Source organism: Podarcis melisellensis (assembly GCF_964234715.1).
Source record: "Podarcis melisellensis genome assembly, chromosome: 15".
NCBI lineage: Eukaryota > Metazoa > Chordata > Lepidosauria > Squamata > Lacertidae > Podarcis > Podarcis melisellensis.
This window is the reverse complement of record NC_138532.1, coordinates 10,393,447-10,660,300: the sequence shown is the minus strand read 5'-3', so window position 1 is coordinate 10,660,300 and position 266,854 is coordinate 10,393,447. Positions and strand designations below refer to the sequence as shown.

General features: G+C 46.0%; 8 protein-coding genes across 22 annotated transcripts; 4 read left to right on the top strand and 4 right to left on the bottom strand.

The window, feature by feature from the left end:
• The first annotated feature begins 1,921 nt into the window (after positions 1-1,921).
• On the top strand, positions 1,922-28,546 carry LOC309358128 (matrix metalloproteinase-17-like). Its single transcript, XM_081890963.1, has 11 exons — positions 1,922-2,113; positions 4,449-4,899; positions 7,349-7,481; positions 10,867-11,044; positions 12,010-12,293; positions 14,206-14,382; positions 19,730-19,820; positions 21,333-21,415; positions 23,976-24,128; positions 25,518-25,775; positions 27,720-28,546. Exons 2-11 carry the CDS (start codon positions 4,708-4,710, stop codon positions 28,016-28,018), a joined length of 1,848 nt encoding a protein of 615 aa, XP_081747089.1. The 5' UTR covers positions 1,922-2,113; positions 4,449-4,707; the 3' UTR covers positions 28,019-28,546.
• A 3,277-nt stretch (positions 28,547-31,823) lies between these two features.
• On the bottom strand, positions 31,824-47,121 carry CAPG (capping actin protein, gelsolin like). 5 transcript variants are annotated; one of them, XM_081891117.1, is made up of 10 exons: positions 46,955-47,121; positions 43,529-43,562; positions 41,599-41,771; positions 40,787-40,941; positions 38,641-38,808; positions 36,038-36,187; positions 34,959-35,051; positions 34,287-34,419; positions 33,716-33,804; positions 31,824-31,995 (listed from the first exon to the last, which is right to left on the bottom strand). In XM_081891117.1, the coding sequence occupies exons 2-10, from the start codon at positions 43,549-43,551 to the stop codon at positions 31,930-31,932; spliced, it is 1,050 nt and encodes a 349-aa protein (XP_081747243.1). In that variant the 5' UTR covers positions 43,552-43,562; positions 46,955-47,121; the 3' UTR covers positions 31,824-31,929. The 5 variants fall into 5 exon arrangements, with proteins under 5 accessions (XP_081747243.1, XP_081747241.1, XP_081747242.1 ...); XM_081891115.1 differs by lacking the exon at positions 46,955-47,121 and adding an exon at positions 46,776-46,922; XM_081891116.1 differs by lacking the exon at positions 46,955-47,121 and adding an exon at positions 46,778-46,896 and having other exon boundaries at positions 43,529-43,567.
• Positions 47,122-89,386: 42,265 nt separating this feature from the next.
• On the top strand, positions 89,387-137,797 carry AEBP1 (AE binding protein 1). 3 transcript variants are annotated; one of them, XM_081890860.1, is made up of 22 exons: positions 89,387-90,712; positions 98,655-99,056; positions 101,747-101,812; positions 102,402-102,473; positions 104,228-104,299; positions 107,283-107,389; positions 108,884-108,956; positions 109,421-109,516; positions 110,044-110,142; positions 111,618-111,689; positions 113,713-113,822; positions 117,512-117,651; positions 119,228-119,312; positions 120,336-120,480; positions 121,233-121,324; positions 123,146-123,269; positions 125,414-125,610; positions 126,949-127,128; positions 130,139-130,478; positions 132,312-132,451; positions 133,209-133,308; positions 135,663-137,797. In XM_081890860.1, the coding sequence occupies exons 1-22, from the start codon at positions 90,448-90,450 to the stop codon at positions 136,235-136,237; spliced, it is 3,552 nt and encodes a 1,183-aa protein (XP_081746986.1). In that variant the 5' UTR covers positions 89,387-90,447; the 3' UTR covers positions 136,238-137,797. The 3 variants fall into 3 exon arrangements, with proteins under 3 accessions (XP_081746986.1, XP_081746988.1, XP_081746987.1); XM_081890862.1 differs by having other exon boundaries at positions 89,388-90,712; positions 107,283-107,378; positions 108,879-108,956; XM_081890861.1 differs by having other exon boundaries at positions 89,389-90,712; positions 107,283-107,378; positions 108,876-108,956.
• Positions 137,798-137,801: 4 nt separating this feature from the next.
• POLD2 (DNA polymerase delta 2, accessory subunit) lies at positions 137,802-169,514 on the bottom strand. Of its 3 annotated transcripts, none has more exons than XM_081891026.1 (11): positions 169,430-169,514; positions 163,254-163,518; positions 159,979-160,100; positions 155,313-155,436; positions 152,871-152,985; positions 149,838-150,036; positions 148,672-148,752; positions 146,995-147,152; positions 146,016-146,143; positions 139,708-139,809; positions 137,802-138,158 (listed from the first exon to the last, which is right to left on the bottom strand). In XM_081891026.1, exons 2-11 carry the CDS (start codon positions 163,471-163,473, stop codon positions 137,989-137,991), a joined length of 1,419 nt encoding a protein of 472 aa, XP_081747152.1. In that variant the 5' UTR covers positions 163,474-163,518; positions 169,430-169,514; the 3' UTR covers positions 137,802-137,988. The 3 variants fall into 3 exon arrangements, with proteins under 3 accessions (XP_081747152.1, XP_081747153.1, XP_081747154.1); XM_081891027.1 differs by having other exon boundaries at positions 163,254-163,515; positions 169,430-169,499; XM_081891028.1 differs by lacking the exon at positions 169,430-169,514 and adding an exon at positions 169,162-169,269.
• Positions 169,515-177,107: 7,593 nt separating this feature from the next.
• LOC309358233 (uncharacterized protein) lies at positions 177,108-186,707 on the top strand. Its single transcript, XM_081891193.1, has 5 exons — positions 177,108-177,308; positions 178,697-178,905; positions 180,102-180,212; positions 182,410-182,593; positions 186,044-186,707. Exons 1-5 carry the CDS (start codon positions 177,263-177,265, stop codon positions 186,070-186,072), a joined length of 579 nt encoding a protein of 192 aa, XP_081747319.1. The 5' UTR covers positions 177,108-177,262; the 3' UTR covers positions 186,073-186,707.
• An 805-nt stretch (positions 186,708-187,512) lies between these two features.
• On the bottom strand, positions 187,513-200,026 carry MYL7 (myosin light chain 7). The gene is made up of 7 exons (XM_081891215.1): positions 199,974-200,026; positions 198,330-198,440; positions 196,217-196,292; positions 193,801-193,905; positions 191,418-191,496; positions 190,501-190,549; positions 187,513-187,689 (listed from the first exon to the last, which is right to left on the bottom strand). Exons 1-7 carry the CDS (start codon positions 199,974-199,976, stop codon positions 187,588-187,590), a joined length of 525 nt encoding a protein of 174 aa, XP_081747341.1. The 5' UTR covers positions 199,977-200,026; the 3' UTR covers positions 187,513-187,587.
• A 4,527-nt stretch (positions 200,027-204,553) lies between these two features.
• GCK (glucokinase) lies at positions 204,554-251,967 on the bottom strand. Of its 5 annotated transcripts, XM_081891030.1 has the most exons (11): positions 251,876-251,966; positions 247,815-248,710; positions 223,347-223,509; positions 217,975-218,129; positions 216,932-217,051; positions 216,432-216,527; positions 214,784-214,883; positions 212,295-212,478; positions 211,410-211,565; positions 209,025-209,258; positions 204,554-205,331 (listed from the first exon to the last, which is right to left on the bottom strand). In XM_081891030.1, the coding sequence occupies exons 2-11, from the start codon at positions 247,857-247,859 to the stop codon at positions 205,187-205,189; spliced, it is 1,398 nt and encodes a 465-aa protein (XP_081747156.1). In that variant the 5' UTR covers positions 247,860-248,710; positions 251,876-251,966; the 3' UTR covers positions 204,554-205,186. The 5 variants fall into 5 exon arrangements, with proteins under 5 accessions (XP_081747156.1, XP_081747157.1, XP_081747155.1 ...); XM_081891031.1 differs by lacking the exon at positions 247,815-248,710 and having other exon boundaries at positions 251,876-251,967; XM_081891029.1 differs by lacking the exons at positions 247,815-248,710; positions 251,876-251,966 and adding an exon at positions 228,602-229,002.
• Positions 251,917-265,801, top strand: YKT6 (YKT6 v-SNARE homolog). Of its 3 annotated transcripts, none has more exons than XM_081891188.1 (8): positions 251,917-252,042; positions 253,880-254,020; positions 255,727-255,809; positions 257,354-257,454; positions 258,812-258,916; positions 259,407-259,472; positions 261,375-261,476; positions 263,219-265,801. In XM_081891188.1, exons 2-8 carry the CDS (start codon positions 253,917-253,919, stop codon positions 263,252-263,254), a joined length of 597 nt encoding a protein of 198 aa, XP_081747314.1. In that variant the 5' UTR covers positions 251,917-252,042; positions 253,880-253,916; the 3' UTR covers positions 263,255-265,801. The 3 variants fall into 3 exon arrangements, with proteins under 3 accessions (XP_081747314.1, XP_081747315.1, XP_081747316.1); XM_081891189.1 differs by lacking the exon at positions 251,917-252,042 and adding an exon at positions 252,087-252,277; XM_081891190.1 differs by lacking the exon at positions 251,917-252,042 and adding an exon at positions 252,436-252,568.
• Positions 265,802-266,854: the final 1,053 nt, after the last annotated feature.

Sequence of the window (266,854 nt, the reverse complement as noted above, 5' to 3'; positions counted from 1 at the left end):
GCAGATTCCTAGAATGGGGATTCCCAAGTGGCCTATGGATGAGCTCCATCCAGGAGGAGTGTATGTAAGGAACACTTACAATTTGAACACTATGGAGTTCACAGTGTAATACAAAATACAATATAAGAAATAAAAGAAGCAGTTAAAAATAACACAGCGTGTTACAATTGTTACAATAGGGAGAAAATAGGCCCGCCAAAACTCTTTGCAATTTTGAAGGGGTCCATGCAGGGGGAGTTTAAGAACCACATAAGACCCTAAGGGCAGTATATTATTATTATTATTATTATTATTATTATTATTATTATTATTATTAATAATATGCACTGTCCTAGAAGACAGCAACATCTAGGTACGAGGAGGTTGATATCTAGGTAATACAGTCAAAGCATCCATCCTAATGCTCAGGGTGTGTCTAATATCTTAATCCAGGAACGACCAACTGCCCCCCTTTCCGATTTTGTACAGCTTGTGTCCCAAATTCACCCAGGAAATGATGTCACCGCAGGCTGCATCTGACTTAGCCAGTGAAACTCCTCGTATGATGTAAGAGCACATCTTAGATTGGAATCAGCGCACCCGTTCTCTTGTATGGTCAATATCTCCTACGCACATGCATTATTTCCCCTCTTTCCAATGTTCAGAGGTGATTGCGGTTTCCTGTGTAGACAAAACAGGACCATTCGTGCACAAGGAGGAAGTATAAGCAGATTTGGGGAAAATCCAAAGTATATAGAATATTTAGAAAATATTTAGAAGAGGAAGAACCTAATGAAGACATGCTCTGTGGCCATGCAACATTGACTGACTGCGTGGCTGTATATATGGAGAAGGGCACGTCTGACTGACTGAAGTGCTGAACTGAGCACTCTGCTGCAACATTTTGTTACAGGCCCAGTGCTTTTTTTTCTTGGGGTACTCAAGAGTACGCAGTACCGGCACCACCATGTTTTTTAAAATTAAAACAAAAAGGTTAAAAGTGTGGCATTTATTGCACCCTTTTCTCTCTTTTTCTTTTTTAAATAAAATCTGTCTTTTTTTTAATAGAGCACTGTAGAGGCCCCACTTATTCTAGTGTAAAGTCCAAGTTCAGTCTTCAGTATCTCCAGCTGAAGGGATGAGAAGGCCTCTCTGTTCAGCCACCTCTGCAATCATGGTCATGTTAAATGTTTATTGTGACCCTGCATAATATTTCATACAATTCAGTTAGTTTCTAATGCTTAGCCTAGGGATGGGAAACCGGTTAGCCTTCTCAAGGATGCTGGACTCCCACCTCCCACCAGCGCAAGCCAGCATGCCCAGTGGTTAGGCCCAGAGGTTGTAGTCACCCCCCCATTAGCCCTAACCATTGGATTACACTGTGATTGGGATCTGCTTTCTCATCTGAGTTTCCAAATGAGTGGGGTGTGTTTTGGGAGGGAAGCTTCCTATTTCTCAAGGTTTGAGGATCGGCAAATGTGCGAGGGAGTAGCTTTTCCGAACAAAAATCACAACAAGATCACAGAGGATTCCCCCCCTTTTTTTTCTTTTAATGATTAACTGCATCCTTTCAGGATGCAGAGCTGGTGTTTTCTGATGCTTTCAAAATGTTCACCCCTCTCTCTGTGTGCGTTCATTTCCATTCACAAAATACTTGACCATTTAAATAAGCACAAGGAACAGAACATGAAAATAGCCCCTGACAATATTAATCTGAAATACGCTTCCTCTGAAATCTTCCAGCATCCCATCTCTAGGCTATTAAGGAAGCATAAAAAAAAAACCAACCCCGAAAGAGGGAGAGGGAGGGAGTCAGCAGCCAGAGGCAATAATAGTTAAGTGCAAGGGCAGGAGATGCTTGCAGCTGTTTATTAAGTTGTGCAAAGCAGATTACAGCCGCCGCCAGAGTCTCTGCAGAGCTAGCTGGGCTTGGCTTGGATGGAGTGGGATTGGATGGGCAGGGGTCTTAGCTGCTGAGATTTAGCCCCACGCTAGGAATGGGTGGTTTGAGCAGCCCTGTTCCAGAGAGCATCAGCCGGCAGATTCCCTCCACTGAAGGCAGAGCGGAATTGGAGCAAAGTTCTTCTTGGGGGACCAGTCAGAAGGAGGGGAGCGTGTTGGCACTTCTGAACACGTGAGTAAGAGCTCCCGTTTTAGGATCCTAAGATGGTAACCCCTATAAATCCCCAAGCGCTTCCAGTTGGAAGAGGCGAATTGGAAGCCGAGAAGACAGAAAGAGAGGAAAGCAAATCGTGTGGGAATGAGGGAAGGAGGCTGGGGAGCCTAAATGGCTGGTTTACTTCTTGGGAAATGATCACACACCCAATAGCAGGAGTGATGTTTCTGGTCAAGGTGGAGGGGAAACATCCCTCTCTAACAGACAGTTCCTTAAGAGTATTGGCAGGGTGTGTACCAACCTCTAATGAATGAGCCCCTGTGTATATTAAAAACAACAACTACTATATATGTAAAAGTCTCAATAGGTTTGCCTTTGCAACAAGCCTGTGAAATCAGTCATGTTGCTCTTTTGCAGATGGGAAACAGAGGCAGACAGGTAGCGACAGGGACTCCTCTTTAGATCTCCTAGATGCATGGTCCATGAATCTGTGCTGGAATTTCTGGCTTATGAACAGGGATGATTGTTTCAGAATGGCGATGACCCGCTGAAACAACACCAGGGACCTGTAATCCCAGAGAGGGAAAAACTGACTGGAAAAGGCCCCACCAGGGGTAACTAGAGTAGTGCTGTTCAGATGTCATTGCCCTATTCTAGCTCCCATTAACCCCACTCTGCACAGCCAGTGGTCAGAGATGATGGCAGCTGTGGTCCAACAATATCTTGAGGACTCCATGCTAGCTGCCCCAGCGCTCAGTCTCTGAAATCAGGGGTGCTTTGCCCACCCATTGCTAAAAGCTACAGGGCCAAACTAGGTCTCTTTGTGTGGCCTCTAGTTCTGTTTTCTTGTAGTTGGGGAGCAGAGATGGCAAGGGTTGGTAGGCTGGCAAACAGTTCTTTTACAGTTTCTGCCAAGGATCAATTCACCTGTTTTGGGGGGACTGGCATAGACTGTGCAGAGTTGGCCCTAACAATTCATTCACTCATGTTTGTGTAGTTGTGTGTGTACGACTCTGCGGACACAGTGTGGGCACTTTCAGACTTTCGCTTATTTGCCGTGGGATTCAATTACATCCTAGCAAATTCAAATTGCTCGGTTTTTTGATTGTGCAACAAATGTGCTTCGCATAAGACGGGACTTTTTAACACTTAAGAAAGGCGTTGGGGAAATGTGCAGGACTCTGTTGGAAACCACTTCCTTTGACGCAATCTCGTCTAACCTCCCCACAAACAAATCAGAGCAATTGCTCCCTGACTAATTAATGCCATCTAATCTCCCTGCAAACAAATCAGGATGAATGCTCAGTAAACAGGCTGCCTGGGAGCATGTGGGCACGCAGATAGGAAGGGGTTTCAGCTTCCCTGCCCACCACACCCTGAATCTCATGGCTCCAGGCTCAGTCTGTTTGCCTTGTCTCCGGTTTTCTCTTTGTCCATCTTTGCTGGTGCGACGGCAGCAACAGGCAGAACAGGACAAAAGCAAATCGCTCTCTCTTCATAGGGTCCTTGTTGACTGTGGACCTTCCCCAAACTCTAAAAACAAAACAAAATAAAACCAAAAGTGGAGGTTTATTGGTAGTTCTTTTTTACAACCTTAAAAAAAATTTTTTTGAAAGGAGCACATTGTTGCTTTGTAAAATAAGCTAGTTCTAACAACATTTAGTAGACATAGGAGAGTGTGAAAAGCACAAAGGATTTTGTTGTAGCCGAGTCCTGATATTTTATCATGTGTTGTTATTGGATGCTGTGAAAAGTCCCAGTGCTGCTGGATAATATGCTAAGAGCTGTGCTGGCACCTCTGACTAAAATTTCCTTGCAATTCAGCAGCTTTCTCTCTTGTAGTTTTCTTCCCTTATAAATCTCCCCTTTCTCTACATACTACCCAGTCCAAACCAAACTAAGCACTCTGCTCTCAAAACGCACAAGATCATTTTGATTTAAGGCTCATCCACAATTGCCCTGTACCTAAAAATCATAGGTCTGAGTGGTTTTCTGTTTGCCTCTTTGCTTCCCCTGGGGAAACCCACTCTGTAGCTACTGCTGAACCAGAGCAAATGTCAGTTTGCTCAGATTCAGAGGTAAGGAGCAGGTTTTTCCAGGGGAAAATGGTGGAAAAAATGGGAGTGTGGACAGGCCTTTTTTTACTTTGTATTCCACACTTCCTCACGCCACTAGTTGTGAAGATAAAGGTGAGAATCACGTATTTACTGCCCTGGGCTTCTTGGAGAAAGGATGGGGATGCAGGGATGAGTTTGGAAATGTTGATGTTAACTGCTAGAAAGAAGTACATCGCCTAGTCTGGTTTACTTGTTGAACGATTCCATAGGAAGACTCTGACCTCTCTCTGTTTCAGCCATTTCCACCATTGAGGCTCTGGCGTGGGAGGTGACTTTGCAGCTGGAGAAATGAATTTGTGCCCACGTCCCAACCTCAGGAACAAAACGGCAGCTTTCCTAGATCCCCAGCCTGGAATCGGAGGTGACGGCAAGGCCTTTCAAACAAAATCAGCAAGATTGGCTGGATTGTGAAGGCTGCTTTTGGAGCTGTTCATTTTAGACTTGGGAGAAGTCTGGGGGGGGGGGCTACTCAAAGCAGCGTGTTTTGTTAACTGGATGGAGACTTGGAAAGGGTATTTGCCCAAGAAACTTCCCATGAAGCAACGCTGCCAGCTGGAGTGCAGGCAGGAGACAAAACTGTTACCTTTCCCTGGGTTCTTGGTTCTGCTCCTGCTGCTGCTGCTTCTGGCTTTGCCATCCTTTGCCCATCCCGGGCCCACTCCCACCGATGAGAGCGGAGAGATTGTGGTAAGTTGTTCCTGGAGCATGGTACCCCAGATCCAATGTTCTCTGCCAGCTAGCGTGAATTTTAAGGTTGTGCAGCAACCCAAGAATCCAATGCAACATTTGCTCGAACGAAAATTTGTGCAACAGACTGAAAGCCGATTGATTACTGATTCCTTTTAAAACATGCACTCCCTGCTTTTCCAAGTAAACCCTCTCAAGGTAGGTGTTAGGTTGTGGGCGAACATATCAGACGACACAGCGATTCTTCAAACAGCTCTTGTTTATTCACAGGCCCAGAAGAGAACTGAACTAAAGGGTTCAGCCAACCTGCTTATATAGCGCTCCACTACAAAACAACAGTAACAACTTTCTGTAACTATCCAATCACTGAACGTCACTTTCACTTCCTTATTTGCATATGCGGACCTGAGTGAAAACTATCTACAGTATCCCCCTACTGGCCCAGAGTGAGAACTTCAGTACATAACAGTAGGGTTCCAATATTCCAATAGGGTTCCAAAATCCGCCCAGAGTGGCTGGGGAGGCCCAGCCAGATGGGCGGGGTATAAATAATAAATTATTATTATTATTATTATTATTATTATTATTATTATTATTATTATACATAACAGTAGGGTTCCAATATTCCGGAGCCCCCAAAACCGGACAAGTTTGGGGCACCTCCCTGCCACCCTGCAGCTCCCTTGCTTGCCCCCTCCCTGCCAATGACCCCTTCCTCCCTCTCGCCCGCCTGCTCGCCACCTCCTCCCCTCCCCTCTCTTTGGTCTCCTGCCCTCTGAAAGATGAGAGGTTGAGTGGCCCTGGGAAGACTGTACCAGGAAAGCCCTCTGGAGACTCCACTGGGCTTAGCATCGTCCACAGAGGGCTGTGGAAAGCCTGGTGATCACTGAAAATCCTACCGCCCGCCCCCCCATTAGAAAAAAATACAAAATTCAAAAATCCATTGGGAGGGGCATGCTGGCCACCCAAAAGAGGACATGTCCAGGAAAACCTGGATGTATGGTAGCCCTATCGCAAGGTGACTTACATAGTAGTTTATGACTCAAAATACATCAGTGTTTATATACACTGACACTGTATTTTATGACAAGATTATGATTTATTGAATTTATATACCGCCCTATACCCGGAGGTCTCAGGGCAGTTCACAGAAAAGATCAACATAAAAACCACAATATATATAATCAAAATAAAAACAACAACCCAATAACACCTGCTCCGTCCTCCCCCCAAAATTTAAAAGGCCATAGGATGTCAATCAGATCAACCAAAGGCCTGGTTAAAAAGGAACGTTTCTGTCTGGCTCCTAAAGGTGTATAAGGAAGGTGCCAGACGAACTTCCCTGGGGAGAACATTCCACAGGCGGAGAGCCACTGCAGAGAAGGCCCCGTTCTTGTGTTGCCGCCTTCCAGATCTCTCAAAAAGGACGAATTCTACAAAAAAACACACAACAAAAAACCAACAAACCAGCAGGGGCGGAGGAAAGTGGGGGTGGTGGGGGCATACCGCCCCGGGTGTCTTAGCTGAGGGGGGTGACATTCGGTGTGCAACTCTCAAGCCTACCCCGAGTCATCGGGGGATGGGGGGAGCTGCACCACTTTGCCGGCGGCACTCTCCCCTTCCCCCTTTGTTTTGACAGCTTGGGAGTCGCAGGCGGGCAGCGCGCTGAATTTCCGCCATCCGTGGCTCGCTCCACCCCCATGGGTGGCTTGCTCCGCCCCTGGCTACAGGGCACATGAGCCACTCTGTGCACCCAAGCGGCTATCCCACGCCTGGGAGGGCACCTTCCACGCCGCGCCCCCCCCTCGGGAGCACGCCCGCCCTGGGCAGTGCAGGCATATGCTCTGCTGCTGCAACCCAGGAGTAATAAAATACACATTCAGCAGATACTATGAAATTTATTTTCCACAAATCCAACTCTTATCAAAGGGCATCATAGCAAAATAGTTATCAATGGGCAAAACCACTTGAAACAGAGAAGTCTTCAAAGCCTTCCTAAAAGACTGGAATGTGGTACTTTCTGGGCTTCCCATAGGCATCTAGCTGGCCGCTTTGAGAATAGGATGCTCAATTTGACAGGCCTGTTTTTTGCCTGGTGTATTCTAGCCTTCTACAACTCCCATCAGCCTCGGCCTCCATGGCCAATGGGCAGGGATGATGGGAGTTGTTCAGATCATCTGGTTATATATTCTGCTAGTGAGTTTTTCCACGTGGGCACGTGCCATGTGCAATTTGCGAAGAGCTGTTTCAAGTGCCTGCTTTCGGAGTCTCGTGCCTTTTCATGCTTTGCATGACATGAGTATTGATTTCAGCTCCCGGCAAATGAATATGTGAAACAGACAAATAACACAAAGGGACAGGACTTTGGCTTAGAGGATTTGAGATCTTGGAAAGAAAGGTGAGGAAGCTACATTGACCAGAGTTCTTTACCTATTGTGTTTTCCCCTAGGAGTGGCTGACCCAGTATGGATACCTTCCTCCAGCGGATCCCGTAACAGGCCAGTTGCAGACTTGGGAAGCAGTAACCAGTGCAATCCGTGTAATGCAACGTTTTGCAGGCATCGCAGAGACTGGGATTCCAGGTACAGTTATATTTTTAAAAAGCAACTCTTAAGAATTCTAGTTCCTGCTATTTCTCACCAGCTATGTTGACGCGGGTGGTGCTGTGGGTTAAACCACAGAGCCTAGGACTTGCCGATGAGAAGGTCGGCAATTTGAATCCCTGCGATGGGGTGAGCTCCCATTGCTCGGTCCCTGCTCCTGCCAACCTAGCAGTTCAAAAGCACGTCAAAGTGCAAGTAGATAAATAGGTACGACTCTGGCAGGAAGGTAAACGGCGTTTCTGTGCACTGCTCTGGTTCGCCAGAAGCAACTTAGTCATGCTGGCCACATGACCTGGAAGCTGTACGCCGGCTCCCTCGGCCAATAAAGCGAGATGAGCGCCGCAACCCCAGAGTTGGCCAGGACTGGACCTAATGGTCAGGGGTCCCTTTACCTTTACTATGTTCACGCCAGACTTGTATTGAAGCACTAACCTTGTAGCTTGTAACTGCATGCTGGCCAGTATGTGAAGTTTCACCATTGCTCATTCAGTAGAGCATGAGACTCTTGGTTGTGAGTTTGAACCCCGCGTTGTGTAAAAGATTCCTGCATTGCACAGACTTGGACTGGCTCCTCCTTTGGCACTTATTTTATGGTCTTTCGGATGGGAGGTTAAGACCTCCCTCCCAGCCCAGCCATTTTAAATTCCTAATTTTAAAATCTAAAATCAGTTTTCGTTGTTTCCTGGAGTTGCTGTGAGATTTCGTTACCCTGCTTTTATTCTCTGCTTTATAGTTTGTTGTTGATCTATCTATCATGGGACACGGGTGGCTCTGTGAATTAAACCACAGAGCCTAGGACTTGCCGATCAGAAGGTCAGTGGTCCGAATCCCCACGAAGGGGTGAGCTCCCGTTGCTCGGTCCCTGCTCCTGCCAACCTAGCAGTTCGAAAGCACGTCAAAGTGCAAGTAGATAAATAGGTACCGCTCTGGCGGGAAGGTAAACAGCGTTTCCGTGCGCTGCTCTGCTTCGTCAGAAGCGGCTTAGTCCTGCTGGCCACATGACCTGGAAGCTGTACACCGGCTCCCTCGGCCAATAAAGCGAGATGAGCACCGCAACCCCAGAGTTGGCCAGGACTGGACCTAATGGTCAGGGGTCCCTTTATCTTTATCTATCGATCAATCAATCAATCAATCTCTCAACTGGGATAAGTCAATCAGTGGAGCATGAGACTTTTAATTCCAGGGTTGTGTGTTCAAGCCCCACAATGGACAAAAGATTTGAGCATTGCAGGGCGTTGGACTTGATGACCCTTGTGGTCCCTTCCAACTCTATAATTCTATTTGATCATTCTAATCTATTATATAGATAAATAGTTGCCCAGAAAACTTTGCTGTTGTTTGTAAACAAACAGATAGATAATGAACAGCTCTAAAGCTGGATTCCAAAAATCTCCAGTTGTATCCCATATAAGTGAGCTCTGCAGATGTAATCCCTTGAATCTGGAATTGATCCAAGTACAGATAAGACCAGGATTTATGCTCAGAAAGGCTAGACTAAAGTAGAATTCCAGGGGGTGGGGTGGGGGTGTCAGAATATGCACCCCCCAAAAAACAAAACCTCTAATCTTCTAAGGCAAGCGTAAATGTGATTCCTGGCCCACCAACTTTTGGGACTACAGCTTCCATCTTCCCTGACCATTGGCCTTCTGTCTGGGGCTGGTGGGAATTGTAGTCACAAACCATGCTGCCTAACCCTGTTTGAATAAAACTACACCTAGTTTTCCACTGTTACTCCAAGTCTGCAAGATACTCTTGAGGCCAAGTTGAACTGATGAGTTTCAGAGGGCTTTCAGAGATGACCCGAATCTTAAATATCATGGCATCCAAATCCAGACTTGTGGTCTGTTTCCCTCCAAACAAACCATGGCTGGAACGCAAGTTTTGTTCTTGGCTTATTGCTTGTGGCTTGTTTGGAGGAAACAAGCCCAGATTTGTATACCAGAACACACCAGACTCTGGGAGTAAAATGAGCTGTGTTTGAGCACACTATATGAGCACACCCGTAATTTGCCTTAAACCACAGTTAACGTTTTAATTATGGTTCAATGTTTGCATGCAAGTCAACACTGTGCCTGGGTTGTGCCACTTCAGATTTTACATGGGCGTGCACACAACAAATACTCCTCCGTCCCAAAATGTAACTGTGAGCATTCGCCTGCAGACGGATGTGGTAAGTCTCAGGCACTGATTCCCTATCTTGGTAAAAACTAGGCTCAGGTAGGCAACATGGAGACCTCTTGATGAGTGCATTCCCAATGGCCCCATACATATGCATGATGGGAACTGTAGTCTATTAACATCTGGATGGCACCATATTGGTGACCCCTAAACTTGAGGGATGCAAGATTCTGGACTAGGAACATAGGAAGCTTCTACTGAGTCAGTGTGCTGGGCCCGGGGGTAACCCGTGAAACGCGGTCCAGGACTGGAACAGAATCCGAAGGTTCCGCTAGGAGTCAGTCCAACAGAGCCAAGGCAGGACACGAGGCAGGAAACCAGGCAAGGACAAGTACAGGATCTCAGGCAGGATCTGGCATACATATAGCAATGTTGCTCCCGCAACCTGGGGCGTGGTCCGACAGCCTTTTATCTTTGTTGGGGTAGCGGCCGGTCCTGATCCCCCGGCGACTCACCTCCCTCTTTCACCTGAAGGCGAGCACTCCTCCTGCAAGTACTCAGGTGTCTCCTTCTCTCAGACCTTAGTCTCTGCAGCTCGGGATACATTGGTGGGTTACTAGACCCAGGGGCCGCCTCAGCCTCCCTTGACCCAACCGGTAGTGGAGCAGCTGTAAGTGATGGCCCAGCTGAAGGCAACGAGGTAATCCCCGCATCTGGAGCCAGGGCAGGCTCAGGCCCCTGACTCGGCCCAGCTGGTGTTTGTTGCAACCTGTGCAGACTGGAACTCTTCAGGACCAGGCCCCAGACTTGGTTCAGATGATGCTTGAGGCAAAGGATCCGGTGCAGACTGAGTCCCTTCTGGTTCTGAGTCCAAGCCTGAGTCCTAGGCCATCACAGTCAGACTGTTGGTCCATCTAACTCAATATTGTCTACACTGACCGACAGCAACTATCCAGGATTCCAGACAGGAGTCTCTCCTATCCCTGCCTGGAGATTGACCTTGGACCTTCTACATGCACTGCAGATGTCCTACACTCTGAGCTACATTTCTATCAGCGCCGGATTTAGGGTGGCATGGGTGATTCCTCCACACAGGGCACCAAGCCCAGGGGGCACAAAACAACAGCAACCATCTATATTTATATTGGTACCTACTCAAAGTTTGCGTGTGTGTGTGTGTTGTCCTCGTTCATGGCACCATATTACAGAGCCCTCCCCTTTTTTTATTTCCCTTGAACTCAAACAGATGATGCCACGTTGGCTCTGATCCGAATGCCCCGCTGTTCGCTTCCTGATGTTATCAGCACCTTCCCAGAAAAGCTTCCTCTGCGGAAGAGCAGGAGCAGGAAAAGGAGGAAGAGAAGGAAGAGTCGGAGCAAGCGGAGCGCAGGCTCGGTTTGGACGAAGCGGAACATTTCCTGGAGGTAGGTATCGGCATTGTTGTTGCCAATGTATTGATTTGCTCCATTTCCCACTAGTAATTGTTGTTGTACTGTGTCTCCCATCAGCCCTGGCAGAGGCTGATAGAAACCCAGCAATATCTGGAAGGCTTCAAGGTCCCCGTCCTTGTTTCAGTATGCCTGAAAGATGAAGCAAGCTGGTGGTGCATGACAAACGTGAAAACAAAGAAAGGGTTTCTGTATGCTGGATAGTCTACCCATTGGGCTGAACTGAGGAGGAATGGTGGTTCTCCTGAACCTTCCTGAGAACAGGAGGACAGTATAGATTTAGAACAGTGGTTTGCAGAAGGGCATATTGTAGTTCAGAAGCTGGGAAATGTTGGAAGAGGAACAGCAGGAAGAAGAAGCACCAGGGGAGAGACAGCTGACAGACTCAGTGTCTTTGGAAAGTATTCCTGACCCCCTTCTCCCAAGACCTGGTGGGCATTGAGGGTAGTGGGAGGGATCTGACTCCCCAAAGCCTGACACTATCAGTTCTCTACATGGGCCTTCACTTGTAACTAGCCTTTATTGGCAGACGTTAAAACAGTAAAATCATACAAAGTCATCCAAATTCATTAATAATCCAAACACATACAATATATCAAAGACTAAATAGCAACCATTGAATAAATCAGGCAACTTTAGCTTTAGCTTTAAAGATCTCAGCTAAGTACTCCAAAACAATCTTGGTAGTTTTGGAAGTATCATCCCTCAACAAATATTGGATTACAGACTCCTTGCAAATCAGTTTTTTTGAGCTGTGAGGGGGTCACGAGGAGATCTCTGTGATGGGCCTTCACCAATGGGTCTTCACCAATGGGCCTTCCCTTAGACGAGTTTTTAATTTGATCCAAGAAGGGTCTCCTCACCTTCCATTCTGTGTCTGGTCCAGGCCAAATAGACGAGGGATCGGGTTGCTTCCCATCTGTACATTGTCTCCAACACAGAGTGAAGACCTACCCACGGGAAGCCCGCCTCAGCCGAGAGACCATGCGTGTATTGATGTATTACGCCTTGAAGGTATGGAGTGAAGCTACACCCTTGAACTTCCACGAGGTGGGCAGCCACACGGCTGACGTCTCTGTGGAGTTCCTCCGCCTGGACCACCGCGACGGCTACCCTTTTGACGGGCCGGGTGGAATGGTCGCTCATGCCTTCTTTCCTGGAGACCCTCAGCGGGCTGGCAACGTCCACTTTGATGGCGACGAGGAATGGACGTTCCGTTCACCAGGTGACTTGGCTTTCTTTGCTTGGTGGGTTGGGGATGGAAGAGTCAAGGTGCATTTTACCATAAAGAGAAGGGAAACACTGACAGTGGAGGCAGGGCTGCTGCCACAACTAGAAGTGGGATTTGTCTTCCCAATTTCCTTTTGGGATATTTAGTCACTATCCACTTGATGGTTGAGGCTTACAAAGCGCTTTGCCCTGGGCTTTGCAAGCACCGACCATCAGTGGACATCATCGTAACGTCATGAGATGGGCCTTCTCTGCAGTGGCTCCCCGTCTGTGGAATGCTCTCCCCAGGGAAGTTCGCCTGGCGCCTTCATTATACACCTTTAGGCACCAGGCAAAAACGTTCATCTTTAACCAGGGCCTTGGTTGATCTTACTGACATCCAACACCCTTTTAGAATGTGGCCCTAGAGCTGGCGAAATAGTCATCCACTTAGAATCACTTAAACTGCCTGGCTATTTAATTTGGTGCTGAAGTGATAGCAGAGTTTGGTGTCTGTTGCATTGGGAAGGTTGATGAAGGCTTCCTTGCACCATTTGCTCTGTAGACACCTTTTCAGCAGTTCATCTGCTCTTGACTGTTTTGCACCTGTCTGGGACCCTTCAGGTCTTCCACTGGTGCTTGTGAGGACTCTGAGCCCCTTCCCCACCACCCTCTTAGTGGTGACGGTTACCTTTTCCTTCCTTGAAATCACAGAGAGCTTCCTCTTTCAGCCCTATGCACTTTTCAAGGCTCAGATTCCTTCTAGCACAGGGGAAGTTAGACTCTATGTGCATGCTTTCTCTCCTTCTGTTTTTCAGGGGTAGGGAGCAGAGGTTCTGGGGTTAGGGAGCTCTGGGGTTAGGGAGCAGAGAAGTAGCCACATGGTTTGGTGCCTATTGCACTCATTCAAAAATCTAAACGTGCCAACGGATCTGAAAAAGTTGTTGACCCCAGCCATTGTTAGATTGGTACTGAATGGACATGTATGCCTTGTGCAAGCGATTGGGCTAAATGGACTCCTTCCTTCCTTCCTTCCTTCCTTCCTTCCTTCCTTCCTTCCTTCCTTCCTTCCTTTCCAGTTTCCATTTTTTTTATTTATGCTTTTCAAGTTTATACATTTCACCAATTTTATACATTTCACTAATTTTACAATCGTTGTGACATTTCAAAACTTGACTTCCTTCCCCCTCTTTCTGCAGTTCCTCAAATTTATTTTTAATATCTTCTGCATATCCAAATTAACTTAATTTACTCATTTATTTATCTTCTTTAAATATATACTCTTAGAAACCTGCAGGGTAATACAGTGGTACCTCAGGTTAAGTACTTAATTAGTTCCGGAGGTCCGTACTTAACCTGAAACTGTTCTTAACCTGAAGCACCACTTTAGCTAATGGGGCCTCCTGCTGCCGCAGCGCCGCCAAAGCACAATTTCTGTTCTCATACTGAAGCAAAGTTCTTAACCTGAAGCACTATTTCTGGTTAGCAGAGTCTGTAACCTGAAGCGTATGTAACCTGAAGCATATGTAACCTAAGGTACCTCTGTACAATAATCCTGCCAATGTCCTTATCTGTTTACAGTTTGTTTGTAAATAGTCAAGAAACCATTTCCATTCTTTTATAAAAAGTTTGTTATCTTGATTTCTTATTCTTCCAGTAAGTTTTGCCATTTCTGCATATTCCATAAGTTTTTGTATCCATTCTTCCTTTGCTGGGACTCCTGCTTCTTTCCATATTACGGCAAGTAACATTCTTGCCGCTGTAGTTACATACATGAATAAGTTTCTATACATTTTAGGTAGTTCTGTCCCTATAATTCCCCAAAGAATGGTTTTTTTTTTGGTTTTTTACAAAGGTTATTCTGTGGTTGGTTTCCCCTGGCAATGTGTTTGTGATTCTCCCAATAAGTCACACTCTTCTTTTGGCAGATGACTTTGGCACCGACCTTTTTGCTGTGGCAGTTCACGAGTTTGGCCATAGCCTCGGGCTGGCACATTCACCCTCCAAGCATTCGATCATGCGCCCCTACTACCAGGGACCAGTGGGAGACCCACTGCAATACCAGCTGCAAGCGGATGACCGGACTGAGATACAGAAGCTTTACGGTATGTGCAGTGGGTGGATTGCTGACCAGCATGGACCTACTCTAGGGAGGACTTCATCTAAGTCTCTCTAGATCATTGGGACCTACTGAGAGGTCTCTGGGTGATTTGTAGTAGATCGGCAAGGATTCCTGACTCCCGGTTGCTGAGCATTTTGTGACAAAGGCCACATTTGCACCACACATCTAAAAAGCTACGATGCTGCTTTAACAGCCGTAGCTTCTCCCAAGGAATCCTGGGAACTGTAGTTTGTTAAGGAGAGTTGTTAGGAAACCCCTGTTCCCCCCACAGAGCTGCAATTCCCAAAGTAGATTAACAATCAATCTCTGGGAATTGTGTAGGCGAGGGTCTCCTAACATCTCTGTAATGATAACTAGTATACAAAGGTATAGTTAATTTTCACGATCTTTACCTTTAACTAGATAACAAGCTTACCCAAATTGATCAAAACAGATGTCTTCATTTGCCTGTCCTAGATAGGGTTGTCATATTTTTTAAAAAGTAAAAAAAACTAGGACACCCTGAAAGTTTTTTTACTTTGTTTTTTAAAAAAACTCGAAGGTTGTTCAGCTTTTTAAAGACAAATCCCAAGGTTGTTTACAAAAACGCCCCAAAACCGTGAGGCATCATGCCTGTGCTGGGTTAAAGCTTGGATAAAATTAGAAGAGGTAGAAGTGTTAGACTTGGAAGGCCATGACAATCGATTCGGGTGGCACGCTTATCTGTGGCATGGGAAGAAGAAAGTACATAAAGATTTTGGGAATCACATTTTTAGGGGCCCTCTGATGGAAGTGTGGGAAAGGTATAAAGATGTCTTAGAACCTAAAACACCACAATGGCTGTCACCACTAGAAGTCATGTCGGTTAAAAAGAGCGATAAGAGAACCAAATGGGCAACCTATGAACAACTATTAACGAAGGAGGAAGGGAAGTGGAAATTGAGGCCGTATGACCAGGTTAAGTCCCATGTGTTTGATTGGCTGCATTACCATCAGATACACGGAATGTTCAGGAAAGATGTAAAAGAGAAAGGATATGCGGATAAGAATTCTAAATTCCAAACCGAGATTTTGGAGAACAATACAAAAATTTTGTCCAAAATGTACAAAATATTACTGGAATGGAATCTAGTGGATGAGGAAGTTAAGGCAGTAATGACACATTGGGCCAGAGATCTGGGTCGTAATATTTATTTTGAAGAGTGGGAGAAACTCTGGAACCAACATATCAAATTTACGGCCTGTGTACTATTAAAGGAGAACTTAATGAAAATGTTTTATCGCTGGTATTTAACCCCTGTAAAATTAGCTAAAATGTACGGATCCGATAACAAATGCTGGAAGTGCAGAGAAAAGGAGGGGACTTTCTACCACATGTGGTGGGAATGCCAAAAGGTTAAAGGGTTTTGGGAAAGCATTTACAATGAAATGAAGAAAATGCTAAAATATACTTTTGGTAAAAGACCGGAGGCGTTCCTGCTGGGTCTGGTAGGTAGGGAGATTAAGAAGAAAGATTACAAGCTGTTTCAATATGCAACAACGGCAGCAAGGGTCCTAATAGCGAAAAACTGGAAATCAGAGGCTATACCGACACGGGAGGAATGGCGATCAAAACTTCTAGATTATGTGGAATTGGACAGGTTGACAGGAAAAATTAGATACATCAAAGATCAGAGGTTTATCAAAGATTGGGAAAGTTTTACAAGATATCTGGAAAGTCTAACAGAGGATCAGATAACTCTGGTGGGTTTTAAAGATGCTCTGTAAAAGATAAAGGGTAATGTTCAAAGGAAATGCATAAATGAGATAGTTTAATGGCATTACAAACAAAGGAATGCAGAAATAATGTTTATTATGAACAAGGACGATTTGTGGTAAGACTGAAGGAAGTCACCATTTCAAAGATAATGTAAAGAAATGTAATAATTTGCTCTTTACTTTGATTTTGTAAACAATAAAGATTATGCATGAAAAAAAAAAAAAAACAAAACCGTGATTTTTCAGTTTACTTGCCAAAGATCCAAGACAAACCATCGCCCTTGTCCTGGAGAATGAGGCTGGATCTAGACACATTAAAGAAGCATTTCAGTTAAAAGCGTTGTAAACTTTGTAGGAGAAATTGAGTTAGCAAAAACGGACCTCCACAGCGCCATCTGGTGTCACAGTGTTAGAATGCATAAACAGAGCACATAAAGTGTTTTTTCTTTGCCATTGTAGCTGAGTCCTGACTTCTTCTTCTTCATCCCTTACTGCCAGCACTGAAGCAAATCACCCCACTCCTGCTTGCAGAGGCAGACAGAGGCAGAAGCTATAGATCCATTCCAGCCTTTTTATTCTGCCTGCATCTCTCTCATGTCTGCTTCCTTCCTCCTGCCTTCATCTCTCCCCCACTGCTGCTTCCCTGCAGGTCACGACCACTGATGGGGGTGGGTTGCCCTTTGGCAATCTCTCCTCCTTGCCATGACCCCTGGCTTTTTGAAACATTACGGTGTGTCTGGGTACCCCCAGCACTCACCAGTGCTTGTCTATGTACACCGCTTAGAGACTGTTAGAATTCCTGCTCCGTGATTGCAGTCATGGGATTGTTGTCTTTCACATGACGGTATATGTTTTGACTCCACAGAGTGGGAAGTGACGGAGACAGGATGTTTGTGTTACTGTGTTCCATGAAGTGGGACAATTGTCCTTTGTTCTATCTCTTTACTGTCTGATGCTAGAGAGAGATGGAGCCATGTTTAAGTGCTCCGTGTGTGTTTATATGTAAATAAAGTAGATTAGCCAAAATGCTGAGTTGCTGAGGTCTGTTACGCAAATTCTGCGGATCCCTAAGTGTGCAGATGTCTGTTGGCATCGGTCGCTGTGATGTTCAGGCAAAAGAAAGCTTTTGAAGCTCCAAAACGATCAACCAGGAGGGAGGGAACATGCCAGTCGGGCATGTGTCTCTGCAGGGGTCCTACTTGAGTGTAGGACAAGCTCCTGACAGAGACTTCAGTAACTGAGCAGTATATTTACCTAAAATAAATACGGTACATCTTGGGGTTCTGGGAAGAAACAAAACAGATCTCACTGGACTGAAGCCTGTCCTCCCCTTCTCTAGATAACATATTGTAGCGGGTCAAATAGGCCTCTTAAAGAGGATTAGGGCCAAAGAGTGTTAATCTTGCGCATCTCTGATCCGTCAAACTGTATGCCCGTATTTGCTCCAGCTGGGCAAATTCCTAACAGAGCCGCACTTAGATTAATAGACTTACCGTTTTTTCCTAAGATCCATGGAAAGGCCTGTTAGGATTGCCCAGTCTGTCCTTCTATAGTCAGAGAATCCTGACAGCTCCTTCAGTGAGTTGCAGAAAAACATGTGCAGGCTGGGAAAAACTAGTTCCGAATCTGGTTTGGAAAATGAAATCCTTGGGCTTTTGCAAAAACGTCTTTAGGGATGTGAAAAAGCAGAGCCGTGCTTGTATTCCAGAGTCAACTTCTCGCACTCTGGCAGATGAAATGGGATATTTTTACTTTGGCTGTATCTTCTTCTTCTTTGGCGATCACTCGTAGCCGAGTAAGATTGTCTTCCATAAACACGGCCTTAACAGTGAGTCCTTAAATGATTGTGGAGGCCAATTCTGGATTCACACGTCCTTCCACAGAGGGGACATAGGTTTCCAGGTGGGAGTTTATCACAGTGAGAGTTTGCCAAGTGTGCCTTCCTCTTAGCATGTTTCTCCCTTTCGTCTTGAGTTTGAGCATCTTCAAAACCCATGACAGCTGTTCTCCCATTGGAGCACTCCCAGGCCAGTGTTTCCCAGTTGTCAGTGTTTATACTACATTTTTAAAAATTTGCCTTGAGAGAGTCTTTAAACCTCTTTTGTTGTCCACTAGCATTACACTTTCCATTTTTTTATTTAATAAATAATTTTTTATTAATTTTTACACATGTTTTCCAGCATAACATCCTTTTAAACATGATTTTGAATTTTTTGGCTATTACAGAATGGGGCTGTGTACCAGCAGATAATATGTGCTTTGGGTGTGCCTGGTAAAAGCATCTCTGAAACCACCCTGTGATAAATTCGTAACTGTTAACGCTGCAACCAGCCTTATATTCCCAAACAAAACAAAGCGGTCCCTCACATTTTGAGATGCAGACTGAAAGCAGTCTGAGTTCGGACAATAAATAAGCAAATCACGAGCCATAGCCGATGATGGGCAGTGCTAGAATAGGTGATATTTAAAGCTCCGCAGGACTGCAGAATTCAACCTTCGCCAACCCCTCTAAAGCAGGCTTTCTCACACTCAGCCCTCCAAATGTTTTTGGCCTACAACTCCCATGATCCCTAACTAGCAGGACCAGTGTCAGGGATGATGGGAATTGTAGTCTCAACACATCTGGAGGGCCCAGTTTGAGGAAGTCTGCTCTAAAGGTTTCTGAATGTTTTCCAGTGCTGGGCTGGCTGATGGGACTTGTTGTCCAGAACATCTGGAGGGTGCTAGATCACATGATATTAGGCCAAGGGCCTGCATGCAGCTCAGGATGTGGGCTACCCACTCCAGATACCCTGCATTCCAGTTTGGTGTAGCGGTAAGCTTGGCCATGAAGTTCGCTGGGTGTCCTTGGGCCAGCCGCCAACACTCAGCCCAAACTACCTCATAGGGTTGTTGTGAAGATCATATGGAGCTGGGGGGGGGGCAATGCATGGCACTCTGACCCCCTTGGAGTAAAGGTGGGATAGAAGATGCCATAATAAATAAATAAAATAAAATAATTTATTATTTATACCCCGCCCATCTGGCTGGGCTTCCTCAGCCACTCTGGGCAGCTTCCAACAAAATATTAAAACAGAGTAATGCATCAAACATTAAAAGCTTCCCTAGACTTCAGATGTTTTCTAAATGTCTGGTAGTTGTTTTTCTCTTTGACATCTAGTGGGAGGGCGTTCCACAGGGAGGGCGCCACTACCGAGAAGGCCCTCTGCCTGGTTCCCTGTAACTTGGCTTCTCATAGTGAGGGAACCGCCAGAAGGCCCTCGGTGCTGGACCTCAGTGTCCTGGCAGAATGATGGGGGTGGAGACGCTCCTTCAGATATACTGGACTGAGGCCACTTAGGGCTTTAAAGGTCAGCACCAACACTTTGAATTGTGTTGGGAAATAAATAAGCAAGCAAGCAAGCAAGCAAGCAAATTGTGTATTTATGTTTGCACATTCATGTTATCTTTCTCTCTTTCTCTCTTTCTCTCTTTCTCTCTTTCTCTCTTTCTCTCTTTCTCTCTTTCTCTCTTTCTCTCTTTCTCTCTTTCTCTCTTTCTCTCTTTCTCTCTTTCTCTCTTTCTCTCTTTCTCTCTTTCTCTCTTTCTTTCAGGAAGTCGAGTTCTTCATTCTACAGAGAAGCCAGAGGTAACCTCGCTGCTCCCAGATCTTCTCTCCTTGCCGCACGACTTCCCTGCCCTCAGGTTAGAAAGACCGCTTTCTACCATATACCGTATTTTTCGCCCCATAAGGTGCACCTGACCATAAGGTGCACCTACTTTTTTGGGAGGGGTAATTCCCAAAAAAATAAAATACCCCCCAAATACCTGTTTTGGGGGCTTGGGGTGGGGGATGCTCGGGCTTCCCCCCCCGCCCCCAGCCCCAGCCCCCAAAACCGGTTGGGTCCCGGAGCTTGCGGGGCTGGGGGAGGGGGGAGCCCCAGCTTCCCCTGCCCCCAGCCCCCAAAACAGGTTGGGGGTAAGCGGCGTTGCTGTGCGCAGCTTTGCCACTTCTCCCGGAGCTTGCGGGGCTGGCGGGGAAAGCCTGTACTGTAAATGATTCCATTTTTGATAGTGCTTTGGAAATCGAACTTCTGAGGCGGCTTCTGTATTGAGTTTTTCGTGTTAATTTTTCCGTTTTGAGGCTTCCATATTGAGTTTTTGGTTTTCGAATGTTTCGGAACTCAAATGGTCTTCCGGAATGGATTACATTAGAAAACCGAGGTTCCATTGTACACACACACACACACACACACACCAATCCTTTGTACAAAAGTTAAACTCACATTTGTTGCTCTGCCCACTAGGTTTGCTGTGTGAAATGTCGGACTGCTGTCTGTTGAGCACATGGCATATAAAAATAAAAATAGGCATTGCAATGTTTTTCATTGGGTAAGCATCTTGCCGTTTCTTGTGTTAACAGAGAATTCTGCATCCTAAATCTTCCTCCTGTCTGAGGGTTTTATGCAGCTCAAAATCATACCCAATCCAACATTAACAAAAGCGGACCCAGGCTTTTTACTTGTTTTGTTTAGAAAATCACCTTAATAGTATATTCTGCAGCTTTCCCCAGTGGAATAATCCTTGTTTCCTATGGTGCTGTGTATGGGCAACTTCCTAGGCTCCTCTCAGTAGACCGGGAGTCTGGGAAGATGATCAACTGGGCACCTTTCAAATTCTGGCTTTGTCCATATGTGCCATTGCAGCTTTATGCCTTTTGCACATGCCCCTGTGTTGACCCCATGGTCACTGCTAACCTTGCTGTAAACAGGCATGGCAGAGTCATCAGTACATCTGGCCTGTGAGAGGCTGCAAATCTATCCTCTTCCCTTCAAAACTGCTGTATTGATTCACTGACCGACTCACTTGGGTAGATCAGCATTCCTTTCATAGCTCTGTGGTTTGGAAGATCAAGATGTTGCTGCATCCCTTTTTATTGCCCCAAATTCTTTCTTGGCCTAGATTTATTTATTTTTAAGTGTACAGGGTGAAATAGCTTCCTCCATGTGGGGGTCACTTTATCTCAGCCTAAACTCACTTGCGGGGTTATTGTGAGCATAAAACAGGGAAGAACAATGTATACCCCTTGAGGTCCTATTGCCCACTGGAGGGATGTGAACATGAATGCAGAAGGAGAGGCCAACTTTTCCTCCTTGAAGATAAATTTAGAAACACTGCACTGAGAAGTCACATCGCTGCCCCACTTCTTCATTTCAGGTCTGGGAAGGAATTCCCCGATCGCTGCGCCGCCAACATTGACGCTGTCACTCAGATCAGAGGTGAAACGTTCTTTTTCAAAGGTCTGTGGCATTTTCTGTGACCTTGTTCTGTGAAGTCATTTCTTTTAGCAGTACCTGAGTGGTATCAGAACATGCAGAAGAAGAAGAAGAAAACCCCATAACCTGGCAATGTTAGGGCCGGCTGGAAAGAATCCTGTCTGAAATCCTCGAGAGCCAACCACAGTCAGCAAACTCTGGAGCAGCCAATGTGATGTTGCTGGACTCTGGTTCCAACAGCCCCAATGAGTATGGCCTATATAAAGGTAAAGGGACCCCTGACCATTAGGTCCAGTCGTGGCCGACTCTGGGGTTGCGGCGCTCATCTCGCTTTATTGACCGAGGGAGCTGGCGTACAGGTCATGTGGCCAGCATGACTAAGCCACTTCTGGTGAACAAGAGCAGTGCACGGAAATGCCGTTTACCTTCCCGCCAGAGCGGTACCTATTTATCTACTTGCACTTTGAGGTGCTTTCGAACTGCTAGGTTGGCAAGACCAGGGACCAAGCAACGGGAGCTCACCCCGTCGCGGGGATTCGAACTGTCAACCTGCTGATCGGCAAGTCCTAGGCTCTGTGCTTTAACCCACAGCGCCACCCGTGTCTCTATGGCCTATATAGCCAGGGATAATTGGAGCTGCAGCCCACCCACAGGGGTCCAATCCATTGTCCTGTAACCAGATTCCAAAATAGTGTCTAGTCCAAAGCGATGCAAGTTGGGGCAAATTTTTTTAGAAAAATCCAGCAGGACCTGCAGCCAAACTAAGCTCATTGTAGCTCACACGCAACACCTTGCCCCCGTGATTGAGCCCCCCCCATGGCGTGCTGATGTCACTTGTGCACATCACAAGGGATGTGGGTGGTGCTGTGGTCTAAACCATTTAGCCTCTTGGGCTTGCCGATCAGAAGGTTGGCGGTTCAAATCCCCACGACAGAGTGAGCTCCCGTTGCTCTGTCCTAGCTCCTACCAAGCTAGCAATTTGAAAGCACACCAGTGCAAGTAGATAAATAGGTACCACTGTGGCGGGAAGGTAAATGGCGTTTCTGTGTGCTCTGGCTTCCGTCATGGTGCCTCGTTGTGTCAGAAGCGGTTTAGTCATGCTGGCCAATGACCCAGAATAACTGTCTGTGAACAAACACCGGCTCCCTTGGCCTGAAAGTGAGATGAGCACCGCAACTCCATAGTCACCTTTGACTGGACTTAACTGTCCAGGGGTCCTTTATATTTACCTTACCTACTTGTGCACACTGTGGGGCAGGCATGCTCCTGTGTTGCACGGATGCTCCGTAGCTTGCGCGCATGACGTGAGCATGCCCCATGCCGTGTGTGCACAGCCGCCGTGGAACTTTGAGGATGCCTGGCCCCTTCATTGAATTTTAATTTGTGGGTGGGGTCTGCCCCATCTCTTACTTGGCATGCCTGTTGCAACCTCTGTGAACTCGTGACCAATAGCTCTACAACAGGCCTTGCAAACGGGCCCTTCTATCTCTACGATTCTATGATATGGAGGGCATATTTTATGGCTACCCCAGAGATAGGCGGAACTAACCTAAATGGACCAATGTTCTGACTCTGTATGCAAGGCACATTCCAATGCTCCTGATATTTATGAAAAGCATGGATGTGTCATGCCTTTCCTTGCCCTGGGCACATCAAATCATTGAGCTGGAACAAGAGACTCTGCTCCCAATAAGGATGTGTATGTCATGTAATTCTACTCAATATGATCCAGAGCAGAACTCCAACATATAGTTAGCAGAGTAAAAACTTAAGCATGTTGCATGACCAGAGACAGTTGTATTTCATCCAGCAGAGCTTTACTGGAGGCAAATGAACATAATGGTCACAAATTCAATACATTCAGGATTAGCACTGTCCACTAGAAGTCCAGTTGCAGCAGACTTGACTTAAACTTAAATAACTTATAATAAGACTAAAACTTAACGCTAAGCATACGATATGCAGAACACCACACCAGAAAGGAAAAGAGGTAGAAAGAGAAAAGTGAAAACCAGGTTCCTTCTGGCCTTACTATTATAGTCAGCATGACTTAGACCAGCCTTTCTCAACCTGTGGGTCCCCAGATGTTGTTGGACTACAACTCCCATCACCCCTAGCTAGCAAGGCCAGAGCTCAGGGGTGATGGGAGTTGTACTCCAACAATATCTGGGGACCCACAGGTTGAGAACCGCTGACTTAGACAGAAGAGATAACAGAACCAGTTTAAGCCAGCGGTACTCAGCTTCTCAGAAGGAATAACCCAAACATCACGAACCTTCTCCTTGTTTCTTCCACACACAGAAGCTTCCAGAACCCTCTTGAATTAATTAGAACAGGAAAGATCTCTACACATCAGATCAATACTTTCTGCACTAAGAAATGCAAACTGACGGTGTGAAATCCTAGCTGCTCTCTCGCAATCTGTAGCAGTTAGAATGGTGTGTGTTTATGATAGAGTGCTTGGAATAGCGGTAGGTCAGCTCACAACATTCTGTCATGTTGCAGAGTGACCAAGAGATATCAAGCTGCTTCTCCTAGCTGGGATGTGACGTTGTATTTTTCCTACCCACCCCCCATATGGCAGGTCAGTACTTCTGGCGCCTGACTCAAGGTCGTCACCTCACTTCTCTGCGCCCAGCCTTGATTACCGGCTTCTGGCGAGGCCTCCCTTCCACGCTCCGCAAAGTAGACGCCGTTTATGAGAGACACATAGATCACCGCATCCTCTTCTTCAGCGGTAAGGGGGTGGGTGTTCCTGTGTGCGAGGCAACTGTGCTGGCTTGCATAAGAAAGTCCAAACAAGGTCCATCTAGAGCAGGGACATCCATCTCCCAATAGACTGCGATCTACTCACAATGTAAAAAAACTGGCAGTGATTTTAGGAAGCCAAAGTTGTGGAGATTTGGTTTTTTTTCCTTTTCTGCTTTTCTGTAAGGAAATTGCTGAGGGGCCGGAGATCAACCAGGATCTACCAGGAACACCCCGCGATCTACCAGTAGATCGCAATTTACCTGTTGGACATGCCTGTCCTAGAGCAAGTAATTCTTTGAAGGAGAACTACCTGAACATGATTGGCAGATGGTATTTGACTCCGAGTAGGCTTGCTAAGATTTACATGACAGAATCAGATAAGTGTAGGAAGTGTAAAGAGGTGGAGGGAACATTCCTTCATATGTGGTGGACGTGTAAAAGGGTAAAAGTATTGGGAAATGATTTATAATGAATTGAGAAAAATGTTTAAAAGTATTTTCCCCAAAAAAACCCAGAGTCCTTTCTGCTGGGGATAACTCAGACTGAAATCCCCAGGTGTCAGAAAAGATTATTTATGTATGCAAAAACTGCGGCCCGTGTTTTGTTATCCCCAAAATGGAAAATGAGCAAGGTCCCAACCAAAGAAGATTGGCAAATTAAGTTGACAGAATATGCACAACTTGCAAACTTAACATATAGAGTAAGAGACCAAGAAGAACATACATTTAGAGAAGATTGGAAAAGGTTTATTGCATATGTGGGGGGAAATTGTGTACAGCTGAAAACACTGGTAGCGTTAAGATAAATTTAACGGTGTAAATAAGTTTTGAACGATGCAATAATGGAAAACCAATTGGTATAGTTTTTGTAAAATGTGCAGGGATATGAGATATGTAAAATGATCAATGGAAAGAGAAGAAGGGAAGTCATTAATATCTTAAGATGTAAAATATTTATCTGAAATGGTAAAACAGAAAATTTAATAAAAATCATAAAAAACTAGGTCCATCTCACATCCTGTTTCCAACTGATGAGAGCTGGATTTACTGTAATAAAATTGTTAGTTTTTTGAGGCACTACAACTTGTTGTGTTTGCTGGGACATTCAAAATTTTTTTATTTATGTATTCCCTTTACATCCCATGCTTTCGTCAAGCAGCTCAAGGGGCTGCATGTGGTTCTCCCTTTCTCCATCCTCACAACAACCCTGTGAGGTAGGTTAGGTTGAAAGAGACGGACTGGCCCAAACTCACACCATGAGCTTCATGGCTGGGTAGGGATTTGAGGTCTTGTCCCCTAGGTCCCGGACCAAAACACTAGCCACTACACAACACTGCCTTGCTATTGATGCCCTCTCTTTCTCTTCCCTGCTCAAGGACCTCTGTACTGGGTATTTAAGGACAACGGTGTGGAAGAGGGCTACCCCCGCCCTGTCACAGACTTTGGGCTGCCCCAGGGGGGCATAGATGGTGCTTTCTCGTGGCCTGTTGACAGGAAAACCTATTTCTTCAAGGGAGATCTGCACTGGTGCTATGATGAAGCCACAGCGCACATGGAAGAAGGATTCCCCGTCCACAGAGAACCCTGGGAGCACTTCCCCTCCTCTGTAGATGCTGTGCTGAGTGAGAACGATGGTGAGCTTGTACTTAATTTATATATATACCGTACTTTTCCGTGTATAAGACTGGTTTTTTTCTTTTAAAATGATGCTAAAAAGTGGGGTGGCCGTCTTATACATGGACAGTGCACAGTGTGGGTGTTTGATTGCTTGCTGCCATGGCTGTCAGCGGCTATTGGGCGTGTTATTGGTTGCTACGTCAATGGCTGGTGTGGCTTGGCTGACGCTGCGGCAGTTCAGCGGGAGATTGGCAGCTTTTGCTGGCGATGGGACAGACGAGAGGCGGATTTTGCAACGCATGCGGGGGAGCAATTTTCAGCAATCCTCCCCAAAAGAAGCTCAACAACTCTGTGCCATCTCCCCCCATTTCCTTAAATTTGAGTCTCCCAAAATAGGGGGTGTCTTATACATGGGGAAATACGGTAATTTTTATTAATATTTCAGTTTTACAATTTAGAATACTCATTTAAACATCCTTAAAATATCAATGACTTCCCTTCTTCTCTTTCCATGGTTCATTCTGCACATCACAAATCCCTGCATATTTTACATAAACTAAACCAGTATTCCATTATTACATCCACCAAAGTTTATTCACACTGTTGAATTTATCTTAATGCTCCCAACATTTTCAGGCGTGCACAAATTCCTCCCATATATTCAATAAACATTTTCCAATCTTCTCTAAATGTATGCTCTTCTTGTTTTCTTATTCTATATGTTAAGTCTGCAAGCTGCGCATATTCTGTCAGCTTAAGTTGTCATTCTTCTTTAGTTGGGACCTCACCTGGTTTCCATTTTGGGGCTAACCAAACACGGGCCACAGCAGTGGCATACATAAATAACCTTTTTTTGACACCTGGAAATTTCAGTCTGAATTATCCCCAACAGAAAGGACTCTGGGTAGTTGTTTTTTTGAAAGTACTAGCTTGTACTTAATTCTTCTCTGCATTTGACTGGAGTTGCCTGCAGCCCTGTCTAAAGGTAAAGGTAAAGGTACCCCTGCCCGTACGGGCCAGTCTTGACAGACTCTGGGGTTGTGCGCCCATCTCACTTAAGAGGCCAGGGGCCAGCGCTGTCCGGAGACACTTCCGGGTCACGTGGCCAGCGTGACATCGCTGCTCTGGCGAGCCAGAGCTGCACACGGAAACGCCGTTTACCTTCCCGCCAGTAAGCGGTCCCTATTTATCTACTTGCACCCGGGGGTGCTTTCGAACTGCTAGGTTGGCAGGCGCTGGGACCGAGCAACGGGAGCGCACCCCGCCGCGGGGATTCGAACCGCCGACCTTTCAATCGGCAAGCCCTAGGCGCTGAGGCTTTTACCCACAGCGCCACCCACGTCCCTGCAGCCCTGTCTAGTGGCTCTCAAATGGCGGAAACACGTTCCGATAATAATGCAATAGCATTGCCAAAGCAGCGCAGAACAACTAAGGAAGTGGAATGATCAATCCGCTGCTAATGCATTATTATCGCCTCAATGACATGTTGCAGAATAAAAGGTAAAGGTAAAGGGACCCCTGACCATTAGGTCCAGTCGTGGCCGACTCTGGGGTTGCGGTGCTCATTTCGCTTTATTGGCTGAAGGAGCCGGCGTACAGCTTCCGGGTCATGTGGCCAGCATGACTAAGCCATTTCTGGCAAACCAGAGCAGCGCACGGAAACGCTGTTTGCCTTCCCGCCGGAGCGGTACCTATTTATGTACTTGCACTTTGATGTGCTTTTGAACTGCTAGGTTGGCAGGAGCAGGGACCGAACAGTGGGAGCTCACCCCGTCGTGGGGATTCAAACCGCCAACCTTATGATTGGCAAGTCCTAGGCTCTGTGGTTTAACCCACAGCACCACCCGTGTTGCAGAATACAACCCACAAAAAATAGAAACCCTGTCTGGCGGGACCCTTTGTCCTGTCCTCTTAAATATCCCGCTTATTTGTTGCTGATGCCCCTTTTTGTCTTGCTGCAGGAACACTGTATGCCTTTAAGGGCAGGGAGTACTGGAAGTTTGAGCCACACAACCTCAAGCCCCAGACTGGCTACCCTCGATCCATAGCTAAGGACTGGCTGGATTGCACAGGAGAACTGTACCCTGCCCGGAGCCTGCCCACCAGCCCTGCATCAGGAGCCGAACACCGGCCGGATTTGCGGGGCCCGCAGCTCGAGGTGGAACGATGTGTGTGCTTTTGCTCTGCCTTTCGTGCGATGTCGTGGGGCTTGCTCAGCTGCCTGCTAGTGGCTCTCCTGGCACTGCAAGGATTTGCCTAGGAAGGACACAGAACCTCACCTGGCAATCACTTTGCTCCACAAGGATCCTCGGCAGCACCGACCCCAATTGCCACGTTGCACGTCCGTGGGAGGGAAGGAAAAGACTAGGAAGAAAGAGGGGAAAGGGAGAGACATCCTCAGCGAAGCATGATGCGGGGAAGTAACTTGGATGCAAGGATGAGATTGCAGTCCTTCAGTGATAGGGGCAGCGGCTCTGCCTATAGTTTAAAGGAAATTCTTCCAACGGGAATCCTTTGTTGCAAATGCAACAGGAAAGGGGACACAGTGCAAAAGGTTTTTCGGGATCTGGGAGCATCCTATGTGGAATGCCTGCAGTGTTGACATCTGTCTGTCTCAAGAGACAGCGGAGTGCGCTTCCAGGGTGAAGTCAAACCACTATGTTAGCAGCACTGAAGTCAGGGCACAAGTCAGGGCAGTATGTATGGAGGTCCTGGGCTGTCCCAGGCGAGAAGGCCCCACCCCAGCCTAGCTGCTGTGGTCCAGAGGAAAGCAGAGCAATATGTTGGGCACCAGGAGTTGCCTGCTGTGGTCCAGAGGAAAGCAGAGCAATATGTTGGCTGCAGGAGTTGCCGAAAGGAGGCATGCGAGACGCCATGCAGCCGTCTTTGGGACTTCACTCTGTATTTTTGTAGGGTTTACTCTTGAGCCTTTTTTTTCCTCCCAAAGATGTCCCCCCAGTGGCGTAGTGTGGGGGGTGCAGGGGGGAGCCAGTCACACCGGGCGCAACATCTGGGGGGGCACGCTCGCACTCGCAGCTCTCTGCCCCCTGCTAAAATCCACAGGTTAGGGGGCGCAAATTACTTGCCTTGCCCCGGGTGCTGACAACCCACGCTACGCCACTGTGTCCCCCAAGGCAGTGGAGTTTTAGGACCAGAGTTCTCCTAGATGGGCTACCTTCCCAGGTTGACAAGCCCCAGGTTGACCCCTATAGACTGTCAATATTTTGCTGGGGGCAGGGATTCAAGAGCCTAACTGGGAAATTTAAGTTTGCTCAATTAAACTGGATTAAACTGTTCTGTTGCCTGTCTGCAACATATCCGCTTTAAAACAACACATCAAAACAGACTTTTTGCTGTTTGGAAAGCGGTTGGGAAAGCAGGGTGAAAATATGATTAATGGGAAGACTTTTAAATGCCCCGTGAGCAAAACAGGGTGAATACAGGATGAATGCTTATTGACGTATTAGTAAGAGGTAAAGGTACCCCTGACCATTAGGTCCAGTCGTGGCTGACTCTGGGGTTGTGGCACTCATCTCGCTTTATTGGCCAAGGGAGCCGGCGTACAGCTTCCGGGTCATGTGGCCAGCATGACTAAGCCGCTTCTGGCGAACCAGAGCAGCACACAGAAACACCGTCTACCTTCCCGCTGGAGTGGTACCTATTTATCTACTTGCACTTTGAGGTGCTTTCGAACTGCTAGGTTGGCAGGAGCAGGGACTGAGCAACGGGAGCTCACCCCGTCGCCGGGATTCAAACCGCCGACCTTCTGATCGGCAAGCCTTAGGCTCTATTGACGTATTAATGCCCCATTAAACAAATCAGAATGAATACTCAATAAAGATTGGCTATAGAAGCTTTGTGAAAGCAAACCAGGTTGTGTGGAGGAGCCCTTAGAGCTTGAAGATGACCACCCCTAGCTAGTCTTTCATAGAATTTTTTTGTATGTCAAAAGGCAAAAAGGTGGCCTCCTTCTGTGATGATGCCTTCGCCCCCAAGCGCTTCACTGTGAGCCACTGGCACCAGGGACAGAATTTGTTGTTTTGGAAAGGAAACCATGAGTCACTTTTCACTCCAAGGAGCAGCTCTTCAGCAGCCTCTTCCTGTGGTTGGGCCATTAGCGCAGCTGTGGAATGATTCAGAACCGCTTGCCGGGGCCTGCCGGGCTGACTGACAAAGCGTCATTGTAGGCTGAAAACCACAGGGACTCTGTTGAAAAGAATAGGGCTGCCTAAGGCGAGGAGGGGTGAGGGGAGTGTGTGTGCAGGATCTGCTGTTTTTGAAACAGGAATCCCAAAGGGAGGGAAGGCCATTCAGCGCCCGAGTCACCAGACATTCCAGACTCTGTTGTAAATTGAGACTTTTAAGAGCCGCTTTTAAGAGGACATAGATCTGGTGTCCAATCCCCTCCACCTGAAACACACAGAGACCTGCTCTCTGTAGACAGTGGCGTAGCGTGGGTTGTCAGCATCCGAGGCAAGGCAAGTAATTTGTGCCCCCTAACCCGTGGATTTGCGCCCCCAACCCTAACCCCCAGATGTTGCGCCCGGTGCAGCCGGCCCCCCCTGCACCCCCACGCTACGCCACTGTCTGTAGATACCCCAGCTTGTCCATTGCTCACCTTTCTTGAACAGTGGTACCCCAGGTTACATACGCTTCAGGTTACAGACTCTGCTAACCCAGAAATAGTACCTCGGGTTAAGAACTTTGCTTCAGGATGAGAACAGAAATCGTGATCCGGCAGTGCAGTGGCAGCAGGAGGCCCCATTAGCTAAAGTGGTACCTCAGGTTAAGAACAGTTTCAGGTTAAGAACAGACCTCCGGAACGAATTAAGTTCTTAACCTGAGGTACCGCTGTATTGGATGGGCAGTAGGGGCACCTAACCCAGGTTCCGCCTTGCCAGAGGCACAAAATGGCCACAAAGAGCCTTGGACGTTTATCGGCAGTTATTAAAATTAATGTCAAATCATGCCATTGTGGGGTTTGTTTGGTTTTTTTGGTTATTGTTCATTTCAGTTCTGGAACAATCTAAGCCTGTTTTCATGGTATTTTATGGAGAAAACATTTGACACTCCTGGAAAGCAGCAGGGGGTGGGGTGGGGGGGAAACAATGTCAGGACATTAGTGTGAATTTCTGCTATTTTTGTATGCCTTTTTACCTAATATGCACAGTGTAATGGGAAAAGGGGGCTGCTCATGCGTAAGCGTTTAAGCCCTCCAAGCTTTGCCATCAGTTCCTAAACTCTCCGTCCGCGGAGCCATGGGTGCATGGCTACCTCAATCGCTGGCAGAATCCGTCAGTGGGCGTTTCCGGAATTTACGCCAACATAAGAGTTCCTTGACGGAAACTCTCCTTCTGGATTCTCTGCGTGACAGTTTCCTGTGCGGAGTGGGCGTCCCCAGCGGAGGTCCTGAGCCCTCTCCGCTGTTCTCACTGGAAACATCTTGGAGCCATTCCTCCGATTGAGTTTCTGCAGGAACTCTCCCTCTCCCCCTACTGGTTCCTTCCTCCGCATCCGAAGGTCTCCTAGCCTCCTTGAGCCCTTACACCACCTGACTCTCCAATGGCAGTTCCCTGACACACAGTTTAGCAAAGCGATTTCCCCCAACGCCATTCATTTTGTATGCTGTCCACGTTCACTTCCCCCGACTATATATACATTCTTGTACACATTATCTGTCTGGACAGCTGCATTGCAAAATTCAGAGAAGGGCCACTTTTGAAGGCTTGCCATGTTTCAGTTCCTACATTGCTTCAGGAAGTGTGGGTTAGATAGGCTCACCCTCAAATGCAAAGTGAAATAATTTTTTCCCCCATCCCTAGCAGAGTCAGACCATTGCCCCAAATTATTTACTCTGACCAGCAGATGCTCTCCAGGGTCTTGGGCAAGTGTAGGTCTTTCACTTCTCCTTCAGCCTGAAAGCCTTTTAAAGAAGAGATGCCAGGCACTGAACATGGGATGTTCTGCATGCAGAGCATGTGTCCGGCCACCAAGCAACAGCCCCTCCCCCTTTTCTGTGCCTGGAATGCTGTGAATGAGCGAAAACATAGCTTCCGACCAAAGAAGAAGGTTAGGCCACAGTGGCTCCGTTTTAATAAGGCATAATGGTCGATAACAGGATATGTAAGGCACATGCACCAAATATTTCCAGCTCACGATGTCGACTCGGTTTCACTTCCAGTTTACGAAAAATTGTTTGAAGAGAGGGCTTTCGCGGCCTTGGGGCAAGATTTCCACCTGAAAACAGGATAAAGGTGCGTGAGAAAAGGACACCCATGGCAGGCACCCTTCTATTATGGGTCTCCCACTCCTTCATCCCTGAACACTGGCCATACTGGCTGGGGCCGATGGGAGCTGGAGTTCGAAACATCTGGAGGGTACCAAGATGGATAGCCCTGGTGTAATGGTACACATAGGGATGCGGGTGGCTCTGTGGCTTAAACCACAGAGCCTAGGACTTGCCGATCAGAAGGTCGGTGAGTTCGAAACCCCATGACGGGGTGAGCTCCCGTTGCTCGGTCCCTGTTTCTGCCAACCTAGCAGTTTGAAAGCACAAAGTGCAAGTAGATAAATAGGTACCACTCCAGCGGGAAGGTAAATGGCATTTCCGTGCGCTGCTCTGCTTTGCCAGAAGCGGCTTAGTCATGCTGGCCACATGACCCGGAAGCTGTACGCCGGCTCCCTCGGCCAATAAAGCAAGATGAGCGCCGCAAGCCCAGAGTCGGTCACGACTGGACCTAATGGTCAGGGATCCCTTTACCTTTAATGGTACACAAGCATTAGCTTTATTCCAACCTCTCCCCTCTTTTCCCCAGCAATGCCAAAGAAATGGGCCAAGCTGCTTCTAGGTTTGAGAGGGCCAGGGCAAGTTGCCCTCTGCTGGGCTTCCTCCTCTGGCCCTGGCAGTCTTACCTTGTTGCAGTGGACAGCTGCAATGCTCTAAGCAGTGCCAACTTGTGGCATCTTGCCACTATTTATATTTCCCACAATGCCTCTTCTGTAGCCTCTAATATTATGAGAAAAAACTCTTACTCTACCCATTCTCTCTACATTACAGATGATTTTGCTCAGCCTCAGGTGGGTGCGGGCGCTGCGGTCCACCCCAGGTGTCATCCTTGAGGGTGTGTGTGACAAAATGGCACACCATGGGGGTGGCACTTACCGTGGAGCCTGGCCTGCAGCGCGCCTGAGCCACGCGTCTCTCCTGGGAGTTACACAGTGGCTCAGAGCCCTGCGCTGCCTGAAACGGCAGCGTGGGGCCTGGGCAGATCACTGGGGGCCACGATGCCCCCGTGGGCAGCTCGCCCCCCGCCACTCCAGCTGCCAGAGCAGCTAGCTATGTCCCTGTGCCTGGGCCCTGTGCAAACCAAGCTCCCTTGCTAGGTGGGCATTTGGTCTGTTCCATCAGGGCTGCTCTTAAGCTTCACCAGTGATCAAGCACATTGCAACATTCCCAGGTCTCATTCGGTCATCCTAAGGGCTTGAAGTGCAGCTAATTTCTTTTACCCCACTGCATTTCAAGTTGTATTTGCACACTGCTGTGCACACCAGAGGGGGGGGGGGAAAGAAGGGGGGTCTTAAGCACATTGCATATTTTGTTTCCCCACACCTGCAACCCCCCCAGCTCCTCTTCACAAAGATATCGCCTGCACGTGTGCAAAAGCTGTCTCAAATGTGCACACCTCAACTTAACGATGGCTTTCATTTTCAAATCAGATAGAAGGTGGTTTGAGGGAAAATGCACCCAGCAGCAGCATTCCTCAATAAACTACAGGATAGATGTGGGTTGTGGCTAACAAAAGTGTGCATGGCCTCAAATGCCCATGGTGGGAGCGCACTGGGATCAGAGTAAATGGCAATGAAATTGCCATTCATTGCCCAAGTTTGGAGATATTTCCTTCATTTAGTAGAGCCTTCTGGAAACTTTGATAAGGCCACACAGCCTCTGCTTGCTTACCTGTGTGTTCAGGGGATACTTCATCTGAGTGATGAAGTCCTCAGCTACCTTCAGGGCTGCCTGTTGTTCCTGCTCATTTGCTCGGAGGCCTTTTCGAGGAAAGATGGAAAAGGACAGGTCAGAAGAGCTGAGAGAGAGCAAGCAGAGAAGAGCTGGTGTTTACTGGGAAGGACGGGGGGACTAATATTCTTAGGAAGAAAGAAAACCTTCTCCTAAATCAGTAAGAGTAAGAGACAGTGGAATTTGCTGCCAAGGAGTGTGGTGGAGTCTCCTTCTTGGAGGTCTTTAAGCAGAGGCTTGACAACCATATGTCAGGAGTGCTCTGATGGTGTTTCCTGCTTGGCAGGGGGTTGGACTCGAGGGCCCTTGTGGTCTCTTCCAACTCTATGATTCTATGATTCTATGAAATCTGAACCATCTGTCATTAGACCATCATGGCTTCCTCCAAAGACTTCTAGGAACTGTGGTTTGTTAAGGGTGTTGAGAATTGTTAGGAGATCCCTTTCCGACTCACAGAGTCCCAACACCAAGTGTTGAGGCCGTTCTCATAGCAGTGCGTTGCGTGTCTCACCTTTCCAAACGTAGATTTTCCCACATAGCCCGTTGTCCAGGATGAAACAATCATCTGTGATGAGCTGGTCCTGGCGGAATGGGCTGGACTCCGAGATCTTAGTCAGGCTCATTTTCCCCGTCATGTCGGATACCTGGGAGATGAGAAGAAAAGAGGAGCAAATGCCTTCGTTGACATGAGACCATTCATGTGTGGCAGGACTTTGAGATGGTTGGACCTACTTTGTTTATTATTGGAACCCTAGGATCCACCAAACAGAGCCAAGTGCCCAATGGCAGCTGGAATGGTGGTGGAGCTAGATACAAAACGGCAACTGGGAAGTAATGGGATAGCCAGAGCAACAGCGGACTGACACGTTGTCATTAGAAAGCATTATAGACCCTCCATCTCCCAGAACCCAGTGAGCCTTAAAAGTAGGAGAGCAAAGAGCTCAAAGACAGAGGGCACATAGTAGCACCCGTAGAGGAGATAACGAGAATGACGAATGAGGAAGTGGGAGAGACGGGGGGTGGAGATTCACTTGGGACAACGCCATTATCCAAGATGCTGGGTTATATAGCCTCTCTCTGTAAAGTTTGACATAAAAAAGGACAGTAAGAAACTTTCCCTTGTCTTTATACTTTCCTGGGCAACTATCCAGGATCTGCTAACAGCAGCCTGACAGGTTGTTACCTTATAAAGTACAGCGGCAATTGCATTTTTCCGATCAGCCATGACATCTTCCTCTGGACTGCCCTCTTTCAGAGCTGGTTTAGGACCCAGGACCTAGAAAAAGACAGCGGCAGGTAATACTGATACCCAGCTTCCAGACGTTTCATTTCTGGGCTCAGAACCCCACCTCTGTGCCTTGCTTGACAATTACGAAAGGATGAGTCGCAGTGGCAGAGAGGTGGTCTTCTCTTCAATCCCTAGCAGGAGAGAAGGAGGTGTGGGATCCTGGAGACAGTGCTAAACTAGATGGACCAATGGGCTGATCTAGCATAAGGCAACTTCCTAAAATTGGGGAGAACATTGTTTGCCCACAGAAGGTTCGGGTCCAATCCAGTGCATCTCTAGTGTCAGTGGCGTAGCGTGGGGGTGCAGAGGGGGCCGGCCGCACCGGGCGCAACATCTGGGGGTTAGGGGGCGCAAATCCACGGGTTAGGGGGCACAAATTACTTGCCTTGCCCCGGGTGCTGACAACCCACGCTACGCCACTGTCTAGTGTTGTTGTTTTTAAAGGATCCAACTCCCACCAGCCCCAACAAAGCATTGCCAATGAGTAGGAATGATGAGAGTTGTAAACCAAACATATCTGGAGGGCCACCAGCTCCCCACCCCTGAAATAGCAGATCATAAAAAAGGCCATGCTCTGCTTCAGATGTTGGAAAGATGCTACCAGCCAGAGTAGACAATATTGAGCTGGGAGGACAGACAAAGCAGCTTCTTATCTCCTATGTCCACACATGAAAGTCATTGCCAAATATTGCAGTAATGAGGTGTTCAATAGACTCTTAGGGTACCTCAATACCTGTTTGGTGTGCCCTGTTGGGAGACCACTTCCTTGATCCTTTCAATATGATCCTTTCAATTAAGAAGCCAAAACAAGACCCATATCTCAGACCCTCCTCCGGCAGGGGTTTTATATCCCACCAAACCAAGACAGGTCCCAGCTCCAGCTTGTTGCTGAGAACTTAGTCAATGCCCATCTGCTTCCTAGACACCAACCCACAGCTTCCCCAAAACGTTTCCCTCTCTTGCAAGGAACTTACCGCTATCATCTCAGCCGGCTCTTCGCCATCTGCAATTATCTCCACTTTGGCCTTCCCCTTCCTCTCGCTATCCCGAATTGCCGTTGCTAAATCCCGGGCTTTGTTGCGCTCTAGGATGTTGGATTTGCTGCCACACCAAGTGAAGATGTTCTGAAAGGAGAGGCCAAGAGGAGAAACTTTCTCAATCCATTTGCAGCCAGAACACCTTGCCCCACGTCCACCCAACATACATACATACATACATACATACATACATACATAAATAAATAAACAATTTTTTATTTATATCCCGCCCTCCCCAGCCGAAGCCAGGCTCAGAGCGGCTAACAACAGTAAAATAATACAGCATTCTAAAATCAATTCATTATAAAATCAGTTCAAATCAAATTGATGGCAACCATTGGGCTAGAGTTCTGTGAAGAATTACCAAAGGAGGGGGTCAGGCTGTGCCTTGGCCAAAGGCCTGGTGGAACAGCTCTGTCTTGCAGGCCCTGCAGAAAGATGTCAAGTCCCGCAGGGCCCTAGTCTCTTGTGACAGCGTTCCACCAGATCGGGGCCACAACCGAAAAAGCCCTGGCTCTGGTTGAGGCCAGCCTAACCTCTCTGTGGTCCGGGACCTCCAAGATGTTTTTGTTTGAAGACCATAAGGTCCTCTGTGCGACATACCAGGAGAGGTGGTCCCGTAGGTACGAGGGTCCTAGGCTTAAAACCAGCACCTTAAACCTGCTCCTGTACTCCACCAGGAGCCAGTGCAGCTGGTATAGCACAGGGTGAATGTGATCCTGCAACGAGGATCCTGTAAGGAGTCTCGTCGCAGCATTCTGCACCTGCTGGAGTTTCTGGGTCAGTCTCAAGGGCAGCCCCACGTAGAGGGAGTTACAATAATCCAGTCTGGAGGTGACCGTTGCATGGATCACAGTGGCTAGGTCAGGGCGAGAGAGGTAAGGAGCCAACTGCTTAGCTTGCCGGAGGTGAAAAAATGCCGCCTTTGTTACAGCTGCAATCTGCGCCTCCATGGAAAGGGAGGTGTTGAAGATTACATCCAGACTCTTAATGGTCATCCAGAACACCCACCCTGATCCTACACAAAGGAGCACATTTCTTTCTGCCCAATGTACGTAGTTGTGGACTCTCCTAACTAGGGATGTTTGAGAATTCTGTCGGAAATGGAAACAGAAGCGAGACTTGCTGCAATTTTTGTCAGGGGTCAGTAATGAAAATGACCCAAGCGAGTAGGAGCATATGCTGTTCTTTTCTTAGTTTGTAAACATCATATAAATAAATACATTGTTTTCTGCATCGTCTTTGATGCTTCCCTTCTACTCAAATTGATTATGCAATTAATTGCATAAGTTTCAGATACAGTGATACCTCGGGTTAACAACTTAATTCGTTCCGGAGGTCCATTCTTAACCTGAAACTGTTCTTAACCTGAGGTGCCACTTTAGCTAATGGGACCTCCTGCCACCGCCGTGCGATTAATGTTCTCATCCTGAAGCAAAGTTCTTAACCCGAGGTACTATTTCTGGGTTAGCGGAGTCTGTAAGCTGAAGCGTCTGTAACCTGAAGTGTCTGTAACCCGAGGTACCACTGAATAGCAAATAGCAAGACAGACTATGCTGGAATTAGGGGAAGCTGAATTGCAGTGGAAAGAGGGCTGACGTTGATGAACACAGAACTGGGATGCAAAGAGCTGCCTCCTTCCATCCCTATTCACAGGGCATTAGCAGAACATGCCAGCCCATATTCCAAACTTGTATGTTCCCCCTCTCTTCCCCACAGCACCATCAACATTGTCCATGATGGAGGCAATAATGTTTCTGATAACCAGTTGCTGGAAACTGCAGGAGGAGAGATGGTCCTTACATTCTGGTCCATCTTGTGGGTTTGCCAAGGGCATCTGGGTGGCCACTGAGAGAACAGGATGCTGGACTAAATGGGCCCTTGGCCTGATCCAGCAGGCTCCTCTTATGCTCTTAACATTATTTATGTGCCACTGAAATGCCAAAATAGCGGTTTATGTGCGAAAAGCAAATGGAGCAAACATTAAAAGATAAGCAACCCTATTTAACACCCACCCACACACTCACACCCCATTAAAATGTTAAAACATAAATGTTTGTAATTAAAATACAGTGGTACCTCGGGTTATGAACTGTCCTACTTACGAACGCTTCGATTACGAACTGGGCAAGTAATAATAACATTTTATTTATATCCCGCCCTCCCCAGCCGAAGCCAGGCTCAGAGCGGCTAACAACAATAAAAGTAACACAATTTACATAAAATCATAATCAATTAATTGAAATGCATTCTAAAATCAACTCATTCTAAAATCAATTCATAGTAGGTGCTCAGGGTTGCGAACTTTGCCCCAGGATACAAACGTAATCTGCTTCCGGGGCCGCGGGAGGCCTATGTAGGGAATGCGTGTTGCGGGTTAAGAACCCTTCAGGTTAAGAACGACTTCCGGAACGAATTAACCCGAAGTACCACTGTATGCAAAAAACCCCACCAAAACCACACACTAAAAACAACACAGCAATTATAAATAGAAGACACAGGTCGAGAGAGGCTTCCCCTCCTCCTCTTTTCAGGCTCACCTCTCCTAGATCCAGGATGAAGCAGTCGCCGGTGTTAAAACTAGCCCAGCTCAGTTCTTTTTCAGTGGCCCGGATATTCTTTTTCCCCTTCACCTGATAGAGTTTGCGAATAGGACTGGGTTGCTGGCTGGCCTGGGTTCTGTTAAAGGCAGATTCCACACCTCCTTCCTGTGGAGCACAGACAAAAGAGGTTTGAGGTCTACAAGGAAGCAGGAGGATGCTGGAGTTTGGGGTGGTGAAGGGGATAGGCTCCTTGAGATAAGCTGTTTATTTGTTTATCACAAGAGGCAGTGACTGGCCTGAGGTCACCCAGGAAGCTTCATAGACAAGCAGGGATCCAAAGCCTGGTCTTCAAGGTCCAACACTACACCACGCTATTTTATATCTTTTAAATTCCAAATTATCTAATGCCACATTCTAGCCTTTTTAAAGAGGCAATTTCTGAGTCGTTTACAGGTGGCACTGCTGTTACACTATTCCAGCCGCCCTGAATTTGGCAGATTTGGCTAGAATAAGGGCTTTCCATAGTTTTATACGTGGTGGTTTTTGTGTTATTACTAGACCACAGAAGAAGACCAGCTCCTGGTCAAAATGCATCGGTTGTTTGTCATTTCTTCTAGATAAGTGTTTCCCAACGTTGGGTCTTCAGCTGTTTTTGGACTACAACTCCCATCATCCCTAGCTAGCAAGACCGGTAGCCAGGGACGATGGGAATTGTAGTCTGAAAAACAGCTGGAGACCCAAGGTTGGGAAACACTGCGAGTCTGGAGCAACCTTTGCCCCCTTGGACCCATCCAGGTGTTTGGACTACAATTCCCATCAGCCCCAGCCAGTGTAGGAAGTTGTAGTCCGAAACATCTGGATAGTGCCAGGGTGGCAAAAGGCTGCTGTAGAGACACAAGAAGCAGCTTACTTTTAAGGTTTGTGATTGTAAGCTTTGTCATATGAATTTGTGTGGTGTTTGTGAAATTTGTTATTTGCTTATTTTCAGTGGCGTAGCGTGGGGGTGCAGGGGGGGCCGGCCGCAACATCTGGGAGGCGCGCTCGCCGCCTCCGGAGTCGCCGAAGAGCCTCGGGCGCAGGCTGTAGCAGAGCCCCATGTCTCGCGGAACCGACGAGCTGTGCGCGCGTCCAGCCTGAAGGCGTCCGGCAGGCAGCGGCTCTCAGCGCTCGCCGCGCGTCAGGGCCGCGGAGGGCGCGCCAGGCAGCCCCTCCTCACAGCCCCGCCGCCGCCGCCGCTGCAGCTGCTGGGCCATGTTGCATTTTCCTCGCCTCTCTGTCCTGCTCCTCCGGGCAAGCGGCGTTGTTTGGGCGCCAGCGCCAGCGGCAACTTGCCTCAGATCACCTGACACGGACCCGCCGCCGCCACCGTGGCTGCCTTACTGTAAATACCCCAGTTCAGGCAGCAGCAAGAAGAAGCTGGCAGCGGCGGCAGGTTAGGGGTTAGGGGGCGCAAATTACTTGCCTTGCCCCGGGTGCTGACAACCCACGCTACGCCGCTGCTTATTTTGGTTTCGCACGCCCAGTGCTCCCCCCCCCCGGGGGCACTCAAGGCTACTAGCACATTTTTTCCCCTAGAAGAAAAGCACTGTGCACACCCCAACTCAACTTTTCTGTTTCTCTTGAGCAGGGGTCAGTAGGATGGTCAGTCCACCATCCCTCAGACCATGTGGTGGGCCAGACTATATTTTGAAAATATATATGAACAAATTCCTATGCCCCACAAATAACCCAGAGATGCATTTTAAATAAAAGGACACATTCTACTCCTGTAAAAACAAGCTGATTCCTGGACCGTCTGCAGGCCAGACTGAGAAGGCAACTGCGCCGGATCTGGCCCCTGGGCCTTAGGTTGCCTACCCCTGCTCTTGAGCATCTTTATGGCCTGCCTGCCCTCCAAAGATGTCAAGGTGGCGGATGTGGGTTTCTTGCCCTCCTCATTCCATCCTCACAACATCCCTAGGAGGTAGGTTAGACTGAATTACTGCTTCACATATGCAAATTTATCCAGCCTGGGCAGATAAATGTGGAACAAATGTGCATGTGATTTGTGGCCTAAGCTTTCTTTCATAAGGGGACTGTGCTCATGATTGGCAGGTGATCGAGGCAGTAACCTGAAAAACTGGTTAGGTCGGGCCTGTCTTACCTGGTATTTGATGCCGTGGGGGAAGTACTCCATGAAAATGTCGGACTCATTGCCCTGCACTTCCCGGTACTGGATAGGTTTTTCTTTCAGGAAGAAGTTGAGGTTGGTGGAGAGCAGAGCGCAGGCTCCCTGCTCATCTCGGGAGGAGTTCTGGCCTGGGTGACAGGGAGAGAGCAGTTATTTGATAGGAATCGTTCCAGCTCCACTTCTGATGGATATTCCCAGGATAATTCTCGTGTATACCACTCCCTCAAATAGCAAACTTGGGTGTTGAGCGCTGACAGAAATGAGACCAAAATAGGGCGACTGGAAAACAAGAGCGTAGCATGAGCATGCTCAGATAAACCTTCAGGACTGCAGAAGTTCAAAGGGAGCATGTGAAAAACCCCAAGGGGGAGGCAACAGCTCATTGAGAACTAAGAAGGAGTAGGAGGAAAAAGTCCTGTTACACAAGCATAAATCCTTGTGCCGGCAGGACATGTTGGTTGGACACTGCCCAATAATAATAATAATAACATGGGAGAGAGGTTTCCCTAAACTCCAATAGGTACAACCTGTGTCACACATGTCATCGTGTCTTAAGATCTAGTGTTGCCAAAAAAAAAAAGCTCGGCAACCTTTTGGGCGATCTTGAAATATGGCAACCCTATAAGCTCACTTTTTTTCATATCCTGATGTGTGTCACTTCCTCATGTTTTAATATGTGGCTCAAGAGAAAGTGTGGATGGAGGCTGCTTTCCTACTGAATCAGCCCACAGATGGGTTCTGCATATGGATAATTCATCTCATCTCTGCCAAGCCTTGCTGCTTACCAATCCAGATGTGCACACTGGACTGCTCATCAGGTCCATTGTGAAGAACCAGGTAAGAATCCCCAGAATAGAAGATGCCTTTCATCTCTTCTGGTACCGACACAGGCTTCATCTTCTCCACTCGCCAGATGTGGAGGCCTGGCTCTTTTACCGAAACATCGAAGGGTGAGCCACTGCCATGCAAAAAAGGAAGAAAGCAATGAATTGCAAGGCAGAAGGGACAGGATAGGATGAGACCAAAGGAACAGGCAGTAAGATGCAAGTAGAGAAGGAGAAGCGAAAAGGAAGAGAGACTTCAAAGAGGACAAGATGAAAAGGGATGGATCAGCGTTGGGGAATCTGTGCTCCTCCAGATGTTGTTGGACTACAACTACCCATCATTCTTAATCATTGACCATGATAGCTGGGACAGATGATGTTGGAAGTACAACAGCAAGGATTATTCAGCTGACCGGGGGGGGGGGGTGTGTGTGGAGGAAATGTTGCCTTGCAACCAGTCAGAATGGCATGATCTTTGCTGAAGTCATTTGTGCTCTGTCTGTGTAGTTCTGAGGGAGTATGCCCTACTCTGAACAAGGCCAGTAAATAAGGCAAGAAATCTGTTTATTTCTTCCCATCTTATTTACTGCTTTTTTGTTGTTTACCCAATAAAGTATTATCAGTTTCTTTTCTCTCTGGACTCTGTCTGCATTATTCAAGTAACTCTGATACCAGATGAGAGCTGGAGTCAAACCATGGCTGGATCAAGACACATGTTGTTGTTGTTTAGTCGTTTAGTCGTGTCCGACTCTTCGTGACCCCTGGACCCCTGGACCAGAGCACCCCAGGCACTTCTGTCTTCCACTGCCTCCCACAGTTTAGTCAGACTCATGTTTGTAGCTTCGAAGACACTATCCAACCATCTCGTCCTCTGTCGTCCCCTTCTCCTTGTGCCCTCCATCTTTCCCAACATCAGGGTCTTTTCCAGGTAGTCTTCTCTTCTCATGAGGTGGCCAAAGTATTGGAGCCTCAGCTTCAGGATCTGTCCTTCCAGTGAGCACTCAGGGCTGATTTCCTTCAGAATGGATAGGTTTGATCTTCTTGCAGTCCATGGGACTCTCAAGAGTAATAAAAAACCCCAAAAACATTTCAGGAAAACCTCTTAATGGGAAATCACGTTGGAGAAAGACAGAACTCCACAGCGCCATCAGGTGTCACAGTGTTAGAAAGCATTTAAAACGCCTTTGCTTTACTAATGTAGCTGAATCACAGGTTTGAAAAAGCACCATTTCTCTGCCCTTGAGATACAAGGTGAAACCGGGTGAGGAGAGAGGAAGAGGGAGGAAAGAGGGAAAACAGACTGTTTACATGATGCATGTTGGGATCTACTTTGTTGTTTGTTTAATTAGCATCTCAAGGTCCATGAGCTGGAGTCAGATGCAAAATGGTAGCACAGTGGTAGAGCCAATTACCTTCTGAACCTCAGACTGGGGAACCTTCCACTGAGAAAAAAACTATGAGTGCTTCCTGATGACCTGTTTATTGAACATTCATCCCAATTTGTCTACAGGGAGATTTGATTAGTATTTCTTCTGATTTGTTTGCAGGGAGGTTAGATGACATTGTGTCAAACATTCCACACTTTCCAGGGCATTTCTACATCACTTTCCTTATTGCAAAAAGTCCAGTATTTCAGGGGAGTGGGTTTGTTGCGCAAGACCTCCCAACCAAATATAATTGTGCGACTTAAATCTACCAGGTTTGTGATTCCATCCCACCCGAAAACAGCAACAGTCTGGGAGTGCCCTACATAGTAAACAAGCTTTTTAATATTATTATTATTATTTTTTAAAAGGTGTTTAAACTAGCCTATTTTACAATAACTAAAACACAGTTCCAGGGAGCCTGTCTGGAACATGCTGTTGGATGGGCAGTGAAAAAAGTTCATTACCTTTTGGGGATTGCTGTGTACATGGTTCCGGGATCTGCAGAGAAAGAAACATTTCAGGGTTATCACGCTTGGAACAGAGTAGTCCACCCACAGATTGCTACCACCCTGAATGAGACAGAGGGGACATAGCTCGGTGAGAAGTGGCATACTTGGCAAGTAGAATATCGAAAGTTGACTGTTGAATCAGTGGTGTGGTTAAGCAATTTTTGATTTTGGACCACATGTCTCTTTGGGTGCACTTGAGATGACAATGTGTATCAAATATTTTTTGGGGGGAGAACCCCACATCCTTCCCTACATTCCCTCTTGCATGTTAAGATCAGCAGGGGCTACCTTCTCATAGTTCATTTGCCCTTGAAAGCTCGGGGATGGCCAACCTGGGACAGGGCCTTCCTTGTGGCAGCCCTTTAACTGTGGAATTCCCTACCTACAGAGTTGTGTCTGGTACCTTCACTATACAGCCTTTGTCAATTTCTGGAGATACAGCTCTCTCACTGGCCTTTGACACCTAACAGATACAGTATGTGTTAGTGTAAACTGGTTGCAAATTGTTTCAACTGATATTATAGGTAAAGGTAAAGGGACCCCTGACCATTAGGTCCAGTCACGGACAACTCAGGGGTTGCTGCACTCATCTCGTTTTATTGGCCGAGGGAGCCGGCGTATAGCTTCCGGGTCAAGTGGCCAGCATGACTAAGCCGCTTCTGGCGAACCAGAGCAGCACACGGAAATGCCATTTACCTTCCTGCCGTAGCGGTACCTATTTATCTATTTGCACTTTGACGTGCTTTCAAACTGCTAGGCTGGCAGGAGCAGGGACCAAGCAACGGGAGCTCACCCCATCACGGGGATTTGAATTGCTGACCTTCTGATCGGCAAGCCCTAGGGCTCTGTGGTTTAGACCACAGCGCCACCCACATCCCTAACTGATATTATATAATTTCTGTTTGTTACAATATTGTAGCTTTATATTATTGTAATTGGGACCTAATAGTGAAGACCTGGTAATAAATCCAATTGATGCTGATGATACAACTGGACCATCCCAGGTCCCCCATCTTTGGTTGAGTCTCATTCTTGATCTTCCTTCCTTCCTCCGTTATGTAAGATATTCTGTGCAGCATGGAATACCCGGCCACTAATATAGAGACATTGCTGGCGAATAAACTTACGGAAAGTAGCGAGGGCCACTGGCTCAAAGGGCTTTCCGGTGGGGATTAGACAACTTCCCGGAGTATTGGTTTACTTCAATTAATTAATTCATCATTCATTCATGAATCGCTTCCCATGAAACATCCCAAAGCGATTCAACAATAAAAAAACCCATCAACAATAAAAACATATATATATAAATACAGTTCCTAGCCCAATGAAGAAAAAAGCTGGGATAATATATCTCCACTGGTTGGAAAAGGTAGGTCCAAAAGGCACCCAAAAGACAAATATGGCCCTGTCTGAGATATAATGAGAGGGAGTTCTGAAGGGTGGGTTTCACCACACTAAAAGGTCCCATAACTATATCATACAGAACAGGCTTCCTGATATGATGGTATCTGAGGTGTCCTTCTCTCCTGCAGAGCACAGTGATCAGTTGGGTACACAGGGGACGGCATTTTAGGAATCCTGCTTCTGAGCTGTATGAGGCTTTGGGTACCAGCGTCAGCATCTTGAACTTAGCCCAGCAAGAAATTTTCTGCCAGCGTGCTTTCAGCAGTGCGGCAATATTCTGCCCCAATGAGCAGTCAGAACACGCAATTTTGCACTAGGTGCAGCTTCTGGGTCAACCTAAGGGGCAGCCCCACAGAGGGTGCACTGCAGTAGTCTAGCCTGGAGGTGGATGACAGTGGCCAGGTTTGTTTGTGATCACTGGCTACAATGGCTAAATGTCAAGGTCAAGGGGAGCATTTTTGCACTCCATTGTGGGGGATGATCTTCATACTACCCTTAGAATTTCCCTGAAGCATTTGACTGGTTGCCGTGGGAGGCAAGACGCCGGGCCAAAAAGACCTTGATCTAATTCAGCAGGGCTCATGTTCCTAAGGTTTAAGTACTGCCTTTCAGTCTGCTGAAGCAATTTATTTGCAAAGTTAGCAGCCAACTGTGGCTGATCATGTCCCAGGGGCATGGAAATGACTCAAGCAGCCAGCCTTGGGTTTTGTAATGCGCTTTAAGCTCCGAAAAGTATGCTTTGGTCACATGCCACCCATTGCCACATTGATAGCTTCTGATGGGGGGGGGTGCCAATCTGTTGCAATGGGGAAGGGCAGTTGGGCCAGTTGAGGATAACTTCCCCATTTTAAAGCAAGCAAGCTCTCAGCTGGAACAGACGCCTAGATCAGGGGCAGATCTCATGCTCTGTGCATTGTATTCAAGGCAAAGATAGTCTTTGCACTTAATAGGGGAAGGGTTTCTGGAGCCTGACACATTAGGGCAAAACTCTTTCTCTCCATCTCCTACCTGATCCTTTTAATGCAGCCGGGAAAGGCCTCAAGGAATAGGAACGAAGAAAACTGGTCCCACTTGATCCCATCTGCAATGGGCTAAGAGACTCCTCTTGCTCCAAGCTACTGCTTGGAACTGGGGATACACTGCAAATTGTTGCAGGTCCCCACTTGTTTCGGTCTTATCTGAAAACGGGGAAGCTGTGATGAATCAGCCAGCCACAAAAATGGAAATACACATGGAGGTTATGCTAGTACTTGAATTACCAGGGGCAGAGAAACGGCAGGGGTGGGCAGCCCCCTTTTTTGTGATGGTCCCATTAGCTACTGTTTTTAGAAAGCTTAAAGGAGGGAGGAATGATTGACTACAACTGGAAGGAGTTGCAGGGTGGCTTGCGAATTCAATTGCCCCACCCTAGACACACACACACACACACCTTTGCCCTCAGAATATTGACTGGGGGTTTGCTGAAGGAGGGAGGCGTTGCACGCACCAAACATTTAAAGTGCACCCCCTGCAATGAATCCTGGGAACTGTAGTTCACTCCCCCCCCCCCGAGGTACAATTCCAAGAATGCTTGACAAGCTACTGTTCCCAGGACTCTTGCGGAGGGATGTGCGAGGTGTTGAGAGACAGAACAAAGCGGCCAGGAACTGCTTGTGCAAATTCAGCCGGGCTGTTTGCAAATATCTTTGCCTGCAAACCTAATCTTTTCCACAGCCACCCCGGCACAAGCAGCCTTCCAGCCCTAGCTTAAGTTTTAAACATCTGCACGGCGCAGGGGAAGAGGTTTGCATCCACTCACCAAGACGGGTCCACTCCCCGGCAGCCTCTGCTAAAGCAAAACTTTTCAGAAGAGGGGATGTAATATTACATTTCCTGGGCGGGGACTTTCCTGTCTATTGAAGCTTTTCATTGCCTCACTTCTTTCGTGGCTGCAGGGGAAAGGGAAAAAAAATGCAGTCGAGGAGATGAGTGACTCACTTCACTTCTGATCTGCCATCATTCTGCTCCTCCTGTCCTGCGTCCTTGGGCTTTGCTTGCTTTGCTGATGCCCTTTGACCCTGCCAGCATCACTTTCCCATAGGGCAGCCGCGGACAGTGGTCAAGGGGGCCTCGAACGATGTCCAGCCGCAAAGCCTTGTCATTTGCTCGAGCAGAGACTGGGGCTCGCCTCTTTATGCAGGCCACCAAAGTGGAACAGTTACAAACATCCTGCAATTTTTATGCCGGGAAATGAGACACTTCTCCCTCGCAAAGCCAAGAGCGGAAACCCAATCGGCTCGCATTTCAGGTCTCCTCTTTAAGCGTCATCACATTCCAGGGTTGTTGGTTTTTGGCACACCTATATTCTGAGCCGAGCCCCACTGTAGATAACATGAAAATATTTACAGAGAGCCCGTGGGCATAACCAGGGGGGGGGCATATTTTATTGAAAATATTATTGAAAAAAATGAAAGTACTCAATAATCTGAGATTCTGTGTGCCCCCCCAGCAGAAACTTGCTCCCCACAATGTCCTATTTATTTTTACCTGTGATTTCCCAGGAAAAAACAACTTTGGCTGCCCCTCCCCAATCCCATTTATGTCCATGAGAGAGCCTGGCCAAAGACACCACCAGGACTCATTCATCACCTCAGGAAAGTTGACTTATGTTTCAGTAGTTCCTGCTCACACAATAAACTAGAGGTCCAGTAACAAGAACTGAGCCCACGAAAGGTATTGACTTACGTGTTTTGTTGTGTCTCTTATTTTCTGGGCTCAACACCACATCAGCATTTGCTGCCCAGGGCTGGTTCAAACTATTTTGCTGCCCAAAGCTAAAAGAATGGGTAGTATCCAACCCATTTCATACTCTGGGTACACCTATTAAAATTGACGGACACTACTAACTTAGGCCTATTAGTTTCAGTGGATTTGCTCTGAGTAGGTGTTAGTTGGATACAACTCTGTAATTTTACTCTCCTTCATCTTGTTTGTGGGTAAGTGTCAGGCCTGGTGTTTGGGGTGGGCCAGGAAGGCACGGATCAGGAGCCCTAGGAGCTGCCCAGGTCACCTCCCTGGTCTGACCACCTCCCTGGGCCCCCAGAAGCGGTGTAGGGAGCCCTGCCAGCACCTGGGGTGGGCAGGCGCACTGCGCCATGGGGACGGGGCACGCATGGGAGTGGGGTGCACGCCAGAGTGACTTAGCGTTCCTTAGCTCGACTGGTGCAGCTACGTTGATGGAAAACTGCACCTTTGTCTTCATCATCAAACCTTTTACAGTCATACCTGGGGTTGAAGTAGCTTTGGGTTGAGCGTTTTCAGGTTACGCTCCGCTGCGACCCGGAAGTAACGGAACCCGTTACTTCCGGGTTTCGTTGCTCGTGCATGCGCAGACGCTCAAAATGACATCACACGCATGTGCGGAAGCAGCGAATCGTGACCCACAGGTTGTGTTCGCTTCAGGATGCGAACGGGGCTCCGGGACGGATCCCGTTCAGATCCAGAGGTACCACTGTATTGGCATCACATACAAAGATCAAAAACAAATCAATACAGAATTACCACTTCCCCAGTGGTAAAAACATTTGCTAAAAGAAAGGAGGCAGAGCAGTCTATCGTCACATCTCTAGGTCTCCAGGGAGATCAGATGTCTGCAGTGTATTTCGACGACAAAAACCAAATAGAGCTATTTAGCCACTAACTTGATGAGCTCCTGATCATTCCCCAGTAATAGATAATGTATGTCCTCCAACTCTGGTTTCCATTTGAGGATACAGAGTTGATCTAGAAATTGCTGACGGAGATCAGCATATAATTTACAATTAAGAACCATATGTGTGAGGGTTTCCACCAGGTGGTCTTCACATGGGCAATGTCGCCTTTGTGGGCCTGGTGAGGGTTGTATTTGCAGCACAGTAGAGAGACTGGGTCAATCTCAAACGTGGGTCTCCAGCTGTTTTTGGACTACAACTCCCATCATCTACAGGTAGCAGGACCAGTGGTCAGGGATGATGGAGACTCATGTTTGAGAAAAACTTCACTGGGTCAGTGACTACCTTTGGCTGAAAGTTCTCCTGGTGGTGCTTGAGGAAGTAGCAAGGGACAGTCCAGATTCTGCTGCCCAGAGTCCTTTTGTCCCTGTGATTTATTACAACAACCCACAAATATCTATGGCTTTTGGTTGCTGCTGGTAGGGAAATGACTGCTTACGTGTTTCTCAACACCATGAAGGTCTAGACGCTAATCTGATTTGCTGCAATGATATCAGGGAATCAAATCTCTTGGGAGCTTCGTGCCAAGGAAACCACAGTTTTAACTGTAAATGTTTATCTGATACAATGTTATCTAAGTTTTTGTTTTAAAATTTTATTTTTGCATTGCAGGCACCCACGACTTGTTTCTGCTCCCAAGGTAAGGGCGAGGAATCGTACCAGAGTGGCTTTTGCCCTATGAATAATGTGGCACATCAAAGACTCTGTGACAACATTGTTCCAGGCCAGCTCTTCCAGTCCTCTCAACCGAGGGTGGGTACCAGCGGTGCAGTGGCAAATTCAGAAATGCAGGTAATTGCAGCCATGCTTCTATTATTATTATTATTATTATTATTATTATTATTATTATTATTATTATTAATATACACCCCTATACCTGGGTGTCTCTTATTCAGGTTCCCAGAATAAAATCAAGATATAAAACCACAAAATACATAATAAAAGACAGGACAAACGCTAGAACATTAGCAGTGGCGAAGTTTTGATTGGTGGTTGCAAGAACCAATGATCCCTATCTTTAAGTCTGAACAAAACGCTTGTTTAACCTGGAGGTAGGCTGTCTGAATTGTGCATTACTTTGTAACGATTTGTTGGGCCTCTGGACCCTAATAAAGAGTGATTGATTGATTGATTGATTGATTGATTGATTGATTGATAAAAGTAAAAACAACAACCCAATTAGCCCCCACCAGGTTATACAACCTTCTAAGATTTATACAATAATCTTATAATTATGCAATAATACTTATTGTTTGGGATGCATCGCAATGATCAATGCAGATTGCCATGCATTGCTCTTTGACTAGATATACTATTTTCTCTGCACATAAATGCACAAATGCTTCGGAGGGCTCCTGTATCATCTTCTTCTTTTGAGTAAATTAAGTTGCATTTCCACTGACGTTCCATTGTACATAACAGAACTTGCGCACCATCCACTAGGAACTGAAACGTCTCGTTTTCAGTGTTCCTAAATGCTGACCTTTGGAGCTTACACAACAACAGCTCCTTGGTGTTCTTCCTACGCTCCTTCTCCAGAATGACCCCAGGAGCCAATTCTCAATGGCTGACTCACATCCTTTCACTCTGATTCAATCAGCACAAAGGGTGCAAAGACTCCCTCTTCGTGGCTTCAAAGCTGACCAGGTGGCTCTTGGGTGCTGGAGCCAGGGACCCTTCTTCAGAAATGGTAGTGGGGCTTTGAAAGGGAGAGAAACTAAAATCAACAGATTTGTCCTTCCCTATGTTAAACAAAGACGGGAAAGTTTGTAAGGCAGAAAACAGGTCCCTGGACTTGCATGTGGATCGGAATGCACTTAACAATTAAACTGTGTCCTGCTCTGAATTTTGCAATGCACATTCTGTTCAAAAATACAAAAATATGTGTTGAAGTGCTTAGAAATGTACCGTATTTTTCGCTCTATAAGACACACCAGACCACAAGACACACCTAGTTTTTGGAGGAGGAAAACAAGAAAAAAAATATTCTGAATCCCAGAAGCTAGAACAGCTGGCTTTCGCTGCGCAGCAATCCCTCTTCCTGTTCTGGCTTCTGGGATAGCTGCGCAGCCTGCATTCGCTCCATAAGACGCACACACATTTCCCCTTACTTTTTAGGAGGGAAAAAGTGAGTCTTATAGCGCAAAAAATACGGTATATTTTAGGAGAAAGTGGGTACAAAAATGTGTACAACTGAAGTGTGGGTTTTTCTCCTTTCCATTTTTTTTTAAAGCTGAAATTGCTTCAGAACAGACTTTTGATTGATTGCAGGTAAAGCTTGCACGGAACAGAAATATGCTGTTCTAGCCATCCCTGGCCTTGTTTTTAGCCTGAAGCCTTTAAATCTTGAGAGGGCGATGGAAGAAACTCTGGCAGTCTTACTAGGACAAGACCTGAGCCTAAGCCTGCTTCAACCACAGAATAATAGTAATAGTAGTCGTTATCGTCTAACAACATCTGGAATGCGGCAGGTTCTTCACTTCTTGCGTAGGTGCAGACTTCGGAAAAAGCAGCCCAGGAGGGAACAGTATGCAAGAGGAGCAGCCCCAAGCACCCCCAGGTTGGGGGGGGGGGATGATACCCCTTCTGAAGCCCTGGAGAGCTGCTGCCAGTCAGTGCTGACAGTACAGCGCTAGGAAGCTTCCTAAGGCTTCTTCCATACATCCCATCCTACAGCTGCCTGCAGTTCATCACGTCACATCTCCACACATATGGTCATATGCATTTCTGAGAAGGAGGGTAGTAAAGGTAAAGGGACCCCTGACCATTAGGTCAAGTCGTGGCTGACTCTAGGGTTGCGGTGCTCATCTCGCTTTATTGGCCGAGGGAGCCGGCGTACAGCTTCCAGGTCATGTGGCCAGCATGACTAAGCCACTTCTGGCAAACCAGAGCAGCGCACGGAAACACGGCTCACCTTCCCGCCAGAGCAGTACCTATTTATCTACTTGCATTTTGACGTGCTTTTGAACTGCTAGGTTGGCAGGAGCAGGTACTGAGGAATGGGAGCTCACCCCGTCGAGGGGATTCGAACCGCCGACCTTCTGATCGGCAAGTCCTAGGCTCTGTGGTTTAACCCACAGCGCCATCCGCGTCCCTGTAAGAAGGAGGGTAAAACCACATAATTATTTCCTCCCCTTTAAGTGTAGTGAAAAGCTGAGCGACCACATCATGATGGAGTGTATCAGAACAACAAAACATACTGTTGGCCCATCTCAACTGTGGGTATGAACTTCCTTGTACAAAAATCAGACACAAAATTCAGTCCTCTCCCCAGACATCTTTAAAAGGGCTGTTCACATCGTGGCTGTGCTCCTATCCTTAAAAAAAAAATATTTATACTTTTCAAATTTATACATTTCACTGATTTTACAATCGTTTCGACATTTCAAAACTTGACTTCCTTCCCGATCTTTTCTGCGGTTCCTTAAATTTATTTTCAATATATTCTGCATATCCAAATTAACTTAATTTGTTCATTTTTTCATCTTCTTTAAAGATGAAACTGCAGGTTGTTACAATAATCCTGCCAATGTTCTTATATGTTTACAGTTTTTTTGTAAATATTCAACGAACCATTTCCATTCTTTTATAAAAGTTTGCTGTGCTACTATCCTGTGACCACAAGGTGTCGCTCTCCCCCTAAGGAGAAGCGCTAGACCCGCGAAATCGATATTGCATGATAATGTCAGGACTGTCTGTGTGATGGATGCGATAGAAGAAGACGCTGTCTCTTTTGCGTGGAGGACTGTTCCTTATATTACCTCAAATCCACGGTGTCTCTCCTCTCTTCTCCATGACCCAAATGCAGCATCTAGTGTAGCTCACTATTTGAAACCTCTGAACACAGATCTGGGTGAGCTTACTCAGATGATTCCCAGCTTTCTTGCATGCAAGGCCACCTGAACTGCCTCATGTCTACCTGTGCACTGGATCACCTCAAACCTTTGAAATTTGGGCATCGTTCTAAACAGAAAGGTAAAGGGACCCCTGACCGTTAGGTCCAGTCGTGGACGACTCTGGGGTTGCAGCGCTCATCTCGCTTTATTGGCCGAGGGAGCCGACGTACAGCTTCCGGGTCATGTGGCCAGCATGACTAAGCCGCTTCTGGCGAACCAGAGCAGTGCACGGAAATGCTGTTTACCTTCCCACTGGAGTGGTACCTATTTATCTACTTGCACTTTGTGCTTTCAAACTGCTAGGTTGGCAGGAGCAGGGACCGAGCACCGGGAGCTCACTTCGTCGCGGGGAATCAAACTGCTGACCTTCTGATCGGCAAGCCCTAGGCTCTGTGGTTTAACCCACAGAGCCACCCGCATCCCTATGTGGTTGCGGGTGCTCATCTCGTTTTATTGTCCAAGGGAGCCGGCGTACAGCTTCCAGGTCATGTGGCCAGCATGACTAAGTTGCTTCTGGCGAACCAGAGCAGTACACAGAAACGTCATTTACCTTCCTGCCAGAGCGGTACCTATTTATCTACTTGCACTTTGACATGCAACTGCTAGATTGGCAGGAGCAGGGACTAAGTAACGGGAGCTCACCCCATCGCGGGGATTTGAACCACCGACTTAATTTTTTTTATAATAGCCTTTACTAGCATTTTTACAGATCGGTGTAGATCCAGCCCAAGATATCTGGCAGGATAATAGGAACCAGATGGGAACAGAGCAGCAGCGGCAGGGAGAGGGGTCTGGGTTCTCATAGGTCCAGCTGCAGATTTGGGATTAAGAGCAGCTGGCATGGAGGGGGATGCCGTGTGGACGAGAAAGGCAGGAAATTAGATGGCAAGTGGTCTGGCTGGTCAGAGCAGGTCATCTGAATGCCCCATTATATCTGGAGCCCATCTCAGGAGGAGGACGTTCATGCAGGACAATCCACCCAGGGCTTGAACATGACTTCTGCTGGGAGATCTGGTTCTCTCTCTAGAAGGAGAGGGGGCAGGGAGGGCAAGCAGCAAGATGATTCTCTTCCCACATCACATGCAGAGCGGCATCCTGGTAAGGAGGGATGTGGGCATGGAAATGATTCATGTGGCTTGAGCTGAGATGCCAGCAGCCTTCATTGAACGCAGGAGCAAACAATGAGTGTTAAACCTCAAAGCAGCTGCTGGGCTGAGATGGAACCAGCCTCCTAGAAACAGAAACATAAGTGGACCCACTTATACCTGTAGCAAACATCCAAAGCACATTTCGTCCCCTCAAGGACTTCTGGGCGCTACCTGTCACAGAGTTACAGCTCCCAGCACTCCTTAACAAATGACAGTACAGTGGTACCTCGGGTTAAGTACTTTATTCGTTCCGGAGGTCCGTTCTTAACCTGAAACTGTTCTTAACCTGAAGCACCACTTTAGCTAATGGGGCCTCCCGCTGCTACTGCACCGCCGGAGCACAATTTCTGTTCTCATCCTGAAGCAAAGTTCTTAACCCGAGATACTATTTCTGGGTTAGCAGAGTCTGTAACCTGAAGCGTATGTAACCCGAGGTACCACTGTACCCAGAATTCTTTTGAGGCTGGGAGGTAGTGCCTCGAATGTTCTTTAATGGCATGGTGCTTTAAAGACAGCCTTGCCTACTGAGTGCATCTAGCTCCATATTGCCCGCACGGACTGGCAAGAGACGGTCCAGGGTTATAGACGGGGGTGTGAATGAATTGCTGAGGCTTGGCTAGTTGTGATACTGAAGATAAAAAAAAAGTAAAGTAAAGGACCCCTGGATGGTTATATCCAGTCAAAGGCGACTATGGGTTTGCAGAGTTCATCTCGCATTCAGATGAGGGAGCCAGCGTTTGTCTACAGATAGCTTTCCAGGCCATGTGGCCAGCACAACTAAACCACTTCTGGCACAAGGGAACCATGACGGATACCAGAGCGCATGGAAACCCTGTTTACCTTCCTGCCACAGCAGTACCTATTTATCTACTTGCGCTGGTGTGCTTTCGAACTGCTAGGTTGGCAGGACTGGGATAGAGCAACGGGAGCTCACCCTGTCATGGGGATTCGAACCGCCGACCTTCCTATCAGCAAGCCCAAGAGGCTCAGTGGTTTAGATCACAGCTGTACCTGCTGGTGATACTGAACCAGCACCTTGATCCCCTGCCCAGGTTCTGTCTGGCCTGCCTGTGGAACCAGGAATGTCTGATCTCCTTATCACCTCTCCTGGATGGTTGGCATCCCTAGGGCTCTTGTGGACTTAAGGGGACGTCTTTTCCATTGTTATCCTCAGCCCTTTAAATGCAGAGTAGCCTGCGTCCAACGCAGACTGGGGAACACCCTTGCAAAGTCTGGCTGGGAGGTGACCTGTCATGAATGGCGTGCCTTTTCTTCTAAAACAGGGGTCAGCAAGATTTACCTTGCCTGGGCCGGTTCACTCCAGCAGAGATCCTTCCGTGGGATGGATCGTGCGCGCGCATGAGTGCACACCCGCGATTTCCGGCACAGACACGATTTCCAGCAGAAGCAAGTCCTGGTTTAGCGCAGCACATGGGGACTCGCCGAGCGAGTAGCTCGGTTCGGGGGTGGCTCGGGGCCAGTTAAACAATGCTGTGGGCTGCTTGTGGCCCATGGGCCTTAGGTTGCTGACCCCTGTTCTAAAACCTCCCATTCCCTAGTAAAAAGAACCATATCTGCATATTTCTTCTGCCTGCAAGGACTAGCTGGCTTTGACTCCAGAGGGATCAGGAGGCACTGTGAGCTTTCTGAGAGAATGAGCCAAGCCATGTTGGCCAGCTGTTACGAAAACAAACATCAGAATGCAGAGAGCGGCAGGAGGTGGCATCGCCGTTGCCTTTGACCAGCACTGCAACAGAGCAGCCAGCCAGGATGCCTGTTCCAAGCAGCTCTTGACATTTCTCTTTCAGACCTTTCGGCTTATTCATAACCACCCAGAGGACACTTGCTGTGATGCATCTGAAAGCCAACTCAAATGTTACTCTTATTTAGCAGAGCGGTTCCTGCCCCCCTTGCTTCTAATTCCCATGACTGCATACATGGAAAAATGTTCTGCATGAATTCGTGAGACACGCGACTGAGTCATTCACAGATCCTCGTGATTTCTCAGCCCGTTTGGAGATGCAGATTTCTGCAAATGTGTCCCATGTAAGTCTGGCCTAGGACTGCTCTCTTTATTCAAAGATACGCAGTAATGCTGCCAGGGTAGGGTTTGGATTCAGGGCCCCACTCAGCAAAATGAGCTGGAGGGCCCCGCAAATGGAGAAGGGCTGGCTTACTGCAATTTGAAGTGAGTGGAGTACTGGTACATTGCCATCTAAAGAGGGAGACACTGGTGGAATCTAGACACTTATAAAAAAAAATGCTGCGAGAATGCATTTTAAAAAAAAGCATACACCTTGAAAAATATACTGTATTGAATTTGCCATACTGTATTTGAACTCACCACCTCCATCTAGTGTCACATTTGAATAATGCACTTAACACACACTTAAAATGTTATATTTGCAGCTGTAGAGCTGAGTCCCCCATTGAGATCGTCTGTAACAATCGAAGCCTTACACCAAGTGCAGGAGACCTCAGGACTGGGGACTAAATGTCACCCTCCAGAGCAGGGCCGGATTTAGGTTTGATGAGGCCCTAAGCTACTGAAGGTAATGGGGCCCTTTATATAGCATGTGGGGCCCATTACTTACATCATAGGAGCCTACACAACACAAAACACTGTTGCTGTATGTAGATTTTATTTTATTTGTTTTTTATCTTATAGTTTGGAAATGTACATCTAGTTGTTTTTTTCCTTTAATTTTTGGGGGGCCTCCCAAGAGAGAGGGGCCCTAAGCTATAGCTTGTTTAGCCTGTCTCACCAGAGTGGTGCATGCTCTGGTTATCTCTCGCTTGGACTACTGCAATGCGCTCTATGTGGGGCTACCTTTGAAGGTGACCCAGAAACTACAACTAATCCAGAACGCAGCAGCTAGACTGGTGACTGGGAGCGGCTGCTGAGACCACATAACACCAGTCTTGAAAGACCTACACTGGCTCCCAGTATGTTTCCGAGCACAATTCAAAGTGTTGGTGCTGACCTTGAAAGCCCTAAACAGCCTCGGTCCAGTATATCTGAAGGAGCGTCTCCACCCCCATCGTTCTGCCCGGACACTGAGGTCCAGCGCCAAGGGCCTTCTGGTGCTTCCCTCCCTGTGAGAAGCCAAGTTACAGGGAACCAGGCAGAGGGCCTTCTCGATAGTGGCGCCTGCCCTGTGGAACGCCCTCCCACCAGATGTCAAAGAGAAAAATAACTTTTAGAAGACATCTGAAGGCAGCCCTGTTTAGGGAAGCTTTTAATGTTTAATAAGTTATTGTATTTTAGTGCTTTGTTGGAAGCCGCCCAGAGTGGCTGGGAATAATGAATTATTATTATTATTATTATTATTTATTTATTTATTTATTTAAATTTGGCCCTGCTCCAGAGTACTCTGCCCCTTAGCATTCTCCCTAGGCCGCACAACTTTCTGCAGGCCACACCTTCATTAGGTTCTTTTGCCTGGCTGGAATATAGGAAATTGCCTTACACCTGGCCAGGCCATTGGTCCATCTAACTCAGTACAGTGGACCCTCCGGATACGAATTAAATTCGTTCCGGGGGTCCGTCCACAACTCGAAAAGTCCGTAGGCAGAGGCTCATGGCACGATTGAGTTCTTCTGTGCACGTACCCAGTGTACAGATCGCTTCTGTGCATGCATGCGGGGCGAAACCCGGAGGTATACACATCTGGGTTTGCTGTGTTCGTAACCCAAAAGTTACGTATCCAGAGCAGTACATAACTAGAGGGTCCACTGTATTGTCTACACTGACTGGTAGCAGCTCTCCAGGGTTTCAGGCAGGGGACAGGTCCAGCCCTACCTGGAAATGCCAAGGATTGAAACTATTATTATTATTAGTAGTAGTAGTATTTTATTTATGATTTTCAATTTTATACATTTCAATAATTTTACAATCATTTTAACATTTCAAAACTTGACTTCCTTCCCCCTCTTTCTGTGGTTCCTTAAATTTATTTTAAATATTTTGTGCATATCCAAATTAACTTAATTTGCTCATTTATTCATCTACTTTAAATATATACTCTTATAAAACTGCAGGTTATTACAATAATCCTGCTGATGTTCTTATCTGTTTACAGTTTATTTGTAAATATTCAATAAACCATTTCCATTCTTTCATAACAAGTTTGTTATCTTGATTTCTTATTTTTCGCCATTTCTGCATATTCCATAAGTTCTTGTATCCATTCTTCTTTCGCTGGGACTTCTTCTTCTTTCCATTTTTGGGCAAGTAGCATTCTTGCCGCTGTAGTCGCATACATGAGTAATTTCTATACAGTTTGGGTAGTTCTGTCCCTATAATTCCCAAAAGGAAAGCTTCTGGGTTCTTGTTTTTTACAAACGTTATTTTAAACATCTTTTTCAATTCATTATATATCATTTCCCAGTAAGCTTTAACATTATTACAATGCCAAGGATTGAATCTGAAACCTTCTGCATTCAGAACAGGTGCTCTAACATTGAGCTAAGACCCTTCCCAATTACTGTAATGTCTTTCGTTGTCATTGGAATTCTCTGACATCCCTTCCAAGAGCTTCTGAAAAGATAGAAGAATAGTATAATTCTGTCTTGGCTCTTTTAATCATATACTTTATCCCACCCCTCTTCCACCCCTCTTATCCCTTGAGCCTGGTCATTCTGTCTTCTTCTTCCATTGGACAAAGGAACATTAGCACAGATGTTCAGTTAGGCAAGCAAACAGCTCATGGTGTCAATGAACTTTTTATAGACAAGCAACGTTGCTGGGTTTTTATTTTCTGGGTGGTGGTGGATTCCCTTGACATTCCATCCCTCCCAAAGAGCAACGTGAAATGTTATGTTTTTTTTTTTTTTTAAAAAATGCTGCTTCCTGCTGTGAACAAAGCACATCTTTATATTTTTAGGTACTGCAAAACATCTGTCAATTCCAAGCATGAGTTTTCTTGGGAGATGTGAGCCTGGACTAAGAGAAGAATATGGCTGGTGGATCAAGCAACTCTGTGAAGGCTCCTTTAATAATAATAATAATAATAATAATAATAATAATAATAATAATATATTTATGCCCTGCACATCTGGTTTCCCCAGCCACTCTGGGTGGCTTACAGCACATAAAAAATTGTAAACCTTTAGACATTAAAAATTTCCCGATACAGCGCTGCCTTCAGGTGTCTTCTAAAAGTCAGATACAGTGGTACCTCTGGTTACATACACTTCAGGTTAAATACGCTTCAGGTTGCAGACTCCGCTAACCCAGAAATATTACCTCGGGTTAAGAACTTTGCTTCAGGATGAGAACAGAAATTGTGCAGCGGCGGCAGGAGGCCCCATTAGCTAAAGTGGTGCTTCAGGTTAAGAACAGTTTCAGGTTAAGAACAGACCTCAAGAACGAATTAAGTTCTTAACCTGAGGTACCACTGTAATTGTTTATTTCCTTGACATCTCCTAGGAGGGCATTCCACAGGGCAGGCACCACTACCGAGAAGGCTCTCTGCCTGGTTCCCTGTAATCTCACTTCTCGCAGTGAGGGTACCATCAGAAGGCCCACGGAAGCTGGACCTCAGTGTCTGGGCTGAATGATGGGGGAAATCTTGGCTTTCTTGGATTAACTTATAAAGTTCTGGCTTCAAAGCTCCCTCATTAGCCTGGACTAGTTATTCCTATATACATGTTTTGTGTGTGGTGGGGGAATCTTTGGTCCTTCAGATGTTGGTGAGCTACAACTCCCACCAGCCACAGAAAGTGATACCAGTGACCAGGGAAGATGGGAGTTGTAATTCAACAGCATCCTCAGGACCAAGTTTCCTCATACCTGCCATATACCAATAGGCAACCAAGACTGCTCTAACCACTGCACCACCCTGACCTTCCTTTTCTCCTGTTGTCTTGCCTAGGATTGGTCCAGAGTTCAGTACTTCAACCAGAATGCTCTTCAAAGTTCAGCAGAAATGCCTGAAACTGATCATGTTCCTTTCTTCTTTTCCTTTCGCTGCTTTTGTTGCGTGACAAAGTAAACGGCTTGGCCTGCAAGATTTTGGAGCTGATTGCTGTAAACAATAGGGCAAGACTCCCGACAAGAATTTCTAGTCAGCAGCTTCCCCATCGCGGGAGCAGCGGAAGAGGCTGCCAGCACTGGATCAGGCCCATAGCTCTTCTGGTCCAGCATCCTGTTCTTAAAGTGGCTAATCAGATGCCTGTGGAAAACATCAGCAGGATCCAAGCACAAGAGCACTTTCTCCTTCCAATCCTAATGCAAATGCGCTGCAGTACCCATTGGTTGTAACCCCCCCCAAAAAACCCCCTATATACACCAGGAACTCAGTTCTGTACAAAACTTGGAATGAACTAGTTCAGCTTAGCAACTTTTACTTAATTACTTCAAGAATCTGGGACCAGATTTGCCGAAAGATTTCAGGAGGAGAAGGGTGCTGTTGTAGTTGTATTTTTCCAAGGGTGCTGAAACTGCTTTGTAATAATGATTGGTTGACTGTCTGTGTATTTATTTAAGCAATCCCACCTCAATTTAAGCAGTGCTCAGAATGAGTGAAGTTCACTGATTTAATTCAAAAATCTCTGAACTACACCTGAAAGTAGTTCCTCTAATTGCCAGGTGAACTGAAGTTTGTTTTGGGGTCGTACTTAGAATGTTTTCTGCTTCATGTTTGAGTTTGTTTTCTTACATGTGTACAGTTTTGACTCTTTTGGCTTTTAAACATACAAACCATAATTGTTGGGGAACATAAATCAAATAATTCACATTCCACTGTGGGTGTGTTTTGATGTTTTCTTAATCTTCTTAAGCATATTTTATACTTCAGTGCAGCAGTTTTTAGCATTCTGAATGCAGATTTTTTTCTTCTTGCTGAGGATAATTTGGATGGACTTGAATTGAACTGTGAACCGAACATAAACCAAGCTAGTTCATTTTGTAACAGGACAAACATGAACTGGAATTATTTCCTTTTTGGACGTGTTGAACTTGCGCCAAAACTAGTTTCTTTTAAAATTGAACTTTCTCAGCTCTGGTACTGTAGCAACACCAAAGGGCTTTTTATACACACAAATTCTCCCATCCAGGTCACTTTCCTTACCCAGATGTACCATTTTGCCTCCTAGCCGCTGCCAGGGTGAACTCACAATAAATCCAAGGGCAAGTTCACTATTTCTTTCTTTTTCTTAAATTAGTTTTTATTAAGGATTTTTTGCCTGTTACACAACAGATAAACAGGGATAAACTGATAAACAGGGATAAACTGATAAACAGATAAACTGTCTCCACTTTCAATTTATAGAATCTTTTTCAAAGTTCGTTTACATTTACTGAGAGACACTTTTGTCATAGACATTTTGCGGTTGGAGGAAAAGAATTACAGAATCCTAGAGTTGGGACCCCAAGTGTCATCTAGTTCAAATGCAGGAATCTCAACTAAAGCATCCATGGCAGATGGCCATCCAACCTCTGCTTAAAAACCTCCAAGTAGGGCTTTTTTCAAGGGGAACTCACCAGAACTCAGTTCCAGCGCCTCTCAGGTGGGTGACATTGCCAGCTTATGAGAAAGAGGGAGGTGTTCATGGTGAGTTCCGGCACCCCTTTTTCTAGAAAAATAGCATTGCCCCCAGGGAATGTCCACAACCCCCCTAAGGGAGACTGTTGCACTGTTGAACAGCTCTTACTGTCAGAAAGTTTTTTCCGAATGTTAGTCGGAATCTCCTTTCTTGTAACTTGAAGTCCAGAGCAGGAGAAAATGAGATCATTCCCTCTTCTATGTGACAGCCCTTGAGATATTTGAAGATGGCTATCATATCTCAGTCTCCTCTTTCCCAGGTTAAACATACCCAACTCCTTCAACCGCTCCTCATCAGGCATGCTTTCCAGACCCTTGATTATCTCGGTTGCCCTCCTCTGTACACGTTCCAGCTTGTCAACATCCTTCTTAAATTGTGGTGCCCAGAATCAGACACAATATTCCAGGTGTGGTTTGACCAAGGCAGAATAGAGGGGGAAGAGAGGGGGGCAGAGAGATGGGGGGTACTGTATTGTTCTTTCATTCTGTTGCCTGGTGTTAGTGGTGGGGGTTTATATCAGCATCACGTGGGTAGGTGACTCATAGGCAGAAGTCGTGGAAGCTAAATGTTGGAAGGTTCAGGACAGATAAAAGAAAGCCTTTTTTCATGCAGTGCAAAGTTAAGGTAGGGACGCGGGTGGCACTGTGGGTTAAACCACTGAGCCTAGGACTTGTCGATCAGAAGGTTGGTGGTTCGAATCCCCGCAATGTGGTGAGCTCCCGTTGCTCGGTCCCTGCTCCTGCCAACCTAGCAGTTCGAAAGCACGTCAAAGTGCAAGTAGATAAATAGGTACTGCTCTGGCGGGAATGTAATCAGCGTTTCCGTGCACTGCTCTGGTTCACCAGAAGCGGCTTAATCATGCTGGCTACATGAACCGGAAGCTGTACGCCGGCTCCCTCGGCCAGTAAAGCAAGAGGAGCACCACAACTCCAGAGTCGTCTGTGACTGGACCAAATGGTCAGGGGTCCCTCTACCTTTAAAGTTAAGATAAAGGACTCCTGGACAGTTACATCCAGTCAAAGGCGACTATGGGGTTGCCGAGTTCATCTTGCTTTCAGGCTGAGGGAGCCAGTGTTTGTCCACAGACAGCTTTCCGGGTGGTGTGGCCAGCAGGACTAAACCACTTCTGGCACAACGGGACACCATGACGGAAACCAGAGTGCACGGAAATGCCGTTTACCTTCCTGCCACAGCGGTACCTATTTATCTACTTGCGCTGGTGTGCTTTCAAACTGCTAGGTTGGCAGGAGCAGGGACCGAGCAACGGGAGTTCACCCTGTCAAGAAGATTCGAACTACCGACCTTCCGATCGGCAAGCCCAAGAGGCTCGGTGGTTTTAGACCACAGTCCCACCCACGTCCCACCACAGGAGGCAGGGATGTCCACCAACTTGGGTGGCTTTAAAAGAGGATTGGACAAATTCAGGGAGGATAAGAATGTCAATGGCTACTAGCCTTCATGACATGCTCTGCCTTCAGAGTCAGAGGCTTCTGAATACCAGTTGCTGGAAACCACGGGACAGTGGGGGGGGGGGAGCTTGCTCTTGTTCTCAAGTCCTGTTTGTGGATATTTACTGTACAGGCATCTGGTTGGCCACTGGGAGTACAGGACGCTGGGCCATTGACTTGATCCAGCAGGGCTCGTCTTACATTCTTCTTGTAAGCTTGCCATCATCTTGTGACTAAATGCAGAGCTTGTGGCTTGGATGTCAGTGTCCGTCCCCCCCACTCTCTCCCTCCTCTGTTCTGAGGAAGAGCTCTGGAGAATTTGAAACCTTGCACGCTCTGTTTGTGACAGCTCTGGTGGTGCTAATGAAGGTGTTGCCTACCTGTGGCTTTTGGCATTTTTCGTAGGAACTGACACAACTTCTTTCGCCTTCTTCTTCAAGCAAAGGAATCTGCTCCTTATCAAAGAGGCCTGCCTGAAGGGGTTTAACTTGCATATTGGGACAACATTCCCAAGCTCCCAAAAGGAAATTATGGAGTGGTTCCAACTGGACCCTGTGTCGATGCTAAGCCAAAGACTCAGTTCCAGGCCTGAAGCCAAAACATCCTCCTCCTCCTCCTTTTTTTCCTGGTGCCTCAGGCCAGAGCCAAGCTCTCTCTACCTCAGAGGAGAGAATGGACTTGCCATTCACACCCAGAGAGCCTTCTGGACTCTCGCTCCTATGATTGTTCTGTATTTAAACTGCTCATGCTTTCTGCAGGGACGCAGGTCCCTGAGTTTCGGCTGCCCCTCTGATTGCTTTAGCTGATGCTCCCGTTTGGCACCAAATTCCTCTGGGGGTCTGGAAGGGACTGGGATCTGCTGCCATTGTCCCGATATCTATTGTTTACATTCCAGCTCCTTGGCAGGGGATCAGGAAGGAATTCTTTTGCATGTAATGTAAAGCCAGAAGTCTCAGGCTTTCTTATGCGTTGCTGGGAGAGAGAGAGAAAAACAGTCATTTTCTTTCCTTCACTTTCCTCGCTTTGGACAGCAGGGTTGCATCATTCAACGGACACCTCTGGTATAAGCATTGAAAGAGACCGGAAGACACACAGGCTTGCCTTCTCTTGCGAAAATCTCACAGCAAGGCTTGCTGTAACACGGAGATTTATTGTGGCAAGTCCACTTCAATAGATACAGTGTTATGCTGCTGTCTTTTATAATTTATAATTTATCTTAAAGCCAGCTTGGTGTCCAAATTCATTTATACATTCTATTCCTCATGGGATACATTCTATTCGATTTTCAGTAAAGGTGACTGACTTTGGGGTTGCAGCGCTCATCTCGCTCTATAGCGTACAGCTTCCAGGTCATGTGGCCAGCATGACTAAGCCGCTTCTGGCAAACCAGAGCAGCACATGGAAACGCCATTTACCTTCCCGCCGGAGCGGTACCTATTTATCATCTTGCACTTTGAGATGCTTTCGAACTGCTAGGTTGGCAGGAGCAGGGACCAAGCAACGGGAGCTTACCCCGTCGAGGGGATTCGAACCACTGACCTTCTGATTGGCAAGCCCTAGGCTCTGTGGGACCCGCGTCCACCCACGTCCCGCAGGAATTTTAGTAGTAATGATCAAATCATCCACGAAGGCTCTTACTTTGTACTCCCTCCCCCATCATAATCCCTTTTATATTCTCATCTTTTCTAATTTTATTCATTAATATTTCTAACAACAATACAAAGAGTAAAGGAGATAAAGGGCATTCTTGCCTAGTTTCTTTTGAGATCTCAATACCCCTGTTAGTCTACCATTGACAATAATTTTAGCGTTTTGTTTGCAATAAATTGCACCAATCCCTTTTTCAAAATTTTCCCCCAGTCCCATTATGTTAATATGTTTTCTCATAAAATACCAAGAGATATTGTCAAACGCCTTCTCCACATCAACTGACATTAAGGCCGCCTGTTTATCTCTTTGGAACACAAGGTATTCAAGAATATTAGTGATGTTCCTTGTGTTATTTCTTATCTGCCTTCCCGGCAGAAAGCCTGATTGATTTCAATGCATAATATATTTTAATATAGTTTTTAACCTCTCTGCTAGAATGCCCGCAAATATTTTATAAGAATTGGTCTATAATTAGTTGCCAACTCTAAATCTGTTCCATGTTTAGCTATAAGAGTTATAAATGCCTCTGCCCACGACTCTGGTGCCTTCCCATTATTTATAGTGTTATTCATTACTTCTTTCAATGGTGGTGCTTACAGATCTTTCAATTTTTTATAGTATTCTATCAGTAAGCCATCTGGCCCTGGGGACTTTCCTGATTTTTGCCTTTTTCATAGCCTCTTGTATCTCCATCACTGTTATCAGTTCATTTAGCACTTTTATCTTTTCTTTTGCTACTTCTGGAAATTTATGTTGTATTAGGAATTTATCTATTTCTTCTTGTTGTTCTTTTCCTTTATAATATAAAGGTAAAGGTAAAGGTACCCCTGCCCGTACGGGCCAGTCTTGACAGACTCTGGGGTTGTGCGCCCATCTCACTTAAGAGGCCAGGGGCCAGCGCTGTCCGGAGACACTTCCGGGTCACATGGCCAGCGTGACAAAGCTGCATCTGGCGAGCCAGAGCCGCACACGGAAACGCCGTTTACCTTCCCGCTGGTAAGCGGTCCCTATTTGTCTACTTGCACCCGGAGGTGCTTTCGAACTGCTAGGTTGGCAGGCGCTGGGACCGAGCAGCGGGAGCGCACCCCGCCGCAGGGATTCGAACCGCCGACCTTTCGATCGGCAAGTCCTAGGCACTGAGGCTTTAACCCACAGCGCCACCTGCGTCCCTTCCTTTATAATATAGCTTCCTATAAAAGTTCTCAAAAATACTATTAATCTCCTTAGAGTCATCTATCAGCCTTTCGTCTACTTTCAATCTATTAATCGTATTCTCATTCCTTTTCTTCAACTGCCAGGCAAGATTCTTACCTGGCTTATTTGCAAATTCAAAGTTTTTGTATCTCCAAAATAGAATGTTCCCTTATATCTCTTTTTCTATAATATGGGCATATTCCAATTGCAATAGCTTTATTTCTTGTTTTAATATCTCATTTCACGATTTTTTCCTATATAACTGTTTTTCTTTATTTTTAATTTCCTCTAATAAATCTAATTTTTCCTTCTCTCTCTTTTTCCTTCTAATTGAGTTTTGTTGTATAAAATAACCTCTGGCCACCGTTTGTCAACATCCTTCTTAAATTGTGGTACCTAGAATCAGACACAGTATTCCAGGTGTGGTCTGGTGTGGTCATGCCTGGGAATTCCCAGATGCCTACTTGTTGAATTTCTATGTGTCACAGCAGGCTCAAGAACCTGGCAGGAAAAATACTGGAAGAAACTCTTGGTTCATTTTGTGGTCTGCTGCCGCAGTTCAGAGTCAAAGCTGTTTAATTTGTTGCTGTCACTGCTGCTGTCACACTTCTGGCTGAAGGTGATCTGAAATAACTCCCTGAGTGGCTTCTGTTTTGACAAAGGCAGCTTAGACGTTCTCTAGAAGTACAAATCGGCCAAATGGATTGCCGGTCTCTGAATTTACTTACATTTCCTGCAACGGAGGCCTAACCCTGCCAGTGTGTGTGGAGAGATGCCTGAGTCATTTGGAAAAGGTGTAAGCTCGTGTCTGCCTGTAAAGTACATGTAAAGCACATGTAAAGCACATGGCTTCCTGCAAAGACTTCTGGGGACCATAGTTCCCTCCTTACAGAGCTACTGTTCCTAGTACCTCTAACAAACCACAGTTTTGAGGATTCATTGGGGATTCTTTGTGTGTACTTTAAATCTCCCAAGTTTACTGTGGTAGCTGGAGGAAAAACCAAGATATTGGTGGGTATATAGTGGAGTAGCAGATTTGTGGCACAAGACCTTCCAATTGCCTTCAGTTGTGCAACTTGAATTTGCTGGTATGTGGTTGAATCCCACTGGAAAATAGTGACAGCACTGGAAGCGCCCTCAAGTCTCCTAGAACATAACTGGGCCCCTCCATTCTCACTAAATGATCCGCTGTATTTTATGTTCGAAAAACGCTCCCTGGGCACCAGCAATATGACGCACTTACGTTGTACTGTTTCGACTGTTTCAAATAAGTTTTGTGTTTCAGATTGTGTGCCAGCAATAAAATGCATTTACTAGGTTCTATTTTTATTTCACAGATGTCTTGTACTGCAGAACCCAAAGCCCCAGAACTGCAGTCTTTAAAAATAATAATAATTTAAAAAACTACTTGCTGTGGTTTATCAGGTAAATGGATGAAATAAGCTTACTTTAAGGGGACCAAAACTGCTCTAATTACTGGGAGGAGGGGGAAGAAGGAGAGTGGTCCCCATTTGTGGGCACTTCCGCAGTAGTTTATTGTGGACTTGGACTGTACACACATAATATGTCCAAAGCACCTTTAAAGAACATTCTCCCCCAAATCCTGGGGGACTGTAGTTAGCCCCTAGCAAAGCTACAATTCCCAGCACTCTTATCAAACTACGGCTCCCAGGATTCTTGGGGGGGGGGGAGAGAGGGGAGCCCCTACATGTTATACCTGTGTGCATGAATGAATGAATGAATTTATTAATACGGTCACAGACCAGCTTCAACACACACAATATCACAGATCATAAAAAATATCAGAAATACAAGGGACAATATGCAATAACGAGAATTTAAATATAAAAATTAAAATGAATTGTTAGCGTGCCCCCTGTAATTAACATTTAGGGGATTGGACCTTATGGGATACCACTTGCTTCCTGTGATTGATTGCAGACGCACAGAATTTAGCTACATTTAATGTAGTCTTGGGCTTCTTGTCCTCTAGCAGTAGTTTTAGACTATGGTATTCCGATTCTTTCCTAGACTTTTGCAAAACAGGTGTAATAAAAGCCAAACGTATATCCTCATAAAGACGACAACGTAATAGTACATGTGAAGCAGTTTCAACTTCCAACGAGCCCTGTGTGCATGTAATTATATTTATTTTGCTTCATTTAACATAATGTGGATTGTAAACAGAATCTCTAAGTGGTTCACAATGATCCAGTTCTTTGCTGGGGGGGGGGGGATGTAACATTGGGCGGGAGGGATTTGAAGCAGAGTGGATGGGATGCTACCCACCACTTTCCCTTTGCAAGTCCCAGGCATGTGTACAGCCTGGTAAACCGGCATTTGGAATCCAATGGGGGGAGAGAGGTTCAATAAATAATAATAATAATAATAATAATTATTATTATTATTATTATTATTATTATTATTATTATTATTATTATTATTTTATTTATATCCTGCCCTCCCCAGCCAAGACTGGGCTCAGGGCAGCTAACACCAGGTATAAAAACAATCGATTAAGATACAACTTAAAAACAAGATTAAAATACAACATTAAAATGCAGCCTCATTTCAGTAGAAACTCAAATCAAAAACTTTTTGGGACATGAAAACGTCAAATCTTCACCAAGGCCAGAGGAAGAGAAAGCAGAGGGGGAAAGCAACTGGTGAGGAAAGGGATAAGCGCCCCTCATTTCCTCCCCCAACTGCTTTTTCTAAGTGCTTCAGAAATCCAGCCCATCTTGTTTTGCGGTCTGTGATGCTGGATGGCAGCCCAGTCAGTGTGCCTTCATCCTAGAACTGTTTTTCCCAGCTGTTTATTGTTGTCTTCCCTCCGCACACACACACACCCATGCTAAAGAAAGCATTCTTTGAACTAAAAAATCAGAGAAACCGCTCTGGGAATTGGGGAGGGGTGAAATGTGATGTGCCAAAAAGTGTATTTGTTTGTGTGTGTTAAAGATTATTTTCATGTCATGAGCCCTGATCTTTTGTGCTCTTCAAAAACAACCCTATTATTTCCCACCCCATTCTAATAAAGTAAAGGGACAAAAACCAAAAGACTTATTACAAGAGAAAGCAATTTCTTACTCAAAGTATGCTTACATTCTCACAAAGGTGGCAAACCTGTGCTGGGGCTATCTCACTGGAGACTACAGGTAGAGACTCACGTTACCAAATGCTACTTCATACAGAAAGTAAAACAAAATCCTTGGACTAGTGTGCCAGTGAGAAGGGTATGCTGGAACCATTTTTCTTGAACATCTAGTTTTCTATGTGCAGGGAAACCACTCACCCTGCAATCTCAAAAACACAGGTTTACAACCTCAGTGAGAACTAGGCTTATTCCTTTTTTAAAAGACTTGACTAGTTCTTTAATTGATGCTTAGGTCTGATGTATTAATTTTTCCAAGATAAACCCATTCTAGCTTCTTGGGTATCACAGAGCCAGGATTGGAATTGGCAACTGCAAACCACCAACATTTTGTAAACCCCACCATTCTTACAGTTCTCACATTCCCAGAGGATGTTCTGCACTGGAGGAGTGACCACTGCTGAAATTCCTGCTTCCTTTCTTTAGTGGATCTTGATCTCTGCCCATTTCTGACTCCATCCATCCATCCACCCCTCGGATCCTCTGCTGCTGTCTTGTTGCTCAAGCCTTGCCTTTTTAGACCAAGGGTAAGGATGCGGGTGGCGCTGTGGGTTAAACCACAGAGCCTAGGACTTCCCAATCAGAAGGTCAGCGGTTCGAATCCCTGTGACTGGGTGAGCTCCAATTGCTCGGTCCCTGTTCCTGCCAACCTAGCAGTTCAAAAACATGAAGTGCAAGTAGATAAATAGGTACTGCTCCAGTGGGAAAGTAAACAGTATTTCCGTGTGCTGCTCTGGTTCGCCAGAAGCAGCTTAGTCATGCTGGTCACATGACCCAGAAGCTGTACACCGGCTCCCTAGGCCAATAAAGCAAGATGAGCGCCGCAACCCCAGAGTCGTCCACGACTGGACCTAATGGTCAGGGGTCCCTTTACCTTTAAGGCAACTGTGCCCCTCTAGATTGAACCCTCCAATCTAGCCTGGCGTTGCCCCAGTGAGTTCCAACCCACATCCACAACCAGCACCTGTTATTTACCTTTAAAAACCATTCATGGGATTGCTAATTGCATGAATGGCATCTCACTGAGTTTGGGAACGAGGGAGAAACTAACTCGGGTAATGGATGGCTGTAAAAACTTCAGACCACTCTAACCCCAGGCAGGATTGTGTAAGATTGAGGATTATTTAACAGACGTAAATGGAAGTTGATGACGGCATCTGCTTCTCTCCCTGTGGTCCGTTTGAGCTAAGGCAACTCTCCACTAAGGTAATTTTTATTTTTTCTCTTTTTGAAAAGCTTTTATTTATACTTTTCAAGTTTATACATTTCATGAATTTTACAATCATTTTAACAATTCCAATTTTGACTTCCTTCCTACTCTTTCTGCAGTTCCTTAAATTTATTTTTTAATATCTTCTGCACATCAAAATTCATTTAATTTACTCGTTTAATTATCTACTTTAAATATATACTCTTATGAAACTGCAGGTTATTACAATATTCCTGCCAATGTTTTTATCTGTTTGCAATTTATCTGTAAATATTCCTTATACCATTTCCATTCTTTTATAAAAAGTTTGTTATCTTGATTTCTTATTTTTCCGGTAAGTTTCGCCATTTCTGCATATTCCATAAGTTTTTGTATCTATTCTTCTTTCGCTGGGACTTCTTCTTTCCATTTTTGGGTGAGTAACATTATTGCCACTGTAGTAGCATACATGAATAAATTTCTATAAAATTTAGGTAGTTCTGTCCATATAATTCTGGAAAGAAAAGGTAATTTTTCAGATAGGGATGGTGACAATATATTCAAACAGGGAAAAATTACCCCCTCCCAGTCACCCATTCCCCCTGCCCCATCAGTTTCTGTCATCGACTGTGACCCTCACTTTCTCAACAAATGTCCAGAATTTGTCACATTTTCCTTTGTCCTATTAAAGATCTTGCCAGAATGCATCCTCACTGGTAATTTCAAGTGATTTCACACAGAAGAGGGCAAATATTAAGATCACATCCACACCATAAATCTAATCAAAATTAAGAAAAAAAAAGATGTCCAGTAGCACCTTTGTTGTTGTTTAGTCGTTTAGTCGTGCCCAACTCTTCGTGACCCCATGGACCAGAGAACGCCAGGCACCTCTGTCCTCCACTGCCTCCCGCAGTTTGGTCAAACTCATGCTGGTAACCTCGAAAACACTATCCAACCATCTAGTCCTCTGTCGCCCCCTTCTCCTTGTGCCCTCCATCTTTCCCAACATCAGGGTCTTTTCCAGGGAGTCTTCTCTTCTCATGAGGTGGCCAAGGTACTGGAGCCTCAGCTTCACGATCTGTAGCACCTTAGAGACCAACTAAGTTTGTTCTGGGTATAAGCTTTTGTCTGCTTGCAGATTTCTTCAGATACACTGAAACAGAAGTCACCAGACCCTTATATATAGTGGGAGGGTGGGGTGGGGTATTTCTCAAGAGGGTAGTGGGAGATGGGTGATTGACTCAATGGGTATGGTAAACTGATATCTGAAGAAGTGTGCATGCACACTTAAGCTTATACCTAGAACAAACTTAGTTGGTCTCTAAGGTGCTACTGGACATTTTTATTATTATTATTATTTCAACTGCGTCAGACCAACACGGCTACCTACCTGAACCATAAATGTAAAACACTCCTTTACAGTCATGACTTCGCCCAAAGAATCCTGGGAACTGTAGTTTGTCAAGGGTGCTGGGAATCATTGCTCTGTGAGGTCTCTTAACAACTCTCAGCACCCTAAAGAAACTGCAGTTCTCAAGATTCCTTGGAGGAAGAGTGCTTTAAATGCATGGTATGGATGTGACCTCAAGGCAGAGGAAGGTAGATTTAAGTTGATCCTTACGCAAAACTTCTCAAGCAGTCTTCCACAGTCTCTGAGGTGTTTGGGCTCTCATCATCCCTGACCACTGACCATGCTGTCAGAGGCTGATGGGATTTGGAGTCCAACTACGTTTGGAATCCATCCATTTGGAGAAGGCCATTCTTGATAGAAGAGCAATTTGAAAATGGAGCCAGTTTCCTAGTGGGCTCTCCTTCGCTCGATGGAGGTCTTCATGCAGAGGATGGACAGAATATTCTAGCGCTGAGTCTTTGTCTCTGAGCCGGAGGTCAGATCAAATGGCCTTCAGGGACACCTCCAACTTTACAGCCTCCTTTGCAAGTAATAGCAAGCCAAGAACGTTAGCATAATAAACAGGGCTCTAGGATGTGGTCTAATAATGAGTCAGACCGTTGGTCCATCTAGCTCAGCATTGTCTACAATGGCTGGCAGCAGCTCTCCAGTGTGGTGTAGTGGTTAAGAGCGATAGACGTGTAATCTGGGGAACCGGGTTCGCGTCTCCGCTCCTCCACATGCAGCTGCTGGGTGACCTTGGGCCAGTCACACTTCTCTGAAGTCTCTCAGCCCCACTCACCTCACAGAGTGTTTGTTGTGGGGGAGGAAGGGAAAGGAGAATGTTAGCCACTTTGAGACTCCTTTGGGTAGTGATAAAGCAGGATATCAAATCCAAACTCTTCTTCTTCTCTTCTTCTAGGGCCAGGATAGCTCACATGGTGCCAATCGTGTGCTGCTGCTGGACGACATCATTCCTTTTTAAAAATATATATTTTATTAAATTTTCTGTTTTACAATTTAAAGTACTCATTTTTACATCCTTAAGATATTGGTGACTTCCCTTCTTCTCTTTCCATGGTTCATTTTGTAAATCACAAATCCCTGCATATTTTACAAAAACCATACCATTCAGTATTCCATTATTACATCCATCAAAACTTATTTACACTGTTTAATTTATCTTAATGCTGCCAGCATTTTCAGCTGCACACAGTTATTTCCCATATATTCAATAAACGTTTTCCAATCCTCTCTAAACGTATCTTCTTCTTGTTCTCTTATTCTATATGTTAAGTCTGCAAGCTGCTCATATTCTGTCAACTTAAGTTGCCATTCTTCTTTAGCTGGGACCTCACTCGTTTTCCATTTTTGGGCTAAGAAAACACGGGCCGCAGTAGCAGGATACATAAATAACCTTTTTCGACACCTGGGAATTTCAGTCTGAATTATCCCCAACAGAAAGGACTCTGGTTTTGGGGGGAAGTACTTTTAAACATTTCTCCCCAATTCATTATGCATCATTTCCCAATACTGTTTTATCCTTTCACAAGTCCACCACATATGAAAGAACGTTCCCTCTACCTCTTTAGATCCAGTGGCGTAGCGTGGGTTGTCAGCACCCGGGGCAAGGCAAGTAATTTGCACCCCCTAACCTGTGGATTTGCGCCCCCTAACCCATGGATTTGTGCCCCCTAACCCTCAGATGTTGCGCCCGGTACGGCCGGCCCCCCCTGCACCCCCCACGCTACGCCACTGTTTGCATCTCCAACACTTATCTGATTCAGCCTTATACATTTTAGCAAGCCTTCTCGGAGTATATCATCCCATCATTCCTGACCACTGGCTATGTTGGCTGAGGTTGATGGGAGTCAGAGACCACTGTGACTCCATATGCTAGGTTAAGTGACCTTGAGCTCTTGTCCTATCAACAGCATGTGAGGCCTGTCTCTCTGGCAAACATAAAATGGGTGGCACATTATTGGTGGGTCACCTCTTATAATACCTGCACACCAGCTTTTTCGCGGCTTCTTTCACCATGAACTTAATCTGCTGTTTTGCTCCACTCAGCTCCCTGATCTTCAGTGTGAAGATTAGAGTGCACCAACTCTGGGGATCATTCCGTCCCAGAGTTGCCTGTTCCAAAGTCTCAACAAGTTCATTTTGTAACTTGCTCAATCTGTTTCTGATGTCAGCCTGTATTGTGGCTGGAACTATTTTGATGAAATAAACCTCATCAGGGAACAAACATAAATCAGAGGGAGCTGAGTTTTCTACTCTCTAGCAATCCATCTTCCTAAGAAATGCCTCTCTCTGCACAGCTGAAAAAGTAGGGATCAGGACATCCCATGTATGTTAGACCTTGGGAAGGAACCAGTTCTGGTTCAGCATGTCCAAAAAGAAAAGAATTCCTGTTCACTTTCGTGCCTTTACAAAAGGAATGAGTTTGGTTCATGTTCGGTCGGAAGTTCAGTTCAAGGCATCCAAACAAGCCCTGGCAACAAAAGAAGAAGCAGTTGGGAAATTGAAAACTGCTGTAAAGAACACCAAAATATATTTTAAAATACTAAGAAACCATCAAAACACTCAGACAGTAATGGGAATAGCTTAATTTCTTTCCCACAACTATGATAGTCTTTAAGCATAAAGTGTCTAAAGAATAATAATTAAAAAACCACATGTAAGAGAATGAACTTGAAGATGAAATAGAAATCATTCAAAGTTCTACACCAAAATGGACTTGATCCACATTCAGCCAACCTGGCAATTATGGGAACTTCTTTCAGGGATAGTTTAGAGATTTTTGAACTATTTCGTCATTCATTCCAAGCACTGGGTGGGATTGCAGAAACAAACATATGAACTGCCAATGGTAAACACAAAGCAATCTCAGCACCCTTGAAATAATGAAGCAACAACAACAACAAAACTCACCTAGCATGGAAATCTCTTTGCAGCTCTATCAGGCAAAATCTAGCCCTAGCACAGGTGCATGCAACTCAAGGTACATTGAAAGATGGCCTTAGAAAGAAGCAGTCCAATTATTCATCTGTGATCATTGTGCAGCAGCGGCGACTTGTCGATTCGAAATCGAGGGAGAGACCCCTTTCTCAAATTTGCATAGCGTGATTGTAACATGGCTCATAACTCACCAAAATTAGATTCAGATGCGACGGGGTGAGCTCCCGTTGCTCGGTCCCTGCTCCTGCTCACTTAGCAGTTTGAAAGCACATCAAAGTGCAAGGAAATAAATAGGTAATGCTTCGGTGGGAAGGTAAGCGGTGTTCCCGCTGGGTGACCTTGGGCCAGTCACACTTCTTTGAAGTCTCTCAGCCCCACTCACCTCACAGAGTGTTTGTTGTGGGGAGGAAGAGAAAGGAGAATGGTAGCCACTTTGAGACTCCTTAAAGGGAGTGAAAGGCGGGATATCAAATGCAAACTCTTCTTCTTCTTCTTCTTCTTCTTCTTCTTCTTCTTCTTCTTCTTCTTCTTCTTCCATGTGCTGCTCTGGTTCGCCACAAGCGGCATAGTCATGCTGGCCACATGTCCCGGAAGCTGTACACTGGCTCCCTCAGCCAGTAAAGCGAGAGGAGCGCCGCAACTCCAGAGTTGTCCACGACTGGACCTAACATTCAGGGGTACCTTTACCTTTACAATGCTTTCTCTCCAAACTAAATCTTGGCTGATGTATATTGCACAGATCATATTTATTTTTCACTCTCTCCATGTGTAACTCTGGTTATTCCTTTATATCTTGGTTTGGGTCATTGGATGTCCTACAAATGTTATTCTTCTCTGCACAGATTGGATAAAACAGGGGCGGTTATATCAATGAGACATCACAAGGTGGCGCTATGTCCTTCCACAGCATATAGAATATCGTTTCTATGCCAAAGCTCTGATGTGGCTTTCCTCATATGCTTGCACAGATGTGGAAATTAGTGCAACGTGGTTGACAGGAAGCAAACTGCAACTCCTGTCAAATAACTGATACTTCAGCTCCAAATGGGGCACAGGAAGACGTTCATGGTGAGCTCCCCTGAATCTTAATAATATAACCGCAGGGATATGAAGTAGGAGTGATACCAGATGTAAGGAATTCAATGGAGGACTAAGACCACAATCTGCAGGGTCACGGTTTCGCCAAAAATCTGATGTCATCCAATTCACTCTAAAGCAGTGCCAGATGCCGCAATAAGGCCCACTGCAACATTTGGCATTGAAAACCCCACAATTTACAGCACCCACAAAATGACCCCTTGGTGCCCTAATCCATTGGGTCAAGATTTTGCCGAAAACCCAATGTCACCTGATTCACTCAAAGGGGAACCAAACACCAGGACAAGACCCCCTACAACATTCTGCATACAGTGGTACCTCGGGTTAAGTACTTAATTCGTTCCGGAGGTCCGTACTTAACCTGAAACTGTTCTTAACCTGAAGCACCACTTTAGCTAATGGGGCCTCCTGCTGCTGCCACCGTGCCACCGAAGCATGATTTCTGTTCTCATCCTGAAGCAAAGTTCTTAACCTGAAGCACTATTTCTTGGCTAGCGGAGTCTGTAACCTGATGCGTATGTAACCTGAAGCGTATTTAACCCGAGGTAGCACTGTATTCCAAAAGTTTTCGTATCCATTCTTTCTTCACTTTTGGGGGAGAAAGAAAGCTCAACAACTTTGTCCCCCTCCAAAAGAAAAGAAAAACTCACTCAATTTTGTATCCAGATTTTCACTTTTTGAGATATGGCAACCCTAGTTTCATTGAATTGGAGTTTGGCATGTGGGAACAAATCAGGCAACACCCACAAGGTAAAGACAACCCCCTCCCCTCACAGCAAACTAAGAAAGGAACTAGAAATGCAAAAGGAGGCATGACCTCGCTACATTTAAAGCCTGCGATATCTACGTAGCCCTAGAATCATTGCAAGCCCAGGAATTAGTTAGGAGTACCAGAATTGATTGGAGCTCAAGGCCCGACCGCACAAAAACCCACTCTGTCTTATCTCAAGCTTTCTTCATTTCAGCGGTATAGCTTAGAGTGGAAGCAAGTATGTGTGGTTTGGTCGTTTTGTTGCTTCCATGGCTAAACTCAGAAATCCTTGCTGAGCCTGTGCAAATCACCCCACAAGACAGGGCTTGGCGAGGCCTCGCCTCAGGTGGTAGACTGGAGACAGCTGGGAGTGGCAGGAGATCTGGGCTTCTGAGAAGCCTCCTGGGCTTGTTGCCCCCAGCCGCCTCTGCAAATAATCCAGAAGGCAGCAGCTAGACTGGTGACTGGGAGTGGCCCCCGAGACCACATAACACTGAAAGACCTACACTGGCTCCCAGTACGTTTCAGAGCACAATTCAACGTGTTGGTGCTGACCTTTAAAGCCCTAAACAGCCTCAGCCCAGTATACCTGAAGGAGCATCTCCACCCCCATCGTTCTGCCCGGATGCTGAGGTCCAGCGCCGAGGGCCTTCTGGCAGTTCCCTCACTGTGAGAAGCAAAGCTACAGGGAACCAGGGAGAGGGCCTTCCTGGTAGTGGCACCCTCGCTGTGGAACGCCCTCCCAGCAGATGTCAAAGAGATAAACAACTACCTGACATTTAGAAGACATCTGAAGGCAGCCCTGTTCAGGGAAGTTTTTAATATGTGACATTTTAATGTATTTTAATCTTTGTTGGCTGGGGAAACCCAGCCAGATGGGCAGGGTACAAATAAATTATTATTATTATTATTATTATTATTATTATTATTATTATTATTATTCCTCTCCCCCCCCCCCATCTCTTCTCCAGGCTCCTTTTTTCTCCATTGCCACCCACAGTGTGCTGTTGGCTCCTCTGGCTCAGGTGGTGGTGGGTGGGTGGCAGAGGAGGCAGCAGGGTGGGGTGGCATCATTTTCTGGTTTGCCTCAATCATCAAAACTTCCTGAGCCGGTCCTGCCAGTAGATGATGTGGACCTACATTCTGCCACCTATAAGAACATAAGGAAGAGCCGGTCCAACATCCCTTTCCCACAGTGGCCAGCCAGATAACTCTGGAAAGCCCACGAGCCAGACTGGAGCAACAGAGTGCTTTCTCCACACAGTGGGAAACTGTTTTAACTGCTATCACAAGGGTGTCTCTCGACCTTAAATTGAGGCTCACACAACAAAAAACAATAATTAGAATATACTGGACCCCATTGTTGTTGTTTAGTTGTTTAGTCGTGTCCAACTCTTCGTGACCCCCTGGACCAGAGCACGCCAGGCACTTCTGTCTTCCACTGCCTCCCACAGTTTGGTCAGACTCATGTTTGTAGCTTCGAGAACACTGTCCAACCATCTCGTCCTCTGTCGTCCCCTTCTCCTTGTGCCCTCCATCTTTCCCAACATCAGGGTCTTTTCCAGGGAGTCTTCTCTTCTCATGAGGTGGCCAAAGTATTGGAGCCTCAGCTTCACGATCTGTCCTTCCAGTGAGCACTGGACCCCGTTACATTTGTTTTTTTAAAAAGGGCTATCTAAGGTACCTAACTGTTGGAGATGCAATAGGGATAATGCTTCTCTAAAAAATGTTTTTTCATTGTCCTGTATTGAAAGATTTTTGGCAGCAGGTAACTGAAACAGCCAACAGAACTGTACTGAACAACCTTACATTTACAGAGCAAAATATCCTCTTGAATTATATACCCAGCACATGGAACATTACAAAAGAACAATATTCCAACACCCTTATCACACGGAAAAGACATACTGATTAACTGGAAAAATAAAAATGCAGTTCCCTTCTGTGATTGGATTGAAGACTTATACAAACTCGCAACATATGAACAACTTGCATATAAACGCAGGCTTGCCATGGACAAATTCAATGATATTTGAAATCCATTCTTACAAATACTGTAATAGGTTAAGAAAATAAACAACTTTGTATAGTATACAGTTTTGGGTCCCCCCCTTTATTTTCCCTTAAACATGGGTGCTGTTTCTTTTTTTCCTTTCTCTCTCTTTTATTTACGTCTCACCATGTTTAAGGACAGTGGTACCTCGGGTTAAGTACTTAATTCGTTCCGGAGGTCTGTTCTTAACCTGAAACTGTTCTTAACCTGAAGCACCACTTTAGCTAATGGGGCCTCCTGCTGCCGCCACGCCGCCGGAGCACGATTTCTGTTCTCATCCTGAAGCAAAGTTCTTAACCCGAGGTACTATTTCTGGGTTAGTGGGGTCTGTAACCTGAAGTGTATGTAACCTGAAGCATATGTAACCTGAGGTACCACTGTAAAGGTAAAGGTAAAGGTAAAGGTTCCCCTGACCATTAGGTCCAGTCGTGGCCGACTCTGGGGTTGTGGCGCTCATCTCGCTTTATTGGCAGAGGGAGCCGGTGTACAGCTTCTGGGTCATGTGGCCAGCATGGCTAAGCCGCTTCTGGCGAACCAGAGCAGCGCACGGAAACGCCGTTTACCTTCCCGCCAGAGCAGTACCTATTTATCTACTTGCACTTGACATGCTTTCAAACTGCTAGTTGGGCAGGAGCTGGGACTGAGCAACGGGAGCTCTCCCTGTCGCAGGGATTCGAACCGCCAACCTTCTGATCAGCAAGCCCTAGGCTCTGTGGTTTAGACCACAGTGCCACCTGCATCCCCTCACCAAGTTTAGTGCACATATAATTATGTACTTTTGGAACTTTCAGTAAAGATGTCTATTTTAAAACAAAAACCAGAGTGCTTTCTCCACCTGTGATTCTCAGGAACGGTCCGACAGAACACTCCCATAATATATGCCCTGGGTATATGGAAATCCTGTATTCTGTGCATTAACGCACATGACCCCTGTGCAATATAAAAGCAAACGCTTGATCTCCAATGAACAGCTGGGATTGAGCAACACGCTCCCTTGACTGAGAGAACTGTTGACAAAGCTGGCACGGCCTCTGAAGATTTCCTTTGCTAAGCTGACAGGTGACTCTAGCCTTTCCTCCTTTCCTTTCCTGACAGATGTGCCTCAGGGTAAAGAGAAGCTAGCATTCCTTCCCGAAAAGAGAGGGAGGGAGCTAGAACCATTTACCTGCCCTGTAGGGGTGGGCAAATGGAAGCTGCATTTTCTGAATGACTCAGCTTTAGCGCCAAAGAAAACAGTCGCTGGCATGGAAGAACCAGGCCAGACCGGCGTGGTTGGTGCAAATAGAAAAGGGCATGTGATGTGTGTCAGATTTCAGGAACCTCCATGGGCACATCAGCCAAAAACAGAGAGCAAAACTGTCGGTGGAATTTGCACATGCTAATGTACTTATAAGGATGCACATTTTAAAACAATTTAATACAGATACAGGGACGCAGGTGGCACTGTGTGTTAAACCACAGAGCCTAGGACTTGCCGATCAGAAGGTCAGCAGTTTGAATCCCCACGACGGGGTGAGCTCCTGTTGCTCGGTCCCTGCTCCTGCCAACCTAGCAGTTCGAAAACACGTCAAAGTGCAAGTAGATAAATAGGTACCACTCCAGCGGGAAGGTAAATGGCGTTTCCGTGCGCTGTTCTGGTTCGCCAGAAGCGGCTTAGTCATGCTGGCCACATGACGAGGAAGCTGTATGCCAGCTCCCTCGGCCAATAAAGTGAGATGAGCGCCACAACCCCAGAGTCGGCCACGACTGGATCTAATGGTCAGGGGTCCCTTTACCTTTAATACAGATACAATATCTTTCACCATAGTGGGGAAGAAGACCGGGACCTGTATGCCGGCTCAATCTGCCTTATGTTTGTACCCAGAACCTACCAGGGTTCCTAGAGGCCTGGCAGAGTCCACTAGCACTGATGCCAACCCTGGGCCTAGGGGCATGGGGGGGTGCCAGGGGTGCCGCAACCCCAGGTGCACAATTTTTGAGGGGTCCTCCACACAGGCGACCCCAGTGCAGCTCGGGTTGGTGTTCCTCTTCTCCAGCGAAGGGCCACATCAGCCAGCCAGCCCCACTTTGGTCCAGTGGGGGTAGGGTCGCTCTGGTGGCATCGGTGGCGAGGGCTGGGCTGGTGTGGGGGGTGCCAGGGGTGCCGTGACATCGGGTGCACAATTTTTGAGGGGGCCTCCACACGGGCGACCCCAGTGCAGCCCGGGTTGGTGTTCCTTTCCACCAACCAAGGGCCACATTGGCCAGCCGGCCAGCCCCACTTTGGTCCCGTGAGGGTAGGGTGGCTCTGGTGGCGTCAGTGGCGAGGGCTGGGCTGGTGCGCCCTGCTCAGTGCACATGCACCCCTGCCCCGGGCACCGGCAACTGATGCTATGCCACTCCCACCCTGGGCTGCTGGGTTGATGCAGTTTTACACTTCCCAGGGTGCCCAAGACATAAAGCCCGTCTGCACTATACATTTAAAGCAGTATCATGCTACTTTAAACTGTTGTGGCTTCCCCCAAATAATCTTGGGAGCTGTAGTTTGTGAAGGGCGCTGAGACCCCCTTTACCTCACAGAACAGCAGTTCGCAGAACTCCCTGGAAAGGACAATTGATTTTTAAATGGACTTGAATGAGGCATGGAACCATCTGAATAGACCCAGTTTAGGGCCAAATCTGGTGCACGGTCCTAGTAGCCAGACACAGGACCTCGTGGAATGGGGAGCCAGCCCCGATGTGTTGCCTGGGGGCCAGGAGGGCTTTTATTGTTGTTGTTGTCAAAGTGTGAGCATTCCCCTGATCATTGTCTCTGTGTTGCATGTGTAGAGACAAGACTATACATGAGGTCAGGACAGAGCAATTAGTTAGAGTCTAGCGTCTGTTTTAAATTTCTAAAGAATTATGGTCCTAGCTGTCATGACTGCGAGGAAAACATCAGAAACATGCAGAATGTGCGACTCCCTGCCAGAATATGCTGGCTTGCCTTTAATAAGGCTAACTCTGGAGTCGTGAAAGGCCTCATTTGCAGCAACAGATGCTAACCTAGTCGTACATGCTACTTCACTAACTCCCAGGTCTTCCCAAGCCTCACTTCTCCCAGACCTGGCAGCAGGAGCAAGACATCCATGGGATACCACAGAGTGGGGAGAGGGGAGGAGCCTTTTTTAGCCCCAGGGCCACATTTCACTCTGGAAAACCTTCCAGGGGCCACATGCTGATGGGCAGAGCCAAAGGAAAAAGTGGGTGGAGAATTGACTGTAAATTTCACCTTTGTGCACTAGGCTGGTTTTCACACACCCCTCTCTGGAGAAGGGCCACAGCTCAGTGGCAAAGTAACTGTGGCAAAGCAAGTGTGTGACATGCAGAAGGTTCCAGTGGGGCTGGAAATCTCCCTCCTCTGAAACTCTGGGGAGCTGCTACCAGCAACACCAGAGTTCAAAGACATATGCACACTCAAATGCAGTGTGAAGTAGGTCCAATCAGGGCTGTGACCTAGGGAGAATTCTGAGGGCCAGGCAGAGATGCCTGGAGGGCCGTGTTTTGTTTTTTTAAAAAAATATTTTTATTAAAGATTTCTTAGTTGACAAAAATGCATGCGTTGTCTCTTTTTTCAGGCTGTGTTTTCTACAGATCAGTTCCATTTGTTGTGAGACGTTAGCGTTACATACAGTGTTAGGTTAGGAAGAAAAGAGGGGGAAAGAGGGGAGGGGGGAATGGTAAGTGGGGTGGAGTCAATATGCTTCTATTCTTCTACTTAGTGTATGTGTGGGGTTTTGTGTCAACGTCACTTGTGTGGGTTCTCTTCGTATTCGGTTGCTGTATTTCCTTGGCGGTGACAGAGGTTGGGGGTGGCCTAGGAAGTGGTTGGCTCTGGAGGACCGCATTTGAGGTTCCCCACCATCTGAGCACTATTGCCTCCTCTGACTGACAGTGGCTCTCCAGAGTCTTAGTGTTAAGTTGTGGGTGAACATATCAGACGACACAGCGATTCTTCAAACAGCTCTTGTTTATTCACAGGCCCAGAACAGAACTGGGCTGAAGGGTTCAGCCTACCTGCTTATATAGAGCTCAACTACAAAGCAACAGTAACAGCTTTCTGTAACTATCCAATCACTGAACGTCACTTTCAATTCCTTATTTGCATATGTGGACCTGAGTGAAAACTATCTACAGTATCCCCCTGCTGGCCCAGGTACATAACACTTAGTCTTTCCCATCACCGTCTTCGCGATCCTTTTCCCTGGAGATACCAGGGACTGAACCAGATTCCTTCTGCATGCAAAGCATCTGCTCTACCCACTAGGGATGCTTCAGAAGTCTGTTCTTTGTAAAATCCAGTACAAACTGGTGTGAGGCTGTATCCACTGCAGGGGTAAGTTAAAGTCCCTTAGTGGTACACTTGTCGCGTTGGTAGAAAGTTGTTGCATAAGGGAAAGCACAAGTACATTATGAGAGCTCGTGGTGCAACGGATCGCACAGCAAAAACCAGCTGTTGTGCAAGGGAAAAGATAAGCACATTACTAAATGTTGAGGTGTATGTAACATATTGGACAACAAGAACCATCTGTTGCACAACAAGAATCAACTGTTGCGCAACAGGTTGTTATTATCATAGCTGTTAACATTTGATTCTTTTATTGCATAGCCGTTAAACTCTGTCATCCACCAGTGCAGGGGTTCTTGCACTAGTAGGCAGAGTGTGTTGAATATGGCCCCTGAACTGCATTTCCTGGACTAATGTGCAAATCAGGATGCAGTTAACCTTCAGGTTTCTTATTCTAGAAAGAAAGAAAGAAAGAAAGAAAGAAAGAAAGAAAGAAAGAAAGAAAGAAAGAAAGAAAGAAAGAAAGAAAGAAAGAAAGAAAGAAAGAAAGAAAGAAAGGCTTTGAGCAAAATGTGCATTTTGGGGGGAGATGCATATTTAGTTACAATTTTTTAATGGAGTCTTTTTTTTACAAAATTGTTTTGCATATTAGCATGGAATCAGAAGAGAACTTATCTGTGGCTGAACTCATGCAAAGCTAACATGGACCGGAAATAGGCTAATCTGTCCATGCTCTCGTTGTCTCATTCTGTAATGAATGCTCTCGTTGTCCCATTCTGTAATATCAAGGCATAACATTTTCTCTGGAATCATCAGCTATTGGCTTTATCTTTCAAAAGTCCTCATTTAAGAAAATCCACACGCTGTGAAAGTTCACTGTGTCCATGTGTTGCCTTGTTTGTAGTTCAACATTTGTCGCCAACTAAGTTACATTTTCTGTCTATGAGGTCATCAAACAACTCTCACAGCGAATTGTTCAAGTTCACACTGCAAGTCTGGGCAAAGTCTGGAGGATTTGCTTAGACCAAAGCGCCCCATCTGTTCCCTGCTTCTAATTACAGCTGGATCTAAAAGTGTCATTAGCCATTAATGCTAACAACAGGGAAACCACTCAAAACAACACTGTCTTGCAGGAGGGTTCCTGTCAACTCCTTGAGAACATCTTGAGATTGAACCTCCAAGGTAACTGAGGACCTGACCCTGCTAGAGAACAGCAGGGCTTCCTATTACGGTAAACTGCGTAGTTTGTCCTTCTGGCTAGTAACTCACAAGCCAGTTTGTATCAGCAACTGTTCAGCATCACCAACAGGGCAGAATTGTGGGGGGCAGATGTCTAGGGCTCCACACTTATAGGATGTAGGGTATTGGGCAAGCAGATTTGGCTTCACCAAAATTGCCTTGTGGGACAAGTGGGCGCAGGTTCGTGGGCTGGAGGTTCTCCACCACTGGCCAAGACTGTATGGGAAATGCATCTGGAAGACAAAATGTACTGAGGAGCTAGTGATGTGACACAGAGTCATTCCTGCCTCTGTTTCTTCCCCTTCCCTCGCTCTTGTTAAGTTATTTTGATGGTGTGAGACGTCTTAATGTCTTGAGAACCTTCGGAGGGGGTAAAGCCCCCCCAGCTGTCTCATCAGTTGCAGAGGGTAATGCTGGGTACCTTCTTTGATGTTGGACATTGTTTTGAGAAAGTGAGTGTGATGGCCTGTGATTCAGACTCAGATGCTGAACCTGAGGGATCCCAGCCTGCACAGGATTCCCTGCCTCCAGAACCAGCTGAGCCAGGGCTGGGGCATGAGCCTGAAGGGTCCTCACCTGTGCTGGATCCTCAGGTGCAGGCATCAGCTGAGTCTGCTCTGGCTCCTGAGGTGATGGAGGACCCATTGCCTGCAGGTGCTCCACTCTCAGCCCCGTCAGGGGAAAATGAGGTTGCCTCTGGGTCCGGTAACCCTCCAGCCTCTCCTGAGCTGCAGAGGCTCAGGGCAGAGAGGCGGAGGGAACTAAGTTCCCGCAGGAGGAAGGAGAGGCCAGGAGAGGCGAGTCACCAGAAGATCGGGGCTGCCCTATGCCTCAGGGCAGATAAAAGCTGGAAAGCCCCAATCCCAAGTTGTGGGAGCAAAGTTGTTGGTTGCTAGTTCCTGCCTAGCGGGTGGCGCTGTGGGTAAAACGTCAGCGTCCAGGGCTTGCCGCTCGCATGGCCGGCGGTCCGAATACCCGGGGCGGGGTGAGCTCCCGTCTCTCGGTCCCAGCTCCTGCCCACCTAGCAGTTCGAAAGCACTCCTAAGTGCAAATAGATAAATAGGTACTGCTTTATAGCGGGAAGGTAAACGGCGTTTCTGTGTGCTGCGCTGGTGCCGGCTCACCAGAGCAGCTTTGTCATGCTGGCCACGTGACCCGGAAGTGTCTCTGGACAGCGCTGGCCCCCGGCCTCTTAAGCGAGATGGGCGCGCAACCCCAGAGTCGGACACAACTGGCCTGAATGGGCAGGGGTACCTTTACCTTTAGTTCCTGCCTGAGCCCTGTCCTGCTTTCCTGCCTGAGCTCCTGACCCGCCCTGGCTCCCTGCTTGAAGCCTGTTCCTGACTTCACCCAACTCCCTGCCCTGCACCCAGCTTCAGCTACTACGGACTGCCTCCACGTTGCACCTTTGACCACGGACCGGACTTGGACCTTGCCTCTTGGGTAACTCACGGGACCAGCACAGTGAGGCACTGGGAACGTCCATATCCAGAGGTGGTCTAGCTCAGAAAAACCAGTTTCTGAGGGGAGCAGCATCAGGGGAGAGCTGTCAGCTTCATGCAAGCTTGGCTGGCCACTGTGTGGAAGCAGCACTCTTCATATCTTGCTAGAGATGGGACAATAATGTTTCGCCTACAGCTTGATATACTCCACAGCAGAAAACTGTACAGAGCATCACTTGTAAATTGTGGTGCAAGAGTCTATTCCATAATTAGCATGAAAGCCAGGAAGAGATTTCATCTGTACAAAAAAATTGTCTCTTGCCTGCCTAAATAGAAGGCAATTACTGTATATCCCATTAAAAACATATCCATGCAATTATAGTTCTCTCTGACTCTGGTTATTGACATACTTGTAGCTGGGTCCCTTTAATTAAATTTTACAAGTTTATAACTTTACAAAGCACTGGATATCATTCCTAACCTACCATTGGCCTGTTGGTTTTGTTGTTCTCTATTTCTGTTTATATTATTTTAAGGTTGTCAAGGAATGGTTATTCCCCAGGCATGGAACAAAGTCTAATTTTTCTTTCAAGTCCAAGAATTAGCCTCCAGATATGGTGCTGCATTGAATCTGAAGAATGAGGCTGACAAAGCAGTTGCTGATCTTGCTTCCATCAGCATTCAGGAGGAAGAGGCAATAGTCAGTGGCCTGGTTTGGACTCAGGGCTAAATCATTATTTAGCATTCTCCTTTCCTTCTTCTTCCTTGTGTGTTGTTTCATCCAAAGGGGGAACGGCAGTCAATTTTAGCTATATTTCCCTCTCAAACAGGATCATGAACCATGGTTTAAAGTTGGTTTGCCCAGGCAAACAGTTGCTAAAACCAGTAACAGCTTCTAGTTTAGATGAACAGACCAACAGTTGCTCATTGGTAATGGAAGCAAATGTTTCATTATGGAGGAAAACAAGAGTTCATGAGCCCAAGACTAGTACTCAGCTGCTCCAGAGGGTGAGACTAGAACTAATAATGGGTAGGTAAAGGGAGCCCTGACCATTAGGTCCAGTCGTGGCCGACTCTGGGGTTGCGGCACTCATCTCGTTTTATTGGCCGAGGGAGCCGGTGTACAGCTTCCGGGTCATGTGGCCAGCATGACTATGCCACTTCTGGCGAACCAGAGCAGCACACGGAAACGCCGTTTACCTTCCCACCGGAGCGGTACCTATTTATCTACTTGCACTTTGACGTGCTTTTGAACTGCTAGGTTGGCAGGAGCTGGGACAGAGCAATGGGAGCTCACCCCGTTGCGGGGATTCGAACCGCTGACCTCCTGATCGGCAAGTCCTAGGCTCTGTGGTTTAACCCACAGCGCCCCCCCCCCCGTCCCAGTGCCACCCGCGTCCCAATAATGGGTAGTACCTCTCATTACCAAGGAAATGTAATAAGTGAATAGAAAGAGAAGCCACCCAGTTGATGCTGACACAAAACCGCACAGGGGAATGGTCATGCGAATGGCCCAAGTGGGCAACATTTGGCACTCAGAGCTGAGGCTCCCCATCTCAGCTGTAGCTGCATGCTGAATCACAGTGGTAAAGGTAAAGGGACCCCTGACCATTAGGTCCAGTCGTGGCCGACTCTGGGGTTGCGGCGCTCATCTCGCTTTATTGGCTGAGGGAGCCGGCGTACAGCTTCCGGGTCATGTGGCCAGCATGACGAAGCCGCTTCTGGTGAACCAGAGCAGCACACAGAAACGCCGTTTACCTTCCCGCCAGAGTGGTACCTATTTATCTACTTGCACTCTGATGTGCTTTCGAACTGCTAGGTTGGCAGGAGCTGGGACCGAGCAACGGGAGCTCACCCCATCGCAGGGATTTGAACCGCCGACCTTCTGATCAGCAAGTCCTAGGCTCTGTGGTTTAACCCACAGCGCCACCTGTGTCCCGCATCACAGTGGTACCAACTTGAATAAAACATTGGGATAAAACCACCCTGCCTGCTCCGCCGCTTCCCATCACCAGCTGGGGTGCCAACTTGAATAAAATATGGGGGGGGGCAGGTAAACCCCAACCCGCATAATTGATCACATGACATGGCACACATACACCATTGGAAAGGCAAAGCCCAAATATTTTATCAGGGGAGATGAAGTGACCTTGGCCCCTAGGAGTTGGCCTCTATGCTTGCCAAACCATACTCCTTCTGAATCAGGGGGTGAGCTGGTGTGCACTCAGGCAGGCACATGCAACCCCATGCAATGCAAGAATATGCAGCTGTCTCATACAGGGGTCGAACCTGCAACCTTCCAAGTAGTCAGGCAGAGAAAGACCTTTCCCATCACCTGCCAACCAATCCTTTTAAAAGGAAATGCTGGGGTTGAAACTGGGACCTTATGTGTGCAATGCATTGGCTCTACCACTGCTGCGCAGCTCAGTTGGTTAGAGCGTGGTACTGATAATGCCAAGGTTGAAGGTTCAATCCCCGTATGAGACAGCTGCATATTCCTGCATTGCAGGGGGTTGGACTAGATGATCCTCAGGGTCCCTTCCAGCTCTATGATTCTATCATAGGAGCATTGTAATTCAAGCATTGACTGGACATATCCAACAATATATAATCTAAGGAAATGTATCTCTGCTTAGTACATGGTCATAGGGCAGGCATCCCCAAACTCAGCCCTCCAGATGTTTGGGACTACAATTCCCATCATCCCTGACTACTGGTCCTGTTAGCTAGGAATGATGGGAGTTGTAGTCCCAAAACATCTGGCGGGCCGGGTTTGGGAGGGCCTGTTATGGGGCATCCAGGACATGATTCTGCAATGCTACCCTAGGAGTCTTGAAGATGGGTGTTTGGTTTGTTACTTAAAGGCATTGTGCAACACTGCCTGTCTCCTTCCAAGACCGAACCGGCCGCATTGCTATAATTTTCAAGCCCACATCTATTTGCAAAGACTTTGCTTTGCTGTGCATTTTGGCCACACTAAAAACCATAGGCTGCCATTTTCTTACACACTATATCTTTAATTGCAAGGTTGGGCAAAACACCATAAGAGACAGCATGCACTGAGCTCAAAGCTACATTCCTTGCCAGTTGCCAGTGTGGGCACTGATGGCGAGTCTTGCGGCTCCTGGTTGGGAGGACAGGGGGAATTAATCGGAATTCCTGAACATTAAAAAAAGAACTCCGGTAAGGCTGATGATGGTCTGCAGGATCAAAATCAGGAATAAATAAATACATACAAGTTGCATTTCTAAGCCCTGATGGCAACTTCCCGCTCCCGCCTCTGCAAAGCAGTGCTGGGAGGGGCCGCTTTGCCACAGAGAAGCCGTGGCTGGCAGGGGAATTAACCCATCTTCCGCCTGCAGATTCCCCTCTGCAGCTTCTCCCTCAACCACTTTCTCCCTGCTGGTGTGCATTGGGGGGTGTTGCTGGGGCTGAAGAGGGAAGACCAGCAGCAGGTGGCATCTGAGCCTATGATGGGCAGAGCCGCCCCCTCACTGGTTGCAAGAAGGCAGGCAGATAGGAGTTCATAGATGGGTGGGGCAGCGCCCCATTCACCCTCAGGGACCTGCCGCAGGAGAGCGTTGTTCCTGGTGCCCATCTTCACTGGCCGGGTGCAGCATGTGTGCCATTTTGTGGTTCGCTTCAGAGGCCAAAGATCAAGCTCCCGCTTCTGAGTTCCTCTGCCCTCTGAAGCTTTGGGGTGCGCGGCTTAGGAGAGGGCATTCTTCGGCAGCCCCTAAGTCGTGCAGTTCCCATTGCCCTTCCAGGGATGCGCCTGGCCACTCCATGGCACAGTTTTTGTCATTTGCTGGAGGCGCATCTCTTCCGGGACATATCTCGAGGGCCCACTCCAGTTGTGATTGTGATTTGTTCTGAACTTCTTTTTAATGTTGCCTTCTGCATTCCTTCAGGGACCTTCTTATGAAGGGCAAGCGATAATAATATTATATTAACCATGAGAAAAAGAGTGACGACCGCCGCCTCCCGCCGCGCGCGCCTGGCGTGTATATTTTGGTGCCCTTGTTCTGTCTACGCGTCGCTCGACGCAGCTTTGGATCCACCCTTCTTTTCTGGAAATGGGATGATGGGGTGGGTGGGTGGGTGGAGGTAGGAGGGAGAGAAGGGCTGGGGGTGGAGATCCGACTCGCTTTTCTTTTCAGTGGGTCAGGAGGTTCCCCGCGGCTCTTGCCAGGAGCGCTTTCACTGCCACATTTTCATTTGCGCACAAAGAGGAGACGGGACCACTCAGCCAGCCCCGCGAAGATAAGCCGCCTTGCGACACCCCCCTCTAACCCGCCCCCTCAGGAATAGCCCCTGCGCTCCCCACCCCCAACCTCCTTGCCCAGGATCGAAAGGACTCGCTGGAGATTCGCGAGGAGCCGGAGAAACCGCGAACACGAGCTTCGCTCTTTCTTCTTCTTGGAGATCTCCGAAGGGGCGGGCAGGGCAGGCGCGGAGATGAGTTTTGCCAGACGCTGAGAGGGGAGCGCAGCCGCCTGGGGAGTTCCGGGCAATTTCCGTCCTCCTCCTCCTCCAGCTCTCCCCTTTTTCTCCACTGCTTTCTTAGGACTTGCCTTCGGACTGCCTGGGCATTGGGAGAGAGGGGAGCGGGGAAGAGGAAACTTCGTATCTGTCTGGTCTTCGCTCTCCTCGGATACTTCAAACGCCGTCGCGGAAACCGCAGGCGCTTCTGGTCTCGATTAGACGACGGTCCTTCGCTGCCTTCGCCAGCGCTTTTTTACAGCTGCTGAGAAAACCCCCTTCCCGGATTTGCAAGCCCCTGGGGGAGCCTCTGACGGACCCATCGCTTGTTGCAGCCAGGACGGAGCCCCTTGATTTACACCCCAGATACCCCAAAGCCTCAAATCTCTTCCTTTCTCTGTCTCCCCGCGCGCCTTTTCTTCTCCCTTCCTCCCAACTTCTGAGCTCCCCTCCTTTCCAGTCCCCTCTTAAATAACAGCCCCCCTCCAGCCAGCCCTTCCCACCAGCAAAGCAGCCTACTTGACTTGTCCCCCCCCATTTAAAAAAGTCATTGCCTTCAGTTGCCCTCCCTCCTTCCAGAGGAGCAATCTGTTTCCCCATATCCACTGACGCATCAGAAGATAGCCCCCATATAGAAGAGCCCCCCTCCAGCAAACTCCATCCCACCTCAAACCCCACCTCCAGCTCCTGCCACAGGTGAGAAGAGAAACCTGAGGATTACCTTACACCTTCCCAATACACCTCCCCTCACCCTAAGAGACCACCTGCAAGGATGGGAGCTATTTGCCCACTGGCACTGGCACTTTGCCTTCTGGTGGGGCTTCTGTGCCCCTTCAACCCTGCCCAGGTGGAGGCGCAGTCGGTGTTGACCGACCATGAAATCGAGGAGTTCTTGAAAGGCTTCCTGGGGGAGGTTGAGGAGGAGGACACAGAAGGTCGGCAGGCTGAGAAAGTGGCCTTGGGCGAGGAGCTTCCTGAAAACCAAGGAAGGCTGGATCCTGCAGAAAGGGACAAACCCCCCACAGAACTGGAAGAAGGTGAGAGCCATCATCTATTGTGGGATGGGTGGGTTCCCCAGGGAAGGGCCATAGCTCAGCAGAAGGACGTGTTCTCTTCCATTCAGAAGGCCCCAGGTTTGCTCCTGAGCATCTCAAGTTAAAAGAATTTCAGGTGGCAGGTGACGGGAAAGAGATTCTGCTTGAGACCCCAGAAAGCTGCTGGGAGGAGCTGTGGATCAATGGTAGAGCATCTGCTTGCATGCAGAAAGTGCCAGGTTCATTCTCCAGCATCTCTAGGTAGGACTGGGAGAGGACACCCCCACCCAGGCTAAAAACGCTGAAGACCTCCTGCCAGTCAGTGTCTTCTTCTTTGGCGATCACTCGTAGCCGAGTAAGATTGTCTGCCATGAACACGGTTTTAACAGTGAGTCCGTAAAGATGTTGAAGCATCACCGGTGATCTGTACTTCTTCCAGTGTAGAGACCTGAGCAAGAGGGACCATTGATTTGACTTGGTATGAGGCAGCTTTGTATAGCCATTGCAATGTGCTTCTAGGAAATGGTGCAGTAGTTTAAGACTCAGTCAGGACTTAACAGTTTGACAGGGGATGCTCTCTTTAGAAAGCAATGTGTCTTACTTCAATGTGTCTTACTTCAGGCCAGCTCTGCCTACCTTTTTTGTGTGCCTACTCTGTGTAGGGATGCGGATGGCACTGTGGTCTAAACCACTGAGCCTCTTGGGCTTGCCTATTAGAAGGTTGGCAGTTTGAATCCCCGCGACGGGGTGAGCTCCCGTTGCTCAGTCCCTGCTCCTGCCCACCTAGCAGTTCGAAAGCATGTCAAAGTGCAAGTATATAAATAGGTACCACTCCAGCAGGAAGGTAAACGGCGTTTCTGTGCGCTGCTCTGGTTCGCCAGAAGTGGCTTAGTCATGCTGGCCACATGACCCAGAAACTGTCTGTGGACAAACGCCGGCTCCCTCGGCCTGCAAAGCGAGATGAGCGCCGCAAGTCCAGAGTCGTCTGGACTGGACTTAATGGTCAGGGGTCTCTTTACCTTTACCTTTACTCTGTGTACATCAAGTGCTTGGAGGGGGAAAGAGCTCACTTGCTGGGCGAGAACATTGAACATTGGTTTATCTAGCTCAGTATTGTCCACACACTGACTGGGAGAGGTTCTCTGGGGTTTCAGAAGGGGAACATTTCCAGCCCTACCTGGAGATGCCAGGGATTGAACTTGGGACTTTCTGCATGCAAAGCAGATGCTCTAAGACTGAGCATCGGCCCTGCCTTTCTTTTAGGAATTGTGATATGTGGTTCACCCACAGTGAAGCAGACTAGCTTTGTTGGTCTGCCACAGCAGAAACAACAAGGAGTTTTGTGGCATCTTCAAGGCTTAACAGAATAATTTGTAGTAAATGGTTCCACCAGTAAGAATCTACTTCATCAGTGTTAAATGATGATGATGATGATGATGATGATGATTATTATTATTATTATTATTTTGAAGCGTGTGGTTACAGAACAAATGGGGCATACTTCTAAGGATCCCAGACACAAACCCAAAGTGAACACACACACCAGTTTGAAAGAAAATCTGCAGTATTAAAGCTACCCATATTATCTGTAAGCCTCGAGATAAATTTTTAAATATTTGGAAACTAGCACTGCAGTAGGAAGAAGGCCCAAGATTTCCCCCCACTTTTCATTATTGCCTGCTATTTGTGCAAAGGCTTTTGACTAAGGATGTGTGCATGTGTTTATGAGTTCCTCAACACTCAGGATAATTTAACCGTTTTAATAATGATTCCCAGCAGGGGGCAGAAAGGTCCACATGTATAACCTTGTAGGTCTGTCATATTTTTTATCTAGGAGTATTCTGGATTTAATGAAGGAGAGGGGATGGGGTAAGCTGAGAAAGGTACACTTGTTTCCTGGCCTGTGCCTGTTTTTTAAAAAAATATTTAGTAAAATATTATCATTCATTTCCTTCCTGGAAATTCAAAGCAGCAAGCATAGGTTTAGCAGGCAATATCGCACCCAGACAATAACCAGAGTTAGATCAACTTAGTTTTAGAAAGGTGCTACATCATGTGTCTTCAGATGATGCCCTGTGATTCTATGAGAGGAAATATTATGGGTTGTTTTAAAGGTAAAGGGACCCCTGACCATTAGGTCCAGTCGTGGCCGACTCTGGGGTTGCGGCGCTCATCTTGCTTTATTGGCCAAGGGAGCCGGCGTACAGCTTCCAGGTCATGTGGCCAGCATGACTAAGCTGCTTCTGGCAAACCAGAGCAGCACACGGAAACGCCGTTTACCTTCCCGCTGGAGTGGTACCTATTTATCTACTTGCACTTTGACGTGCTTTCGAACTGCTAGGTTGGCAGGAATAGGTTGTTTTAGTGAGGAATAAATATGCAAGAATTGCCCCCAAGCAGCAAAGATGAACTGCATCCCAAAGCAGCTTTCCTGTACATAGCTGATGTTTGCCAGGTGCAGATTTGCACCTGCACTGCATGGTTTATCTGATCCTTACTGAAAGCACTTCCTGTGTTCTTTGGCGCCAGCGGTTGCTCATGCTTTGTTGTGCGCAGCCAGAGCGGGAGCAGAGCCCCCAGGTCGGCAGAAGGATGAAAGAATTTAAATTCAAGTCAGCTAATCCCCAAACATTATTACTATCAAGGGGCTCTGAACATGTTTTACATGTGTTGAGCTGCAGGAAACTCTCACCTGACAGCTAGCTTGAGAGAATATCAGGAGAAACTGTCCCTAGTAGTGATGAGAGACTATATTACATGCATAGTCCACCTTTCCTATAAAAAAAATCAAGACAGTGCACGTCATTTTCCACACCCCATTTTATCCTATCAACAACCCAGCTCAATATTGTTTTTCTGCCTGTAGTGAAGGTCAAGATGGGGTCCCCTCCATTCCATGTTCCCAAGCCATGGAGGATCGAACCTTATTTCAGTGCTGTTCAGTTGTAGTGATGCAGAATGGGCCGTGTGGCACACATAGGTGTTGCTACCTGTCCTGCACCCCCCTAATGGGGGTACGGCTGGGGGGCTCAAAAGGAATGGCTGTGGGTCTGCCTGCATCTGCTGCCTAAGGTGGTTGCCTCACTCACAAGGTTCTCCCTTCCTGAGTTAAGTGAAGCTGAGAGATAGCGACTCAGTGAGGATTTCAACTTGGGCCTCCCAAATCTTACTCTGACACTCTAACCACTATGCCGCACTACGCTCACTAACATATTTCTAGGCTGCTTCACCAGGCTTCTGTGCCCAGCTTTCCCGTGCGTCTCACAGACCCAGGAAACCTACACAGAGACAATTCCCTGCAAGAGATCATACCTTCCGACATTTCTGTGATGGAAATAGGGACGTCAAATAAGGATGCCCCAAGGAAAAGTGGGACATTCTGGGATTAAATCAGAAACTGAGGCAGCTTCTATAAATCCGGGACTGTCCCTGGAAAATAGGGACACTTGGAGGGGCTGAGAGATGCTTGTTGACTTATCAATGTGTTCTGGCAACAGAACTGGCACTTGTGCCATACATCTGATATGACAAATGTACATATTTGTCATGTCATTTACACAGAGATAATATGGACGTGCCACATGTTTCTAACATAGACCTCTAAAACAATTCCACATGCTACCATCCAAGACCAGGCCCATTCTCCCAGGCCTTGAAAATGGAGACATTCAGATATGTTCCTGTGACAGCTACATTCGTAGTTCCTTCTTTTCTTGTCCAAATACTGTTGTATTTGTATTTTTGTCCACCCCTCTAACGTTGGTCTTAAGGCACCATCGTCTACCAGTCATGCCTCTTGCTTTTCAGGAGCCAATGAACTAGCCTAGGAATCAATGTTTGGAATTACACAACCAGAATCACGCCCGTTGGCATCTGTGTGAGGAACAGGGGACATTCAGCCTGGATTTTTCCCTGCATGGTGTCACACCTGACAATGAGTCTGTCTGAATGCAGACACTTGTACATGCTGCTTCAAAAAAATAAGGTTTCCCCCCAATGCTCTTCTGCGTTCCATTCAGATTTCTATTCTCCAGCCACTGGAAATGTGGTTTGGCTCCCAGCACAACCTCCAACAAGATATCCTTGCTTTGCGGCTTGGCTGCAGGAGGAAAACTTTCAAGAGCTGTGACTCCATCTCGTCTTCTGTTCATGTGTGGATTTAGCACAGCTACAGGGATGGTACTTCTCTCCTGGCAGGAAGAGAGGTTGTGAATGACTGCTGCTTGATAGGTGACATAGCAAAAAAAGGGAATAATGCAGAGTTGCCACTGGAGATCACAGATAACCTAGAGGCCAGCTAGTGCTTCTCACTCAAAAAGTCTTTTAAAAAAATATGAAAGTTGAACCTGTAGTTAAGCTATACAGGGAAAATATAAAAGAGGCAAATTGCCATGCGGTCCTCACATGCTTTGACATGTTTTTCAGCTGGAGGTCAGTACAAAATGAAGGGAAGGCAAGCCGGGTGCTACAGCTGGGTAAAGAGAGGCACCTGCATTTTACTGGGGGTGGGGAGGCAGTAAACCTCCATTCTCTGTAAACTAGCTTGCTCGTAAGCCACAACCACGCCATAAAGTACTATTATGCAGTGTTTCCACCCAAGGAATCCTGGGAACTGTAGTTTGTTAAGGCTGCTGAGAGTTAGGTTATCAGTCCTCACAGAGGTGCAGTTCCAAAGCTCCCTGTGAGGAAGAATAGTTTGTTAAACCACTCTCGGATTGTAGCTCTGTGAGGGGGAGAGGGTTCTCTGAATATCTCTCTGCTCCCTTCACAAACAACAGCTCCCAGAATTCTTTGGATGAAGCTGTTAAAGAGTGTTTTAAATGTATGGGTGAAGACACTATCCTGTTGTCACTGTGGGAACAACTTCTGGTCCAGCTAAATTCTATAGGTGACTTGGGGGGGGCAGGGGCGGGGACGCCATCTTGCATTTCGCCTCAGGCAGCACAATGCCCAGCTCTGGCAAACAGAGAGAATGAAGGAAAGCTTTGCATTCTGTTTCGCTGTGGTGGAAGCGAGTTGTGGCGAACGAGAAAGGAGGTCATTGCTCCCTCTTTCCAGCGAGGCCACTGACCGCTGCTTGCAGAGGAAGCTGAGGGCAGGCAGCGCAGGAATTCATGCCTCTCTTCCCCACATGTGGGTGGGTGGGAGAAAAGGCCTGGCCCTAGAGAGATGGTCTGCAAGCCCAAGCAGTTTGCTGCTCTCCCCGGAGCAAAAGACAGTCCCTGTGGTAGCACAGAAGGAATTCCACTCCTGGCACCGGCCCTGGGTTGGTTTGCAGCTCACTGCCCAGAGGGTACAAGTACCACAGGCTGTGTGCTCAGCCCCACAGACCAAGGAATTGCTGATGCTCAGAACTTTGGAATGAGGCTGCGGCTGTCTGTGGGGCTGTGAAGTGACATAGCCCTTACTCACTGGCCTTCCTTTAGAGACGGGGCCTCTGACTCACAGAAGAAAGCCCCATACGCACAAACTTCATGTGTCAGGGAAAAGAGGCTGGAAAGAAAAGTTTTCAGAAAAATGTGCAGTCCTGGCTATGATGGCTATGTTCTGTCTCCATCATCGGAGGGATTATGTCTTTGAATATTAGTTGCTGGGAAGTGTGGTCTCACACTCAGGTCCTGCTTATGGGGTTCCCATAGGTCTCTGGTTGGCAACAGGATTCTGGGTTTGATGGGCTTAGGGCCTGAATCCAGCAGAGTGTTTATTTTATGTCCTTATTACTCCATGAATCCTGGATATTGTTTGTTTGGGGGTTTGTTTGGGAGAGTCAGTGTGGTGTAGTGGTTAAGAGCAGTAGTCTTGTAATCTGGGGAACCGGGTTCGCGTCTCCGCTCCTCCACATGCAGCTGCTGGGTGACCTTGGGCTAGTCAGACTTCTTTGAAGTCTCTTAGCCCCACTCACCTCACAGAGTGTTTGTTGTGAGGGAGGAAGGGAAAGGAAAATGTTAGCCGCTTTGAGACTCCTTAAAGGGAATGAAAGGCAGGATATCAAATCCAAACTACTACTACTACTACTACTACTACTACTACTACTACTCTTCTTCTTCTTCTTCTTCTTCTTCTTCTTCTTCTTCTTCTTCTTTTCTGGTCAAGCTGCTCTCAGTGGGGCCTCCTCCTTGATTCTCCACACACTCACACCCTCTTGTCTGTCTTTGCCCATGTGACTCCCTGTGCTGGTCCCGTGGTGTCAGGTGCTGATGTGGTTGCTTGAGAGCACTATTCTTAGTGCAAACTATTTACAGTGAAGAGCGTCGCAAGTTCATGTCTGGCTCAGTCGGTAGCAGAATCTGGGAGTGGCCGGTCTTTGTACCTCCCCCAGCATAACAGTCGCGTGACCCCCAACCTTCTCCTCCCCTCCCTGTGCCGAAACCTACTGAGCAGCGTGGGCTCTGGCAAAGGGGTACTTCCCTCCTCTCCTGTTTGCTCAGGCTCGGTGTTGAGGCTCTCACTTAGCATCCCCTGGTCGCTGAACCTCCTCTCCACTGGAGGTGGGTCTTTCCTCCTCGCCAGAGGAGGAATTGCTTTGCAAGATTTGGGAGGTTCCCTATAACACAACTGCCCTTCCACCTCTCGCCTCTGACCTGATGGCAGTTCCCTGACACATGGGTTACCCGAGAGGTGAGGTCCATGGTCAAAGGTGCAACGTGGAGGCAGTCCATAGTAGCTGAAGCTGGGTGCAGGGCAGGGAGTCTGGTGAAGTCAGGAACAGGCTTGCAAGCAGGGAGCCAGGGCGGGTCAGGAGCTCAGGCAGGAAAGCAGGACAGGGTTCAGGCAGGAACTAGCAACCAACAATGTTGCTCCCACAACTTGGGACTGGGGCTGGCCGGCTTTTATCTGCCCCGAGGCATGGGGCGGCCCCGATCCTCTGGTGACTCGCCTCTCCTGGCCTGGAGGCGAGCACTTAGTTCCCTCTGCCTCTCTGCCCTGAGCATCTGCAGCTCAGGAGAGGCTGGAGGGTTACCGGACCCAGAGGCAACCTCAGCTTCCCCTGACAGGGCTGAGAGTGGAGCACCTGCAGGCAATGGGTCCTCCATCACCTCAGGAGCCAGAGCAGACTCAGCTGATGCCTGCACCTGAGGATCCAGCACAGGTGAGGACCCTTCAGGCTCATGCCCCAGCCCCGGCTCAGCTGGTTCTGGAGGCGGGGACTCCTGTGCAGGCTGGGATCCCTCAGGTTCAGCATCTGAGTCCAAAACCCAGGCCATCACACTCCCTCTGAGTTTGTGCCATCTCCCAGAGGATGCGGCCAACATGACTGTGGGGGAGACCGCTGCTTCTCCATGAACCTTTTGTTACTGAAAAGCAGCACCATGCAGAGAATGCCACAGCACTCTATTTTTTATTTTTTTAAAAAAAAACATTTATTTGGTTTTTCAGATTAAAATATTTCAGTCACATATCCAACATACATTATCTCCCAGTATGTTTCTAGCACAATTCAAAGTGTTGGTGCTGACCTTTAAAGCCCTAAATGGCCTCGGCCCAGTATATCTGAAATATACCTCCATCGTTCAGCCTGAACACTGAGGTCCTCCTCCGATGGCCTTCTGGTGGTTCCCTTACTGTGAGAAGTGAGGTTACAGGGAACCAGGCAGAGGGCCTTCTCGGTAGTGGCGCCCTCCCTGTGGAACGCCCTCCCATAAGATGTCAAGGAAATAAGCAACTATCTGACTTTTAGAAGACATCTGAAGGCAACCTTGTTTAGGGAAGTTTTTAATGTTTGATATTCTATTATGTTTTTAACATTCTGTTGGGAGCTGCCCAGAGTGGCTGGGGAAATGCAGCCAGATGGGTGGGGTACAAATAAATAAAATTATTATTATTATTATTATTATTATTATTATTATTATTATTATTATTGCTGCAAACTGCTGTGGATTGGAAAAAATGAGAAACCGAGAAAAACAGAAATTGACAGGGACTGACCATCTTTCTTTTCCTGCAGCGACACAGGAGCCAGTGAGACAGAAGCCCAAGAAAGGGAAAAAGGAGAAAGCACCCAAACCAACCAAGAAGCCTAAAGAGAGGCCTCCCAAGGGTCCTAAAAAGGAGAAGCCCCCCAAGCCCACCAAAAAGCCAAAGGAGAAGCGTCCAAAGGCAACCAAGAAACCTAAGGAGAAATCTCCCAAAGCCACCAAGAAACCATCAGGGGGGAAGAGGACAGAGAAGCCTTCTCCTCCTGTCCAACCATATGAGGAAGAGGAGAGGTACCACTTCCCAGAAAGGCCATTGAGCCCCCCACCAGCCAGGGAGGAAGATGGCTACGGAGTGCCCGATTCACCCCGATTTCACTCTCCCTATGGGAGGGAAGATGAGCATTCACGAGTGAATGAAGAAGGCGGGGAATGTAAGTTCCTGTTTCTTTCTCCCATTAGTCATATTGCATGGGCAAGGGACCTTTCTTCTTCTTCAGGGCGGTCTTTTTATTGCATTTCTTGATCATCCTTCTTCAGAAACTGTTGATTAATGCAAATAAACCCTGAAATTTTCCCAGAAATTCGAACACTATTCATAGGCCCAGGGTTTCCAGGGCAGACAACAAAAGAAAGATGCAAGGAACATTTTTTGAGCCTGAGGCAGTGGTGGAACAACCTGCTCTGGTACCCGGAGTGGTCTCACCCCAGGGGGTGTGGCATGCTGCCTGCGGGGGGCATGGCGTGCCTCCCGGGGGTGTGCAATGAGCAGCGCATGGCCCAGGAGGTGCCGCCAATCAGGGGTCGGCATTTTGCCACACACACCTCTTTGGAATGGCACCCGGGGTGGCCGTCCCCCCGCTCCCGCCTCGGAATGCCCCTGGCCTAAGGGCAGCAGCATTACCTTCTGGGCAGCCTTTCCAGGGTGCGACAGTGGAGGCGAGTACCTGGTTTGTGCACACACACAAACACAGATTGTGTGCATGGTGCAATGGCCCTTCCTGCCCCGAACACGCTACACCACTGCATAAGTATTGTGGTATTTATAGTCCAAAGCACGTGTTTCCCTATATAGGAGTAATGATGATATATTTTGAGATCTATGGGGCAAGAGATGGAGAGGAAGTGTAGCTATTTGGTAGGTCCATCTGGTATGCATGTGTAATGCATGTGCCAGTGAGGTCATAGAATGAAGAGGGAGGGAAGGGAGAAGCACAGGATTCTAGGGAAAGGATAGTTTATTAAAAATGGGTTGCTGTCCGAGAGAGTGGGGAGGGAAGCCAAGGAAAAGGAACTGAAGAAGAAGATGCTAAAGAGATACCTGAGGGACAAGGGGGAAAACTGGAGGAGGAAGATGGCGTGCCATATGGATTTTTGTGATATTTTAAATTATATTTGTACCAGTTTAATACTGCTGGATATTACACTCCAATGAGAGCCAGGCAGGTGGATCTGCAAACCACTGCCATTTAAAATTCCCATGATGCCCTAGAGCAACACTACGTCAGGGGCATTGTGGGAAACTAAAATGGTGGCATCACCCAGACCCCAGCTGACTGCAGTGCCATAAAAGGGTTATTTTAAATGGGACTGAAGATATTAGGCGCCAGCAAACGAAATGTGAACATGGTTAATGAAACTGATAAGCTGTAATTACCATAACTTTTTATAACAGGGGCCCATCTACACGTTAATACAGAAACTTGATCTCCTCTTAGTAACTGTAGCTCTGGCCCGAGGGAAACAAAAATAGGCAACAAACTGCAGATGCCATAATTCTTTGGGGCAAGCCATTGCCACTAAACTGGTCTACGATCAATCAGAAATGGGGAACTCATTCTCCCCCCCCCAATGTATTTGAACTCTAGCTTCCATCTTCCATGACCATTGGCCAAGCTTGCTGGGGTTGGTCGGAGTTGGAATCAAACCACATCTTGAGGTCTACCTGCTCCTCCCTGCCCTGCCCTAGCATTATAGAATTGAAGTATAGATCTGTCAGGCACTGAATGCTATCCAATTCATGACAGGCAGCTGACACTCTTGTAGCGCAAAGAGCAACACACTTAAGGGGAGTTGGTGATTATTTACTCACTGTTATAATTTGTTAATTGGCCAGTCTTGGTTTCAGTCTATAGGATAGAGGGGTGTTGTTCATATTTATTAGACTTGGGAGCAGTTGACAACAGCCTCTCCTCATCCGTAGGAACATGGGAAACTGTTACACTGAATCAGACCATTGGTCCATGTAGCTCAGTGTCCTACACTGACTGGCTCTCCAGGGTTTTAGGCAGAAGTCTTACATGGAGATGCTGTGGATTGAACTTGGGACCTTTTGCATGCAAAGCAGATGCTCTTAGCACTGAGCTATGGCATCTCTCCTTCCATAGATCAGATCAGTGCATATGTTTCTACAAGGAGCATGGCCAAGTGATGCCCTTCCTCTTCCCTTTCAGTTAACCTCGTGTTTATTGGTCTGCCAGGGAAACTGCTAACCGTCACAGATTATCTTAACTCTCTCTAAATGCTTCCTGCTACCTCTCTCCCTCTCCCTCTCCCCACTTTCTGTATAACTCCTTCATAAGCAACTCCAACTTAAATCACACTGACTCTATTTCTCCACCCCTCCATAAGGGTCTTCACCATCGTTTTGGGCTCCTAAACTAATACACTGCTGCTCCCACTCCAGCTTGGTCTGTCAGGTAGTGAAGGGGGGGCTTGCCCCGTGTCTAGAAAACAGTTTTCTGCTTGACTCTCACTGTCTAGGCATGGGTCTGAGTGGTTTTCCCTTTTGTTGCTTTCCCAGAGTAATCCCTCTCTTTAAGTCTTAAATTGGACCAAATATCAATCCAGAGAAAAACTGAATTGCTGTATGGATAAGCCCTGGCTTTCTGCATGCACCAAAGACTACAAAATTTTCTCCTAGGAGGAGTCGTGGGCATCCACAGCCGTATTTACTTTGGCCCTAAGACTTTTGCCTGGAACTATGGACTGAAACAAAATATGTCTGTCTGTCTGTCTGTCTGTGTTTTGTTCAGTCAGTTTTTCTGCCTTCCCTTCTTCCCAGTTGTGTCTTTGCTTCCTTATAATCTCTGACCTAGCTCTTCTATTTCATTTTATTCCGCAGCTCTTTTCCCAGATGAGCCAACGGAACCACGGTGGGATGAGAAACAGGACCCAACCAGGCATCGCAGTAAGAGCAAGTCAGCATGCGGGACATGGGGAAAGAGGGTGCTTGTGGGACTATGGGGCAGAGGAACGTCTAAGCTGGGGAAGGAGGAGCGCTGATCACGGGAGCACGTGGGCACAGATCAGGAATGAACAAGGGTAAGTCCACTGGGGAGGAGAGGCATTGGACCAGGGTTTACCATCAGTGGCACAAGGAAGCTTTAATGTATAAGCACCTCATAGATCGACTAGGGAATCCTTTAAAAAAAGGATTAGACAAAATCATGGAGGACAAGGTGACTATGCTTTTCCTCCGCTGCCAAAGACATTGCGTCTCTAAATACCTGTTGCTAGGAATCGCAGGTGAGCAGACTGCTGTTGTGCTCATGCCCAGCTTTCAGGCTTCCCATAGGCACCTAACTGGCCACTGTGAAAACAGGATGCTGGAATAGATGGGCCAATGGTCTGATCCAGCCGGCTTCTCCTATATCACTATGTTCTTAATGTAGAAGCTGAATGTGAGCAGCTTAGTTCTGTCCATACAGAGCAGCAACAGAACTTTTTGAGGGCCTGACTATTGTCCTTGTTAATTTTACTCATCTGATTTCTTCCAGCTGACTTCTATGAACCCCCAACTGACCCACAAGAGCCTGGAAGAGATCACTGGAGCCATGAGAGCCGGCCAGGTGAGTCAATGCCCAATGTCCAAGGTGGGTTGTTTGCCCAGATCTGCTAGCCTTAAATGGCAGCACAGTCTAGGCGGCTTCCAATGTTGGCCAGCCTTTTCTTACTCTAAATTTTCCAAACTGTGTGAATGGTCTGAGGACCGAGCCGGCATGCTGCTAGATTTAAAGGATTTTAAAATAATTCTGTGCCCAGTCCAGCAGCGCACACTAAACTCACTGTAACTCAATACAAGAAGCAGAAATTCGTTTTACTGTTCTGTGGCGGCCAACACCGAACCATAAGCAGGCATGGAGGGAGAGCCAAGAGTCACGAGCCAGTGCTGACTTTTATTGTCAGGCCATGTTCCAGCTTCTCCTTGAAGCTTTGTAGCAGGGCTAAGAAGAGCCTATGGCCACACCTCCCATCATCCTTGACCCTTGACCATGCTGGCTGGGGCTGATGGGAGTTGGAGATGAACAACTAGAGGACCACAAGCCTTCCAAGTCAGAAGGAACCAAGGGCCAGCCTGTTCCCAGAGCCTAGGAACCTTCCACTGACCAGGGGATGCTCCAGCCAGTGGCGGAGCAAGCTGACCGGGTGCCTGGGGTGGCACACGTGCCCTGCGCCTAGGGGTGGGCTGGGCGAGCTGGGACAGGACGCTCCGCGGGGTCTCTGAGGAGTCTGTCTGCCTCCTCCCACTCCGCCGCCCTACAACTGAGGGGGAGGTGGTGGGCAGACCGTTTGGGGCAGCGTGGAGCCTGCAGGTGCCCAAGCTACTGCGTCACTCCCAGGTGAGTGCCGCCCGCCATTTTGTCACTCCCCTTAGTGGTGACACCCGGGATGGACCGCCCCTTCTGCCCCCTCTTCCTCCACCCCTGGCTCCAGCCTTGAAAAATAGAATTGGAAGAGAGATGGGAGAAGAGTCTGCTCTGACTTTTTCTCAAGAATCCTTTGCTCCCCCCCCCCCCCCGACTTAGTCTGCTCTTCTCCAGGCTAAACATGCCCATCTCTTTCAGACATCCCTCAGACTTGGGTTCCTGTAATCCATGACTCACTGGCATGCAGAACTGCAGGTTCCTAGTGGCTCCCGAGAGTAGCTTGCTCACCATAAGAAGCCCAGGCATAAATCTGGTATTCTTAGAAGGGGGTCACAGTCTTTCTTGGGCTGCAACATTACAGGGCTGTTTTGGCTCTTGAGTATAGCTGTGAAGTGACTCAGACTCATTTAATCAAAGCAGCCTGAAATATACTTGGGCTCAAGTGTGGATTTCATGCTCTTTATTCAGCTCATAGTAGTGAGGAGGAATGGAAGTTACCCCAAAATGTCTGCTTTATATACATTATTTACACAATGAGCCCCACGTGATTGGCTAATTCCAGGATTCTCCTGTAGGCCAATCAGGTTACAGATTCACTTCCACCTGGAGTTGGGTGGCTCCTGCGGACCAATCAGACTGCTGCATTTTGGATCCTATTGTTCTAGGACCAATCAGACTGCTGCATACTGAATCCTATTGTTTTGGACCAATCAGACTGCTGCAATTTGGATCCTATTGTTCTAGGACCAATCAGACTGCTGCATTTTGGATCCTATTGTTCTAGGACCAATCAGACTGCTGCATACTGAATCCTATTGTTTTGGACCAATCAGACTGCTGCAATTTGGATCCTATTCAACTCAGTACATAACACAGCCCTTTCTCTTAAAAGCCCTTATGTCCTAGAGAGATCCTAGACCCATGAAGTGACTGTGCTTCTTCTCCTCTTTATCTAGAGACCCCTGGAAAGGTCGAGCCGCCCACGCTGGATTACAACGAGCAGATTGAGCGGGAAGACTACGAGGACTGTACGGTGCTGTTGCTGCTGACTTGCCCTACTTGCCTTTAGTAACCGTTCCTTTCCTTAGGGGGTGGGGCATCCTGTTGTTGTGGGTGGATAAGCAGTGAGAGGGATGCGGGTGGTGCTGTGGTCTAAACCACTGAGCCTCTTGGTCTTGCCGATCAGAAGGTCGGTAGTTCGAATCCCCGCGATGGGGTGAGCTCCTGTTGCTCTGTCCCAGCTCCTGCCAACCTAGCAATTCGAAAGCATGCCAGTGCAAGGAGATAAATAGGTACCGCTACAGTGGGAAGATAAACAGCATTTCCATGTGCTCTGGTTTCTGTCATGGTGTTCCATTGTGCCAGAAGCGGTTTCGTCATGCTAGCCACATGACCCGGAAATCTGTCTGTGGACAAACACTGGCTCCTTCAGCCTGAAAGTGTGTTGAGTGCTTCAACCCCATAGTCACCTTTGACTGGACTTAACTGTCCAGGCGTCCTTTATCTTTTTTACCTTTTTAAGCAGTGAGGAACCATAATTCCGGGACAGACAATTCTTTGTTTCCCCATTTCTATGGCTGTGAAATGGTCTGATCCTGCTTGTCATTTGAGGCGGGGGATTTCCTCTCTGCAAAACTCAGGGAGGAATGCCAATAATAACACCTTGAACTTGCCCTGGTAGCAAATGGACAACCAATGCAAGTCTCTGAGCAAAGGTTCTCACTCCTATCAGCAGCTGTGCTACAAGAATACTGTACTAACCACGGATTTGGGATCGAGCACAAAGGGAGGCCCTCATACAGTGCATTGCAGTAATCCAATCTTGAAACCACTAGTTCTTGAACTCCTTTGGTCATTTGCACCGACAGAGCTTCATTTATTGCGCTTTCACAGCCTGCAGCACACACACACCTGGGTTCAGGTGCCCAACACATGGCCCATTTCCTGCTCTCCGTCTGCACTTCAGAAGAGGAAGACTGGCTAGACATTTAGTCTGCATGACCACATTTCCACCATCAGAAGAAAAGGAAGTTTTGCATTCTTTTCTTTTTAACCGAAAGGCTTTTCCCATGCAGATTTTGTGCTTCTAGTTTGGCTCTTAAGCTTGGAAATATTCCATGGAGATAGAACCTTCTCCCTGGATGCCCAATGAGATTATAATTTCCTTAAATGTTGGATTGGGAAAGGGGCAGATGGGAAACCAAAAAACGTGGACAGGGTGGGGGGAATGGAATGGCATGTCTAGAATCCTCTACAAAAGCACTTTCACAGGGCAATATTTTGTTGCAGCACTCCCCTTTCTTTAATGATTTATTAGTGCTGCTGGATTGCCTTGATAAGCCGTTAGCTTTGTGGAGAAATTCACAGGACACAGCTCAGCAGCCCAGACAGCTCTGCACCGCCTGTCCCCCCCCCCAAAAAAAAATCCCCAACCCCTTTCCCCCTGCACGTGCTCTGGTTCTTTTTGGCCCATGTGAATGGAAAATGCCCAGTGCTTTCTGCATAATGTTTGACAGATGGGAGGGATTTTGCCAAAGCAAACAGAGCTGCCCTGCATTAGGACCGCCAACCGGAAAACTGTCCTGCTTGGCTGGGTGGTCATTTCTCACTTTCAGCTATTATAAGAGGGTCGTGCAATTGAGACTTTATGTTCTCTCACCTCTAATCATCACCATTATTATTTTTGCTGCACATTTCTCTACCACCCGAGAACGGTCTGGGCAAAACTAGAGGCAGTTCCCAGTATTGCTATAGGCGGGGAAGTGGGGAAAAGTGGCAACTGCATACCAAGAGCCAAACTGTGTGGGTTGTGCTGGTACCCAGCATAGAGACACTGTGATGCATTCAAACAGCATTCCCCAACCAGGAGCCCTCAATATATTTTGGACAAAGTACCCAAAACATCTAGAGGACACCAGATTAATTCTGCTTGCATCAGATATTTTACTGCCTCTAAAGAGTTTCCTCCTCTTCACTTACTGGTCCTGTGTCTTTCTTCCCAGTGCCATTTCCTGTGTTTCCGAAGCCTGAACTGGTGCTGATTCTGCTTCCCCTGCTCTAATTATTGCTGCTTTTTCTTCCATGGCCATGTTTCCGAGCACAATTCAAAGTGTTGGTGCTGACCTTTAAAACCCTAAATGGCCTCGGTCCAGTATATCTGAAGGAGCGTCTCCACCCCCATTGTTCCACCCGGACACTGAGGTCCAGTGCCGAGGGCCTTCTGGGGGTTCCCTCGCTGTGAGAAGCCAAGTTACAGGGAACCAGGCAGAGGGCCTTCTCGGTGGTGGCACCCACCCTGTGGAACGCCCTCCCACCAGATGTCAAAGAGAAGAACAACTACCAGACTTTTAGACAACATCTGAAGGAAACCCTGTTTAGGGAAGCCTTTAATGTTTGAGGCATTACTGTGTTTTAATATTGTGTTAGAAGCTGCCCAGGGTGGCTGGGGAAACCTTCAAAGGTAGCCCTACATAGAGCGTATTGCAGTAGTCCAAGCGGGAGATAACCAGAGCATGCACCACTCTGTGAGCTCCTGATTATTCCTTTGCAAGCGGAGCTTGTGGGCAGCTTGTGGGCAGCTGTATGAGGGCATCCACATTATTACATGTTGGAAAACCCTGAAGTCACATTTACGTTGACCATCTTTATGGCATCAGCTTCCATGGACTAGAATCCCATTGCATCAGATAGAGCAATTCCACCTCCCCTACTCCTGCTTGATGTCTAACCTTCCTATAGGACAGGGATGGGGAACCTGCATCCCTCCAGATGTTGCTGGACTACAACTCCCATCATCCCTGACCATGGCTGGGCTCGTGGTAAATAGGCAGCCCATGGGTTGCTCACCCCTGTGCTACAAGACCCCCCTACCCTGCTGGCTACTCTGAGAAGCCCTCTTCTAAGACAAAGCACCATCGGGGTGACATGGAGGGAGAGGAAACACCCCCATCTCTGTGTCAGCAACGCAGGACTCTTCCCGAGTGACAAAACCCTCTTCCTTCTCCCCTGCAGTTGAATACGTCCGACGTCAGCACAAACCCAGCAAACCACCTAAGAAAAAGAAACCTGAGAGACCGAGGTTGGAGACGGAGGAGGAGGAGAAGCCAAGTATGCAGTTCGTTTCCTTTGGCTTGCTTCTGTTTTGCCAGGATGTTGGAAAATAGAGGGAGATTAGGAGGTTGGGGGCAGGGAATGAAGGAGGCAGGGTGAGGAGGGAAAGAAATGGAAAGCATTCCAAGAGAATAAAGGCAGCAGATGAAACCATCTGAAGCCTCAGACTGGGGAATCCCTTTCTCACTTGTATGTGCTGGAGGTCTGCCTCCTGTCAGACCTCTGGCCTGCCAGATTTGGTGCTTAGGAACTCATTTCTTCCCAGCCTTTAGCGAGACAAACTTCTATGGGATCATCAGGGATAGCTCATTAGCCTTCATTAGTTCAGAAGTAATGCTAAGCCAAACCGGTGGCTTAGGGTGTATCCTCACTTACCTTTCCTCTGTGTCGTAGTTCCATACGCAGAAAAGAAACCATTTAGTCTGTTGAAATGAGTCTGGAACTTCAAACCAATGACACTTGGTTGAGCAAACCATGGCTTAGTCTTATGCATGAACACAGCCCACCAGACTGCAAAAAAGTCAGATCTAAACAGGTGGCACGTTCAGATTTGCCCATGGCCATCCTGGCACATTGTGGCTTCTTGTTTTCCCTTATTTTGCCTTTTGGTGTGATTTAATTCAGTTTTTGAGTGAAAGCATAAATCACTGAGCATGGGAAAGAAGACTCAGATTAGTTCAGTAAGTCCTAATCAGGCAACATAATGTTATTTTGCCTGGAGAAACTAGTCTTCTGACAGAATTTTGCAACATAATGAGCTCCTGCTGTGGTGCTCTACAGGTAACAGCATATTGAGATCTGATTTTAATTTAGACCAGTATGATAGGGACATTTGCTTTGAGGGTCACTAGCTCAGGTGTGCTGCTGCTTGAGAGTAAGATTCTTCTGAGAGTCAAGAAGGTTGAGGGTCTGTTTAAGTCCAGAGAAATAGAGTTTTAATTGAGCCTACTTTACTCCAAAGGGAACTTTCTATAACTTATGTACCACATATCTTCCACTTAAACTCTGCTTCCCCTGTTTTAGTGAACCTTAGTTTACAAAGCTTTAGAACACGGTTCATAAACCTGGTGTGGTCTTTTATTTTTACACCATTGCTGCCAATGCAGATCCTTCCAATCTGTTGCAAAGCAGGGCTGGCCCTGGGCTCTGATGGTGCCAAAACATTGTCCATACTCTAGGTCAGATTACAGCTCCCTTCATCCCCAGCCAGGGTGATGGGAGTTGTAATGCAACAGCATCTGGGGAATTTAAGATTGAAGAAATCTGGTAAAGGTGCTGCTACAGAAAAGGCCCTGCCTCTTGTGCCCACTTATTGACTATATATTTGTATGAATCTGAACATTAAATTTTCGGAGCTATTAGCAGCAAGTATGAGGCATCAGCTGTAAATGTGGGGATTGCTGATGAGCTTCCCTGCCATCATCCCTAGGACCTTTAGGCAGTTGTGCTATGATAAGGATACGGGAGTTTTACTGGCATATTTGTTTTGCTCAGTAGAGAAGCCTGAGGAGCCGCCCACCCCCCCTTTCGGGAGTCATTACGAAGATGGTCTAGAGCTGCCAGATTATGGAGATGGTAAGTATTAAAACGGGACAAGGGTGGTGTTGTGGGTTATACCACAGAGCCTAGGACTTGCTGATCAGAAGGTCAGCGGTTTGAATCCCCGCGACGGGGTGAACTCCCATTGTTCAGTCCCTGCTCCTGCCAACCTAGCAGTTTGAAAGCACGTCGAAGTGCAAGTAGATAAATAGGTACCGCTCTTGGCGGGAAGGTAAACGGCGTTTCCGTGCGCTGCTCTGGTTCGCCAAAAGTGGCTTAGTCATGCTGGCCACATGACCCGGAAGCTGTACACCGGTTCCCTTGGCCAATAAAGCAAGATGAGCGCCGCAACCCCATAGTCGGCCACAACTGGACCTAATGGTCAGGGGTCCCTTTACCTTTAAGTATTAAAACAGTTGTGAAGGCTGGTGCCTCTGGGGAGAAACCTGCATTGGGAGCTGTGCTCCCACCTCACTAATCCTTATTCCCCCTCCCCATAGTGGATTATGGTCTTCCACCCCAGAAACCCAAACAATTCCCCGGCAAAAAAGAGGAGGAAGATGAGATGGAGACGGATGAAGAGAAACTCAAACCAAGTAAGGAGACAGCAGACGGAGGGGACGATTGAGCCTGGTTATGAAACCATTTTTGTAGCCCAAGGGCCATGTATACGTTCCAAGGGCCCTTTGCCAGTGGCGGAAAGGCAAAAATGGATGGAGCAACAAACAGACATTTCATCTTTGCGCAGTTGGCTGGCTTCTACATGATCTCCTCCCTGTCCCACATCTAGTCTCCCATCAGAGTTCAAGGACACATTCCAGCAGGGCAAAAACACTCAGGGGGTGGTGGTTCCTGGGGAAGTTTCTGAATTTGCATGCTTTCCCACAAGGTATAGGAGATCTCATGTTGGGCAGCTCTGATTCTTCAAACGCTGCGCCATCTGAGCTTCTGCCTCCCCATCGAGCATAAGCCACTATTTCTGCACTTCTGTAGGAACACACATTTGTCACTTAGCCCACCTGACAGCTCGTTCCCGCCAGCGTGCTTGCACTGCGCTGTCCATAATAACACCAAGAGGTTTGTGCTGATGATGATAACTCTGCTTCTCTTTGCTGTGCTTCAGAGAAGCCGAAAAAGGGTGTTGGCAGCAGCAAGGAAGAGGAGGAGGACGGGGATGCAGAGGAAGACAAATGGACAGAGGAGAAAAGCAAAGAACGGAAAGGTGGGTAATCCTGAAGGAGGAGATCTGCACCGATACAGGGAGGTAGGGAAAGGATGCTGCTAGCAGAGGGACTCAGGAGCAGTGGCAGTTTCACCAGCGACATACTGAGGGAAAGTGACATCACAGTCTGCTCCTCATACTGGTCCTGGGTGATATATTAATATATAGGAGTGTCTCCACCCCATTGTTCTACCCAGACACTGAGGTCCAGCGCCGAGGGCCTTCTGGTGGTTCCCTCACTGCGAGAAGCCAAGTTACAGGGAACCAGGCAGAGGGCCTTCTCAGTAGTGGCACCCGCCCTATGGAACGCCCTCCCACCAGATGTCAAAGAGATAAACAACTACCAGACTTTTAGAAGACATCTGAAGGCAGCCCTGTTTAGGGAAGCTTTTAATGTTTGATGCATTACTGTATTTTAATATTTTGTTGGAAGCTGCCCAGAGTGGCTGGGGAAGCCCAGCCAGATGGGCAGGGTAGAAATGATTGTTATTGTTGTTGTTGTCGTTATTGTTGTAGTTGTTGTTGTTGTTGTTGTTCTTCTTCTTCTTCTTCTTATTATTATTATTATTATTATTATTATTATTATTATATTGCCCAGGCCTGTCAGTGAGTTACCAACACATTTGCATTGGTGGCTAAGGTTCAGTGGACAACACATTCTAATCAAGCGTATTTTAAAGTCCTTTATTTGTTGACGTGAGTGATCTAATACAGTGGTTCCCAAACTTCCCTCCCTCTGTATTGCTGTTGTTGACATCCATCCACCTCAGGAGTCGATGGAGAAGTGCACCTTTGGAGGTGAAGTCAAACTGTTGGCGAATTACACTGCCTGCTGTGGCTGTAGAACCGATATGGGAGAGACATATTTTGTTGCAGCTGGGGCCGATGAAGGCTTTTGCGGCTGCAGGTGCACCATGGCGTTTCTTTTCTCTGTGCTCCTTCCACTAGTCATTCCTGCTCTAGTCACTGTTATGGATGCACAACCCGACTGTCTCCAGACACTTCAAGGGATTTCCATGTGGCAAGGTTAATGTTGCCAGCCTTACTCTCCCACTGCTGAGTATCATGGTGGATCACTTAATGTTTTCCCCCCTGCAGGTTGTAACAATTGGAATGTGCCATATGATTTTTTAATTTCATTACATTTGCTTCTTTTATTTCTTACATATTGTATTTTATTGCACTACAGTTTGAATTCCATAGAATTCCTCAGTCAGTATTCAAATTGCAATGCAAAGCAATCTGTAAGAGTTTGAGAACAGTTTCATTAAATAGCCACCATGGTGTGTAAATTTTATCTTTTTTTCCCCCTGTTCCTTATAAGTTTTGAGAGATTTTCTCAGCGATGGCCAGTGCCAAACATTTTTGTGCCATGCGTAGTTTTCTAAATTTTCTTCATATTCCCTGCCCCCATATTTTCTATCCCCGGACATTTCCTCCCTAAACTTTGACCCCTGTTTCTTCTCCATGTGCAGGGAAGCCAAAGAAAACAGGAGGGAAAAAATGGGAGACAGATGAGGACGAGTGGACTCCAGAAGAAAAAATAAGTGAGTGGGATTTTTAAAAAGGTTAAAATGCATTGGTTGGGCTGACCAGCTGAGGAATATTTGCTCAGGCAGTTATCCTTGATCTGATAATGCCCATAAGTGTGTTGGTAAGAGTAATATTAAGGGACGCGGGCGGCGCTGTGGGTTAAACCACAGAGCCTAGGACTTGCCGATCAGTTCAGCGGTTCAAATCCCTGTGACGGGGTGAGCTCCCATTGCTCGGTCCCTGCTCCTGCCAACCTAGCAGTTCGAAAGCACGTCAAAGTGCAAGTAGATAAATAGGTACCGCTCCGTCAGGAAGGTAAACGGCGTTTCCATGGGCTGCTCTGGTTCGCTCCCTTGGCCTATAGAGCGAGATGAGCGCGCAATCCCAGAGTCAGACATGACTGGACCTAATGGTCAGGGGTCCCTTTACCTTTATGAGAAATATTGAACCATAGTGAACTGCTTTTTTGGAATTTTGGAACATGCGATGTTCATTGCTCAATATATGGTCACCTGATGACTCTCTCTTGAATACATAACCTGCCCACCCTCACTTGCATTTGTGGCGGAAGGTGAAAGCAACTTGGCTATATTTTGCCTGGAGAAGAGAAGACTGGGGTGGGGGAACATGATAGCACCTGAAGGTCTCATGAGAGGATGGCAAATACAGTGGTACCTCAGGTTACACACGCTTCAGGTTACATACGCTTCAGGTTACAGACTCCGCTAACCCAGAAATAGTACTTCGGGTTAAGAACTTTGCTTCAGGATGAGAACAGAAATCGTGCAGCAGCAGCGTGGCGGCAGCAGGAGGCCCCATTAGCTAAAGTGGTGCTTCAGGTTAAGTACAGTTTCAGGTTAAGAACAGACCTCCAGAACGAATTAAGTACTTAACCCGAGGTCCCACTGTACCATGAACTGGCATGAAAGCTGTCTGGGATGGCGATGGTGATGATAGCTAGATTTATTACCTTACAGCAGAGGATCCCAGGGTGGGTTGCCGCAATATACAATACTTACCTAAAGAGATAAAGAAAACAAAAGACTGAGTTAAGCACTTGAAAAATCCATTGAAACCAGACATTGTAAGTTCATCTTAAGTTGGGTAGTTCATAAATCTCTGTGGCTTTACACAAGGTTTTGTATTTTTCTCAGAAGATTGATAAAGAATGTATAATTATTTTGGTAATTATTGCATGTCGCCAATGCGTTGCATGAGTCGTACCACTGCAATATACAATACAGCATTAAAAACAGTTCAGAACAAATCACAAATACAACCAGAATGGGTCCTAAAATTTAGATATCTCAAGTTATCTCAAGTGTCAGAGGCTTGTGTCTTCAGCCTATGATGAAAGCTGTGCAGTGATGCACCGTTGCGGTGAGGGAATTTCACAACTTTGGGCTACCACAGAAAATGCCCACTCCTGGGTCACCAACACTCTAAATCTCTGAGGAGGATTGCACTACCAAGAAGGCCCCCTCTTCTGACCTTAACATCTGAGTGGGACACTGGGGAAGGGGGTGGTCTTTAAGTTGATTGATTTAGGGCTTTAAACACTATTGTGGGCACCTTAAATTAAGCCTAAAAATGAGCTGGCAGCCAGAGTAGTACGTGGTGATCATTTTGTTGCTTCTTGCTACAGTCGTCAAGTGACAGATCTCTATATCTGTGGGGGTGCATGCAGTAGCGTAGCGTGGGGGGTGCAGGGGGGGCCGGCCGCACCGGGCACAACATCTGGGGGTTAGGGTTAGGGGGCGCAAATCCACGGGTTAGGGGGTGCAAATTACTTGCCTTGCCCTGGGTGCTGACAACCCACGCTATGCCACTGGGTGCATGGAGGGGGGATATTGGTTGGTTTGTTTTTGGATTTGTCCTTGTTGTTATGCATTTTGTGCTTTTATAATACATTTTTATGCAGTGAACCACCCTGAGATCTACGGGTGTAGGGATGGAATACAAATTTAATAATAATAATAATAATAATAATAATAATAATAATAATAAGTGAACTGCTCTGCCCCTTCTGCTTTGCAGAATGCCCTCCCATTGGGATGGAATCCCATCGAATTGAGGATGATCAGATTTTATCTTCCTCCATGCTGCGTCATGGCTTAGCAGCCCACCGTGGTCGCCTTAACATGCAGGTAATGGCATTGTTCCAGGAGTAGCCATGATCCTGTGTTCTCTCTCTCTCTCTCTCTCTCTCTCTCTCTCTCTCTCTCTCTCTCTCTCTCTCTCTCATATATATATATATATATATATGCTTTCGTAGATTTTCACGGGTACAGGAATGTAGGTTTTGGTGTCCTCGGGTGTCTTCCCGTGTAAAAGTTGGGGTGTCTAGGCAACGTTTCGACGAGGTCTCACTCGTCATCTTCAGGCTGGTGCTTTCGGCTTCTTGTTACTGGAACAGAGCAGGATCTCAGTGTTTGAGTTCCTATAAATACTGTTGAGGGGGTGTGGTGTATAGCCTCCAATGTTCTGGGCAGAGAGGCAGTTCCCAGGCTAGTGTGCCTTTTCTTCTTTTGTTCCTTAATTACTTGAGGGATATCTTGAGTGATTTCTTGAGTGATATCCTGAGTACCACTTAGGTGGGTCATTAGGTGTGGATTAGTTGCTAAAGTCTTTGTGTCTTGACCTCTTGAACTTTGTGAAGAGTTTTTCTGAGAAGATGGCTGTATTGCACTTAGTTGTGCTCTGGCTTGGCTTCGTGTATAGGGGCGAGCTGTGGTTTTGTGGCCTGTGTCAGCCAGATCTGTGTAGGGATTGCAGGGGGGTGCAGCATCCGGAGGTGCCACCATGGTTTGGCTACTGGATGGTGTCTGTAATTTATCTGTGGAGAGGGTCTGGGTTTGGGTCTGGTGTGGTTGATTGGTGATGGCGTTCTGTGTGCCTCTGGATCTGGTGTCAGTTTTTGTGGGGAGGGCTAATTTCCAGATGTCTGGCAAGCGGGATGTGTCGTCACGCTTGTTCATGTTGTGAGGGTGTTTCTCTATCTCGATGGCTTCCATGATTATTCTCTTGTGGTGATGTTCCATGTTAAAGAGCAATTTGGAATCTGCAAAATTAATTTCGTGTCCTGTTTCTTTCATGTGTTGGAAAAGAGAGGAAGTTTTTTCTTCTTTTTTGACGGCATTCTTGTGTTCTGCGATACGTGCATTTATTCGTCTGTTTGTTTGTCCAATGTACGTGGCTGGGCAGACTTTGCAGGGTATTTCATAGACCCCTTGGTTTTCCAACTGGATTTTATCCTTGGGGTTTCTGAGGATATTGGCTATTTTTTGGTTGGTGCAAAAGGCTGTTTTGATATTGTGTTTATGGAGGATTTTGCTAATTTTATCTGTAGTGCCCTTGATATAAGGAAGGAGGGCCATGCCATTGTTTTCTTCTGTGTCTTGGTTTTTGGGGGGTGTTTCTTTTTGGAAAGGGGTCTATGAAATACCCTGCAAAGTCTGCCCAGCCACGTACATTGGACAAACAAACAGACGAATAAATGCACGTATCGCAGAACACAAGAATGCCGTCAAAAAAGAAGAAAAAACTTCCTCTCTTTTCCAACACATGAAAGAAACAGGACACGAAATTAATTTTGCAGATTCCAAATTGCTCTTTAACATGGAACATCACCACAAGAGAATAATCATGGAAGCCATCGAGATAGAGAAACACCCTCACAACATGAACAAGCGTGACGACACATCCCGCTTGCCAGACATCTGGAAATTAGCCCTCCCCACAAAAACTGACACCAGATCCAGAGGCACACAGAACGCCATCACCAATCAACCACACCAGACCCAAACCCAGACCCTCTCCACAGATAAATTACAGACACCATCCAGTAGCCAAACCATGGTGGCACCTCCGGATGCTGCACCCACCTGCAATCCCTACACAGATCTGGCTGACACAGGCCACAAAACCACAGCTCGCCCCTATACACGAAGCCAAGCCAGAGCACAACTAAGTGCAATACAGCCATCTTCTCAGAAAAACTCTTCACAAAGTTCAAGAGGTCAAGACACAAAGACTTTAGCAACTAATCCACACCTAATGACCCACCTAAGTGGTACTCAGGATATCACTCAAGAAATCACTCAAGATATCCCTCAAGTAATTAAGGAACAAAAGAAGAAAAGGCACACTAGCCTGGGAACTGCCTCTCTGCCCAGAACATTGGAGGCTATACACCACACCCCCTCAACAGTATTTATAGGAACTCAAACACTGAGATCCTGCTCTGTTCCAGTAACAAGAAGCCGAAAGCACCAGCCTGAAGATGACGAGTGAGACCTCGTCGAAACGTCGCCTAGACACCCCAACTTTTACACGGGAAGACACCCGAGGACACCAAAACCTATATATATATATATATATAAATTAGTTTTTTAACATATCATTTTCAAAAGTAATTAAACATACTTACTCAATTTTTTGACTTTCATCAGTCCTGTCTGAAAATTTTCCAATCTAATCTCTTAGTATGCATTTCTTATTTTCCCTATTAAATTTCAAACTCATAACCAATATCTCTATCTTTTTCTACTTTGTAACACTTCGTATATTTCTCCTTATAAAACTTCTTGTAGTCCTACTAGCGTAATTAGTTCATCACAGTTGCTCTTCAAATAATTCATATACTTCTTCCAATCTTCTGTAAATCTCTGGTCCCGCAGGTTTTGAATCCTCCTTGTCATTTTGTCCAATTCTGCATAGTCTATTAATTTCGTCTGCCATTCTTTTTTCGCCGGAATTTCTTCTTGCTTCCATTTCTGGGCTAACAATACTCTTGCCGCTGTTGTTGCATATAAGAACTGTTCAACATCTTGTCTATTAATGTCTTGCCCTATAATACCAAGTGAAAAAGCTTCTGGTGGCCACGATCCTGTTCTTGAATAGTTGAATGTGAAATGATAATTCACAAGCTCTATTATTGTTTTGTTGTTATTTTGTTTATCATTATAAACTCAACAATGACACCGTGCAATGAACTCGTGCAACAAAGGTGGGGAACCTGAGGACCACGTTCGATTCTGGATAACCTTCTAAGGGCCACATGTCAGTGGCTGGGTGGGGCCAGAGGCCAATTTTGGCAGAGTAGCAAATGCAAATTGTTACCTCTATACAGTAGACTGGCTTTTACACATATTTGAAGGCACCCCTCTATCCTCCATCCAGTCAAGTGGTATTATCAGATGCGGGTGGCGCTGTGGTCCAAACCACTGAGACTCTTGGGCTTGCCGATCAGAAGGTCGGCGGTTCGAATCCCTGCGATGGGATGAGCTCCCATTGCTCTGTCCCAGCTCCTGCCAACCTAGCAATTTGAAAGCATACCAGTGCAAGTAGATAAGTAGGTACTGCTGCAGCAAGAAGGTAAACAGTGTTTCTGTGTGCTCTGGCTTCCGTCACATTGTTCAGTTGCACCAGAAGTGGTTTAGTCTTGCTGGCCACATGACGTAGAAAGCTGTCTGTGGACAAACACGGGCTCCCTTGCCCTGAAAGCAAGATGAGCGCTGCAACCCCATAGTCGCCTTTGACTGGACTTAACTGTCCAGGGGTCCTTTACCTTTACCTTTTACCTTGAAAGGGGCATTGTTCATGGTTTTTTGACCTGGGGAGAGTTTCAAGAGCTAGACAGAGAGGCTGGACGGCCCCAGGTCAGACCCCATAACTGCATCTTTACAGTATAATAAGGAAAGATAGATAGATGTATTTAAAACAGTTGCACCCCGCCTTTCTGCTACCAACCCAGCAAAGTGGCTCACAAAATGGGAATAAAGTCATTAGCAATATTGCTTCCTCCTCCTCTTCTCCTTTCTGCCTCCCTTTGCAGGCAGGGTCTAACGAGGATGATTTTTTTGACGGCGCTTGGTGTGCAGAAGATGACAGCCGCGTACAGTGGATTCAGGTGGACACCAGAAGAACCACCAAGTTCACAGGAGTCATAACCCAGGGCCGTGATTCTCTCATCCAGTACGTGTGGGTAGGGAAGGGGGAGAATTTCAATTCAGATTAAAGGCGAGCCGGCCGAATTTGCACATTCCTAAATTGCATGCGAGCTGAAATGCTGCTAGACTTTGAAAGCCGCACTTCTCCAAATGTTGTAGTGCGGTTCTCCGGCCAAGTGTGCATAAAAATGCAGGCATTGGTGAAAATTGCATGCAGAAATGCACTTTGTTGGGGAAATATACTTTGCAAAAGTGGGTATGTTCAGCAAACTTCCATTAAAAATATGTATTTTTGAAGAAATTCTTACCAAAATACTGCTGAATTCTCATGAGGACTTTTTTAAAAAAAAAACCATAACCAAGTGATGTGGAAATATGGGGAAATGAACTTAAGATAGGCAACATAAGAAACAGAGGCCACACGCCTACTTGTTGTTGTTGTTTAGTCATTTAGTCATGGCCGACTCTTCTTGACCCCATGGACCAGAGCACGCCAGGCACTCCTGTCTTCCACTGCCTCCCGCAGTTTGGTCAGACTCATGTTTGTAGCTTCGAGAACACTATCCAGCCATCTCGTCCTCTGTCGTCCCCTTCTCCTTCTGCCCTCCATCTTCCCCAACATCAGCATCAATTCTTTGGTGATCAGCCGTCTTTATGGTCCAGCTCTCACTTCCATACATCACTACTGGGAAAACCATGGCTTTAACTATACAGACCTTTGTTGGCAAGGTGATGAATCCTGGGAGTTGTAGTTTACCCCCAGAGCTACAGTTTCCAGCACCCTTCACAAACTACAGTTTCCAGGATTCTTTGAGGGAAGCCATGTGCTTTAGATGCATGCTGTAGATGTCAAATGAGGAAAACCCATCCCTATGTGTTGGGCAGACCAAAGGATCAGCATCCAGCTTTTTAACCACAGATTTTTTTTTGAGGGGCAAGGATCCTAGTGCAAATCAATAGGTACGAATGGAAGAAGGGAAGACCGTGTTTATTCTGCACTAGGATCCCCACCCATCAAAAAAATCTGTGGTTAAAAAACTAGATGTTGAGTGTTGCGTATTACGAAGCAGTCATTTTGCATAGTTTAACAGACTTCTTACTTTCTTACCCACGTGCTTCCTTCATTAGGATAAGAATTGTGCTTTTTTTTAGCCCCATGCGAGATTATAGAAATAAGGAATGGTCAAATAAAACAAGATAGTGAGTTATACTAGCGACTGACTGATAGAGAGAGGAGATTGTTAATATCAGGATTGGAAAATTGTGAAGTAATAGAGAAGATAGCAGAATGATAAAGGATGGATATTGGGCTTTTGAAATCCAGAACACGGCAAGTCCCATTGAAATTAATTAATTTGAACCATATAATTGGCAATATTGTTTTTTGTTTTTAGATGTGGAAAGGTTTGGTTTGATTTGTTACTAATATGAATGTTTTTTTAATTGGAAAATGAATAAAAATTCTTTACAAAAACAAAAGGATAAGAATTGTGCTTTAAAAAAACCCTTAAAAAACCTTTAAAAAATAAAATTTGAATGCTGAACTTGGAAGGCTGCTTAATTACAACTTTCCTTCATTTTTTGTCTTCTTTCTTCAACAGCGATGACTTCGTCACCACCTTCCACGTGGGCTTCAGCAATGACAGCATGAACTGGCTCATATACAGCAACGGATACGAGGAAATGGTACGTGTTGCATTGGAAAAGTCCCCTCAGTGCTTTAAAAGCGTTTTGTCTGTTGAGATTTCCCTCTGGGGTATTGTGAGCGGCCCACAAGGATGCTGTTTATTTGTTTGTTTATTAGATTTATACACCGTCCTTCATCATAAGATCTCAGAATAAAACACATGCTGTTCATGTATCAGGGTTTGGCTGGTGCAGAATGAGTGGCAGGGATCTGCTTTGATGCTTAGAATTTTGGAATTATGGGGGCTGAGAACATATGGGAAGGTAGGATAAAATCCACACACACACGCATGTTTATGTTTATGTATCCCTCTACTATAATAATAATAAATAATAATTTACAGGAAGCAACAACTTTGGAAAAACCTAATAAAAATGCAACAACAACAACAACAATAATAATAGTAGTAGTAGTAAAAAATATAAGGCCTTGCTTCTCAGCATCAAATCACTCAGGGATCTACTACCGGCCTACTTTCTCACTGTTCTGCATTAAGCATAGGTAGTATTCAAGGACGCGGGTGGCGCTGTGGTCTAAACCACTGAGCCTCTTGGATTTGCTGATCAGAAGGTCAGCGGTTCAAATTCCTGCGATGGAGTGAGCTCCAGATGCTCTGTCCCAGCTCCTGCCAACCTAGCAGTTCAAAAGCATGCCAGTGCAAGTAGATAAATAGGTACCACTGTGGTGGGAAGGTAAACAGCCTTTCTGTGTGCTCTGGCTTCCGTCACAATGTTCAGAAGCAGTTTAGTCATGCTGGCCACATGACCCAGTAAGCTGTCCATGGACAAACACTGGCTCCCTCGGCCTGAAAGTGAGATGAGCTCCACAACCCTTTGACTGGACTTAACTGGACTTACCTGGTATTCAAGGAGTTGTGTCAGGAGGACCTTAGAGGGTGGAAAAATGAGAACCTCAAGCCCACAGCAATAGGGGAAATGTAATATCTGGGTCTTTTTGCTCAGAACTGGCCACATGTGTTTCTTGTCTCTTATAACTGAAAACTGTCTCTTTTTCTTTTCCAGCTTTTCTATGGAAATGTTGACAAGGACACACCAGTGATGACTGAATTTCCAGAGCCAAAGGTTGCCCGCTTCATTCGCATCTTCCCACTGACTTGGAATGGTAGTCTTTGCATGAGGCTGGAAGTTCTGGGCTGCCCTCTCTCAAGTAAGCAGGAACTAGACTAGAGAGTCCATATTACTCGAAGGCAGGAGGAGGTGGAGGAAGAGAGAAGAATGAAGGGTTGCCTCCAGTGCTAGTCCTATTTCATTAATTTACAGGAGTCTACTTCCAGTAGGGACATGGGTGGCATTGTGGTCTAAACCACTGAGCCTTGGGTTTGCCGATCAGAAGATTGGCGGTTTGAATCCCCACGACGGAGTGAGCTTCCGTTGCTCGGACCCTGCTCCTGCCAACCTAGCAGTTCAAAAGCACACCCAAAAAGTGCAAGTAGATAAATAGGTACCACTCTGGTGGGAAGGTAAACGGCATTTCCGTGTGCTGCTCTGGTTTCCGTGTTCCATTGCACCAGAAGTGGTTTAATCATGCTGGTCACATGACCCGGAAAAACTGTCTGTGGACAAACGCTGGCTCCCTCTGCCTGTAAAGCGAGATGAGTGCCGCAACCCCAGAGTCGTCTGCGACTGGACTTAACTGTCAGGGCTCCCTTTACCTTTACCTTTTTTTACTTCCATGAATAACATTTTAATTACTTTTTTTGAAGAAGCTGGGGATTGTATCCCACTTACAGTATTTTCTGTTTTGTTTATTAAAATGTTATATTGGTACTTACCAAACATTCAGATTTTATTTAAACTGCTTTCTCTATTTAAAAAGCAGCGTATATAAATATATTAAATAATAGTATAAATAATATGATCAATTTCTGCCTTTGAGTCCCTCTCATAATTTTTTTGCAGGCATCCACAGCTATTACAGCCTGCAGAACGAAGTGATGACATCAGTAGACAACCTGGACTTCCGCCACCACAACTACAAGGACATGAGACAGGTGAGGACAAGAGCCTCAGCCTTGACATTTGCTGCTTTCAAGAGGCTTTGGTTAGGTACAGTGGTACCTTGGTTCTCAAACTTAATCCATTCTGGAAGTCTGTTCCAAAACCAAAGCGTTCCAAAACCAAGGTGCGCTTTCCCATAGAAAGTAATGCAAAATGGATTAATTCATTCCAGACTTTTAAAAACAACCCCTAAAACAGCAATTTTACTATCTAAATGAGACCATTGATCCATAAAATGAAAGCAATAAAAAATGTACTGCAGTCACGCAATCAATCAATCAGTAGCTGAATTGGGTTCCACACTGTCACAAAAACAAAACAAAAAAGAGCCGCAAAAACAGACAGACCTCAGCGTAACACTCAAAATTGAAGTGTGGCACTCAATATACAGTGGTACCTCAGGTTAAGTACTTAATTCGTTCAGGAGGTCCATACTTAACCTGAAACTGTTATTAACCTGAAGCACCACTTTAGCTAATGGGGCCTCCTGCTGCTGCTGCGCCGCCGGAACACGATTTCTGTTCTCATCCTGAAGCAAAGTTCTCAACCTGAAGCACTATTTCTGGGTTAGCGGAGTCTGTAACCTGAAGCGTATGTAACCCGAGGTACCACTGTAGAGCATGTTCCAAAAAAAGTTCGCAAACCGGAACACTTACTTCTGTGTTTGCAGTGTTTGGGTTCCAAGTTGTTTGAATACCAAGGTGTTTGAGAACCAAGGTACCACTGTATAAGCAAGAAAGGAAGAAAATGTGGCAATGACTCAAAGCCAGAACCACTCCCAGTGGCTCGGCTCAAGCAGAATAGGGTTCCTGAGTGGTCTATCTACCCATTTCATTGCTGCTTTGCCTTTACTGAATATTTGATCTGATTTGTTTGCTGGGAGGTTATACGCCAAGGAGCATTCATCCTGGTTTGTTGCATGGTGTTTATTCATCTTCCCAGTAATCATTTATTCATCCCACACTTTTCAATGTCTTTCCCTGTAACTTGCCTAACCGCAAAAGTCATTCTCTCTTTTCTTTGAAGTGGATTTGTTGTGCTAAGTCAGGGGTCAGCAAAGTTTTTGTGACTTGGTCCCACAGATGCCGCGGTGGGCCGGAGTGTGTGCGCCACATGCACACTTGCACAAATGCTATTTCCCACAGATGCCGCGGTGGGCCGGAGTGTGTGCGCCACACTTGCACAAATGCTATTTCCGGCGCTTCTTCTGGCACGGAGGAGGTGTGCCGCCCAGCGTCGCGGAAGGTAGTCCCCGCTTTGCTATGCGGCGCATGGGAGCCGACTGAGGGGGAGGGGTCCCTGAACGGACGATGGGGGTCCATGGGCTGGTTAAACGACCCCATGGGCCGCTTGTGGCCTACGGACCTTAGGTTGCCGACCCCTGTGCTAGGTTGTGCCCGAGTTCTTGGTTGTTGTTGTTGTTGTTTAGTCTTTTAGTTGTGTCCGACTCTTTGTGACCCCATGGACCAGAGCACGCCAGGCACTCCTGTCTTCCATTGCCTCCCGCAGTTTGCTCAAACTCATGCTGGTAGCTTCGAGAACACTATCCAACCATCTCGTCCTCTGTCGTCCCCTTCTCCTTGTGCCCTTCATCTTTCCCAACACCAGGGTCTTTTCCAGGGAGTCTTCTCTTCTCATGAGGTGGCCAAAGTATTGGAGCCTCAGCTTCAGGATCTGTCCTTCCAGTGAGCACTCAGGGCTGATTTCCTTCAGAATGGAGAGGTTTGATCTTCTTGCAGTTCATGGGACTCTCAAGGGTCTCCTCCACCGTTGGTTGAATGGTCAGCAAATTGCAATGCTTTCTCTCCCTCCAGCTTATGAAGGTGGTGAATGAAGAGTGTCCCACTATCACCCGCATCTACAACATTGGCAAGAGTTCCCGAGGACTTAAGATCTACGCCATGGAGATATCTGACAATCCAGGAGAGCATGAGCTAGGTGAGAGATGAGGCCATTAGATGGTCTCAAAGTGCCCATCAACACATTTCAATTGTGACCGCATGTGCACTCTGCATTTTAGGCACTGTTGATACCACTTTAAGCAGTCATAAAGGTAAAGGTAAAGGGACCCCTGACCATTAGGTCCAATCGTGGCCGACTCTGGGGTTGTGGCACTCATCTCGCTTTATTGGCCAAGGGAGCCGGCGTACAGCTTCCGGGTCATGTGGCCAGCATGACTAAGCCACTTCTGGCGAACCAGAGCTGCGCACGGAAGGTAACGCCGTTTACCTTCCCGCCAGAGCGGTACCTATTTATCTACTTGCACTTTGACATGCTTTCAAACTGCTAGGTGGGCAGGAGCTGGGACTGAGCAACAGGAGCTCACCCCGTTGTGGGGATTTGAACCGCCGACCTACTGATCGGCAAGCCCTAGGCTCTGTGGTTTAACGCACAGTGCCACCCTTAAGCAGTTATGGCTTCCCCCAAAGACTCCTGGGATCTGCCTCAAAGCCCATTACAGCCCTGAGGCTTTGATGCAGGCGAGGGCAAGTATTCAGATGAACAAACACCCCTGCAAGCCCAGTGCAAAGTCATGTTTTTGTAAGTCTGAGTCGACGCATCTGCTGACATGCCCCATTTCCCAGCGTTAACTTGCTGGCACACGAAGCCCTGGGAGTGAACCTTGTAAGTGTATGATGTTAACCTAGTTCGATCCAAAACCTAGTTCTCTTCCAAAAAACAAGAGAACATTATTTTAACAAGGTCTGCTCTCCATATAGTCGGGTGAGCACGCTTGAGTTATATTAACTGCCTGGCTTTCACCTTTGTCAACATTTCCATAACAATGTCTGGGCCTGATGTTCAGATTTTTTTATTTTTAAAAAGTATGCTTACCATAGCCATCCCCTTAGCCTTTTATAAATACTGGTACCATAAAAAGCCCAAAACCTCCTACTCCATCCCACAACTCCTTTGGAACAAATCCGTTGTGCCAGGACTTTTTGTAAGCCAGCTTTGTAGATTGTCTGGACTCTCCATCTTAATACTCTGAGCTGGGAAACAGAAGTCCCAAAAGGTTTATGAATGCTTGGCTTCTCTGGATGCCATTCAACATTTTGACTGACGCAATTATAAACATGGAATATTCCAGTACCGAGAGAGAGAGAGAGAGAGGCTGAAGCAGAGGCCAAAAGCTCACAGCTTCCAGATTTCTCTTGAATACTGGCAATATTTGGGTCCTAGGAGCCAACTCCTAGGGGCTGAGGTCCCTTCAGCTCCCCAAAATATTTGAGGGGGACAGTCCCCCCAATTGATGGACATTGCCATTCAAATGGGATGTGTGCACCATGCCTTGTGATCAATTATATGCAGTGGGGCTTACCTGTCCCTCCAATATTTTTTAAAATTTGGCACCCCAGATATGGGTGGTGTGGAAAGGGGGGTATTAGTACAGATGAAAAAAAAACATTAAAGTAATTAACAGTATGAGTTTTAGTCAGTCAATTGATGAATGAATAATTTGGGTTGTAGCCAAAGCTGGTCCTTCTCATGGACGTCAATGGACATGACTGACTTGGATTCCTCAGTTATTATTATTTTAAATTGTTTTATTGATTGTAAAAAAAGAAAAGAAAGTCAACAAAAAACCCCCAAAGGATAATATAAATTACAAAAAAAGTTAATTTCTTCAACTTCTTTTATGACTTCCAGTCACCCCATCAAGTGTCCCAGGTTTCTTCAGAATAGCGCACTTTTCATTATCACTCTTCTCCCAGATTTTTATTTTAATAAGGTTTTTTATGTCCACACAGTCTAAGCCTGCCAGAGAATTCACATTTTTTACAATGCTCTTTAAGATATTTTTAATTTTAATGGGTCTCTTCTGAGTACAACTCAGCAGCCCCAAAGAAGCTGAATAGTTCTTGTCTGTCCGTATCAGAGAGTTTGATGCTGCCACTGGAGTTTGCGCAAAGGTTGGGGGGGGATGGGAAGACAACACTGGCTGGAATGCAACAGGTTGGCAGCAACATCATCTAGATTCTCTGGAACTAAGAATCACGACTTTAGAGTGACTTTACTTAGGTGAGCCTTTTCTAATGGAGCAGCACGGCAAACCTGCCTCTTTCCTCGCCTTCTTGCAGGAGAGCCAGAGTTCCGCTACACGGCAGGAATCCACGGCAATGAGGTCCTGGGTCGGGAGCTGCTGCTCATGTTGATGCAGTTTATGTGCAAGGAATACAAGGATGGGAACCCTCGTGTGAGGAACCTGGTGACGGAGACCCGCATTCACCTCGTCCCCTCACTCAACCCCGACGGCTATGAGATTGCCAGCCAAATGGTAAGTCTGGTTGGGATCAAGCTTTGCAGTGTGGATTGAGAGACTCTGAAGTAGGAATGGGAATATGGGACTGTGAAGTAGGAATTCGATTTCTCTCCATTTCTAATTTTTCCAGCTCAAGCTCTGTTTTCCACATTTCCACTTGAGTTCACGACTTAAAAAAAAAAAGTCATGAAAATTCAATTTCATTTTAGGGTGAATTTCTTCTGATACACACTTTTCTGAATGAACCTTTGCCTAATGTACACACATTTGTGCAAGGCGACTTAAAAAAAAATATTATGCATCTTGTTCGTCATAATCACTAATATATGCATTTATATGCACACTTTATAGTAGTGCATGCATTTTTGTACACATTACCTGGCTGGAGAACTGCACTGCCAAATTCAGAAAGTGCAAATTTCGACAGGTGGCTTTGTTTTGGTTTGCATCTTGTTTCAGAAAGTGCAAATTGGGTATATTTGCCATTAAATGTAAATTTAATTTAGTTTTTCCCCCATCCCAACTCTAAAGAGAGGGAAGAGAAGTAAGGGTTGGAGCGGGGAAGGGGGGTTAGATTGAATAAAACTCTATCATCTATCTATCTATCATCTATCATCTATCTATCTATCATCTATCTATCTATCTATCTATCTATCTATATCTATATCTATATATCATCTATATCTATATCTATCTATCTAATCATCTATCTATCTATCTATCTATCTATCTATCATCTATCTATCTACTCATCTATCATCTATCTATCTATCTATCATCTATATATCTACTCTCTCTCTTTCTCTCTGCCTTCTGAAAAGGGATTCACAATGTTTTACTGGTCTTGCTAGCCAAACTAAAGATGGTGGTGGGTAGGATCTAGTTATGGTTGTTCTGTAGCAGTTTGTATTGAGCTGTATTAATTGTTTGCTCAATATATTCGTTTTTGCCTCATTTACATGCTATTGTGTTTTTTGATATGATTATATAGACTAAAACATTTGCTATTTTTAAAATGCTATTGTTAAGATTGTGAATCAGTTTGGGCTCAACGTTGTTGCTGGAAAAATGAAAAAAAGGTAAATATCAAAATTCTGCAGCAAAAGGACCAAACAACCCCCAGGCTTCCATTCCACCCTGTGTAGCTGGGACAGAGGCAAATATCACTATGCCACTGCCAAAACAATCCTAAGGCTGGAGGAATGCCAGTCGTTCATTATACTCACCAGAGGACAGTGGTACCAAGCAAACGTTTGAACGCTTGCTTGTGATTTAGGCTACCTGAAGAGCAAACCTATGATTTTTGCCACCATTGTGAATAACCGTGAGACCACATCCTCTGTCTCTTTGCAGGGCTCTGAGCTGGGGAACTGGGCCCTGGGGCACTGGAGTGAGGAAGGGTACGATATCTTTGAGAACTTCCCTGATCTCAATAGCGTCCTCTGGGCTGCAGAAGAGAGGAAATGGGTACCGCACAAAGTCCCCAACCACCATATCCCCATCCCTGAGCACTATCTCGCAGAGGACACTGCTGTAAGTATTCTCTTGCTTCCGTACAAGCTTGACTTGGCATGCGAATCCTGAAAAGGGCAGCTGCGGGAGAATAGAGGGACGCGGGTGGCGCTGTGGGTTAAACCACAGAGCCTAGGACTTGCCGATCAGAAGGTTGGTGGTTCGAATCCCCGCAAAAGGGTAAGCTCCCATTGCTCAGTCCCTGCTCCTGCCAACCTAGCAGTTCGAAAGCAGGTCAAAGTGCAAGTAGATAAATAGGTACCACTCCAGCGGGAAGGTGAACGGCGTTTCCATGCGCTGCTCTGGTTCGCCAGAAGCGGCTTAGTCATGCTGGGCACATGACCCGGAAGCTGTACGCTGGCTCCCTCAGCCAATAAAGCAAGATGAGCACCGCAACCCCAGAGTCGGCCATGACTGGACCTAATGGTCAGGGGTCCCTTTATCTTTACCTTTTACTCCCCCTTGGTGGATTGCACTGGGAAACAAAATTTTTGTTGTATTGACACCTGCAGTTGTTCTAACCTAATTTCAACGTGCTGATTTCATATCTGAAGTTGGTTTTGTTCTGTAAGCTCTAGGGTTTTTCTTGCAATTCATGCTTTTCACTTTTCACCATAATTTTTGTTTTTCACAATGCAAGAATTCAATATTTTATTAAACACATAGCCAAAGTAGTACAATATGAGTATAAATTGTAAGTGACTTATATAGCATTGGATATGAACAATAATTACCATGTGGTTAGCGTAGATCAACGTTTCAGTGTCCACTTATCCCCAGTGTAAATATGACATATTGGCAAAAGTCAGAAATTGAAAGATAACTATAGCATGTACACGAAAATTGATTTCAGATTTGAAACCAGCATTGACAGAACATACAGTATAAGAACAGTTGAAAAATCTCATGCAACAGAAAATGAAAAAATAAATGTTCCCCAGTGTTGGTTTTTATCTATTGAATTGGTCTTCAAAGGCATTGCACTGGCTTACTTATTAGCAAATGGATACATTTAGGGGAACTTTGGTTAACAGCTCATGGTTCATCTGGAAAGAACTAAGCCACGAGCCTGGGGTGTGGTGCAGGGGTGTACCTAGTTGCTCCGGCAACCAGAGCAGTGGGGGAGGTGCGAGCCGCCCATGGGGGCACCCCAGCAAGTTGCCCACGGAGTCTGTCTGGTGGACGCAAGCCCCACGCTACTGTTTTGGCCAGCATTGGGCCCTAAGCCACCACATCACTCCCAGCAGAGACGTGTGGCTCGGGCGTGCTGCAGGCCAGGTTCTGCGGTAAGTACCACCTCCCCACGGTGTGCCATTTTGTCACCCCCTCAAGGATTACACAAGGGGTGGACCACATCCCCCCCTTCCTATGCCCCTGACCACATCCCCACCGGCCCCCTTCCTACGCCCCTCGTGGGTTGACACACTAAGCCCAACAATGGCTCTGTTCAGCACAGCATAGCAGCAGAATGTTTGCTTGTTTGTGCCAAGTTCGTTTTAGTGCTACGTGCAAACATATATATATATGGAAAACAACTACAGTCATACCTTGGGTTGAATATGCTTCAGGTTGAGCGTTTTCAGGTTATGCTCCACGGCGACCCGGAAGTAATGGAGAGTGTTACTTCTGGGTTTCGCCGCTCGCATATGCACAAATGCTCAAAATGACGTCACACGCATGCGTCACACCCATTCGCATCCAGAGGTACCACTGTACCTTGACATGGATAATTTTTGGGTGGGCCGAGCTGGGCAGATCAGGCAGAGTTTGGAGCACTGAGACTTTTTTGGAAGAAGCACAGATGTTGTTGCTTAAGCCAGAAATTTCCCTGTTCTGTAAGCGGCCTCGTGTTCTTCCGATTAAAGCTGCCATGCCAAAAATTAAAATTCCTCTTCTTTCTGCAACAACAAAATCTTAGAACTGGTTCTTCCAACAACAACAATAAAATCTTCGGGTAAAAATACAGTGCTCACTGAAAAATTGTGCTTGCTTTAATTCTACTCACTGCTTTTTTGTTAGGGTGTGTTAATGTTCTTGTTTTGCTTTAATTTTTTGAAATCTTATCTTTTTTGCAAGTTGCTTGGAAACTTGCCGGAGGACAGGTTTCAAATCAAACAAATTAATTAATTAATAGGAAGTGACCTGATCCCTATCCCATCTGGGCCACAGCTTGATTATGTGTGTGAGTGCTTATTTATTTATTTGCATTAAAAACAATACAACAGTATTATAAAAGCAGAGATACAGCCGTAATACCCAGCACAACAGTACTTTAACTACAGATAAAGAACATTGCTACCTTCGACTGGCTGTGTCTCGGTATGGTCACAAAAGACTTTGCCACCTGATTATTTTAATGGTAGGGACAGAACTACCTAAATTGTATAGAAATTTATTCATGTATGCTGCTACAGCAGCAAGAATGTTACTTGCCCCAAAGTGGAAAGAAGCAGAAATCCCAGTAAAGGAAGAATGGATACAAAAACTTATGAAATATGCAGAAATGGTGAAAGTTACCGGAAGAATAAGAAATCAAGATAACAAGCTTTTTATAAAAGAATGGAAATGATTTACTGAATTTTTAGAGATAAATTTACAGATTTACAGATAAATTTACAAATAAACACATAAGAGCATTAGCAGGATTAGTATAATAACCTGCAGTTTTATGAGTATATATTTACAGTAGATAATTAAATGAGCAAATTAACTCAATTTGGATATGCAGAAGATATTAAGAAATAAATTTAAGGGACCACAGAAAGAGGGGGAAGAAAGTAAAAATTTGGAACGTCAAATTGATTGCAAAACGAATGGAATGTATAAACTTGAAAAGTATAAATAAGAAACTAAAACTGAAATAAAATAGTAGGTGGCAGGGCTTGAACCTGCGGTTGTCTTCTGCATGCAGAATATGTGCTTTGCCCCTGAGCTACAAATTTCTGTGCTTGTTGGCCCCACTTTAACTACCGCCCTTCACACCTGTCCTGTGTGCTCTCCCTTTTCTCCCTCTCCTTTCTCCCTCCTCCAGATGGCAGTGGAGGTGAAAGCCATCATGGCCTGGATGGAAAAGAACCCTTTTGTCCTTGGCGCCAACTTCCACGGTGGGGAGAAGCTCGTCTCCTATCCCTATGACATGGCTCGCCCCGTCAATGAAAACGAAGTGGCACCTCCAGTGCTGGATGATTACGAAGAGGAGAACCCGGAAACCAGGGAGACCCCGGACCACGCCATCTTCCGATGGCTGGCCATTTCCTATGCTTCGGCCCACCTCAGCATGACCGATACCTTCCGGGGAGGTTGCCATTCTCAGGATATGACCAATGGGATGGGGATCGTCAATGGCGCCAAGTGGCACCCTCGGGTGGGCAGTAAGTGTTGAAGAATGGGGGAGAGGTGGGATAATCATCATCTTGGAGTTGCTGCCTGTCCGGCACATTTCCTCTGTGCAAAAATTCTTCCAGGCAGTAGCAGAGCTAGCAGCAGTTGCTTCCATGTGAGAAGAAGGCAAAAGTCCACACACTGTTCTTTCTATCTAAACAGCGTTTTATTTACATCAGCAGGCAAAAGAACAAATGATTCCACCAGAACTTGGACACATGCCCCTCTTACCCAGCAAATTATTATTATTATTATTATTATTATTATTATTATTAATACCCCACCCTTCTCGGTTCAGAAAACCAGGCTCAGGGCGGCCAACAACAAATTTAAAACACTTAATTGATGCCACAAAAAACAGCATAAAATACAGTATAAAACGCGAATAACAATAAATTCAGAATTCAAAAATCAATTTAGGGAGAAAATCCATCCGATAAACATTAGATGATCACCAAGACTAGCTGGCTAAATTAGTCCTATTTGGGCCAATGAGGAGACCAGGGGAGAATTAGCTGTGGGATCCCAGAGCAGGTAATCTTCATAAAAAGGGGAGGGGGAGGGAAGGAAGGGGAATAAAAGATCAGGCTAAGTTCAAATTGAAAGCCAGGTGGAATAGCTCTGGATGAATGGAGACAACCTATGGGCATAATCTGAGTCCCTGAGGATAGTAAGGATGTGCAGGATAGGGATGCGCACTTAGAAATGTTTCCTCTTATTTCCCATTCATTAGTGTCTCATTTCGCTTCACAGTAGAAAACCAGCCTGTCCTCTGGTGCCTGTAACTTTGGCGTTTTCCAGCCAAATGGCACAGCATTTTCGGGTGTTTTTTTAACGAAAGCCAAGCCATGTAAGGTTCTCTGTTTTATAAGCAATTAAAAATGGGGCATGGGGACGCGGGTGGCGCTGTGGGTTAAACCACAGACCCTAGGACTTGCTGATCAGAAGGTCGGCGGTTCGAATCCCCGCAACGGGGTGAGCTCCCGTTGCTCAGTCCCAGATCCTGCCAACCTACCAGTTCGAAAACACATCAAAGTGCAAGTAGATAAACAGGTACCACTCCGGCGGGAAGGTAAACGGCATTTCCATGCACTGCTCTGGTTCGCCAGAGTCATGCTGGCCACATGAGCCGGAAGCTGTATGCCGGCTCCCTCGCCAATAAAGCGAGATGAGCGCCGCAACCCCAGAGTTGGCCACGACTGGACCTAATGGTCAGGGATACCCTTTACCTTTTAATAATAATAATAACAATAATAAATTTTATTTATACCCCACCCTCCCCGGCCAGAGCCGGGCTCAGGGCGGCTAACATCAATAAAATTTCAGTAAAAACATAATAAGAAAAAAAAGAAAAAGGAAAAAACCACAATTTAAAATACAGGTTAAAATGCAATTTAAAATGCAGCCTCATTTTAAAAGTCAAAACCATAAGGGGAGGGAAACATAAGGGTCAGACTGAGTCCAAACCAAAGGCCAGGTGGAACAGCTCTGTCTTGCAGGCCCTGCGGAAAGATGTCAAGCCCCCCAGGGCCCTAGTCTCTTGTGACAGAGCGTTCCACCAAGGTGGGGCCAGTACTGAAAAGGCCCTGGCCCTAGTTGAGACCAACCTAACCACCTTGTGACTTGGCACCTCCAGAATGTTGTCATTTGTGGACCTTAAGGTCCTCCGCAGGGCATACCAGGAGAGGCGGTCCCGTAAGTACATGGGTCCTAGGCCGCATAGAGCTCCTCTTCACAGCCACCTAATCCCCTCTTTACAACCACCTAAGCTAATGGCTGTCACCACATCTCGGAAATATATCCTCTTCCATATGTCCTTGCAGCCATGAATGATTTCAGCTACCTCCACACCAACTGCCTGGAGCTGTCCATCTACCCAGGGTGCGACAAGTTCCCCCATGAAAGTGAATTGCCGCAAGAGTGGGAAAACAACAAGGAATCATTGCTGACATTCATGGAACAGGTAAGGTCCAGCTTGGGGGTGGTGATGATGGGAGGTCAGGACCCCTGAGCAATGTGGAGTGGGTGGCAAATAAACAACTCACCCGGAGCACTCTGGGAACTAAAGTTAATGCTGACTTTAAAACGGGGGTATGGAACCTCAGGCCTTGGGGCTGAATGTCCCCCCCCCCCCAGGCCTTCCTGACTGGCCCTTGGAACTCTCCCAAGGCTACACACCCTCACTGGCCCTGCTTCATACTCCGAGTGTTTTTGCCTGGCTGAAACATGTCCTGAAACTCTGATGTTGCCTCTGGCATATCTGGTGACAGGAGCGAGCCAGCAGTAACCGCACTGAGCACGTTGGGAGTTCTCTTTATTAAGAAAAAAAGGGTCTGTACTGGAGTGTCAGGCCTAATGAGCTCAGTAGCTGCTGAGGCTGAAGGTCCCTGCCTCCCCATGGCTGCCTAAGTCCCCTCCTCTCCAGAGTTTTCCCCAAGCAATCTGAGGCTGAGCCTGCTTGAAGCTAATGTCTCCTCCACCCTCTTCATGCCTCTACTGGTTCTGGAAGACCAAAGGGAAGCTTGTCGCAGCAGGAGGGGGACATTCCTGCCTCCTCACCAGCCAGACCTACCTCCGCTTATTGGTCTCCCTCCTTTGTATGGATGGTTCATTTTACGGGGATATGGACTTATGTAAGCAGCCTTGCAATTTGTTGTTTTAGAAAAGATATAAGGGACTTGAAAATAATCCAGCTGCCTGAAATCTCCTCCTCCTTGCAGATACATCGGGGCCTTAAGGGGACAGTGACAGATCAGCAGGGAGACCCCATTGCAAATGCCTCCATCTCTGTTGTGGGGATCAACCATGACGTGCAAACAGGTATGTCTGGGTAGGGATGTGCAGCCACCTTGTAATGAACAGAAAACAGGTAGATGGATCTTCCATACGTTAACTGGCCTGCAGCCCAGCCAGCAAACCTATAGGTGCACGACATCCCAGTAACTGGGAAAGGAAGAGGGCTGAACATGGGGAACCAGAGAAAGAATCCATTTCAGCTTTCTCCAGTTTCTAAATCACTGGCACAACCGCTTTGCAAAGCTCAGGAGGCTTGCAGGTGTGTTTTTGTTCACCATGGCTGCCTGCGCTGCGAATTCTTGGCCTGGGCACGTGTGGGCCCTGGCCGAACTATTCCTGTGACTTACACATATGCAACTTGTAGACTCAAAAGGGATCCCCACCCCTGTTGTAGAACACTTGGCATACCTTGGCCTTAGTGCTGACAAAACATCAGGAACAAAGCCCGCTTTAAAATTATTCCTGCCTCTGCCAAATAGCTCCTGCCAGCCACCCGCCCACTTCAAAACGCAGGTTCATTCATGAAGAATGTGTTTTGTGTGCAGGACTCTTAGCTTTCAGCCTGCTAAGCTTTATTACATGACTTTCTCCATTTTAAATGCCCAAAGACCGTGCTGCCTTGGAGATATTGTTGCATTACAATATCCCATAACTCCTGACTGTTGGCCATGCTACAGTGAGGGGGGGGAAATATTTGATCCCCTGCTAAATTTTGCCCGTTTGCCCTCTGACGAAGAAATGACCAGTCCATAATTTTAATGGTAGGTTTATCGCAGCTGTGAGAGACGGAATAACAACAGGAAAACCCCCAGAAACCCAGAAGACAAAAGTCAGAGATTGATGTGCATTATAATGAGTGAAATAAGTATTTGATTCTGAATGACCCAGAGAAATGGGTGAAAGTGTTCAAATCAAATTTTATTAAACAGTCACAGACCAGATTAACTCGTACAGCTAGTCAGCGAAGCATAACACCGGAAAAAACAAAGGACAATTTCAATACAGATTAGGCCATAACAGCAATTTAGAATTAGACAGCATAAATAAAATTAAGTATTTGCCTTTGCCTGCATATTGACATTGGAAAGCTCTTGTTTCCTGCGCCTAATAGCGGCTACACAGAATTTGGCAACATTGATCATAATTTCAGGAACCTTATCTTCTACCAAGGCTCTCATACGATGGAGTTCTGGTTCATTTTTAAGCTTTTGTAGAACTGGGGCAATAAAGGTCAGGCGTAGATCCTCGTAGTAACTACAGTGCAGCAATACATGCAGACTTGTTTCCACTTCCGATGAGCCACATGGGCAAACACGTGACTCATATGGTTTGCCCTCATATCTGCCTAGCAGCAGGGCAGAGGGCAGAACGTTAAATCTGGCCAGGGTAAAGGAGTGTCTGTACTTAGGTATTTGTAAATCAGCAAGATACTTTGCAGGTGAAAACCCTCTCCCAAAATCTCCAATTGTGGCATGTTTATCCATTTTGCCCATATGACATTGCAACTCTATGTCCCTAATGCGTTGAAGCACTTGACTTTTGGCTCTCTCATATCCTGCCGCTATCAAGATCTGCGGGGAGAATCCCAAGCTTCTTATCTTTTCAAACAGGTTGTGTTGTGGTCAAATGAGACCAAAATCCAGTTCTTTGGCATCAACTCAACTCGCCGTGTTTGGAGAGGGAGGAGTGCTGCCTACAACCCCAAGAACACCATCAAACATAGCGGGGGACATATTATGCTTTGGGGGTGTTTTTCTGCTAAGGGGACAGGACACCTAAGTCATCTTTTGCAAAGGAATCAAATACTTATTTCACTCATTATAATGCACATCAATCTCTGACTTTTGTCTTCTGAGTTTCTGGGGGTTTTCCTGTTGTTATTCCATCTCTCACAATTACAATGAACCTACCATTAAAATTATGAACTGGTCATTTCTTCGTCAGAGGGCAAACGGGCAAATTTAGCAGGGGATCAAATACTCCCCCCCCCCACTGTAGGTGGGACTTAGGGAAACCGAAGTCCAGTAGGATTTGGAAGACCACAGGTGCCCACCTCTGCTATAGATCTCTCTCCCCATTATCTGCCTGCATGGGAAGATGGAAACACCAAAACTATGCTATGGGAGCACAGAAACCTACCATCAACCAGGACTGGCCATTTGTCTTTTAGCCCAGTATCGCGAACTCTGATTGGCAGCAGTTCCCCAGGGTCCCAGGCAGAAAGACATTACCTGCTACTTGAGATGGTTTTAAATAGAGATGCCAGGGATTGAACCTAAGCCTTTCTGTATCCAGAGTATACGCCTGACCCCTGAACTAGGAAATCCCTCTCCTGTACAGAATCATCGTCAAATGCTGCATGTCTTTGTCTGTTTCAGCAAGCGGTGGGGATTACTGGCGCATCCTGAACCCAGGCGAATACCGCGTCACAGCCAGAGCGGAGGGCTACAACCCCAGCGTCAAAACCTGCAGCGTCTTTTACGACATCGGAGCCACCCAGTGCAACTTCATCCTGTCGCGGTCCAACTGGAAGCGCATCCGAGAGATCATGGCCATGAATGGGAACAGGCCCCTCGGAAGACCTGTGCCGGGGGGGCGGCCCATGACCCAAAGGGAGCGCCTGCGCTGGAGGATGAAGATGCGGCAGAGAGCTCGCCTGCGCCAGCAGATGCGCAACCGCCTGCGCAACGCCGCCACGAGCGCTCCTCCCACGACGCTCCCAACCACAGAGGTCCCCTTCTTGTTCAGCAGCACCACGCTCCCGCCTTGGAGCCGAGAGCCGCCCACTACCGAAACTGCCACCACCTGGGAAACGGAAGTCTACACAGAAACTGTGACTGAGTGGGAGACAGTAGCCGACGACATAACAGAGAAGGAGACCTGGGAGGAGACCACGGGCACCGCTTTCCCCATGACTACGGCAGAGACGTACACCGTGAACTTTGGCGATTAGCTGCTATGACTGTAGGCCAAGAACACTCTGAAGACATTCCCAAAGCTTCTCCTCACTCCATTTCCCTGGAGCAGATGCCTATAGTTGGATTATCATAGTACAGTAGGCATCATCACCTGCTTTTTAGAATTTACTGAGAAATCCACTTAGCAGGCTATGCCCACCAAGAAATCCATTTAGCAGGCTATGTTAGCATTTACACCCAGGGCCAGGGAACCAGTGTCTCTGCAGGTGGTTGTTGGACAGCAGCTCCCATCATTCCTGACTACTGGGCTGGGCTGCCTGAGACTGATGGGAGCTGCAGCCCAATATCGTCTCGAGGGCCACAGGTTCCCCATTCCTGCCTTCCGCCACTTTTCAAGACACACATCTCGAGGGTTAACAACTCCGCTTGGGTATCGGTCCAATGCTCCAGCAACCTAACATTTGCCAAATGGGAAACGGAGGTGAGTAGCTGAGCTGGGCTCTGAAACAGAAAATAGGCCAAGAACAGAATCCTCTCCCCCAGCTGATTACATGAAGCTCATTTGTGTTGAGGTGTTCTTTCCTCCACCTCGCTTTTGCCCTGAATAGCACTCTTTGTAGCAGGGGTAGCCAAGGCCATGCTGGCCGGGGCAGATGGGAATTGAGATCCAACCTAGGGGTAACTACTTTGGCTATCCCAGTTTAAAAGCGTGGCATGAGATTTGAGGAATAGGGAGGGAATGAATGCAAACCCAGCCAACAGCCAGTGACCCAGAATTCCATGCTCCCTGCCCTGAATGCATTAGAATTAAAAAAAACATTAGGTGGCATTATGTATCTTCAGATTTATACCCTTAGCCACAATTTAGTACACAGTTGCATATGCACTTGTCTCTTTAAAAAAATCTGTAGGTTGCAAGTATCACATCACTGTGCTGGATCATAGCCTTTATTTTTGGGAAAGGGTGTGTGCAGAATTCAGAGGGCTTGTTCCAGCTTTGGAACAATATTCTTACAATATTGGAGCGAAGGGCGGCAACAGATGTACCACTTGAGGCTCCAAGTACATCGTGCCAGCCAAGCTTAAATGTTTCTGATAAATGAACTCCCCTGCCCAAGGTTTTCTTCTCCATAAGGGATAGAATCTTCATAGCTTTCAAAGCAATGTCCAAGATTCCATGGGAGCTACCAGATTCTTTATTAAAAGGTACAGTCCGATCTTCTAACAGTTATTCCAGCTACAGTTTCTCACCCTGTAGTGGGGAACATGTGGCCTTCCAGCTGCTGCTGGACTCCAACTCCCATCAGCCCCAGCTAGGATAGTCAGTGGTCAGGGATGATGGAACTTGGTATCTCAACAACAGCTACAGAGCTGCATGTTCCCCCACCCTGATCTAACCGAATTTGCAGTTTTCCCATTAATAAGCCTGTCAATTTCAGCAGCCAAGGGAGGGGAAATGGAAATTTGCCAAGTTCAGCAATAAAGGGCACCCAGGCCACAGCTGCCCAGGAGGCAGGTCTAGTGCCACCTTGATCACTTTTGGCTTCCCAACAGTTCTTGTTATATGAATAAAGTGAGTTATATGTAAAAAGGAAGCACTTCGAGTTCTGCATTTATTTGTGTATGAAAAAATTGCAGGGAATTCACAATCAAGTAAATGGATGATATCTTTCACTGTATTCCTCTGTACGAACCATAGGTTCAAATATCCAGGAAATTTCATTGGGGGGGGGGGCGAACAACGGCTCCAAGCTCCAGGGAAGAAGTAAGATATCAGACATGTCTCTCAGTGTCCAGTCTCTATTACTGTCTCGTCGTCATCCTCCTCCTCATTGGCACCAAAGGCAGAGAAACTGACTGGTTGGCAGGTGAGGTCACGTAGATTGATCAAGCAAGCCGTCTGTGTGGTGGCAAAATCAGGGAGGGTCACCAGCAAGACCTTCTGACCGTTAGCACCTGGCAAGGCAGGAAAGGAAAACTAATTAATGAAATGAATCAGAAGGGCCTGGTGTTGTGGTCCATTGAAGAAGAGAAGAAGAAGAGTTTGGATTTGATATCCCGCCTTTCACTCCCGTTAAGGAGTCTCAAAGCGGCTAACATTCTCCTTTCCCTTCCTCCCCCACAACAAACACTCTGTGAGGTGAGTGGGGCTGAGAGACTTCAAAGAAGTGTGACTGGCCCAAGGTCACCCAGCAGCTGCATGTGGAGGAGCGGAGACGCGAACCCGGTTCCCCAGATTACGAGACTACCGCTCTTAACCACTACACCATACTGGCTCTCATGCTTTGTGTGCAAAAAGTTAACAGGTTTGTTCCCTGGCATCTACAGTTAAGAAGGATGAAGCTGCAAGGGACGGGAAATAAAGAACTTTGCCTGAGATCCCAGAAAGCTGCTGGAAGTCAGAATGGACAATACTGAGCAGAACAAACAAGCAAGCTTTCTTATATACAAGATGAGCAGTGTTATCCAATAAAGTAGTTCTATTAACATAAGGGGACACGGGTGGCGCTGTGGGTTAAACCACAGAGCCTAGGGCTTGCCGATCAGAAGGTCAGCGGTTCGAATCCCTGCGATGGAGTGAGCTCCCGTTGTTCAGTCCCTGCTCCTGCCCACCTAGCAGTTCGAAAGCACGTCAAAATGCAAGTAGATAAATAGGTACCCCTCCGGTGGGAAGGTAAACAGTGTTTCCGTGTGCTGCTCTGGTTTGCCAGAAGCGGCTTAGTCATGCTGGCCACATGACCCAGAAGCTGTACGCCGGCTCCCTCGGCCAATAAAGTGAGATGAGCGCTGCAACCCCAGTCGGCCACGACTGGACCTAATGGTCAGAGGTCTCTTTACCTTTACCTCTATTAACATAAGGGCACCTGGCTGTGCAAGGGAACAGCCCCTCCCCGCTCCCCAAATCTGCCCCAGAACAGATTTAGGGGTGAGAAGGGAAGAGGAGAGGAAGTTCCACTTGCTCTGCCAGAAGCCCTTGCACGAAGTACTTCTCTGAATGCCACCCTAAGTACTGGCTCTGTAAAGTGGACAGAAATTCAATAGAATTATTACTTCAACATGAAGGAATTAAACAGAAACAAGCATCCCATCCACATCATAACGCTCTCCAAAAAACTACTGGGCCTGTACACCAGTTGTGGATAAACCTGCCCAGTGCTATAGTTGGATGAGACCCAACACATAAGAGTGGCTACGAGCAGCCTTTTTTGCCTAGGCAAATTTTCCAGCAGAACTCAATTTGTATCACAACAGCACTTTGTGCCTGGTAAAAAAAACAAAACAAAAAAACACAACGTCTCAGGCTGATCCTATAATCCCAGAAGACATTTCTTTAGTCTTAAGTTGAACAAGAGTGAACAAGGACCAAAACTCCGATGTGAAAACACACCAACATTATTGCAGAACTCGCTATGAATGAAGGAGCTTTGAATAGGTCTCAAGCCAGAAAGGATACAGACTATAAAGGTCTGGACCTTTCTTGGGAGCCAGGTTTTTACTGCCTTACCTTCAGCAACCTTGGATTTGAAGGACGGTGCATTCCCACAGAAATAGACGTGAGGGCAGTCAGTGAAGATGAAGGGGTCAGTCTTGTAAAATGGGTAACAGCCTGAAAAACAAGTAAACGGGTGCCTTTAAAGGAATGGCCCATCAGGAGACAGAAGTAAAAGAGATAGGAAACCAAAAAATCTGCGAGGAGCCAAGATTTTTGGTGGCTGGTAGGACCTGACCATCAATACACACCACCCAAAATCATGCGTTTTGGGGAAAGAAGCAAACATGTTAGATAACTGCCGCTAGCTGAAGACCACTGTCTTCTTCCTCGCCCATTTTTTAAAAGGCTAGATTTCTATCGTGTATCCAAAACTGGAGAGAGAGAGAAGCCAACTAATAAATTCTTTATCATTCATATATAGGTATTTCATTCCTATACATATACTCTTCTGCTCACAGAACGCCCAAAGCAGCTCATGTCTATGAATGAACTATAACCACATACATATTAAAAACACAGATCAGAATCGACATGTTTTGCAAAAGGAGCGGGAAACCTGATTTTAAGAAATTGTATTAAAGTAATTTGATTCGATTTCTAATAATTTGGAAAATGAATAAAAATAATTTGGGGGCAAAAAACCCCACAGATAAGAAAACAACATTTGATGGGACAATGAGCTGCTTGTGCGTAAAAGCTTGATCCCTCTGGTGTTTGGCTGGTCAACCAAACCGAGGCACTAACGGAGCCTCCCAAGGCGTGACTCCGTTAGTCGCTGATAGAATCTGACAGTGGGCGTCTACGAAATTTACGCCAACATAAAAGTTGTTTCACGGACATGCGCCTTCGTGACTCTCTGCGTGACAGCTTCCGGCGAAGGGTGGGAGTTGCCAACGGGGGTCTTGTTACCTCTGCACTATTCTCACTAGAAGTATCCCAGAGCCCTCCCTCCTCTGACTCCCCTTCTGCCGGAGCTTCTGCTCTCCCCCTGCTGGTTCCCTCCTCCGCTGCAGAATCTCTCCGAGTCTGCTGGAGCCTCTGCACCATCTCTCTTTCCGATGGCAGTTCCCTGACATCTACCTCCCCCTCAGGGCCCCCTTCACCCCCCGCTTCCTCTCCCACTGGCGGTGAGGGCGGAAAGCCCCTAAAGGAACTCTCCTCGTCGTCCGAGGATTCAAACACTTCTAACCATGGCGTACCGTCTCTCTCCCCGTCTTCCTCTTCTTCGTCGGAGTCGGCTTCCTCACCCACCCCTGACTCTGGGAACCCTCCAAACTCTCCTTCCTCATCGGTGGTCCCAAAGTGTTCCCTTCTAAATCGTGCCACTGGTTGCGGGTTTTTTGGGAAACGCCGATGAAATGTTTCTATTAAAACCTCGTCATTGACTACCTCAGCGGGTACCCAAGTGTTTTCCGACTCTACTTCCCCCTCCCATTCTACCAGATATTCCACCTGATCCCCCTTCCACCTGGAATCAATGATTCCTGCCACGTTCATGTCGCGTTCTCTCTCTTCTATCACGGGCGTTCGGGAGACCTCTCTCTCACGCTCTCCCCCCCATTCACGTCCCTCTCGGTACGGCGACAGTAATGACCTGTGAAATACTGGGTGCAATTTCATGTGACTGGGCAGTCTGAGTTTGAATGCTACTGGGTTCACCTGCTGTATGACCTCAAAGGGTCCCAATCTTTTGGGTTTCAGTTTCTTACAACCCCCCTTGAAAGGTAGTCCCTGGGTGGATAGCCACACCCGGTCTCCCACCCTTATAGTTTCACCTTCCCTCCTATTTTTGTCTGCTTGCTTTTTATATTCTTCCTTGGCTCTCTCTAAGTTAAGTTGTAGCTGACGGTGGATGGCTTCCATCTCTTCAACAAAATGTTCCGCCGCCGGCACACTCCACCTCTCCCCTCCTTCTCCTGGAAATGCCCTGGGATGACACCCATAATTTGCCAGAAAGGGACTCAGCCCTGTGGACACGTTCTCAGCGTTGTTGTAGGCAAATTCTGCCAGAGGTAACTTATCTACCCAATCATTTTCTCGGTCCTTTACATAACACCTCAGGTATTGTTGTAAAATCCCGTTTGCCCTTTCCGCTTGCCCATTTGTTTCCGGGTGCCGGGCAGTGGAGAAATTGATTTCCACGTGCAGTAAGCTCATAAGTTTCCTCCAGAACCTGGAAGTAAACTGTTTCCCTCTGTCGCTGACCACCCTCAAGGGGGCGCCATGCAACCGGAAAATATGCTCTACGAACAACTTGGCGGTTTCCTCCGCTGTGACCGCATGTGAACAGGCTATAAAATGACACATCTTAGTTAATAGATCTACCACTACCATGACCGCCGTTTTGCCCTTGGATTTTGGCAGGTCCGTCATAAAATCTATGGAGACTGCCTCCCATGGCCTTTCTGGTGTGGGTAAGGGTTGTAAGAGCCCCGCTGGCGCCACCCTCTCCCCTTTCGCTCGCTGGCACCTGTCGCAACCCGACATATTCCCGTACATCCTCCCTCACCTTGGGCCACCAAAACTCCCTGGTAACCAACCACATGGTTTTGTGCTGTCCAAAATGCCCCGCTGTGGGGCTATCATGCAACTGCTTGAGTACTCTGCCCCTCAGTTCCCCATCGGGTATGTACAGTGCCCCTTTGTAATACAACGCCCCACTCTTTTCTTCAAACCCCCCTGTGTTCTCCTCTGTCCTCCTGAGTTCTCTGAGTTTCTCTTGGGCGTATTCGTCGTTCTCCGTACCCTCTAACAGTTCTTTCTGCCCCACCAAAGCCGCCCCACACACCCAGCGGTCTTCAGGGATTACGTGCCTTGCTTCCGGCGCGCCCTCCCCCTCTAAGTACTCAGGCTTTCTGGAAAGAGCGTCCGCCCTTACGTTCTCGGACCCTGGCACGTAACGAATCTCAAAATTGAATTTGGAGAACTCCTGGGCCCATCTCACTTGTCTCTGGTTCAGCACTCGGGCTGTTCTCCAGTACTCCAGATTTTTGTGGTCAGTCCGGACTTGAACCTTGTGCTGCGCCCCAATCAGCAAGTGCCGCCATCTCCGGAATGCTTCATGAATGGCGAGCAGTTCTCGGTCGTATACTGTGTAGTTCCTCTCGGATTTGTTCAACTTCCGCGAGAAGAATGCACACGGTCTCCATTCAGACGCATCTTTCCCTGGCTGGAGAAGCACGGCCCCTACCGCTCGGTCTGACGCGTCAGTCTCCACTCGCATTGGTTGCCGTAGATCCACGTGCAAAAGTTGCTCCTCCGACGCAAACGCTGCCTTTAAGCGTTTGAATGCCCCTTGCGCTTCTTCCGTCCAAGCAAATTTTTTCTTGCTGCTAAGACAATCCGTGATGGGCGCTGTTAAATGGGCAAAGTTCTTGATGAACTTCCTATAGAAGTTTCCGAAGCCCAGGAACCTTTGCACGTCCTTCTTGGTCTTTGGTGTTTTCCATTCCCGTACCGCTTGAACCTTGCTGGGATCCATAGCCAACCCCTTGTCAGACAACCGGTACCCCAGGAATTCCACCTCCCTGCTATGAAACTGGCATTTCTCCAGTTTCACCCACAGCCGATTTTCTCGCAGTTTGCTCAGTACTTCTCTGACATCTCGCACATGCTGCTCCTCATTCTCTGAGTACACCAGGACGTCATCTAAGAACGCCACGCAGTTCTTGTAAAGCAATGGCCCCAGGACGTGATTCATGAATGATTGAAAGCAGGCGGAGCCCCCTTGTAATCCAAAAGGCATAACTAGGTACTCAAACGCTCCCAAGGGGGTGAACATAGTGGTTTTCCACTCATCCCCCTTCCTCACACGTATCAAGTTATATGCCCCCCTAAGGTCCAGCTTGGTAAAAATCTTCCCTTTTCTCACCCGTGTCAGAATGTCATCAATTCTGGGCATAGGGAAAGTCACTGGTTCTGACACAGCATTTAGGGCCCTGAAATCACACACAAGCCTGGGTTTGCCCATGTTTTTTTTGTCCACAAAGAACACTGGGCTGCCCCCCACCGCTCGTGACTCTCTGATGAAACCTCGCTTGAGGTTCTTGTCAATGAACTCCCTTAACTCCTGCATCTCACGGTCTGACATGGCATACAGCTTGCCCACTGGCAATTGTGCTCCTGGGAGTAAGGTGATTTGACAGTCAAAGGGTCTGTGCGGGGGCAGTTTATCTGCTTCCTTTTCACTGAAGACGTCAATCAAATCAGCGTATTGTGGTGGCACCTTCCCCTTGTCAGTCACTTCCATCCCTGCTAGAGTGGCTCTGGCCCCTGCCTGACCCTCTCCCTCCTTGCAGTGTTCTAGGCAATGTGCTGAACCAAAGGAAACCACCCTCTGATGCCAGCCTACTAGCGGATCGTGTAGTGCCAGCCAGCTCATTCCCAGAATGATGGGAGCTCCTCCCAAGGTGGCTACATTAAACGCTATCAGTTCTGTGTGTCTTGCCACCCTCATAATCATTGGTACAGTCTGTTGGCTCACTTCTCCCCCCAACAGTTCCCTCCCATCAATCGTGGTTACTTGCAAAGGCTTACTTAATGGGAGCGTTTGTATCTGGTGTTCAGCAGCAAACTCCTTACTCATGAAATTACAGGAGCTGCCTGAATCCAATAGCGCTTTTATCTTTAGTGGGTGTCCGTTTGACAGTTCCAGCAACACCTCTATCACAAGCGCTGGTCTTGGAGGTTCCGGCGTGGGCACATTCACTACTCCCTGGCCTGGCTGCTGTGCCCTGATGTTGGCAACCAGGCGTTGGCTTTTACTTGCTCCTCTATTTCTCCTTCCTCCTTTCCCCCAACAGTTCCCGCCATGCCCTGCCATTCCTTCCTTTGCGGACAAACTCTGGCAAAGTGCCCTGGCTGTTGGCAGAGATAACATCTCTTGGCACTCTTTCCCTCCTTCTTCCGCCCTTCACTGGTGTTTGAAACTGCGCGCGCGCGCGCTGTTCCCAGTTCCATCGGCTCTGCGGGCGGGAAAGACTGCTCCGGAATCTCTGGAATGCGGAAGTCCTTCCAACGTTCCCCCTTTCCTTCCCGCTTTTCCAAAGCTCTTGCTTCTTGGCGCGCTCCTATGGACAGTGCAGATTTAGTCAGCTGATCCATAGACTCCGCCCTGGGCGCCCGGGAAAGTTCATCTTTCACGGTCGGAGAGAGCCCTTCTTCAAATAACATTTGAATAGGTTCACTTGCTAGATCCCACCCCAGTCTATGAATAAGCATAGTGAACTCAGTCCAGTACTCACGTACAGATCGGCTCCCCTGTTTGCACCCCATCAACTGCCACCGCACCACCCCCTGCTCAATCTCGCTGGAAAACATCAAGTCCATGGCGCGAAAAAACTTCCTCGTGTCCTTTAAGATATCATTATTGGCTGCCATCAGGGGTCGAACCCAGTCCCTCGCCCCTCCCTCTAGATGGCTAATTACGTACGCCACTCTAGAGTTCTCATCGGTGAAGTCATCAAACAGTAGATTGAGAGCATATTGCATCTCCGTTCTAAAGGCTTGATAGTTCCTGGGATCCCCCCCAAATCTCTGCACCAATCCAGGCACCTTTCTGGCAAGTGGGGCGGTTTTCCCCTTATCCGCATCTTGAGCCCTCCTCTCCTCAAGCCTCGCCGTTTGCAGCGCGAGCTGGACCTCCATCGCCCTGTACCTTTCCTCCAGGCTTGGACCTGCTCCAGCTCCAGCTCCTGCGGTTCCGGCTGGTTCGCTCATGATGCCCTCTGCTTGCACAAGCTGCTTTCAAAGTCTGTCAGATTGCTTTGATGGGACAATGAGCTGCTTGTGCGTAAAAGCTTGATCCCTCTGGTGTTTGGCTGGTCAACCAAACCGAGGCACTAACGGAGCCTCCCAAGGCGTGACTCCGTTAGTCGCTGGTAGAATCTGACAGTGGGCGTCTACGAAATTTACGCCAACATAAAAGTTGTTTCACGGACATGCGCCTTCGTGACTCTCTGCGTGACAGCTTCCGGCGAAGGGTGGGAGTTGCCAACGGGGGTCTTGTTACCTCTGCACTATTCTCACTAGAAGTATCCCAGAGCCCTCCCTCCTCCGACTCCCCTTCTGCCGGAGCTTCTGCTCTCCCCCTGCTGGTTCCCTCCTCCGCTGCAGAATCTCTCCGAGTCTGCTGGAGCCTCTGCACCATCTCTCTTTCCGATGGCAGTTCCCTGACACAACGCAATCATTAAAAAGCAATCAATATAAAATGTTAACAAAAATTATTCATATATAGCCGACTGAAATAAAAATTGTTCCCCCTCCCCAATACAGAGTCAGCTGGATCACCACACAGCATGAGATTCCCTTGATGAAGTTACCAAGTGTGTCTGGGGCTGTGGGGCTGAGATGCCCAATCCGTAAGGTCCACTCCAGGATTTCTAGATAGTCAGACATGCTGCTATACTTGAAGATGTCACTGATGTTCTGGCCCGAAGTCCCTAAAAACCTAAAATTGAGGAGGGAAGTGGAACTGTTTAAAGCTGAATGAAGACATCAAACCCTAGAATACCAAAGCATCTGTTAATACACTTTCTTCAAGGAATCAGGGTGGCATATATGAGTTCCCAAATTCCCCTGCTCTCTTTATGTGCACAACAACCCTATGAGGTAGGCTGAGAGGCAGCAACTGGCCGGACACCAGTACGTTTCCGAGCACAATTCAAAGTATTGGTGCTGACCTTTAAAGTCCTAAACGGCCTCGGTCCAGTATACCTGAAGGAGCGTCTCCACCCCCATCGTTCTGCCCGGACACTGAGGTCCAGTGCTGAGAGCCTTCTGGAGGTTCCCTCGCTGCAAGAAGCCAAGTTACAGGGAACCAGGCAGAGGGCCTTCTCGGTAGTGGCGCCCGCCCTGTGGAACACCCTCCCACCAGATGTCAAAGAGAAAAACAACTCCCAGACTTTTAGAAGACATCTGAAGGCAGCCCTGTTTAGGGCAGCTTTTAATGTTTAATAGGTTATTGTATTTTAATATTCTGTTGGAAGCCGCCCAGAGTGACTGGAGAAACCCAGCCAGATGGGCGGGGTATAAATAAAAATTATTATTATTATTATTATTATTGGCTTCACAGGAAGCAGAGTGCAAGATTGGAGCCCACTTTCCCAGCCTATCAGTTACTTCACAGCACCAGTCTCCTTTCCTGTTAATGGCAGTCCTTGTGTCACCTTACTCAGAAGACCCCTAGATCACGCTGGCTCAATACACATGGAAGTGCTCTGAACACCTGAAAGCGGCTGTACAGCAATGCTGATTTGCAGCAGCGGTGCTTCCCTTAAGAGTTAGGAAAACTGCCTTTACCTGACGCCATCGATGTTGGCCTGGTAGGGGTTGGTCACCAGCTGCAGCGTGGAGTAGGCGCTTGAGAGGGGAAACATGCAGCGATGCAGCGGCTGTTGAGGCAGCGTGTAGTTGGTGGGATCAAACTCACCAGGCATCACATCTACAGGTACAGACATCTGTAAGGGCAAAGCGGGCAGGCAGTCAGCCCCAGGAAGAGCTCCCTTGCTGGGCAGAGGCAACAAGGAAAGAACCTAGGCTCTGACAGGAGTGGGATCTACAAGTACATTTCTGAATTGCAGTAGACCAGCATTTGTGATGAATCCCAATTGTTTAACAACAGCCAACAACAAAAAGCTTCCCCTCCCCATTGGAACTTAAGCTGCTGAGGTGAAGGGAGCTTATGGTGAAAACCAGGAGTGGATTTCTGTGCAGCAGGATCGTGAGCTCAGTTCTGATACTGAAAACAAATTCCTGGGATCAGCATGTGCTCAGAGTGACCACTGAGCATGACAATCCTCCAGCTCTACACCCTGTAGCCTGGTCACTAAATCCAGATTACTGCACTGTGTTTTACACGCAGGACTGATTTTGAAGGTGGCTTGGAAACTGCAGCTGGTTTAGATGCTGCGGCTGTTCACAAGGGTCCATTATGCGGAGCATATCACAGTGTTAACACGCATTGGCTTGTGTTTCCAAGCCCGTTTTGAAGTGCTCTTTCCTTTAATGCTCTACTACCAGGGATGGGGCTCCCGTGGCCCTTCCAACCTTGTTGGGACTCCAACGTCCATCAGTCCCAACCGCCACGGCCAATGGTGGTCACTGCCCTTAGACTGACCAATGTCTTTCAACCTCTGTCCACCCATATGCAGTGTGGGGGATAATATGATCTGCCTTGCAGCAAGGCTTGGGGACCTGCGACTCTCCAACTATTGTGGAACTCTTATCAGCTCCGGGAGTTGTAGCCCAACAACTCCTAGAGGACCATGCAACATCTCCATCCCTGACCAATATGGCTTGGATCCTGGGTACCTAAAGGACCACCTGCTCCTGCAAGTTTTTGCCCACCTATTAAGATCTCCCCAGGAAGCTCTCCTTGGATTCCTACTGCTATGTGACGAATGCTTGACAAGTAATTAGGATCCTCGAGATGCTCATTCAGCCACTTCCTGTCCTGTCTTTAGAACAGGGAGAGGAACCCTGTCTGCACCCCAAATGCTGGTGGGCTACAACTTGCATAATCCCTTCCTAACTATCGACTATGCTAGCTGGTTGTCATGGAAGCTGGAGTCTGACAATATCTGGAGAGTCAAATGTCCCCCATCCCTGCTTCAGAAAGATCATTAAACCTGCTTTGATTAGATGTCCTTCTGATCCCCTAACATTTACGATACTGCTATTTTTAATAAGGTACTTCTTGCAAATTGATTTCTCGTTACTGTTTTGCTGGTACTGTGAGCCACTTTAGGAACCCTATATGAGGCTAAAAAGCAGCACAGATATATATATATATATATACACACCTTGAAAGTATTTAATATTGATTTGCCTAATATTAATACCTTAGCAGCAACCTGCAAGAAGCTCAAATTATTTTCCTTCCGTGACCGAGAAATCGCTAGCCAGGCATGAACGTGGGCTTCACCCTAGACTGAGAGAGATCCTGACCACCACCTCACTTCTGAAAATAGCACTCACGCTCAGCTGCAGCAGGATTTCATCCAGCAGTTTCACAGCTTCCACGCTGGCAGCCTGAGTCTTCTTGGTCAGGTACTTTGCCTGAATGAGATCATGCAGGAAGGTCAGCCAAAGAAGAGAGAGAATGAAAGCTTTAATGGGATGAGGAAATCTAGTGGGATAACTGAGCCATTGATGGCTGCACTTCGTTTATGAAGGAAAGGTAAAATATTTATTTATTTAACTTAGTTACTAAATTTGTATACCACCCTTCATCCACAGATCTCAAGGTGGTTCACAACATAAAAAATAAAGAAGAATTGGGGGAACCCCAAACACAGATTTTGGAGGCATTTGGGGGGACGGGACGAGACAGTGGAAGTTAGGTCATGCAAGCAGAAATCCTTACACTGGCAGAAAAGTTGATAGTGGAACACTTAGCCAATAAATATCTACAAATTACACATCTGATGGCCAAATTTGCTGTGGCAGCTAATAAGCTTTGCTTCCGTTACATTAATGTACAGTGGTACCTTGGGTTACAGACGCTTCACGTTACAGACACTTCAGGTTACAGACTCTGCTAACCCAGAAATAGTACCTTGGGTTAAGAACTTTGCTTCAGGATGAGAACAGAAATTGCACAGTGGTGGTGGGGCAGCAGCGGGAGGCCCCATTAGCTAAAGTGGTACCTCAGGTTAAGAACAGTTTCTGGTTAAGAACGGACCTCCAGAACAAATTAAGTTCTTAACCTGAAGTACCACTGTATTGTAATTTCAAATTGTCATGCTGTAGACTTTTATAGACTTACGTCGTGTGATTTTAAAGGAATGCCTTGCTTTTGCCCTCTGTTGAGAAGGTCTTTGGCTATATATACAATGAGGTGAATTGACTGATACGCTAGCACAACCTTGTGAGTTGGATTTATCTGGCTATCAGTTCCCTGCCACAATAAATGCATCATGAGACCTTAGCTTGGAAGCACTGAGTCAACTGCTTCCTAGCAACACTACCAATGGGCTCAGGGCCTGGCCTGAAGGCACCGGAGTAGCTACTTTGCTAAAGCTAAGCTGGTCTTGGTCTGGTCAGTGCCTGGATGGGAGACCGCCTGGGAATGCTCAGGTTCCACAGAGGAAGAAAAGCAGGGTATAAAATAGGCCCATGTAGAATGCATCCTAGGTCTTCACCTTGTTCATGGCGTCTCTGCTCTGGGTATTCTGGCTGAGCAAATTGCCTGCCAGAATGACCCGGGAGATGAGAGACGCGCTGCACTGCTCTCCCTCGGCTCCCAGCTGACCCGTCACCATGTCCACCAGGAGCTGCATGCCCAGAAGACTCTCTCCACTCTTGCCGCCGAGGCCGAGGCTGGACACCAGCAAGACAAACCTGGAGGCACAAGAAGAACCAAACGCCGAGTGATTGAGGCGCAAGTCATGCCACTGAATGGGTGCCGCTTCAGAGGTAGACAGCGGAGGAACCAGCATGGCTGAGAGGTTAGGTTAGCTTCCTCCATCTATCTGTGTTCCATAGGCAACTGTTAGGCACTGGGCAGAGAAGAAGAAGAAGAAGAAGAAGAGTTTGGATTTGATATCCCGCCTTTCGCTCCCCTTCAGGAGTCTCAAAGCGGCTAACATTCTCCTTTCCCTTCCTCCCCCACAACAAACACTCTGTGAGGTGAGTGGGGCTGAGAGACTTCAGAGAAGTGTGAATGGCCCAAGGTCACCCAGCAGCTGCAGGTGGAGGAGCGGAGACTCAAACCCGGTTCCCCAGATTACAAGACTACCGCTCTTAACCACTACACCACACTGGCTCTCGGGAGGAATGGTGGAGACCTCCTCCCCAGCCTGACCCTTCCAGAGAAGAAGAAGACAGTTCAGAATTACAACAGGGGTCTGAAGAAGATCACAGCTCAGGGGAAGGTGAGAGGAAAAGTTGGGAGATAATGGGAGAGGAGGAGGGCAGAGCCAGTGCAGCTGGCTGACACGTTATCACTAGAAAGCATTCCAGACCCACCATCTCCCAGAAACCGGTGAGCCTTAGAAGTAGGAGAGCAAAGGGCTTAGAAGCAAAGGGTCCTCATTGCCACCCGTAGAAGGGATGACGAATGACGAAGTGCGAGAGAAGGAGAGGAGAGACATACTTGGGGCAACGCCATTATCCCAAGAGGCTCATTTCCAAGCCTCTCTCTGTAAATATTGAATAAAAAGTAGACGGTAAGGACTTTTCTGTTCCTGGCAACCTGCCATGGAGGCTGGTTCCTCTGCCGCCTGACAGCAACTGAAGACATTACTTTTTGAACACTATTTTGATTATGTTCATTTTCTTTATTTACTTTGCCATACCACCCTTCCTCCCAAAGGAGCCCCGGACAGCAAACATCAAAAATTATGAGACAAATGCATCTCACCCAGGAGGGCATTCCATAAACATTGCTAGTTTGGGCTCTGTATGAGGCTCTTTTTGAAAGGGGAAAAATGTGGTATAGATTGTTGAATAAATAAAATGCAAATGAATGGTGCTAGGGCACAAATGGGCCATGTTTGGCTTCTGGGGACTCTCGGGGGAGAGCGAAAAATCTGTTTGCCCTCAAAAATTACAAGAAAATTGAAAACAGTCAAATGAAAACCATACAGTCTCAGCAACCTCACAAAGCAGAGCAATGCCTCCTCCTGAGATTTCCATAAGCCAATTAATTTATTTGTTATAATGTTTACAAACCATTTATTTGTCAGAATGTTTACAAACCACCAACACATAAAAATATCAAGGTGGATGATATAATAACATCAAAACTGCTTTAACGTTTCTCTTTACAATCAAGCAGTATATACATTTTTGTGAAATACATAAAACTATGAAATAAAAAAACCCATAAAGTTGTAAAATCTTAAAACAAATGACGAATGCTAAATCAAATTATAAACACTTGGCAAAACAATTATGTTTTCAGGGTGTGCTGAAATATCAGGATTGTAGGCGCCTGCCTGATTTCAATAGGACAGTGTTCAAAGTTACTGACGCCACTATACTAAAGGGCCTGGTTCACGCAGAAGCTGAACCAGGAATAACCAAAATGGTGCCCTCTGAAAGATGTGAACAATAACTCTCATTAGCAACACTGAGTGCCAATGCTTAGGGTTGATGGTGGTCCAAATCAGACCTGAAAGGCAGACTCTGATGTAGAATGCAACAAGGCCTAAAGAAATTAGGCAGCTTGCCTAACCAAACAGGCTAAATAAATGGGCTTGGAACATCAGTAGATATCGATTTGAGAGTGACCTGGGAAATAAACTGGCAGACTCGGGTATTGATAGGGCAGAAAAGGTTTCTTTATCATGCAGCCATAAATTCACCCCTGTTGGCAACTCAAATATCCAGGATGGGATTAATTTCCTATATGTATAATTTTTGGGTGGGTGGGTTTTGATTACTTTAATTTGATTATTGCTATTTATATCTCGCTTCCCAGCCAAAACATAAGCCTCTGAAGTGGCTTACAGGAGTCCTAAAACATATTTAAAGCATTAAGAAACACTTGTGTTACATTAAAAATCCAAATTTAGACTTAGAGAATGCAACAAAGATGGAAGCAAAAGGACGTAATGAGAGCAGAATCAGTTCTAAAGCATCAGAAAGCAGTGATGCATAGTCTTAAAACTTTTTCTTAAAAACTACAGACCCTTGTCTCCTCCAGCCCAAGATGTTAACCTTCTGTCACTGCACAACTAACCATCCCAAAAAAATTCAGGTTCAAGCATCATTCAGCAGATGCCTACTTGTGCTCACCCCCAAATACATTTAGAAAAATGACTGCCCATTTACCTCTTTTGACTTCCTTATACCAACTGCAGACTGATGTAAAGCTCCTTCATCAATTCTGCACCCTGAAAATGTGGATTTTTTTCGAAAGCTTCCCCTTTACAGAATGCCCTAAGAGCTGGACTGGAACACCTGAAAAAGAACTGGCACTCCACCTGTACCTTCCATGATTTAAGTCAGGGGCAGGTAATCTTTTCCAGACTGAGGGATAGTTCCATTATAGTCAACCTTCCAGGGACCCATTTCCAGTGGGGACAAAACTGAAGCGCAGAGGGCAGAAGCAGCTGCCTCGTACACAAACGTATGTATGAATTGGCTTGGTGGGGAAGAACTATTTTAGCTTGCCGAATGGCTGGACGCTCTTCTTATGCCAACAACGACAATCTTCTGGGCGGTCTCACCTGTCTGTGTTGGGCCCCATCATGGGCAGCTGGGTGGGCATATCTGCAAAGCAGTGATCCTCAACAAGGAATCTGCCATCATCCGTCTCCGAGCCGTAGACAGCAAGGATAGTTCCTGGCCCAGCATAAGAAAGAGTCGTAATTACAACAGTTTAGCGCTAGCCTGTCCTGAACAACGCACAGACCTTCATTGTTCATGATGTGCGGGAAACACATTGCCTTTAATAACATGGTCTTGTTCTGCTCTATTCAACCCATCATGTCTTCCGTGTAAAAACAGTGGTTTTTTTTAAAAAAAATGCCTTCCACAGAAAACTGCTCACCTATAGTTGCACAAGCTCACTTGCCCTTTCCTAAAGCTTTTTGCTACTGCTCCTTTCTGTAAGAAGGTATCTCAAAATGAGCTAAGGAGGCTAAGAAGCCTTTCCTTCACTATGCTAGAATCCCACGCCCCTTCCCAGGATTCAGAGAATAACGTTAATTAAATGGCTGAACGCTGGCAATTGTTGCTGTTACAGTTTCACACACAAATAGGATGGGAAGGGATTTCCTGAATAAGACACCTGAATTTCAGTTCTCTTGTTGGTCACAAACCATACCACTTTACTTTTATTCGCCCGATGCCTCCTTTAGTTGACCCAGATCTTGCTTTTCCACCTTCCAATCGTTATAAAATTTGAAGAACTCTGGGGGCAGAGCTTCCTATTATAGTGGAACAGATGTCTTCAAACCTGAATTTGCAGACATAACCTGAATGTGGCGGTTGGCATTATCAGTGAATAAGCTCTCCACATCAATTTCATCTGCAGGTGTGCCTTTAGCCTACCAAGTCCACTCCAACCTGCAACCCAGATTCAGGGGGAGGGATTATTTTTAAAGGCTTTGGGCTTTGGGGAGGAAACTGGCAGGAGAGAATCACTGGGCAGAAAAGGGTTAATCAGAGACATCGCCTACCTGTCAAATTACCCAGCAAGTCTCCCAGACCCCAACTACAGTCAGACTTCGGGTTAAAGTCGCTTCAGGTTGAGCGTTTTCAGGTTACGCTCCATGGCGACCTGGAAGTAACGGAACACGTTACTTCCGGGTTTCGCCGCTCGCGCATGCGCAGATGCTCAAAATGATGTCACGTGCATGCGCAGAAGCGGCGAATCGCGACCCTTGCAGACGCAGGTTGTGTTCTACTCAGGATACGAACGGGGCTCCGGAATGGATCCCGTTCGCATCCAGAGGTACCACTGTACAATTGCCATACCAGAGAAAAATGAGGCTGTGGCCTGAGCTGCTTTCGTAACACGTAGCTGACTAAGGCAGCACTTACAAAGTGGGGCAGCAGCCCCTAACCATTCATTCCTCTGAATAACATATATCACTTCATCTTACAAAACCTAAAAGCAGCTCACACAAATTACATCACAAGCGAAGTGTCAGTACCTATCAACAAAATAACAGTACGAATCCAGTAGAAACGTTAACCAAAACATTAAGAAATACTGTTATTATGCCTGTGGTATAACTGTTCCCCTTGAGTCTGCTGTGTCCCGAAAGCAGTGTTTGAAACTCCCATTGTCCTCAGTGCATTTTGCAACAGGGAATTTCATTAGCACAAGCGGTTTCTGAGCTCTGAGTACAGTACTGCGCCGAAAATTTCAGATGAATGGGCCATGACAAAGAGACTTAGTGGTTTTTAATGGTAGGTGATGTTGTTGTGTTGTATTATATTATCTATGTACATCGATTTATTTCTTTGAGCTAAGAATAGGACTGGGATAAATTGTGTTCGCTGAGCCCGTATTTTATACAGTCTGTATATGATGTTTGTTTGTTAATGTGTGGTGTACTATGCCTAATAAAGGATTTTGAATCGAATTGGAATTGGAATTTCAGATGAAAACTGCAGAGTGGAAAGAAAGGAGGACCTCTCCACTTCCAGCTACTCTCTGAAGACTGGAGAAGAGACCCTCTTAAGAATATTAGGGGGGTGGGCGAGACCATGTGAAAAATGAAATAATATTTCAGCTGCAGTTCATTCATTAGCAGCTTTGTATTCTTCTTATAAAAAATCATGCAGACGTTCCATTGTTGCTCCCATAACCTAGGTTTAAGGTGCCATTTAGCTCCTAGCTTTCATATTTCAGTTTCTAACACTGCCCCAAAGCTATGGGCTGCTCTTTTCATACAATGGGGCCAGCGCTGCAGCAAGATTCAACTGCCAATAAAGTCAGATTCTGTTCATGGGATGGGGGCAGGGCATCATTTTGACCTTTGTCCCAAGCAGCAACATTTACTGGCCCTAGTAAAGCCATATAAGTCAATGAGGCAGATTGGGAAGGACATGGGGTTAGCGCTGAATCCTGCACTCCTATGTGGTGCTGTGTAGCCTGTTGGTTTGAACATCATGCCCTGGTCCCATTACCATGACTGCCCTGCCCCAAAACAACCTACCTGTCACCAGCTTGTCAGTTTGAATTGCTCCCTCCAGTTTAATTCGCTGCAGCTCATCTTCCAAGATCAGCTCGTCTGATTGGTGGATATACTTGGTGCGGGGAGGCTGTGGTGGCAGATTGTGCTGTGAAAGCAAGCGAGCGACACCTGGATGTGAGGAAGCAGCAGAGGCTACACAGTTCTGGAGCCATAGCTCATCATCAATTTTTTGTACCCGGCCCATCTAACTGGTTTGGCCCAGCCGCTCTAGGCAGCTTCCCACAGAATATACAAAAACACAACAGGACATCACACATTAAAAGCTTCCCCAATACAGGGCTGACTTTAGATGTCTACGGAAGGTTGTATAACTAATCTCTTTGACATCTGATGGCGTTCCACAGGACTGGCGCCACTACCGAGAAGGCCCTCTGCCTGGTTCCCTGTAACCTTGCTTCTCGCAATGAGGGAACCGCCAGAAGGCCCTCAGAGCCAGACCTCAGTTTACAGGCTGCATGATGGAGGTGGAGACGCTCCTTCAGGTATACAGGGCCGAAGTTCAGCGGCAGAGCACTGGCTTTGCACGCAGAAGATTCTGGGTTCAAACCCCATTGTCTCCACATATGGCTGGGGAAACTACTCCTGAAACCCGTGCCAGTGTCATCAGTACTAAGCTAGATCGATCACTGGTGTAACAGTATAAGGTAGCTATGTTTCTATGTAAAGCTAGTCTCAGGGAGAAAAATAGCTTTGCAGCAAGCCCAGCATCATCCAAGGTTCTTATATTTAAAGCCCTTCATGGTCCTGGACCCTGAGACCTTTGTGACCACCTCCCCCTGCATAAGACGCTACAGAAACTGCATTCTGCAAGCTGGGCCTTGCTCCAAGAGTCTCAGTTCAGCAATAAGCTCATTAGTGGCAAGGACCAGGGCCTTTTTCATCAGATGATCAGCCTGATGACAGAGAAAGCAGCAGTTTGCAGCTCCATATTGGTGCTGAGCTGGGCAGAGGTTTTTCTTTTTTAAATACGTTTGCTGCCACTGCAAAGATTATGAGGATCTTTGGTGGCCAGATAAAAAAAATGGAGAACAGAATCAGGCCCATGAGCTGTGGGTTAAGTCACCTCCCGGCCTACACTGACCAGTTGGGCCTGGGCGATATCTGGTTTTCAACATCGTGATATATCATCAGCTGAACATCGTGATATACCAATATATCACAATGTCTGAAATAAAGATAGAGCTATGAAGAAGCACTGGCTGCTTCCCAGCTTCTCCCATATTGTGAATTTTGCCAGCACCTGTTCTTGTGGTTCGCTGCTCTCTGCATGAGGCAGGGGAGAGTTGAGCAGACAGAGTTAACAGAGGCTGCAGGAACTGAGAGAAGAACTGGCTGGCTTCACAGCTTTTCCTTTCTTGTGATTTCTGCAGAGCACACACATACATCATGATTCACGATATACTGCCAGGTCAAAACTTATGAAACCGATAGCACAATATGGACTTCAAACGGGTTTTGGATGATATATTGATATATCACCCAGCCCTACTGACCAGCAGTGATGCATCAGGTAGGGGTCTTTTCCAGCTCTCCTTAGAGGCTGGCGATCAAATGAGGAACCTTCGGTGATGCACCACCAACCTTCAGTGCCTTCCCATGAAATCCTTCCCAAATAGCCATATACATGGCAGGGAACCATTTCAGGTATCAGCTGTTGGAGTTCATAGTCTATGTGCAGCTTGGCAAGTGAGCAATTAGTGTTTTGACTACAGGCTAGGGAGATAGAGCACGGGAGAAATTTGCCTGGAAATAAGAAGACCTCGTAACAGCTCCGTAATTGGATGAGGTCTCTCATACAGGCAGCATGACCTATGACATTGTTTGGCTAGTTAGGAGTATTCTGCAGTGCTTGGAGAGTGATGAAGTTTGTGTCTGTATACAGTAACTTGTATATAGCTTGTGAGTTTACTGCTGTATATAATAAACTACAAAATCAAGTTACTAGTCCTCAGTTTTGTTCCTAATCGTCGTCCTGACTGAGCAGTCTCGATCGTTGCCTAGGAAAAGCTGCACCACTCTGCTAAGTTGTGCATCATTGAAGAAGTTCAGAGGTGAAGAGACTGGTCCTAGCAGCATGCAAAAGGACTTCAGAAAGTGCTCACAGGCTTCGGAGTTTTAGCTCAATGCTTTTACAATATGTGGACCTGACGGGCTGGAATAATGCATTGCACTACAGCATGACTCACACAAACTAAACAACAACAACGAAGAGAGCATGCCATCCAGGGAAAGTCATCCTATGACAAGAAGTACTTATTTTCCAAAAGGGAAATAGAATGCGCAAACAATAATTCATAAGCTGTTTTCCCTCTAACGGCCGCTGGCATCCGGGACTGCGGCGAGTAAAAAAGACTTTTAGAAACGTCTCCAAAAGTGATGTTACTCATCTGGTCAGCAACTTCCTCCAGCCAAGCTTTGGTGGTTCGGCTCCAGCGCATGTGTTTGCAATCATGAAGTGCTGCTTGAATGGAGTTCATTATCAGGGCGAGTTAAAACAACCGTCCTTCCGAAGCTAGCTAGGACCTCGCTTCTCGCTAAAGGCTTGACCCACGCTGCCAGCAGAATTAAGGAGGCTTCCAGATGGGGGATTGTTTTCCCAGGGACCAGCCAGGCATGCTGGTTCAGCAAGACTGACAGCTGCAAGCGGCAAAGTGGACGTTTTTTGGGAGAAGGCTGTAGCTCAGAGGCAGAGCAGCTGGTCTACATGCAGAACAGCCCAGGTTCAATCCCAGGCATCTGCAGGTAGATCTGGGAAATGACTCCTGCCTGAAACCCTGGAGAGGCGCTGCCAGTTACTGTAGATGCTGTGTAAGGTGGAGCAATGGCAGCTCTCTGGGATCTTCTCCCAGCCAGACCAAATAGTATACAGGGGACAATGAGGGCCAAAGGGTAGCAAAGTCAAGAGAGCCGCCTCTGCAAAAGAAAGCCTGTTTGCGGTACGGGTTAAGAGTGCTAGACCAGGGCCTGGAAGTCCAGTCACTGTCTCTCAGCCTAACCTAACTCACAGGACTGTTTTGAGGATAACCTTGGTGCAGTCATAGGAAATGTAGGTTAAACCACAGAGCCTAGGGCTTGCCGATCAGAAGGTCGGCGGTTCGAATCCCTGTGACGGGGTGAGCTCCCGTTGCTCAGTCCCTGCTCCTGCCAACCTAGCAGTTCGAAAGCACGAAGTGCAAGTAGATAAATAGGTATCGCTCCGGCGGGAAGGTAAACGGCGTTTCCGTGCGCTGCTCTGGTTCGCCAGAAGTGGCTTAGTCATGCTGGCCACATGACCCAGAAGCTGTCAATAAAGCGAGATGAGCGCCGCAACCCCAGAGTCGGCCGCGACTGGACCTAATGGTCAGGGGTCCCTTTACCTTTACCTTAGCTCAGAACGGTCTATGCTGACTGGCAGCTGCTTTGCAGGATTTCAGACAGTGGACGTTCCCTACCTGGAGACGCCAGGGATCGAACCTATGACCTTCTGCATGCAGAGCAGATGCTCTGCCCCTGAGCAACAGCCCTTCCCATAGCTCTGTCTAACCTACCTCACAGTGCTGTTGTAAGGATAAAATGAAAACGTGGGATATAACAAGAGGAAGAAAATAGGAGCAATGTGTAAAGTCCTTGGTTTATGTTCCTAAGACGTCCTGGTTAGTACCTCTTCTCTTGCAAGATTCTCTCCTCCAGTCCCAGAGGAGTGCTTTAGGGGACACTCCTGCCTGGATGACACCCCCTTTTTATAGTGGCTTACCCCTGGGTCTCCACAAATGGAAAAGCTTTACCAGCTTAAAACTTGCCAAGATGCTGCAGATTTAAAAATATTTTTCAATGTACAAGTTTTAAAAACCCACATTGGGTACATTTCCTTTGTTATTGCTATGAAGCAAAGACTTTCTGTCCAAGGCACAATTTAACTTTACATTTTGATCGGTGCCAACAGAGGAATGAATAATTTAAAATACAGAAAGCGTCACATGCCGAAAGATCCAGTTACAGCAGGCTTCCTCAACCTCGGCCCTCCAGATGTTTTGGGACTACAATTCCCAGCATCCCTGACCACTGGTCCTGCTAGCTAGGGATCATGGGAGTTGTAGGCCAAAAACATCTGGAGGGGCGAGGTTGAGGAAGCCTGAGTTAAAGGAACACTTCAAGAAGACTCCTTTGCTTCCTTGTCCACAGCAAATCTACAACGCAGTTGTAAGGAGTATTTCTCGTTTCATGGTCAGTGATGTAAAAGGCTGAAAGAAAAACGGAAGCAGCCATGATTGACCATGGCAGGCTGTGATGGGACAAAGCTTCAAGAGTGAAAATAATGCCATGTTTATATATTTCCAAGTGTCATTTTAAAGTACAAAGAGTCTGATCAGGTTTGTACTGCTTGTGGAGACATTAATGACTCCTCCAGAGCCTTCTCCCTGATTTGCTTGCACAAAGCTTAAATGGAGGTTAAGATATGCCTGGTCTATACAGAACATCTGCTCTGATTTGTTTATGGGGTGACTAGGTGACAATTCATCTCGCCTCCCTCCTGATTCGCCTACTGATTTGAACAGGCTTTGCTGTGTCAGATGGACCAACGGTTCGACTCTGTAATAAGGTGGCTCCATACGGTCTCATACATACAGCCTTAAAAACTCAAGTTCACCTCTTCGCTGATTTCCCGCAGGATGGAAGGCTGAAGCTGCATAGACTTGAAGAGCGTCCCCACCACACAGCATTTCTCTGCCAGTTGCAGCTCACAGAGTTTCTTCACGGTAACGTTGTTCCCTTCGAGAGAGCAATGGCAGATTAGACGTGTGGCTTTTTTTACAGGAGCTAAGAGTGCAAATCCTAACTTGATAGCTGGTGTGGGGGACAGGATGTTAGGGTTGTGTGTGGTTCTCTTTCTGCTAGTCACCATAAGTGGAGGGGAACACCGCTGTGTGGGTGGAAAGCTACCATCAGGGTTCTCCCCCCCCCCCCCCCCGGTCAGTAGTAGCAAACTGAGAAACTCTTGAAATACGGGGCTGGATCCAAGGCTCCATGTGCAATTGGCCTAAACATTGCATTCCTACTAACTGAAGTGTTTCACCAAATACGAACAGAAGAACACATTGATCCCACCTGCTTTCTGAGAGAGTAAAAGTTGCATGGAGGATCATTCCCACCTTGGAATCTCTCCCCACTTTGGAACATCTGGATCAAAATACCCCTGACCAAGTTTGGTGTTCAACCCAGAACCACCAACAGAACCAGCACTGCGTTTCATATGCAGACCTGGCGACCCCAACTTTAACATCCCTTGTTGAAATTTACAAGATTTCATGGAAACAAGAGTAAATGCTGCACTCTAGTGGACTGCCAGTGAAAATTCCATTAAAACCCCATCTAAAACTTGAAATGACCCTTTTTTCTTTGCATTCTCTTCAAAGGGTTATTATTATTATTCTAGCAAGATTATATTTCCATAGCACTCTTTATCCCAGGATCACAGGGTATGGGTTACAATATAAAAACACAAAAATACATACTATAATAACAAACAAAAACAATACTCCCACCCACAAACTTTAATATGGATTTGTTTAATTAGCCAAAGGTCTGGGGAAAGAGGAATGTTTTTGCCTGGTGCCTAAACATACGTAAAGAAGGCACCAGGAGAGACTCCCCAGGGAAGACATTCCATAAATGGAGAGCCACCACAGAAATGGCCGTTGTTGTGTTGCCACCCTCCAGACCTCTCACGGAGGAGGAACACAAAAAAGAGCCTTAGATTATGACAGGGTCCAGGCTAGTTCATATGGGGAGATCCTTACGGTATTGCAGTCCTGTGCTGTTTAAGGCTTTATAGGTCATAACTTAGAGTTGTGCAGTTGTCTTAGGCTGCAAAACTATCCATGCTTACTTGTCCCTGTGCATATTAAACTTACGTAAGATTGTATTTTGGGGGTATTATAGCAAAGACTAAAAGATTTATCGTGACATTAGCCTGAGCTGTTTTCCCCAAAACAAGGGCAGGGTTTGGTTTGCTTGCATGAATGAGGTATAGGGACTTTTTGGTAGTTCACCAGGCCAAAGAGTTTAACCTATTACAGGAGTGGGAGCAACAGTTAGCTTTTTAATAGTCAAGGCCACGATCCTCTCGCTAAGAAAAATTGCCAGTTCTTTCCTTATTTATTTAGGGACCGAACTGAAGCATCTGAAACACCTCACTTCTTGAACTGAACTTGCCTCATGGAAGCTCACATTTGGACACCGTTAGCAAATCTTTCCACGCTACGATTTGGCAATATCAGCCGTTTTCCGACATAGCTGGAGTGCTAGACATTGCAATCGCTTGGCTAGAGAGCAAGCCATTTCTCCCAACAGGAACAAAGTAATAATTCAGAGATGAGGTTCATGGTCGGAGTCATGGCTTAGGTACGTGAAAGTATGCAGCTTTCAACCACTTAACAATCTTATTCCAAAATGTTTTTATTCAGAAAGGAGTTGCTTCCTGGCTACAACAGCCAGGCTAATCGTTGTATTTTAAAAAGAAAAATCCCTCATTCCACTCACCACCTGCTTTGTGCAACATCTTGCTTGATGAAGAGTTTTGGAGAACTTGAAAGTATACTGCAATTTTGCAATACTTTGAGCACGAAGAGTCAGACACGACTAAATGACTAACCAACAACACAGGTATAATGTACCTAGTGTTGTTGTACCAATTTGGAAGAGGAGAGGGAGAAGTGTGTGAAACCTTAAAGTGCTATCCATAGTTGTTATCCTGGTTTGAGGGGTTTTTTAAGGGAAATGGTGGGCGTGCTATGAAGATGCATATAAAAGCAGTGGAATTAATGAATGAATGGAGGTAAATTGCAGTAATCTAACCTTGAGGTTACCAGAGCATAGATAACATTAGTTAGGCTATCCCTGTCCAGATAGGGGCCTGGAGTTAGTTAGGTTTTCCAAATCCTGGGAAGTTTTCTTAAGGAGTGGTTTTACCACTGCCTCCTTCAAACAGGCAGGGACCACCCCCTCTCGTAAAGAGGCACTGATCACCTCCCTGGCTTAGCCAGCTGTTCCCTCCCTGCTGGTTTTTATCAGCCTAGAGGGGCAAGGGTGCAAGTGGCCACCCTGACTGATCCGAGCACCTTGTCCACATCCTCAAGACTCAACAACTGAAACTCATCCAACACAACAGGAGTGGACTGTGCTCTGGACACCCCATGAGATTCATCTTCTATAACAGCAGAGTCAAGGTCTTGGTGGGTGCAACTGATTTTATCCTCAAAATGCTTTGCAAACAAGTCACAGCGAGCTACTGTTGGTTCTATCACCTCCTTTGGGCCAGCCTGTAAAAGGCCCCACACAAACTCAGAAGAGCTCTGCCGGATGACATAATGAGGATGCAATGGAGGCAGCAAAGTATGCCTTCTTTGCTCCTTTCACTGTCACTAGGTAGGCTCGATAATGAGCTAACCATAAATGACAGCACTCTTCTCTGATGCTAGTGGTGAATGCATGTATTCATACTCTAAATGTATTGAGAGTCTATTCCAGGGGCCAGCAAACTTTTTCAGCAGGGGGCCAGTCCTCAGACCATGTGGTGGGCCAGACTATATTTTGGAAAAAAATTATGAATGAATTCCTATGCCCCACAAATAACCCAGAGATGCATTTTAAATAAAAGCACACATTCTACTCATGTGGAAACACCAGGCAGGCCCCACAAATAACTCAGAGATGCATTATAAATAAAAGGGCACATTCTACTCATGTAAAAACATGCTGATTCCCAGACCGTCCGTGGGCCAGATTTAGAAGGCGATTGGGCCGGATCCCAGGCCTTAGTTTGCCTACTCATGGTCTATTCTTTACCAGTCCACCCCTGCAAAAAAATCTGTTTGAAAGGGTCACCACCACCACCAGAGGACATCGTTTTGATGGCATGCTTACCCCATTTGCCTCGGATTCTTTCAACCAACAACGGTCTCATCTGAATGAGGCGTGTGGCATAGATGTGGGCATACTGTCGATTGAAAGTCCGCTCCCCAAGCCTGAAGTGCTGGGAGCAGTTGGAATATGTGGAGATAGGCACGCGGTCGAAGGTAGAAGCCACTGCAGATGGTGAGGTCAGGAGGCTCTGAGCCGATTGGGCAGCTTGCTCTGAGAACATGGTCTATGGAGGGGCTACAGGCCTAGTGGTCTACACAGCATGCTTCTGCAGGAGACAGGGGAAACAATGATTTATTGTTACTATTTATTCAATAATTATGATACCACATTATCATATACCCATGCAGTGTACAAAATGCAGAAATGCAAAGCCAATGCAAGAAAACAAAAACAAAAGAAGAGTACAAAAAACCCACAGGCTGGACATAATATACAGATGACAGATTGGGAAAGATTATGGGGAAATGATTTAAAATTTACAGCATGTACGGCTCTTAAGGAGAATTATATGAAAATGATGTACAGATGGTCTCTAACTCCGGTTAAATTATCAAAAATGCATAAGACAAAAGATATTAAGTGCTGGAAGTGAAAGGAGGAGAAGGCATGTTTTACCGTATGTGGTGGCAATGTAAGGTTAAAAAAAGTTTTTGTGAAATGATTTATAATGAATTGGGAAACAAATGTTTAAAATAACATTTGTTAAAAAGCCAGAAGCTTTCTTAATAGGCATAACTGGAATGGATATACTGAAAAAAATATTTAAAAATTGTTTATGTATGCAACAGCAGCCTGGATATTGATAGCTCAACACTGGAAAGAAGAACAAGTCCCAACTAAAGAAGACTGGCAACTTAAATTAATGGAATACGCTGAAATTAACTGGAAGACAAAGAAATCAAGAAGACAGGAAATATAAAAAAGAATGGAAAATGTTTATTGTGTAGTTACAAAAGTAATGTAAAGAAGTTAATACAATAGCAGGTTTTTAAAAACACTTGTAATATTAAGGAGAATGTTTAAAATTGGAAATAATTAAGGATAAATAAGTTATAAAGGTAAAGGTAAAGGTACCCCTGCCCGTACGGGCCAGTCTTGCCAGACTCTGGGGTTGTGCACCCATCTCACTCAAGAGGCCAGGGGCCAGCGCTGTCCGAAGACACTTCCAGGTCACGTGGCCAGCGTGACATCGCTGCTCTGGCGAGCCAGAGCTGCACACGGAAACGCCGTTTACCTTCCCGCTAGAAAGCGGTCCCTATTTATCTACTTGCACCCGAGGGTGCTTTCGAACTGCTAGGTTGGCAGGCGCTGGGACCGAGCAGCGGGAGCGCACCCCGCCGCGGGGATTCGAACCGCCGACCTTTCGATCGGCAAGCCCTAGGCGCTGAGGCTTTAACCCACAGCGCCACCCGCGTCCCCAAATAAGTTATAGACATGTATAATATAAGAAACTATAAAAAAACTAGGGGAGGAAATGGAGGGAAGTCAGGGGATCTGAGTAATCCCAAAATATGGATTGAATATGGTGTGAAAATGTTTTACTTTCTATTTTTATTTTAATTGTATTTGGTTGTTACGGTTTATATGATGATAATGTTTAAATGTGACAATTAATTTATATGATATTTTTAAAAAACCCACAGGCTAGGTGCATATCATACATGTAAAGCACAGCCAGTGGCGTAGTGTTGGGGTGCAGGGGGGGCCGGCTGCACCGGGCGCAACATCTGGGGGTTAGGGTTAGGGGGCGCAAATCCACGGGTTAGGGGGCGCAAATTACTTGCCTTGCTCCGGGTGCTGACAACCCACGCCACGCCACTGCACATAGCTTCCTACAAAGAATCCTGGGAACCACAGTTTACACCTCACAGAGGAACAATTCCCAGCACCCTCAACAAACTACAGTTCCCGGGATTCTTAGGGGGGGAGTCAAGCGCTTTAAATATATGGTGTGAACACAGCCATAAGATGATACGGCATGAATCTCCTAAGTTCACAATGTGAGTCACTTTCAAGAAAAGACTGCTAAAAGGAGAGTGGATACAAAAACATATGTCGGTCAGTTTTATTGCACATAGCCAAAGGCTACTGCAACGTACACAGAATCATTCAACAATTAAAAGAAAATATACTGGACTGATACAAAAAACTTAAAACATTTATATTATCAAGACATTACCTACTCTAAATAGAGCTATAAAAGTACCTTAATATACAGGTTAAGACATTAAACAATAAAATTTATAGGCTAAAATTATCACATGCCCACTAATATATTAAAAAATAATGTTAATTAATACAATGTGCAATTATATTCGGAGTTAAATTATATTCGGTGATAAAGATAGAATATAGCTTGATGTAGATAGGGTTAAATAAATTCATCTCCTTTACAGTTGGTGGCTACCTTGCCTATATAATTTGCTCTAATTTTCCTAGCGGCAGTTGCAAAGAGTGCTACACACCAGGTCACATACTGTGTCTGTGAGGAGATATAAAATCATGTCAGAGGGGTTCTGGCCAGGGGACCTTGTTATTATAGGTGCTAAAAATTGTTCTCTTGCTTCAAGGGGCAGCACAAGATATAACGCATAAGGTCCTCTACTTCAGGACATCCCCTAATGCAAACACGTTCGTTTGTTGGTATGCCTCTGTGGTTTTTTTTAATGAATATTTATTAGCATTTTCTATAATAAAACAAAAACAAAAGTAAACAAAAAATAACAAACATACAAAAATACAAAACTTAAAAACAATTAAAAACACATAAAATTTCAATTGCTTATTTTCTTTTAACTTATTTCTCAGACCTCCTCGCACCTTCCCTTCTTGTATTCCACTTCAAATTATTAGCTCAGCAAATCCTTATTAATTATTTCTCAACTTTAACTTAATAATTTATTTTAACATATTATTATTTTGCTTTTTCTCTTTCATCCATTTCCTCAATTTATTTTTACTGACCTTATTTTCATTTAATTTAGTTCATTTTAAAAAACCAATTTTGCCTTATCCAAACTTAAACATCAATACTTATACATCAATACTCATTCTTAAAACATTTTTTCTAAAGTCGACCAAAGTTCCCTTCCACGAATTTCCCAATTTTCATACAAATAACAAAACAAAATAAAAACAGAACAAATTATAATTATATACCCTTTGGATTCCCAAACTCCACCCCCCCCCTTTCCTGGTTTCAGTCCCCAACAAATGTCCATCAATCTTAATCTTCTATCAGCCTGGAGATCTCACATCCGAGGCTCTTAATTCTCTCTCAATTGCTCTCTGCCGGTTTTTTTGATAGTCCTTAATATTGAACACCAAATCTCGGAGAAGCTCCGGCCCAACGGGATCCATGTTTCTTCTAGCCAGATCTCCATACTTAAAAATGGAGCCTCTGGGGTATTCCGAATCTTGTTTCTTACTCCTTTCAAGTCCAAATGTCCCCAAAGCTCCAACTTCCACCTTAAGCAAATTTATAATCCTTAGGTCTTCAGATCTCCACATAATGAGATCTCTCCATTTTTCAATCTCCAGTTCAGGCCGGATTTTCCACATCAAGTTTTTATTTTCCTTTGTTGCCATCATATCAGGCCTCAAGCTCTCCTTTGTCATCTGCAAAATTACAGCTCCTCCTTCCTTTTCTTCAGGGACAACATATATCTCCTTCTCCAAATTCTCAAAGCTCTCAAGTTTCTCTTTTTGTCCATTAGAATAGACTTCCTGGTTCATGTTTGTTGGTATGCCTCTGTGTCTCCCATCTCTATAAGCAGAGTTTATTGTATTTAATAGTAACTCTGTAAAAGCTTTCCGAAGTTGTACAAAAGTCAATTCTTTAAAATAAGGTGTATGTTCATAGGCCACTCTATGTTTAAAATATAATGGGGCGCATGTAGATAAGAGTTTAGATCGTTTTTAGTTGCCACTGCCCTTATGGTTCGTACAAAAACAAATGGAATATGCAGAAATGGTGAAGCTTACCAGAAAAATAAGAAAACAAGATAAGCTTTTTATAAAAGAATGGAAATGGTTTACAGATAATAAACAGATAAGAACATTGGCATGATCATTGTAACAACCTGCAGTTTGAGTATATGACTATATGAGCAAATTTAGTTCATTTGGATCTGCAGAAAAAAGATATAAAAAGTTAAGGAAACACAAAAAGAGAGCGGGCAGGAAGCCGAGTTTCGAAATGTTAAAATTATTGAAATGTATAAAACTGAAAATCGTCAATAAATAAATAAATAATAGAAAAGAAACCGAGCACCACACAGGGCAGGGTTATTGTAATGAATGTAATATTGTAATAAACTTAAGAAACGGCAGAAAGAGGGGGAAGGAAGCCGAGTTTCAAAATGTTAAAATGATTGAAATGTATAGAACTGAAAATCATTCATTCATTCATAAATTCATAAATGAAACTGTGCACAACACAGGCCTGGGTTATTGTAATGAATTTAATACTGTGCTAAATTTAAGGAACCACAGAAAGAGAGGGGGAAGGAAGATGAGTTTTGAAATGTTAAAATGATGGTAAAATGAAGGAGCGTCTCCACCCCCATCGTTCTGCCCGGACACCGAGGTCCAGAGCTGAGGGCCTTCTGGCGGTTCTCTCTCTGCGAGAAACCAATTTACAGGGAACCAGCCAGAGGGCCTTCTCGGTGGTGGCACCCGCCCTGTGGAACGGCCTCCCACCAGATGTCAAAGAGAACAACTACCAGGCTTTTAGAAGACATCTGAAGGCAGCCCTGTTTAGGGCAGCTTTTAATGTTTAATAGGTTATTGTATTTTAATATTCTGTTGGAAGCTGCCCAAAGTGGCTGGGGAAACCCAGCCAGATGGGCGTGGTATAAATAAATTATTATTATTGAAATGTATAAAATTGGAAATCATAAATAAGTTATAAAAATAAACTGCGCACAACACTAGCCGGGACTTCATAAGGGAAAGCCTTTTTCTAGTATGAACATAAAAGTTTCTCATATATGTTTGTGTGAAACTTATATAAATATATACATGTGTGTGTGTGTATGAAACATATCTATACATATGTGTGTGCGTGTGTCAAACTTATATAAGTGTGTGTGTGTGAAACTTATATAAATATATACACGTTTGTGTCTTTGTGAAACTTATATAAATATATACATGTGTGAGAAACTTATATAAAAATATACATGTGTGTGTGAAACTTATATAAAAAAATATACATGTGTGTGTGAAACATATACAAAAATATACATAAGTGTGTGTGTGTGTGTGTGTGTGTGTGTGTGTGAGAGAGAGAGAGAGAGAGAGAGAGAGAGAAACTTATATAAATATATACATGTGTGTGTGTGTGAAACATATATATATATATATATATATACGTGTGTGAAACTTATATATATACATGTGTGTGAGAGAGAGATAAACATATATATACATGTGTGTGTAACTTATATAAATATATACGTGTGTGTGTGTGTGAAACTTATATAAACATATACATACGTGTGTGTGAACCTATATATATATATATATATATATATATATATATATATATATATATGCAGGTTTTGGTGTCCTCGGGTGTCTTCCCGTGTAAAAGTTGGGGTGTCTAGGCGACGTTTCGACGAGGTCTCACTCGTCATCTTCAGGCTGGTGCTTTCGGCTTCTTGTTACTGGAACAGAGCTCTACAAGAAGCCGAAAGCACCAGCCTGAAGATGACGAGTGAGACCTCGTCGAAACGTCGCCTAGACACCCCAACTTTTACACGGGAAGACACCCGAGGACACCAAAACCTGCATTCCTGTACCCGTGAAAATCTACGAAAGCATATATATATATATATATATATATATATATATATATATATATATATATATGCTTTCGTAGATTTTATATATATGAAACCTCCACCTGCAAAGTCCCTGCAGCCACACGCACAGCGGCGACACACACGACAGGCAGGATCCTGCCCGCCTTTGCCCGGTTACCACAAGGCTTCCCCGGCGGGATTCGTGCCCAGGGGCAGCCGTGCCCAGCAGGGGCAGCCGCTCAAGCCGCCGGGGCGACCCTCCTGGCCGCCCCGAGTCCGCCCGGGCCGCGGAGCCAAGCGTCTCCCCGCCCGCCCGCCGCCCCGCGAAGCCAAGCCCTCCTCCTCCCTCGGCGGAAAAACGGGAGTCACCTCTGCCAACGCGGGAGTCCGGCGCTGCATCTCCCGCCTCCACAGGGATTGGTGGGGGGAACCCCGGGAAAAGCGCGCCAAAGCCGAGGGACGCCGGCCGGAAGTGACGCGGGAGAGCGCCGCTGTTTCCCTTCCCCCGTAGACTTCCAAAGCAGCCGCAACCGAGATGATAATTCGGCATATAAAATGGCCAGAGTCGCAATACCTGCATGCAAAGAGCTGTGGTCAGAACATCTGAGCTAGAAAAGCTCCAGCGTTAAGATAAATGCAACAGTGTAAATAGGTTTTGGTGGATGCAATAATAACGGAATACGGAACGGTATAGTTTCTGTAAAATGTGCAGGGATTTGTGATGTGTAAAATGAACCATGGAAAGAGTAGGGAAGTTATTGATACCTTAAGGATGTAATAAATGAGTACTTTAAATTGTAGAACAGAAAATTTAATGAAAATTATATATATGGCTTTAGTAAAAATTATATATATGCCTATACAGCAGGGCGGGGTATAAATAAAAATTTATTATTACAGTATTATTATTACATTATTATTATTATTACCTGGATGGGACAGAGCAGAGTGGCAGCTCTACAGGCACACTGCAGGTCCCATACAGCCCAAGCCTCACCATCACCCTGCCTCTGTGCCACCTCACAGCAACACCTGTATCAGGAGGGCGATGCCACCCTGTCCAGCAAGCCACTGTTGGTAGATGCACAGGTCATCTGCTGCCTTTCTTAGTACTGTAAGATGTATTGTATTTCTAGTTAAATTACTATTATTATTTTGTAAAACTGCATGCACACATATACATTAGAACATGCAGATTTTATGCATTTTTGTGGTGGGTGGTCATCAAGTTGCATACACACTATACCTGTAAAGCACATTTAAAGCATATTTTCCACTTCAAAGAATTCTGGGCACTGTTAAACTTTGCTGAGGAAATCTGGCTGGGGTTAGGATTGTGCCCTTAGCATTTATGTACATGCATTTATATTTATTTATATTTATATTTATGTGTGTGAGGGGCAGAGGGCATCCAATCCCCATTCAAATTTAACTTCCAGGGATGCTAGCAATGGATCCCAGAAGAAAGTCAAAACCAGTGACTTACATCACCAGTATCTACAGTAAATGAAGCATCCTCAGAACTCCCAAAGAAATTATGGACAGCTACAGGGACGCGGACTTATAAAAAATATTGGGGGGGCCCGGGAAAGCTCATGAATAATAAATAAGCTCATGAATATGCAAATAAAGTGGCGCCGCCTCCTCGTGATCAGCTCCAAAGGAAATTGGGTGGAGCTTTTGCTCGGGAGGGAGGGCAGGAGGCATGCAGCCCGCCCCTCCCTGTGCATTTTGGGCTGGGGGAGGGGCGGCGATGGCGCTCTGCTGGAGGGGCGCCGGAGATTATTGGGGGGGCAGAGCCCCCCCAAACGAATTTTTGAGGGGGCTTGGGCCCCCTCAAGCCCCATGGAGTCGGCGCCTATGGACAGCTATGTACCAGGGACTGATTCCAGGAAATGGGAACAATTGGAGCATATGCAACGTAGTAGTGCGGTTTGGAAAGAGAGATATCAGGAGGAAAAGCTTTCCATAAAGATATTTTGGCAAAGATTGCACAAGCTGAGCTGGAAAGTAGGGTGGGAGAAGAAGCAATTTCAAACTTGGCAAGAGAACACTTTTCATTTGAACTGGCAGTAAGTATTTTAACACATTTTTTATTGCAATGCAGGAGATTGCATCTGAAAAAGACATTTTTTGCACATGAAGCTAATGCTGGGTTGAGTTTAAATCTATATATAATATTAAATACATAGAAGCTACTGCCATCTGCTGCTGTGGTGCAGTTCATACACCATCAGTGCATGGATTCTATAACGATGTGTGCATACATCTTAAGCTGAACATGTAAGTGAATACAAACTCTCCAAATAGCCAGACAGGTATCCAGAATTCAATTTTGTTTGCATTTTAATGAAAAGCCATCTACTTCACACTTCTCATATCAATACACAAACCATTATGTAAAGTTTATATAATGTCAGTTGTGCCAACAGTATGCAAAAATCACAAAATTAAATTCAGGCTATAAATATAAATTCAGGGCCTTCTGTGTGAATTCAATTATTCTGAAATTTCTATTTTATTTTATTTTGTAAATAGCAGCAGCAAGGAAGCTTCAGAAGGATGGAGCATGGGAAGGGGAGCTTATCTATATCACTCCCTGCCATGATAGTAGCAAAGCTGTCATATTCTGTTCTGATCCAATACCAGATCTCAAGGAGCAGAGAAGACTTATCAGAAGTTGCAGGACCATGGATAGCACCACGTGAGAAACTTGCTCCAACAAAAAGGGTGAGCATAGACTGGGCCTTTTAATGCTTCTGCTCTCTGACTACCTCTCTCAAGCTCCAAAAGCCTTGTGGCTAACTAATTTCTAAAATGGCCAATCCTTTGGCCAGAAGACAGACAGACTGTTCCCTAGCTTCCCACCTGGTGTGTTCCGTGGGCCACTGAGTTCCTGCTGAAGGCATTTGGTTCTTCAGGGCAAAGTGCGACGATGCAGGCTCTGACCCTACGGTTACAGGAGATTCTCCTGGGGGCTCAAGTTCCTCAGCCTCAGTTTCTTGATTTTCTGCAGCAGACTTAAAGCCCTACATGTCAGGCCAGTGACTCCTGGCTGCTTGCCCAGGAGCATACAAAGACAAGGGAATGTTTCTTACTGGCCACTTTTTATTCAGTATTTACAGAGAGAGGCTCTAGAACCCAGCCTCTTGGATAATGACGTTGTCCAGAGTGACTCTCCACCCTGTCTCTCCCACTTCTTCATTCTCATTGTTTATCCTATGGCTGCTGCTATCTGCCCTCTGTCTTTGAGCTCTTTGCTCTCCTACTTCCAAGGTTCGCCGGGTTCTAGGAGAGGGGGGGGGGTCTGAAGGGTCAAGCTGCCCTCTGCCCTGTCCCTGACACTACCCCTGGTCTGGATCCTTGGGTGGAAAGTCTGCAGTCTCTGATTTTGTGTCTTGACTGCTGCCTGGCTCTTGGTGGGTGTATGACATCTCCAAAGGTTATTTTTCAAGGCAAGCTGCCATTGCCACAAATGCATCCTTTTGCCAGGCTAAACTACCCCACAGTCACAAGTGCATACTCATTACAACCGTGTAATTCATTGGCACTTGGAGTCAGAATTCTAACACCCTGGAAACAACATGTGGAAGGTTTCTTCATGCTACTTGTGGGAGCAGTGATATGTATACCTGGAAGACACACTGGATTGGATCCAGACTATGTTAGTTGAACTTAGTTCCCACTGAAATCAATGGAACAAATTAGTCATTACTTAAGTCCAATTAACTTCAGTGGGAGTTAAGTTTACAATCCACTCCTAACAATAGACAGAAGCCAGCTAAGTTCTACTCAAAGTAGACCCACTGAAATGAATGAAACTATGATAAGTAAGTCATGGCCTTGATCTCCAGTGGGTTTGCTCTGGGTAGAACTAGCATTCCACCCAACTCCGTGTCTCCTCAGAAGTAAGTCCTACTGACTTCACTGGGTCTCGCTTCCAAGTAAGTAAAGCTAGGATTACAACCTAAATCTGGATCCAACCCATTATAATTTCCATATGTGTCATTCAAGCAGACTTGACAAAAACTCAAAATACCAGGTGCGTTCTCCACTGCTATAGCTCAGTGGCAAATGAGGTAGAAATCTATTATCAACAAGGAAAGTTTTACATATATTTTGGCCTGACCCCAAAATGAGTAAGAAGTAGTTTTGGAGGGGCCTAGCTGAATGCTGAAGTTAAAAACAGCACCGGATAAGATGCAGAGGTCTCTGCAAATACGGAGGAAGAAGCTTGGGCTGGGTGACTATTTCAAAGAAATGTGGTTGGAGGGTGGGTAGATAAGTGACTGTTCCACAGTGATGTGGTGGGTAGATAAGAAGATTTTGTTCAGATAATTTTTGTGTTAATTTTGCTCTGCTAAACGTGTTGACCTCCTATGTAGTGTGTGGTTTTTTAAAAAAATGTTTAGGATAATATTTTAGTTTCCTGTTAATTGTGTTTGAATGAATATTGATTGTATTCAAATGTACAGGTGAAACTAGGAAAATTAGAATATCGTGGAAAAATTCATTTATTTCAGTAATTCAACTTAAAAGGTGAAACTAATATATGAGATAGACTCATGACATGCAAAGCAAGATATGTCAAGCTTTTATTTGTTATAATTGTGATGATCATGGTGTACAGCTGATGAAAACCCCAAATTAACAATCTCAGAAAATTAGAATATTAAATGAAATCAGCAAAACAAGGACTGCAAATAGAGCAATATTGGACCTCTGAGGTAGAAGCATGCATATGTACTCAGTACTTGGTTTGGGCCCCTTTTGCATCAATTACTGCCTCAATGTGGCGTGGCATGGATGCTATCAGCCTGTGGCACTGCTGAGGTGTTACGGAAGACCAGGATGCTTCAGTAGCAGCCTTCAGCTCTTCTGCATTGCTCGGTCTCATGTCTCTCATCTGTCTCTTGGCAATGCCCCATAGATTCTCTATGGGGTTCAGGTCAGGTGAGTTTGCTGGCCAATCAAGCACAGTAATCCCATGGGCATTGAACCAGGTTTTGGTACTTTTGGAAGTGTGGGCAGGTGCCAAAGTCCTGCTGGAAAATGAAATCAGCATCCCCATAAAGCTCATCTGCGGAAGGAAGCATGAAGTGCTCCAAAATCTCCTGGTAGACAGCTGCATTGACCCCGGACTCAATGAAGCACAGTGGACCAACACCAGCTGATGACATGGCTCCCCAAATCAACACTTCACACTGGACTTCAAGCATCTGGCATTGGAAACTTCACACTGGACTTCAAGCATCTGGCATTGTGTGCCTCCCCATTCTTCCTCCAGACTCTGGGTCCTTGGTTTCCAAATGAGATGCAAAAGTTGCTCTCATCAGAAAAGAGGACTTGGGACCACTGAGCAACAGACCAGTTCTTTTTTCCCCCTTTAGCCTAGGCAAGATTCTTCTGATGTTGTTTCTTGTTCAGGAGCAGCTTGACAAGAGGAATACAACATTTGAAGCCCATCTCCAGGATCCGTCTGTGTGTGGTGGCTCTTGATGCACTAACTCCAGCCTTAGTCCACTCCTTGTGAAAGTTCCCAACACATTTGAATGGTCTTTTCCTGACAATCCTCTCCAGGCTGCGGTCATCCCTGCTGCTTGTGCACCTTTTTCTTCCACACTTTCCCCTTCTGCATAACTTTCCATTAATGTGCTTTGATACAACACTTTGGGAACATCCAACTTCTTCTGCAATTACCTTTTGAGGCTTTCCCTCCTTATGGAGGGTCTCAATGATGGCTTCCTGCACAACTGTCAGGTCAGCAGCCTTCCCCATGATTGTGCTTCCTACTGAACCCATTGCAAGTGTTATGGATTGAATAGCTACTGCACCTTTTCACAATATTCTAATTTTCTGAGATTGTTAATTTGTGGGTTTTATCAGCTGTACCCCATAATCATCACAATTATAACAAATAAAGGCTTGATATATATCGCTTTGTATGTCATGATACATATATCATGTATATATCGCTTTGTAGCTGTCATTATTTCCTGTCTTCCATCAACTTTTGACAACTATCAGTTTGCATACAGGGCAAATAGATCCACAGAAGACGCTATCACCACCACTCTCCATGCTGCTCTGTCCCATCTGGAGCAGCCGGGGAGTTATGTGAGGCTGCTGTTTGTGGATTTTAGCTCTGCTTTTAACACTATCCTCCCCCATAGACTGGTGTCCAAGCTAGAGGCGATTGGACTCTCCAACTCCACCTGTCTCTGGGTTTTGGATTTTTTGTCAGAACGTTCTCAGAGGGTTAGAGTAGGGTCACATATGTCCACAGCCCTTAGCCTTAACACCGGCTCACCACAGGGTTGTGTGTTGAGTCCCCTGCTCTATACTCTCTATACGTATGACTGTACAGCCATCTATTCCAGCAACAAAATCATCAAGTTTGCTGATGACACTACGGTGGTGGGGCTCATTTCAGGAGGGGATGAGTCCGCCTATCGGGACGAGGTGGAGCGGCTCTGTGTTTGGTGTGGAGAGAACAATCTGGCTCTTAATACGGCTAAGACCAAGGAATTGGTGGTGGATTACAGGAAAAAAAAGGCGGACATTCAGCCCTTGTATATCAACGGGGAACGGGTGGAGAGGGTGGCGGAATTCAGGTTTTTGGGAGTGACTATCGATCAGGGCATGACTTGGAGCGCAAATACCACTGCTCTGGTGAAGAAGGCCCAGCAGAGAATTTATTTCCTCAGACTTTTAAAGAAGAACAATCTGAGTGAGAGACTGCTGGTGTCCTTCTGTCGAGGCTCCATAGAGAGCATTCTCACATACTGTATTTGTGCTTGGTTCTCCAGTTGTACAGCTAGGGAGAGGAAGGTGCTCCAGAAGGTCATAACCACAGCCCAAAGGATTATTGGTCATCCTCTCCCATCTTTGGAAGAACTGTACGGTTCCCGTTGTCTTAGGAAAGCAAACAACATCCTGCAGGATTCATCTCACCCGGGATACAGTCTGTTTGCACTACTGCCTTCTGGCAGGAGATATAGAAACATCAAGTCAAGGACAAATAGACTGAAAAATAGTTTCTATCCAAGAGCTGTGGCCTTTTTGAATGCTGTAACTCGATAGTGTGACCTGGGAGTTTGATGGGTGTGGGTGTGGGTGTGGCTGGAATGTGGTTTGTTTGGTTGTTGTTGTTGTTTTGCTTTTGTTGTTTTTTAAGGGATGGCATCCAATTTCGTTGCACTTGTGCAATGTTGCACTTGTGTAATGACAATAAAGAATCTATCTATCTATCTATCTATCTATGAGTCAATCTCATATATTAGTTTCACCTTTTAAGTTGAATTACTGAAATAAATGAACTTTTCCACGATATTCTAATTTTCCGAGTTTCACCTGTATACTTTATATTCAACTTTCTTCAGTAATGTTTTATTCTGAATTGTGTTATTTGCTGTTTTAATGTCGGTTGTAAACTGCCTTGAGATTTCCCCCCACTTAAAAATATAAAGCAGTATAGAAATTAAATTAATAATAATAATAACAACAACAAGATCATTGGGAAGAAGGTACAACAGGCCAGATGACACATTCCTTCCTATAAAGCATGTATCATAATGGAAAGCTCTCGCAAACGCCAACCTGTAATGCATTGCTGAACATAAGTCTGATTAATAGATCTGAGCCTCCGTATTGAACTCCCACGGGGAATTTTATCCCACACAGAACACATGCCCTGCATGTAGACAGTTCCAAATTCAATCCCCAATAGCTCCAAGTAGGGCTGGAAAGGGCCTTGTCTTAAGCCATCAAGAACAACTGGCCCTAAGAGAGACCAATGGTCTGACTACTGCTTGAAGGCAAATCTTCATGAGAGTTGCCTGCTTTTCCTTCAGATAAAATTAATTCTTCACATTTTGAGATGTGGTTTGAATACCTATTCATCGCATCCTGTGGCACTTGGTTTCTGAGGGTGGTTTTGTTTTTAGTCTGTTCGAACAATGCTTGTTCACGCTTTGTAGCTGTCAACCACTTTTCTCAAATCCATGACGTTTTGGGAAAGGGGAGGGGGACGGCCAAAGCCTCGCATCCTGGTCAGCGAGTGGCATGTCCTTTTAAGTTCTGCTTTTGATTTTCAAACACTCCGATTGGCTCAGGCAGGAACCCCCCCCCATAACTTTTAAGAGCTTTAAAAGACTTGTTGGGAGACCAGCTTCCCCCCTGCAGTTGGACACCTGAGCTGCAATGGCTTTGTTGCTCATCTTGTACCTGAACATTGCTGCAGGCGCAGGTAAGATGTGAGGGCTGTGGGATGCATTTTTCCTTCTTCCAGAACAAAAATAAGTTACAGGCAAGCTTTGACTATTGTTCCTTCCAGTAAAAAACCTGGTGGGCCCATGCCAACCAGCGAAGTGGTGAAACAGGGCCACTCACAAACAGGAACAAGGGAAACTGCCTTACCCTGGACCAAATCATTGGTCCTTCTGGTTCAATATTGTCCACAATGATTGACGGCAACTAGGTTTTAGACTCTCCCAGCCCTAATCAGAGATGCTGGGGATTTTGAACTTCAGACCTTTGATAGGCAAAGCAGATGTTGTACCACTGAGCTAAGAACTTTCACCTGCAAAAGTAGGAGGAATTCTGTGGGCCACAGGAAATCCCAGGTTTGCAGAAAAGCTGTTCATTAAAGTAAAAGAGGGAAAACCAAAAGAGGAGGATGGAGGGTTCAGATGTGTGCTGCTAATACTGACATGGACAGCTAGGTCTCAAGGGAGTTATAGTCCGACACAAATGGAGGCCACCAGTTTTGGGAAAGCTGTATTAAAGGCAGACAGCTGTGATAAGCTTGATGAAAGCAAGCGACAGTGGAGACGACTCAGACATTATTGCCACTCTTCCATCTGCAGGTAACTTCACACACAGGGTCTCCTAACAGTGCTCTTAGCAAACTACAGTTCCCAGAGATTTTTTTGTAGGGAAGCCATAACTGTTGGAAGTGGTATCATAGAGCTTTAAACATTATGGTGTGAATGGGACTCCAATGATCTGACATTGCACAAGGCAGCTACCTACAGGGCTCAAACCAGCCTCAATATCATGTGTGTTAGTGCTCTGTCAGTTTTGGTCCTTTCTGTTTCTCATTTTTCCAATCGTGAATTCAGTTTTTCACATTGATTCAGCAATTTGAGAATCCATTTAAAAAAAAACAACTGATGTTTTGGCAATCAATTTCTCATTATGGAATGCATTTTCCTATGTTAATTTCACTAATATATTGATTTGTATGCACACTTCCCCCTAACATACTCATTTTTTGTAAAACTTCCTTTGCTTGGAGAACTGCACTGCAAAGATCAGATATGTGTGAATTTCAAAGGATGGCTGTGTTTTGGTTCTCACGTTGTTTCAGAAGGTGCAAATTTGATAGGCTTGGCTTTAAATGCAAACTGTACTGAGTTTCTCCCTCATCCCTAGGTAGAGCTAAGAGTACTCTTTCGGGTATCAAAGTTGACTCATGGGTGGGGGGTGGGGGGATAACAATCAGGCCCATCAGGTCAGAAAGGTCCCAGCACCCCACATTTTAAAGAGATGCCCCTGACCTAAATCATGCACAAATAATATTAGATTTCCTTCTAAATCCTCTTGGGTTGTATGTCTCACCCTTTTGTTTCAAAGCCTTGGCTGGAATAGATCTGGGTCCTCCTGCTGCATGCCTGCAAGGTCCCAAATTCTGGTGCCAAGATGTGGTTACTGCTGCTGAATGCAAGAAGGAGGAATATTGCTGGATCCATGAGTGGAGTTCTCCGTTGGCGAGAGCCAGAAATGCAAAACCACATCCATCTGAAGAGCTGCTCCCTTCCCTCTCTCTTCCACCACATTCACAGGTGGGTTATATAATACAACCGCATCAGTCCACCCCAAATTAAGCAAAATTAACCAGATGTATGAGAAAGGGTGGAAAGCAATAGCTTAGGGGGCAGCTGCATGATAATAACAAGGACGAGAAGGACTTCTCTAAACAAAAAAAATTCCTTCTAGTAGCACCTTAAAGACCAACTAAGTTAGTTCTTGGTATGAGCTTTCGTGTGCATGCACACACACGAAAGCTCATACCAAGAACTAACTTAGTTGGTCTTTAAGGTGCTACTAGAAGGAATTTTTTTTGTTTTGACTATGGCAGACCAACACGGCTACCTATCTGTAACAAGGACTTCTCTAGACATTCTTCATCTATAGTTTGGAGTTAGGATCAGCCATGTGACCACATTGAAACATTTCCTTAGGAGGTCAGGAACTACCATGGGATAATTTGGGGAGAACTAGCTAACTATCTCATTCTTCTTTTCCTTTTAAATATTACCTTCCAGCTCCATACCTAAATACTGTGTGGTGCATAAGGGAGAGAGGGAATAATTGCCAAAGTTTTAATACATAAATGCTGGTAGCCAACTTATTATTTGCTTGTATCGGTGAACAACTGGGTAGAAAACAGTCTGCACACACTTCCCGAGTAGAAGGTCAGATAATTTCTTTTTTTAAAAAAAGGCAACAAAAGCTGGACATCCAAGAAGGTACTTGTGCCAGGAAGAATCACTTATAGTGAGAGCCCCATTATTACACCCACTATTTGCCCCCAAAGGGACACAGGTGACGCTGTGGGTAAAACCTCAGTGCCTAGGACTTGCCGATTGCATGGTCGGCGGTTCGAATCCCTGCGGTGGGGTGCGCTCCCGTCGTTCGGTCCCAGCGCCTGCCAACCTAGCAGTTTGAAAGCACCTCTGGGTGCAAGTAGATAAATAGGGACCGCTTACCAGCGGGAAGGTAAACGGCGTTTCCGTGTGCAGCTCTGGCTCGCCAGATGCAGCTTGTCACGCTGGCCACGTGAACCGGAAGTGTCTGCGGACAGCGCTGGCCCCGGCCTCTAGAGTGAGATGGGTGCACAACCCTAGAGTCTGGCAAGACTGGCCCGTACGGGCAGGGGTACCTTTACCTTTACCTATTTGCCCCCAAAATTGCCCTGGTCCTTTCCTGAAAGCCTCATTTTTGACTTTGAAGCCATTGATATCTTTGTTTGTGACAGTGGAAGGGACTTGAGGAGGAGGACAAGGCTGACGCCCCATTGATTAAATGCTTCGTCTGCACCAAGATTGTCCAGAAAATCAAGGATCTGGCTGGAGACGATCCAGATGATGTAAGTTACCAATTGCTATGTTATTGGAACTTATTTGCTCGGCTGATACTGAAAATTGGGTCTGGGGGCAGAGAGCTACCGAATTGCCACAAGTGGCTGACACCCAGAGATTAGCCTGAAAACATATCATGCATTTCCATTGCTGAGGCTAAGCAGAGTTGGCCCTGTAAGCTACCTGGAGGGAATTATAACTGGGAACCACATGGTTTAATGGTGAATTTTGGACATAACGGAGATGTAAAATATTGGATTACAGTCGTACCTTGGAAGTCAAACGGAATCCGTTCCGGAAGTCCATTCCAAAACATTCCAAAACCAAATCACGGCTTCTGATTGGCTGTAGGAAGTTCCCGCAGCCAATCAGAAGCCGCAGAAGCTCCGTCGGACGTTCGGGTTCCAAAAGAACGTTCGCAAACTGGAATAATCACTTCCAGGTTTGCGGCGTTTGGGAGCCAAAACGTCTGAGTTCCAGGGCGTTTGACAACCACGGTACGACTGTATAATAGGACCCACAAAGGCAAGGAGGGAAGTCCAGGAGATTTTTTGGAATCTTGTGTTTATGTTGTATTTTGGATATGTGATTGTAAAACTTTAATCTGAAAAAAACCAAATAAATGAACTTTCAAAAAATAATAGTAGCTGGCAACCACATAAAAGCCCCATAAACGAATACTTAAATGTTTAGAGCCACCCCATGGCTAAGCAAGGGAGAAGAAGAGAGCACCCCCAGGGATGAGCAAGGAAGCTGGAGAGCTCTTTCCACACTGAGTAACCCAAGTGGACCTGGTGCAAAAACAAAGTTTCAAGCTCCTAGACTTGTTTGCTGAGCAAGGCCCTCTTGGCACCCTGGCTCTGGAAGCCTAAGGAAGCTCACGCGAAATCTCACTGGAACTCAGATTGTCCCATGAGATTTCAAGAAGGAGCGTCTCCAGCCCCATCATCCAGCCCGGACACTGAAGTCCAGCTCCGAGGGCCTTCTGGCTGTTCCCTTGCTGCGAGAAGTGAGGTTACAGGGAACCAGGCAGAGGGCCTTCTCGGTAGTGGTGCCCTCCCAATGTCAAGGAAATAGACAACTATCTGACTTTTAGAAGACATCTGAAGGCAGCCCTGTATAGGGCAGTTTTTAGTGATTAATAGACTATTGTATTTTAATATTCTGTTGGAAGCCGCCCAGAGTGGCTGGGGAAACCCAGCCAGATGGGCGGGTTATAAATTTATTATTATTATTATTGAAATGTATAAAATTGGAAATCATAAATAAGTAATTAAAAATAAACTGCGCACAACACAGGCCGGGACTTCACAAGGGAAGTGGTGCCTGCCCTGTGGAACGCCCTCCCAGCAGATGTCAAGGCAATAAACAACTATTTAACTTTTAAAAGACAACTGAAGGTGGCTCTGTTTAGGGAAGTTTTTAATGTCTGATACTGTATTGTTCCAGTACCAGTGCATTGAGCAGGCTGTGTCCAGCAAGCAAGGCAAATGCTTAAAAGTTTTTTCCCGTGCCAGGTAACCCCAAGTGGACTAAACACCAGAAAGAGCTTTTTAGCTCTCCACCTTGCTTTGGATTTGACTGGCACAATTTCAACCAGCCCACATGGAGGTGGCCTGAGGGAAGTCCTGGGGGGCAAATAGAGGCCTGGGGGCTTGTATTTGCCCCCTAGGCCTAAGGTTCCTCACTCCTTGTGTGAGGCTTTGCACAAAGGCTGCATAGCACGCCATACATTAAAAACCCACTCACCCTCAAAAAGAATCCTGGGAACTGTAGTTTGTTAAAGGGCCTGGGAATTGTAGCTCTTAAACTACAGTTCCCATGATTCTTTGGGGGGAGGGCTTTAAATGCATGCAGCTAAAGACAGCAAAGACTCCAACCAACTTTATTTGGAGCCAAAACAAAAGGTAAAGAAGAAGGAAAATGAACAAATATAGCAAAATATACAGCTCCCTGCTCACTTCTGATTAATATAGAGTGCGAGAGAAGTCAGGGCTCCTGTGCCTTTAATAGGCACACCTTTAATAGGTGTGTGGAAGAGGGAATTTCAGTAGGTGTAGCATGCAAGCAGAGGCTGGTGTGAGAAGAAACGAGGGAGGAAAGCAGAGGAAGGCCACACTGGCAGACACGCCAAGGCTGTATCTGTTTGAATCTTGAGCATGGAGCCACCAAGTTACTGTTCTTACTCCCCAACTCTTATTTCAGGAGAAAATCGAGGACGCAATAGCTTCTGTATGTCAGGTAGTGGGCAGGTTCCTGAGAGGGACTTGCAAAAAGCTTTTGAGGCTTTTCAAATCAAAGCTCAGAAAAGATCTACAGGCTGGCCTGAAGGCTCGGGACATCTGTATTGACCTGACCGTATGCAGGGATTGCTTGAGAGCACAACCAGGTGAGAGCAGCGCTTTTATTGTATTTTTATTTTTTTATTTTCATTCATTAAAATTCATATGCTGCTTGATTTTTGAGAAAGAAAACCTCAAGGCAGCTCTGGTGTCCTTATTCAAGACAAACTCTACCCTCCCCTTTTCCTCACTGGATTATTCCTTATGGACAGCCTTCTTTTCCCCTGAGATTTTTATTTTTATTTTTTGAAGGACATATGGCATTATGGGAGGGGCCAAAGGTGGGTGGTCCCCGCTGGAACAAGTAGGGCAGACCAACAGTATGCAGAGCCAGAGCCAATGATAGGTAAAGGGACCCCTGACCATTAGGTCCAGTCGTGACCGACTCTGGGGTTGCGATGCTCATCTCGCTTTATTGGCCGAGGGAGCTGGCGTTTGTCTGCAGACAGCTTCCGGGTCATGTGGCCAGCATGACTAAGCCGCTTCTGGCAAACCAGAGCAGCGCACGGAAACGCCGTTTACCTTCCTGCCAGAGTGGTACCTATTTATCTACTTGCACTTTGACGTGCTTTCAAACTGCTAGGTTGGCAGGAGCAGGGACCGAGCAACGGGAGCTCACCCCGTTGTGGGGATTCGGACCACCGACTTTCTGATCGGCAAGTCCTAGGCTCTGTGGTTTAAGCCACAGCGCCACCCATGTCCCAATGATAGACAGACCCAAATCATTCTAGTGCTGTCTCCATCCTCCTCCCTGCTAAATTCCACAAGGGGCAAGAATGAGGTTGAGGAGGAGAAAGCCAACAGCCAGGGCCACCTCCTGGACTGGCTGCGAGTAAGACAGGAGGTGGACCTCAGGCTGCTGTGGGTGGGACAGTGCCTCATTTGCTGTAACAGACTGGCCTCCGCTGCAAGGGCCAAAGCTCCATGCTGAAGTACATAAGAATTTCAGAAGTGCCGAACTGGATCTTAAGCGAGGAAACAGACTCACACAAGACAGGTACCGTATTTTTCGCTCTATTGGACGCACCGGACCACAGGACGCACCTAATTTTTAGAGGGGGAAATCAAGGGAAAAAATATTATCCCCCCCCCCCAGCCCCAAAGAGCAACGGACAGGCTGCGCACTTCCTCTTTAGCCTTGAGCAGCATCTTTAGCCTTGCACAATGGGATGGATCGTGCCCGCTGTCCACCGGGGCTGGACTAGATGACTCCTGGGGTTCCCTTCCAACCCTGCAATTCTGTGACCTCGGAAGTTGTTGGGGGTCTCCACCACTGGAGGCTTTTAAGCAGCGGTTGGGGGACCATCTGTTCTTTAGCTGTGATTCCTACATTGTGAGGGGGCTGGGCTAGATGACCCTCGGGTGGCCCTCCCAACTCTATGCAGTCCTACACTTCTGCGGCAGGAGATCCACAGCCACTTCACACAATGCCCACTCCCAATTTTCATTGGAGAGACATGTGGCTTCACTGTCTAGGTAGGTACCCCCCTACCTGCCACTCTTCCCCCACCACACTTAAGCCGAGGGAATTCCTGCCCAGAGAAGCTCCCAGGTGAGGCAAGGGTTAAGATCTACCTCTGGTAAATGGCTTTGTATCCTCCCTCTTTCCCTTTTCTCTTCTTCTTCTATGCTAGTTCCTTCTCTTGTGTTTTGTTTAATCTGTTTTTATGTATACTAAAATAAATGCTGCAAAGTTTCCTTTTTTATAATATCTCCCCCCCCAAACTAAAACGTTAATCTAGATAAAAACACTGATCCAGAGGAAAATAAGGGGGTGGAGAAAGGACAAAAAAAGAAAAAGAGGTAGAGATAGAGAGATTTTTAAAAAGTTGGCTTCTTTAGCCTTGTGCAGCTGGAGAGGCTGTTGGAGAGGCTGCTAGGCAAAAGAGGAAGCCCGGGCAGCGAGCGAGATGGATCGCGCTCGCTGCCCGGGCTTCCTCTTTAGCCTTGCACAGCCTCCCACGGCTGGAGAGGCGCGCACGGTTAAAGAGGAAGCCCGGGCAGCGAGCGGGATGGATCGCGCTCGCTGCCCGGGCTTCCTCTTTAGCCTTGCACAGCCTCCCACGGCTGAAGAGGCGCGCACGGTTAAAGAGGAAGCCCGGGCAGCGAGCGGGATGGATCGCGCTCGCTGCCCGGGCTTCCTCTTTAGCCTTGCACAGCCTCCCACGGCGGGAGAGGCGCGCACGGTTAAAGAGGAAGCCCGGGCAGCGAGCGGGATGGATCGCGCTCGCTGCCCGGGCTTCCTCTTTAGCCTTGCACAGCCTCCCACGACTGTAGAGATTGCGCAAGGCTTTTCTAGAGGAGGGAGAAGGGACTGACTGGCCGTGTCAGTCCCTTCTCCCTCCTGGGGAAAAGCCTGCAAGTGCCGCGCGAAGCTTGTGTGTGGCTCTTGGGGGCTTTTCCTGCTTGCCTCCCCCCCTGCATTCGCTCCATAGGACGCACAGACTTTTCCCCTTAGTTTTTAAGACGGAAAAACTGCGTCCTATGGTGCGAAAAATACGGTAAATTATGCTTTAAGACAACCTTCTCAAACTAGGTGCCCCCTAGATGCTGCTGGGTCACAACCCACGGTCAACGATCCTAGATTGTGGGAGTTGATAGCCAAAACATCTGGTGAGCATCAGGCTAGAGAAGGCTGCCTTGAGAAATCTTTGCAAAAGAAAGGGGGCGGGGGGGGGGGAGAGAGTGTTGATAATGCAAGGTGGAAGATGCTCTCTAACCGAGAAATCTTCAAAACATAAAAAGAACCCAGCTGAATCAGACCAAAGGTATATTGAGTCCAGCATACGTTTTGCACCCTGGCCGACAAGATGCCTAGGAAACTCCCAAAAGCAGGAGATGAGCTCAATAGCCCTCTCCAGCTTTGAATATGTAGCTATCATGCATGACTAGTAACTACAGAGGAGCCTCACCTGATGCCTTTATATCTTTAGATGCCAGGCGAAAACGTTTCTCTTCAACCAAGTGTTGATTAACATCCCATGGCTTTTTAAATGTGTTTGTGGGAGGGGGGTGTTTTGCTTTGTTTTTGCTTCATTGTGTATTTTGTTTCATTGTGTATTCTGTTGTGAACCGCCCTGGAATGAAGGGCAGTATACAAATTTAATTACCGTATTTTTCCCTCTATAAGACTCACTTTTCCCCTCCTAAAAAGTAAGGGGAAATGTGTGTGCGTCTTATGGAGCGAATGCAGGCTGCGCAGCTATCCCATAAGCCAGAACAGCAAGAGAGATTGATGTTTTCACTGCGCAGAGATCCCTCTTGTTGTTCTGGCTTCTGGGATTCAGAATATTTTTTTCTTGTTTTCCTCCTCCAAAAACTAGGTGCGTCTTGTGGTCTGGTGTGTCTAATAGAGCGAAAAATACGGTAATAAGAATACATATAGCTGTTTATTCCCCCATGAATTAGTCTAATCCTCTTTCAAATTGGCACTGGAAATTTGCTTCATCTCTCAGTTGTGGTTTCCATGCTTTAACCACATGCTTTGTTTTCTACAGAGGAAGAAAAGATTGAAGGCAGCTGGTGAATTGGCTGACTTTGCAAATATTCATTTTGCTGCTGCTGCTGCTGCTGCTGTTGCTTCAACTTCTTCACAGATGTGGGACCCCCCCCCCCTTCCGATTTGCAAAGAGAAGCAGAAATGCCCACCTTATAGTAAGCAATGCTGGAACTAAGGGCTTATCCACAGTTACCTTTCCTCTGCACTTTCCAGGCATGGTCTGCACTTTAAAGCCCCAGGTCCAAGTACCCTTTTGTTGTCCTGGAGCTTTCTCTGCAAAAACTCATTCTTAAAAGCTGAATCGAAGCAAATGGCAGTTTGCTGAAAACCTGAGTTGCTGTTTGTTGCATTTCAGCTTTAAAGAGCACTCATGAGCTTCGAAGCACAGACCTGTTCCTGCAAAACACAGGGCACAAGTTAAGTGTGGATAAGCCCTAAAGAAGGTATGTTGGGTGCCACAGGCAACTTAGACACGCTGAATTTCCGCTTTGCCCAGGTGTTTGAATCTTGCTGAGCAAGGAAGAAATTAAATACTACTGCTTTGCCTAATGCAATTATAAAGCCGACTTTTGTATATTTTAGCAATGTACTGGAATATACTAGTTTAAGCCGATTCCCCTTGCTTTGACTTTCACAATGAATAAAGTGCTTTGATGAGCCCAGACCATCTCACGTATTTATCATGGCTGTATTCGGCGCACTATGAGAAAGTGGTATCAACCAACAATGGGTCCCACTCCCTGAAGAATCATCAGGCCCACAAACTTCCAGTGCCCTGATGGTGTCGGCTGGAACCAAGTACCCAGGGCTCTGGAGGCACAGACATTTCTGAGGAGGAGCAGTCAGGCATAGAGGTTGACATCTTTCATTAAGCAGGGATGGGAACCAATCGCCTTCCAAATGCTGCTAGACTACAATTCCCATCAACCTGGACCATTGGACATGCTGCCTGGGGCTGATGGGAGCTGGAGTCCAGCCACATTTGGAAAACCGCAGGTTCCACGTCCCGTGGCTTTATTTTCCAGGCTGAATGCTTTGCCACTCAAGCTAGCCACTTGGCTCTTTTCACCTGGAAGTGCTATATAGGAACCGGGGACATGAACAGAGTAGCACACATAGATTCATAGAGATGGGAGGGGTCACGGGGGTCAGTCCACTGCTGCAATGCAGGAATCTCCCCCCCCCCAACATGTAGCTCAAACTCAGGACTCTAAGATTATGAGTCTCATGCTTTATTGACAGCTATACATGATCCCAGCCTCTGGTAATCAAAGGAATGGTACCCTGTGTGGTGGGACAGAGCCTCACTGTAGCTTACCTGGGCAGTGCTAGAGCTAGTACACAGCCCTGAAACTCACTACCACCCTCTCTGCCCCACAAATGGTATCCCATTGGTATTGAGCGGGTGGTCCAGCCCCACAACACCAACTGCTACCGATTCAGACAGAACTCACAGTCATAGCTTCCTTCATTTCTCATCGGGCCTTTTATTCAAATATAGCAGTAGTTGCCGCCGCAAACTTTCAATTTCCCCACAGATCTTCACTCTTCCTTCTCATCACCATGCGTGATGATGTAGCACAAGGATTTGTAGTCAATGTTTCCGGCCACGTCGATGGGAGCGACCGCAAACATTTGCTCTACCTAGGGAAGAAGGAACACAAAGTGGGGGTAAGAAGGCAGCGTTCGGCTGGACTCATCAACCAGTCCCTGCCTGCCCTTGTGAGCCTTGGGACTCCGTCGTCATAGTTTTCCCCACTTCCTTGAGTCATGAGATTGGAAGGGGGAACCGTTGTTAAATAACTGTATATTGCTTTCAAGATGGTTGTGGCTAAGAGCTTGCTAATACAGTTTCTTTATAAAAATACTAGAAATTCTACCTCCACTGTCAGAGGCAGTAGGCCTCTGAAAAGCTGTTGCTAGGAATTGCAGGTGGGCAGAGTGCTGGTTGTGTGCATGTCCTTTAGGCATCTAGTTGGCCAGTGAGAACAGGATGCCGAACGAGATGGACCTCTGAGCCAGCAGCATAGGCGCCGACTCCATGGGGCTTGAGGGGGCCCGAGCCCCCTCAAAAATTCGTTTGGGGGGGGCTCCGCCCCCCCAATAATCTCCGGCACCCCTCCAGCAGAGCGCCATCGCCGCCCCTCCCCCAGCCCAAAATGCACAGGGAGGGGCGGGCTGCATGCCTCCTGCCCTCCCTCCCGAGCAAAAGCTCCACCCAATTTCCTTTGGAGCTGATTAATAGGCGCAGCACGCTCTCCCCTATTCGCTCACGAGGAGGCGGCGCCACTTTATTTGCATATTCATGAGCTTATTTATTATTCATGAGCTTTCCCGGGCCCCCCCAATATTTTTTATAAGTCCGCGTCCCTGACCAGAGATTTCTTACGCTTAAATGGGAACAATATTTTTCATCGTTTGCTCATCGCTCGAGCAGAAAGCAATATCTGAAAGCGGCAGAAGGGATTCTGATAAAGGCCCTCAATCCAGCTATACGAATACCTTGATCTGCAATATTGTTGACGTTCTGAAAGCTGAGATAAAAAGGCTCAGCTAAGGAAAGAGAGGGATTGATGGGATACATGGAAACTAGTGGCTAGGAATGACTGTCAAAACACAAGAAGAGCCTGCGGAATCCGGACAACGGTCTCATGGGTCCTCAGAACCCCAGGTGGCCACCATAGCTGATGGGTGTTCATCAGTATGCGGATGATACCCAGCTCTACCTTTCTTTTAAATCAGAAAACCAGTGAAGGCGGTGAAGGTCCTGTGTGAGTGTCTGGAGGCGGTTGGAGGATGGATGGCGGCTAACAGATTGAGGTTGAATCCTGACAAGACAGAAGTACTGTTTTTGGGGGACAGGAGGCGGGCAGGTGTGGAGGATTCCCTGGTCCTGAATGGGGTAACTGTGCCCCTGAAGGACCAGGTGCGCAGCCTGGGAGTCATTTTGGACTCACAGCTGTCCATGGAGGCACAGGTCGAATCTGTGTCCAGGGCAGCTGTTTACCAGCTCCATCTGGTACGTAGGCTGAGACCCTATCTGCCTGCGGACTGTCTCACCAGAGTGGTGCATGCTCTGGTTATCTCCCGCTTGGACTACTGCAATGCACTCTACGTGGGGCTACCTTTGAAGGTGACTCGGAAACTACAACTAATCCAGAATACGGCAGCTAGACTGGTGACTGGGGGCAGCCGCCGAGACCATATAACACCGGTCTTGAAAGACCTACGTTGGCTCCCAGTACGTTTCCGAGCACAATTCAAAGTGTTGGTGCTGACCTTTAAAGCCCTAAACGGCCTCGGTCTAGTATACCTGAAAGAGCGTCTCCACCCCCATCATTCTGCCCGGACGCTGAGGTCCAGCGCCGAGGGCCTTCTGGTGGTTCCCTCATTGCGAGAAGCAAAGCTACAGGGAACCAGGCAGAGGGCCTTCTTGGTAGTGGCACCCGTCCTGTGAAACGCCCTTCCAGCAGATGTCAAAGCGATAAACAACTACCTGACATTCAGAAGACATCTTAAGGCAGCGCTGTTCAGGGAAGTTTTTAACGTGTGATATTTTACTGTATTTTTGGTTTCTATGGAAGCCGGCCAGAGTGGCTGGGGATGGGCGGGGTATAAATAATAAATTATTATTATTATAGCTGTCAACTTTCAGATTTGAAAATAAGGGATCAGCAGCCTCACCTGTCCCGGGGGCAGTCTACAGGATATCTAACAATCCGGGATAGCAGCGGGAAGCAGCGGGAAATGGCGCTGGAATAAGGGAATTTCCCGCAAAAAAGGGGAAGGTTATTAGCTATGGTGGCCACCTGTCTTCAGGGACAGAGGCAGACCTTGGAGTCTCTAATTCTACATCATAGTTGTGGCACCCCTGATGCTCTACACCCAGGGCAGCCTAACTGGTCACGTTCTCCTCAATCTGCCTCTACCAGGGACCATCTGGTAGGGCCTTTGATCAGAGAACAGATCAGAAGAATCTTGATTTGCATCAACCACTAGCTGTAGCAATAAAATAAAATGTACTGAAGATACAGGTAAAAATTTAACTCTACAAAATACATTTTGGCGGTTTACAGCAATAATCAAATAATTGATCTTACTCAGAAACCAGAGCGCACAGAAATGCTGTTTACCTTCCTGCCACAACAGTACCTATTTATCTACTTGCACTGGTGTGCTTTTGAACTGCTAGGTTGGCAGGAGCTGGGACAGAGCAACAGGAGCTCACCTCGTCGTGGGGATTTGAACTGCCGACCTTCTGATCGACAAGCCCAAGAGGCTGTCGTTTAGACCACAGCTCCACCCGCATCTCTATGTCATATTAATACACCAATTTAAAGCTGTCTCCTAGGTTTGATGCTTGTGAAAGATTCCTCCTAAGAGGAAATTGGGATTTAAAGAGGGAGGGCCAGAAGCACGCTTTAACTAGAGCTAGACCAGAAAGAGTTGCCTCACCTCCTCAGCAGAGAACTTGTCCGCCTGAGTCATCAGGAGTTGCTTAAACCTGGAAAACAAATTGGAAATAAAAAGTCAGTGCTGTTCCAACACACCACCCAGAACTCTAATAGGAACCTAGAAAGTTGCCTTATACTGTACCAGACCATTGTACCAGACCAGTATTGCCTGCACTGACTGGCAGCAGCTCTCCGGGTCTCCCTCCGCCCTAGGGATACCTGGGAAATTTTGCTTGCTCTACCCATGAGCCATGGCCCTTCCCTGAAGTCTTCTCTGCTGAGGCTTGTATGGAGAAATCCTAGGAGGTTTCCTTATAATGAGTCAGGCCATTGGACTATCAAACTCAGTAGTGCCTACACTGACTGGCAGCAGCTCTCCAGGAGTTCAGACCAGGGTTCCTCCTAGTTTGACCTGAAGGTGCCAGGAATGGGACCAGAGCTGATGCTCTTCCAATGAGCCATGGCTTTCTCACCCCAACCATTGATTAAGCCAATCAGACCCAGGGCTGTCTTTACCCGGGGGGTGCAAGCTGCCTAAGCTCTTAACCGCCCCCGCCCCCAGCCGGGTGATTGCGGTCGATGGGTCATTTCCATTCTCTTTTGCGGAACAGCTGCAGAATCAACGTATCCCGCGGCGCCCCCTAGTGGTGTATTTCATTTTCGCACAATCGCAAAAAGACAGGAGTTATCGCTGCTGCTTTTTATTTTTTCACTGTTTCCGCTGTTCCCCTCCTTAGCTCAACAACTTTGAGTTGCCCCCTAAAAAAGGCTCTATAACTTTGACCTGCCCCCCCCAAAAAATTGGGGGCGCTGGGTGGATTTTTGCACCCCGGAGCCGCATATGCTAATGTTCAGACTTAATCCAATCAGAGCCCCATGGGCTTTACCCAGGATCTGAACTGTAGTTAATGTTCTTACTCATCTTTGTTCACGTAGCCAGTTCCGTTGGGGTCAAATAATTTGAAGGCAGCAAGGATGGATTCCTCGGGATCAGTGCCTGTGGAAGAGAAGGATTGCTCAACATACAGCAAAGATCCTCAAACCAAGAGCAAGACCCCCTTTTGGCTGGGCAGGGAGTCTGGAAGATTTGATGTTCCAGGGAGGAAATGGAAAGTTAACAAAAACCAAACTGTTATGTACTGAGTTGAATAGGATCCAGCAGTCTGATTGGTCCTAGAACAATAGGATCCAAAAGGCAGCAGTCTGATTGGTCCTAGAACAATAGGATCCAAAATGCAGCAGTCTGATTGGTCTTAGAACAATGCAGCAGTATGATTGTTTGGCAGGAACCACCCAATCATGCTCCAGATAGAAGTGAATCCACAACCTGATTGGCTTACAGTAGAATTCCGGAATTAGCCAATCATGTGCAGCCCATTGTGTAAATAATGTATCTAAAGCAGATACTTTGAGGGGACATTCATTCATTCCTCCTCACCACTATGAGCTGAATAAAGAGCATGAAATCACTTTGCGACTCTGAGTATATTTCACAAACCAAACAATGAGAGAGAGAGAGGACAGAAAAGTATAATAACTGCCTCCTACACCTTAAGGCAGTGATGGCCAAATTTGGCCCTTCAGCTGTTTTTGGGACTACAACTCCCATCATCCCTAGCTAATAGAACCAGTGGTCATGGATGATGGGAATTGTAGTCCCAAAACGGAGGTCCACGTTTAGCCATCACTGCCTTAAGGGAACCGACTAATGGAATGGATTCACTTTTGCCTTTTCTCAAGAACTTTTTGCCAGTCCCAAAGACCCATGCTGGGCCTTCTGTGAATCACCCGCTTGACCACTTAAATATATTTGTGAACATCAGGAAGTAACAGCAAGGTTCATCCTGCAGTATGGAGATGCTTATGTCATGATTTTCCATTGAGGTTGTATGCAACATAACCCTAAGTTAAAGTCACTTAGTGGTGTGATTGGCAAAATGTTTTTGCACAAGAGAATGTGTAAGTAGGTTGCTGGTAACTTTCTTGCACAATCTGTTGCACAGGTTTCTGACAGCACAACTGTTGCGCAACATTAAACTCACCTGTCCGTTTGGCACAGTGACCTGGTGCTACCGGACAGAGAATGTTGGACACATGGGCTTTGCTTGAATGGACAATTCCTACCCAAAGCCAGTGCGGTGTACAGTGGTACCTCGGGTTAAGAACTTAATTCGTTCTGGAGGTCCGTTCTTAACCTGAAACTGTTCTTAACCTGAAGCACCACTTTAGCTAATGGGACCTCCCGCTGCTGCTGCACCACCACTGTGTGATTTCTGTTCTCATCCTGAAGCAAAGTTCTTAACCCGAGGTACTATTTCTTGGTTAGCGGAGTCTGTAACCTGAAGCGTCTGTAACCCGAGGTACCACTGTAATGGTTAGAGGGTCAGACTAGGACTTGAGAGACCAAGTTTCAAATCTCCACTCAGCCTTGAAGCTCACTGGGCGATCTTGGGTCTGTCACTGCCTCTCAGCCAAATCTACCTCATAAAGTGGTTGTGGGGATTAATGAGGAGGGCGACAACCATAGATGCCAACCTGAGCTCCTTGGAGAAAAAGGTGAGATGTAAATGCAATAAACAAACAAACACCCTTTTTAAGCACCCCTTCCATATGACATGCATATTGTGCATTCATCCTGATTTGTTTTGCACAGGGTTTGTGGGGAGGCCAGAGGACACCCACAATTTATCAAGTGTTCATTCTAATTTGTTTGTGCGGTGACTAGATGGTGTTGCATTGAAAAATGATTACCTGACCCTTCCAAGTGCATTTTCCTGCCAATTACCTTGCCGCAAACCAATTTTGAGGGGGCGAAGTAGGTTTGTTGTACAAGAAGAAGAGTTTGGATTTGATATCCCGCTTTATCACTACCCGAAGGAGTCTCAAAGCAGCTAACAATCTCCTTTCCCTTCCTCCCCCACAACAAACACTCTGTGAGGTGAGTGAGGCTGAGAGACTTCAGAGAAGTGTGACTAGCCCAAGGTCACCCAGCAGCTGCATGTGGAGGAGCAGGGAATCGAACCCGGTTCACCAGATTACGAGTCCACCGCTCTTAACCACTACACCACACTGGCTCTCAAATTAGCTTCAGTTGTGCAATCTCCATTTGCTGGCATGTGATTGAATCCTTCCTGAAAATAGTGGCAGTCTGGAAATGTCCCTAGTGGTACATATGTTTTTGTGTGTGCTTTTTGGCCTTTTATTTCAGTATGTTCAGGGGTATTGAGAGCTGGATTGAGGGTTAATGAGCAAGACTGAGAGTTAGTGGGCAAAGTCCTTGGCTATGGCAGCACCAACTCACCATTCAGTTTCTCCCCAAAGAGTGTTAAGAAGACCGTGAAGTTAATTGGCCCTTTTCCTTCCTTTAGCATCTCATCCAGCTCTTCCTCCTTCACATTTATTTTCCCTGTAGAGAAAAAAGCAGGCCCTAGTAGTGAACTCCACAGACCTTTCCAGACATCCTGTTTATTGTTCATTCTTGACTATTTGTGATCATGGTGTTCTTGGGGCAGTTATCCGCAATCCTTCTTCCAATACAGATGGTGGACGTTGCACCAGGTTGGACAATACAGGTCTAATTTCTGTGATAAGCAAAACACCCCCTAACATGGAACTTCTGGGGAATGTTTGTCCATCCTCAATCTTCAGAGACCTATATCAATTGCAAACCTTTATTGGCATATAGAAAGAATTCTGAAAGGTTCGGTACACAGCAAAATCTGCATTAAACAATATATTATTAATAATAATTTTATTATTTATACCCTGCCCATCTGGCTGGGTTTGCCCAGCCACTAACAATTAAAATACTGTTTTCTAACATTCATGAATCCTCATTGCATGATGCAGAGACCTGGCTACTATCTTCCCCTTATCCCCACCCTGAGTTAACATAAGCTAACATAACATACCTAACATTCGCCTGTATGCCACTCCCTGCTAACAGCCAACTGATTAATGTACTGTACTTAGATCGAATTGCCTGATACAAAATTATCAGTGCAAAAGAACATGTGTGGCTGATTCTATATGACTCTGTCCACAGGGGCATAGTAAGGTAAAGGGATCCCTGACCATTAGGTCCAGTCATGGCCGACTATGGGGTTGCAGCGCTCATCTCACTTTATTGGCCGAGGGAGCCAGCATACAGCTTCCAGGTCATGTGGCCAGCATGACTAAGCCGCTTCTGGCGAACCAGAGCAGCACACGGAAACGCCGTTTACCTTCCCGCCAAAGTGGTACATATTTATCTACTTGCACTTTGAGGTGCTTTCGAACTGCTAGGTTGGCAGGAGCTGGGACCGAGCAACGGGAGCTCACCCCGTCGCGGGGATTCGGACCGCCGACCTTCTGATCAGCAAGTCCTAGGCTCTGTGGTAGAGACATATAATTTTTGCCATTTCCCTCTTGAATCCTCACCCTCCCACACCTGTGCACACAAAATTTGATGAACCACATCAGCCCTGGTCTACATTCAACAGACTTCCCAGGGTTTCTGGCTTTGGTGATAATGTCATTTGAATACATGTCTCCCCTTAAAACAACTTCGCCACTGGCATTTTTAGCTCGTCTCCTCCTTCTTCTGTGCTAGAAGAGAAAAAAGAGCTCTCCAAAGCTAGGTAGGATGCACATACCACCACCCTGTGTACTAGAAATAAAGCTGAGATCTGCAGACCCCTTTCTGAAAGTGACAAGCTGTTTATCAAAAATGACACCATCCAGAGATGAAGGACCGTGAAGTGCTCGTGGCTCCAGAAATAACATGCACCAAGTCCTCAGAGGCTCTGAAGATAAGCAGGTGGGCATTAGAAAGGTCACTGTGAATTTTTAGACATAGGAAACTGCCTTATATTGAGTCAGACTATTGGTCTATCTCACTCAGTATTGCTGCCCTGACTGGCAGGAGCCCTCCAGAGTTCCAGGCAACAGTCTCTCCCATCCGGGGATTGAACCTGGGATCTTCTGCATGTGAAGCAGATTCTCTACCACTGAGCTACAGCTCTTTCCCGTTGTGAATGTTGCTTTTAGTAAATAGCAATTGCTTCTCCCTAAAGCAGTGCCAACCTGGTGCCCTGCAGATGTTTTGGACTACAACTCCCATCAGCCCCCTAGCTTTGCATGCCGAAAGCGCCAGGATCAATCTCTGGCATCTCCCGCTTTGTATGTTCCTTTGTCAGTTTTAGGGACGTGGGTGGCACTGTGGTCTAAACCACAGAGCCTAGGACTTGCCGATCAGAAGGTTGGCGGTTTGAATCCCCGTGACGGGGTGAGTTCCCGTTGCTCAGTCCCTGCTCCTGCCAACCTAGCAGTTCGAAAGCACATCAAAGTGCAAGTAGATAAATAGGTACCACTTTGGCGGGAAGGTAAACGGCATTTCTGTGTGCTGCTCTGGTTCCCCAGAAGTGGCTTAGTCATGCTGGCCACATGACCCGGAAGCTGTCTGCGGACAAATGCCAGCTCCCTCGGCCTACAGAGCAAGATGAGCGCCGCAACCCCAGAGTCGTCCTCAACTGGACCTAATGGTTAGGGGTACCTTTACCCTTTGTCAGTTTTAAAGATGAAGATTACAATAATCTCTCTCTGGCAGAGACTCTGAAACCAGGCCTGGCTATTTGCACTGTTTTTCCTTGTACCAGCTAGTTGCTTAATATTTTTCTTTTTAAAAAATCATCTGAACTTTTGAAGAGTGCAATTTCATGGTGACCGGAGGCACTCACCCAGCTGACCGTATGTCTCTTTCAGGTCTGATTTGCTGATAATGCCATCACGATTCTGGTCAATGCAGCTGAATGCCTTGGGGAAAGATAAGGAAAGTTAAATCTACTCTCTCTATTTCTCAAGTTTAATTCCTTTCTGCCACTATAATAAGAACATACATACTCACACAAATATTTTCCAATCCCCCGTCTGCATCTACTCCTCATTGTCATCACTCCAGTGAAGGGCAAAAGTGATTATAGCGCTTCATTAGTTGAGCAGCCCTTGCTTGTTTCACAAGTCATGCAAACCAGTAGAGTTGGGGGTTGCATGTTATAAGCCTGTACTGTAATTCAAATGTAAAATCTACCTTGGCTGGGCTTCCCATGCCCACATCACTTTCCTGTTTACCCTCCAAGAGTTATTTCTCATTTGGGTTGTATCCAATTGACTTCTACTCAGCACAGACCCATTTAAATTAATGGCTCTTGTCAGTTTGCATTTCTTAGTACAGAAAGTATTGACCCAATGTGTAGAGATCCCTCCTATTCTAATTAATTCAAGAGGGTTCTGGAAGCTTCTCTGTGTGAAAGAAACAAGCAGAAGGTTCATGGTGTTTGGGTTATTCCTTCAGAGAAGCTGAGTACAGCTGACCTAAAGGTGTTTACGTTTTTACTCTGCTAACTATACGTTGGACTTCTGCTCTGGATCAATATGAGTAGAATACATGACAGCTCTAACTTATTCAAACCTCCTGACTTCAGTGAGTCTGCTCTGAATATGACTAGCATTGGATAAAACCCTTGATTTAAAGCATGTAATAATTTTGTTTTTAAAATAAATCTCTATATAATCTCTAGCATATAAAAATAAACAAAAACAGGAATTCATACAAACAAAAACAGGATCCAACCTTAAGGGAAAGTCTGAAACATCTGAAGAAACTGGTGGCTGCTGTTTTATGTACAGCAGACGGAATGTTTTCAGTAAAAGGTAAAAAGATAAAGGACCTCTGGACAGTTAAGTCCAGTCCAAGGCGACAATGGGGTTGCGGCACTCATCTCGCTTTCAGGCCGAGGGAGCCGGCGTTTGTCCACAGACAGCTTTCTGGGACATGTGGCCAGCATGACTTAACCACTTCTGGTGCAACGGGACACCATGATGGAGAGCACATGGAAATGCTGTTTACCTTCCCTCCACAGCGGTACCTATTTATCTACTTGCACTGGGGTGACTGGTGACTGTCTGTGGTAAGGATGGGTAGACCTGTCCGTTTCAGTTTCTCTCAATTTCTCTTTTTTTTTCTATCTTAATTTCAGTTCTCTACATTTCCACACCAGTATGCAATATTTTTTTTTCTTTCTTTCTTTCTTTCTTTCTTTCTTTCTTTCTTTCTTTCTTTCTTTCTTTCTTTCTTTCTTTCTTTCTTTTAAAAAAGAGCCCTCCTGAAAAACCATCAGCATTTTATTGCACATTTCTCCTAATTTACACTTTTTAAAATGCAACTTTGCCCAATATGCACATTTTTGCAAAGCAATTACTCATAGCATAACACATTTCTGTATGTCATTTTCACCAATAAATGCATTCTCATATAAATGCACCCCAGTATATGCATCTTGGTTCCCATTACTTGGCTGGAGATCAGCACTGCAAAATCCAGAGCAGTGTGAATTTTGAAGGATAGCTGTCCTTCAGTTTGCATATCTTTCCAGGAAGTGTGAAAGAATTAAGTTCACCTTTAAATGCAAAGTGAACTGCATTCTCTCCCATCCCTAGTCTGCAGGTCTCATGCTGAATTTCCTCGTGCATTTCAGAACCCTGATCATGCGCAGAGGTGACATAAAGAGATATATGAACTCCATCTCTTTGCCATGATGGCTCAATGGCAGAACTTTGCAAGAAGAACAACAGCCCAGATTCAGTCCCTGACTTCTCCAGGTTGGCAGCTGTGGCAAACTCCCATCTGAAACCTCAGAGAGTCACCACCAGGTAGCATAGACTTATTCCCACTGCCAGATAAAATAGACCTGAGTCCACCTTTGTCAATTTTACTCCATTGGATACAGGCTGAGTTCAGGCTTGGAACTCATTTCCTTGGCTCAACTGGAAAACAACCCCTGAGCACCTCACCTCCTTGAACTCTTGGATCTGCGACTGCTCAAACATGGAGAAGACATTGGAGGAGCTCCTCTGGGCATGCTTTGCGGCAGCTTTGCTCCGAGTCCCGGCTTTTCTGCTGGCCTGAACAACAAAAAGAAGAAGAAAAGTAACAAGTTACAACAGCACCAGTCAGTACACCTGACACATTGGGAAGACGTAAACCACAGCACTCATTATGCTTAGCCTAACTAGCAGACTGGAGAGACAAGATCCAGCACACTCATTTCATTAGTGCTAAGATTTACACTCGCACAACTTCCCCCACCTTCTCCCCCCTCTCTCTCTTCCCAAAACCGCTCCAGAGGATTGAGGGATCCCACAGAACAGATTTAGGAGGTAGGGAAGGGAAGGGAGGAAAGTTCCATTGCACAAGCATAAATCCTTGTGAAAACAGAACTGTTTTCTTAATGTGACATTGGCTACAACTCTAGATAGTGTGTCGGCTGCAGTGTGCAGGTGTGTCGTGCGAACGCCCCTCCCAGGGCTGGAATAGGGGTTATTTAACCTCAGTAAATAGGTTGGTAAAACTGAATTACTGTGTCGCGAAATGATGCACGTTTAAAAAGTGTGTCGTCAACATGAAAAGGTTGGAAAGCTCTGTTTTGAAAGCTCTGCCCTAGGGGATTAGTTGTGGGCTCAGGTTATTGAATCATCAAATCGTAGAGTTGGAGGAGGTCCTGAGAGTTATCTAGTTCAACCCCCTGAAATGCAGGAATCTCAATCTCAATTAATTTTTAATTCACCTGCTGAGCATTGGATAGATTTGCTCTGCCATATCCTATCCTGCCCTGGCTTCCATAGCTGACAAAAAGCACATACACAAACTTGAATATGTTCACTGAACGGTTTAATCCCACACTGGATAAGGTTGTCGTGTTATGGAACTGCTGCGATTCAAAAACACATTTACATCACAATCAGATGCACAACCTAACTGGTACAGGGAGGCTTACTTTCTAGTAACAGTGTTTAGGACTGCAATCTTGGCAGCCACTAACAATCGGTGTGTTATAGGGAATGGGGATGAAGGAGAGCAGTCCACTGGCATGTGTGTATTTAGGGATGAACAGCGGACAAGTATTTAGAATGAGGAAACCTGTTCTAAACATCTCCAGAGGTTGTTGGACTACAGATCCTATCATGCCTGACAAAATTTCCCATCCCTGGGGAAGAGCCATCTAACCCACAAACCCATTCAGAGAACCAGGAGAGGGAACTGAAAGCTGAAGAAATTTGTGGCATATGTGTGTACACACTAACTTAATTTTAAAAAGCAAGCATCCTGGATTATTTCCCTGACAGGCAAAACAGGACACAAACAGGACTGGGTGCTACCAGGGTCAGGTACCATCTCCTGTTTCTTCATAGTTGCATCCTTCCAAACATGAGCGAATATTCGCCACCATCCCTTGGGTATTAGATCTTCCCACAGACAACACCCTTTCTCCATCTTTCACTTGCCTGCATACAGGCTGGACCATTGCTCTCTCCCTTTGCTTATTTCTCCTTCTTCCTCGGTGGGACAGGGTAACAGTTCAACCTTAATGTGTGTTCATCCAAAAGCTCAGTGCTATGAAGAATATATGCAAAAGCAGAGAGAGAGAGCGTACTCACCATTCTGGATGTCCTTCTGAAGAACAGAGAAGTTCTGGATGGTGTCAAGCATCAGCTCAGGCTATATCCCACAGCTTATCACTTGGTGAGCTAAATTAGGAGCCCGGTGGCAGGAGGAGAGAGCCAAACTTGGCAGTCCCCAGGGCTGAGAATTGATAAGGTTTGCATGTCATAGCGCATTGTAGGCTTTGCTGATGGAGGGAGGAGGCATTCCTAAGCCGAGTGTTCCACTCTGACTGGAGTCTCCCATCTTCCTTCTCTATGCAGTAGTGCCAGGATTATCATTATTTAGGCCTGTATTTAAATGGGACTATATATGTGACCTTTAGGTCCTTGCTTTCTTTCTGTCTCCTTTCTTGCTAGGTATGAGGGAACTTGTCAATTTCAGTTTCTCATTTTTCCAATCCTAAATTCAGTTCTCTATACAGTGGTACCTCGGGTTACATATGCTTCAGGTTACATGCGCTTCAGGTTACAGACTCTGCTAACCCAGAAATAGTACCTCGGGTTAAGAACTTTGCTTCAAGATGAGAACAGAAATTGTGCTCCGGCGGCGCAGCAGCAACAGGAGGCCCCATTAGCTAAAGTGGCGCTTCAGGTTAAGAACAGTTTCAGGTTAAGAACGGACCTCCAGAATGAATTAAGTACGTAACCAGAGGTACCACGGTACTTATTTCTGCTTTAGTTTGCAAGTAAAAGGCAGCATAGGGGTAGAACCCCCATGGAAATTCACCAGCATTTTACTTCACATTTCCAATTTACACATTTTGTGTATACGACTTTGCCTAACAGACACATTTTTGCAAAGCAATTTTCCCTAATATACCAGTAATGCATTTTTGTATGTTACTTTGTAAGCTGCCTTATAATTAGAGGGGGCATTTAAAATTGTCCCCTGAAAGAGGAATTTCTATGCGCCATAAATTTGACGGGCTGTCTAGTCCCAAGTCGGATTTAAAGATACACATAGGAACATAAGCAACATAGGAACCCAGTCAGAACCCTGGCCGATCTAAACCTTCAGACAGGGGACATTTCTGCCTTACCTGGAGATCAAACCTAAGACCTTATGCATGCAAAGTTTTACCAGGAACCTCTTCCTTTTCTAGGATTATGGCTGCATGCACGCCATATATTTAAAGCAGAAACACCCCGAAAGAATTCCATGGAACTATAGTTTGATAAGGGTGTGATGGGTAAACTACAGATCCCATGATTCTTTGAGATTGGTGCATGGTATGTGCTCAGCCAATGTTACCTGCTTCTGATCCTTTTGACTGTTGGTTGATGCCTGTGGAATTGGCTCACTATCTGGCCTGGCCCATGCTACACACCTGTGGCCTCACCACACTTACAGGCAGCTCCTCCTTGTTCCAAAACATGACTGCTTGGGGATGGGACCAGTGGCGGAGGAAGCCGCTCAGACATCTGAGGCAGGATGCCCAGAGGCAGGACACACCACCCATAGGGCAGGGCACACCACAGGGCCTCTGGAGTCTGCCTGCCTCCTCTCACTCAGGTGCCCTACAGTTGGGGGGGAGGCAGTGGGCGAACTGTTTGGGCAGGGCGGAGCCGGCATGCTCACCCAAGCCATCGCGTCTCTCCCAGGAGCAGTGGCGTAGCGTGGGTTGTCAGCACCCGGGGCAAGGCAAGTAATTTGCGCCCCCTAACCCCTAACCTGCCGCCGCTGCTAGCTTCTTCTTGCTGCTGCCTGGTCTGGTCTGGTGTGGTTCTCTCCCGCGCTCAGCGCTGCGCTGGGCGGCCGCTGCACTGTCCCTCCCCCAGATAGTCCCTCGCTCTCTCTCCGCACTGCACGCCTGGCACCCACCCCCTCCACCCGGCGGCTCGGATCGGATTCACACAGCCAGCACTGCAGTGAGAGAGAGTGAGTGAGGCAGGTAGGGGCAGAGAGCTGCGAGTGCGAGCGTGCCCCCCCAGATGTTGCGCCCGGTGCGCCCGGCCCCCCCTGCACCCCCCACGCTATGCCACTGCCCAGGAGAGACGTGTGGCTCAGGTGCGCTGCAGGCCCCACGGTGAGTGCCGCCTGGCATTTTGTCACCCCCCTCAGTGGTGAGACCCGGGGCAGCCCACACCTACTGCACCCCCTTCCTCCGCCACTGGGTGGGACACCCTTTCCCACACACCATGAACTCTGGATGCTCTTATGCCACTGAATTCGAGGAGACTGCATGCAGAATACAATTGCAGTTTTGTTCTCCAGCATTACAGAGCATCAAGGGCGGACTTTCAAATTTCAGCAGCACCCTGTGCAAGGCCAAAATTTGGTGCACCCATCTCTCACCTTCCATTCTACTCGTGCGCTACGCCATAGTTGTGATGCTCTGTGGTAGCCCCCCAGCTCTGCGCCTAGTGGGGGGGGGGACCAGTCACGCTGCCCTAAACCCGCCTCTGAGAGAATATCTGGCCAGATGGGACATTCTGGGCTTACACTGCAGTTTCTGCACTTAGCAGCTCCAAAAATACTGAAATTAAAATGCATTGCCGTTTTTGAAATGTGCCTTTTGGACCAGGAGACATTTGCTGCTGCTGTTTCTACCATTGACTTACGCTCCTTGAAGGTTTGTTTTGCGATGAAATGGGGCTTTTAACGTGTGTATATTTGTACAGAAATATACTTGTTAGTTTATCCAGCTGCGCTGGATAAAATTCTGCATTCTTTACAAGAAAGGTACTATTCTACTGAGGAGAATGAAAAACAGCATACAGACACCATTTCATGGGCACATTTCATGACAGGTTTATATGTTATACAATAGAACACTTGTGGCAGCCAGGCCTTCTGACCAATTACACCAATTTGTACCAGCTGCACTGACAGCCTAATTATTTTCATACCCTATTTCCAGTAGGCTTTTAAAGCCATACAGTGTGGTTTGGGACCAAGTTGTCTAAAGAACCATCTACACCTGGCATAAGCCTCCCTGTGTACTAACATCAGCACCCGAGGTTCTGCTTTTTTAAGACCTGTAAGATTAGAAAGTACCGGGAACATGGCCTTTTCTGTGGTGACCCCACTGCTTTGGAACTCCATCTTTCAAAACATTAAAGATGGTTCAGGTGTGATTACAAGTTAGCATTGCCTACCTGAGGGTAAGCTACTTCCCATGGTTGCAAGTTAAATCCATGTGCACTGCCCTGACGTTAGGCTGGCATGGACGTATCATAAATGAACTATTCTGCTCATATGCAACTGCATAGTGACTGTATGGAGAACCTCCAGTTTCTCCATACCATAGAAGAGGTACAGTTTTGCAATGCTATATGGGGTGGACATAGCGGGGGGGGGGGAGAGAACCTAACAACGCAAGACGAGAACCCCAAACTGGGTCTTTGTTGTCACCAGCTTGTCTTGATCTGAAAAGGGGGAAAGTCAAATATAATAATTGGCTGTTGTTGGGCAGGGTAGAATACTGAGGGTGGGATAATATAATGGATTGGAGTCTCTTAGAGACTCCTTTTACAAATCTCAACTGGCTGTAATCCTGTTCTTACTTACCTGGGAGTAAGACCCACCAAATACAGTGGAATTTACATCCAAGTAAATACACATAGGATTGCCATTGCTTTGTACTCCACTCCACACTGTAACGCAGGTGTAAGGTTTGATAAACAAAAACAAAAAAGATACGACAGGGGCAAGTTTAAAAAGATTTTTTTATTTTTTTATTCTTATTATTTTTTAATATAAAAGGGCCCCTGGATCCATAAGCAGGATAGCAGGAGACAGAGGAAAAAGAACCAAAAAAAGTGGGAAATAAACAATATTATGACAGTGAGGAGAGATAATCTGGGTCAAATGTCTGTATGAGCTGAAATCAGGTGGATCAAGCTTTCTGTAGTTGTTGCTGAGGGATGCCCAAGACATTACATTTTAAAAACAGAATGGACCCGTCTTCAGTAAATCTTAGGAGCTTCCAGACTGAAGCCTGTTACTTTCCCACATGCAATTGCAACTCACCTTGCGCCCTGTGGCAGGTTTAACAGGCTTGCAGGTGGAGGGGGCTGGTTTCATCCCACTATGTCCCATGCACACTAGTGGACTGATCACAGGTGGGCAAGCAGTGTCCCAGCGAAACGACTTCCCCCTGACCCAAGTGCTTACCTATCTGGTTATTCATCGCACACATCCCTTTGAGGTGTGCAGAGCCCTGGAGCTGAATTTGTTCCAAGGTCTGTTACTTGCTGGTCTGTATATTACTGTCTGTAATTGCGGTCTGTATATTACTTGCTTTCCAGAATCATTGAAACAAGGGTGGGATCCAGGCAAGGCGAGCTGTACCCAAGCACACAACTCTCGGGTCATAAAATGCTTTACGGCCTTTGCTTGCTCTATTGGGCCCTGTTCAGTCTCAAGCTCCTTCCATGTTAATGGTGACTGATTCTTTTTTTTAAAAAACGACATAGAGATGGTCCCGGATATCTGTCTCTGTGGAAAGGACAGTTTGGACTGGCGACAGTATTGGGACCAGATTGCAAGCTTGGATTTAAGCCTGCGACCCTAAATCTGGAGAAGGTGGAAAGAGCCGGAAATAATGCAAAAACCTGACTTTTCACTTATGAGGACCCCGGTCTGTGCTCAAGCTGACTCAGAAACTCACACAGAAACCATTAGTGTCTTGGAAACCAGAGGAGGAGGAGGAGAAGATGGGGGAATGTGTCTACTCAAAGTTGCCTTCGCTCATCAGTGGCTGATAACAGCAGCTTGAACTGCACCTTCCCAACCCATTTACTGAGGAAGAAACCGTACTTTGCAACTAGATGCCATTCTGCCCAGATCCCTGCTTCTTGAGCTGTCCAACGAAGAAAAGAAAGAAAGCAAAACTTATTCCCTTCCGGACTTCCCATCCCTGCAACACCACCTCTCCAAACCGCCCCCCCCCCCACTGTACTATGAGAAGCTGCTTATTGCATAAATTGAAACCCTCCCCAGAGCTTGCAGGAGTGGAGAAGGTTTTAAGGACAGAAAGGAGAGACTATTTTGGCATGGTTATTGTGTTGTGTAGAGGCAGAGGTTCGGAGGAACCCGGCACCACTCCATTCCCTCCCCCTTCCCCACCCCACCCCCAGGAAAACCTTCCGTCTTCTGGTTCTGCTTCCATGGCACACCCTGAAACACCTCAGCCTGGCAGTGGGTGGAGGGGGCACTTCCCAGGCCGGTGGCATCCCTTTCACGGTCCTTTCGCAGCGGCATTTCATTGGCCAATCATGCACGCCATCTTGCACGCGACTGCCGAGATGAGGGCCGCTCCCCTGCCGCTGCCTTCCTCCGACTGCAGGAAGGTGATGTCGCAGTCCGGTGTAAGTTGCCTGACTGCTGCGTGGAACCGATCTTTGAAGCTGGGTCAAAAAAGAGAGAGATAAAGACAAGGGGAGAAATTGAGAAGGGAAATCCGCCTCTCTACATAAATCTGTCTGGGCTTTAGGAATGGACATACGTTGACGATTCTCTCTGTTCCTTGTTTTTCTCCACAGCAGGTTGCAGATTTATTATTGTTTTTTAAGTCCTCACGAAAATTAATCAGTATTTTAGTGCGCATATATATATATATATACAGTCATACTTCGGGTTGAAGTCGCTTCAGGTTAAGGCTTTTTGGGTTGTGCTCCATGGTGACCCGGAAGTAACGGAATGCATTACTTCCGGGTTTCGCCGCTCGTGCATGCGCAGACGCTCAAAATGACATCACGCGCATGCGCGGAAGCAGTGAAACTCACCCCGCACAGAGGCAGACGCGCAGTCGTGTGTTACGTTCTACTCAGGATGCGAACGGGGCTCTGGAACAGATCCCGTTCACATCCAGAGGTACCACTGTACATGCAATTTTGGCTAATATACACATTTTGGCAAAGCACTGTAATCTAATATGATGCATTTTGTATGAATTTTTCACTAATGCATTCATGCGCACGCTTTTATCTGCACTATTGTACACATTACTTGGTTGGAGAACTGCACTGCAAATTTCGGACAAGAGAACATTTCCAAAGATGGCTAGGTTTCACTTCATATCATGTTTTGGAAAGGGCAAATTTACCTTAAAATACGAAATGTATCAAATCCCCTCCCAACACTACTGAACATTGAGACCTTCTCCAGAGACCTATCTCTAAATGTCCTCTGCCAAGCAGACCTGGTATCAGCACCTGACATGCTAGGCCGGGTTCCAAGGCACTGGTACTTCGACAGAACCCACTGGAACTGGACCCAGTGGTATGTAGATGTTGCTAGATAAACAAATAGAATAATAAATATAGTAAGCAGTTTTGCACAGCTTTGGGGATGTGGAGCCTGCACAGAATTGTCTATGCTAACTAACAGCAGTTCTCCGGGATTGCAGGGAGCTTCCAGACTGTTGCTGTTTTCAAGCAGGATCCAACCACACACCAGCATATTCAGGTTGCATGATTGCAGTTGACTTACGGTCTTACACAACAAATCATCTTCCCTAAAGGTTGGACTTTTCGTGGTAGGGAAAGCGATGGTGAAGTGTGGGGTAACACTCGCTTTGACACATGAATATCTAACTGGCCTTCAAGCAAATCAGGATGAATTCTCAATACATAGGTCATCTAGAATCCCTACCTAGAGATGTGAGGGATGGAACATGGGGCCTTCTACATGCAAATCAGATGCTATGTTCCATTTCCCATACCCCCAACAAATCACAAGATACAGACATGTATATTCTATTAATCCAACCAGTCAGTTGACTAAACTACCGTATTTTTCGCTCCATAGGACGCACTTTTCCCCCTCCAAAAATGAAGGGGAAATGTGTGTGCATCCTATGGGGCGAATGCAGGCTCCTTGGCTTTGTGGCGACGCGCCTGACCTGGATGCCGGAGGAGGAACAGAAGGGTCTCCTTCAGCAATGTGCCTGTCCTGGCTTCTGCCTTAGCCCTGTGCAGCCTCTTCAGGCAGGGGGAGCCTTCATCCCGCTGCCCTGAAGAGGCTTGGCGTGGTTATCCCAGAAGCCAGAACAGCCACACGGTATCCCAGAAGCCAGATCCCTCTTGCTGTTCTGGCTTCTGGGATTCAGAATAATTTTTTCTTGTTTTCCTCCTTCCAAAACTAGGTGCGCCCTATGGTCCGGTGCGCCCTATGGAGCGAAAAATACAGTACTCGTTATGCAGACTGTTTCAACAGCGCTGATATCTGGTGAGGGGCTGTGCCCCTTTCTCCAACAGGGATTATTTCCAGGTTTCTAGTTTAGCTCAATTCGGCATTCAGTGAACAGTGCCAAAAGCTGCCTCAGCTTGCGGACGTGCCCTTCATGGTGTGTCTGAGACCCCAGTTCATAGATTTAAGCTTCGACCTGGACTCTGAACACAGACTCGGGGAGTTTCCTCTTCCAGCTATTGTCTCTTACCTCCTGCCTAGCAGCGTGAAGCTTGCTACCGCCACAGCACGGTGCTGCTTAATGAACAGCGAGACTATTTTATGAGGCCAAATAATAAAAACATGGGCAAATTGCTCTACCACCCCACTGCCAGAGGTGCCATTGTCAGATGTCTGTGGTGACCCCCTTCAAATCGACTGAACAAAAGCCAAACTAAATGTTATATGCAGGTGCACCTCTGACCTTTTCTCTGCCTTCCACTTTCTTCTGGGTCTTCCCTCTTCCCCAATCCATCCTTGCCGCCAAGAGGTCCAGCGACAGACATTAATTTGCAAAGGTAAACATACATCTGGAACCCCATGAAAGGGGAAGCAGCCGAGGGGAGTTGCAGCATAAAAACAGTAGGTGGGGGAAGAGTTAAGCGCTCTTTTCCTTCCCCAGCTGCTCCCCAGGCAGGATTCTCTACTGAAACTGCTTTTCCTTAGAAAAAGCAACAACCAGAGTCTAAGTGACACATATACACATAATATTCTATTCCTATACCGTATGGGCCCTTCCAGAATTTTCTTAAATTGAGCATTAATCATGTTTTGTGCTTATGATGGTACCAGGACAGTTATACGCATTGCTATTTTTCCAGAAAAAGAGATGCTGGAACACCTCCCTTATTCTGTTATAATGGCAATGGCACACATCTGAGAGGTGCCGGAACCAGGCAGAGGGCCTTCTTGGTAGTGGCACCCACCCTGTGAAATGCCCTACCATCAGATGTCAAGGAAATAAACAACTATCTGACTTTTAGAAGGCATCTGAAGGTAGCCCTGTTTAGGGAAGTTTTTAATGTTTGATGTTTTGTCATTTTTTTGTTATTATTAATAATATTCTGTTGGGAGCCGCTCAGAGTGGCTGGGAAAACCCAGCCAGATGGGATGGGGTATAATTAATCTATTTATTATTATTATTATTATTATTATTATTATTATTATTATTATTATTGAGTTCTGGTGAGTTCCGGCTGGGAAAAAGCCCTTGTTACATGCAATCTCATTTTCAAAATTGCCTGCAAACGTTTCTAGACGAACGTACTGCTTTGTTTCCAATCGGTGCATGTCTTGTAGCTTCCAGCTGAAATCCTGGAACTTTTCATACAACGGGCAATGTGTGTGTTGTCCTGCTTTTGTTGCGCTACAGAGAGAGCTCCTTCAGATGGCAACTAGGGAACCACTAACAAAGTGGAATGACGATTGGTTGGTCTGGTGTAAATTCACTACTAATTCACAACTTTATTGCAGCAGCAGCATGCAGCAGAATACACCCACAAACAAAACCAAGGCCGCCATTCTGGAGGGCCTCTGTATCGTTGCAGATGTTGAGGGGTTGTCCCAATTTCTATATAGCCCAATTAATAACAATTATAAAAAGATATTATTCCCAGCACTCTTAACAAACTGCAGCTCCTGGGGTCCCTTGGGGGGTGGGGAAGCCACGTGCGTTCAATGTACATTGTGGATGTCCCCAGAGCTGCCATTCCATTTCCACCTTCAAGCAGAACAGCAGTGGCTGTGCACTGCTAAATCACCAGTGTTTAGAGGCGTGTGGATAGTTAAACATCTGCTAATGAATCGTTTGGAAAGGCCCAGGCTTCTCTAGAAGCCTCATGATATAGCCAGACTGTGTAGGTAGGTCTCACCTGGGGTGGAGCTTGTAGACGGAGCCATCGACGCCCACTGTGATCTTCAACGTGTCCTCGCACCTGCTGTCTCTCATGCGGTTAATGACACCGGCCAGCCCGGCTGAGCACATCTGCGCAGCCCTCGTAGAGACGCTCTCGCACGCCATACGGACAATGTCACAGTCTGTTACAGAGGGCAACAGCCCAAAGGATGTCAAGATGTTGTAAATCTGCTTACGGTCACCGGGATCACTGGGAACGACAAGTACAAGGGCTCTCACTACTGTCATCGTGGAGGGGGCTGGCATGTCTCATCGCCCCAGGTCTCAATGGAAAACCAGAAGCAGGAGGCCACAAACCTGTGCGCTTCATCTCATGATTTGCACTTCATAAGACTGGAGGGGGAGAGAGAATGTGGTGGCTGTGGACCAGGTGCTAATGCAATTTGTTTGCCTCCTAGCAGGAGAAGAGCAAGGGCTTGTGGGGCACAAATTGCAACCACCGCAGTAGAGGTTGTTTTGGGTTTCACCATGCCCTGAGCCACTTGGATGTGGTATGCCTCTGAATGCCAGTGGCTGGGAATCCAAAGTGAGAAGAGTGCTGTTGTGCTTCCAGGATTCCTGTAGGCACCTGACTGGCCACTGTGAAAATAGGATGCTGGAATAGATGGGCCATTGGCCTGATCCAGCCAGCTTCTCCTGTATCCCTATGTTCTTAATGTAGAAGCTGAATGTGAGCAGCTTAGTTCTGTCCATACAGAGCAGGAACAGAACTCTTTGAGGGCCTGACTATTGTCCTTGTTAATTTTACTCATTTGATTTCTTCCAGCTGACTTCTATGAACCCCCAACTGACCCACAAGAGCCTGGAAGAGATAATTGGAGCCATGAGAGCCGGCCAGGTGAGTCAATGCCCAGTGTCCAGGGTGGACTGCTTGCCCAGATCTGCTAGCCTTAAATGGCAGTCTAGGCAGCTCCTAATGTTGGCCAGCCCTTCCCTACTCTAAATTTTCCAACCAGTGGGAATGCAACCACTGTGTGCCAGCATCTGAAGATGTTCAGACTAAAGAGATGAACTACTTGCGCTGGATGGTAGTGGAATTCCTCAAAAGAAGTTTACATAAGAAGCTGCCTTACACTGAGTCAGGACATGGGTCCATGTTGCTCGGTATTGTTGATGCTCTCCAGGTTTTCAAGCGGTTGTACCTGAAGATAAAGGTAAAGGTACCCCTGCCCGTACAGGCCAGTCTTGCCAGACTCTAGGGTTGTGCGCTCATCTCACTCTAGAGGCCGGGAGCCAGCACTGTCCGCAGACACTTCCAGGTCACGTGGCCAGCGTGACGAAGCTGCTCTGGCGAACCGGCACCAGCGCAGCACACGGAAACGCCGTTTACCATCCCGCTATAAAGCGGTACCTATTTGTCTACTTGCACTTAAGGGTGCTTTCGAACTGCTAGGTGGGCAGGAGCTGGGACCGAAAGACGGGAGCTCACCCCGCCGCGGGGATTCGAACCGCCGACTATGCAATCGGCCAGTCCTAGGCGCTGAGGTTTTACCCACAGCGCCACCTGCGTCCCCTGAAGATACCAGGGATTAAACCTGGGACCTTCTGCATGCAAAGCAGATGCTCGACCATGAACAATGCCCCTTTCAAGGTAAAAGGTAACGGTAAAGGACCCCTGGACGGTTAAGTCCAGTTAAAGGCGACTATGGCATTGCAGCGCTCATCTCGCTTTCAGGCCAAAGGAGCTGGTGTTTGTCCACAGCTTTCCTGGTCATGTGGCCAGCAGGACTAAACCACTTCTGACGCAACGGAACATGATGATGGAAACCAGAGTGCACAGAAACGGCGTTTACCTTCCGGCCACAGCGGTACCTATTTATCTACTTGCACTGGTGTGCTTTCGAACTGCTAGCTAGTAGGAGCTGGGACAGAGCAACTGGAGCTCACACCATCGCACGGATTTGAACTGCCAAGCTTCTGATTGGCAAGCTGAAGAGGCTCAGTGGTTTAGACCACAGCGCCAAGAGAGCTCTGTTAGCAATTCCTCATCATTTGGCAAAGGTCTGAGGTTGGGGGATAGTGGTATAGCTTCAAATTGGATTAGGGACTGTGTGTTGAGGTTCTTGCATTGCAGGGGGTCAGATTAGATGACCCTCAGGGTCCCTTCCAACTCTAGAGTACTCTGATTCTATATTTAGGAATATAGGAAGCTGCCTGGTACTGAATTAGACCATTAGGCAGCGAGGAAGAGAAGCAGAAGGCCAGGAGGCGCCAGATCGCAGAAGTGGGTCCCTTGCTGGGGGTGTGGGCTTGGAAATGCCCTACTATGCCTAACCCTGACACCAACCCTGGGCAGGTGAAGAGAGAGAAAGAAAAGAAATACCTTAAAGAAACATACTACCTTTCAATTTGTGAGATAAAGCGAGTTTCAAAAGATCCTCTGGTTTTTAGCTTCTCTGTTGCTTCTCCATTGAAGAGCAAGTTTTCATTGACAAGTTTTAATAGCACTAGCCGTACGATCTCTCCCATATACTTTCCTCCTATGATCTTCTCATACCTGGGGAAAGGGAATATTAAATCACTGGTACATGTCGTTTGGGGTTGGGGGCAGGACTTGTTAGATGACATAATTGCAGCTTGTTTTAGCAAAACCCTCTCAGATATCAAGATTGATTGTTCAGCAATAGATGCTATTTTCTCTGAGCTGCAGGAAAAACAACCACCTCTCCCTCTTTGCTGGACTCTGCACATTTTTCTCGCCAGAAAATATGTGCAGGAGAGGATGAGTCAGCTGCATCTCAGAAGATCCCACAACTGCGACACATGCCTTACTCAGGTCTTTGGGGACACTACAGAGACCAGAAAGCAACTCCATGGATGAAATGCAGTCACTATGCCTAGATTCAGATCATGTTCCTTCTGTTTCTCCATGCACACCAACCGATTCCCACATCTGCTTTTAAAATTAGTGTGAACAGAGATCAGGTTCGCCATAGGGAATATTCCCCCTGATTTCAAACCATCCATGAGCTGCGCTCGGCTGATAGGGCTAGGCCAGGCTTCCCCAACCTGCTGGTGCCTTCCAGATGTTTAGGATTCCAACCCCCATCCTCTCTGACCATCGGCCGTGATGGAGATGGAGTCTGACAACATCTGGGGATGTACTAGGTTGGGGGTGCCTCAGCATTAATGACCGCTCAAAGGCATCCTCTCTGTCTCATCCACAATGAGAAGTGTGAAACTCAAGAAAGCAATAAACATTAATTTTATCAGTCATATTCCTTACAGCTGCTGACCGGGGTTAAGTGAGGTCTCATCCACCACACGATCATACTCCAAGAGGAACTCGTCCAGCTCCCCTGATGCTCCAAAGGCTCCCCATTCGGTGTTTACACACATCCGACCTACATCCCCTTCCACAAGCTCTACATTCTGCATCTCTTCCATGTAGCAAGCGTTGCAACCTGTGCCTGATAGAATGGAAACAGAGAGAATTCACCACGTTCAGACAATGCATGAGAGTAACTCTGGCACAACCTTCGTATGAAATTGTTCTAACAGTTCTTACATATGCAGTTGCTGTGTGTGTGTGTGTGTGTGTGTGTACTGTGAAATCACTTCAACATTCTTCATGGGAAGCAAGTCATAAATAACATAACAACAACAACCTTTCTTGTTGTTCATGGTGGGTTTTCCAGCAGGAAAGTCTCAGGGCGCAAATGTACAGAATGACTGACAGGTGACATCAGATGACTTCACGTGACTGGCTAGCAAGTGGAGTTTGCTGGAGAGCTTAGGCTTCTCTATGGGGTGGCCTACTGCAAATATAACGCCGATTCTGAAAGAACTGCATTGGCTGACTCTATGCTAGTGAACCTGCTTCAGGGTACAGAGACTTACAAAGCCTTATACTACCTGAGGTTGGGATACCTGAGACAATACCTTGTCCTGGATAGGCCTGTCCATTTGTTAAGATCCACCAAGGAGACTTTCTTGGCTGTGCCATCTTTAACTGAGGTCTACAATATGGCAACACAGCGGGTAGCCTTCTTAATGGTGCCACCCTGGTTTTGGAACTCCCCCATGTGATATGACTGGCATCTACTCTACTAAGCTTTAGATGCCTACTGAATTCCTGGTTCTTTGGCCAGGCTTTTAGTGGAATCTGATGCCAGTATTAGTGTTTCTAGTTGTCTGGCCGTGACCCATCTGCTTTTCTTTATGTGATAGATAGTTAGAGAGACAGACAGACAGATAGGTGATTGATTGATTGATTGATTGATTGATTGATTGATTGATTAAACAATTGATAGATCAATAGAGTTCCTTTGAATTTAAATAGACAAGAACTAGATATCTAATGATCACCAATAATGCACCAGTGGGAAGCAGTGGCGGACCTACATTTTGGGGGGCCCAAAACTTGAACTGTCATGGGCCCCTCTTCGCAACCAACTATGAGGACCACTATTATCCTCTTCAGTGGAGTTGTTCCGTGACAGATCACCACACCTTTACAACATCTGTCAAACTTCGGGGTTGTTGTAACAAAAAATTAGAGTCGTGCCACTCAAATTGGGTCAACTAGGTAGGCCCAGATTTTTTTAAGCAATGTGGACCAAAGTTGCTTGTGGGGCCCCTCAGGAATCAGGGCCTTTGAAGCTTAAGCTTCATTAGTTTTATAGTAGATCCATCTCTGGTGTGAAGACTGCTGAGAATGGTAATAGCCAATGCATTGTTTCAGCTTTAGCCTGTCTGCTGATATCTAAGGCCATTTATCAACATTGTTGTTGGCATCTGTCTGCCTCTGGGGGTGGAGTCAAACTGCTGAATTAGCAGTACCAAAGTGACCTCCCCAGAGTGCAAGCCTGGGCAGTGTGCAAGGAGGTCCTGGGCTGCCCAGACGACAAGTCTGCCCCCCCCCCCCGGTCTTGCTGAGCTGATCCAAAGGAAAGCAGAGCAATGTATTTGATACCAGTTTGGCTGCAGGAGCTGCCAAAAGGAGGCATATGCCATCCAACCGTCTTAGGGACTCCACTTGGGATTTGTGTAGGGCTTACTCCTTAGCCTTTTCTTCTCCTGAAGATATTCCCACAAGGCAGCGGAGGTTTAGGATCAGAGTTTTCCTTCTCCTAGATGGGCTGCCTTACCAGGTTGACAAGTCCCATCTGCCCCTCACTTTCCTCTACAGCATGTACAGAAACCGCCTTCTTGACCATTGGGCCCACTACTGATCTTATCCACTCAATCTGCCCAAGCCTATATTCACACGCAGGGGAAGTCCCTAACTCACCGAGACCCATTGCCTACTCTCACCTGGCTTAGCCAGAAAGTCAAATCTGTTTCCCAGGGTGTGGTCGCTGTCACATTCTGACAGCTTCTAGGAGCCACAGGTGAGGGCTGAGTGCAGGGTGGGGACCAAAGGTGGACAGGTACCCCAGAAGGAGCATGACATGTCCCGCACAAGTGTTAGAAACAATGGCTTACACAAGAGACACAGCAGATGCTTTGTATACAGATGGTCCCAGGTTAAACCCCCAGCATCTTCAATTGAAAGGATCAGGTAGCAAGTGATGAGGAAGACCCTCTGCTTAAGACCTTGGTGAGCAGTAATATTACACAATGCTGGGCTAGATTGTACAAATTGGATGACCTGTATAAGGCAGCTTCCTACATCCCACAGAAAGCTATGTCCAATAAATAGAAATAAGAATTAAAGCCCCAGTTTGAAGCTGATTGTGACCAGGTGCATATTAAGAAGGAGAGGTGACCTACCCACTATCATGCCAACTTCACATTGGTGATCCTCATAGTAGCAGGATATCATCGTTGCCACTGTGTCATTGACCATTGCGACTACGTCCATCTCAAAGTCCTACAAAGGGGTGGAAAGAAGCACTGCGACTAAGAGAAGCACAGATAGAACAGGTAAAAAGGTAAAGGTAAAGGATCCCTGGACGGTTAAGTCCAGTCAAAGGCCACTATGGGGTTGCAGTGCTCATCTCACTTTTCAGGCCGAGGGAGCCGGCGTTTGTCCACAGACAGCTTTCCGGGTGCTGTGGCCAGCATGACCAAACCGCTTCTATCTGCCACAGCAGAACACCATGACAGAAACCAGAGCGCATGGAAATGCTGTTTACCTTCCCACCACAGCAGTACCTATTTATCTACTTGCACTGGTGTGCTTTCGAACTGCTAGGTTGGCAGGAGCTGGGACAGAGCAACGGGAGCTGACCCCGTCGCGGGGATACGAACTGCCGACTTTCCGATCAGCAAGCCCAAGAGGCTCAGTCGCGTCCCCAACAAATGCAACAATCCTTCACCATGGAATACTATAGTGCCATAATACTCTTGGGAAACTGGAAGTAAGTGTGTGTGGCTGAAACACGTGAAAGGAAGGAAAGGTGGCTGTGCACACTGCAGCACATGATGCGGGTGAGACTCCAGACACTTGCCATTGCATCTTGCCCAGAAGTATTGACACATGCAAATTTGGATAGGAAGATAGGAAGCTGCTTTTGGGGTCCATCAAGCTCAGTATTGTCAACACAGCCAGCCAGCAGCTCTCCAGGATTTCAAGCCAGGGGGAGGGGGACTTTCTCTCTCAGCCTTACTTGGAGAAGTGAGGAATCGAACCTGATGTTCTACCGCTGAGCCATGGCCCGTCCCCAAATCTGTGAATCCTTTAAGGACAAGTGGCAACCGTTTTGTGCACATCCAATTGATGCACGACTGCCAATGCACAGGATCTTTCATACCCAGAAGAGGGCAGAACAGGGGCAGGGCAGTACAGGAGTGGAACAGGGCAGAATAGGGCTGGGTGGGCTTTTGCAGACTCTCCTGACACACCCAGGGGCCAGGAATGGAAACCCTGTGCAAAATGGTTGCCACCTGTACCTGACAATACCTTTGGCTAGGGGCTTCTCCACACTTAACTTTTGCCCTGCTTGTTCCACGTACAGGCCTGTGCTTTGCCAGTCCATGTCTGAGTGCTCTTCTTTTTGCCCCAGAGCTTTCCCTGCAAAAACCCACTCTCTAAAGCTGAAGAACAACAAACAGCAATTCAGGTTTTCAGCAGATTGCCATCAGCTTTGATTCAGCTGTAAAGAGCAGGTTTTCGCAGAGAAGGCTCCGTAGCAAAAAAAGAAAGCATTTTCAGATACAGAACTTTAAAGCACAGATCGTGCTGAGAAAGTATGGAGGAAATGTAAGTCTGGAATAAGTCCAAAGTTAAAAGAAGCAGATAAGATGTGGTGGGAAAGAACCTGTGCGAGAGACTCTATTGAAATGCTGCCAGTCACTGCGTGAGCTAGATGACGGATGGACAGACAGACTGACCTGGTATAAGGGAGCTTCTTACAGTCTTACGAAGCAACTGAGAAGAAATAATGAACTGAACAGCAAAACACAGTTTTCATCTCACCCCTCGCCGTTTGATAGCATCTCTCAAAAGCCCAACTACGTTGTTCCCTTCAGCTCCTGACGCTTTAAAGCCTTTAGTCCAGTTCAATAGGATCCCCTGCAGACCGAGAGGTTTAAAGGATCAGAAGAAACATCCTGAAATAAGCAAAATCTCTTTGGCGAAAATTATCCCTGCATTGGGTCAATGCGATGTAATCATCATCATCATCATTAACTGATGTGTGGAAAGCAACAGGATAACAACTGGAGCAATGGACAGGTGTGGAAAAGCACCCTTCCAGAATCTGGAATGATTGTACATGACTATCAGTGACATGTGTGACATCTTTCTGCATGATGCTTCTGCTATAAATTCTGGAAAGTTGTTGATTTGCTGTGCATTTGGACAGTGCTCCCTGGCTATATAGTTATATTTCTTACATTCACCAGGCTACCATTATGAACAACTCATGGAGAAAGAGAGAGCATTGAGAAGGGAGCCCCCCACTTCCCAAATCCCACCTTGTCGAGGTCTTCATGTCGAACAGGGAAGGAAAACGTGAAGCCCAGAGGTAGTTTTTTGTGTTTCATCTGATGTTTGTCTAGGAAGTCGGAGATGCATTCTGAGATGTAATCAAAGAGCTGGGGAAGAAAGACACACACACACAAAAAAAGTCCATTGCTGTTTGGGGGAAAAGGAGGGAAAACGTTCAGCAATCTGCCTTAGCTTTCCACAAGCAGTTCTGGAGGTACATGGAGGGATGGATGAATCTGTCAATTTCGCTCACTCTGCAACATGTCTTTGATGCAATAATAGTGTGTAAGTGGTGGGTTTATACTGTTCACACATAATTCTGCTTTATTAGCTGTTCTGTGAGGCTTCCCCAATGCACATCTGTCCCCTGGAGGGGCACTCTTGTGCTATAGTGCAACAAAAATGGGAAAGCACGGAACCTGGAAAGTTTGTGGCATAAAAAGTAACATGATTTCACCGGAAAACTATGAGGCATGCATTGCTTGGAAGCGAAGCAATATGTCTGCCCCCTCTCTTCCACCTGTGCGTGCCTTGTATCATCCCCAAATCTCCTCTGGAGGGGCAGATTTAGAGGGCACGCAGAGGGAGGAGAGAGGGTGATAATTGTGTTGCACAAGGACAAATCCTTGTGCTGGTGGAATGACCTGTTCAGCGCTACGTTGACTCCAACATTTTATGTCTAACCATTTTTCTCATGGCATAAGCATTCATCAGATGCAAATGGAGTCAACTGAGTTTGTCTTGCAATGCAAGATCACAGTTTGGGTTTAGACAAAGGGTATGTCAATTGTCCTGGACAGTTGGAGACATCTGTGGAAGGTTCTGAATTGAGAGTGAGAGCCATTATTTGAAAGGGTTTGAACTCAGGTCCAGGCCAGGCCCAACATTTTGCCCAGTGGACTACATTGCCTCTGAGTCTGACGCTGTGGCCTCCCTCCTTCCCAAGGGCAAGCCTCCTCCCATTCCTGAGCACCTGCAAGTCATAATGCAATACGTAACCTGGTTGATTTCACCTGCTCATCTGACTCACCATTTCAGCTGTTCCCGTCATGGCATCCTCCGGTATGGAATACATCTGGTGCTTTGTCTTCACATTCCATTGTTTTTCTTCACCTTCACCCACTTTCACCAGCATGACTCGGAAATTGGTGCCCCCGAGATCCAAAGACAGAAAATCTCCCACCTCTGCAATCCCAGAGTGTGACATGTCAGTTTAGTCTTTGGGGGACCACCTGGGCTAGGTTGCCTTGTACACAGATCCTAGAAGAACCCAACTCAACTGCAGGGTTGTAATTAAGAGGCAGGGTGGTTCATGTCAACACCAATGGTGACGGGGTGTTTGCCTGACTTCTATTTTCTAAAGGCAAGTGTGTAAGAAAAAGCCGAGAGAATTGCCATTTATGACCAGTGGTGGGTGGCTGGGGACCACTGGAATTGGTAGGACAGAATGGGCACCTGGGCCATTGCATAGATGAATATAGTGTGAGCCTTGATCCTAAGAAGGTGGGAGCTATTTCAGGAATTAGCCCACCAGAATCCATTGTTGAGTTGAAAAGCTTATTGGGCATGGTACAGTGTTGAGGCAGATTTCTACCAAAACTGGCAAACATACTACACTGCTTAAATCAGGCATGGCCAAACTTGGCCCTCCAGCTGTTTTGGGACTACAACTCCCATTATCCCTAGCTATCAGGACCAGTGGTCAGGGATGATGTTTAGCCATGCCTGGCTTAAATGAATAGAGGAGCATCCCAGCCAAGCTCAAACCCCTTTTTGTGGAATGAGAAAGACTCACACAAAGGCTTAGACCTTTGTAGAAATTGAATTGTCATTCCTGCTAAGATGAGACAAGATGTCTTAGTGAAACTCTGTGAAGGGTACCAGGGCATCATCAAATATAGAGAGCGTGCAAGACTATGACTGTCTACACATTACCGGCTTAAATATTTTTCTGCTGTATTTCAAACCAGATTCATAAATCATTGTACACATCAGCATGATTTGATGTGTTTCCCAGTCACCTGCTGTCTGTCCATATCAGTGGGCAGAAGGGTGTGTGTGGATGTGCTTATGGAATCAAATCAGATTGTAGCTAGTTTAGTGAGAAATGTAGCAAACCACAGTGATTCTCAAGAAACTATGGGATAGATATGGATTGCGGTTAACATTATGTGTACACAGTTTCACAAACCAGCAATGGAAGCACACTGGGTGAATAGTAAATGGGAGTGTGTACACAGCACTCAGGAAGAGTGCATATATAACCTTGATTCCTAAGAGCTGGTTGAGAACTATCAACCTATATCTTTGTTGAATAACGATTATAAACTTTTTGTAGATATATTAGTTAATAGGTTGAAAGCTGTATCAAAAGAGGAAATCCATCAAGATCAGGCCGGATTTTTGCCAGGAAGACAAATGAAAGATAGTATTAGAAATATAATTGATGTAACAGAATTTTTAAAAGTGATAAATGAAAAACAAGCAACCTTCATGTTTTTAGACAGAGAAAGCATTTGATAATGTCTCCTGGGACTTTATGTTTAAAGTTTTGGAATATATAAGTTGCAGAGACACTTTTATAAAAGAGTCAATGCAATATATACAGAACAATCAGCAAAACTGATAGTAAATAATGTATTGACGAACAACTGTAAAATAACTAAAGGAACTAGACAAGGCTGCCCGCTGTCACCTTTATTGTTTATATTAGTTTTAGAAGTTTTGGCACAAAGAATAAGATGTAATCAAGAAATTAAAGGAATAAGGGTGGGACAGAGACAATATAAATTAAAAGCATTTGCAGACAATATGGTGATATCTGGAGAAGAACCAACAGAGTCAATTCTGAAAGCACTAGAAGAGATTAAAAAATGGAGAAATAGCAGGTCTTAAAAACATGAATGATGAGAGTAAAAATAAACTACAAAATATATCAGATCTAAAGATTGAAAAGAAGGCTAAATATTTAGGTGTATGGTTAACAGCAAAGAATATAAATTGATATAAAGATAACTATTTGAAAACTTGAGAGGATATTAAAAGAAATTTGCAAATAAGGGGTAGAATGAAACTTTCATTGTTGGGTAGAGTGCCAACCATAGAAATGAATGTATTACCAAGGATGTTATTTTTGTTTCAATCAATACTGATGATTGGCAAGACAGATTGTTTCAACAAATGACAAAAATATATTTCTAAATATATCTGGCAAGGGGGAAAAACTGAGAATAGAATATAAAATACTGATAGATGCAAAAGAGAGAGGTTTCTCCCTGCCGGATATGAGATTATATTATGAAGCATCTTGTCTGTGCTGGTTGAAGAATGGTTATTATTGAAGAATTACATATTTTAGATTTGGAAGGTCATGATAACATTTTGGCATGCTTATTTGTGGTGAGAAAAGATACATAAAGGTTTCACCAACCATATAATTAGGAAAAATTTGTATAGAATATGGGATAAATATAACATTTATTGGATACTAAAATGCTACTTTGGCTTTCACCTTTGGAAGCCATAGTGGTGAAAAAGAAAAATATGATGGAAAGTTGGGGGATTTATTGAAATTTGCTAAGAGAGGATGGTGGAAAATTTAAATTAAAAGAGCTTAAGGATTTATCGGGGTGTTAACAACATGGTTACAATATCATCATTTGAATGAAGTATTTAAAAAGGATATGAAGCAGGAGTTTGGGGAACAACTATCACAACCAGAGAGAGATCTGTTAAACTGTAATGTTAAAGTGATATCTAAGATGTATAAGATGTTATTGGAATAGGAGACAAAGAACGAACAAGTGAAATCTTCAATGTTACATTGGGCAATAGATATTGGTCATAACAGAAATAGAAGCATGGGAACAATTATGGAATACGGATATAAAATTTACAGCATGTTATGGTTTAAGAGAAAATTATATGAAAATGGTATATAGATGGTACCTAACACCTAGTAGATTGGCAAAAATGTATAAATAAAAATCGAATAAGTGTTGGAAAAGGTACCTTTATCCATATGCGGTGGTCTTGTAATAAGGTTAAAGCTTACTGGGAAATGATATATAATGAATTGAAAAAGCCGTTTAAGATAACATTTGTAGAAAAACCCAGCAGCTTTCCTTTTGGGCATCATGGGATCAGAACTACCTAAACAGTACATAAATTTATGTATGCAACCACAACTGCAAGAATGTTATTTGCCCAAAAATGAAAGGAAGAAAAGGTCCTGAAGTGAGAAGAATGGTTACAGAAATTAATGGAGTATGCAGAAATGATGAAACTTACTGGAAGAATAAGAAATCAAGATAACATTTTTATTTTTAGAAAGGAATGGAAATGGTTTATTGAGTATTTACAAATAAACTGTAAACAGATCGAGACATTGGCAGGATTATTGTAAAAACCTGCAGTTTCAAAAACATATCCGAGATATATATGAGAATAGATGATTAGAAGAATAAGTTAAGATAATTTGGAGTATGCAGGAAAGGATGAAAATAAATGTAAAGAACCACAAAAAGAGGGCGAAGGGAGTCGAAGTCTGAAATGTTAGAATTATGGCTGAATAATTGTTGTAACGTTTATAAATAAAATTATATATAAAAAAAGGAAATAGTAATGTTTCTGCCACTAGAATAGAGCCACTCAGCAAAAGAAACCACTTTTACTCCATTACCGGACAGACCTTAGAAAAGAGTTGGAACAGACATTTATGAATTACATGAGCATAAGTACCCGGTTGCTACGTATATAGACTATTTTTCTAAGTATCTAGCACACATGTTTGATCTTACAAATTCTATCACCATCAGTTGTTTAAAGACTGTATTTGTCAGACAGGGGCCTGATGAACTTGTAACAAATAATGCCCCACAATTTGCAGAGAAGGAGTTTTCCCAGTTCACAAAGAAATATAATTTTAGCCACATTGCCAACACTACCTACAAGCCAATGGGGAGTCACAAAGAGCAATCCAAACCACAAAGCAGAGCCTGAAAAAAGAAGATCCATTTTAAGTGAGTGATAGAGCAACTGCAATTAACGCAACCAACAGCCCAGCATAGTTGTTAATGGGTCAACAACAAAGAAGCAGTTCTGACCCTGGAAACAGACCTGTATCCCCAGTGGCCTGATCTGAAGGAAGTCCATGTAGCAGATAAAAAGGCAGAAAAGCCTATATAAGTTACAGTTTGATAAACACTACGGGGTAAAAGCATTACTAAAACTACATCCTGGTTCACAGGTGAGAATAAAACTTGACAATCAGAGGTGATGGTCAGAACCAGGGGCAGGGGCACTATTTGATACCACAATCCAATGCTGTGATGACCAACAGTGATACATTTAGAAGGAGCAGAAAACACGTGAGACTTGTGGCAGAATCATATCCAGCCATACAATCAACAAGTTTAAGGACAGAGCTAGCAGGAGAACAAAGCTTCAATAGACCAAGATCCTGACACATCAGCAGTGCAGATCAGGAAATGCACAATACAGAGACTAATCATTCTTTAGATCGAAATAGCAACCAATTACAGAGCAGAATAATCCCCAGGTGCTATTAGAGCTGACTGACAGTCTAGTCATCACCTCAGGGTACAAAAGTTACTAAGGGTTGTTCATGCAACTCATTGTTTCGCTCAGTTGTTTGTAAATGTGGTGAAATGGGATCCTGAAAGGGCAGGCTAGGGCATGGGAAGCGAAGCTAGATTAGGACTAAAGCACAAATAAGTTCTGCATTGGTGAGTTTATTAGGGCTACTGTATAGTCACTTTTATACCATAAAAGAGTTACTGTTAATCTACTGCAGTCTCTGACATTCATTAAATGGGCTAGCAACCTATAATGAGAACAGCTCAATTATAGTAAACATTGGATCAGAGTCAGGGCATAAGAGTTCAGAAGACGTACTAGCAGAAGTGGTTCGTTGGATGGGGTGGAGCCACAAAGCTCCCAGTAAGTGGGTCACTGTTGCTTCCTGGAAGGTGAAGGGGTGAAGAAGCAGTAAGGTCAGTGCAGCACAAATGCACCGGCAGAGCCTATTCAGGGCCCCTGCCAATGCATTTGCACCATGCCAATCTCCTTGCCACCTCTCCTCTCCCCCATTTCATCCTGGTAAGCAACAGTGACTCACCTGCCAAGAAGCCCTGTTTGGTGAGCTGCTTCTGGACAATAGCATGGTCGTGGGGAACATCTGGCCATTTAGATGCTGTTGGAGTACAACTCCCATTATCCCTGGCCATTGCCCAGGTTTCCTGTTGCCTAGATGATGGGAGTTGAGTTGAGCAACTTCTAGAGGGCCACAGGTTACCTACCCCTATGCTAGTATCCTTGGGTTGGTTTTAGATCAGACCTCCTGAGCTGCACCAAAATGATACGACCACCATTGTTGCTTACCTGATCCCTCAGGGGTAGAGCGTACATAAGTGGGCAGCATCTTCACAGAGGCTTCCTCGTGTGTCTCCAGCTTCAGGCCCCGGTCCATTTCCTTCTGCATCCGATGCATCACCTTCTTCAGATCCTGTTCCTGTAGCCGGAATTCTGAGAGGATCTGCTCCACCTACATGAGAAGACACACAAGCAAATGTCCAAGAAGATGGGTACAGTATAGCATGTGTCAACAGAGTCACTTAAAGGGTGCAGGTGGAGTCTGCATGCCACCACTTCATGTTGTAATGATTCCTTCAATTCCTGTCCTATATTAAACTCCTGCTAGAATTATGCAAGGATTTGGGTGGCCTCGTGAACAGGGTCAATGCACTCTACCTATCACCACTGGCCTTCATTTGCTGTTTATGTAGAAAACAGTAGGTCAGCATTTCTGATCCAAAAAGGGTGCCACTTCTCAGACTCGAGCCAGCTTTTTTTCTGCCCTATGCATAGCCCACAGGACAGTCAAGGGGCAGCAGCTCCTATACTCCAAGAGATTGTGGTCTGGAATTTCCATGTTTTGTTCACTCATTTTATCATTATTATTTGCTGGGAATCCCAGTCAACTGCATTCCTTGCCTTTTCCCTTCCAGTGCTTTCTCTGTCATCCTCCCAACTTTTTTTAGACCTGATTTGTAGTTATCTTTTTCCTATGCTAAAAAGGAACTGCAACTCTAACATGTATAGTGTGGAGTGGCATAGCTGACAATTCCATCGAGGATTTTCAAGGCCATTGTGCCTTTAATTAATAGAGACTCTCCAAGTGTCCCTATTTTCCAGGGATAGTCCTGGATTTACAGAAGCTGTCTCAGTTTCTAAATTGATCCCAGAATGTCTCACTTTTCCTTAGGACGTCCCTATTTTCCTTAGGAATGTCCCGGAATGTCTCGCTTTTCCTTAGGACGTCCCTATTTTCATCAGTGAAATATTGGAGGGTATGGAGTTATGCAACCTTCGAGCCAAGGAGATAAGTAACAACTTTTAGAAGACATTGGAAGGCAGCCCTGTATAGGGAAGTTTTTGAATGTTTAATGTTTTGTTATGTTTTTATATATGTTGAAAGCTGTCCAGAGTGGCTGGGCCAACCCAGTCAGATGGACAGGGTATAAAATTATATTTATTATAATTATGGAATAGGATGTCCCTGTTTTCATCGGAAAAATGTTGCAGGGTATGTTAGTAGCTTCCTCCTTGCAGCTTCTGCCCATTGTATTACCGTATTTTTCGCTCTATAAGACGCACCAGACCACAAGACGCACATAGTTTTTGGAGGAGGAAAACAAGAAAAAAAATACTCTGAATCTCAAGAGGGATCGCTGCGCAGTGAAAGCAGCAATCGCTCTTGCTGTTCTGGCTTCAGTGATAGCTGCGCAGCCTGCATTCGCTCCATAAGATGCACACACATTTCCCCTTACTTTTTAGTAGGGAAAAAGTGAGTCTTATAGAGCAAAAAATATGGTACTTCTTGTTTAGCAACATAGCAGCATCACTTCATTCCATCTTAATTATTCAGTGCCTGTTCCTGAACTTAGATGGATCAGTTGTCTGACCTGATACAACCAGCTCCAACATAAAGTGATGTGTGTGTGCGTGTTAAGCCTCCCCCAGGAATTACTCAGACCCACCTCCTGCTCTGAAAATGAATGCCTCTGAATAACAGTTGTTAGGAATCGCAGGAGGGGAAAGTGCTGTGTTGCTTAAATTCTGCTTGTGGGCTTCCCATAGACATCTGGTTGGCCACAGTGAGAGAAGAATGCTAGACTAAGATGGGCACTTGGCCTGATCTAGCCGGACTTTTTATGTTCTTAATATCAGTTGTAGAGCACTTGCTTTGCACACAAAAGGTTCCAAATCCCTGGCATCTCCAGGTCACACTGGGGAAGAACCCTGCCTGAAACTCTGGGATACCATAGTGAGCAAAATGTTTCACATGTTCTTAGGGGATATCACTGTAATCATGAAATGACTTATACTTGCAAAATCATATTGAAAAAATCAGAATTCCTATTAGAATAAACAAGTTCCATTATAAATACTGAAATACTAAATAAGATGGATAACAATGTGTAACAGAAAAAGAAGTAGAAAGTTGGTTTAAAAGTGTGTGAAAGAAAGTAATAGAAGTGGAAAGAAATTGCAATTGAGTAGATTGGAAGTCTAACACAAGGGTGGGGTGAGGGATGGTTGTGGGAAAAGGAAGTATCTATGGGATTGAGTGTGGGTATGTATGAATATTTTTAAGGATTGTATGAAATGTATGTTTGTCTGTATATTCGTAATATGTATGTATTAATGTTGAATTATTTTGATAAGAATAATAATAATGAAATGACCTGTAATAATGGCAACACACACACACACACACACATGCATTATCAAAGATAATGTGCTTCATTTACAGTTAAGAATGCACAAGCATGTTTTAAAAAATCTCTCTTCCTTGCCTCCATATGCTCTCTTACATTATGCACAAGTATAATTGCTGCCAAACAGAAGAGTTAAGAAGGCATAAGTCAGCACTTCATCAATGGGGGAGAAAGAAACGCCAGGAAAACTCCGACCTCACATACTCTCCACACACAACTCCGACAACCACTACTTGGAAATGTGGATTTAAATCTTTGCCCCACATTTTTTCACTCTAAATCCCAGTTCTATATCTACGGAATGCTCAGAAGATCAGTGCCTAAATTAGCAGCCAAAGGACCTTGGGTCTTCTATTTTTAGCTTTTGGTTAGATGCCAGGTCCAAAAAGGGAAATTTAATTGATCGGCTCACTTGCTAAAAACTGGTGCAACAGGAACTAAATATAGTACAAACTCTAAATATTGACATTAGTTTTGGTATTTCATTTTTTTTGTAGCCAAGTGGCCTGGGATGGGGTCGAGAATACAATTGCGCAACATAGCATGCAACCTTTCATCACCTCTGTGATGGGGCCATCCAAAACGCTGTGTAAAGGGAAATGCTTTCACAATCACATCCATTCCTTGGCATCGTAATTCCATTCATATTAGTGACACTTGCTAACTGCTGCATATCCTAATTCAGAATGATACTTTTCCCTGAGAGAATTCTGCCTTTCTTTCAAATGCAGCACACTGACGCAGCAAAAGAGCTGAGACAAGGCATAATATAAGAAGAACTCTGTTGGTTAACTAACAGAATGTTAGTTTCCAGCAGCAGGTTGCCAGGCATCCTCAAGAACTCACCTCAATCCATGGAAGCCACTGTTGCCAACCAGAGCATTGCTAATCTCCCGCCCTGTTGACCTGTACTAGTTGTGTGCTATGCATGCATGCCTTCAGGTTGAGTCCTGCCCAGATTTGGCTTTTGTCATATCCCTCAAAGTGTGTTTAGCATGACTTGTGTTGGAATGCCCAAAGCTCAGTTTGGTCCATTGCATTCACATAACGGGGTTTGCACAGACTGATGCACCTGATGAAAATCAGGACATACCAGCTAAGAATTGTGAATGCCTTCCGTCTGCCTATCTATCATATTTGCCTTCTTCTCTGGGTTGATTGGGACAAAAATGTTGAATGGTGTCTTAAGATCCTGTGTCAATGTCACTGTGAAATCCCAGCCTACCTGGTCCTCAGTTCTGCTCAAAAGCTCACCGTCTTTCTCTCTGTGTGTGTTCCGAACTGGACAGTTGAAATTGACATGAGATTGGCACACACATTTCCAAAGCTGGGCCACAACTGCACTATACATTTAAAACAGTATCGCGCCATTTTAAACGGTCATGGATTCCCCCAAAGAATCATGGGAACCATATAGTTGGTTGAGAAATCTGATCACTCTTAGGAGACTCCTATTCTCATCATGGAGCTACATTTTCCAGAGTGGTTTAGCAATCAATCCCTCTTCGCAGACAACTCTAAGAACAGAAATTCTGTGAGGTGAATCGATGTCTCCTAAGAACTCTCAGCACTGTTAAGAAACTACAGCTCCCAGAATTCTTTGGGGGAAGCCATGCCTGTTTAAAGCGGTAATCATAGTGCTTTAAATTAATGAGGTGCATGTGGCCATAGTCAACAACATCTGGAGAATTAGAGGTTCCCCAGTACTTTTCTCAAGAGTTATGCATACTAACCATAATGAATTATTATTATTATTATTATTATTATTATTATTATTATTATTCACTCTGATCTTAAGAGTTACAACAGTGACCACAGTGAACCACCTTGGTATTTCTTCTTGAAATGAAAGACAGTGTATAAATAATTTTAATAATACTAATAATCAATGCATCTGCTTCTATTCCTAATTGAATTAAGCTATAAAAATCCGTTCCCCATTTTTAAAATGTCAAGTAAAGGAGGTTTCTGTGCCATCCTTGAAGTACTTCCTCCAGTCTCTGATGGAGAGCAGTTCAGAATGCCATGAAACAAGGAAGGGAAGGCACGCCTGAAATATAATCACATTCAAACATCATTTCTGGCCAGTTGCAAGCTTCCATTGTGCCCGTTTCTTGCTACAGGGACCAAATTACCACTTTAAAAACAGAAACGATGGATGCTTCCAGACAGGTGTTTATCATGGGATGCATGTACCACGTGCATGCGAAATGTTCACAATATCCACACAGCAGCCATGGCATCAAAACACTAATATTTCACCTCATTTAATCTGAATTTAGTCTTTCTGGGGGAAATCCAGTAAGTTTTTTTATTAAAAAAAAAAACAAACCTGTTGCAAATGCCCCATTTGCAATATCTGAATGGTGGCTCATAAGACTCTGTGTTGATAGCACAGTCACTGCTGGCCTTGCAATCTCATTTATTTCTACAGTGCTGGTGGTGCAGACTGACTGGGTATTGTGCATTGTTCCTATGGTGCTAACCTGGGCATGTGCCTGAATAATTCAGCTACCACCTTAGAGAGACACCCTGCATGTTGCTGTTATTTCTTCTGGTTTTAGCAGATATTCCTATATTCCAACCCCCCAACCCCCAAATTAACTCTCTTTTTGCCAATGAACCACAGAGAAACTTGCAATGAATTAACAGCTGAATCAAGACACAAAAGGCAAGAAGTTTGCGTTTTGCAAGGAAGGGATGGCCGTACTCTAGATAAACTGGAATTTTATCTAGAATCCAGAAACCTTAAGATTCAGAAGAAGCAGTTGAAAACACACACAGCAATCTACCTAGCAATCACTTTCAAAACAGAGCAGAAAGAGATCTAAGCAGAGAGTTCTGCACAGCTCTTACCAGTTGCAAGTTGTCAAACACTTCCTTCATCATTGACAACTGTGAACCCTCCAAACTGTCCATTGATTCTGGGCTTGCTCTGCGGAAACCTGTTTGCTGCCTGTCTGCTCTCGGCCACCTGGTCTGAAGCTGACAAGACTGACCCGAGTCTCTTGTCTCTTTTTTTGTTGTGTGTTTGCTTAAGCTCAAGGCTGAGCGTTGTTGATATTGAGGGCAACGTTTCCAATCCGAAAAGATTAAAGGTTCACCAGCGGAGGAAAGAGGTCCAGCAACTCTGCCCGGCAGAGAAAAAGGAAGGCCGGTCTGATCAGCAACACTAACAAAAATGATGCAGACTGTAGAAGGGCTTTCCAAGCGCCTCAGCCTTTATTCGTCTTGGGAATTCTGGATGGCTTCAGTTGTGTCTTCTAAAAGACACAAGAAGGATACACGTCAGGCCCTACGGCATACTAGTAACCTGCGGGCGTTCTCAGAGACATGCAATAGCACAAGAGCAGGGGGACTGTCGCTAACCTGCAGCCCAGCAGCCTTCATCTAGCCCCAAGAGAGATTTTGTGGGAGCTTCCCAGGCCCCCCAAAAGTGTCTTTTTTCAAAAAAAAGAAATGCTCCTATGAATCTCTCAATGTGATGCTATGGTGCCAAAAGGTTCTATTGTAGGTCCCTCAAGACCCCCATTCCCTCCCTTTAAAAAAAAAAATACAAATGGTTTATTTATTTATTTTTTAAAATAAAAAATATTCTTCTTCTTTGGACTACAGTGGTATCTCGGGTTACATACGCTTCAGGTTACATACGCTTCAGGTTACAGACTCCGCTAATCTAGAAATAGTACCTCAGGTTAAGAACTTTGCTTCAGGATGAGAACAGAAATCGTGCTCTGGCGATGCGGCAGCAGGAGGAGGCCCCATTAGCTAAAGTGGTGCTTCAGGTAAAGAACAGTTTCAGGTTAAGTACAGACCTTCAGAACAAATTAAGTACTTAACCTGAGGTACCACTGTACTCCCAAGGGTGCCGTGCCCTGCTATGGTACTGTGATGCCAAAAGATTATTTGTGGCCCTCCGAAAGCATCCCACCCCACACATCTGTGCTTTTGAACAATTGAAGTTTTTCCCCCCTGACTCATAGGTACCCCACTGTAATGCCAAACATTTTTTGCGGTTTCCCCAAGGCCCCCCAAATCTGTCCATCATTTAAAAAAATTTTACTGATTGCTCCCAAAGAGCCCCTGAGTATCAGACTATGACTGGGCAGAGACCCCTACCACAAAGCTCACTGGGTGATCTTGAAACAGCCACTGCCTGTTTGCCTAAGCTACTTCACAGGGTAGGGTAGAGTGGAGGAGAGAGAACAAGACTTTCTTTTTGGAGCTCCTCAGAGGAAAGGTGGTAGACAAATGTCATCCATAAAATGCGTAACATTTAAGACCACAATCCTATGCATGTTTACTCAGAAATAAGCTCAGCTATGTTCAATGGGTCTTAATCCCCATTAAGTGTATCTAGGAATGCAGCCTTAAATTAGTTCCCATTGAAGTGGTGGACCTGTACTAGGCCCATAGTAAAGGTAAAGGGACCCCTGACCATTAGGTCCAGTCGTGGCCGACTCTGGGGTTGCAGTGCTCATCTTGCTTTATTGGCCGAGGGAGCCGGCGTACAGCTTCCGGGTGATGTGGCTAGCATGACTAAGCCGCTTCTGGAGAACCAGAGCAGCACATGGAAACACCATTTACCTTCCCGCCGGAACAGTACCTATTTACAGTATCTACTTTAACGTGCTTTCGAACTGCTAGGTTGGCAGGAGCTGGGACCGAGCAATGGGAGCTCACCCCATCGTGGGGATTCGAACCACCGACCTTCTGATCGGCAATTCCTAGGCTCTGTGGTTTAACCCACAGTGCCACCCGCGCCCCATACCACTTATACCACTTAATAATTGCAGATGAGAGATGTTCATACAACAATATTGCTCTAGACCAGAGGTCTTCAAGCTTTTTGGGTCCATTGCTCCCTTGACCAACTACATTATTTCTGTGGCACCCCTGTGGGGCTCTGGATCCCAGTTATGTCACCCCTTGCCTGCAGAGCTGGCAGCCTCTCACCCTTTTCCAAACGCTCCCCTTGTGGAGTGTTCCCTCAGCCTCCTCTCCTCTCCCCTCCTCTCCTTGGGAGTCCTCCGGGCAGCCGCTTCTGCCATCCCTGGTCTCTGAACTGCCCCCCCACCCCAAAAGAGATGCCTCCACACACTGCCTCACAGGGGATTGGGAAGCACCCCCTGACCAGCCCCAGAGGCACCAATCGCCTGGGGAGCTGCAACAAATGGCTGTGCAAGCCTTTGGGAGGCAGAGATGTGAGAGAGCATCAAGATACCCCAAGGTGCCATGGCACACTGGTTGAAAACCACTGCTCTAGAAAACAACTATTCTATATGTTATTCATGCATGCATGCATTCAATATATATCTTGCCTTTCCTCCCAAAGGAGCCTAGGGTGGCAAATTATGTTTCTAAGGCCACATTCTCCCTGATGCAATTATTGTCTATCTGCAAAGAATTTGAGGAACATATTTTACTTTCACGATGACAGCTTCCAATGGATGACAGCTTACTAACAGGTGATTTTGCTCCGAAACAACCCAGACACTGGGTTTTTTTTGCTCAACTTTGAATGAGATGTTGCTGACACAATAGCGTTTAGGCCAGTTGAGTATTTTTGTGCAAAGTAATGGTCAAGCTTAAGAGGATTAGACATGTCAGCTTCAAAAGACTTATGTTCCATGTGTGTGTGTCTTTGAGCCAGTGTGGTGTGGCGGTTAAGAGCGGTGGACTCGTAATCTGGTGAACCGGGTTCGATTCCCTGCTCCTCCACATGCAACTGCTGGGTGACCTTGGGCTAGTCACACTTCTCTGAAGTCTCTCAGCCTCACTCACCTCACAGAGTGTTTGTTGTGGGGGAGGAAGGGAAAGGAGATTGTTTGCCGCTTGGAGACTCCTTAAGGGGAGTGAAAGGCGGGATATCAAGTTCAAACTCCTCCTTTGCTAGCTGTTAGTTATTTCTCTCAAGGCACCGAAATGTGGTTGTGTGAACATCAGAGGTGCCTTCAGGACAAGTTCTGAGAGAAGCATTACAACTGTTCTGTGCATGAGACACTAAACACTGGAGTGACGTGGTCCTTGCCTAGTGATCCTATAGACCAGGCATAGGCAAACTCCGGCCCTCCAGATATTTTGGAATTACAATTCCCATCATCCCTTGACCACTGGTCCTGTTAGCTAGGGAAGATGGGAGTTGTAGTCCCAAAACATCTGGAGGGCCAAAGTTTGCCTATGTCTGCTACAGCCTTCTTTGGCAATGTTGATGATGGAAAGATAAGAACAGAGAAGGTGGGGTTGGAAGGGGAAAGGGAAAAATAATGGATAAAAAGCTTTTCTTTACAACCAAGGTGAAGAACCACAGACCCAGGATCCAAAAACCAAACCACCATGTCTTGCACATGAGTGGTACCATTTTGACTAGTATGAGACAGGCACTGGGAGACTGAGGCTGCTAGTAGTACATACAAGTGGAACATCCACCAATATATTGTGATGTAGTGTGTTTCCTGTTCAGGATTTCACCCATTCCACCCCCAATTTCCATCTTCCTATCACCACCGCCAATCAGCCAATCAGCATTCAATGGACAGTGAGAGCATGAATTGGGCTGTTTTGGGTCCCTGCACCAAAATATATATATATATATATATATATATATATATATATATATATATATATATATATTGTTTGGACTTTTGCAAACCTTTAAGTTTCCCCAAGCCTACTGATACCCTGGTCTTGTGCATGGCTGGGGTCATGCTGGCTAGAAGAAGAGGAGGAGTTTGGATTTGATATCCCGCTTTATCACTACCCAAAGGAGTCTCAAAGCGGCTAACAATCTCCTTTTCCCTTCCTCCCCCACAACAAACACTCTGTGAGGTGAGTGGGGCTGAGAGACTTCAGAGAAGTGTGACTAGCCCAAGGTCACCCAGCAGCTGCAGGTGGAGGAGCAGGGAATCGAACCCGGTTCACCAGATTACGAGTCCACCACTCTTAACCACTACACCACACTGGCTACAAAAGGCACAGCATCCCCACCAACATTTCTCCGATGAAAATAGGGACGTCCTATTCCATCAAGCTCCTGCCAACCTAGCAGTTCGAAAGCACATCAAAGTGCAAGTAGATAAATAGGTACCGCTCTTGTGGGAAGGTAAATGGCGTTTTCGTGCACTGCTCTGGTTCGCCAGAAGCAGCTTAGTCATGCTGGCCACATGACCTGGAAGCAGTACACTGGCTCCCTCGGCCAGTAAAGTGAGATGAGCACCACAACCCCAGAGTCAGCCAAGACTGGACCTAATGGTCAGGGGTCCCTTTACCTTTACTATTCCATCAAGATCATCATAATTTTAATATTTATATCCCACTCAGCAGACTGGGTTACCCCAACCTCTCTGGACAGCTTCAACATATATAAAAACATAATAAAACATTAAACTTTTTTTTAAATAAAAAAAACTTCCTTATAAAGGGCTGCCTTCCGATGGCTTGGGGGAGTCAGATAACTGCATACCCGCCAACATTTCTCTGATCGAAATAGGGACATCCGAAGGAAAAGCGGGACATTCTGGGATCAGATCAGAAACCAGCGTGGCTTCTGTGAATCCAGGACTGTTCCTGGAAAATAGGGACACTTGGGGGGGGGGGGTCTGGAACAGCACTTACCACCTGAACATTGGAAATAGAGGAAATGGTGATGAGAAAACAAATCGCCAGACAGGGGGAGAAATATGGATGCCAGGAAGAAGTCTTCTGAAGTGTACAGCCCAGACACAGGTTTATTACTGCAGTTGGGGACTAGGTCTGAGAGTTAATTATTTACCTGATGCCGGGATGCTACACTGAAGCATTCATTTGTGGCAGCAAAAGTCATTCAAAATTACATGTGCTGTACAAATAGATAAGAGCAAAAATAGAAGCCCAAATCTGGGCCTCCCAACCTTGAAAGACACATGAACTTATATTTTAAAATCCTGCCTCCTGCCCTAATCGCTTTTCCCTTACTGATTCAGGCAAAAAGCAGCTCATTTTAGGACTCCGCAATCGATGTAATTCTAGTCACAGAAAGTATACAATGCTTGGCTTTGCCCCTGGAAAGGTAGGCAAAAGAGGGCAAATGAGTTAATTAATCTCACATTAGGTAGGCCTCATCTGACCATGACGCCTGAATATTGCCATACGCTTTAGTTTATATATCTCACATTATGATATTGCAATAAGCACCACAGTTCTGCCTATGGGAGCAGTATCCCATTACGCTGTGCTAAATTTTCATGACTATACATTTTTGGTGTGAAAGGCGTGGTTTTCAGGGAGATATCGTTCCTTTGAGTAGTTCCCTGCCCACACCTGTTTGGAGTTTGGTTTCCCTCAATATGAACCTTCACCTGTTCCATTTGTTAGTTTAAGAATATTCACTTTTGCTAGGTAATCCCAGCCAATTAGGGAACACAACCTGAATGCAATTACATCATAGCGCACAGCACATACATTCACAGCTGTTATAATCACTGCCTCCCTATAGCACGTTGCCAGGTGTAGCAGCTTGGTTCAGGGTGGAGGAGACAGCAGCAATGGGGGTGGGGTAGGCAATAATCAAAGAGAAGAAGAATGTGCCCACCTCTACAATTCTGTGATTCTCAGTACAGTCATACCTTGGGTTGAATGTGCTTCACATTGAGCGCTTTCGGGTTGTGCTCCGAGGCAACCTGGAAGTAACGGAGCGCGTTACTTCCAGGTTTCACCGCTCGCGCATACGCTCAAAATGAGTCACGCGCATGCGTGGAAGCAGCAAAACCCAACTCGCGCATGCACAGACGCACCGTCACAGCTTACTTTCTATTCAGGATGCGAACGGGGCTCTGGAACGGATCCCATTCGCATCCTGAGGTACCACTGTAATATATAGCTCCTGGTATTCTTTATGACACTAGACTAGACAGTAGATAGGTTGTGGCTCATAACAGCTGCGCCCCAAGAGAGATAACACAAATAATGTAACAGGCTGTGTGTAACTATATAAATCTTTTTTAATGCGATTCAGCATATCATATCAAAATATATGGTTCTATAGACCAATTTATCATATAAACAAAACATATTATGAGAAATTAAAAGTCCAGCAGATTGATCAGGATATACAATCTATTCAGTTCTTATATTGGCTATATCCACGGTGTGGAATACTTATACAGTGGTACCTCAGGTTACAGATGCTTCAGGTTACAGAAGCTTCAGGTTACAGACTCTGCTAACCCAGAAATAGTACCTCGGGTTAGGAATTTTGCTTCAGGATGAGAACAGAAATCGTGCAGCAGCGCCCTGGCGGCAGCAGGAAACCCCATTAGCTAAAGTGGTACCTCAAGTTAAGAACAGTTTCAGGTTAAGAACGGACCTCCAGAACGAATTAAGTTCTTAACCAGAGGTACCACTGTATCAGTCTTGGAGTGTTCCATCTGAAGATGTTTTTAGGAATTCTAGCGTTCCTTATATGGAGGTATCAGACGAAAAACTTGGAAGAACGGCACATACAGAAAATAATACGAGGATTCCAGGATAATTCCTTGTTTCACCCAACCGGGCTTCGTCAGCCGTGCATACTCGTATTCTTGTATATCAGGGACATGGAACATAATGGATTCAGTCCATAATGGATGACTGACTACAAGACTGATATAAGAATTCCACAGATGTTGAATCGCATTTTAAAAGATTTATATAGTTACACACAGCCTGTTGTTTGTGTTGTCATCAGTTTTGCATTGACGTGACAAAGGGTTTGGTAGTGTTTTGAATGTGCTCCCCAAGACAAACAGATTCCTGAGTGCTCGCTTGTGCCTTTGACATGACTCCTTTAAGCTAATGAACCAACCCTTCCCTGGATGTTGGGGGAAGGCTCCAGAGGCAAACCTTTCTCTTTGAGTAGCACAGCTGTGCTGGAGAGCAGCCAGCCAGGTGTAAGTCTATATGTGTTAATGGATTTTAACTTGGTCAGTTTCATCCCAGCTATTTGCAGATCTCCAGCTGTGATATCATTGCTGTTCTCATGGCTGCAGCTTTCTGCCAGTAAGCAGATGAGGCTATGCCATAATGGCGTGACCGAGAACTGCTGCTGGCACATGGAATTAGAGATCGCAGGACAATCCAGCCCATGTCCCCAGTGCTAGCTAATGGCAAAGCTTGCATCTAAAATGTTAAACAGAGTTCCATTGCATATGGCAGCTCAAGTGGCAGAACGTTCGTTTAGCATGAGAGAAGCAATGGAATTAACGTCCACATTATTTAGCCAAGGCTTTCCCCCTATTCCAGGGATGGGGAACATGTGCTTTCCAGAGGTTGCTGGACCACAGCTGCCATGGGGCATATGACTGGGGCCTTTATACCTTAAAAAAAAAATCACAATCTATATCATGATGCCTAGACCCGACTGACTGACTGACTCACTGACTGTATGCGTCATACAATCCTGCATGTATCTACTCAGATGTTCAGTGGGACATTCCTAGCTAGATGTGAATATAGGACCGCAGTCGCATTGGATTACTCATCACTAATTCCAGGGGATATCTAAAATCGCTTCGGTATTTCCCAACGAGAGAAAAATGTGGTACAGGCATCATCAGTGCACGCTTAGGGATCTGAAAGTGGGGTGCTTGTCATCTATACTGTTACAGGTTTGTGGGTGACCTGACCCCCTCCAGATTCCTGGGTGCTGGGGTTTAATCAGTGCTTTGAGAAGTAAGGCGTGCTGGCAGACATTGGAGTTAACAGTGTAAAATGCCATCTAAACTTGTTTCCGAGCCAGGGCATGGCGTGGGAGGTAAGTCCATCAGAGGAACCAAAGATTGTGGTGGCCAGGGGAAAGACTGGGGGAGACAGAGAGGTGTGTGTGTCAGTGGGCAAGGAAAGAAACAGTTTGTCATAGGCTGAATGAAAACGGTGGTGTTTTGCAAGAGGTTTGAGAAGCAAGGGGGAAGGGGGAGGCAGCAGAACTCTAGGTGGGCTGGTTGGAGCAGGCAGCAAGAAAGGCTGGTTCCTCTGGTTCCTCTGTTTGTACATCTATACCCGCTGCTCCAGAGAGATGTGAATGTTGGAAATCCCTCCACTGTGGACTCAGGTTGTGGATATGAACCATATATCATAAAGACACTGCAGTCTCTGCTGTACCTAAGTACCAAAAGGGAACTCAGACCCCGGACCCCTCGAAACTCACCCTGCTGTGGAGATTGGGGTGACGTGTAACAATACATTTGTCTATCAAAATAGACCCAGGGTAGGAGTGCTTTAAGTGCATTATACAAATGTGACACTAGATGGCGGTGGTGAGCTAATGGCAAATTCCATATATATTTTAAAACTTTTTTTAAAAAAAACAACAACATTCAGAGTGTTTTTATATATGTGTGTGTAGATTCAGCAAAGAAAGGCATTGCAAGAGTTTTGTTGAAATGATCTGGCATTGTTATACTTTCAGGCAGGAATTAGGGGGTCTACTCTTTCCTTCCCCTCTGTTTCTCTTTCCTGTCCCTTTTAAAGAGCTACTCAAAATCTGAAAATGCTGTTTTTTGCAACGATGGTCACTTCCACACGACACCTTTAAAGCACTCTTGTACTGCTTTTGACACTCCTGGGAGCTGCAGTTTGTTAAGGGTACTGAGAGCTGTTAGGAGGCCCCGATTCCCCCTCACTGAGCTACAATTTTCAGAGTGGTTTAACAACCAAACCCTCTTCCCAGGGGAATCTGAAAATTGTAGGTCTGTGAAGGAAATACAAGTCTTAGTTTAAGCAATAACTAGGTTGTTATTTTAAAAAAACCAACAAGCTGGAAATGGAGAGTAAAGGAAAGAGTGGTCCATTAGAGAATCAATTAGCTTTAAGACAAATACCATAAGGCCTTCAGGAGGCCCCCTATAGCCTCTATAGTACCTGCCTGGCTACCAAGATGTTTTGCAGCGTCCATTTGAGCAAAGCTGCTGGCTCATAGGAAATATATTTATGTTGAGGCTGTAGACACCCTGCAAGTAGGGCACTTTGACTGCCTCCATTAGCACACAGTTCAATAAGCTGCTTTTAGTTTTCTTTATTTAATTGCAAAGCCTTTCTCTATTACTGTCAACGTGAAGAAAGAGGGGGGGGGACCCACGGCTGTGAAAAACGTAAGATCAACATGGGCTCTTCTTTCATGCAGAGCTCAGCAGGATAGGAATGTGAGTTATTTTGCAGGGAGGGGAGGAACTGGACTGAGAGGCTGGACAAAGGGTATGGAGGGAAGTGCAGAGACTTATTTGGGGGCTAGGGAGACACAGATTAATAGTAGAGCTTTGTAGTATTGCATATACTTAGTCTGCAATAGTCTCCTGTCAGAGAACTGACATCAGAGCCAGAGGTGGAGGCAGGGCTCCCAAGCGATGCCGGAGAAGGGCCCATCAGGGAGAGAGGGAGCTCATCGGCTGGGGAAGGAAATCAGCATAACTCCAGGGATAAAGGGGGGCAGATGGGGGAATCGGCGAGGGGGCTCCAGGACTCCTCGCCGGAGACCAGCAGGGAGAGCACGGGTCCTCCGCTGCCCACACCCACCCTGCGCAGAAGACTTCCGCCCAGGGAAAGTAGGCGTAGACTTGGCGTCAAAGAACTTCTTTGCTGGAAGAAGTTCAAGAAACGTCCACGAAGTGAAGGGCTGTCCAGCCAGGAAAAGGTTTAACCAGGCAACCTAGCCAGGAGTGGCGGCAACTTACGCACGAGCAACCCCATATAACCATTACATCTCCCTTGGCATCTCCAGTTAAGACAAGCATGGGGAACCTTTGGACCACCAGATGTTACTAAACTACAACTCCCATGAGCGGCAGCAAACATGGAAATTGCCTGGGATGATGGGAGTCATAGTTGAGCAATATCCGCAGGGCCAAAAGTTCCCCACACCTGACCTATGATGATCTTCTAATAGTAAAAGGTAAAAAGGTAAAGGACCCCTGGACGGTTAAGTCCATTCAAAGGTGACAATGGGGTTGCGGCACTCATTTTGCTTTCAGGCTGAGGGAGCCAGCTTTCCAGGTCATGTGGCCAGCATGACTAAACCGCTTCTGGCGCAATGGAACACTGTGACAGAAACCAGAGTGCACGGAAATGCCATTGACCTTCCCGCCGCGGCGGTACCTATTTATCTACTTGCACTGGCGTGCTTTCGAACTGCTAGGTTGGCAGGAGCTGGGACAGAGCAACAGGAGCTCAATCCGTCGCAGGGATTCGAACCGCTGACCTTCTGACTGGCAAGCCCAAAAGGCTCAGCGGTTTAGACCACAGCACCACCCGCACCCAGATAGTAAGATTATCTGAGGATTGTTTCTTTAGCATTCATTCTTATTTTTATTGCCCTTACAGAACTCAGCAGGGAGGAGGATGGGCTCTGCCTGTCATTGACTCTGTCTCCACTTACGGTTGGTCTCTCTGCCTTTCACCCCGCCCCTCTCACTGGCTGCCGGACAGTTGTGCTGAGCGTTTCATTAGCTTAAAGTATAATAAGCTCATGTGTTTTGGGGACAGATCATAGCTCATGGGTGGGCCACATGCTTTGGCTGAACCTGGGCTCTCCCAGCTTCAATTTCTGGCATCTGCCCCAGGATCACGGAACATGTGATGAGGAAGATCTGTTCCTGTGTGAGAAGCAGTAGAGCAGAGCTTTCCAAACCGTGTATCACAACCTGTTAGTGTGTCGGCTGCAGTGTGCAGGTGTGTCACGTAATAGGTGTCCGTATCTCTTAAAAGGGGTTGGTTTAACCTGCCGTTTGCTAATAAAACTGAATTACTGTGTCACGAAATGATGCATGTCTAAAGTATATGCAGACTAAGTATATGTGCAATACTACAAAGTCTATGCAATACTACAAATGTCTAAAAAGTGTTCCACCAACATGAAATGTTTGGAAAGCTCTGCAGTACAGTCTCTGTTCCAAGACCCCATACTAGCCAGCAACCAAGCAGTAAGAAATACAACTTATAGCAAAACACACACACATATTTAGAAACACAAAACACTTCTAAAAAAAAATAAGTTCTAAACATCTTTTTTAAAATATATATATATATATATATACACAACAACAATCACATACCCTCACTGTTATTAGTTTCAAGGTTGCCAGGAACATTCTCTTTCAGCCATCAAATGCCTGAGTGAACAAGAATGTTTTAAACTTCCTTTTGAATGTTAATATTGAAGAAGACAGAGAGGCACACCTCACCAAGGAGGCTGATCTGGGGAATCAACACTGTGAAAACTGTCAGAAGACTGCCAACAAGTTAGGACCCTGCGGTGGCACCCCCACTAAAACCTCAGCTTCTGATTGTAAGGCCCATGACCGCGGATATTCGGTGGCCAGGTTGCTCACCGGGACAAGATGGTTTGAACATATTAGGTAAAAAGGTAAGGTAAAGGACTCCTGGACGTTTAAGTTCAGTCAAAGGCGACTATGGGGTTGCGGCACTAATCTCACTTTCAGGCCGAGGGAGCTGGCGTTTGTCCACAGACAGTTTACCGGGTCATGTGGCCAGCCTGACTAAACCACTTCTGGTGCAACGGAACACCGTGATGGAAACCAGAGCACACGGAAACACCATTTACCTTCCCACCACAGTGGTACCTATTTATCTACTGGCACTGGTGTGCTTTCGAACTGCTAGGTTGGCAGGAGCTGGGACACAGCAACAGGAGCTCATCCCGTCACGGGGATTTGAACCACCGACCTTCTGATCGGTAAGCCTAAGAGGCACCGATCTTAGCCTGACTGTGGTGGCTGCCAATGGCTTTCCAGACCCAATTCAAAGTGCTGGTTTTCACCTAAAAAAACATTAAAAGGCTCAGGACTGCAATACTTCAGAGACTGCCTCTCCCCATATGAACCAACCCAGACTCTGAGATAATCCTCTGAAGCCCTTCTTTGTGTGCCCTCTCCACAAGAGGTCCAGCGGGCAGCCACATAGATATTTTCTGAAGTGGCTCCCAGTTTGCGGAAGCTCGCTTGGCTTCTTCACTATACATCTTTAGGTGCCAGGCAAAAACATTTATTTATAACCAGGACTTTGGCTGATTAATTCTATGGCCATTCAACTGTGTTTGTGGGGTAGGGGTCATTGGTTTGGTTTTATTATGCATTTTGTGTTATCGTTCTGCATTTTTATGTGGAGAACCACCCTGTGATCTTTGGATGAAGGATGACATGCAAATTAAATAAATATAGGAGATGGAACTCTTCTGTGTGTTTCTGGGGTCCCAAGGGTTTTATACACTAGTGCGAACAACGCAAATGGACAGCTAGAGCAGCAATTTCAGGACCAGTGGCACGTGCCCCACATACCAACCCAGCAGCTGCATTCTGCCTGAGCTGCAGCCTCCAAACTGTCTTCGAGGGTAGCCCCAAGTAGAGCGCATTGCAGTAGTCCAAGCAGGAGGTCCCTAGAGCATGGACAATCGGAATTCCCTCCCTTCCAAAATGTGGCAGGCACCTATGCTCTTTTCACTCAGATATAAAATCTAGCTCTTTGCTCTGGATTTTGAATGCGCTCTCTCTCTCTCTCTCCAGCTGCTTTATTATTCATAATCATAGTTGTGTCCATTTCATTCTGCTCTTAAATTGTTGCAGAGTGTATAATTTTAAAATCAAGGACCACCCCATACTCCCACCTAGACAGAAACAATCTCCCCATCACCACCACCGATGCACAAAATGTGTCCAGATTAAAACATTTGAATAAATTGTGTGGACTTTTGTCAAACTTCACCACAACCAGTTACCTACAGAGAAGTAAGCATTCCCTCTTCCTTGCACCGGATCCATGGCTTATTGGTCAGGCTGCCCTCTCTGCGCCACATGCATGATGCTACAGGGTTAATATTTAAAAGATCACCTTCTGGCTGAGTGCTTGGCCTACTCTACTTAACTAGCATGGCTCAGCTACTCAGTGCAAGACTTGATGTCATCACTAAGCCACAGAGAATACTGGGACCTGTACTGTGAAGTGCAGGGGGTGGGGAAGGAGGAAGGAAACGCTCTTGGAGGAATCTGCAGGCTGCATAACTGTTATTGTTGCGGCTCCATGAACTGTATGCCTTTCAAATGGTACTGGGAGGAACTCCCCTTGTGGAATTCAAACCATTGCAGCATGCTTTGAAATTCTACATCAGTTTGTTTGCTCAGAAACACCCAGGTGGCAATTGCTGATGCAGCGAGACCTCTGATGCAAAGTTTGATTTTTTTTTTTTCCTCCTGACCGGAAAACTAGCACTTTCTAATGAATATATGCTCAGACTATATTAATCCGAGGAAACAATGGGGAGAGAGGGAAGTTGTGGGGGACAGAGCAGGGAAGCTGCAAGGTTTGAAGGGTGTTATCTGATGGTGGGTACCCTCATCATTTTGCTGCCTGAAGCAAAGGACAAGAAGTTGCCTTCTCCCAGTCCAGTTCCCAGTGCAAGAGCTCAGCAGACCACAGAATCTTATTTCGACATCTCCCACTGCTCTGTCTAGTTTAGTCAGTGCAGGACAGGCTGCACAGAGCACAAAGACTTCTCTTCACTCGCTGCCCTTCAATATTTGCCACCTGAGGCAGCCGCCCCACTCTGCCTCATGGTAGGGCCAGGCCTGGCTACCCTCTTCCAAATCCTGCTGCATCAGGCCAGTAGCCCATCCTGTTCTCACAGTGGCAAAGCAGGTGCCTATGGAAGCCCAAAAGTAGGACCTGAATGCAACAGGGCTCTCCACACTTGTGGTTCCCAGCATTCCAGAGTCATACTGCTTCCAGAAGCAGCCACTGATGGTCTTATCTCCTGTTTATGGGCCCTGGTGGGTCCATCTTGTGGTGGTGGGCAACAGCGGGTAGTGGCATGTAGATCAACACTGGGCTTGCTGAGTCTCCTCACCATTTTAGTTCCCTTCAGTGCCCCTCAGGTACCTTCACTCCAGGGCATTGATGGGAAACGTGAATGGCAGCTAAGCAGTACTACTACTAATAATTTCTTATTTATACCCAACCCATCTGGCTGGGTTTCCCCAGCCACTCTGGGCAGCTTCCAACGAAATATTAAAATACAGTAATGCATCACACATTAAAAGCTTCCCTAAACAGGGCTGCCTTCAGATGTCTTCTAAAAGTCTGGTAGTTGTTGTTCTCTTTGACATTTGGTGGGAAGGCGTTCCACAGGGTGGGTGCCACTACCGAGAAGGCCCTCTGCCTGGTTCCCTGTAACTTGGCTTCTCGCAGTGAAGGAACCGCCAGAAGGCCCTCGGTGCTGGACCTCAGTGTCCGGGTAGAATGATGGGGGTGGAGATGCTTCTTCAGATATACTGAAGGAGGCCATTTAGGGTCTTAAAGGTCAGCACCAACACTTTGAATTGTGCTCGCAAACTTCTCTAAATGCTGAGCACATTGGTGCCAATTTTGAAGGAGGCCTCACCATAAGGCACCTCCTATGCGATTTTACCCCTGGAGATCACCCTAAGTGATCTCCCTCTGCCTCAGGTTATTGCTGATTCCCCCTGGAACCAAAAATCTGAAGTGATGTTTGTGCCGATTCAGCTTTAAAGAGCAGGTCTCAGTGAGGAAAAATCAGGACACACACAAAATCAGTGCTTGAACATTGGACTTCTGTGTAGACCTTTGCCTGGAAAGAGTGAGACAGAAAGTATGCCCTCTGTCTCTCTCTCTCTCTTTCAGACCAACCTAGCTCATAGTGTTGTTGCTATGATAAAAATGAGAGCGTAGGGAGATTTTGTGTGCCTTGAGTATCCTGCAGGAAGGGTGGGATAAAAATCAAATTAATTCATAATAGTATTATATTACAATTCCAAGTATGTTCGCCAAATATCTCTATAGGGTTATTCTATGGCCAGACCAACGTCTTTTATCTTGATTCCGTATTAAGAAGTGATCAACGCCACTCAAACGTACAGGGAGGCATAGACCAGGAATCAACTCTTGTTGGGACTGGAACTCCCATGTCTTCACTGCAATGCTCAGGAATACCCGCCCCATGTTGTGACATCACCACATTGTTTCACAACAGGATGTCCATGAAAGCTGCTGGAGAGAACTGGATATGGAGATGCACCCCCATGTTGCCTGTAATATGTAGTTTTGCCTCTTGTGGACTAATGAAGAGCCCTGGCCCTGCATTGTCATGAGTACTAGAATGCCTGTTTCTGCCATGAGCATGCTTTGAAAGGTTAGGACAAAACCTAGCCTTTTTTCTATCCTGGCTGTGAATATAGAAGGCCACTAGGAATAATGTCTTTGCAGCATCAATGCCTCAGCAGTGCTTGAAGAGGTTGGGCCTTCTAAAAATCTCCCTTCCACCTTGATTGTTTCTCAGATGTACAGGTGATGATGCGATAATTTTCATGCACACCTCCATAGCAAAAGCACAGCCAAGCCATTAAAGGTACATAGTTTCCTTCTGCAAATCACAAGTGAATGTTCTAAGCCAGGCTTCCTCAAACTTGGCCCTCCAGATGTTTTTGGCCCACAACTTCCATAATCCCTAGCTAGCAGGACCAGGGATGATGGGAATTGTAGTCTCAAAACATCTGGAGGGCCGAGTTTGAGGAAGCCTGTCTAAGCCAAGGGTAGCTAGCATGGTGCTCTGCAGATGGGACCATCTCCCATCCTCCTTGGCCCTTGGCAATGCTGGCAGGGGCTGAAAGGATTTGGACCCAACATCTGGACCACAGAACATTGGCTACCCTAATCCAGTCCTTAAGCACACCACTTTCCTTTTGCATGCATGAGGAGGGAGATTCTTTGCTTGTGACTAGGGATGGGCAAATCTCTCAATTTCAGTTTTTATCCTTTTCTCCTTTCTCCAGTCTTCTATTCTCCACATTTCCACATCGGATTGTGATTTATTTATTTTTTAAGTCTCATCAGCGCAGTTTTCTACTAACACACACATTCTGTATGCAATTTTTCCTAATATACACATTTTCGCAAAATAATTTATCCAAATGTAATGCATTTTGTGTTTGTTATTTCCCCAAATATATGTGCTTTTATACACATATTATATTGGCAGTGCAAAACCTGGGGGCATGAATTTTGAATGATGACCGTGTTTCAGAAAATTCATATTAGGTAGGTTCACCTTTAAGTTCTCCTCTATCCCTACTTATGACAGAGCCTTGCCTTGAGACTGCATCAGTCTCAAGCTGTTGCACAGAAGCAAAGTGAATGGGCTGCAGGACAGGCTAAACAGGTCTGACTCTGATGGAGACAGGCCAGGAATGCCGGACCCAGTGCAAAAGGACTACCCCAAAGCTGCCTATGGATGCTACCTTATCCTAACCCCCTCTAGTGGCACAGGTCAGGGAACTGGGGTTGTGCAGCTGGGTTGCAATCAGATGTCCATTTGCCTATGAGTAAACCCTATTAGACTCAGCTGGATCCTGCTTGTTATCAAAGATGCAGATATGTCTAAGACTACAATGCTAGAACAGTTTTATTGATCTAGTAAGGCTGGGGGAGGGGAGAATTTCAACACAGTTTACATCTGAAACCAGTTCTATCAAATTTGCACTTTTTGAAATGATATGAACTGAAACACAGGCATCCTTTGAAATTTGCACTCATCTGAATTTTGTAATGCTGTTCTCCAGCCAAACAATACATATTAAAAAATGCATATGTTAGGGCAAAGTGTGCATAAAAGTGAATGTATTATATTAGTAGAAGCAACACCAACAAAATTATTAGGAGAAATTGCTTGCAAAATGTGTACATTAGTCAAAACTGCTTCCAAAAACTGGAGAAAGCAATGAAAAACACTGAAGATTTTTTCATGAAGTTTAACAAATAAATAAAGAGCAAATTACTGCAGGAATGTAGAGAGCTGAATTTTAAATTGGAAAACGAGAACCCAAAAGAACTGGAATTGACAGATCACCCTCCACCCCACCTGCTTGGAATTCAGATTCTTTTAAAAAGATTGATAGCCTGAGTTATTTAATCCTTCTTCTACCACAGCGGCATGAAAACTATTTTGGGGCAGGATCCTACATACATCTAAGACTTTTCTCTACTTAACTTTCCGTTGTGAATTAGTTCTAAGCGAAATGCATTGCCACAAACTCCTTCTCCATCCAGCAACATTTATTAGAAATGCCACACAATGTTATTGTTGGAAAAAGGAACAGCATCAGACACACGGCCAGACTGCCTTAGGTCAGAATCCTGTGGACGCTTGCCTAGGAGCAAATCCCTTAAATCTCAAGGACTCTTACGTAGAAACGCAGAGGATTAGGATACCAGTGTACTGTTAGAAACACGAGTTCAAGGATCCAGATGCTCTTGTTATCTTTTCTAACCACTTAAGAACTTTTCTGCTCCCCGGTAATATCCTGAGCCTGCTAAACAAAAGGTTTCGGCACATAGCTATCTATATCAGGCGTGGGGGACCTTAGGCCATCCAGATATTGTTGGACTCCAACTCCCATCAGCCCCAGCCAGCATGGCTAATGGTCAAGGGTGGTGGGACTTGGGGTCCACAACACATGCAGGGCCAGACATTCTGCATCCCTGATCAGGGATCTAAGCAGACTCAGGGTTGCACTTGTCTTTCAGCCTCAGTTTTTCCACTTTTAGAATGGGCACATTACAGGACCATTGGGAAGACGAAATAGGCTAAACATAATGCATCTTGCACAAAAAACACGCCCTAAAAATGACAAAGCCTTTAAGGTAGCTAGGCAGGTGTAGGGAACCTTTGGCCCTCCAGGTGCCACTGAACTGCAGCTCCTATTATCGCTGGCCACTGGCCATGAGCTGATGGGAATTGCAGTTCAGCAACATTTGGATGGCCAAATGTTTTCCCCACCTGTGATATAGAGAGAGAGGAGGGGATCACGGTCACTTCCATATCAGCTGTTTAAGGAACATTAATCTTTCTGTGTTTGCAGGGATGTTAGATGATGGCATGTTGCACAATCATCATGCCACACCTTCCAGCGCATTTCCCCTTCACTTACCTTACAGGAAAATATATATATAGATTTCATTCATTGCTTTGGAAGCACAAAGATACCAAATCCACTTTGATTGAGAAAGATGGATTTGCTGGTATGTGATTGAATCTCATACACAAAATAGTGATACTCTGGAATCTTTGATAACTGGGGAAGCAGCTCCTACTTGCCGTGTTTCACCCTCCTGCCCTGGGAGCTTTCATAAGGGAACAGCTGAACTGAGGAGGAGAGGTGGCCTTTTGAGTCTGGGGATAAAAGCAAGAGAAGGTACTGTTGCCATCAGTTTGGGGGCTACTTTAGGGAGTTCTTAATTGACCTATTGGTAAGCTTGATGGTCGTTTACACTGATTTTTTAAAAATAAATCGTTCTTTGTTGACCTCTTAGTGTTATGGTGCAGAGATAGCTAAGATTTTTATTATGCATGTCGGTTACTGACATATTGCATTTTTTACTTTCTGCAAACTGCTCTGGGCTTGCAAGTCTGCCTATGGAAAGCATTTAAATTGACTATGGCTGCAAAACTCAGAAATGGAGGCTCTCAAAATCAGGTTAATTCCTCTTGGAACATTGGCCTGTACACATTTAAGCTTCAGCAAAATTAGCAATCGGGTGAAGGAGAAAGGTAAACGAGTCTCGGGGAGATAAGAGATCTGGAGTCTGAACTTTACATTTTAAAGGTGGCTCTCTTCGTTTACTCCAGTGGAGCCCTCCATTGGTAGGGTCGCAAGGTTGCACTCCAGGGAATGTGTGTGGCTTTAATTTCCCCAAGGAAGAAAAAGAAGCAACCACAGCTTCACCCACCTGTTTCCTTTGTGGTCCCATAATCTACCCTCTTCCCTGCCTGCAGGATCCTTTTGGGGATCTTGCCTGCTGCCACAAATGAAGAAGGGGTGCTTGCTGGGCAGCAACACCAGGGGAGCAACAAATCGCAGAAGACAATTGCACCAGTGAATTTCTGCTCCATGTGCATTTTCTGGGTTGTGGCTTTGTGACCACCAGCATGGGGAACCATCACATAGATACTACGTTCTGCAGGGCAGCCAAACCTATGCAGGATTCACATCCACCCAAGGAGATTCCCCCAAACTAGAAGACAAATGTAAAACATTACCTTCCCCTTCTTGGAGCTGTCCATCCTAGTTCTGTGATCCAGCATTGGGGCAGCTGTCAGCACCAGCTGCTCTCCGACCAGTCCCCAACAAAGTCCAAAGTTGCCCAATGCCCAGTTTGCCTCCCCTCCTCCTTTCTTGCTGGGACAACTTAGCAGAGAGGGCAGTTCTTCCTGTTGAGAATATTCCACTTTCTTAGCTTGTTTATTTCATGTATAAGGTTGCTTCCTCTCCCTTTGAAGTTGCTCGGCACGTGACAAAACTTCCTCTTCCGCTTTACCTTTGGTGTCTGGATTTCTCCCTGAGTGAAATGGGGTGTTCCTGGCCTTGGACTTGTTTTATGCTTCACTTGGTAGTATATCGAGAAGGAACATCCATCCTGTGCGGATCCGTTTTGCCAACCTGCATCTTGTCAAAGGCAAAGAAATGAGGCCTGTTCCAGTAACAAGAGTTTTCCCTTCCGCCCAGGTAACAGCGCATGGGAGCGTTGCGCAGATCACGTTGCCTCTCGCCGACTTCCTCTCAATTCTGCTTCTCTTCTGAACTCAACATCAAGTTTATTTACTTTTTCAGCCGGTGACGTTCTCCCTTTTTCTTTTTTCCCAGCGTCCACACAGGCTGCTTCCTGGGGTCTCAAGGCTAACCCTGCATTGCCATGGTGACTGGTGGTGAAAATCCTGTTGCACTACCACCTCACCAGAGCCCCTCCTGCCCATGCCATTAAAGCTGTCATGCGGAATACTGCTACCATGGGAATAGGGCTTAATTCGAATGGGCATAACAGCCACATTATCACTTTGCAGCTGCTACAGCAACCACTCCACTGAAGGGCTTAGCAACCTGTTCTGCTCCCATAGTGATGATGGTTCACAGCAACCCATTTTCAAGGAATGAAAGGCTGGTTTAAAAAAAATAAAAATAAAAAGGGAGAAGTGGGGAGATTTAGGTGCTTCCATATCCAGCCTGGAGAAACCAATGAGAAGTGGGAGTGTCAGAGGATAGAGTGTCTCCTTCTCCCAAGGTGAAACCGTTTCCCGCATCCCCACCATCACTTTGATTCTGAATATTTACCATGGGAGTGAACAACCTGAGCAAGAGATTCATCGCTGTCATACTTGTTAGCAGGCATCAAAATAGACTGGTCATGCTTTTAGTTTTAAGAGAGGAGGATTTCCTTGCTGAATATCTCATCCTCATTTGCTCACCTGGCTTAGAGAAGTAAGGAATAGGGATGCTCCCCACCTGGGTTTCTAGAGAAAGATGCTGTGGTTCAGTCACAGGAACTCCTACAAGCCTGCACTCAAAGGTCTGTCCTCTAATGTCAGATCAATATGTAAAATTTCATATTGATGACCTAAGGTCACCTATACACACAAAAAGATGCTCTTTCATTGAGATGCAGCCTCTTTCCCACAGAGTAAATGTCTTGTCCCACACTTATTGTAGGGGTTTACATTGTAAGGTTGCTTCCAACTACAGCGGCAAGAATGTTACTTGCCCCAAAATGGAAAGAAGAAAGTCCCAGCAAAATAAGAATGGATACAAAAACTTATGGAATATGCAGAAATGGTGAAACTTAATGGAAGAATAAGAAATCAAGATAACAAACTTTTTACAAAAGAATGGAAATGGTTTATTGAATATTTACAAATAAACTGTAAACAGATAAGAACATTAGCAAGATTATTGTAATAACCTGCAGTTTTATAAGAGTATATATTTGAAGCAGATGAATAAATGAGCAAATTAAGTTAATTTGGATATGCAGAAAATATTAAAAGTAAATTTAAGGACCCTCAGAAAGAGGGGGAAGGAAGTCGAGTTTTGAAGTGTTAAAATGATTGTTAGATTATTGAAATGCTTAAAATGAAAATAAATAAATAAATAAATAATAATAAATACATTTTAAGGTTGCCACCTTTGTTGTGGCAAAATAATGACTAGGGTGGGACAGGGATTTTTTTATTTATCTGGTGGTGAGGTGAGTTCAAAGCACAATCTATTGCAGACTAAGGGGATGGCCCCTCTGGAATTTGTCGCACACACATACAAATGAATGTGTGAATCTGTTTGTGCTTTGCTAGCAGAGCTTAAATACATAACCTTCCACAGACCTTTTCAAACACATACGTTTGGAGAGGTTCCCTAACTTGGCAGAGGCGGAAATAAGGGCCAAACTGTATCAGCACAAGATGTAACATTTCACATTGAAACGGGAGAATCCTGAATTATCCAGGATGAGTGGAAAGCCTTGAACTTTAGAAAGTGAAATGGAAAAAGGATCCTGAGTGGTCCTCGTCAAAGCATTTCAGAGGGTGGGCGGCTGAAATTCTCAGCCCAGGCGGGAGAAAGCGAAGTCCGAATGGAAACAGTGGAACATTATAGACATGCGTAGGAAATCGTAGGCAGGGATGGAAAGGAGGCTGTCCGCCTTCCACTGCCACGTCATGCTAAGGAAATCTCCTTGCTAGAAGGAGCATCAGCTGAGCTCTGCCTCTGGAAGAGGATGCCTCTGATTGGCTGCAGGATGTGGGCAAATCTCTTCAGGTGGGTGGGGCAAACTCCTTGACAAGTCGATAAAAAACCCAGGTTGCCTTATAATTCTGGTTGTGATTAGAATCTTTCCTAGGAGAGGCAAGGGTGGAATGGAAAAGTGAACACATGTTTGTAAATGAAAGAGAGTTGCAATAGGCTACTTTTCCTTGCAGCAAGTTGAATTAACCGTGCCGCCTACCCCCAAAGTTTTTTTTGAAAATATTTTAAATTGTGTGCTCACTGTATGTGCTTGGTCCCTCATCATAGCCATGCAATATTGCTCTAGGGTTCTCAAATGGAAAAGGGAAATATTGTATTTTGGTCCAGGAGGACTGGCATCAATGGAAATCGCCTAGGTCCACACAGCTGCCGCTATGGACCTCCTGAGCCAGACTAATTCAAGCAGTCAGCATCTGCCAAAGAATCATGGGAACTGTAGTTTCTTAAGGGTGCTTGTTAGGAGACCCCTGTTCTCTTCACAGAGCCACATTTCTCAGAGTTCCCTAGGACGAGGGATTGATTGCTAAACCACTATTAAATGCAGCTCAGTTGCAAGTCCAAGTTTAATAGCTTAAAATTTAAAAAAAAATTAAAAAATCCTGCATTTTAGTGTTTGTGTGCATTTATATTTAGAGAACACAGACAATATTTCTAGGCTCACCTGTCTGGGACAAGCCTCATGGAATTCAGCAATGCTTACTTTTGAGTAGGCATATATGGAGGTGCACTGTTCAGATTCAACACAAACAGCGAGTGGACGGCGTTTAAAAGTCACAACCTCAACCTCATTTTTAAAAAACCCTATGTAGTTTTCGTCCTACGTGTTTACGTGTTTTGTTAAGTGGAGCACTGCAACAACGAAATAATAAAAAGTACACTGCTAACCCCTAACTCCACACAGGTAGAAAATCAACACGAAAATATTATCTCGGCACTACATTTCTACCAGCTGAATTTCTGCGTGCACAGCTTCCTTAAAAGCGAAAATGCCTCTGTCGTTGTCAAGCTTTTGTTGTATCTTTGTGGGGTGAATGCGGCTGTGAAGTGGGCATGGTTATTTAAAAACGCCGATTTCCTTTTTAATTTTTTTAAAATTTGCACCAATTCCTATATATTTACCACCGATCTTGCCCCGCACATGGAGGATTATGCCTGATTGCAAAAGCGAACCGGAAGCCTCACTAGTTGAACCATGGCGACTGCAGCCCCTTGAGTCAAAGCGAGTTCTGACGCACGCGCAGTACGGCCAATGCGCTCCCGCGGCGGTCCCCACAGAACTTGTAATGTTCTAGATTCGCACTGGGTCTACCAGCTTCCGAGTTCACTATAGAGACCATCTTTTCCAGAGGGGACAGTTCCCCAAGAGCTACCAGGAAGTGCGTTGGAAACTGTCTCTCCGCCTCGTCGACTTAACTTTCTGACGATTAAACAGTAAGGGAAAGGGGAAAGCCCCCCCCCGCCCCCCAAACCCCAAACCAACGCCCGTCTCCACGTCAACAGACTAGGGCCACTCTTATAATATTCCTACCTCTATGGCGACTCGCCGGCACTTCCGCTCCGGGCTCCACATCCGGGTCGTCCAAAGCTTCCGCTTCGTTCATTCGCCTCCGAGCCGCTCGGGGAGCCTTGTGAGGCGAGACGTGACGTGGGAGGGGGCGCCGCCCGGAGCAGAATCGGAGCTCCCCGTGCCGTGAGGTGAGCGAGGCGCGCGCTTGGCCGTTTACCTGTCGACGTCGTCGGCTGAGGGAGGGAGGGAGGGAGGGACCTCGAAGGGCCCAGGCGGGGGGCGAGAGGGCCCTCCCGCCCATCGCTGCTCCTCGCCCGGCCGTGTGCTCGGCGCTGTACGAGAAGCCGAAGCGACAGGCCTAGAGTTGGGCGCTCTCTCTCTCTCCCTCAGGGGCGCAGCGAGGCGCTTGTTCCTGCCTCACAGGTGACGCCCCTCCGCTTTACCCCGCTTGCTCCCCCAGAGGCTCTTAAAGAGCCTTTCTCGTCACCTGAGGCCTTCGATTGGAGGCTGAAGCGGGGGTGGGGGGTGCGGGGGTGGGAGGCCTCTGCAGCGCATGCGCCCTGCCACTAGGCTTTAGTCCAGTGGTGGGGGCTCTGAGGCTCTCCAGATGTTGCTTGGGGAGGGGTTATTGCTGGTGGGACAGAGAGAGCTGGAGGTACGCATGGGTTCTCCACCCTTGCTGTGGGGCCTATCTGATTTGCCCTTCTAGTCCAGGTATCTTTTCATGCCCAGGAATATTATTATTTTTATTTATTTATACCCCGCCCACCTGGCTGCGTTTCCCCAACCACTTTCCACTTCTAATCCAAATATGCCTTCATCTTCGACTGTATGATTTCATGGTGGTTGTGTTCTTGTTGCACCTTGGGTCAGACAGCGACCCACTAGTGGGTCCTGACACCCGACCCAGCACTTGAATCCCAGGGCTCTAGTCCGTCCTTTTCTGCCGGCAGTGACTGTCCATTGTCTGTGACCAAATAGTCTTTTCTCTTTCCATCTTGCTTTCAGAGGAGGGTAGCTGTCCTAAGCATAGAAGTGAGGCCCACTTGGTTCCGTGAGTCTTGCGCTTCAGTAAGATTGCAGCCATGCAGCGAAACAGCAAGGAATCTTAGTACCTTGGTACCATTTGAAAATTGATTGCTTTACTATGTTGGGACATCTTTTCTGGCTAGCGAGCCAGATCATTATCGCCCCACCTCCCGGTAGGCCATATTTGATGGGTGGATCAGTCTTCCCACTTGTCAGTCACCGGGTGTCATTGTGATGTCATGGGATGCAGTGCTTTGAAATCCCAATTGCTGGAACTTCAAAGTGCAGTGCAGCTCTGTTTGGAAGCGCTTTTGCTTTCAGACAATCCCAGCACTCCTGTTTGAGCCTCTGGTTTACTTGCAGCTTATGTTTTCAAATGTTCAGCAACATTTGGTGGTCCACAGGTTTCCCTGATTGAAACCTTGGTCTTTGAGCATCTCTGAAATAATGAGTGAGTGCTTGTAGTTTTTCACATGTTTATCTGTGATGAATGTTTTCTCAGACTAGTGATGTAATTGTATATCATGCCTTCCTCAGTAAGTGTGTATAGAGTTGCTGTGTGAACTTTTAGTCTTTCTCTGCTCCAGAGCCAGTGAGGTGTGGTGGTTAAGAGCGGTGGACTCGTAATCTGGTGAACCAGGGTTCGATTCCCTGCTCCTCCACATGCAGCTGCTGGGTGACCTTGGGCCAGTCACACTTCTTTGAAGTCTCTCAGCCCCACTCACCTCACAGAGTGTTTGTTGTGGGGGAGGAAGGGAAAGGAGATTGTTAGCCGCTTTGAGACTCCTGCGGGTAGTGATAAAGCGGGATATCAAATCCAAACTCCTCTTCTTCTTCTTCATTTCCCAGTGTGTAAATGAAGTAGGTTTGGAGCCTATAGAAATCTAGTCTGGAGCACATGTTGATATCCATTCCTCATAGTATTGTATCTTACTGCTGCTGTTTTCTCTTTATCCTACCTTATTTTTGTGCTTTTCTTTTTCTTCCTTTGCTCAGGTTGTTGAGAATCAAAGAGGCTTAAGTAAATAAAAGGATGAAGCTTTACAGTTTAAGTGTCCTTTACAAAGGAGATCCCAAAGTGCATTTACTGAAAGCTGCCTATGATGTGTCATCATTTAGCTTTTTCCAGAGATCCAGGTATGTTTCCAGTGCCTCAGAATGACTACTGGGGTACTTTCCTCTGATGCTCTTCTCTGTCCTCTTCAGGGACTTGAATTTGTACTGTAGTGTTGAATGGAATTTCAGGATAGTGTATTCTAATGAAGTGATTCTGGTTTGAGAGTTGGCAAAAAATATGTGTATTTTTTTGTTATCTCAACAAAGGTTATGATAAGTCTAAGCACCTATGATCTTATTTAGAAGAATGTTACTTCTCATTAAGAATTTTACTATTTGTTAAAAAGGTTTGATACTTGTGCCAATCTGAACAGATGTGCTTTGCTCTCAAAATGCTGCCCCTTTCACTTGCAAGTCTAACATCAACAGCTTTGAGTGTGCTCACCTAACCTTTTCCATTAATGGAGTTTATTGATGTTAAGTGTAGGCCTGGGTGATGCATCAATTGCCCAGGATCAGTATGATGGCTAGATTGCAATGGCATCTTCACCGGGCAGTATATCATGGGTGAAATCACCGCTGCTCCTGAGTCCCGTTGGCACCAGTTCATAGAAGGACTCATGAGCAGTGGCAATTCCACCCATGATATCCCTCTGAAACCGCCATCGCCTCTGGCCCTCATACCGCGTGAGTCAGAGGTGGTGTGGTCTTGATCAGCTGAGAAGTGGGCAGTTTGAGGAAGCCTACTTTCAGCTGATCGGGCCCCCTATCTCCAGCTTGTGCCAGTGGAGGCAGAGTGGGAGAAAGAGGGACCTCGGCCGCCTGAGTGAAGTAGGCAGCAGCATCAAGCAGCCCCACTCAATGAGGCACTGGGTTGGCTTGCACCCCTAATCCTTGCAGAATGGTGTTGAGGCTGCCTGATGCTGCCGCCGGGCCCAGTGCTCAGCTGCAGCATCAGCATCAGGAGGCCCCTCTCCCCAAGGTGCTGGGGTGGATTGCACCCCGTGCCTTGCAAAGCTGGGCACGGTTGCCTGATGCTGCTGCCGGCAAGCACTGGGAGCAGAGAGAGTCCCTCCACTCCCACTGCTGGGCGGCAGCAACAAGCAGCCCTGGCTTGGCCAGGTTTCAGCATCACGATGTATCACCAGATCGCAATGTTTGGCTGGTGATACATCGCAATTTTGAAAAGCTGACATTGCCCAGCCCTAGTTAAGTGTATGTACCCAGGTAAATATCATGCCATTGATCTTACAGTGTTTAGAATTCGGCTCTTGAATATTAGAGCCATTGCAACAAAGCTATATTTTTAATCAGAATTACATGGAATGAGAACTGCTGCAGCAACTCAGAATCCATCTTGTCTCTGCTCATGTATTTCTTTGAGCAAGCTTCTTGTCTTGCTACAACATGGTTTAGGCAGCAGTTATACATATGGCTCATAGGCAGAGGCTGGGACCGAAATAGTTGACAGCAATGCTTTAGTTGAATGGATACATGTATCTATTGACACTTGCAGTTTTGATGAATTGTAGACTTGGAGGCTGCTTTTGAAAGACTAATGAAACCTTGCACTTTTAGAGTCTGTTTGGAGAATGACGATTTTAAATAGTAGTTTTTTCCTGTGGTTATTTTCCTGTTAACAGATGTGTTGCAGTGAGTTTATTTGCATTGTAGCTGCTAGTAAAGTTACATTCCTCTATGGGATATATATGGCTCTTAAGTAATCCATTTGGTAATCATGGGGAGCTTTGCTAACTAATATTGAGGCATGCCTCCTTTGTTTTCAGTGTTCAGGAATTTATGACCTTCACAAGTCAGCTGATAGTAGAGCGTTCAGAACCTGGCACCAGAGCTTCTGTAAAGGAGCAAGGTAAGAGTTTACAGAGGTCTGGGTTGTACTAAGACAGCCTTTCTCAACCTGGTGTTCTCCAGATATTTTGGACTACATCTCCCATCATGTTGGGACATGGTGCCATTTACAACTCACAGCATGACTGTGCTGGCTGAGAATTGTAGTCCAGAATTTGATCAACTGCTGTTTTGTATCTTTTCTTTTTCTTTTTCTCTTTTTGTCCAGCCCTATTTAAGGATATTAACTTTTGTTGCATGGTAATCATTACAGTACTTTCTTTCTATACATCTAAATATACATACATACATTTATTTACATATATGTATAGATAATTTATCAATATCCTGTTATGAAATAGTGAAAAAGTCTATGTCAGTTACTGTTTCTTATATTTTTCGTTCATTACTTTTTTCTCACGGTTTGAAAATTTTATTTAGAAAATGGAGGCAGGAGGAATCTTGGAACCTAGAAGGGCAAACCATCTCTCCTTGGTCTGCATTCCTTTGCCTCTATTTCCCCTGGTTCATGGAAAATGCATTTTTGGCACAGCACTAAATACTCCAGTGTGTGGCAGCTGTGAAGAAGGCAAATTCCATGTTGGGGATCATTGGAAGGGAGTTGAAAATAAAATTATGAATAAATACCATTATTCAAATCAATGGTGTGACCGCACTTGGAATATTTCATGTCTTTCTGGATGCCACACCTCAAAAAACATATTGTAGGGTTGGGAACGGCAACCACAGTGATCATGGGAGTTTTTTGTTTAGAAAAAAGCATGCAGTGTTTATGAAATTTTGCATTGCGTGGAGGAAGCGGACAGAGAAATGTTTTTCTCCTCTCATACTATTAGAACCTGGAGCCACCCAATGAAGCCAAATGTTGGAAGGAAAAGACAAAAGGAAGCACATAATTAAAACTATGAAAGCATTGGCTACCAAGTTGGATGACTTTTAAAGGGTTTAGACAAAATTATGGAGGATAAGTCTATCAATGGCTGCTACTCATGATGGCTGTATAATATGTGGTGGAGACAGAATGCCTCCGAATGCCAATTGCTGGCATTCATAAGCGGACAGAGTGCGGTTGGACTCATGTCCCTCTTGCGGACTTCCTGTAGGTATCTGGCCATTGTGCGAACAGCGCGCTTGACTAGGTAGACCTTTGATCTGCTCTCAACGATTTGGATTATCCCTTTCTCAAAAACTGAATTATTCCTTTCTCAAGCTTTATTCACAGTGCTACAGATGGGGGTTCTACATTCTCTGTGCTATGAAGGATTTTTTCCCTTGTGCTGTACACTATTCAGTGCTACCCAAACACAATTCTTCCTTGTGCTTGGAAGCTGCCTCAGTCCTGCAGTGGGGGAATTCCATTCATTCTTTCAAAGTGAATCTTGACTAAAGACTTGGGAGTTGATAAGTTCAACATGTGCATGCCTAAATAAAGTGCATGCTAAAACAGAGGTGTCCCCAAATAAATTTGTTATCTATCTAGTATTCAGACACTAAGCAACTTTATTGGGACGAAACATGAGTTGTTCATCTTTCTCTTCACTTCAGAGTATCTCTGCCATGTTTATGTGCGGAATGATGGATTGGCTGGAGTGCTGATTGCAGACAATGAATATCCATCCCGGGTCTGTTTCACCTTGTTGGATAAGGTAAGTACCAGGTTCAACCAAGATGACCTATGATTCTGCAGTTGATCTGCAAGAGAACATAGAATAGAAGTTTTGAAGCTGGACTACGGGCCTTTCCTGTGGTGGCACTTTGGAATGGCCTACCCCCATCCCAAAATAAGGTATGAGCTAAGGCTCTTAACGTTTCAGCACATGCTGAAGCCTTCTTTATTTACCTTGGGCTTTACTGGTCCTTAATGCCTTCTATTATGAGACTTAATTTTATTTGGACTACTGATTGGATTTTAATGTGATGGTATCCTGTAGTTGCAGTGCAAAATTTTATACCACATTTTCTATGCTGTTGTACATTACCTGGCAATGCATAATACTCTGTATATATATATTGCTTGGCTCCATTACAGGTAAAACATTGAATCAATTGGGGCATCACACCAAAGCATGGTTTTCTCTAACCATGGTTTAGAACTCCAGCCTAGGATTTAGGCCAGGCTTAGGCAAACTCGGCCCTCCAGATGTTTTGGAACTACAGCTGCCATCATCCCTGACCACTGGTCCTGTTAGCTAGGGATGATGGGAGTTGTAGTCCCAAAACATCTGGAGGGCCGAGTTTGCCTATGCCTAATTTAGGCAAAATGACCACCCCCACTCCTCACTGCCCTCTCCTTTCCCCAATTCAGCTGAAAACTTTCAGCCCTTCCCTTCCCAAGGTTTGAGCTTCAAATACACAACAGAAAAATCTATTTCGATATTCTTGTCTTCTTTTTTTCATTTAGGTTTCATAAGTTAACTCCAATCTCCATGGTGCAGCAGCTTCTGGAGGCAGAGGGATGGCCATATATCTATGGTTTGTTTATTGGAAAATATACCTAGCCAATTGCAAACCATGGTTGGTCAGACCAGACATAAAACTATAGCTTAGCTTCTTTTTGTGATTGGTGTGATACCTGAATAGGGGATTGGCTCTGGGGTCATTTGATATTCAACTATTTTGTTTGTTTTGTTTGTTTAAGGTAAATCATTTGCTTTCTTCCCAGGCAATTTGAGCCTGATGAATACAAGGAAGGAGACCTGTTTAGTTTCAAAGATGGGACTACCTTGGATGCACTTAGATTGTCCTCCTTGTTAAGGGCATAAAATTGGAGACTGGTTTTGATTTGTTACTGACCACGAACTTATTCTGGATCTTGGAACTACTTTGCGTATTTATTAACATTTCCTATTAAGGAAGGTGTGTGTTCCGGTAGAGAACACAGAAACTGGATGTCACTTGTCTGCAGTTGGCAATTATGGTATTGGGGAACTTAGAGAATCTTGGCCTGGGTTGCTCTCATGAGTGAGAGGGCAGTTGAATTCTTATTGTCAGTTTGTATTGTAGGTGCTGGATGAATTTTCCAGGCAAGTTAATAGGATAGACTGGCCTTCTGGAACCCCGGCAACAATAAACTACACAGCTTTGGATGGTTACCTTAGTAAATACCAGGTATGACTGAACTGGGCTAGACATTTAAAGCAAAGAAGCTTTAATGTTGTCTGGTGCATGATTTTAACTTGCCTTTCAATGTGTATTTGTTTTAGTACTATTCTGTTTGTGTGTGTGTGTGTGTGTGTGTGTGTGTGTGTGTTTAGGAGGGGGAAAGCATGTCTTAATTGATCACATGTATTGCATGCTAGCAGCCATAGTCCTAACTGCATGACTTAATCTAGTTTTTACTATGTTATATGAGAAGAGACTGCTCTCTGGGAAGAGTACAAAGAACTTTTAATATTTCTAGCAGAGGGAAGAAATACTGTTTTATCAAAATCTTCAGTGCCAAAATGTTGAAGTTTTTTTACTTGGGTCATATATGTAGCTTGGCACAGTTGGAAGAATCTACTTTCTGATTATTCCATTAAGAAATTAATGTCCTAATGATGATCTCCAGTTTCTCATCTTTGGCCTTCTATAATAATGTGATGTGTTCCTCTTTAAGAATCCTCGTGATGCAGACGCAATGACAAAAGTGCAAGCCGAGCTGGATGAGACCAAAGTCATTCTGGTAAGGGGCAACCTCTTATAGAAATCTTGTAGAATTGGCACATGTTGTGTTAATCCAAGTCTTCTCAACCTGGTGCTTCCCAGCTATTGTAGGTCTTCAGGTCCCATCATCCCTGTCCGCTGGCCCTGCTGGCTGGATCTGATGGAAGTTGTAGTCCAATGTCTTGGTGACTTTCTCATGACGACTTAGAAAATGAAGGACAGTACAGAATTTGCTGTACCTTGGTCCCCAGAGCATCAGAGACTATAACAGCATTATTAGGATATGTTGTCCCACAAAGCTGTGAAAGCTATACAAACAAACCCTTAGTTTTCCCTTTTCTTCTTTGAAGGATGCTCTCTTCAGCATTAGTACAGTGTGTGAGTTACTGCACCAGTCTTTTAATAGGGCACTTGTGATTCTGTAAGCTGGTTGAGGAGCCCTGAGCTAAGCTGAGAACAGTGATGCAGTCAGATGGAACTAGGTCATGACTACTACTTTAGCTAGGAACACCCTTTGCTGCTGTTTATGATGTCATTAGTATCTGAGTCAATCTCTTAAAATGAGCCTAGTGTTTCTTGTGTGGCAGGACAGAATTGTCTTGACTGTCCTGTTTTGCAATCATGCTTTAGTTGCTACCTCCCCCACAATTTAGGGATGTCCTGATTGTGGTGAATTGTAGTGGTGAGCAAATGCTTCAGTGTATGGCTGTTTGGAATCCTGATTCCTATTCCCATCTCAAGCAATGTGCCAGAGGCTGGGAGTTAAACTGAGCTTCTAAGATCTCTACAGAATATTAAAGCAGCTAAGAAGGAAACTATTTAACATATATTAAATCTTAAAGCAGTGTTGCTTTCTCAGCTGCACTTAGGGAGCAGAGAATTACTTCTCTGGGTTAAGTGCTGAAACTTTGAGGTGTTGTTTATTTGCAGATCTGTGTAAAAACTTACCAAGCCTAGATAATGATTATGGGCAACTTAAGCCTAAATATTAATGTTCATTAAGTCTTAAGCATCTGAAAACAGAGTCATCTGCTTAAGTGTTGGACAAATTAAAATATAAGTATTGTTCCTGCTACACTTTTTGAATACAGTTGGTTTCCCCACTCTTCTGAGTAGTTGAATAGATAGCCTCTATTTCTGCAGTCAATTAGAAAAGAACCCTCTTGAACAGTGAGGCAGAATTTTGTTTACATTTTAAAAGTAAGTTGTTAGAATTAGAGTCTGAAGGTGACAATGAAAATACAAAACAAAAAAACCACGAACCCAAGAATAAAACATACACCACACTAAAACAATAGATTGCTAACCCAGTTGCAATAAAAAAACAGCAACTGGAATGAAGGATGAGGGAGGTTTGCTGAAAGCAAGCAGTGAGGTCAGCATGTGTGCCTCTCTGAGCAGAGAATACTGAGGAGCAGGGGCCACCACTAAAAAAGCTCCATGTCATCAAGCCCTGCTGATAGAAAAAGAAGGGGACACAAAGCATATTCTTGCCCCAAACATAAAGAAAGAAGACGGGGCAAAAGCTTTTATTTATATGTATAAGCACGCATGCACTTTTAAGAGTAGTTTGGGTTTGGAATTTACACACTTTTTGGCAGGGGCCAAGGTGAGAGAGGAAGGGACGAATAAATGCTTGTAGCAGTGACAGCAATGGAGTGTTAGTCTGTGTAAGAGCCAGATGTGTGCAGAGTCCAAGAACCTTGCCTTAAAAACCAATAATACTTTATAAGCACCTTCCAAGCCAGAAAGCAGATTTTCATTTTATTACTATTTTATAATACGAAGGGGTGGGGAGCTCTGTGACCGTGGCTCTGCCGATTCTTAAACTTGCTCTCTGCTGCAGTTTGAGCAGCTGGGCTTGCAATAATTATTGGCCACGAGCAGCCTCCGTCTTTCAGCTTTGTCTTTTCTCACTTAGCACAATACCATGGAGTCTTTGTTAGAAAGAGGAGAGAAGCTGGATGACTTGGTGTCCAAATCAGAAGTTCTTGGAACTCAGTCAAAAGCCTTCTACAAAACTGTAAGTATATTGTGGCCAGAGGCCCAACTATCTTGTCTCACTGACTTCTCCTCTGTCTTTCCAGCAGAGTGTTCATGGGTGGTATGTTCTTAGAGCCGAGTGTTGTGAGACACCTACCATGTAATTCCTGGGGGGAATTGGCAGGGTGCGAAGTAATTCTCATATCTCTTGCTAGTCCTGGATCTGTGAACAGCTCTTGTGGATTGTGATGTTTAGGACTCTAGCAACAGATTCTCTTGAGAAAAGTATAATTCTCCTTGCAGATCCACACAGCTGGATCATTGTAATAGGCTGCCATACACTTAGGAAGAGGGAGGTTTTGGCTTCCATTAATATGCTAGATAATTGATAATGATCTATTCTCTATTGATAATAGTTGGGCTTGCTCTTTTCTCTATCTTAAAAAAATAAAATGTGGCTTCAGATGTCTCTCCCTTCCACAATGTGGTGATCAAATTCTGTTCATAATTTCCTGCAACAATTTCATTTATTTCATAAAAATAATGACAACCACCCATATAAGTGGGGGAAAGGGAAAAAGTGGGCAGCAAATGAGTGTTTTTGTCTGAGAATCATGGCTTTCTTGTACAGGTATTTGCATTGGAAATGGAACCCGGTCTATCATGAACAGTTAGATTATATTATCTGTCTAGCTGGAGATGAAATGGAAAGAGCCCTTAAATACAGGAAATTTAGGTGGGGTGGGGGGGTGGAACTAATAAGATTTTTCCTGCTGAAAAAGTTTGCGAATTGCAAATGGAAACATGAAATAATAATCATCCTGACCTAAATGACAATTACTGCATGCCTCAGACATCTTGATATTGGTTCGGCCCACATTAGCACTTGGCTTCCTCTGGCTTGTAGCCAGCGCTAGTCCTATTCATAACAGACCCATTGAAATCAACAGACATAAGTTACTCATGTCAATTGATTTCAGTGGGTCTCCTTGGATTAGGACTAACATTAGATGCAGCCCTCTGGCCCTATTCTTATGTATCTTTTCCTTGGTACAGGTATTGTGAGGAGCCTACCCTGCAGCTCCTTCCCATGCCAGCCTTTTCCCTTCTGGAACATCTCTCCTCCCCACTCCAGAGACAGGAGCTATCATGGTCCTTAGGGATTTCATTTCTGTATCTCTCCAGAATTCCTTTGCTGGTTTCCGAGTGTTTGTACTTAGGAAATCAGGACAGATTAATAAACCAGCCACATTCCTCCCTTAATAATCTTACTGTCTGAGCCGAAGGAGACCAACTTAGATGAGGTTTTGGGAATCCCCATGCATGCGATTCTGGGGGGGCCGCAATATGGTGGTGGTGGTCACTCTTTAAGCCCTAAACTGCTTGGCACCCAGACACATTATGGACCACTTCCTCCCACATTGGGAGAAGCCCTCTTGACTCTCTCCTACCCCACCCTCAAGCGATGGAGACTGGGGAGGATGCTTTCTTACTTGAGGCCTTCCAGATGTGCTTTGGCTTTCTTTGGATTATAATTGTTGAGGTTTGTTTTGGTTTTTTGTTTTTTGCTATTTTTATTATATATGAACCTCTCTGGACGTATTTTTAAAAACTGAAGGGTGGAATATAATAAGTATTCTTGACAGATAAAATGCATAAACTAAGCTGATACTGACACAAGGGGATTTTGTACAAGGAGGCTTCTGAGGATTTGACTTGCTAAAACCTTTTAAGTGGGAATCTCTCAATGTGTGTGTGCTTTTTTTAAAACCATCTCTTAAGGCCCGCAAGCAGAACTCGTGCTGTGAGGTCATGTGACCCCGCCGGCTGGAACCTGCCACCTGCTCTGGACTTCATTCGCATTCAGGGCTCCAGGACACAGCAGTGAAAAGATGCACTCCTACGACTTCCCATGGCACTCCTTGTTTCCGGATATAGCCACCTCAGCCAGGCTGGATGCACTGAAAAAGGATATGATGTTGCGGTTCATGAATTTAAAACAATCTTTTTTTTCTCCTCTTGAAAAAAGGCATCTTGGGCCTCAAGATGCTTGTACTATGAGGCTGAGGATAGACACTGACTTTTTTCCATTGGTACCAAATGGGCTCCCTGATCTAGCTGTCTGGTGGATAGCCGCCGTGTGGGGCTTTCTGCCCTGCTTCTTTCTGAAACCTGCAAGCAGATGTGGACTCACTCTGTATCTGTTGCTGTATGTTTACGTAACACTAAGAAAACAGTATGACCACCTGACGGTTGCAAGCCGGGACCAAGACTTGGCTTGTCAGTCTCAACACTGCATCTAGTGGTGACCATGAATTTTCCCAGTGTGCTAAAATGTCCCGCGGTAGTTGTGGAAGCAAGGCAGGACTGCAGCCTGTTCAGCAGAGGAGCTCCAAGGGAATGAGCAAAGACGTTCCCAGGGTGAGCTTGGGCTTGCGAATCTGCTTGGAATTATTTCCTTTTGCTCAACCTGGGAGAGTCTCTTGATCTTGTGACTACATTTGCCAAGGAGATAAGCAGCAGCTCATTTTCGTACCCAACACTTAACTGCCACTTGTCAAACAAAAATGTTTAAGGAGGCTTGTTGTGGCATCACAAACTGGAAATCTGTCTCGTCTCAGAGCTTATTTGGAGAGGGCTTATCCATGGCACTGGTCGGTTTTCTGGTCAGTGGCTTCTGTTGCTTTTGCAATGCTTCTCCATATAATGTGGAAAAGCTGTTTTCAGTGTCAGCAGCTCCCTTTCACTGGCAATGTGTTGTGTTATGGCTGCTGTTAGTCAGTGCCCCTGCCATGGTATTAAACCAGCAGCCCTTGTTGATGGCATTGTGCCATTGCCCAGAAGTACCACCTGCTGCTTTGCACAAGGAGCTGTGCCAGAGTTCCGTAGTTTGACCTGTCCTATATTGGGTGTAAAGTGTTTTAGCCGCTGAAGTTGTGCGTCTTGGTGTCTTGTAATGTTCTTGGCTGGACCTACATCCTCCCCACTGGAGAGTTTGTCCCTGCTGGCTAGTTTTGTTTAAATACCAGAACACGTTGATAATAATCTCTTGTCTTTTCTATCAGTGGTGCCTGAGCTCTTAGGCCCATTCTGTCTTGGGAGGCAGGGATGCTATTCTGCAATTGGAGTTCCACCCTGATCTTGCCTTTTCTGTACCTCAGCTGTGTTGGGTGTGTCTGCACACAGGTGAGAAGCATCACTTTAATAATAATAAAAAAACTTAGAGAAGGAGCCGTGAGAATAGCAGCTTTGGTGTCAACAGGACGGAACTGCTACGTTGTGCTGTTGTACATCAGTGGGATACTGGGAGGGTGTATATGTCTGGGACAGCGACAAACAGCTCTCTTCTGATCTAAGTCTCGTGGTTACTGAAGTGACATCACTACCATAACGCTTCCCTCTTTTCCGGAGAGGCATATGGATGGTTATAGGGGTGGAGGTCTTCCCTGCTCCCATTACTGTGCAACAGGCTGTAGCAAAGGGGGCGAATGCCACTAGGGCAGAGCCAAGGCTTATCGACAAGGACCGTGAGCATGAGTGCAATTTGTGACTTGCAATCTGTTCACTTTTTTTTGTGCTTTTGTGACATATTTGACTGTGCCGCTTCCTCGTGGGCAACAGCAACTTCAACTTTCAAACCCATTTTTGCAATGTATTTATTACTTGATAAGAAAGCCTACACCAAGCCCATGGCAGGGGTGAAATGGGCCAAATGAGAGACCCAGGGTCTTTCTCAGCTTTTGTTATCATAGTTGACCTGTGTTGGCTTGAAGGTGGATGTTTTGGGACAGTTTGGCTGCATTTACTTGCTCTCTGCAGCAGAGCCCCTCGCACACCTTGGCCAATCACAAACTTGAATCGACATTATTATGCAGACTGCATTGGTAGAACCAGTGCAGCACCCCTCTTGGTGCCAGTGTATCACCAGCCTTAATTTCTTTTCTTTTCTTCCTTGGATCTCTGCTTTAGATGTATCTGAGGGCTGTCTTTTCTGTAAAGCCCATTTTCCGTTAATGGTCTTCTGGGCTTGATCTTAACGAGTTCTCTCCTAACAAGAGGCCGGGTAGTGAGCCACAGTGATTTCCATTCCTCCTTGCTTTGGGAGAGAACAACTGTTCCCGTTTGTCATTTTTTAAAACTGAAAATTAACTTCAGAAACTGACCCCGAGAAGTAAAACAGCAAGGCTAATTTGTAAAGTGTTTTGCGACCTTAGGCTCATGTGCTCACACCTCTCAACCTGTCCTCTTTCTAATGTGGAAGCTTTTACTAAAGATTGTATTTTAATAAATATGGCCTAACTTCTGTATGTACTGGTTAATGGATTATACCTACATGGATAAAGTTATCACTTGATGGTTCAAAAATGGCTTGTCTCATATCATCCATGCAAGAATGAATGATGGTCCTCAAACTGTTGAATTGCTCGTGTGGAACCTGTACTCCCATCATCCCAGACAAATTGGCCCTATTGGCCAAGCCTGTTAAGAGTGGGAGTCCCACATGGGGTGAGCCACAGGCTCCCATCCCTGACTCCAGAATTATATGCAGGAACCAGATACAGCATCTACCACTATATGGCAGGGTGTCAATGCCTGATATTACAGATTTACCTCATTCTTGCCAGATCCTCCTGGGCCTTCCTGTGTGATTAGCTGATCGGTTTAAATTTGCAGAGGGCTGTTCAGCTTTGGGCTATGTAGACCAATCCCTTGGTATACTTGAGTTGCTTTTTCTTCAGGATACTGATCTGTTTTTCTGTTCCCAGTGCTTCTTAATGGAGACAGCAGAAGTATAAGTTGTAGGAGCCTCCTGTCTCTGCCTTAGACTTGCACATTCATGTCAGTTATTACAGTTGGGCAAAGAAGTCTAAAAGGGCATTTTAGTTGTAAAACTAGAAAATAGGGGAGAAATACATTGAGCCCCAGCCCCTTGCTCTGAGATAAGTGTCATCATTCTGTTTGCAGGTTTGCGCCTGTAATTTAACATTGTGTCATCAGCAATTCTTAGGACAGATATTCCTGTAACTATAAAAAGAACACCCCAAGGAGAAACACAAAAGAGGGTAATATATTGGTCAGTAAAGGTGACATGGGGTGGGAATGTGCTTCGAATCATCTCTGTGGCATGGTAAGGGCAGTACATTACATTAGAGCAGGTGCTTGCCCACAGGATCCCACCCTCGTTCCTCCCCATGCTGAAATGAGACTTGATAGAAGCGTTCTGTTGTAGCCAATATAATATATTGCCATGTGTGCTTGGTTTGGTGTGGGGTTTCTCCAGTTCATCTCCAAAGGTGTCCAAGGGGCCCAAAAGTTCGGAGACTGCTACATTAGAGTGGTAATCTTCTTTTAAATGGTCAGCGTCTCGGGATTGCGCTACTAGCGCCTTGGCATTAATGGTCCTTGCCCCTCCATCTC

What these genes read in the sequence shown, in the direction of transcription:
- LOC309358128 (XM_081890963.1), top strand. Translation starts at nt 4,708, where the DNA reads ATGGAGACTTGGAAAGGGTATTTGCCCAAGAAACTTCCCATGAAGCAA. An exon ending in CGCAGAGACTGGGATTCCAG is followed by an intron (nt 7,482 to 10,866) that starts GTACAGTTATAT and finishes GAACTCAAACAG; the next exon opens with ATGATGCCACGTTGGCTCTG. An exon ending in TGTGCTGAGTGAGAACGATG is followed by an intron (nt 25,776 to 27,719) that starts GTGAGCTTGTAC and finishes GTCTTGCTGCAG; the next exon opens with GAACACTGTATGCCTTTAAG.
- CAPG (XM_081891113.1), bottom strand. Translation starts at nt 46,058, where the DNA reads ATGGGATCAAGTGGGACCAGTTTTCTTCGTTCCTATTCCTTGAGGCCT. An exon ending in TACACAGCAATCCCCAAAAG is followed by an intron (nt 41,772 to 43,528) that starts GTAATGAACTTT and finishes TTTGCATGGCAG; the next exon opens with TGGCTCACCCTTCGATGTTT. An exon ending in TTGCCGCTGTACTTTATAAG is followed by an intron (nt 34,420 to 34,958) that starts GTAACAACCTGT and finishes CTCATCTCCCAG; the next exon opens with GTATCCGACATGACGGGGAA.
- AEBP1 (XM_081890860.1), top strand. Translation starts at nt 90,448, where the DNA reads ATGGGAGCTATTTGCCCACTGGCACTGGCACTTTGCCTTCTGGTGGGG. An exon ending in AGAAGCCAAGTATGCAGTTC is followed by an intron (nt 107,390 to 108,883) that starts GTTTCCTTTGGC and finishes TCAGTAGAGAAG; the next exon opens with CCTGAGGAGCCGCCCACCCC. An exon ending in TCTGGGCTGCCCTCTCTCAA is followed by an intron (nt 120,481 to 121,232) that starts GTAAGCAGGAAC and finishes ATTTTTTTGCAG; the next exon opens with GCATCCACAGCTATTACAGC.
- POLD2 (XM_081891026.1), bottom strand. Translation starts at nt 163,473, where the DNA reads ATGTTCTCAGAGCAAGCTGCCCAATCGGCTCAGAGCCTCCTGACCTCA. An exon ending in ATGGGGCCCAACACAGACAG is followed by an intron (nt 150,037 to 152,870) that starts GTGAGACCGCCC and finishes TTGTGCCTCCAG; the next exon opens with GTTTGTCTTGCTGGTGTCCA. An exon ending in GCAGAGACGCCATGAACAAG is followed by an intron (nt 148,753 to 149,837) that starts GTGAAGACCTAG and finishes GATCTCATTCAG; the next exon opens with GCAAAGTACCTGACCAAGAA.
- LOC309358233 (XM_081891193.1), top strand. Translation starts at nt 177,263, where the DNA reads ATGGCTTTGTTGCTCATCTTGTACCTGAACATTGCTGCAGGCGCAG. An exon ending in GAACATTGCTGCAGGCGCAG is followed by an intron (nt 177,309 to 178,696) that starts GTAAGATGTGAG and finishes TTTGTTTCAAAG; the next exon opens with CCTTGGCTGGAATAGATCTG. An exon ending in CTGGAGACGATCCAGATGAT is followed by an intron (nt 180,213 to 182,409) that starts GTAAGTTACCAA and finishes CTCTTATTTCAG; the next exon opens with GAGAAAATCGAGGACGCAAT.
- MYL7 (XM_081891215.1), bottom strand. An exon ending in AGAGACATACGGTCAGCTGG is followed by an intron (nt 193,906 to 196,216) that starts GTGAGTGCCTCC and finishes TTTTCTCTACAG; the next exon opens with GGAAAATAAATGTGAAGGAG. An exon ending in CTTTGGGGAGAAACTGAATG is followed by an intron (nt 191,497 to 193,800) that starts GTGAGTTGGTGC and finishes TCTCTTCCACAG; the next exon opens with GCACTGATCCCGAGGAATCC.
- GCK (XM_081891029.1), bottom strand. Translation starts at nt 228,664, where the DNA reads ATGGACAGTTTGGAGGGTTCACAGTTGTCAATGATGAAGGAAGTGTTT. An exon ending in TGACGGGAACAGCTGAAATG is followed by an intron (nt 217,052 to 217,974) that starts GTGAGTCAGATG and finishes TTTCTTCCCCAG; the next exon opens with CTCTTTGATTACATCTCAGA. An exon ending in TGAAGTTGGCATGATAGTGG is followed by an intron (nt 212,479 to 214,783) that starts GTAGGTCACCTC and finishes CCATTCTATCAG; the next exon opens with GCACAGGTTGCAACGCTTGC.
- YKT6 (XM_081891188.1), top strand. Translation starts at nt 253,917, where the DNA reads ATGAAGCTTTACAGTTTAAGTGTCCTTTACAAAGGAGATCCCAAAGTG. An exon ending in AGCTTCTGTAAAGGAGCAAG is followed by an intron (nt 255,810 to 257,353) that starts GTAAGAGTTTAC and finishes TCTTCACTTCAG; the next exon opens with AGTATCTCTGCCATGTTTAT. An exon ending in GTTACCTTAGTAAATACCAG is followed by an intron (nt 258,917 to 259,406) that starts GTATGACTGAAC and finishes TTCCTCTTTAAG; the next exon opens with AATCCTCGTGATGCAGACGC.